At 39.6% G+C, this 211,216-nt stretch overlaps 9 protein-coding genes and 1 pseudogene across 10 annotated transcripts in view; all 10 read right to left on the reverse strand.

The window, feature by feature from the left end:
- Window positions 1-299: 299 nt before the first annotated feature.
- On the reverse strand, window positions 300-10,774 carry etnk1 (ethanolamine kinase 1). Its single transcript, XM_030720667.1, has 8 exons — window positions 10,475-10,774; window positions 9,068-9,327; window positions 8,802-8,942; window positions 6,910-7,052; window positions 2,839-2,922; window positions 2,563-2,723; window positions 1,192-1,265; window positions 300-961 (listed from the first exon to the last, which is right to left on the reverse strand). Exons 1-8 carry the CDS (start codon window positions 10,619-10,621, stop codon window positions 760-762), a joined length of 1,212 nt encoding a protein of 403 aa, XP_030576527.1. The 5' UTR covers window positions 10,622-10,774; the 3' UTR covers window positions 300-759.
- Window positions 10,775-12,419: 1,645 nt separating this feature from the next.
- Window positions 12,420-22,395, reverse strand: pyroxd1 (pyridine nucleotide-disulphide oxidoreductase domain 1). Of its 2 annotated transcripts, none has more exons than XM_030720665.1 (13): window positions 22,071-22,395; window positions 21,899-21,979; window positions 21,497-21,616; window positions 19,993-20,121; window positions 19,629-19,702; window positions 19,350-19,546; window positions 19,155-19,252; window positions 15,858-15,960; window positions 15,632-15,747; window positions 14,884-15,006; window positions 14,523-14,660; window positions 14,248-14,337; window positions 12,420-12,690 (listed from the first exon to the last, which is right to left on the reverse strand). In XM_030720665.1, the coding sequence occupies exons 1-13, from the start codon at window positions 22,146-22,148 to the stop codon at window positions 12,532-12,534; spliced, it is 1,506 nt and encodes a 501-aa protein (XP_030576525.1). In that variant the 5' UTR covers window positions 22,149-22,395; the 3' UTR covers window positions 12,420-12,531. The 2 variants fall into 2 exon arrangements, with proteins under 2 accessions (XP_030576525.1, XP_030576526.1); XM_030720666.1 differs by having other exon boundaries at window positions 12,423-12,690; window positions 15,632-15,744.
- Window positions 22,396-27,460: 5,065 nt separating this feature from the next.
- iapp (islet amyloid polypeptide) lies at window positions 27,461-32,745 on the reverse strand. The gene is made up of 6 exons (XM_030720668.1): window positions 32,672-32,745; window positions 32,460-32,528; window positions 29,690-29,838; window positions 28,405-28,501; window positions 28,045-28,185; window positions 27,461-27,933 (listed from the first exon to the last, which is right to left on the reverse strand). Exons 4-6 carry the CDS (start codon window positions 28,482-28,484, stop codon window positions 27,759-27,761), a joined length of 396 nt encoding a protein of 131 aa, XP_030576528.1. The 5' UTR covers window positions 28,485-28,501; window positions 29,690-29,838; window positions 32,460-32,528; window positions 32,672-32,745; the 3' UTR covers window positions 27,461-27,758.
- Window positions 32,746-36,764: 4,019 nt separating this feature from the next.
- On the reverse strand, window positions 36,765-53,211 carry slco1e1 (solute carrier organic anion transporter family, member 1E1). Its single transcript, XM_030720664.1, has 16 exons — window positions 53,075-53,211; window positions 50,727-50,858; window positions 49,380-49,521; window positions 49,150-49,282; window positions 48,911-49,041; window positions 46,679-46,825; window positions 46,403-46,501; window positions 45,527-45,760; window positions 45,289-45,453; window positions 42,568-42,763; window positions 42,308-42,473; window positions 39,920-40,104; window positions 38,796-38,860; window positions 38,552-38,669; window positions 37,842-38,404; window positions 36,765-37,762 (listed from the first exon to the last, which is right to left on the reverse strand). The coding sequence occupies exons 2-15, from the start codon at window positions 50,826-50,828 to the stop codon at window positions 37,915-37,917; spliced, it is 2,373 nt and encodes a 790-aa protein (XP_030576524.1). The 5' UTR covers window positions 50,829-50,858; window positions 53,075-53,211; the 3' UTR covers window positions 36,765-37,762; window positions 37,842-37,914.
- Window positions 53,212-56,401: 3,190 nt separating this feature from the next.
- On the reverse strand, window positions 56,402-66,131 carry slco1d1 (solute carrier organic anion transporter family, member 1D1). The gene is made up of 15 exons (XM_030720511.1): window positions 66,001-66,131; window positions 65,541-65,646; window positions 64,206-64,347; window positions 63,285-63,417; window positions 62,900-63,024; window positions 62,601-62,747; window positions 62,211-62,309; window positions 61,459-61,710; window positions 60,946-61,110; window positions 59,201-59,396; window positions 58,889-59,054; window positions 58,557-58,738; window positions 58,225-58,289; window positions 58,021-58,138; window positions 56,402-57,891 (listed from the first exon to the last, which is right to left on the reverse strand). The coding sequence occupies exons 2-15, from the start codon at window positions 65,589-65,591 to the stop codon at window positions 57,681-57,683; spliced, it is 2,052 nt and encodes a 683-aa protein (XP_030576371.1). The 5' UTR covers window positions 65,592-65,646; window positions 66,001-66,131; the 3' UTR covers window positions 56,402-57,680.
- Window positions 66,132-70,098: 3,967 nt separating this feature from the next.
- On the reverse strand, window positions 70,099-92,865 carry LOC115773831 (mucin-19-like). Its single transcript, XM_030720750.1, has 45 exons — window positions 92,817-92,865; window positions 91,899-92,124; window positions 89,228-89,357; window positions 89,075-89,138; window positions 88,683-88,765; window positions 88,256-88,451; window positions 87,456-87,581; window positions 87,235-87,355; window positions 87,000-87,135; window positions 86,821-86,898; window positions 86,666-86,735; window positions 86,451-86,588; window positions 86,222-86,371; window positions 85,852-85,946; window positions 85,620-85,752; window positions 85,155-85,398; window positions 84,334-84,374; window positions 83,892-83,980; window positions 83,619-83,773; window positions 83,398-83,536; window positions 82,276-82,380; window positions 81,810-82,004; window positions 81,449-81,521; window positions 81,194-81,363; window positions 80,829-80,985; window positions 80,389-80,499; window positions 80,063-80,204; window positions 79,826-79,854; window positions 79,366-79,537; window positions 78,924-79,081; window positions 76,925-77,146; window positions 76,486-76,727; window positions 76,129-76,315; window positions 73,963-74,047; window positions 73,382-73,554; window positions 73,122-73,191; window positions 72,900-73,009; window positions 72,783-72,814; window positions 72,540-72,693; window positions 71,698-71,735; window positions 71,491-71,598; window positions 71,237-71,276; window positions 70,925-71,033; window positions 70,506-70,694; window positions 70,099-70,349 (listed from the first exon to the last, which is right to left on the reverse strand). The coding sequence occupies exons 1-44, from the start codon at window positions 92,863-92,865 to the stop codon at window positions 70,529-70,531; spliced, it is 5,511 nt and encodes a 1,836-aa protein (XP_030576610.1). The 3' UTR covers window positions 70,099-70,349; window positions 70,506-70,528.
- A 6,107-nt stretch (window positions 92,866-98,972) lies between these two features.
- LOC115773329 (mucin-5B-like) lies at window positions 98,973-123,710 on the reverse strand. The gene is made up of 42 exons (XM_030719990.1): window positions 123,637-123,710; window positions 123,519-123,563; window positions 122,929-123,154; window positions 120,056-120,185; window positions 119,881-119,944; window positions 119,471-119,553; window positions 118,162-118,357; window positions 117,907-118,032; window positions 117,692-117,812; window positions 117,145-117,280; window positions 116,981-117,058; window positions 116,838-116,907; window positions 115,131-115,268; window positions 114,904-115,053; window positions 113,781-113,875; window positions 113,559-113,691; window positions 113,011-113,254; window positions 112,096-112,136; window positions 111,493-111,581; window positions 109,011-109,165; window positions 108,795-108,933; window positions 108,372-108,476; window positions 107,990-108,184; window positions 107,773-107,845; window positions 107,509-107,678; window positions 107,215-107,371; window positions 106,871-106,981; window positions 105,596-105,737; window positions 105,445-105,473; window positions 104,687-105,169; window positions 104,345-104,545; window positions 103,067-103,308; window positions 102,749-102,935; window positions 102,223-102,445; window positions 101,860-102,032; window positions 101,614-101,683; window positions 101,380-101,489; window positions 101,251-101,282; window positions 101,003-101,156; window positions 99,941-100,048; window positions 99,753-99,792; window positions 98,973-99,072 (listed from the first exon to the last, which is right to left on the reverse strand). The coding sequence occupies exons 1-40, from the start codon at window positions 123,680-123,682 to the stop codon at window positions 100,002-100,004; spliced, it is 5,409 nt and encodes a 1,802-aa protein (XP_030575850.1). The 5' UTR covers window positions 123,683-123,710; the 3' UTR covers window positions 98,973-99,072; window positions 99,753-99,792; window positions 99,941-100,001.
- Window positions 123,711-131,080: 7,370 nt separating this feature from the next.
- On the reverse strand, window positions 131,081-160,309 carry LOC115773832 (mucin-2-like). The gene is made up of 44 exons (XM_030720751.1): window positions 160,261-160,309; window positions 159,970-160,011; window positions 159,552-159,777; window positions 158,767-158,896; window positions 158,597-158,660; window positions 158,325-158,407; window positions 158,011-158,125; window positions 157,634-157,759; window positions 157,410-157,530; window positions 157,176-157,311; window positions 157,003-157,080; window positions 156,836-156,905; window positions 156,603-156,740; window positions 156,378-156,527; window positions 155,915-156,009; window positions 155,705-155,837; window positions 155,324-155,567; window positions 155,199-155,239; window positions 154,887-154,975; window positions 154,516-154,670; window positions 154,287-154,425; window positions 153,867-153,971; window positions 153,391-153,585; window positions 153,130-153,202; window positions 152,884-153,053; window positions 152,538-152,694; window positions 152,045-152,152; window positions 149,826-149,967; window positions 149,656-149,684; window positions 148,958-149,398; window positions 136,895-139,036; window positions 136,559-136,759; window positions 135,368-135,603; window positions 134,567-134,982; window positions 134,255-134,427; window positions 134,003-134,072; window positions 133,792-133,901; window positions 133,660-133,691; window positions 133,417-133,570; window positions 132,904-132,941; window positions 132,678-132,785; window positions 132,408-132,447; window positions 131,553-131,661; window positions 131,081-131,432 (listed from the first exon to the last, which is right to left on the reverse strand). Exons 1-44 carry the CDS (start codon window positions 160,307-160,309, stop codon window positions 131,255-131,257), a joined length of 7,851 nt encoding a protein of 2,616 aa, XP_030576611.1. The 3' UTR covers window positions 131,081-131,254.
- A 7,669-nt stretch (window positions 160,310-167,978) lies between these two features.
- LOC115773833 (mucin-19-like) lies at window positions 167,979-190,733 on the reverse strand (annotated as a pseudogene).
- A 3,210-nt stretch (window positions 190,734-193,943) lies between these two features.
- Window positions 193,944-211,216, reverse strand: part of LOC115773834 (mucin-19-like) — a 17,526-nt gene continuing 253 nt past the window's right edge. Inside the window, exons 2-43 of the mRNA XM_030720753.1 lie at window positions 211,099-211,143; window positions 210,792-211,017; window positions 210,170-210,299; window positions 210,000-210,063; window positions 209,515-209,597; window positions 209,126-209,321; window positions 208,809-208,934; window positions 208,594-208,714; window positions 208,305-208,440; window positions 208,136-208,213; window positions 207,982-208,051; window positions 207,764-207,901; window positions 207,464-207,613; window positions 207,252-207,346; window positions 206,516-206,648; window positions 206,047-206,290; window positions 205,867-205,907; window positions 205,461-205,549; window positions 205,191-205,345; window positions 204,964-205,102; window positions 204,779-204,883; window positions 204,357-204,551; window positions 204,087-204,159; window positions 203,837-204,006; window positions 202,490-202,646; window positions 201,946-202,050; window positions 201,612-201,753; window positions 200,690-200,787; window positions 199,035-199,256; window positions 198,672-198,913; window positions 198,374-198,560; window positions 197,915-198,025; window positions 197,766-197,829; window positions 197,494-197,666; window positions 197,255-197,324; window positions 196,416-196,440; window positions 196,135-196,288; window positions 195,175-195,212; window positions 194,962-195,069; window positions 194,606-194,645; window positions 194,306-194,414; window positions 193,944-194,109 (exon numbers count right to left, since the gene is read on the reverse strand). Of these exons, the coding sequence (XP_030576613.1) occupies window positions 193,944-194,109; window positions 194,306-194,414; window positions 194,606-194,645; window positions 194,962-195,069; window positions 195,175-195,212; window positions 196,135-196,288; window positions 196,416-196,440; window positions 197,255-197,324; window positions 197,494-197,666; window positions 197,766-197,829; window positions 197,915-198,025; window positions 198,374-198,560; window positions 198,672-198,913; window positions 199,035-199,256; window positions 200,690-200,787; window positions 201,612-201,753; window positions 201,946-202,050; window positions 202,490-202,646; window positions 203,837-204,006; window positions 204,087-204,159; window positions 204,357-204,551; window positions 204,779-204,883; window positions 204,964-205,102; window positions 205,191-205,345; window positions 205,461-205,549; window positions 205,867-205,907; window positions 206,047-206,290; window positions 206,516-206,648; window positions 207,252-207,346; window positions 207,464-207,613; window positions 207,764-207,901; window positions 207,982-208,051; window positions 208,136-208,213; window positions 208,305-208,440; window positions 208,594-208,714; window positions 208,809-208,934; window positions 209,126-209,321; window positions 209,515-209,597; window positions 210,000-210,063; window positions 210,170-210,299; window positions 210,792-211,017; window positions 211,099-211,143 (5,213 nt within the window). The remainder of the gene's footprint in view (window positions 194,110-194,305; window positions 194,415-194,605; window positions 194,646-194,961; window positions 195,070-195,174; window positions 195,213-196,134; window positions 196,289-196,415; window positions 196,441-197,254; window positions 197,325-197,493; window positions 197,667-197,765; window positions 197,830-197,914; window positions 198,026-198,373; window positions 198,561-198,671; window positions 198,914-199,034; window positions 199,257-200,689; window positions 200,788-201,611; window positions 201,754-201,945; window positions 202,051-202,489; window positions 202,647-203,836; window positions 204,007-204,086; window positions 204,160-204,356; window positions 204,552-204,778; window positions 204,884-204,963; window positions 205,103-205,190; window positions 205,346-205,460; window positions 205,550-205,866; window positions 205,908-206,046; window positions 206,291-206,515; window positions 206,649-207,251; window positions 207,347-207,463; window positions 207,614-207,763; window positions 207,902-207,981; window positions 208,052-208,135; window positions 208,214-208,304; window positions 208,441-208,593; window positions 208,715-208,808; window positions 208,935-209,125; window positions 209,322-209,514; window positions 209,598-209,999; window positions 210,064-210,169; window positions 210,300-210,791; window positions 211,018-211,098; window positions 211,144-211,216) is intronic.

The following is a 211,216-nucleotide window of genomic DNA, read 5'->3' on the forward strand; positions in this document are numbered from 1 at the left end:
AAATGCATGTCAGCGACAGTTGCCACCCGTCCCGTAATGTTACGGAGCCGTATTCCACGGAGTCCCGTAACATACGGGGTTCTGTATTTTACGAGACAGGTGGCAACTCTAGTGATGATCCACTCTGTGTTAAATGAAATCCATCGCAGCGACGGAGAGCTTTTTAGAATGTGTGCTTGTGTATACGTGAGTGATTCACACTCCAGTCCAGTAGGTGGCGGTAATGCAGTTCTATGTTGGTTTGCCAGCCCCCAATAAACCCACAAAAAAAACGTCAGCACTAATGCTGCTAATGCTAGTGAGGTGCGCCGCTTACACCGAGACAGCTGAGCGCTGCAGAGTTTAAACGAAGCATCGACAGTAAATTTGTGTCGATAAATTTTTAGAATCGATTTAATCGATGAATCGTTGCAGCCCTAGCGTACATGAGGACAGTGTCTCAGATAAATGTCTGGCCAATCCTTAAAAAAATAAATAAATGAAAAAATGCTGGTGTTTGCTGTGCATTTGCTGTGAATCACATAATGCTTCTTCTCCTCTGCGTTACACTGATCTGAGCCATTTGCACAGCTCCTTATAAATACAATAAGCTGTTTGCATAACTGAAATAAACGTAACCAAGTGGGCTTCACATTGTAACAGGTCTTAAATCTGTCTTTCACACACGCATACTAACAGTCTGGGCTTTGTCCTGATCAACCGTGCTTATCACTGCACATTCAGTCTATGGATGAGGACTTTAGAGGGGATCTTCATGAACTAAACTGGACTCTCAGTCTGGCTCTTCTCAACAGAGACCTCTAGAGGGCACTCTGACATCATCGCGTGAGGTGGGGTCCAGGTTTGAGAATGAGGAGGAGGAGATGATAGCGCGGGAGGCGCGAGCTTGTGTTCTGGTAAGTTGAGTGCAGCCGCCTCTGGTTTCATCTTGAAATACTGGTTAAAGCGTAGGACTGCATATCTGAATGGGAAGTACAGACACACACACACAGAATAACACTGTCAGCAATAAGATAAAAATGTATGTGACACATTGCAGTGGATGCCAGTGCAAAAATATCAGAACATGCTGTAATATCCATGTGGATGCTTAACATTTTGTTCTTATACATGTGATTAAGTTACAAAAATCTGCTGAAATAGCTCATAGTGAAGGGTGCTTGTTATATTATTTCAAGATGGGCAACATACCCCAAGAAGTCAAAGTCGATGGTGGAGAATTCGGCCTGAATCAGAGCCCAGAGACCCCAGAAAAAATGAGATGCCTAGACGCAAAGGAGACAGAAAGGATTACCACGTACTCGCAGTCTAAAAGTAAATGTCGTTTCTAATTACACAACATGGCACACAAGTATATACAAAACTAGAGCGGGCCCAATGGCAACAACTGCAAACAGCAGTTGATACTGCTTCAGTTGCCCATTCTCTACATTCTTTATTGCTGTTTAGAGTAAACAGGGCAGAATGTGCCTCAGGGGACAATGGTGAGTCTCACTGAGTGTCACCCATTTAGCGGCTGCTGGTGAACACGTCGCCAACATCCTACCCCCATATTCAGAGCAGGTAGCACAGTTTACAGCCCACATCTCTGTGCACTCTCTTTACCTACACCACTCTATTATCTGTGTTTACTGACCCAACAGCTTGCAGCGTGGAGAATCATCTCAAAACAAGCCCTCAGGACGGCACTGTGCCCTGCAAGTGTCTGACTTTAATGCTTTATTTTGAGAGTTTGGGGGAAAAGTTATAAAGTAAAAACAACTATAAAACAAGCAGAGTAACATTTGTCCTTCATCACAGGGTACACTGTATATCAAGGGTAAAATATATACTATAAACTTTTTTAAAATATTTATGCCAATTCCATACTTTTAGTAACAAGTTTGCTCGTTCTGCACGCAAACCTGGCAGCCATTTCCCATCAGCCTTCACCCCCCCCAAGGCACATCTGCGTCTAGTCAGAGAATGAATGTGGGTGACCAGGAGCGTTTGAGTTCTTCATAGTTTGCTTTCTGATAAGCGGCAAGTAATGAAAGATACAAGATGAAGTGCCATTTTGTGGCCCATCCTTCACATTTCAATGAAACAATAATATCGCAGATTTCTAGTAATCTGGTGATATGGTATCTAAAATACTCCTCCCAGAAAGGATAAAGAAACATGGAAAATACACACAAATAAAACCACCGTTGCTTGTTTACTAGCTAAATGGTTTCCTGCTTGAGCTCCTGTGTCTGCATATTAGTAAATAATGCAGTTTACTGACAAATAGGCAGAAGCTGATCTATAAACCTATCATACTGTATCTTGGTCTGAGTAATTGCAGATTTGATTACAGGTGCAGCTTTACTGTAACAGAGCAAATATTTGGCTAACAGTGATTATCTGCATGAGATAATTGAGATAAAACCTTTAATGAGTCACATGTGTTTCGACACATGTGGCACACCCCTGCTTATCAAACCAGGATGTGGCCTTTTTATTTTTTTCCTTTTTCCTATCAGTCCATCCATCAATCACTGAGCAGCCCTTTTGCATGTCAGACGCACTCCAAATACTTACCAGGGCAAACTGGTTTACTTGGACATACAGAATCTCCACCTCTCTGTCAGTGACTGCACTGCCTTGGCCCTTGTGCTCCTTATAGGCCTCGAGATAGGAACGGAGCCACTGAAGCTGAAAGTCCCGCTCAGGGTAGTGACTATAGTCCACTTCATTCAGGCCTGTAAAACAAAAATTATTGTAAATATTGTGCACCTATGCCACAGCAGAGCAGCAAATATAAAAAAGGTACACACAATTACTTTCACATATTCAAGCGGTTCACGTTACACTCACCAGCAAACTCATTGAAATGGTTCCCAATATCATAGGCTTGGTAATTGTACCCAGCATACTCGTAGTCAATGAACTTTACATTTCCTGGAAACAGAAGCATCATCATTTAGACAAAGCCACAAGGAGGCAGACATAATAATGATTATGCTGAGTTTCCCTCTGATAGCTCACAATGTCAAGGCTTTTCATGTAATATTCTATCTTTCTGACTTCCTAACTGGACTGGCTGGTTTAGTGAGCCAGTTTTAGGGCCAATGAGTAAGAGTTTGCATTTTGAATGTAGCAGAGGTGTCGAGAAAGGCACACAGTTTTAATGAAATTAAAAAGGACATTAAGATGTGCTCACGGATGTTTTTCTCCCTTTTTTCAAGAAACCACAATACAGGCAATAGCGCTGGCGGGAAAGACACATTAACAGAAAAAGAGTCCAAAGTATGACACGTGTGTAACACATGCAAAAGGAGTAGAGCCTGCTTCTCAGAGAATATTTGGTTTGGATACACACAATGAGTAAAAGGGAAAATAGCTGAGTCAGTGTTATGTTTTGAAGACAGAAAAGACGACGAAGAAAAAAAAAAAAAAAAAACAGAGCACGAGGAATAAAAAGGAGAAAGATAATAAAATATAAAGAGACCAAAGTTCAGACAGGTACAGTGAGCAGCCAAAGCAAACATACAGCAACACACTATTTGATTTATGCTCTCTTAGAACTTGTTGACTTACAGAAAACAAAGCACCGGATAATCAAGAGGAGAAACAACTGGCAGACGAGCATTTAAACTTTAGAGAAACTCCCGTGATGTTTGCGGGTCTCTCGCACACCTTAAAATTGCAGGTAAAGCCTCAGTTATAGACAGCCAGTTTAAGGCTAGCTTTGCAGCATATATCCATATATATATATATATATATATATATATATTTACCTGCCTGTGTAATTTGGAATCGGACGTTAAGAGCGTGGAGAGTAAAATTCAAAGAGTGTGGTGCTGTGTGTGTCTGCAGGCTGCTGAAAATGTGAGTTCACTGCACAGACAATGAACAAAGACAGAAGCATCCAGTCATGAAAGTCAAAATGCAAACACTTACTTTGACAAGCCCAGTAGTTACAGAGACATGAACAAAAACAGATTGTTTTAACAGTACTTTTAATTAAATGTCTCTACTCTTAATTATTATTATGTTTTACTTTAGCGAACATTTTTGCCTAGTGTATGGAACATTAGATTTTGAGCTGGTGTTGGACTACAAAGAAAGACACTTTGAGGTGGGTTACCAGCCGGCGTGTGGGTCCTAGCGGGACACAACTGAACACCTCCAGGCAGTGGCTATAGCCCCCCTGTGCAGCAGATGAAAAGGTTGGGGCAAACATCTTTCACACATGCTCACTCTCTCACTGACAGTTGTCTTTTATCCATTCTTTCTCTCACGCCCATTCCATCAAGCCCAACCACCACCCCTTGACTTCCCTTCTCCTAACACTCCCCTCCACCCTTGGTGCTTCTACAAATGACAGACACTCTAAGAGGCTTACTGTTAGCTGCAGATCTCGTGGCCTTTGGGACACAGTAAAGTGATTTTTCTTTGAAAACGAAAAATCTGAGCAACAGCTAGAAGGGCAGGGAAACTAAAATGATCCTGAGAACGTAGGGGAAAAAAAAAAGGAATATAGTCTTTGTTATAAGTGCATTTTAAACTTAAGAGTATTTTTAGAAAACAGTTAAAAAAAAGTGACTACTTCAAGCTCTTTTTGTTTATCAATTCAGGAAGTGGTGGATTCTCAGCTGTCGTGCTAGCAGACAAGTGGTTTCAAGTCAACAGCTACAGCTGAACAGAAGTGACAGGAGGTGACAGAGAAGTCATTCAGTTTCTTTTTTATGCCTACTCAACAAAAGGCTGTAAGTGCAGGAAGACAGAAAGTGCGTTTACTTAACGACACCTCAGACAGCTTGAGTGGGCGCAGTCAGAAATACAATAAAGATGGCTTGGAGCTGAAGTGCCCACAGTCTATTGTGGTGTCATTTGTAAAGTGTGATTTTGTTTTGTTTGGATGTTTAAAGCAGATACAATTACACTAGAGGTCTTTTGGGGCTCCTTTTTTGCCTGCCTGCCCCCCCCCCCCCACCCCCCCAATCTACCAATACTTTCAGGAGTACTATTAAAAATATCAGTCTTTCATCACTTATTGAAGCCTGAAATATGATTCTGCAATTCTGCAATCACACGCAGGTTTCATGCCCAGACTTGTACATGCCTATATGAGAAATCTATGCATTAACCTTTGCACAGGCACGCCACTGTCAGTGAAAGCACTGAAACTTTGTCCTTGCTCGTTTGAGGCGCAGAACCACAGGTGTTAATGAGGTTCTGCAGGAGGCTACACCTTCATAGAAATTTGTTTTTGCACAAGCTTGGTTTAGCTTTAAAGAAAGGCTGATGATATATATATATATATATATTTTAATCATTACTGTTAACTATTCCCATGAAAAGACAATTACTAACAATGACTTAGACATCGGTACTTTCCAGCTTCTAAAGCCAGATCTGCAAAAAGTTGTGAAAACTGGCCATTTTTACTTTAAAAAAAAAGTCTCAGTTGTTTTCTTAAACTGCTGATAACTGCATCATGTTACTCAGCCACAAGCAGTGAATTTGCGGACAGCCATTATCAGCTTATTAATATACATTTAGTGCAATAATGAGCATCTATTAAGAGGAGAAATGCATATGTGGTAATGACTTTATAAAACTACATTGTGGTCAAATAAAGTAACTAAGTAGCAAATGCTCTCAGTTAAACTCATACTGTAATCCTCTTGAATAAAAGCCAAACATTTACACTTGAATCACATTTGATGGCTTGATTTTACATCAACTGAGGTGTAGTACAGATGAAATAGGGTCCAAGCACCTGTGGCCCTTTTATTTTCCCTTATAGTTGGATTGACTGAGTATTGATCTTATCATGGGGTTAGTTTACAGAAAAAGAAATATAGAACATTGTATCATCATACCCTTTTCTTTCTAGCTTTTCTAGTGAAAAACTGTTAAGAGTAGCAGAAAGTAGCTTTAAAATGTATCCATTTAACTGATGCTCAGAGTTACTTACAGCAAGGCCAGCCATTAAAAGAGCTGTGTAACAACAAGCACTGAAGGAAGCCCAACAATAGTATGTCAGATGGACAACTGTTGGCCAAGTAGCAAAAGGAAGGTGATAGGTAGATACTTGGCTCCTACTGCTGCCATGAACTCATCCAGATTAGTCTGAGGAGTGGGCAGACTACGCGAGGGCCCTCAGAACCGACAGTGTGTGAGGTCTGTCTCTCTCCATTGCCTCCCCAGGGCAGGGCAGCCACAGCCTCAGCTGTTATTCCTAAGGGAGAAAGGCTAGACACAAGGAGCTGTAAGAAGGGTCTCACCCCTCATCGCAGATCGACGAGGGGGCTGACAGCTCTTAAACACCCCCCTCCCCACACACATAAATCCACTGGACTCATAGGCTGGTATAACTAAAGTAGCTCAGTGCAAAAGTATGTTTACTTGAAGACTGTTTTGTTCACATTCATACCAAAAAAAAAATAAAAAATGGCAACACTGCTACAGCACCAAAAACATATGCTGCCAGTAACACTGAGACTATGCATGTAGCATGATGCAATGATGTTGCTGTTTCAAGCTGATAACATTTATATTCCTAGTTTTCAGCACAGAATTAGAACGACAGATCAGACAAATTCAGAAAACAGAATGAAATCCAAACAAGTAGAGGCTTCTCTTTGCAGAACTTTTTTACCCAACAGCTGTGATTTTGGAGAAATTATTGGGCCCGTATTTCAACTAAGATTCAATCTGGAGCCTCAGAAAAACCCACCAGTAACTGGACTGTCTTGTCTGACCGTTCTAATTCTACAGCTACCACCCAATGCAAACACTGACAATGAGTGTGGTATGTGACTACGGTTGAAATAATATACTTAATGCAATCCTACGTGGGCGTAGGGACTAGTGTAGTTCGCACTACGACAGTTCATTCACACAGAAATGTTTGCAACTACATCATGTAATACTCACCTGACTTCTGGTTATAGATGATGTTTTTGCAGAGAAGGTCGTTGTGGCAGAGAACAACAGGTGAACCAAGCAAAGACAAGCTCTGCTGGAGCCACAACAGTTCTTCTCCAAGGCACTGTAGGCTGGGAACCTCCATGCTCAACCTGAAACGGGCAGAGAGTCAAAGAAGGTGAGTATGTTGAGGAGTAGGTTATTGAGACTGCTAACAGAATGAGTGATGGAGGTGGATGAGTAAGTATGAGGAACCTGAAAGTAGAGGTAGAAACAGGTACGGGAGACAACAGGGACAAAAAAATTAGAGGCATTAGAAAGCAAAGGGAGGATGTAGGTACATATAAATTTCTACTTACTCTATATTGCCAAAAGTATTCGCTTGTTTGCCTTCATGCATATATACTTGAGTAATATCCCATTATTAATCCATAGGGTTTAATAGGGTGTCAGCCCACCACTCTTTGCAGCTATAACAGCTTCAATTCTTCTGGGAAGGCTTTCCACAAGGTTTAGGAGTGAGTCTCGTGTGGAAGAACTTGACTGGCCTGCACAGAGTCCTGACCTCAACCCGATAGATTATCTTTGGGATGAATTAGAGCAGAGACTGTGAGCCAGGCCTTCTCATCCATCATCAGTGTCTGACCTCACAAATGTGCTTCTGGAAGAACGGTCCAAAATTCCCATAAACACTCCTAAACGTGTGGAATGTCTTCACAGAATAGTTGAAGCTGTTATAGCTGCAAAGGGTGGGCCGACATCATATTAAACCCTATGGATTAAGAATGGGATGTTACTCAAGTTCATATGCGCTTGAAGGCAGACGAGTGAATACTTTTGGCAATATAGAGTATATAAATCACATAAACCTAATCTGAGCCAGAAGAGAAATATTTCCAAGAAGGCTAAGTATCATTACAGGAATTCAAAAAATAAATAAAACAAAACAACTCCAAAAGATTATCACCATTGGTTGTTGTTTTAAAAGCTTCTTCACTACTAATGCTGTTACATTAGAGCCTATTATCACAGCGTCACTGTTAAAGCTGCAGTAAGCAGAAATCTCAAGAAGAGCAGGAACAGAAAATAGACACTAAAAGATATTTTCACTTTGTACTTCTTGTTTGGGACTAGTCTTAAAATACATGTGTTTTAAATTAATTCGTTTTTTTTTATGTTATTTGAAGGATGTGGCAAGAGAGCAAAACAGGGAAAAAATTGGAAAGGAGAAGATTCAGTTCACATGGTTATTAAGTATTCGGCCAAATTATTTTTAACTTCAGTATACATGACTCTCGAGATGCCACGGCTCCTTACAGTCTGTCGAGTATTTCATAAAGTATTAATATTTACGTGACCTGCATAGAAACCAACAGCGCATAAAGCAACTGTTTAATCTGGATTCCTTTTAAGTGCCAGTATACATAATGGCAGCTCTATTGAAGTCTAAAAAAAAACTGTTCATAATAAATAATATATTATGTAACAACTTTCATTACAGGCTAATTTTTTCTTCAGGGACAGTAAAATAGAAAACAGCATTGTTATAAAATTTGGCAATATCAGTCATTTTAAATTCATACCATGCTTTTGTTTTTTGTTAACTCACATTTTCCTTTTTGGCTTTGTGAGGCATTTTGTTCTTTTAAGGATTCAGAATCTGCATGTTATCTGTAGGGGAGTCGTGTATGAAAAGTGGATATTTACATAGTCACCTGTAAGAGCCGAACAATTACGAAACGCATTTTACCTCTACAGACAGCAGCAGTGAAACTAAATTGGGCTTTGAAACATGTTTTTTTTTTTTTTTTTTCTTTAAATAAAGGGCATGATGAAAAACTGAGTGCCAGCCAGCTCCATAGCTCCACAGACTGAAACTCTGATGTACTATTGGGTCTCACCTGGCATTCTGCTCAGGGTCATTGAAGTATTTGGGGATGAGCGTGAAGTACTTGCCCATCTTCAGCCACAGGTCAGACTGGGGTACCCAGCCGTTATGGGCGTGGATGGCGTGGTACTTGGCCAGCTGCCTGGCAATGAGCCTGCAAGGTGGAAAAGGAGAAGATTTGGATTACAACAGCAAGCAGCCACATACAAATGCACTACAAAATTATTTTAACTTTATTTTTATTATTTTATAAGACTCATTTTTTTTTGCTTGTTTTACCTGAAAACAGGCTGGCTGCGAATGTGCTCAGGCTCCAGTGCAGTGCCTTGCAGAAATTCATAGCACAAACCATTGTTGAAGGTACAGTAGAGTCGCGGGGCACAGCGGTGCGCATGCAGTACTCTGAAACTCTTCACCTCGTTTTCCCGGTCAATCAGCAGTTCGGTTTTGTTGCCGTAAATACGGACCAGAACTACATCCTGCATGGCGGTGCCCACATAGCAGCCAAGCAGCTTATTGGTTATGCCATCGGTGAAAAACTGCGATGAGATGGAGACAAGAGCAGAGAACAGCTTAATCAGGAAAATATATCCAAAAACTCCAACTTCAACACCTACAATTAGAGGAAGTGGGACTATACACATGATGCTATTTAAATACTACGCCTGAAAACCCACACTGTGTTACATAACCTTTGAGAGGCATCAGAGCTGGAAACCTAAAGCAAGAGAGAGTGGAAGGCCACAAAAATGTGTTTTTCATCAGTTTGGCTGATTTAAACTTGATGTCTGAACATTTCTGAGAGTTGGGCATACAAGCATACCAACTCTAATTGTTCACTTCATCTGGGATTGACTGAGAATGGCAGGACTGTCAGGAATTTTATTTTGCATGAGATAGCAATGGCTGGCATTTGCTGACTTCCTACTTTGCTCTCGCTGATGAATAATAAAAGGAAAGGACGGCGGGGCACCTGACCAGCTTTAATCCTCAGTCTAAATGCCCAGCAGAGCCACACCCCCACTTTGATAGTGGAGCGGAAAAATACAACTTTATGGGCGTGTTACATGTCACACTGGGATCCTGTGGTGCAATGTAATCAATTTGCACTCATATAAGATTAGATCAAGCCACTTATGTAAAGTGCAGTCATGGTGCGTTTGAGGTCTGTATTTCTTCCCGATCTTTACAACAGGTGGCTAAAAAATAAACAAAACAAAGCTTTCTAACATTTCTTGTACACAAGTAGCTTCTCAAATCTATAAAGTTATCTCGAATTTGGCGCTTTTAACACTCGTCCCATAAATGAGCGGGTATGCCTCGGTTTGAAGGCTGCGCAGAAAGGAAACCGAGACGAGGCCCGAGCTGACTCATTTACAAAGGTAAAACATTGACTGCGGTAAATTAGCTCAGTGTCACCGGGGTTTAACCAGCTCAAGGACACTCTCTGTCATCTGTCTAGTGAAATGAACATGTCCTGTAGCATCATTAAAATGACAGTATGGCCTCACATGAGCTCTGGGATGGAGATTTTTTTTTTTAATGGTTAACACCTTAATCGCTAAAACGGAAAAAATGCTAACAGTAAAGTCATAAATACTTAATACACGGGGAAATTACAAGCCACGGTAAAACCCGATAAAACCAGGCGACATGCAATAAAAGTAAAAATAAATAAAACCGCACCTTCATTTTGATTTCGGACGGCCTCCAGCTTGGTCTCAGTTCCTCCATCAGCTTCAGCGCACCCGGTCTGTAGTCGTTCTCCTCAACTGTCACATCTATTTTGGGCACAACGGGGGCCTCGTCGGGTACGTGGATGTAGCTGGCCATAGCGGAGTAGAGATTTCTTGAGACGTTTTATTGCTTTTACTGTTCTTAAACTGCAGCACAGCTATCAGCTTTCAAATGCGCAACGAATGAAAATGCTAGAAGGCTGGCGGCGAGTATATAATCCTGGAGTCCTTCGTGTGCGACAACGCCTCTCACAAAGCCCCGCCCATCTGAGAAAAATCGAATGACTCACTAGAAGCGCATGCTTCGGCGGAGCTTAATTTGTTAAAATGACTTCCCTCTCATCAAAAAAACCCCAAAATTATGTTAATTAAATGCTTGAAACTCGATGCAAACAAAATAAACACACTTTCCAGATGAAAACAATATTAATCTAAAAAAATCGCTCGAAATACTTGGTTTTACTTCACGGCGGCGCTCCCCGGTGTCGCACACAAACGCACACTTCTCCATACGTGAGCCGCTATATATTGCTGTCGTCACATCCGCAAGCTACTTGAATGAAATCCCCTGGCGTGACGCGTCTGTCATGTCTGCGCTTAGATGGCAAAGCTGCATGTCAAACCTCTAAGTTAGGCTAACAAAGAGAGGCTAAAGCTACTTAACTTTAATCCCGCTCTGTATTGATGAAGCCACTCAGCCAGTATTAAACAGTTTAAATCCGTTATATATATATCGAGGGCATCGCCGACAGTGCATTTTCATCTTTGCATTTAAAAAAGTGAATTGAATACATGTACCCTGATATTTAACCCTGATCTCAGTAGGTTAGTAACAATTTGTCTACAATGGCAATCAATGTCAGTCTTACCCTCTGCTCTAGCAGTTTCTATATAAACAAGGACTTTACCTTGATTTATGTGTTGCTGCAGGCAGTGTTGACTCACCCTGTAAACAATTCCCTGTTTCCCACCTGTGCAGGTACACCAGGGAAAGCTGGTCACTGGGCAACTCCCACTGACCAAAACTGGAGCCTGTCATCTTGCCCAAAGAAACCTTAGCAGCAGCAGGGGAGTTTGATGCTCATATTTCTTTACTAAAAACACATGGATATCATTTTCTAGTGCAAATCTGTTGTTGCTGCTTTATATGCACATTTCTAATCACTTTACACAAAGCCCAGTTGGTACACAAGATTGCCAAATCAACTTTGCACATAAATCAATCTGGGCAGGTTCTGGTTGGTAAGCCACTGGCGTACAAACGCAAGCCCACACGCAAACATGCAAAGAGGAAGTGGGTAGGTGCGCTAGTCATTTTTAAATAATCACTATGATCATGACTCTTTTCACTGTCAGTGTTTCTTGTCCTTTCAAAAGCAGTCATGTGGAGTGTTTTCAAATAGCAATATCCCAAAAGCAACATATCCAGTAACAATGGACAGCACAATGTAGATTGTTGCTGAGGCCTGGGAGGAGCTCTGGTTACTGTTCAGGCTGAAATTTGATCAGGAGTTACTAAGGCAGCATGGAAACAAACACATTTCCCTTTTCATTCTCAAGTGGAATGTGTTTGCCTATTAAAATCAATGGGTCAAGTGAGTGTTACTATGATTTTCACTCATACTACCTTCAGTAAGTTATACCTCAGGATGTATCTGATTTAAGTCTATATAATTAGTTTAAACCACAATGATAAAGTGATGGATATGCATTGCTGTGTAAAACTGTACAAACATCCAAATGTTTCAATAATCCAATGTTTCAATAAATCACTGAAACCATTTCCCAAGGAAAATATGAAGAAATGAGGGATGGCTCAAGACTTTTGCACAGTATAGTACATTACTTCTAAACAATATATATTTTTTAACACATAATTCAACCATCCATTTAGTACATGCAGTTTTGAAAAGACTTTAATTTTAAAGCAAAAATTTCATTTACAATTGCAAATATAATCTCTGTTTCAGACAGCTAATTGTCATTGTTCAAACTCTCCAGCAGAGCTCAGTCGAAGTAATCTTCTATGTCAATGTTGGGGTTGAGCAGTTCTTCTCCATATGGCGTCAGATCCATCTGGTTGAGCATCAGGTTCTCAAAAGTCTCTTCTAGATCTGTTTCTCCAATAAGCACGGCTCCTACCATCCTCCCTCCACTGAGAATCACCTGGAACAAAAATTTAATCGGCATGAAATTTTCTCTGGGTAAAATACTGGCCAGAGACTGAATATAAAAGACAGACATAGCCACTCTGATGTCACCGACTGATTTGTGGACTCCAGATTAACCTTCTGATTTTTCCTTTTGGAGTCTGAAGAAGCTATAGTGCTGTGCAAAATGTATTTGCCCACTTCCTGATTTCTTATTTTTTGCATATTTGTCACACTTACTGTACATGCTTCCGATCATCAACCTCATTTTAACATTAGACAAATTTAACCTGAGGAAATACAAAATGTGGTTTTTAAATGATGATTTCATATATTAAGGGGAAAAGCTATGCAAACCTACCTGACCCTGTGTGAAAAAGTAATTGCCCTCTACACCTAATAACTGGTTGTGCTGCCCTTGGCAGCAAGAACTGCAATCAGGTGTTTGTGATAACTGTCAATGAGGCTCTCACATCTCTGTGGAGGGATTTGGGGCCCCTCTTCTTTGCGAAATTGTTTTAATGCACCCACACTGGAAAGTTATCCAGCATGAACGGCCTGTTTAAGGTCATGCCAAAGCATCTCAATCAGATTTAAGTCTGGATTTGACCAGACCACTCCAAAAGCTTCATTTTGATTTGGCTTTTGTGAGCCATTCAGAGCCATTCTCCTTCAGCATTTTCTGGTAGAGAGCAGAATTCATGGTTCCATCAATTATGGCAATTTGTCCAAGTCCTGCAGCAGCAAAGCAGCTCCAGACCATCACACTACCAACACCATGTTTGACTGTTGGTATGATGTTATGAAACACTGTGTTAGTTTATGCAGATGTAACAGGACTCGTACTGAAAATCTGCTTGGAACATTCTGTACATCTTTGAATACACATACCAAGTTTCAGAAGAACTGCCTGACAAAATAAGGGAGGAGTAGCCACTGAAGTTAAATGTCAATCTACAGTATTTTTTGAAAATCCCCCCCCCAAACAAAAAACATACATACAAACATACAAACATACAAAACATACAAACAAACATAAAAAACAGAGTTTCATCTGCAGAATTAGGGACTAATTGTAGTAAGGGAGGAATATGGGTGAAAAGGTAAACATCGATGTACAGTATTTCTCCAAAATTTTAAAAATAAAAATAAAAAAATCCATCTCCCCTGTCTTGTAGAGCCTTACCCAAAGAGTATTTGAGCCAAGTTTCAGAATATTTCAAATATAAATGACAGAGGAGTAGCGCTAACAAAAAAAAAAAAGGTCAATCACAGTTAATACTTGATTGACCAGCAGGGGGCAATTACTTTTTCACACAGGGCCAGGTTTGGATAGCTTTTTTCCTTTAATAATTTAAACCATTTAAAAACTGCATTTTGTATTTACTCGGGTTATCTTTGTCTAATACTGAAATTTGCTTGATGATCGTAAACATTTAATTGTGACAAATACGCAAAAAAAAATAAAAAAAGAGAAAGAGAAAATAAATCAAGAAGGGGCAAATACTTTTTCACAGCACTGTAAGTACCAGACCATTTACAATCATCATATCATTATTCTCTGTAGTTTCACCTTGACATACTCCTGGCCTTTGGTGCAGCGCACCAGCAGCTCATGGTCTGGCCCAAGGCCTTGACCATTAAATTTTCCCAGTAGGACCACCTTTGGAAGCAGAAGGAGAAATGTTATTTAAACAGGCGCCATGAATCAACCTTGAGGCAAAAACCAGGCAGCCTTGTGAAATGACCTTCAAAGTAATGAAAACAGTTATACTTTAAACAGTTGATGTTTAACTCATTGGTTATCGTTTGAATAACTTTGCTACCTTGTAGTGAAACATTGCTTACCTTGTAGTTGAAGAATCTGGTAATATGTGAGAAGAGTTCAAAGCAGAAATCCAGCTGCACTGTTTCTGACAGGATCTGTGCTGCCATACAGCGGCCTGCATACCAGCCCATCTGACGGGCTTGTGTCCACAAACGCATCTGTACACAACACACACACACACACAGCGTGAGATTCAAATATATATTACAGTGGAAATATAACACTACACACAGAGAATGAGTAAAATATGTTAGAAGGCAAAAAGGGGGGAGCACATGTTACATTGTTTTATTGCACAGGATTACTTAAATTATTCCAAAGCATGTAATGTTCAAAGTTCAAAAATACTACACTATACAGTTTAATTGAATGTCTGTTTACCTGCTGCCACAGAGGGCTGTGCTCCCAGCATGCAGTGCACACGTCACCTGCAGCGTACACGTCTGGCTCTGATGTCATCATATGATCATCTACTTGTAGGCCGCCATCATTTGCCAAGGAAAACTTTCACATACAGAGAGTGACGATCGACACCATTAAAAAGGAACGTATGACTTCTGATCACAAAGAGAGGTCATGAACGTCACACAATAAACAGTGCAAATAAGTAAATCAGCTTGTTTGCTGTAGACTTTACACCAACGCTGGCGCAGCAGCATTTTGCTGGAAATCCAGTAACTTTCCACAGGCCGAAAACCAGAGCAATGAAAAAGCTCATCTATCCTTTACTGACATCTAGAGGCATTAAAACCACATTTCCACTAACAAAAGCAGATAAGTGGTCCAACTAGATCGCATGCAATTTGCCTTGCAGAACACTGAACATGGCATAAATGCGAGGAGACATGAGAAGAGGTAGGCTGTGTACTATTAGCTTGGTTATCTCATGTAGCACAATAGAGACAGTCATGAAATTGTGTGCAGTCCGATAACTTTTGGTAAAATCTGACATGGCACTGGCACATCTTGTCAGCAGTTGGCCAGACACATGACTGTATGATGAATGACAAACAGCAGGAAAGCATTTACTACTAATGCAAAACAACAACGTTCCCAAACCCTGAAGATCCCCAAAGCTGTGGCAGAGTCACTAAGAATTTCCACTTTGCATATGGATGAGTTTTCTTACAGTGTTGCCTTGGAGAAACGGCTCAGTGTTTGGAATGACACCTGTGGCGCTGACAACAAAATCGCAGCCAAATGTCTTGCCATTGGTCAGCTGGACATAAACTGGCCACTCTCCTACTGAGACAGAAGAAAAGCTTGAGGAATGGAAAAGTGCAGAGGGGGGAAAAAAGGGAGCAAGAATGGAGGCTGGTTCGAGGGCAACACCAAGCTGCAAATTTAATCCTCACCACACTCAGCTCTTAGTGTTTGCTGTGGGGATTTGTGAAGCTCCTCGGAAGTGAAGATCTTGTCCACTTCACACTGGTACTCCACTGAAACTCTGCGGGACACCTGAGCACACACCAACAATGTGAGGAGACTTGTCAGAACAAGAGGATGTTGAAATGGTGTGCTATACTCAGGCTTTTATAAACAGTCCATAACTACTAAATATATGAAAACTACATTATGGTCATGGGAAAGTGCAAAAATTTCCCACTATGTGCTAAAGTGGGAAATTTTTGCACTTTCCCATTTCTGAACTTAGCAACAAACATCAACCTTTACATCACCTGTGATAAATCAAGGGCCTCCTAGATGCAACTATCAGAGACATTGTACAGTCACGGTAAAAAAGAAACCCTCTAAGGTTTTATGTATGAAGACATAATAAAAAATCATCTGGTCCTTAGAATTAGGTAAATACAGCTACAAAATATGACATATCACACCATATCATTATTTTTTTAACAAAAACAAAGCCAAAATACAGAAGCAGTGTGTGAAAAACTAAGTACACCCTTACTGCGTCCATAGGAAAGGTAAGTAGCAGAATGCCAAGGCGGATAGACACCAGCAATGATCTTAAAAATGCAACTGTTGCAAGTCCATCATTTTTTTAGTGAATAAGATTATTCACAAATGTAAAACATTCAAGACTGTTGCCAATCTTTCCAAGAGTAAATATCCCAGCAAATTCACCAAAAGGTCAGACTGTGCAACGCTCAGAGAAACTACAAAAAAAAAAAAAAAAAGAGCTCCATATCAGACTCTACAGGCCTCAGTTAGCATGTTAAATGTTAAAGTTCATGACAATAAGACTGGTGGTAGAGTTGCCAGGAGAAAGCCCCTTCCCTCTAAAAAAAAACAAAACAAAAACATGGCAGCACAGCTTAGGTTTGCAAAGTTGCATCTGATCCTCTGTCCTTTGGACAGAGGAGCCCAAAGTGGAGATGTTTGGCCATAATGCACAGCAAAATAAAACCAAATGCAGCATAGCAGCCTAAACACCTCATACCAACTGTCAGGCTCAGAGGTGGAGGGGTGATGATTTGGGTTTGGTTTGCAGCCACAGGATGTGGGCACCTTGCAGTCATTGAGTAGAGTGTGAACTGCTCTGTAAACCAAAGTATTCTAGAGTCACATGTGAGGCCATCTGTCTGAGAAATAAAACTGGATCATGCAACAGATCAATGATCCCAAGCACAACAGGAAATCACCAACAGAATGGCTGAAAGAGAAAAGAATCAAAGTGCTGCAAAGGCCCAGACCTCAACCCAAATAAAATACCTCGGCAGGTCCTGAAGAGAGCTGTGGATAAACGAATACCCGCAAACCTCAATGAATTGACACAACATTGTAGAACATTGTGGGTTCCTCCACAACAATGTGAGAGACTGATTGAAGAAGAAGAAGAAGAAGAAACAGCCTTTATTGTCCCACAGAGGGGAAATTTGGGTGTAACAGCAGCCGCAGTTATTATAAATATAAATAAAGATATAATAATTCACACTATTAAGAAAAGAATATATATAAAATCAACAAACAATATTAACCTTAATACTACTAATAATAATAATAACACTATATACAATGTGCATGATGTGCCGGACTATTTACAGTATATTATATATTATCCTACATTGTGTAGGCTATTGTGGTTTTTGTTGGGAGCAGTGATGGTTATAAAGTCTTACAGCTGCTGGGAGGAAGGATCTGCGGTAACGCTCCTTTGTGCATTTAGGATGCAGCAGTCTGTCACTGAAGGAGCTCTCCAGCTCAGCAACAGTTTCATGCATGGGATGGGAGACCTTGTCCATCAGTGATGTTATTTTGGTCAGAGTCCTTCTGTCTCCCACCACCTGCACTGAGTCGAGAGGACATCCTAGGACAGAGCTGGCTTTCCTGATGAGCTTGTCTATCCTCTTCCTCTCAGCTGTAGACAAGCTGCTGCTCCAACATACTGCTGCATAGAAGATGGCTGATGCCACCACAGAGTCATAGAAGGTCTTCAGGAGTGTCCCCTGCACTCCAAAAGACCTCAGCCTTCTCAGCAGTCACACAGAAAACAATTACTTGAAGTTATTGCTGCTAAAAGTGGTTCTATAAGCTGCTGAATCATGGGGTGCACTTAGTTTTTCACACTGATTTTGCGTTTGGGCTTCACTTTTATAAAACAAATAATGACAGTGTAATATGCCATGTGTTACTGTTCATCTCAGGTTGTTTAACTTAATTTTAAAACCAGCTGAGGACTAAGTAACCTTTTATTATAGTATATCCATATATGTAAAACCTTAAAATTGACAGCGGGTGTACGTTCTTTTTAGCCATGACTGTATATTGAGGAGACAATTCCCCAAAGATCAACAGCTGAGCTCAGGAACACATGAGCCAGCCACATAGTGGTTGCAGTGGTTAGCACTGGGCCTTTCTATGGAGAATTTGCATGTTCTCTATGGGCCTGTGACAGTTCTTCCAACAGTCATAAGACAGGAATGTCAGATAAAATGTACAGAATAAACCACTTTATGAGTATATGGTTAAATGCGGCTCATAGACTAAAAAGATCCTGGTGGTCAGTGTGACTAGAAAAGCACTATCTAAATGCCAGTCCATTCCAAACTGTGTGCATAACAGTTTCAGCTGTGTGCTGGCAGGCATACTTGTCATTGTAGTTAAGCATCCTTTTGAACTTGTTTTGGACGTGTTTCCATAATGAATTAGTCTGGCATTTATGTCATCATTTGTACTGTTATGTAACTTTGCACATGCACTGCAGAAGTATAACCTGGGGAGAAAGGGCTTTTTAAACCTTATTTTAGGCAAGGTTAGCAAAACATTTTGAGCCTTGTTTAATCATATTTGAGATTCTATGCTTGCAGTTCAGGGTTATTGGCTCTCTCCTAATTCATTTAGATAGGGGCTTCAAAATAAAATGTGTTGCCAATATAGCTACTGAGCAGCAAGACAAGCTTCGAGAAGGATTTTGATACTACAAATTTACTAATGAGCCAGTAGAAGGCAACCGCAGCTATGCTTTTAGGTTAATGGCCCTACATGTTTACAAAACTAATCACACATCTTAAAACATGATATCTACAGAAGCAGAGCACATAAGACATTTTAGGGACTTTTTTTCAAGACTCTTAAACAGCCCATGAGAACCCAGAGGTCAAAACTGACCATTAGGCTTAGCTACTGCCCACAAACTTCATAAACTGACCTTCATGGTTAAGCTAACAAACAAGCACACACTGTCGCACCTGCTCTGCTCCTCGAAGAGCTATTCCTTCATGCCAGTCTGGACCCAGAGCACTTCCAGAATCCGTAGGACCATGACCGTACCCTTGTGAGCTTCTATCTGAGGATATACGAACACATGCATACTTCTGTTTGTATTAAAGGAAAGAATAGCAGGCGGAGATCCCCTGTGTAGCACAGGAAGGAAAAGGAAGAACCTGCTGTGAAGATCTGTGAGGCTCCGGGGGCTGGTTCCTCTGTAGTGAAGCGAGGCCTCTTACAGGGGGCAGCTACCTGGGGTTTGTCGGACTCGAGTGACGGGATGAGGAACTGTGCCGCTCCGGCATCAAAAAAGGCGTTTCCTATGGCCTTGTCCTTCACAGCCCAGATCACCTCACAGCCCTCCACCTCATTCCTAAAGAACCCAAGTTCACAAGTACTGAATAAAGCATGAATAACTGTGGGCTTAAACGGCATTTTGGTTGCAGTAGACTTACACTAATTCCAAGGCAATTCCTCCATTTCCAACAATAACAATCCTCTTAGCTTTGGATAGCCGCTTCTGAAACTCCTTTAAAAACACAAAGAAAAAAATATTGTATCTTCCAATAGCGCGCCTGGATTATTGACTGTTAGATATGACTAAAATGCAATCATTCACAGACATCACATTAATAGGGTAGGGGAAAAAACTAGGAATAGAAGAAGAACAAATAAAACAGCCCAAGACATATCAAAATACAAGAAGTTTTTCTTTTTCTTTGGTGTTACTCTGAGAAAGTCTTATGAGGTTCGTTTCCTCAGTAATTTCAGACCTAAATGCCATTAGCTACACAAATATATAGAAGATTTGGCTTGTACCTGAGCGCTATCTGTGTCCCGGATCCCCAGCACATAAGGGTTGTCCTGGGTTAGCAGCTTGGGTCTGGCACCGCTGCAGATACACAGCTTCTTATAACCAAAAACCCGGCCATCTGCAGTTTCCACACACTGATTAGGAGAGAAGAATTTAAAAGGGAAACAGTGATTAATTATGAGCTTTTAACTGCTTGTCCCCATACCCCCAGTTTCTTTAAAAGCTCAAGGGGTGTGATTTAAACATAAAAGTGATCTTTTAAACTTCTTCGTCTCGTAGGGGTTAACACATTTGCCTAATGCGTGAAAGATCCCTGGTTCGAGACCAGGAGGAGACTCAAATCCCTAGGAGGGTTGCAACAGAAGGGCACGTCCCACGTAAAAATCTGCCAAATCAAACATGCAGATCCATCCACTGTGATGACGGCTTGTGAATAAATGATAGAATAAACTAGAACATCAATGACGTAGTAGCTCATCCGATTCAGGATCCATCACAACTCACAGGTTGTTGACTGTAAAATGACATATGTTACCCTGACCTTGAGCACAGGTTGAGTGAAGATCCAAATCTGACCAATACTCCAGGAGGAATAGCAATTCAGATGGATGGACGGCTTGCAACTGCAAAAGCTTATCATTCCTTCATCCGGATAAACTAAAAATAATCTCCTTGATGGTGATGGAAAAACATTACGAGGTCAAGAAAAGAATTCTCAGAATCTGGCAGCAGTAACACTGGACTACCAATTAATGTAAGCACAAATGTTGCTGATATGGGTCTGTAACATCTGTGCACAATGTACTGAAGATGAACAAGACAAAGCATATCCTTAATACTTCACCCTATGAGTTCTTATCAGGTTGTATAAGGTGGATCACTTTATTACCTCCAAACAAAGAACAACAGTCAACAGTTCTTTCTACTCAGATTTTCTCTTCCAGCAAAGAGATGATCCACTTTAACGCTTCCTTTTACTAAAGCTTTCAGCACAACTGAAGTCAAATGAATTATTGATAATCCTAAAAGCTGATGCCCAAACTGAAGGCATAACCAGTACAGACTGAATTACACTACAGCCTTCACTTCACTTTGATCATTTTAATTTGGCTAATTATCTTTATTTGCCGGACGTGTTTCTAAACCCATTACAAAGTGCTTCATGGAAGGCAGCAAATTCATAGCAAGCAGACTTTAAGAATGTAGAGTAATATTTATATTTCAAATAGCATTTTTAACAAATTGTGATGCATAAGATGGAAAATGCTGTATTTGACATGATGATTGCTGTCACTTGACAATTATGTCGATCATTTGTTTTCATGAGATTGTTCTGAACTGTGGGAGGGCAGATTCACTGTTCTACCACAGCTGAGCCTGCCCACCACATGTCCACAAGGTGGCAATAGATAACAGTCACCAAAAAGTGTAAAGATCTCTTTCATGAAATCGCTGTTTCCACTGTTATAATCACATATGCATCCTACATGCAGCCAAGCAGCTCCTTACATGTGACTTTGTGTGGAGGGATTTGAGAGCAGAACGGATGATAGTCAGGTTAGGGAATTTTTCCTCCAGAACACTGGATGGTCGCTCCTCCACATCAAACTCTTCCAGTGTCCTGGCCACCTTTCAGAGGAGGACAATTGCAGTGTTAAATCCCATTCAGAGAACTGATAAGCCAGAGTACTGATTGCCAAACACGAACAAGGACATGCAGTGTGCACGATACACATACTATGTCTTTTAAAGGTAGCTTATATGTGAATCATAATATATTACTGTTATTATTATTATTATTGACGATCATTTTGCATTTGTAACGTGGGAGTCTGTGAGAACAAATCGACAACTCTGTCAGAGCTGAAGCTCCCACTGAGCCACCACCACTGTCATCACCGTCCTTCTGACCTGTCTGTAGTTGGTCACTGCCTTGATGTGGGGACCTGCAGTAATCAGAGCCACGTCAGCGGACGGAATCTGGGACGACAGCTGTCAATGTAGATTAAGATGTACGTTAAGTAGCTACATGGCACACGCATTGTCCTAGCAAAGGTTTTACATGTCGCTCATCCCATTTCACCTGCTCAACACACGTCACGCCTGCGATGCCGCCCCCCACGACCACAAACTCAAACGTTTTCTCTTTTTTATTTTCCATTCTTCTGAAAGGATAAGCTAAGGGAACCTAGCTAACACTAGAACAGTAGCATTTTCAAGACGCCTAAACGGGGTTTAACAGTCATAAGGTTTATTGGACTCTCCTTTTCCTGCATAACGTGGAGACGTCTGTACACATTAGGCTTAAATAGCTAGAGGCTAAAATGTCTGAATACTATCAAAAACTTATTCTCGAGAATGCTAAGATGCTTTAGCACACATGCGACTGACGCTGCGTTTGAAACGCCTCGGAAATGGGAAGTTTTGTCTTGAAACATCATTTACGACCTCTGCGCGTCGAATCTTTTACTAATATCAAACAATGTACGTGAAGTAAAGCGAGTGACGGCTTTTAAGGCGTTTTCACTGACGTTGAGTGAAAACGCCTTAAAAGCAAATCTATTACAATCTATTACAAATCTATTACATTTGGACGTTCGTGCAAATGTAATAGATTTAGATAAATAAATAGATAAACTTTTGTTACTTTTAGGTTTCTATTTTGTACGTATTTAACGAATAAGGTGGAAGTATGAGTTAAGAAATTATATTTTATATATATTTTATATATTGGAATTATAATTATATTTTATGTCCTGGTGGAGATGATAAATTCCGACTTTTGTGTTGTTTCCGAATGCAACACCACCACACTAATCTAACTTCCGTGTTTATGTGAAGCGACGGCAAGCAGCAGGAAAACTTTCGCGAACATAATTTCCAAACACGTACACCAGTGGTTCTCAAATCCAGGCCTGGTGGCCCGATGTCCTGCAGGTTTTAGATGTGTCACTGCTTCAACACACCTGAATCAAATATAGAAGTCATTAGCAGGACTCTGGAGAACTGAGGAGGTAATTCAGCCATTTGATTCAGGTGTGTTGGATCAGGGACACATCTAAAACCTGCAGGACACCGGGCCATGAGGCCTGGGTTTGAGAATCCCTGGCATACACCAAGAACTCAGATATTTAAATTAATCCATGTGTTTGTGACACCTAATGTTTTTAAGAACCATGAATAATTTCTGAGAACCGAAAGGTATCCTTGTATCCGTGAGGCTTGCAGTTGTTAATTCGCTGTACTTGCACTATATTGCCAAAAGTATTTGCTCGTCTGCCTTCGCATGTATATGAACTTGAGTAACATCCCAGTCTTAATCTATAGGGTTTAATATGATGTCGGCCCACCCTTTGCAAGATATAACAGTTTCAACTATTCTGGGAAGGCTTTCCACAAGGTTTAGAAGTATTTATGGGATTTTTTGACTATTTTTCCATTAGTGCATTTGTGAGGTCCAACAGTGATGTTGGAGAGAAGGCCTGGCTCGCAGTCTCCACTCTAATTCATTTACTCCCACAGTCCAAAGACATGCAGCTCGTGGGGCTGGGTTAATTGGTGATTCTAAATTGCAAACAGGTGGGAATGTGAGTGTGATGGTTGTCTGTCTCCCTGTGTTGGCCCTGTGACAGGCTGGCGGCCTGTCTAGGGTGTACCCTACCTCATGACAGCTGGGATAGCCTCCAGCAGCCTAGCCCAGCTGTCAAAGGGTGAGAGGCTGTTCTGTTGCCACTGGTACTGGTACGTTGCACAAAGTGGATGGAATAATGAAGGGTGTTCCAACAGGACACACATTAAAACTGGTTTTGGAATAAATAAAGCAAGCTAACATTTACTTCTGGACTGGCCTGATCTCAACCCTACAGAAAATTTGTTGACTAAGCCAGGTGTGTGCTACTGTAGAAAACCAACCAATTTAAATGAGCTCTAACCAATTCTGCTAAGAAAAGTGGTCAAATATCTACCCAAGAAGCTTGTTGATGGCTACCAAAAGCGTCTGGTCTAAGGGACATTTAGGCAAACATTAGTGGGGCTGTATCATATGTACTGTATATATTTCAGACTGTATGTATACTCCTGAATGTGTGAATTAGAGGAAATGCAAAATAAATTTAAACCTGTGCACCCAATTCTTGTTTTTTAAAGTCATTAAAAATGTATGCTGAACAATCATTCCACCCTGAAAAAAAAAACAGTTAAAAGCCCCAAATTACCCTGACATTCATGCACATGATGAGTGAATGTAAAACTTCTGACCACACTGTAAGTGGCTGTCTTTGTATGCCCACAGATTTTCCATTTTTTTGTGCTGCCCTCTTGGCCAGGTCTCTCTTAAAGAAGAGATTTTTAGTCTTTTACTTGGAGAAATGAAAAGATTGTATAAATTTGCGTTTTTAAAAAAATGACACTTTCAGTATAGGAAAAATTTATAATTTTAATTGATATAGTTATCGAAATGAGACCCTGGAAAATCAATTTAGTAGTGAGAGGAGGTTAAAGCCTTTTGTTTTGAATTCTGGTGGCACAGCAACCTTCTTGTTTATACTGAAACACAACTGTACCTTTAATGCCAGAGATTAATGTGGTCACCAGGCCGTGAATCAGATCTAAAATTCCATCAAAACATTCATCAACCATCATTACTGCAGCGATAAACAACCCCGCAGCAGATTGCAGTCGCAGTGCCATTTGTGGTGAGGCAATCGACAGATCTTGACACGATCCCCATTCACCGTCAGAGTGTTTGGGGGATAATGGCTGCGTCGTTTTTGGATTCATCAGCAAAAGCCGGCACTTGTTCTATTTTTGAAAAACCTTTTATGCAGGTGCTAACCGTGCATGGGAGTATTGATGTCAGTGTCTGAGATGATCGGGTCACTGGTAATCAAACAGAGGTTAATGCTGTGCGTCATACGTCCCCTCTTGATTTTCATTACCCTGAATAACCTCTGCAGGAAGACAACACACAGATAAATGGAAATACAGTATTTGTGGCCATTACTACACTTTTACTTAGCTTAGAATGGGGAACTTTACCTACTCAGGGATCTCCATTTCTGCATGAAAGAAAGACACATCATAGCAGAACTTCCAAAGAATGAACGAGGAGATTTATTTAGAAATGATTAATATTTGGAAACTAAACAAGCAAGATGACATTATTAGCACCAGTGATGTCAAATCTGATCAACAGACAGCTGATGTTAAGTTTGTTTACCAACTGATTTTTAACTCAATAGACAATCCATGATTGATCAGATTAAAAGCAAAAAAAGAAAGAGATGACTTTGTCAAATGATGGGAAGGGACGGGACGGGAGCTCAGTAGAAACCACATTTCAACATTACAGCTATTTATCTGCAACTCGAGACTCCAGAGAACTGATTACTATGCAATAAAAGTATCGTTCTTTTGTTAATTCAGTTGAAAGGATGAGCATGACTGATTATTTGTCAGCTGAAAACTGAAATCAAGCAAAAGGTGTCCTGAAGAAAGAAAAAGAGTCGCTCTGAAATGAAGCTAAAAAACTGTTTATTAAATATGTCAGAGAAGGTATTTTGGTAACATTTATGTAAATGCCTAAATTATTATTTGTCATGCATTTTATCGTGTTTTTACATTCTTTAATGTCGTGTCATGCTTCAGTTCATTCTCTGCAGCAGTCAGCAGGTGGCAGCATAAAAGGAGAAAGTGAAGAAAAGTAAAATTGGAGTTTTTTTTGTTGTTGTTTTCATAAAGCATGAATGGAAGCAGAGCTGGCCCCAAGCACTTGATAATGAAGACCTGTGAATCAGATCACACTGTAGCATGAATGAAAATCATACAGCTATTGTATATATGGTGCAAAACTCGAAGCTAGTTTACATAAATGTTACTCATGCATTAGATAGTAGTTTGGCCATTCCTGAAGGTTCGTCCTCACGACCAAATGAAGTTCAATTCGTGCATCAAAATGGCAATAAAAGGTGATTTAATTGACTCTGAAAGTGGCATGGTTGTGCAAAAGAGCTGTTTCAGAAACTGCTGATCTGCTTAGTTTTCTCTGCACAGCCCTTTCCAGGGTTTGCAGAAAATGGTCCGAAAAAGTTCTCTGGGCAAAAATGTGTTTTTGATGCCAGAGGTTTGGGGATAATGGCCAGAATGGTTCAAGCTGATAGGAAGGCAGCAGTAACTCAACCACGGTATGCAGAAGAACATCTCTGATCACACGAGGTGCCGAATCTCAAAGCAGATGGGCTACAGCATTGGAAGACCACACTGGTTATCATTCCTGCTCCTGTCAGTCCTGAACAGGAAACAGACTACAATTCACGCAGGCTCACCAAAATTGGACAACAGAAAACTGGAAAAATAGCCTGGTCTGATGAATTTCAATTTCTGCTGTGACATTCAGATGGTAGGGTCAGAACTTATTGTAAACAACATGAAAGCACAGGTCCATCCTGCCTTGTATCAATGGTTTGGGCTGGTGATGGAATAATGGTGTGGAGGATATTTTCTTGGCACACTTTGGTCCCCTTAGTACCAACTGAGCCACGCTCACACCTTTGTGACCAGAGTGTACCAATCTTCTGATGGCAGCTTCCAGCAGAATAATGCACCATGTCACAAATCATCTCAAACTGGTTTCTTGAACATAATGAGTTCACTGTACTCAAGCCGTACGGTGGAAATGGAGATTCGCATCATGCAGCAGCTGTGTGGTGTTATCATGACAACATGGAGTAAAATCTCTGAGGAATGTTTCCAGCACCTTGTTGAATTTATGTCATAAAAAATTAAGGCAGTTCTGAAGGCAAAAAGGGTTCCAACCTGCTACTAGGAAGGTGTACCTAATAAAGTGGATGGTGCACTTATAGCACGCCACTTCACGTATTTTTTGGATGTTGTGGGTGTGCATCATCTTCATGGCACTGATGTGCAAAGTTGACTCAATATAGGCCTAAATGACAGGCAGAGAGCAAAAAGTGCACTGAAAATCACTGAAAGAAAATGGCATCTTCTGTATTTCATAATACCAGGACACTGGGTAATGTGTAAAAGTAATAAAATTCACATTCCACAATGAATGTGTCCAAGTTTCTTCGGCCTTCATGTTCCTATTAAAAGTTTCGAGTCCAGAGGTTGATATGATGACAGACATGAGTTGTTTATTTCCTGCTATTATGGCGCTATGTGAATTAATGAGCTGTGTGAAATAGGATGGTTATTTCATTTTTACATTTATTTCAGGGGGAATCCAACTTCCAAAGGGAGCTCGTAATCAAAGTGAATCATTTTTATTTGCTTTCATGGACGTCTCCTGAAAGAATGCGTTTCCTGTGCTCGTCAACCGGACGCCGAAGGCTCGCATCTCCTGCATGAAGCTCTAAAACAAGAATGTGGCTTAAAACACATGAAGATTTTAAAAAATATATTTTTCAAATTTTATTATCAAAACAACAAATAACATTTCTTTTATATTGCTTTACATGTTTTTTTCTTTATTATTTTTTTTTTTTCATTAATTACGTTCATGTTTGGTAGTTTTTTATTATTCCCATCATGCCATTGTGGAACAGTGTTAACATATGGAGCCACAACACACAAAAAGCCAGAAAAAATATACAGTGATGGCTTAAATTAAAGGCACTGTTTCTTAAGTTTAAAAAGCAATCAAGAAAACTCATTGCCATCACTGTCATCGTTATTTACAATCACTGTTACATGATTGTTATATCAGCACAGATGTGGGATTGCTGTGTTTGCTGTGGAGTTTCCTCGGTTGGCACTAGAGAGGCAGGTAGCTGGAAGGCTCCAGTAGGTCCCTCTTGCCGTAGGTGGCGGATCCCACATTGGTTGGTGCGTACACGGTGCCAATAGTGTTACTGGAACGGACCAGGAAGTCTGCTAGCCTTTGGGTGACGCAGGTGGCTGTGTTGCACTTTCTCTTCTCTATATGGTGACTAAAGAAAAGCAGAAATATTAAAATTAAAAATGAAAAAAAAAAAAAACACCACAAAAATATTTGTAGCTTTTTCAATGTTTGTGATGAAATCAAGAGATTATAGAGCTACCTGTTCATGGCTGTGAGGCCCCTCCGTGGCCGTGTACCCACAAGGCTGAGAAACGGGTTGGAGATTAGCCCAGGCAGAAACCAGGCTTCACTGTCTGGGAGCACACTTTCCTGCTCGCTGGATGAGCTGGGACTGAAGTACCTGAATCAAAGGGGAAAGGGGCCAAACCATTTGACACTGATACCCTCCTGAGAACAAGAAGAGAAAGTGGCCACTTGGCTCCCCTTTCTCCCTGCACAATGAAACGCTTTCCCACAGACGAGCACAATTGATTTCCATCTTAGATTATCAACATTTGAGCAAAGTGAAAGCTGAATTTCTCCTGTAGCTCAGCCCTCTGCTTTTAAGGTGTTTACTTACCTATAACTTGGGGCAGCAGTGATGCAGTGCAGCAGCACAAGCAGCACGAGCAGAAGCACAGGCACCCTGAGGTGATTCATGCTGTAAGGGTGATCACCTGCAGAAACATCACTTCCATCAGTTTATTGTGATGCAGGGAAAACCAGTGAAATGTGTCTAAATAGCAACAAATGAAGTACATTATTAATACTTTAAAACAGCAAACCTAAAACACGAATGATATAATCAGCCTGGATTACATTTGAAAAAACTGCAATTAAATTTGTGTCAGATTTCCAAAAAAAAATATTATTTTGCCGTTTCTCCACCATAAAGTGGAGCATGCAGTCTCTAAAAAAAATTCATTTTTGGCAGCACTGACATTATTTCAACTTCAGCAATGTGCAGCACAATAATGCAGCGCAGTTGATGCCCAAACCCCAAAATATAGTTTTAAATGCAAAGAAACACTTAGAGGCAAGTTTCCTTCTTTCCTGGCTGACTTTGCAAAATACCATCGGATGGGTTTAGGAATAGAATTTTACATCAACCACTTCAACACATTTGTGTTTGCAGCATTGTCAGAACCAGTTTTCTAAAGGTAATTTAAAAAGCTGTAATCAGCTGTAAATGTTGAATATGCAAATCAGTTCTTATTCACAGTGAATATGTTTTAAATATATAAAAATATCCTGGCTAGGTGCATTTTTATCATAGAGTGCAATATTTTCAGGGTTTGATTTCGAAGTAAAATTAGTTAAGATTACATTTCTTTGTAATATGTATGCATATAAAGGTTAGGTTATATAATTTAATTAGCCACATATGTTTGTGAATTATGACAAAATCTGTTATTGTGTTAAGTGTAATAATAATCCTTTTGTTAAACTAGCAGTCCAGAGCCAAAAGGCAGCTGTTTACAGTGCTGCATATCATTTGAAAAGGCAGTTAGAAGCCAGAAGATGGAATCAGAGATTATCTGGTATTTTTGTGGTCAAAAATCGCAGATATATTTTGAAAATAATTATTTTCTGTTCTTGTACATTTCAGTCCTTCTTCATTATGCTAGTCAGAATCCACTAACTGCAGACTTCAACTGGACATTTCCCTGTGATCTCTGTGAATTTAAATCTTTTACTTAATCTTTTTACTTATTTAAAAAAAATAAAAAAATTTTAAATCTTTAAGCGAAATGCTGCTGTCCAAACTAAAATAAATGCCCATTTCTGGCAGTGCCCCATCAATACACGACAAATAAAACCTGTGAAAAAAGACATCCAAGCATTAGGAAACACAAAATACTCACTTTTTGTGGTCTTGGCTAGATCCCAGTCTGCTACTGGAGCTCTCCAAGGTTTGTCAGACTGTCACACAAGCCGACTCCAACAGTTATAGGCTCTCTGCTCAAACCACTTGTGACATCAGCTCTCTCCAAATATAGCCTTGCGTTTTCATCTACAAAAGGGTGGGGCGGGGAATAAAGTGGGTCTTATACATGTCATGTAACACTCAGCTCTACCTTAATGTACACTCTTTAATATTCACACATGCAGCATTAAAAGCAAAAAAAAAAATAGAAAATCGCAGTGCACACGGACACAAAAGCACACACATCTGTGTACGTCACCATCCTCATCATCACAGTCGTCACTATTGTCATCAGCTGCCGTGATGGGACTGACCCGCCATAAACCCACACCAGGGAGAAGAACACTGTCAGGCTGTCTTCCTATTTACCTTGACACACGTAGTGAACTTTTACTGTAGGTCAACAAACTCTGGCCTCAGAGCCTTCCTCTGGGCTTCAACGACAATGAATAATACATATGAGGATGAATTATCATCAATAATAAATGGTGCCTCATTATTTTGATGGGACATGTCACAAGCAACACAGTATTAATTAATAAACTGGCCATAAAATTGGAGACTAACACTTCAGAAGCACATGACGCAGGAGTGTGACTAGTTGAATTAGCAGTCAAATCTTGGGTGCTCCTGACAAACCACAAGACTTCTGGAACAAAGTCCTTTGGACAGATGAGACCATCATGGAGATAACTAACCTGAGTATATCAGCACAAACACCTATCTATCTATCTATCTATCTATCTATCTATCTATCTATCTATCTATCTATCTATCTATCTATCTATCTATCTATCTATCTATCTATCTATCTATCTATCTATCTATCTATCTATCTATCTATCTATCTATCTATCTATCTATCTATCTATCTATCTATCTATCTATCTATCTACTACCCTCAGAGGTGATAATGCCCCATGTTTTATTATTATCAAGTATTGTGTATTGTAATGTGATTATGTACATGATCATAATACATAATACAATTACGTACGTAATAGTTTCACTTCAAGTGCAAATAGATGATGCTGATGAGCTGTGGTTTTCACAAACAGACATCTCGTAAAAACGTAATCATGCAAGAATGCAGGAAAAAAAAAAATAAGCCATCAGTTTCACAACAACACAGTGCACGATTCTTAATGTCATAGTTATTGTTACTGGTAAGCCAAAGACAGCATCCCACCATCTCACTGGGGAGATGCCAGCACAGGCGGAAGGCTGCTGGTAAGTGCTGGTGGTTTTCGCCTCAGTTTGAGCTAACAGACATATAGTGCACTCTTAATGGACATATAACACCCCCAAACCCACTGCGGTCCGATGAACAGCTCCCTGAGTTTCCTGTAAGCTTCCAAAAAAAACCCCAAAAACCTCCAGACAAAGATGGAGTGACAGGATATTACATGGGTTTTAGAGTCTGCATGCACAATATCAGCTCAAAGTCATGACATTATTTGATGTGTGTTAGTTGCAGATGGATTTTTGTACATTAACTGAAAACAATTGCTTGATTTAGCTGTATGCCAGAGATTTTGTCACCCAGGACTATTTGTAATCTGCAACTTTAGAAAGGTGAAAAGAATTCAGTGGAAGGAAAGGAGAGAGAAAAGAAAGTGTAAGATAAGATAAAACTATAATGATCCCACGATGGTGAAATTTGCGCATTACAGCAGCTCAGTATAGAGAAAAATGAAAAGGATGAGTAAAAAACAAATGAACTAAAATAGAATAGAATAGAATAAAATAAAATAAAATAGAATAGAAAAAACTATACACATATACATACGCACTATATACATAAAATATATATATATCAATGTCAATACACACATGTACATATACACACACATCAAAACACTATATACAGATATCAAAACATTATATACATTTGTAGCCGGTAAGGTACACAGCATGTGTACAGCATGTGTGGGATTTTGTTTATTTTTATAGAAGTCCTGTGAAATGGAATCAAGTCACAGTATCCTCTTGCCTCTTCTATTACTTTTGTGCTTGTGAGGAGTCCAGCTTTACAGTTTTACCACAGAAACAAAGCAAACACTTGGAAGCTAGCACAGAAATAACACTGAGTGAACCTTCATCAATCATCTTCTGAGGTACAAAAATTCTTGATATTATATAATCCTGTTTTCCACACTGAAGCAGTTTCCCCCGCTTCCCTTTTATTGCAGAGATTTGAGCTCATAAGCATCAGTAAATACAGTCATTATGGCTCATTAGTATTCTTGCAGCACTGAATTTAAGTGGGATGAAAAACCACCGGAGAGCGATTCGTACGTAAGCGAGCGGTGCCAGCCGTGTGGTGCCGTGGCCTGTTTGCACCGGGAGTTCCAACACCTGGAATTTTTTGGTGTTTTGTGCTTAACTATTGTTACACGGGCAGTTTTGCAATAACACGTTCCCTAACTGGTGAAAGAAAAGCGTTTGGTCACAGGATTTCATCGTTTTGTTTATTCAGGAGAGGAGCGCTCACACATACACAACCTGTGTGTATCAACTCTTTGGCCCGTGATGCATCCACAGATAAAAATAAATACTTGACGTCACCAACAACAATTGGATGGAGATGAATGATATCTCAGTCAGGAAGATGTTTTGTTGTTTTGTGAATGCAGTTTTACCTTCATACTAAATATCTCTTCTCCATAAAGCAGTCTTATATGTACAGTTAAGTTTCTCGTGCTCACCTGTGATTGCACTGCTGCTTCTTTAATGGCGTCAGTTGAAGGAAGGTAAGAGAAAGGAAAGTGTGTCTGCTAATGAGAAGAAACAGCAAAACAAGTCCTTAATTTTGCTTAAACTTGAAGCTGATTAGGATTTTCCTTTTATAACAATTGCTCAAAAGACCACGTGTAACATAAAACAGTTGATCTTTGGGACAAACCAAGAGAATCCTCACCTAAAAATGCCTCTTTTTTTTCTTCTGCTGCCCAGAACTTAATAGCATAGACAGGTTGTACATTTCACACAGCTCTTAACACAGCAGCTCTCTCTTACACCTCTCTGGAGTATATTTTTTTTCATCCTTTTTCCACCTGACAAAAATCAAACGTACAGATGTTCACAACATGATGGCGATGATGGCGAAAACAAAGATGAATTGAGCAGCTGAATTTGTGTTTGAGTTGTTTTCACTTCACTTTGATATTTATGGCTCACTGTACAGCCTACAGCCTGGAAAGTGACCCATAAAAAAAAAAAAAATTCAACTTTATCAAATTTTCACATCAAAACTTACTAATACTTCTGTTTGGCTGTAGCTCAGGAGGTAGAGCAGGTCATCTACTGATCGGAAGGTTGGCTACTCCAGGCTGCATGCCAATGTATCCTTGGGCAAGATGCTTAACCCCAAGTTGCTCTCTGACGCAAGCGTTGGAGTGTGAATGTGTGTGAATGTTAGATAATAAAAAAAAGTGCTTAGTTAATCATGGAAGTGCTTGTATGAATGGGGTAAATGTAAACGTGTTGTATAAGCGCATTGAGTGCTCAAATAGAGAAGAAAAACGCTACATAAGAATGAGTCCATTTACCATTTAATACTAATGCTATCATATCCAGCTAATACCCCCCTGACTTTGGCAGCAACACATCTTAATAAAGCTGGGACAGGGCTGTGGTTACCACTGTATAGCATCCCCTCTGTCAGTCTTGTCTAATAGCAGATTCCAGCTGCTCAACAGTCCTGGGTCTTCTTTGTTACATTTTTCATCTCGTGATTCAACAAATGTTTGAAACAGATGAAATTTCCTGGCTGCAGTTCAGCTTCCAGACTATTATACTGTGAAGTCATGCTGTTGAAATATCTGCATTCTGGAAATGTTAGAAGCATGAAAAAATATATTGCTCAAAACCTGTACAGTATATACCTTTCAGCATTGATGGTGCTGTTCCAGATGCACGGGGCGCCAATTCCATAGGTACTAACTCACCCCCATACCATCGGGGATCCAGGCTTTTAAACTGAGCGCTGATAACGAGCAGGATGGTCCCTCTCCTCTTTAGTCTTTAGATCATGTGCAGCAGAACACTAACCAGGTTGCTTATTGCTTACCACCTTGCTGGTAATGGCAAATGTTAGCCTAACTTCAAGTAAACACTTCCATACTCTTTGCCTTAAGGCAGAAGCTTGCTAGCAGGCTTACTGTCTATGTAGCCCCCCTATGGTTGGTACTGGGCAGAATATTTCATGTTTTAATTATTCAGTGGCTCATCAGAGCATTCGCAGGCGCAGACTGTTTTCATGGTCCTGGGACTGCGACCCTTTGTTTCTTAGTTTTCATGGACTTTTGTAGTTAGTTTATTTTGCCTTCGTGATCACCTTTTCATTTTGTTATATTGTTTCATGTGTTCTCCTTATGTTTTCGTAGTTAAGTTCCCAGTTGCTTTTTTCTCTCAGCGTCCCTCCCTTTTTGTGTGAAGTCTTGCGTGTCTGTTTTCCTCAGTGTGTCTGTGTTCTCTGTGTGGTGTCAAGCTTGCGTTTGTTTCCCTGTCTTCTCACTTCCTGTTTTATTTTGCCATCCCCTGTCCCACGGTCTTTGTTTTTTGCTTTACTTCCCTGAGTCTCCTTAGTATCCTTTTGTTCACCTGTTCTGCCCCAGCTGTTTCCACTCTCCCCTTGTTTCTTTAGTGTATTTATTGTCTCAGTCATCCCCTCGTCATTTGTCAGATTTTTATTGTTGTTGTGGTAGTGTTCTTGTGCCTGTGGTCCATGTATTCCTTAGTTTTCCCCAGTTTAGGTTTTCTTTAGTTTTGTTATTCTCCTTGTTTGCTCTTTTAATTATCCCTTTAGTTGGCCCTCCTCTAGATAAATGGAATGCAATGAAATATGCAAAGAAATGGATGTTGGTCATGTGGCCTGTCCACAAAGAAAACCTTCACAACAGAGGTCCAAGGATAAATGTATACAGGAGCTTTTTTTGACTCCGTCATATGTGCGGGTTTGTGTGTTTGATGATCTGGCCATGTGTTTGTTTGTATGTGCTGGTGTTAATGCGTCTGTTAGTACTGTAAGCCTGAACCTTCAATACAAAGCACTTTCCTAAAAACAGATTTTCTAGGACACAGTTGTTGTGCTTTGATTTCTTCTCAGAAAAGTTTTGTCAGAGTGTGATTTGAGGATGATTTAGATTGCTGCATAAGGCTATTGATGGTTCATGCCTGCAGTGTAATGGGCTCGACACACGGGGAGCGACAAATGACAGTGACGAATGGGTCGCATCGCCACTGGGGTGAAACCGAACACACGGGACGCGATAGCGACGGCAGCTTTGCGAATCGCGCTCTTACGTCACTCGTCTCCAAGAAATGTGATTGGTTATGAAACTGGAGGGATTTAGACATTTTCAAAGCAGTCCATGTCAGAACGGCAATAAAGATGAGGAGTCTGAAGATCTTTTTTGAACTGACAGAAATCTTGCTGTTAAGTCTCCTCTACAAAAGAAAAAGACAACCTCGCGTTCATCCTATATTAGCACAAAAGTCCTCTCTATCCGTCTGTTTAACGTTAGTCTTGCACCAACACGTTCTCATATGGCTGCCTTTTATGTTTAACTCGATAATCACTGCGTGAAGTGTCATATAATATAGGAAAGTCAAACACAGCTAAAACGATGCTTTCCTTCCTGCTGAAAGTGGTTGCAGACTGCAGTGTGTAGCATACTCTTCGCTCATTGGTCAGTCAATGAAACTCTTGCTGATTGGTTTAGTGCCACGCGACAGCGACAAAAGTAGAACATTTTCCAACTTTGTTGTGTCGCGTCGCCTGGTCGCGTGTGCACGTCTACGTGTACGAGCTCGAAATTTCACATGCACGAATGTCGCCGGTCGCTTAGCTGGAGGAGGGCAAGCGATTGTCGCCTCATCGCACAAGCTCCATAGGAAATGAATGGAGAGCGAGCGACGTCGCTCCCCGTGTGTCGAGCCCCTAAGGAGGACAGTGTCATGAAATCATAGAAAGATTTGCTGTTTTAGGAAATGAAAAATACTGTAACTGTGGAATATCATCACTCTCATACTTCCCTACACACTGCAACTTTTCAGCCAATTCCATGTCTACTTTTCAGTTAACTGTTATGCCCAATTCCTGATTATACAAATATGAAAATTCAATGTCATTGTACCAGTGGGCCAAAAAATACAGCAAATAGTACAGTTATTTGCAATCATTAGCGTAATTTTTCCCCTTTTGTGCAGCAACACAGAATTTTAGGGTTCCTCCACCTGTCAAATCCCACTTTAACCACTGGGGAACATCACTCCTTATTGTTACCAAAAATAGAAAACCCCTTTGCATATAGCATGTCTATGGAAGCTTGTTTCCACCACAAAAAAAAAAAAAAATCGTCATCCGCAACTTAGTAACTCAAAGTTTTGAGTTGTTTTCTCGAAATTTTGAATTACTAAGTCAAAATTTTGAGAAAACAATTTGAAATTTTGAGAAAATAACCCAAAATTTTGAGTTAAGTCAAAATTTTGAGTTGCATATCTCAAATTTTCGCATTAATAACTCGAAATTTCGTCTTAGCGCTGCCAATCAGGAAGCTCCGTGATCCGTACATGATTTCCTTTTTAACTGGAAGCATGAAGCTGAAGGTATCAGCTGTACAACAGATCAACATGAAAACATTGATTCCTCACCTTTTATGCAGCTGTTTTTTGCTAGAAGACATTTTGATCATTGACGGTCAATAACATGCTGACAATTTATTGATGTTTGCTAGAAACTGCTAGCTCACTGATACTGTCACTACTCTATTTTGAGTGCGCATGCGCTGGTGGCATCTGCTTCCGGGTAACAAGGAAATAACCTCTTTCTGAGAGCTTCCTGATTGATTTTGAGTTATTAACATGAAAATTTGAGATATGTAACTCAATATTTTGAGAAAACAACTCGAAATTTTGAGTTATGGGTGGCGATTTTTGTTTTTTTTAGTTGCAGAAACCAGCATCCATACTTGTTGGTTATATATCCAGAGGGTGTGTAACCTACTGTGCTTCTACCTCTGATTGTACTGACTGTACTTCACTGATTAATGCGTTGATAGCGGTAACGTCTTCATTTTCACAGACCCAGCAGCAAGCTTGTTAGTTTCCCTTGGAGTGATAGCTTTAGCTGAGCTAAAAGCTAGCTGTTGCAGTTTTGGAGCGGCAGCATGGTCGTCATTCTCTTCCTTAGCCAACGTGTCCTCCAATCAAAACGTAAGCATCCGTCGTTTCTGCAGGGCCCCGAAATATGACCTATATTTACATTTCCAAATGACCACACCTACCTCCGGCTTCACGTGTCGTATGGACATGTTCTTGTGTAATGTTGCCGTGGCTCGGAGGATAGAATAGTAATTTATCAATCGGAAGGTTGATGGTTCGCTCCCAGGCTGTCATTTCAAACTATCCCACAGCAAAATAATGACTTCCGTACATGAATAACAAATGTGACGAAATCAATACTTACATCTTCTATTGGGGTCTGCCAGACAAAACCGAACACATTATTTAAACGCACTAGATGTCGCTGCCCCCCCTTCCAAAACGTAAATGTTGGTCGTAATTCGTGCCTGCAGAAATGACCAATACCTACGTTTTCACAGGCTGTCCTTAGCGGGCCTTACCACAGTTAAGATTTTCAAAATGTGACACAGAGCTCCTTAATAGCTGGCAGATAATAATTATCACAGTGGTACATATTAATGCAAATACTTCTGCAATATAAAGGTCATCATATCTGCCATGATGCTAGCTGAGCTGACTGGTTCTACAACTGGATACGTTGAACTAGTACGTAGCTGGAAGCCAGGGAGTTGGAGGGAGCCAGAAACATTGTGAAACAAAACATTATTAACAGTAACAGATTACTTATTTGAAAAAAGTGGCTAATTGATTTTGTGAACTGAAAAACCTCAAATACTTGTTACTTTGTAATATGTCACACCCAACACTGAATATCACAGCTGCACAGAGCATGATATAGCTCAGAAAAAGGTCCTGTTTGGACCTTTTTCTGAGCTATATCATGCTCTGTGCATGATATAGCTCAGAGCATGATATAGCTCAGAAAAAGGTCCTGTTTGGACAAACTTTAGGACTAGTCCAGCTTATCCGGTTTGATTGTGCGCACACTGGTGAACACAGTACTTATGTGGTCCATCAGTTTCTTTGGTCGCTCTCTTTCTCCAGCTTGCTCTTGTTATCAGTGTGATCGTCTTGCTTCTCTAATACTTTGTGTTCAATGGTTTCTTTACCAACCATCTCTATGTTTGCTCCGTTAGAAGACAAATGAAAGACCTCAGTGTGGGTATCTGTCAGATATTTAGTCTCCTGTGCATTATTTGTAGAGATGAATCCTTCATTTTGGGGGAGCTGTTCCATTGCGTGGACCTCCCCTCCTTCCTCCAAGTCTGTTGCAATCTTTACCCAAATTTTTGCAGCTTGAGGTGGTTTGGGAGTTTCAGGACTAGCTGTCTCCTCAGTGGGGTTTAATGGTGTCTTTAGTTCAAAATCCTTTGATACTTGTTGCTCCTGCTTGTCTGTGTGCTGCTCTGGCTTCCGGAACTGTCGCCTGAGAAGGATGATCACGGCAATGACAAAAAAATATGAGGAACCACTGATACAAGTGATCAGACTCAGGAAAATTATCCTATAAGAAGAGAACAGAAATAGATTACGGTTAGAGATCAGAATCAGTAAAGGTCTTTACCACAATTAGAAAAACAGTCAATAATTCTGAGCAATTTTATTTAAATAAAAGTGGAGCAAAATTCCATTTAATTTCTTCATGGGTTACCTGTACATATCAGAGTTGTAAGTACGACATGCCCCTCTGCCCCCACAACTCTTCATAGACCATTTAAGGCAAGTCAAATCAATCAAGGCTCCAAAATACACTGGTGCAGGAATTCCACCTACAGACAACATCGCCAAAGGGGAGAAAACTATTACCAAAGAAAAATAACCATTTGGGACTCAAGCAGTAGTGACATATATGTCATATTTGTACTTTACATCCAACTGAAAGTACTGAAGCTTACCAAGTGTCCTAGTTACCAAGGTCTGCATACCCAGTGCAAGGGATTTGAGCTCCGGTGTGATGCATCTGTAAGTACAAAACAAGAAGAAATCAAGAAAATAAAGAGTACATAATAATGAGCTAAGCATCAAGTATTCTAGTCTCAGTAGCAGCACTGGATGGATACGAGGTAATTATTGGAACAGTGGCCGCACTTGGTATTGCAAGATCATGCAATGCTAGAGTGATGCAGAATGGTTTTATTATTCATTCTACATGAACAGATATAAAGTGCATATGCATTCAAGCTCAGCAGGCGCTGTCCCATGTTTGACTTCAGACGAGTACAATCTTGCAGTTTTTGCTTGATACTCTATGCTGAGTTAATTGTGTCTTCACTACAGTTATATAAGTAAGGCACAGATAAGAGTAGTTTCAATCTTGTTACTTAATACTTAACATTATTTCCTTAAAAGGTCATATTTTCATTCACTACCTTTTCCAGGTGATACTGATTCGCTTTCTTTTGCACACTTTTACAAATCTGTGCAAAAACCTTGTCAGAAAGTTACTTTGCTTATACTTCTCTTGAGTCAGGGTTGCAGCAGCTGGTACTTGATTGCATCAAAACAACAAAGTTTGCAACCTTTCTTGTCTTGTTGGAATGATCTTGTCTCAGCCTCTCTCTTTATCTCTTTGCATTTGTTTATTCTTGTTCAGTGCTTGTCTCTCTGTGACACTGGGTTAGTGCCTCCCTCCTGCTCCTGTGCAGCCGGTGGATTGATGTGCCTGCATGTCAAGCAATCAATCATCGTCAGCAGTATATCTGACTTGGTATTTTATCTAGTCTTTGCTTGATCCTTCTCTCACCTGTTGTGGTGTAAGAGACTGTATCAAACCTTCCTGCCTCCATGCCACTCGGATTCTTAACCTTATCAGCCCTTCCGCATGCCCACTCCCTGCCCAGCTCTCTAGCTTACTCAGCCCTGTTCAAGTATAACTATTTCCAGCCCCTCCATTTCACTGTCTACCTCTGCTTCATCTGCCTTTAATCTTTGCCTTTTTTTATGTAATAGAGGTGATAGCAACACAAAGTTTATCAGTCATTTTTTTTTGTTAGTTTTTGCACAGTAAGTTTTTACAGACCGTATGATAACCATATAGCCAGGTGTGGCTCCCAGTGCATTGATAAAGGAGCTAAGAACAGATATAGCCATGTAGGAGGTGAAGCTTCGGCTGCAGTCCTTGGTATGAGGGCACTGGCCCAGCCTCACTGACCTACTGCTCCCTGCTGGAAAGGAGGTGGACACGCAGCTGCAGTTGTGAAAGACCTGGGAAAGAGAGAATATTTACATTAAAGTCTTTTGTCTCAGAACATTTTTGGAACTGAGGTTGAAACTGAGGTTGATAGAATTGTTTCATTTTTCAAGACGGCATTGTTAAATAAACACTGTGGGGGGAATCTGTCTCACCTGTTTTCTTCCAACAGAGTACATCACAATAAAAACAATAAAACCAATACAAAGAAGTTTGAGTTTAACTGGCCATTGTGTCTGGAACAGACTGGAAGTTGAGAGAAGCGGCCTGTGACAGACTGTCCCTTCGGGAACACCGGGACATTTCCTGCCGGTCTGTTTTAGGTTGGCTGTAAACTTGAATAGCAAACTGTGTGCTTTCTGCAAGGTGTGTAATGTTAACCTGTGCTTCAATAACATTAGACAGTTCACCCAGTCGTTGTAGTGGTCAGTGGAAGTATGATTATGTTTTCATGGTGCAACAAGCTATCTTCCACAACAGCTACTAGAAACACTGCAGAAGCAGTGTGAAGAACAGTGGACCTAATGGCTCTGTACTGGATTGAGTCTTCACTGATTTACTACTTTAGTATCTAGCTCAATCCTTCATTGACATATATGATCAAGTTTATAAAAGGGTAGAGAAAAAAATATGGAGAAATACTATATATTCTGAGTGCTTATTGTAGTTACATGGACAGTGCTTAACAAATTTATTAGACCACCTGTCATAAACCCTGAGGACAGAGAGACAGGACAAAAGACATTTCCTGCTTCTAAATTTATAAAATAAGTTATAAAGAGTTATTGTACAAGTTATTGTACTTCGTCATGGTTAGAAACATGGTGTCTGAATGGCATTACCTTGGCCTCCAGTAACACTATGAGAAATCTTGGAGTTATTTTTGACCAGGATATGTCCTTCAGTGCACATATTAAACAAATATTATAGGACTGCTTTTTTGCATTAGCGCAATATTTCTAAAATTAGAAACATCCTTTCTCAGAGTGATGCGGAAAAGCGAATTCATGCATTTATTACTTCTAGGCTGGACTATTGTAATTCATTACTATCAGGCTGTCCTAAAAGCTCCCTGAAAAGCCTTCAGCTGATCCAAAATGCTGCAGCTAGAGTACTGACAGGGACTAGAAAGAGAGAGCAGATTTCTCCCATACTGGCTTCTCTTCATTGGCTCCCTGTTAAATCTAGAATTTAAAATCCTTCTCCTTCTCTCACATACAAGGTCTTGAATAATCAGGCACCATCTTATCTCAAAGACCTCATAGTACCATATCACCCCAACAGAGCACTTCGCTCTCAGACTGCTGGCTTACTTGTGGTTCCTAGGATACTTAAGAGTAGAATGGGAGGCAGAGCCTTCAGCTTTCAGGCCCCTCTTCTGTGGAACCAGCTCCCAGTTTGGATTCAGGAGACAGACACCCTCTCTATTTTTAAGATTAGGCTTAAAACTTTCCTTTATGATAAAGCTTATAGTTAGGGCTGGATCAGGTGATCCTGAACCACCCTTTAGTTATGCTGCTATAGGCCTAGACTGATGGGAGGTTCCCATGATGCACTGAGTGTTTCTTTTCATGATAAACTCTGTTTATACACCACTCTGCATTTAATCATTAGTTATTATTAATCTCTGTCTCTCTTCCACAGCATTTCTTTTGTCCTGTCTCTCTCCCCTCAGCCCAACCACTCACAGCAGATGACTGCCCCTCCCTGAGCCTGGTTCTGCTGGAGGTTTCTTCCTGCTAAAAGGGAGTTTTTCCTTCCCACTGTTGCCAAGTGCTGCTCATAGGAGGTTGTTTTTGACTGTTGGGTTTTCTCTGCAATTATTGTAGGGTCTTTACCTACAATACAAACCGCCTTGGGGTGACTGTTGTGATTTGGTGCTATATAAATAAAATTGAAATTTAAAAGTGTGCTATATAAAGAATAGGCAGTAATGTGAGCATGCCCTTTGAGTGGTCAGTAAGAGTAGAAAATATAAATAGAGTCCATTTACCATGGGAGTGCTTTTCAAAGGTTTTTTTAAGTGTGACAACTTTCTGAATGATCAAGAGTTATAGAGTTATATAGAGTTATATTATAGAGTAGCAGTGTTTAAAATATGTAACCTCAATACACAGCAGTCAAGACATTATTGACCCAAATATCATGCGACAAGTGGCTGATCCACATCTTTACACTTTACATTATACCTGTGTGCTGTCTTGTAATTATCCTTACAGTGTTTTTGCCGTGTCCACTGGAGCTGAGGCAGCCAGCCAGACATGGGGAGATGTAAGTGATGCCGCTGTCCGAGCAAACGGGGTCCCACTCCTCTGCTGAACAGGAGCAGTTGCTGTTACACTCAGAGAAGAGCATTTCTCTGCTGGATGATACACTCTGTGTCCTGCAGGGGAATGAACAATGCATATTTTGAAGTAAAGTGGAAACAAAAAAGTAGTTTGGTTTGTTAAAGCAGTGGTATTTGTCTCAACACTGACCCATTGTATGACACAGTGAGCCCTGCTATGGGTATGTTATCACACTTGGTGCCAAACTGCAGCAATAAGAGGAGATAGGACATAAAGGATGTTGCAAAAGAAAGCTGGGCTCCTGAGACCACACTCAACTTGTATCTCTTCATCAACAGTCCTCCGAGGAAGATCCCTATTGCCACTATTGGCAGGTTCAGAACACCTTGAAGAGAGAACAAAAGGGAAATATTGCTGTATTTAATTGATATAGCACCAAATCAACAACAGTCATCACAAGGTGCTTTATGTTGTAAGATAAAGACCATACAATAACAGAGAGAAAACCCCAACAATCAGTTGACTCGCTATGAGCAAACACTTGGTGACAGTAGGAAGGAAAAACTCCCTTCTACCAGGAATAAACCTGTTAGAAGGGAGTTAGTTAGGGACTGCCTCATCACAGCAAATCTGTTTACAGAATGTGTGCCTATGGCTTTTGTTTACATACAATGAAAAGTTTGACAGTGATTAAATTAATGAGCTTTTGACTCCTGAGTGGTACTGCTTACTGCTTATGCTGACAGATGATCTATTGTAAAATCAAGGATGCTCCTGGAAGTGAAATATCATACTACTTGTGTGATATCGATCATGGTTTTTTTGGCTCACGAACTTCAGAAAAATTATTTTGCTCCTGGGTTCCTGACCAACTCCACGTTTTCCTTTTTTCCTGGTTTCACCTACTGCTATGTTTATGCATTATTTCACCATTTGTACAATACTGTGCAAAAGTATTGAGCCACCCCTCATTTCTTTGAATTTTCCTTCCAAAATTTGCCTTAAAGTGACTTGTTGGGATTTGGCACTATAAAAATAAAATAAAATAAAATATAATATCATAGTGGTCTTCAGCAATAGTTCTCCAGGCTTTCTGAAGATCTTTCAAAGTTTCTCTTGACTGCTTTTTCCACTCATTTTCAGTTCAGTACATATACTTGACCATTTTTCAGAGTAATGGTCTCAGTGGAAGGGTGGCTGTCAAGAAGTTATATTTAAACAAAAGGAAACAGAGAAAGGAAACTTTCTCTCGCTCGCACTCTCTTTAGTCTGTCTTTAAGTGGAGTTATGGGCTGGCTCTGCCTTGCTGGCCCACCTGTGAATGGCCCTTTTTCCACCGACCCAGTGCCGGTTCCAAGTGCTTGAACTGTTTAGCATTTTTTTTCCCACTGCGAACTCACTCGGTGCTCAGCTGAAAATTAGGTTCCACTCTAGTGCCACAAACTAGCCGGTCTGGAACCAAGATCGCGTGACACACGCAGCAGAAAGGCGTGACTGTGCTATCCCAGCATAAAGTTTTCTACTGCTTTTGCACTGCAAGGTGTGTATTACATGAGAAATGTAATGTAATTTTCACAGCGGTGAAGTTGGGCCCTAAGGCTGAACTTGCTGCTTTGTGTCAGTTCATAAAAGATAAAAGGAAGCAAAGTGTGTACGTGTCGTCTTACTCGTAATCGCTGTCTGTGTTTACCTTGTGCTGAAAGAGATGCTGCAGTAGTTTTGTTTGAAGCATAAAATATGTTTGCAGCACAAGAAATAAAGTTTGCATAAGTGGAGCGGGTTCTGCCACGTTTGTGCCCTTTAGCTTCCGTCTCCAGACGAGGACCCGCCCACACTCAGGATCAGCTCGCAAAAAACGCAAGCCCGTTCTTAAGCAGTTCTCTGGTTCATTGATACCGGCACCAGGACTGGCATGAGCACCGGCACCTCATCAGTGGAAACGTTGTAAATGAAGTTTTCTTGCTCAGGCTGTCTTTTCCACACGTTCTGAGTTGATTCTTCAACTTCTCTGTATTTTACCTCCTGGTTGCATCCATGCAGCCATGCTCTCCAGCCCCTTACCTGCTTAAAAACTTAAAAACACTTAAAAACTGCAGATGTATTGTTGAGTCTGGTCACTGTGTCCAGATTAAGCTTAAATATGACATATGGAGTGCTGAAAATTGAAATTTTAGGTTCAAATGATTGTCAGTATGTACGGAGAAGGTCAGGAGAGTAAGTTTCTACAGCCATCTGTAAAACACGGTGGAGGCTCTGTCATGGTTTGGTGCTGCATTTCAGCCGCTGGTGTTGGGGATCTTGTCAAAACTGATGGAATTTTGAATGTTGATTAGCAACAGCTTCATTTTTCAGAATGACAATGATCCCAAACACACTCCTACTGCAGTAAAAGCATATCTGGATAGAAAAACACAGTGGAACACTATCAGTCATGGATTGGCCTCCCCAGGGCCTTGAGATCAACATTACTGAAGCAGTGTGGGATCATCTTGACAGAGAACAGAACAAAAACCAGCCAACATCCAAAGGAGAACTTTGAATGTCCTTCAAGAAGCCTGGTGAACTATTCCTAAAGACTACTTAAAGAAATGACAAGAAAGCTGCCTCAGAGAGTTCAGGCTGTGTGGAAGAATAAATGTGGTCACACCAAATATTGACTTTAAAGTTTGTTAGAATTGTACAAACTCTGCTATATATTATATTTCCATGTACGTTTGCACATGTTTCAATAAATCACTGCACCTATTTCCCATTTTCCTAACAAAATATATTGAAATGAAGGGTGGTGCAAGACTTTTGCACAGTACTGTACATCCTTTAACAAAAGGATGTTGTGTTTCAGTATGAACACATTAATTTAATGCAACATTATTATTATTATTACTATTTATTTTATTTTATTTCTTTTACCTATGAGGAAGTTAGCTCTGGATGCGGACTGTCCGAACTGTTGCTCCATGTATTTGGCTTTAAAGGTGATTAGGCCGATGAATGTGTTGAATTTCAGGATGTTCCCACAAAGAAGCAGGAAGTAAGTAGGAGTTCCCAACAGACGCTTCAGTGATGGAAGGAACCCTGAGCAAGGACATCCGGAAAAATCCTGTAAAATCCATAAACCTGCACACATACACACAGAAGAAGACTGTACCTTTTGCAATTTCAGTCAGTTTGAGGTTGTGGTTGTTGTTTTGTGCTTCCTCTGTCCCATTCAGGATTTCACAAACAGGAGCTGGCTGGTTCTCTTCACCCTCCTGCTTGGGCAGTGAGCGGGGCAGAAACCAGAAGGGAATGCTGGAGACAAGCAGGAGGCCAGAGGACACAAGAAAACCCATCCACCAAGCACCCACCCAGCGGGTATCTTTAGGAGTGATGGTCACGCTCTCTGTGTAAAAGAAAAGAATTTTCAAGTTTTCATCAGGAAACCTTCAAGTAAAGACTTCGTATAAACGAGTCTCAATCTGTATCTGTCTACTGATAAAATGTTGACTAGCTAAAAAGCAGTCTCAATAGTTCTTTAACTCCTGTTACACCCATCCAGCTTCTTGGCATTAAGCAGTGCATATAATCTGGTCCATAATTTGTTAGACAAAGACACAGGTTTTGTAGTTTTGCCTCTGGACACCACCACTGTGGATTTTAAATCAAACAATCACGATGTGATTGAAGTTCAGACTTTCAGCTTCAATTCAAGCATTTAGGAATTAAAGTCATCTGCCTCATTTTATTTGTTTGATTAAAATTCCCCGTGGTGGTGTGCAGAGGCAAAATTACAAAAATTTCAATTCAATTTTATTTATATAGCGCCAAATCACAACAAACTGTCGCCTCAAGGCGCTTTGTATTGTGGGTAAAGACCCTACAATAATATTACGGGTCCTCAAAATTACAAAAATTTACTACTGACACATGTAGATACAGCCATCTTGCTTTGTGTATTTTTTCAGGTTTTCAGCTATATATGCAACCCTTTTAAGGTAAGTTCTAACCATTTATGGATCATGTAAAAAAACAAAACAAAACTTACCCATATCAACATATCCAATGTCAACATATAGTCTGGCACAATAGGAACCCAGGAGGAATCCAAACATGGGACCCAGGAGAGTAATGGTCTGGAGACAAGCTGCCAATAACAAAATTAATCAGAAGGCTGCAATATCACCACAGGGAAATTATTTGTTGAATAACAGATTACACATGAATGAAATATACTTGTGTGATGTAGACTGAACTGCAGAAAAAAATTATATATAAACAATACACACAGGAGTATTAAAAACCCAATGAAAACCCATCTTACCAATATAAAAGGGGGAGTTTTCAGCTTTAGCAAAGTCATCGATGTAGGCGATGCCCAGAGGTGTGACTGGGGTTTCTCCAATTCCCCGCAAAGCGTTCCCCAGGAATACGTACATCCACATGCTGGAACCAGACTCTCTTGCACAGACTGCATAATGACACAAGCTAGAAATCTATGATATCGATTTTGTTACCAAGAGTTGATAAGGATTTTCATAGTAATTTCATTACCAAAATATTAACTTTTGTTGCACTATACATTTACATGTGAACATGATTTACTTATTTAAAAAAGCTTTTTTTTTTTTTTTCCTTAGTCAGTATGTCTGGACTGCATTATTTCCAGATTGTTATAAACACATTACATTTAAAATTATACACAAAGTGTATTTATTTTAATAAAAATAAAATATATATTGCATGGACCCTCTTGATTATATCCAGCAGTATTTTCCTGGCTCTGAACAGGCACAATAGCAGCCTCAGCATGATCACAGTGCATCAGCGTATTTTTTGTTCTCTCTAAGTATTTAATAAACAAAAATGTGTATTTTTACTCAATAAAATGTGGCTATAAAAATGTTACAACATATGCCAGAGGTGCTGAGGATTGGGCAAAAACTCACATGAAAGTGAGAAAGAGAGAGTCACATCTACATCTGCTGTGTCATTACAGAGACTACGTCAAACCAGATATATGAATAAAATCTGCCGATATTCAGTGTCATTTTGATAGGATGTTGCTTGTTTACCACCACATTGTATGCAACTTCCATTGTATTTCTTTCCAAATGTATCTTGTCTGAATAGCTGAGCTGGATCAATACATTCCTTTTTGTGAGAGCATGACATGTTTTTGTGAGAAGGAGAATTAATTATAGTTTAACAATAGAGAGACTGAATCAACATTACAGCTAAAGCCCATCTCAGGTACCAAAATGAATTGGAACAAGAGCAGCTCCTAAATACACTGAAAAATACAAGGACGGCCAGAGCCAAGCTGAATTCATTACCATAAATATTACAAATGTCTGCCTTCTTATTATTCTGCCTCCTTTCAGTTTTCCCTTTTTTAAAATCATCTCTTTTTGACTAGCTCTGCAGTCAGCATCCAGTCTGATTGTTGCAGAAGTGATGCTGTTGTGCCTTCGTTTAGTCCTGGTGACAAAGATGTAGGGATTTGTCTTTTTTGGCAGGGTTGTGATGTCAAAATCGTGAAGATGTTGACTTAGGTTTGAGGTTGAAACGTTAGCAGCTGAGCGGCCAGTGAGTTGTTAGGAGGTTTAACCAGGTTTCATTTTGAGGCAGGTTTCATGCTCTTGATAAAAGCAAACTTACAAAACTCTGATTTTCACGCTATCTAACAACAACAAAAAAAAGAGGCAATTTGAGAACCTCCACCAAGGCAGTTCACTCTCTGGCCAATCTTTACTTTGAAGGGAATATCCATTCATCCATCCATCCATCCATCCATCCATCCATCCATCCATCCATCCATCCATCCACTTATCCAGGGCTGGGGCAACCTAAGGAGAGAAGTCCAGGCCTCCTATTCCCCAGCCACCTCTACCAGCTCATCCGGGGGGACCCTTGGGCGTTCCCAGGCCAGTCGAGAGATACAGTATAATCTCTCCGGCATGTCCTGGATCTGCCCCGGGGCCTCCTCCCGGTAGGTCATGCCAGGAACACCTCACCCAAAAGGTGCCCAGGAGGCACCCTAGTCAGATGTCTGAACCTCTCGGTGTGGAGGAGCAGCAGCTCTACTCTGAGCCCCTCCTGAATGGCTGCACTCCTCACCCTATCTCTAAGGGAGAGGCCAGCAACCCTTCGGAAGAAGCTCATTTCTGCCGCTTATGTACACGATCCTATCTTATAATATCTTTTATTATAATAATAATAATACAGTATATTTCTAGCTAACTAGGCAGGTAATTCTCTTTCCCCTGTAAATACTTTCTTCAAAGATAGAACACATTTTAGGGTCAATGTGAAAGAAAGGTAGATATGAAACGTAAAAGTGAGGTCAGAGGTCAAATGTGACATGATTTCAGTCTTGACCAAAATGACGGGCTGTCCAAAAAGCTGATATTGCTGTGCTATTCTCTTATATTTACAAGTATTTACTGTATATAGCAGCAGAAAGTAGAAATGTAATTTGACTGTACTAAATGGTCAAATAAATGCTGACCATCATGAATCCTATTTAACCCCAGCATATAGTCCACACTCCTACCTTTGTTATCTTCCAAAGAAGGCTCTAATTGAATTTCTGGCATGTGATCCAGCGTTTTCAGAGGATCCACACAGGCAGCAATGCTCAGACTGTCATTCTGAAAGGCCTGAATCACAGTGTCATACTTGTAGCTGTAAAAACAAGCAGCACAAAAAACAACAACTCTTGAACAGCTCATGTGAATTTATTTTTTCATAATTCTTTGCTTATATAGTTTCTCATTTAAATTCGACTTTTACCGTCCCATGAAGAAATGCGTGAGGCCGGTAAGAAAGGCCCCCACAGCCATGAGGAAACAGCCGGCCGCGATGAGCCGGGGTCGATGCAGCTTAGCACCAAAATAGCTGACCACAGCTAGAAACAACAAGTTGCCTGCCTCCAGAAACATTGAAATCAAGTGAGCGAAAAGAAAGGATAGAGGTAAAATCAGCTCCGAGGGTTTATGTTTGAATGATCTGATAGATATTACCCATCTCAAAACTGCCGTCTATGAGACCAATGTGTGTGCTGGAGAGGTCAAAGCGCCTCTCTATCTGAGTGATGGAGCTCTTCATGTAGGTTCCTGCAAGGGCCTTGGAGAAATAGGCGAAGGAAAGTGCCACAATAAACAGCTAAAAGACACAAAACAGAAGACAGTATAAGAACTCACATAATAACAATCCAAGGATTTCTGGGATAAAACTAGGACTATGTGTCTACATGCCCTAATCATGCAATAATTTAATCTGTCCCCTTTTCTGAGTCTCCACTCTTTATCATGGGCATCAAACAGGTTTTTAAGTCCCATCGGGAGTTATTGCAATACTTCTGCCTTTTTCTGTGTAACAGTGGTTCATGTTTAATGTTGTATTAATGCATTACATCTTAAATCTTAATGTGAACTACAAATTTGAATCAGTGCACAAAATACAGCCTGTTGTCTCCACGTCACAGCAAACGGAAGCACAGTTTAAACAACAAACTGCACGTCGGCCTGACACGTTTTTTCAGTTTTGAAACATTTTTGTTCCCCTGTGGATGAATTGGAGGTTCAACAAGTTTTGGTAGGTTCAGAGTTGTTATTAATGTGCTGCTGCTGATGAGCTGCATTTTTATATTGGTAAGGGGTGTTTGAAGAGGAGTTCTGGGATGGACTAAGGCCACCATGGAAAAAAGAAAGCCTGGGATGAAAATAAGAAATCTGATGACTCCAGTGTGCTGCTGTAATCAGGCAAAGCAGAACCCCGGGCAGATACAGAAGTGTCTGACAAAAGCAGATTTAAAGCTCGTTTAGAGCAGAAATTTGGCATGTTGAGATTTTCAGTAGCAACATAAGATCAGCGCTTGGCTTGATTTTACCTACTTTTGGGAAAAGCGTGTCTCTGAAAATGTTGTTCAATCAACTGAAAACAGATGTGCATCAGGCTTTCTAAGCATTTATCCATCTATCATCTATCTTTAGCCTGTGCAGGGTCAAAGGGGACGCTATTAGAGCTCACTCTTGTGAGAGATGGGCAGAGGCATGACAGGTTTCCTGCTGAGTGAAGGGCATGAAGAGAAAAACATTTACAGTTATGGGCAATTTTATGTCACTGATTCACCTAAACCTGCATGTCTTTAGAGGAAACGACAGCACATCTAAGGCAGCCGAAGCAGGCGGCTGTGCCAGCGGGGTAAAAGTTTAAACCCAGAACCTTCTTGCTGTGAGGAGGCAATGCTAACAATTGCACCACCTGCTGCCGTTTATGCTTTTAGCTGGCGTTTTAATCTGGGGCAATTTACACTGAGTGCATCAACAGAATGAACTGCAGCCAAAGATTAGAGACAGCTTCAGTACTTTGAGTTTGGAGGCAGGGTGCTCTCTGGTCTTGTGGTCGGTGTGGCTACACTGAGCCTCTTCACTGGTCATTTTGCCTGTGTCCTGAGCCGCTTCTTCCATCTTCTACTTGGTCTCACTTTCCTCAGAGCACTGATTTAAGATAAGAAAAAAAAAAATTCAAATGCGTTCATCTTTATAAAACTTTAATGTGGGTGTTTTCTATTTTGCTTATTTAGCAAAGACAGTGCAGGTTTTAATTTAGGTTTCTCTGGTCAATGACTCATTTTTATTATTTTTAACATTTGTTTTGTAATTTTACCTCTGTGCATGATCGCAGTGGGATTTAAACCAAACATACAAAATGGAGGACTATGTATAAAAATTCTTAAACAGTTAATGCAACAGTTTTGTTAAGCCTCTTAAATTAAAGCTGAAAGTCTGCACTCAGTCACATCGGTGTCCAGAGGCTAAGTTACACAGAATGTGTCACCTGGACGAAGAGCTTTCAGGAAGGTTTCATCACTCATCCGAGTGACTTCCACAGTCTCAGCAGGTTTCCCCAAACTTATAAACAGTACATTTGTATAATGACCAAAACTACTGACTAACAATGGGCCATGAGGTCAGTTTCATGATTAATAATATGTAAACTTTCATGACCATATACCAATGGCCACGAGTATGAGAGAGTTGGGGAATGGTACCCTTAGATCCCTTCTCAGTTCAGAGATGGATTGCTCCCTTTTTACATAAATGGCCACCTTGACTCCTCCCTGTGCACAACATCATCACTGAAATAGTGGCAACTGGCCTGTAGTTGCAAAGCAGGGATTATACTTTCTGCATATGAGAGTCTGCAAGGGTCCACGAGAGTCTGCTCAGGTCCCAGAGATGGAAAGTTCATCAACAGACGGATTGCACGAGGTTCAGTGGAGACATCTGCATGCCTGCCTGTTTTTTGTGACCCTCAGAAAATTTATATTTCAATGACCAACTATCCATGCTTCCCAGGCAGCAGACTTCAAGCAGATCTCAGAGAAGTATAAGTAAGCATTTTGTGACATAACCTTGAGTCACATTCAAGTATATGTTAACACCATGTCAAAATCTTCCCAGGAGTTTACAACCCAGCAAATTCACCTCAGTTACAGGCCTCAGTTAGCATGTTAAATGTTAAAGTACATGATGGCACAATTAGAAAACTTGTTTGGAAGGGTTGCCAGGAGAAACTCTCCTCTCTAAAAAGGACATCGCAGCATGGCTTACATTTGCAAAGTTGCATCTGCACAAACCAGGACTTCTGGGACAATCTTCTTTGGACAGACAAGACCAAAGTGGAACTGTTTGGTCAAAATGCACATCTAGTGAAAAGGCAATGGGATGGATGGTGGATGGGTGATGATTTTGACTTATTCTGCACCCACAGGACCTGGCCACCTTGCAGTCATTGAGTCAACCTTTGTATACCAAAGTATTCTAGAGACAAATATGAGGATCTGTCTGACAGCTAAAGCTTGGCCAAAATTGAGACAATCTCAAGCACAGCAGCAAATATACAACAGAAAGGCTGAAAAAGAAAAGAATAAAGGTGCTGCAATGGCTCTGTCAAAGTCCAAAGCTTTGGCCTTTGACTGGAATGGTGGGACCTTTAGACAGCTGTGCACATACAAATACCCACAAACCTCGTGGACTTACAGCAATGCAATGTGGGGCAGAAGAGTGGGGCAACATTCTTCCACAACAATGTGAGCGCCTGATAAAGTCTTACAGAAAACCTTGACCTCACATTACTTCTGCTAAAGGCAATTCAACAAGCTTCTGAATCATTGTGTGTATCTTTTTTATTGCATGATTATATATATATATATATATAGGCAATTCTAAAGACTTTGTCCAGTGCAAATAGAGTCCCTTAGTTCAAATGAACTTCTGCTTTCAGTGATGTGAAAGGAGGTGAAATCTAAAACCAGATGGTACAGTATCCCAATAATTCCCAGTTCTATAAATGTCAGGCACTGCAGCCAAAAGTCCATATGAGGAAAAACAAACAAACTCTCCAGTGACAACTTTGACTTTACTGGTCTGCTAAAAAAAAAAAAAAATGTGAGGGTGAAAACCTGACAGAAAAGTGAAAATGTTTTTCCCCTCAGAACTCCTCTGGACCTTCCCAAGTTCAGGCTCGTTAATTCTCCCACCTGTAGGGAGGCTTAACCTTAATGTCTAATTTGTTCTTGACCTGCAAGCTTACTCTGTCCTTGATGGAAGGAATCGTGAAAATTTAAATGCATTATTTTTAGTTATAGTCAGAGAAATAGTTAGTAAAATCACAACTGCAAAGGAACCACTTAGGAAGTTCAATAAAATACCTAGTGCAGCTTCAGGTGAAGGAGACTGGGGTCTCCCCTTTCTTCTTCTTCTTCTTCGTTTTGCTCCTCTTTAAGCAGTCATATATCGCTCTTCCTACTGAGAGGACACAGACCTGTTCTCCCTGAGCTCCTATTCTCCTGTCTGAGGGCAAAGCTGTTACTTGGAACCAGTGGACAAAAGGCCCCACACATTTTTATTCCACACACATGCCAGCCAGTCCTCCCAGTGGGTGGTTGGATTTAGTGTGGGGGGGTAAAGATTAATAGCTTCAACCCAGTCCCTCTGGACTTTTTTCTCCCCTCACAAGGTGAAACATCAGGTGCATGGTGCTGAATTACAGCTGATGTTTTCCTGCAAGTCTGTTTAAAAAGGAGCTATCAGTGAAGTGGATTTCCAGTCTGCATTTCACACACCAGCTGATACGGAGTTGGATGAATTTGATGAAGACCTCAAAGGTGGAACAACATGCCCCTGTGCTAACCTGTGCCTGAGAACGCAGAGACCACAGGAGGGGGTGCAGGCAGCCACGCAACAGGTCACACAATCAGCTTTGTCCCTCCACACATTCCAGGGATTATGATTAAAGGCCTTCACATTCCTGCGCAGCAACAGCAAGGGACACGTTTAGCAATTACCAGAAATTATACTGGGCTCCAGAACAGTACAGTTGCCTTGGACATTTTTCATGTCTTTTGCTACTATATTTAATTTCAGGTGCATTCAGACAGGCATGTTGGTCATAACTGCATCAGTCCATTTTTGACCTGTGGCAGCTGGAAAAAGATTGGGACATTTTTAGATTAGATGCCTAAAATTCTGATTATCTTGAATTTGTATACACAGAAGTAGTGAGAGCACAGAAGTAGCAGCAACAATGTTTTTAGTGGATATGTTGTTGTGTAGAGCACAGCCTGCTGGTAAAATGAGATATTAGGGGGGACATAATGGCAGATGACTTCATGTTGTTAAGACTCATTGGACTCGGTTGATGATTTTATCATAAAGATTAAAAAGCGTAACATTAAAAAGTGCCAGCTTTCATAGAAATAAACTGGATTAAAAAGTGATAAAATGTGGCAGTCACATATGGCTGTGACATTTACAACACATTATACAATGTGACTTCAGTTCAAATATCATTCCTTGGCCAATAAGAGAAAGGGGAGAAATATTTAACGAGTGCAAAGCAAACAAACATGAGTCACTGTTTGATCAAATCAGGTTAGGTAATAGCAAAAAAAAAAATCAGGTTATACAGTAAAAACTTTCCACTTTAAACAAGGTGAAATTTCATCATTTGTACAAAAGGCAACAAGTAAGCACCCTGGGCTTATGTTACCAGTTCTGACAAAAGCACTGCACTTCCTTTAATTTCAGGAGAACAACTTTGAATGAACCTTCTCAAACAAGTGTGCAGAATCACAGCTGGAGCCAAAGACACTGAACTACTGAGAAAAGAGAATGAATGGTTAAGGTGACCTCCCCCCAGGTGCACCCTTGTGCCCCATGTTGTCTGCACCACAATAGTTATGTAACTGTTGTTTTGAACTAACACTGTGCACGTTCACTTAGTCTAATACTTTCCTCCAGACTCAGGAATGTCAGTGTTTGGATGGATTGCTGAGAAAAACAAAAGAAAAAGAAAACAAACAAACAAAAAAGTCCAGTAAATTCTACCTCATCTATGTGCTTGATATTTAGTCTCATAACTATGATATATTAGTTCCCTAATGTTCTGATCACTGCAACAATAATATCTAATAAATCACCCTGTGCAAAAATCTTTAAAAGTTTTCAGTCCAGTCATTGCATCTAATCATTTTCAGAGGAATGTTATTGTTTGGTTTAGTTTTGTTAAGCCACAAATCATTTGAGCAGGAAAAAAGGCACCCAACTCAAGGGAAAAATCATTGTTGTGTCTACACAACACTCACAACAGACAACATATTATTGGTTCCCATTTCTTTCCTTAGACAGCAAAGTTTAACAGGCATAAAATAGAATCTTTGCACCAATAAGCTGATTCCAAAAGAGCTAGCAATTGAAAGTTTGGCACATCTCAGCATGCTGTGCAGTGTGTCTTTAATACATTTGCAGAAACTGGACAAGTGGAGAACAAAAAATAGTGTGAGGCCTAAAAACTATCTACAGCAGATAAACAGTATCTGAAAATCATGTTCTTAAGAAACAGGAAAAACTCCAGCAAAGACCTGATACAGGAACTCGGAGATGCATCTGAACCTTCAGCTGATCCATCTTTGCTGAAACCTCATCAGAAATGTTCTCAGTGGAATGGTGCCTGTTAAGGATTCATTCTTAAGGAAGAGAAACAGGGAGAAAAGGCTGACATGCACCACAAGAACTGGACTGAAAAGCAGCGGCAACACTTCATATGAATCCAGATATGAAATTTTGGGTTCAAATCATTGTCATTATTTAGGGAGATCAGGAGAGAGCTACAACAGTGAGTATCTACACTCTGTAAAACACAGTAGAGGCTCTTTCACAGTTTGCTGCTGCATTTTAGCCACTGGTGTCTGGGATTTTGTCAAAATTGATGGAATTATGAACACAGAAACATACCATCAGATTCTGCTCTGCCACGAAATACGATCTGGAAAGAGTCAGTTTTTCAGCATGCCAATGACCCCAGACACACTGCCAGTGGAGTAAATGAATACTTGGATGGAAAATCACACAGTGGAACACTATCAGTCATGGATTGGCCTCCAACAGCATTATGGAAACAGTGTGGGATCATCTTGATAGAGAACAGGGAAAAAGGCAGGCAACATCCAAAGAAGAGCTTTGAATGTCCTTCAAGGAGCTTGGAGAACTATTCCTGAAGGCTGCTTAAAGAAAGCTTGACTAAGAGAGGTCAGTCTGTGTTAAAGAGTAAAGGTAATCACATTGACTGTACAAACTCTGTTTTGCTTCCTTTACTGTATTCCCGTGCATTTTTGAATGTTTCAATAAACTGCTGCACCTATTTCCCATTTTCCTATCAAAATATGAAAAATGAGTAGTGGCTGTTAGCAGAGCTGAACAGTGCTGTCTGCACTGTCAATTGTCAACTGTAATTAAAATACAATGACATATGATGATTATTTTATTATTATTTTTGTTTAAGCTGGAATTTGTCTGTTCATTCCTACATTCCTAGTTTTTTTGTTGTAACATTTATTGAAGAGCAATTTTGATTCTCAGTTAGTGAGTGTGCAGAGAATTCTGTCACATTTAAGTTGAAGAATATAAAAAAAAGAATAACTGAGTAAAACAGGTGAGCAATTTGAATATTTATATTAAAAAAGGCCGAGTAAAATTCATGTGGACAAAATTTGTCTTTAATGCAAGTGATATTTTTCAAGGACAATCAACAAAATTGTAAAAAAGGTTTTTTCCAAAAACATGTAAGAACAGAAGCATATCTAAGACAATATAGAATTCATCATTATTAGTAGTAACTGTGTCTTGTAATACATTTGGACAACAACCACAGTGTAAGAAAGCAAAATAAAAAATAAAATTCAATGTCCTGTTTCACTCACTCACTCTTAGTCCACTGTCCAAACCATTGTGAACTTTCTGCAAGCAAACACTAACGAGTCAGAGGATTCTCTGAACACTCCTGACCTTTGGATTTGTGTAAAATAATGTGATGCAACAAGGATGTCTGAAAGGCTATCTCTTGACCTGGTTTGACCTGTTAAATGCAGCAGCTTTTAAAAATATTAACTTTCAACGGCCTTTTCATCTTCCGCTCCTTCACTGTTTGAAATCCATGCACATAAAATAATGTGTGACAAAGTTTGTTAAGTAATAAACTGAAAACACTGGCTGATAAGAACATCTGGAACTGCAAAACACAGTGAGTGAAAGGCAAATGACCCTTCATGGTCAGTTTGAGTAACAAAACTATAAAGCAGCTCAAATATGCCACGGGGGTGAATGTTACCTTTAGACACAGCCAAGCTATCTATTTTCCCTTGTTTCTACCCTTTGTGCTATATTATGCTAAGCTAAGCTAAACTAAGTAGCGTCATATACTGTAGATATTGGGAGTGGTATTGAGCTTTACCTCTTAGTAAACCTGCACATGAACATATTTCCCCAAATGGTTAGATTGTATATTTATGAAATTAATGAAACAATTGTTACCAAGTGAATCTGAACTATTACGCCACAAAAATAATTTTTATAGGAATCTACAGGTAAGACATTTTACTTTTACCTGAGCTAATGCTACAATATCTGAGCTTAAATGGAGGAAATATCTGACACATTTTCTTCTTTGTCAGCATATCTGAACTGTGTTGCTGCTCAGAAGCATTGCTAACACATTAAGAAACGTGGGTCTCTGCTATATTTTCATGACTGTGTGTTCAGATGTGGACTGCACAAAATGTGTTTATTAAGTTTAGCAACATTTTTCCCTAGATCGTTGACCTTGAACAAACTCTTCTAGTTTTGATTCAATAAGAAAGAGGTATACTGCCCAAGACCAAAGAGTGCTGTAGAATTACCATTATTTGGTCCAGTATGGATGCAGCACAATATGCAGACATTCACCTGTATTTAACAATGGTGTGGCCTTCCTAAAACACATTAAATAGTACACTCCGTGCCCATGTCTTCTATGTCAGCAATGTTGATACTGGCATGTCCATTGCCTGCTGTATTACTTTCCTGTCCATTTTCTTTGGCCTGATTCTTCAGCGCTATTTTCTTCTGTCTCTTGACAATGCTGTAGTAGAGGTACCCCCACAATGAGTTGGCAATGAAGTAGAATCCAATAATCAATCCCATGTATGTAAGTCTGGAAGTAAAGTAGATTGGAACAAGTTAATGCCACCTCACCAGTTAGACAACAGGTGAATCCATGTGTTAAATAATCAAATTGTGGTGACATATTCACGCACAATGATAAAGGTAGTTTCAACTGTACCTAAATGCATTAGCATCGTAGAGTCTGCATGCTCCACGGCCACCACACTGCTTTGTACCCCACTTCAAACAGGTACGGTCAATCAGCGCTCCAAAATATATAGGGGGAGGGATGCCACCTGTAAAGCAAATCATGTGTGATTAACAAAATATTGTTACCAGTAAAGGCTTGATATGTGCATCTGCTTTTAGTTTTAGTACTCACCCAAAGTTCTTATGATTAGGGTCTGCATACCTAAAGCCAGTGACTTCAAGTCTGGCTGTATAGACCTGAATTATTGACCAAAAGACACCACATTAGATACACGTTTTAGCATAAAAACATTATAAGGTTGACAATGGTGTGATTTGTTTTATAGAGCAGATTAGCTGAAAAGTGTGTCTTTTTTTCTTTTGCCAAATCTCTTTGGCACATATGCTCTCACACCTGGTGTAGCCAGTTTCAGTGATTATAGGCCACACATAATATCTGTTCACTGTAACCACTAAGTAAGAAGCAGGTGTTCTTTAGTCAAATTAGGTTTTAGTCCCTCTCACCTGAGCAGAACGATGTATCCCGGCGTTGCCCCGCAGGCAGAAATGAAGGACCCAATTACAGACAAAGACATGTAGATTTTAAATTTTCTATCACAGTCGCTGTCCCTGGGGCACTGGCCCAGCACTACAGATGTGTTTGCAGCTGCACCTGCTTCATTAATGCAGGTGCAGTTATGAAACACCTAAAAACCAAGAAGAAAAAGTTAAGAATCAGCTTTAATTGTGGTCTGTCAGTAGGTTTATGCAATTTTTTTCACAGTAAATCTGTATCAGTTCTAAGCTGTCTGTCTGTCTATACCATTTTTATGATAGTCTGTAAGTTGCAGCCTCACCATTTCTTTGCCAGTTCCGGTGGAGGTCTGGCAGCCAGCTAGGCAGGGTGAGGCATAAGTCATGCCATTGTAGGCACACACTGGGTCCCAGTGCTTCACTGAGCAGGAGCATTGTTCATTGCACTGTGACAGCAAAGTCTGTGGGTTGTAGGACACTTGAGGAACTCTGGTACACACAGACATGTAAAGGCACAGTGTCACTGTAAATCAGACCTTTATGAGCATATTCTTAATTTATGATGAAGTTGCAATCGTTTGGTGTAACTAGATCTAATAAATAGGTCTACAGCCTTGTGGATGTATACTACTCACCTTTGATATGACACGGAGAGACCGGCCACCTCTGCATTCTCACATTGGATGAAAATCTGAGCAGCAAGCAGACAAAAGGACCCCAAAGAGGCAGTGACTGCCACCCTGGCTGCACCAACAACACCCAGCTTAAAATGCTTCAGTACAAAACCTCCAGTGATGATACCCAGAGCTACCACTGGCAGGTTCAATATACCTACAAGGAAGGATGGATCGATACAATGAAAATATTATAAAAATGAAAGTGTTCAGTAGCCAGCCCTGATGACCAGGGTGGGGCCCAGTAACTCTAAAACAGTCAAGGTTAACTATTCCCTTGATCTTTCTTCAGTAAGGGTTGTCGAAATCATTCTTCATCTGGCTCCTCACCCAGGACCAATTTGTTTTGGGAGACCATACCAGGGGGCAAACACCCCCAGACAACATAGCCCTGGCATCACTGGGACATAAAACCCCTCCACCACATTAAGATGGCAATTCATGAAAAATGTTTAAGTATCTCGAGGTCTTGTTCATGAGTGTTGGAAAGGAGAGCAGGAGATTGACAGACAGATAGGGACCGTGCCTGCAGTCCATCGTGGTGAAGAGAGAGCTGAGCATTGAAGCTGTCAATTTAACAGTTTATCTACATCCCCACCCTGACCTATGGTTGCAAGATTTGGGTAGTGACCATAAAATGTGATTGTGGATACAAATGGCAGAAATGCGCTTTCCTTCTAAGGGTGGCTGGCCTCTCCCTTAGAGGTGACAAGTGCAGCCATTCGAGAGGGGCTCAGAGTAGAGCCACTGCTCCTTCACACAAAAAAGTCAGTTGAGGTGGTTCAGACATCTGACTAGGATGCCTCCTGGGTGCCTCTTGGCCGAGGTGTTCCGAGGCCCCGGGGCAGACCCAGGACACACTCAAGAGATTATATCTCTTGCTTGGCCTGGGAACGCCTTGATATTTCCCTGGATAAGCTGGAGGAGGTGGCTGAAGAGAAGGAGGTCTGGGTTTCTCTGCTTTGGCTACTGCCCCCCGGATAAGCAGATGGATGGATGGATGGATGGATGAATGGAAAATGTTCCATTTGTCAAAATTTTGACTGTGTTGTAATAACATTCATTTTACAAATAATTTTGTGACACAAAATCATAGGAGCCATTGAAGAGTAAAATTGGCCTTAGGAAATGATGCACCGGTGCCTTTCATTGAATAGTTTTCTGTATGTATCTTCATTTCTGTTTTAACAAAAAAGGCAGCTCCATGAGTTTTCCACAATCATGCAAGTAATTTTTGCAATTCCAGCAACATACCAGGTGCAGACATTGTAGGCCTATTCATGTGCTGAGTACTAAGTACACACAAAAGTTTGCATATATAATTTCCTTCAGTAGCCAGTTTTGGGTTTTTTGTTCAGTGATAGAACAATCCATATTCTAACAATAGCCTTGTTGGCTAGCCACTCAGGTAAATGCTAATTTTAGCTATTTGACAACCTTCTCTCTCTCGCTCTCTCACACACACACACACACACACACACACACACACACACACACACACACACACACACACACACACACACACACACACACACACACACACACACACACACACACACACACACACATAAAAGGAAAGTCCACAGTTTCAGTCAACTTTATCACTCACAGTCACACTTCCCTTCAATAACATCATTGTTTCAGTTGCTTTGGGCTCGATAGTGCAGAAAACAGAAAGTGAATGAAAGCCTGTTTTTGCTTCGTACCTATGAGGAAAATGGCTTTGGAGGCTGACTGGCCATAGACTTGCTCTATGTGCTTTGGCTTGAAGGTGATGAGGCCAATGAAGCCATTGACAACCACGAGGTAGGTGAGAATCATCAGCAAATAGATCTTGTTTCTGAAGAGTGTCTTCAGAGATGGTATGAAATCTGTTGAAAGCACATGAGAGGTCAGAGCACAAATAATTTTATTAAGGCATAAAGCTGAACATTATTGCTGTGTTATTTATTTGCCGTAGAGAGTTTGTAAGCAATGCTTATTTGAAATGACATAAATTACCTAAACTAAATTGTTTTTCCAATGAAAATGTAGTACTTCTCATGTTTAGTTCTTTTTATGATGCCTTATTTGATCATATTTTAATATTAACCTCAGATTGGTTAAAATCTAGCAGTTTGTTTGGCCCACATTGTTATACAATGTTATTTGTGCTCTGTTAGGTTAAATATTGACTGTCTCACTCAGGTAAACAGTGAGATGATTGAATGAAATGTTACCTTTTGCCAGCTCCAGGAATTTGACTGGTTTCTCCTGGGTTTTCTCGGGAAGGAAATTTTCCTGCTCTGTCATTGTGGTAAGCTCTGTGCTTTTGCTCTGACTTTGCTCTTCCTCTTGCCCTTGTTTGGGCAAAGACTTGGGAAGGAAAAAGAATGGGATACTCGACAGAAGACCCACTGTGCCAGTCATTAGGAAGCCCATCCACCAGGCTCCCACCCATCGGGAGTCCTTATAGGTGATGGTGATGGTGTCTGGAAGAAGGGGAAAGGTGACAACTACAGGTTATCAAGGAGACTATAGGAATTATATAACTCCTAAGCTCCTTCAGGATAACGGCTTAGTCATTAATAGAAGTATGGAGGCAATTCTCATGTTCAGGGAATGTTCATAGCTCTAATCCATGTAGTGAAGAAATAGCTTATCCAGCTATGTCAACAAGATGAAATATTGGGAAATCCTTTTGGCTCTGAAAGATCCACAATGAATCAGTAAAAAAGTTTGATTTTATTTAGGATGTCATAATGGAAGAAAATATTTTGCTAAATGGCTTATTGAGAAGGAAGAAATGTGTGAGTATGAGTGTTGGTCAAGTCAACCGCAGGGTTTCTCTGCTTAATTAAACGCTATTTAACATTGTTGATTGAAAATACTTAAAAATGACCCTAAAATTAAAGTCAGCATGTTGTGCAGGGGCACAACACTACAATTAATCCTGTTGTACTTTTTGTCCTAATATTGTTAAGTGCCATACCTAAATTCACAAATCCAGTGTCCACGTAGATCTTGGCAAGGAATGATCCAAGCATATATCCAAACATAGGTCCTAGAATTCCCACTGCATGGATGCAGGCTGGCAAATGGAGAGAAAATGAGAAAGAAGAGTTAAGTATTGAGCAATTTGTGAAATTTTATGTAAAAGTTCAGTGACCATACAGACATATAGCCATACAGTGAAGCAACACCAACAGCTAGTTGAGTACAAGGTCAAATCAATGAAAGAAAATAGAGGGCAATATGTCTAAGGCCTCAACCCAGTAGTCGTGGCACAATAGTCTGAGTCAAGAAAAATGGACAAAGTAAGAAATACAGGCAGATGTGTGTAAAACAGTGAATGACAGTAAACCAGTAAATAATGACTAACCCAAATAGAAAGGGGTGTTCTCTTCTCTGGAGAAGTCATCCAAATAGGAAATTCCCAGTGGCATGATGGGGGTCTCTCCAATTCCTCGCAGCATGTTTCCCAGGAATACATAGATCCACATGGGTGAGCCGGCTGTCTTTTCACAAGCTGCGAGGGGGTGGGGAACACTGGACTTAAAACTACACATAGCATGAACAGAATTTTATACAAAATCTGAAACAGGAAAATGACTGAAATCATAGAAAAAAATTCAAACCTCAGTGATCTAATGTGTTGCAGTGAATGTGGCTGCTAAATACCTGCTTTGGTCTCTTGATCAAATGTGTCATCTGCTTCAGTCACGCTGTGGTTGGACAGACAGGGCATGACGCTCTCAGTGCTGTTGACATCAGCTTTGTGAGACACACTGGTCTCATATTTATACCTGGAAAAAAAATCAGAGTTACATTTATACAAGGCATTGATATTTTCTGGAAATGATCAAGCAAGTCACAAAAAATATTACTATAAACAACTGCAGAGAACATGGATGCACTTTATGGAGCATTGTTTATACACATTTGCATGAATCTTATCAATCATTTCCAACCTTTTGTCCTGGGATTTGGAGCTCAACAATACATTGTGAGTCATTTTATTAGTTCACTGTTATATTCAAGAAGAAGAAGGAAGCTTTGTACTAACGGTCCCTGGAAGAAGTGAGGCATGGCTACAAGGAAGGATCCAGCAGCCATGATCACACAGCCAATACCGATCAGCCTAGGACGATGGAGCTTGGCACCAAAGTAGCTCACAAAGGCGATTACCAGCAGGTTGCCTGGGGAGAAAAATGACTGTGAATAAGTATGGAATGAATCAATGAACAACTGTAGTCTTTGCCAGACACAAGAGTTGCACCAGGCTGGTTATCTTGCAGTCTAATGGTCTAATGAAACCTTACAAGCTACAACAATTTTTTTTTGTCTAATATTTGTGTTTGTGTGTATAAGTATATTTGGCTGAAGAAGTTCTAATGTCAGTTGCAATTTAATGACTTAACTAAAGAATACCCCATATTTTCCAGGGTGCTAAATAATTACCGATTATCAATTTACAGTTATTGTTCATTGTTGAATTTATGATTCACTTTAATGTTGCACAACAACAGAATATACAGTAAAAATTGATTTGATGATTTATCTGCCTTCTGGTAGGATTCCACCGGTCACCCTGATTGGTGACAGTGAACAAAGTAAAGCAGTGCAGTCGAGACACTCATGAATTAACCAACAGATCATCTCCTCATCCGACCTGTTCTCTGACCTAACTGACCTTGACTCCACTTAAGTCAGAGGAAACAAGACTGGAAGAAAAGGTTGCAACCTTGCCAAATACATTTTAAAGGAGCAATTCAGGAAGTTAAGGACAATAGAGTTTTCTTTTTATCATTTTGCTTTGTAACGGACCCAGGTTGTAATTTCTGGTTGCTGTTTGGGAAAATGTTACTTGTTGATGTTTTAAGTAAAGTTGCAGTTGACTAAACTCTTGCGTGTTATGATTATTTGCATGTGTACTAAGAGTACTAACCCAGGAATACATGCTGTACTCATTAAAAATTACACATACCCATTTCGAAGCTGCCATCTATGACACCAATCAGGGAGCTGGGAATATCAAATCGCCTCTCAATCTGTGTAATGGAGCTCTTCATGTAGCCTCCACCAAAGGCTTTGGCAAAAAATACAAATGCCATGGAGGCAAGGAAGAGCTGGAAAACATGCATAAGCAGTTGAACTGGTGAATGACAGCGTGCACTAGAATAAGAGTGGTTAAAACAGATTTTTAAAAAAAAAGCACACCACAATAATTCATCAGATAGACATCTCTACTGAATTGTTCTTCCCCACGTGTAGCACATACCATGGAGAGTAATATCTTATCTTAGTGTTTACCAGGGCAAACACTGAAGTCTAGACAAACTGTGTTTATTGTCTCTAACAAGTGCTGGGTAATCACCAAAAGTAATAACAAAGTGGTAATACAAAGCCACTGGTGATAAGGATAATGAGCTCCAACAAATCCTGTCAGTCAGATTAGTTAGTTCTTATTCTAATAGACATTTTTTTCTGGTAAATCAAGCATATTCTTTCCAAATATGAACATGTATGTGAGCTATGCAACTGACTGAGGCAATATTTGAAACATTCTGGCATAATAATCATGCATTTAGGAATCACTTTTAGCACTTTTAGGAAACTTTTCTGAAAAAACCAGCTGACAGCGGGTCTTACGTCACCAAACCGGTGGAATTAAAGGGTGCGTTGTTGCTTGATCTCCTCTGAGCTATCTCACAGAATTAAGGGAGCCATGACATTTTATGTAAAATTGTATATGAGTTAGCATTTAGTGGAAGCCATGGCATTTATTTTTTTTTAAGGAATCAAGTGTATGTTTGACACTAAAATTGTTAATGATTAAAAAGTGAGTGGAGCTGAAGGTCACAGAGTCATCTGTAAATGCAATGAAATGACCAGAGACAGTTCAGGGACATTTCAGCACCCCCCCCCCCCCCCCACCCCCCCCCCACCCCCCCCCCCCCCCCCAAAAAAAAGAGGAAATAAAAAAAGAAAAACCATACATATAATCAAGCACCATTGACAAAGTGGGGCAATAAAAAGCTCTTGCATTGAATAAAAACATTTCATAGCAAATACACGATTTTCTTCTTCCAAAAAAGAAAAAAAAAAGCATCTCAAGGACACATTTAAACAATTGAATGATTTTATCTGCAAAGAGTGCCATAGAAAAACAGATGCATAAAGATACTAAAAGCAGCTTTACAGTCACGATCCCAGGTTTGGCTTTTGGCTGAATGGCTTCATTTGCCTTCCCATTTAAATTTCAAGCTAAAGCTTTAAAGTCATCCTGACACTTTGTTGGCAAAGAATAGAGTTTACTGACCTTAAGCTTGGAGCAGCATGCCGCATGAGTTTTTTTGGACTCTACGCTCATTATGCTGCTGTGCCAGACGAGATGCTAGAAAGAAGAAAATGCAAATCCAAAAGGCCTGCAAAGACACAAAAGGATTATGAGCAGGAAAGTTTGGGACAGGTTATGTTCATCAATGATTTTCTTTGAAAAAAAAAAAAAAGAGTCCCTGTTGTATGGATACTGTGTCTGTGTTATAATAGATATCCAAAAACAAAAAAATACAAATACAAACAAACAAAAAACTAACAGGTATCCAGCAGTAAAGATATATATTCAATGCATGCTTTCAAACATACTTCTGAAGAGCTCTCTCAAAAGGGATTTGTTTCCAGATTTTACTACAAAATACCACCAATTTATCCAAAAAGCTCAACAAAGATCAAAGAAGAACTTGCAGCATCAGAAGTAGTGAAAAACAAGTTGCATTTACCTGACAGACTGGTCCTGTGATGGCAGTGGAGGGTTGGTTGTACCTTTGTGCAGGACTTCGCACTTAAAATAGGAGTCTTATCTGTAACAAATTACAGGCGAGCATCACCTGTAATCAGTAACTCAGCCACTCATGTTTTCATGTCAATAAAAAAAAACCCACCCAACCCCTTCAGCCCCCACACACACAGACACACAAACACACAGCTGTGGTGGTTCGAGTCAGCTGCCTCTCCAAACAGCACTGAAAGGTTCAGAGGTTCACTGAACACAGTCTCGCACATCCTCCTCTGAGAACTTCATAAGCCTCCCCAGAAGCCATCCTTTTGAACACACAAACAGCAGCATGAAACGGGCTAAAACTTATTGTAATACAAACCTGCTGTTTCTGTTGGTGTGCTGGTTTCAAAGTGAAATATTTTCCTCCCCCTGGAGAAACTCTGCCTTTTTGTAGGGTTTGGTTTCTCCAAGATGTGATCAAAGTCTTCCTGTCCTATTGATAGTGTTTAACAATGGTTTTCTCTGCATGGCCCTATGACCGAGTACTGCAAATCTCATCAAATCACAACAACTTATCGCACTTCTCAAACAGAGAATTACAGGTAAGTTTATAATGCTAACCTCATTTCTCAACTACATGCAGTTCTTTGGACTTTGGTTTGGGTTTATTTGTCTGCTTCCATGTGAGAAAAGAACAGTGGGGAAATAAAAGAAAATCTAACATTTGATTTTACTGTTCATGAATAAATTATGTTTTATTTATTTATTTTTTTTAAATTAAACCTGTCCTGACCGGCTGCTTAAGCAAGCAAAATTATGGTCTGCATGCTGTGTTGAGCCAGACACATCTGTTGTACCAAGAGGATTTTTAAAAAGGCTCCTCTTTGTTTTTTATTTTGTTTTTTTTTGGGTGGTTTATATATTTATTTATTTATTGATATTGATACAGTACAGCTCAATTATACCGGAGCTGACAGGCAGGAAAGAAGTGACAGAGGAAGAAGGGAGTAAATAAGGCAACAGAAAGATAACAAACCGCTGCATCCGCCCCAGCAGAATGAAGAGGGAGGCGCAGCCAGAGCCCCCTGGCAAAAGTGCAAGAGTCCCAGTTTTTTATATAACAAGCCCTAATAACAAGCTGGATGGCTCCTCTCCTTTGTAGTCTGGAGGATGCAGAAACCATGTTTTCCTAAAAGAATTTCACTTTTCACTTCATCTGACCACAGACCAGTTTTCTACTTCACCTCAGTCCATTTTAAAGCTTTGGTCCACAGAAAACTTGCTTATGTTCCTGTTTGGGTTTTTCTTTGAATGATGCATCTGTGGATGCCACGGTGTTCATAGACAGTGATTTCTGGAAGTGTTCCTGAGCCTGTGCACTGATTTCCATGACATACAGGTAATCATGAGCAACCAATATTGTTATTCTCAGGATGTGTTTTTCTTCATTTGTAATTATGGTTATTGTTTATAGTTAATTCCATGAGGTGTTAACTCTGCATTTCTGAGTTAGAGGCTCCTTTGCTTAGTTACTTCCTGTTTTACTCTCTTGTCTTGTGTACATTGCGTTTAGTTTTGCTTCCTCTGCCTTATTGTCCCTTGATTTTTTTCAGCCGTGTTTTCCGGGGGGTTTCCATTGCCCCAAATACCGCAGTGTGTATTTAAACCCCTGTTTGCACTTGTTCAGTGTTTGTCCCCCCTGACTCAATAAACTTTGTATTCTTGCTGCTTATTGGATTTTTCTGCCTTGCCCGAATAAAGGTTAGTTCTTTGTTTGGGTCAGGTCCAAGATGTGTCATTGGAGAAAGTAAAGAAGTCAACAGCTGCTCAGAGTTATGGTGGGGACCTTGACAATAAGCAACACCTTCTGGGCTTACATCAGTCACAGTTTAGGATCTTCAGGGGCCAAAGGTTTCAGTGCTTGAGTGAGAATATGTTGCATTATGATGGGTATGTGGTTGCACTGATGTTGGAGGAGAGTGTAAAATCTAGCAAACATTGCTAGATTTCACACTGTCCCGAGGGTCACTGTGCTATTTAGTTCAAGATGGAGATCTTGAACATGGCACCTAATTAATCATATGTTTGTTCACAAACTGTGAAGCAGCTAATTAAGGCTTTCTATAATTTGAAATGTACTAGTTCTGTTTAGGTGTACTTGCTTTTTCCAAGTTTGTTTGTAAACCAGGCCAAAGAGTGTTGCTATGCCCATTACATTTCACACATATTTAAGTTGTACTGATCTCTGTAACAAAATGGTTAATTGAACACATGATTTCAGTGTGTGCTCTCTTTGCATAACACAAACACTCACCTCCATACCCATTCATGTACTCCCTGCTGCCTCTGACTTTCCTTTAAACCAGGAAAGTCATTATTCTGCCCGTTATCACTAGAGAGACAGCTCATCTGAAACAGGCTACATTTTCCACTGGCTCCATCTGCTGGTCTCGGCCTGCCTTGTCTTGTAGCTCTAAGGCTACAAGACACACAGGAGTGAAAGACAATCAGCTGCAAACAGCACCAGCAGGAGCTGGACTCTGAAGTCCAGGGATACAGCAAAAAGATTGACTACCCTGACCAGTACAAGCACATAGTAATTTGTTTTATTTTATAATATTATATTAAAATATGAAATTTTGTATTGCAGTAAAATCAAAGTACTAATAATCTATTCTATAGCGGATCATATTGTACATTATTTTCTGCTCCATTGTTGTATATTCTGTATAATTTATTGTTGATATTCACATATATTTATTTTTATTTAAATGAACACCCAAAGATTGCACAGCTTTTGATACTGCATGAACAGCAGAAGCTGGAACTGCAAGGAAAACCTGTTTCACTGTTCACACGAGCGCCTGAGTATTATTTACTGAATCACTTCAAAAATAAAAATGTTCTTTAATTTCTTTAAAGATGAAATTCAGGAAACTGTTCTTTTTCTTTTTTGTTGTATGTAAAATTGAACACTGGCAAAAGAAGGAGCCATTTATGGTTAGGCACTCAAGGCCCTTAACAGAGGTAATTATAATGGTAATTAAAAAGTGCTGCCTAATACATGCTTAATCAGTGAAATAAAGTTTAACGTTCAATGACAGGGTGATGAAACACATACACATGATTTCACCTGCTTAAATAATATGCAGATAACTTCAGTCTCATGTCCTGTAACCCCCCCCCCCCGGTCAGAGTGTAGTGCAGTGCCCATTGCAGCTGACATAAAACTTATGGACCTGACTTCATACTAACCATTCAAATCTGGGCACCTTCTCAAAAGCCATCAAGTGGGACAGAACAAAATAATTTATAATAACTTTGCTGTTACCAGTTAGTGACAGATTGGAAGCCTTTTCACCTCTTTTAGTCACAATATTCACACCTCACACGGGATAACCACTGCTGTCATGATGCTGCCACCTTGCGATGGAAGTATTTTTCCTCTTTTTTATTTAAAAAAAGAACAGAAATGCTGAAAATAGTTAAGAAAATAAAAATATAATCCAATATACCAGCTATAACTTCATTATTTAAAAAAAATATACTAGTGTGAGTAATTTTGTTCAAACTGTGATCTGATTGACTTGTTGGAATAAAACTGAGGACAACCCAGAGGAAAGAGATTATTCCATAGACATTTTCCTGCACAGTTTAATATGATGGTGAGATTGTCCTCATTCCTTTGTAATAAGCTTATTCATGTTTTACTTCAGCACTACTCTGTGACTCCAGCTGCTCACTGTGTCTCGTAATAAACCTTCTGTATCACTTTGTGCTTTGTCTGTTTCCTTTTCTCTTGTGAAGATATCAGAGGCTCGCTTGAGTCTTGAGGTCCTGCTGACCCTTCAGTTTCATTTATAAATGCTTTGTAAGGTATAGATGGTCCTAATAGCTAGTAACTCTCTGAATTAACCATAACTCACAATATAGAATAAGAAACTATCAAACTTTTATTAACATGTTCACAAACAACTAGCTTATCTCATAATCTTTACATGTATGAATGTGCATCTAAATATGTTAATGATTTACTTTTGTTTGCACTTGATGTAATGTTTTCAGAAATAGTTCATCCATCATTTATAAACTCTAGAAATGCTGTCATTAAACATGCTATTTATGAGTTTTTTTAAGCAAGACTAAAAGACATGCTACTGTAGTTATTATAAAGTGTTACCAGACTTTTTTTTTTTTTTTCATTTTAAAAACATAAGCAAAACAAGAATGTTTCCAAATTCTCAGACAGGCACAACATCTCAGGAATGAGCAAATCAATGAAAATGACCTGCATGGCACTGCTGAGGAAACCTTCCATAGAAACAGGAGTCAGAGCCACATGACGGTGACCTAAAACAGAGGATAAATATATATAGTTTTGTAATTGATAAATGTGTATTTTTAACACAAAACAGATTCAGTACTTTCTTTAAGCAAAGAAGAAAAACATACATTACTGTAATTAGATTTGAAATAGGAAATCTAATGACTTCATAATTGCTTCACCTTGGTTGTGCTCTCTCTACATTTCAGATGGTGCTGCAAGGTTTGCACACACAGCTGGTGATGTGCTTGTAAGTGTATTCTCTGGTAGTCAGGTCAGAGCAGTGAAGGGTCACTGATCTCCTCTCTGAGCTCTGCTCCGTGCAGCATTTGTTCTCCTGCTCCAGCACCAAGTCAACCTTTAACACCACCCTGTGGCAGCGGGCCGAGACGGACATAAAGAGAAAAGGAGGAGGGGATCGGTGGGCAAGAGAAAGATGAGAAAGTGATAAGAGGGAAGGATTAAGAAATGCAGAGGGAGGTAATGACATTTTTAAATGATTATTGAGCTTAAAAAAATTTTTTTTTTGGTCGGGGGCAGTTAACCTGTTCATTGGCTATGTCATAGCTGTTGTGATTAACCAGTGTAGATCTCCTCTCACCTCTGCTGGGGCGCACATTGTCCGTGGCACACAGGCATCTGTATGATAGTGGAGCAGTTTTCTATGGTGATGTTGATACTAGACACCATAGGAGCACAGCCCTTTTTACCTGGAGGTGGCAGAAATACAACAGAGGCTGAAGCATAGTGAGCATGAGCAAAATTTTTTATGAGAAATGGGAATACATTTTTAAAGCAGCAGAGCTACAGATTCATTTTGTAGTTAAAGTTTTGGAATTTTAAAAGTATTTAAACTGAAAGAAAGTAGAAAATGTTCACAGGTTAAAAAGAGATGTTTTCCCTGTTTTCTTACATGTATAGCAGCAGTGTTGGTCATCCCAAATTCTGTCCTCCTGGAAAACAAAAGCCAAGAGTTTATGGAAAGCTATTCTTCTGATATTCTTCAAATGTATAATTGCGGCTTGGTAGTGCTTCATAAGCTGTATTAAAAATTACTTTTACATTGAATATTTTAATGTAAAACTTTCTATACATACAAAAACATACATATTTATTGTTTTAAAATACAGACTTCAGTTTAAGGATCGCTGTGTGGGGTTTCAGTACCTCGGGGCAGTTTTCTTCAGGACAGACTTTAGTCTCAGTCTGAATGCCCTCTTTGCTGCAGCTAAATGACACACAGGGATGGGCAGGATCCATCCATTTGTCCCCTGCCTACACACACAAACACAACATTTTGTCATCATTTAGTTTCTGTCCAAATTCAAATAGATCTCCAAGGAAAAAGAAATATAGAAATTAGACAAAACATACCTTGTATATCTGCTGGTTATAGCGGCATGTCTTCTCAACTGAAAAAGACAACAAATATTCACAAATGAACTTTGATAATGACCAAATCAACAGTAATTTTTATGACAACTCACAACCACGGTCAGAGGAAGTGGAAATTCTTATACATGCTTTGTACTTTTCTTTTGTTTTCCTGACTTTTACTGCTGAAATAGTGACATTTTAAAATAAATTTTTAAAATGAATACAACAGAAACACCTGCTTTAAGTGAGAAGTTTTAAAAGCTTTTTAAAGGGAACATATCAGCAGTTTTACAAGTTTATATATATATATATATATATATATATATATATATATATATATATATATATATATATGGTCACCTACTAATTGGAAGGTCAGTGGTTCGATTCCTGGCTACTCCAGGCTGCATGCCTGCTGTTCTGATATCTCAGGATGATTTCTTGAGAGCAAGATACTGAAACCCAAGTTGCTCTCTGACGCAAGCGTGTTTCATGTTTCCCATTCTGGACCTTTGGACTCGGTTTTCCTCAGTTTTTTTGGGGGGGGTTTGCACTTTTACAGTTTTAGGTTTTTTCCACACCAACATCCAAGTCCGCATTCTACTTAATTTGTGATGAGCTGATCTCAAAATGAATGGCGACATTGCATCTACGTGTGTGTTGTTGACATTATAATGGCTGGAAACACTGGATGAGTAGATGTGTCTGAGCTTTTGCCATATATGGTACAGAATATTATTTATATTATACAATAGCCATTAAAAGATCTTGCTCACTAGAGTAAATGAAAAACATAATAAAAAAAATGAATAAAAACATTATGAAGCATCAGTTCTTACCACAAATCTGATCACCACAGCAACTGCTGTTTACCAAAACGGCGGTGGGGCCACAGACAGGAGCTGGTTCAGGAGGTTTAGGAAAACACTCCTCAGTATAAGTCTGGTTGTTACATGTACACACGTAACAACTGGACTGCCACACCTCGCCAGGCTAAAAGAAGCACACAAGCAGCTTTTCTTAACAGTCCAAATGAAATCAGAGATATTATCATTTTTGGATTGATGAGGGAAAATACTCACTAGTTTAGGCTCTCCAATTGGCCCTTTGCAAACTGGGGAAAAAAGAAAGAAGTCATTCAGTTTTCTGCAAAAGAACCGAAATAAAGTTAAAGGTGCCATGTAGACCATGTTACTCACAGGAGCAGTCAACCACACAGATGTTTGAGTGTTTTCCTGCTCTGAGCAAGGTGCTGGGACAGAAACAACCTCCTGTGCTCTTTTTAAGGGAGGCTCCTGAAGAACGCAGTCTGAACCAAAGGAAAAACACAAATGCTGAAAATCTGGACAACAAATCTAAATTGGATTTAGTAGAATGTTAGGAACATAAGTGCAAATATTAGTTGGTAAAAGTTTCCAAACCCCGCATAGCAGAAGTCATCCTGCTTGTCATAACATTCTCTATAAACCAGTCCATCTGGACATGCCACATCTGAAACATGACCATGAACACTAAAGTTAATAGCATAAGTATTAGTTTAAGGACAAAATTATCGCTCCAAGCAAAACACGACTACAGTCAAGTCTGCAAAACACAGAAAAGTGTGTAAATTACTTTTTAAGAGTATAATTAATTACTGGTTTACTGGCTTTGCTCCAAGTAACAAGAAAATACCACATACCACAGGTTCCATTGGTCAATCTTCTCCAGTCAACACAGAAACCAGCATTTTTACACTCCTCAGCAGCTTGCTCCAGAGCAGAGCAGGAAGCACTTGGATTATAGCACGAATCAAACTTACAATTCTTCTTTTGAAAGTTTAGATTCACATAGTTGCTGCAATTTTCAAAGACTCTGAGGGCACAGAAAGGATTCATTTTTCAAACTGTCAATTAAGATAAGGAACATATCATAGGTCAGCCAGCTATCAACCAGAGTAGGCCAGAACTTCACTAGAGAGCATGGGAAGGGTATTGGAGTATGCATAATGCATCTTTAAATGGTTTTGTGGGCAAAATGCTTTACTTTTATGGTGAACAGGGTTGTTACAGTAGCTATGTACCTGCAAATGCATTTATTACAAAATCTGACACCAGTTAGGATAGTGTGTTAGTGCATGCAGCTTACACGCTGTCTAAAAGCTCACACAGCAGACTTGGAAGACAGGTGGTGGGTATTTTAGCAAGTAGTGAAGTTGGTTCTGAATGACAGGGTACTTCCTTTGGTGCAGAAAAACAGGCTGGCTTCTGGGGGTCTTCATACATCCAGTCATAAGCTGTCTTATCACAGCAACTTTTGTCCTCAATCTGCCCTCCTTTGCGGATACACGATGCACCACCACACACACCTGGTGAAGAGATGGAGAAGTGAGCACAGATACACTGATCAGGCATAACATTATGACCACTGACGCTGATTATCTCTTCATGGCACCTGTTAGTGGGTGAGATATATTATGGAACAAGTGAACATTTGTCCTCAAAGTTGATGTGTTAGAAGCAGGAAAAATGGGCAGCATAAGGATTTCAGCTAGTTTGACAAGGTTTGATTTGTGATGGCTAGACAACTGATTCCAAATTCCCCATACAGCACTTAAAGGATCAGTTGCCAGATACCACAGGCTCCAGTGTCAGGGGTAGGAGAATCCATGCCTCGATAGTTCAGGGCTGTTTTGGCAGCAAAAGGGGGACCAACACAATTTAAGGTGGAAGGGTCATAATAAGATGCTTGATCAGTTTATATATGCCGGTGTATATGTTTATACAGTGTATATGCAATAACAATATGCTGCATTTCTCTGCATTGTGATGGTTAGGTCCTAAGTGTTAAACAGAATTTTCATCTACAATAGTATACAAATACACATAAACATATATACACAATACAATGTATACATACAACCAAAAAAACTTGGAACATTGTGTAAAATTCTGTTTGTTGCAGGGGTGTGTAAAATGTAAATAGAAAAACAAAATGCAATGTCCTGCAAATCTGTTTAACCCATGTTTTATTAACAGTAGAACACAGAAAACATATTAAATGTTTAAATTGAGAAAATGTACCACTGTAAGAAAAAAATGGTTTATTTGACTTTAATGGCAGCAAGTTAGGATAGGGCCATGTTTACCGCTGTGTAGCATCCCCTCTTCTTTAGATTGCAGTCAGTCAGGGAGCTGAGGAGACCATTTGCTGGACTTTGAGGGGAGGAATATTCTCCCATTCTTGTCTGATATAGGATTCTAGCTGCTGAACTGTCAAATTTTTTGTTTCATGATGCTCCAAATGCTTTCAACTGGTAAAGGTCTGGACTTCAGGCAGGCTAATTCAGCACTTGAACTCTTCTCCTACAAAAGCCATGCTGTTGTAATAGCATTGTCTTGCTAAAAATTTAAAGGATTCCCCTGAGGAAAACATCTGGATAGGAGCATATTTTGCTCTAAAATATGTATATACCCTTTAGCATTGATAGTGAAAGGTATCCAGATGTGCAAGCTGCAAATTACATAGGCACTAATGCACCCCCATAACATGAGAGATGCAGGCTTCTGAACAGAGCGCTGATTACAAGCTGGATGGTCCCTGTCCTCTTTACCCCAGAGGATGCAGCATTCATGTTTTACAAAAAGAATTTCAAATTTTGATTTGTCTGACCACAGCAAGCTTTGGCCCAGATAAGACGGTGGCCTGTTTGTATCATGTTCATTTATGGCTTCTTCTTTGCATGATAGAGCTTTAACCAGCATTTGTGCAAGTGTTCCTGAACTGATAAAATGATTTCCATTTCATGCCTGTTTTTAATGCAGTGCTGCTCAAGGATCACGGGCATCCGATTCTGATTTTCAACCTTGTCCACTGCACACAGAGATTTCTTCAGGTTCTCTGAATCATTTGATATTAGATACTGTAGATGATGAGATATTCAAAGTCTGCAATTTTTGTTGAGTAACATTATTTTGTTGCACAATTTGTAGACATTTTACTGCAGATTAGTAAACCTCTGCCCATCTTTGCTTCCGAGAAACGCTTCCTTTCTAAGCCTCTTTTTATACCATCCCATTAGTGACCCGTTAACTTAATTAGGTGAAAAATCTTCCTTCCTTTGTTTTTGCACCACTTACTTTTCCAGCCTTTTTATTAAAATCTCTCTTCCAACTTTTCAAAGATGTGTTGTTGCCATTAAATTCAAAATAAGCAAATGTTTTTCATGAAATAGTGAACTGTCAAAATTCAAACATTTGACAGGCTTTTAAAATGTTTTATTGTGAATAAAAACTTAATTGTAGGTTTGAGACTTGAAAATCATTGAATTCTGTTTTTACTTATTTACTTACTTTTATTTATTTACTTTTTACACACCATTCCAACTTTCTTGGAATTGGGCTTGGGGTTGTAGAGTATAGTACCAGCACTTTTCCATCCAATACCCACCACATTGTCCCTGGGTGTTGTTGTAGAAATTTTCCATGGCCAGACTGACCAGCAGGGTGTAATACGGAGTGAGGGATACAAAAGAGCGGATATCCGGGAGCTGGATAATAACTTTGTGTTCGACAGTCTCAAACTTCAACCCGTGTGCTTCATATGGTGGCTGTATGATCACATTGTTCAGAGTGGCCTAAGGTAGATTGTATTAGTGTCAAACCAGTGTTTTATTCTTACTTTTGGACAATGTATGCTTAAATAAATACAGATTTGAAGTAAAGCTATTCCATATCACAGATCATTATCTGTAATACATAAGAACTAATTGTGGTACCTTTTGAAAAGAATTAGGTCTGCACCTACCTGTACTTTAAACAACTGTGGGACAATACTGAGTGTAGCTACATTGTTCTGATATCTCAGGATGATTTCTTGAGAGCAAGACCCTTGGAAGCCTGGTACACAACTGGAGCTGTCCACCCCAATGGTCAGATTATGATGTGGTGAGCGTTCCTCCACCAAGATGTAGGTGCATTGATCCAGGAAATCAAAGGTTACTCCTTGGAAAGAAATGTAGTGGGTCTCTCCATACAAGTTGCAGTGACCTTGGAATGACACAGGAATAAGTAACGGTAGCAGATATTGGTAGTGCACAAAATATAAATAAACTCTCACATAAATTAACTTCATTACCTCAGGAAAACCTTCTTTTCTTTTTTTTTGTTACGCAAACTACTCTATCAAATAGAGGTAAATTAGGTTTAACAAGAGCTCTGCGAAAATCAGAAAAAGCCACACTTACAGTCACACTTCCATGTTTCACAGCATCCATCTGAGACATTTGTGACACGACCTCTGGGACAGTCGGGAATTTCGGGCTCTGGACATTCCAGAGGTGTCAATATAATCTTCCCATTCACGCAGTACTTCTGGAAGCAATCGTCAGTCCACGTCTCACCACAAGCCCAATTTTTGTTCTTGTTCAGATCTTTACACTCACATGGTGGTAGTGGGGTAGAAACAACTGCAGGAGAGAGTGTCTAGCTTATCATTTAAAAAAGACACAGCCCATGAAAAGCAGAGTAATATCAAGAAGAAATTCATAAGCACTTACCCTTGGATGTGGAGCTTTGTGTTTCTGGTGATCCTGTACTGAGAGAAAGTAAAGTCGTATGGATGACAGATGTGCGTTGTGTGGGGGCAGCAGTTGCTAATGAAGAAGTTGCCCTCATTCTATTAGTAGTGAGTAAGCTGGTTGTGGCAATTGTGCTTGATTTTTCAGGGGTTAATGAGGATACTGGGGTATTTGATATGCTTTCAGTAATCATTGAGACATCAGTATTAGTCGTCATTAGTACAGAGGTTGTAGTAGACATTTCTGACCATGCTTCTGTAGAGTTAGACAAAGTAGCTGTAGTCAGTTGTGAATAGGTAGTGGTAGGCATTGTGGCCCATGTTTCAGTGGCAGGTGAAGTAGCTGAAGTGGTGGGTTTAGAGGCAGTTGACATAATTTCTGTAGTAGTTAAAGCACCTGTAACAGGTGGTATGGAAGTTATCGTGGGCATTGGTGATGATGTTTCAGTAGTAGTTGTAGTAGATGTAGTTGGCCATGTTGGAATGGAAGTTGTTGTAGCAGCTGTGGGCACTGACTGTGTTTCACTTGTAGCTGAAATACTTCCAGCGGTTGGTATAAATGTGGTAGTGGGCACAATAGACCATGTTTTAGTGTCAGTTGTGGTTGGTGTAATTAGTGTAGAGTCACTAATAGGAAATACTGCCTTTGTTTGTGTGGTAGCTGAAATACCTGTAGTTGCCGGGCTAGCAGTGGTCTTTGTTGACAATGATTCAGAGGTAGTTAAAGTAGCCTTAGTTGTTTGTGTGACTGTAGTAGTACGTATTGTTGTCCATTCTTCAGGAGTAATTGAAGAAGCCCTAATGGTTGAAGTAAAGAGAGGCATTTTCGACCAGGTTTCAGTGGTTGTTGGTGTAGATGTTAGCGTAGAAATGGTCCTGGGTGTTACTGACCATGTTTCAGCAGAATTTGAGGTATTTAAAACCATTGGTCTAGATATAGTGGGAGGCATTGTTGACAAAGTTTCAGTGGAAGTTGAAAAATCTGTACTGGTTTGTGTAGCAGTGGCAACAGGAAAAATTGACCTTTTTTCAGTGGAATTTGAAATATCTGCAGTGGTCGACATGTAGGAGTTGGTCTGCAGTGATGACCATTTTTCAGTGTTGGCTAAAATAAGTTTAGTGGCTTGTGTCGAGGTAGGTGTTGTTGACCTTGTTTCAGTGGAAGTTACTGTACTTGTAGTGGGTTGTACTGGGGTAGTGATGGGCATTATTGACTGTGTTTCAGTTGAATTTGGAGTTGTTTTAGTGGTTGGTGTGAAAGCGGTGGTCAGCATTGTTTCAATCATAGGTGTAGTTGTTGCTGTAGGCATGCTAGTGGGTACTGTTGACCATTTTTCAGTAGTAGTAGTAGTAGTAGTTCTAGTACTAGTGGTTGGTATAGAGATAATGTTTGGATTTTTTGACCATGTTGACAGTAAAGAAGTGGTGGTAGATGTTGGTGACTGTTCAGTGATAGCTGAGGTAGCCATAATTACAGATGATATAGAGGTGGTGGGTAAGGTTGCCAATGTTTCATGGGTACTTGAAGAAGCAGGAGTTGTTGATATAAAATTGGTTGTGGGTGTTGATGACAATGCTCCAGTTGTAGCTGAAGGTGCTGTAGATGTTAGTGTAGAGATGCTACTGGGCATTGTTGACCATGTTTCAGTGAAAAGTGATGTCTCTACAGTTGATAGTGTAGAGGTGGTAGACACTGTTGTTAACGGTGTTCCAGCAGAAGCTGAGGTAGCTGTAGTGTTTGATGTGGGGATGGCAGTGGACATTGTTGACCATGTTTGAGTTGGAGTTGTTGGTGTAAAGATGGTAGTTGAAGTACTTGAAGTGGCTGGTGTAGAGGTGGTGGTAGGGTTTGTTGACAATATTTCAGTAGCAGCTGATGCCACTTTAGCTGTTATCATAGAGGTGGTGGTGGGTACTGGTGACCCTGTTTCAAATGAACTTGAGGTAGCTACACTGGATGATTTGTGGATCATTGCATTTTCAGTAGTAGCTGAAGTATATGTAGGGTTTGGCATCGAGCTGTTGATGGTGGAAATTCTTGACCATGTTCCAGTTTTAGTTGAAGGAGGTACAGTGGTTGATGAAGAGGTAGCAGATGTTTTTCCTGACCATTTTTCAGTAGTAGTTAAAATAGCTGTAGCTGGCATAGAGAAGGCTGTGGACACTGTTAATCTTGTTTCAGTTGTAGCTGAAGTATTTGCACTGGTTAGTGAAGAGGTGTTCGTGGTTGGTATCATTGTCCATATTTCAGTCATAGATCTAGCTTCAGGTGTTGGATACCCTGTTGAAGAAGATTTGGTGGTAATTGTTGTTGTTTTGAATATTAGTTGTAGAGGTACATGCAATTCAAAGAAAATGGAAAAAGTGCTGCACCATCATTTTCCCCCTAGTACATTTATGAACAGAAGACTTTTTTTTATAATTTACTGTAAGATTGCATTTACACTTAGGCCAACATATCATGATATCCAATAAAAAAAAACAAAACAATTCAACAGACTTCTAGGTTTCATAAAATGTTCATTTATTCAACCAGAGACAGTATTAAATGAATCTCAATCATACTTACGACAAGTAATTGTTCCATTTTCACAGGGGCTGGAAAAGAGTAGAAAATATCCATTTGTCAGTATTGCTACTAATGAAATGTGCAAGTGCTGTGAAGGAGAAGATGCAGAGAGCTTGGATGCAAGGGAGGGTGAGAGGGTGAGAGGGTGAGAGAGGCAGATGATCCACAGTGGCAACCCCTAAAGAGAGCAGCCAAAAAAGATGAAGAGGGAAATGACGCTAAAGACACTCAACTTACCACTCAAAAGACTTGATCACGACCACTTCCCCAGGTTGAACAATAGTGTCATTGAAATAACAAGAGCATTTCCTCAATGTTGTGCATTCTTCTGCATTCACATCATAGTATGGTGTCTCCATGGGACATCTGGGGTAACAACCTTTTCCAAGAAGAATTATGATTTGTTATTTAATGGACCTTTTTTTAATGCATAAAATCAAGACAATAATAAAAAGAAACAGTCAACAGATGCTGAGTGTAATGCAAAAATAATAAATAATAATTTATAAATCTTTATATACTTGAAACAGTATCTGTTAATGCAACTGTGAAAGTTTGGTTACCTTCAAGCTTTTCAGTGAAGTGGTGCTCTTTGCCACAGATTTGCATCTTACCACAGGCTTCATAGTGCCAAATACTTTGGTCAGGCTTGTTGTAGTAGTCGCAGTAAATTGCTAAAGATTAAAGTACCACAGGTAAAAGTATTACAAATGGAATAATATTTAATGTTTTTCTAAATTTTCAATGATAATTAACATCTCTCTCTGAATATTTATTATCTCGCACATCTTCAAAATAATCATTTTTAATAACACAGCATATATAAAACTTGACTTGTAATATTGAACATTGATAAGTGTTTAAAGTATGTAAAATGGTAAATAATGAAACAAAACTCTGAGTTTAGATTCAACTGCATAACAACCCCCTCCTTCCTAACTACAAAACAGAGGCAGCTTTATTGGTTCTGTAAAACTTGGAATATGTTTGCTTCTAAACTTACGACACAGATCAGGCGTCCTCCAATTAATGCAGACATCCTGGTCGCTGCAGGCCTCTGCATAAGCTGCCACAGCGGTGCAGAAGCCCAGGAACTTCCCTTCAAACTCACAGGAGCAGGACTCCAGCAAACAGGCCTGGTAGTAGGGATCTGGGTCCACCTGGGGATTAGAGAACATGCAGAATAACATGATAAAGGGATCTCTGTGCATTTCAAATACATTCAATAGTTATATGATAATAAATGTGGATAGAAAAGTTCTGTTGTGACACTTAGAGGCAATTGATTCACCACAGTCTTCTTATATTTTCCATCAAACTTTGTTTCCAAAGTTGTAAATAGTTTTTCTAATTATATAAAGAGCATACTTTCAAGTGACAGTCTCTGAAAGCGTCTCCTTTAATAATCATGCAGCGCCGCTGGGCCCAGGCTGAGCAGTAGGAGTTGTGGCCACATGGAAATATATCAGAGGTCACATCAGAACAGGGAGGAGCGGCTGCCTTCCAGCTGTTGCCAAAGACCATCGGACCAGACATCACTGGGAAAATTTTTTTTTTTTTTTAATTTTGCCAATCATGACCAAAGTATTATTGGATTATAAAAGTAAGAGCAAACTGATTCACCTGCTGAGCCACTTATCTGCAGGTCATTCATTTCATTAGAATCAAAATTCCCACACAGGCCACAAACTTTGTTCTGTAAGTAAGATTAATAAAAACACATTATTGCACATGCATGTACAAAATCAGTATTTCAAAATTACACAGTTGCTTTTTAAGTGCATTCATTTGCTATTTATTTAAAATAATTTGGTAATAAAGAACAAAATGTGTATGAGACAATATTCACAGCTATATTTGTATTTTTTATTTGTATTTAATTTGTATTTTATTAATAGCATTGTCTTGTGCTTTTATGACTGATTGTTGGAATCACATTCCTAATTTTGTTATGTAAACAATGATAAAAATTCCCATCACTCACCCTCCAGTTTTCATGTAATTTTATGATGAGCCGTGTGTGTTTGTCCCAAATGAGAGTTATCCCGCTGCTCGGCACTGACACGATGATATAGAGTCCCACACTGTCAACACTGTAAAGTGAATTTTCCTGCAGAGTCAGGTCTTGTTGCAGACGTTTGGCGACCTTCATGTCACTTAGTATCAGGGTGACTTTGCCCTGATGGGTTAAAAGATAGTTAGAAAGCTAAAAGCAAACAGTTACAACCACCTGTATTACTTTCTAAGGCCTTGCTGATACTTTCCTCTGGAGTCTGAATGATGTAAATTTCATCATTACATGTAAACTCAAAGGACCATGCGGACATCTGTGCACAAGTGATTAAGTGAACTAAAGCTATTGTTGATAAAATCAAAAGAAAAGAATAAGCAAGTAAGGAAACTGACGATAAAACATGGGCAGCTGATTTATCACAGAAGGAGTTACAAACCTTCAGGTCCAAGAGAATGGATCGAGAGCAGGTGAGCGCCTCATCGCAGCAGGGTACACTCTCCACTCTGACAGAAAATGTGCCATTTGTACCTCCACAATAATCCTAAAGTAGAAAAAAGTTGGAGTAATTAGTAATTCTATGCAAAGAAATCTAAAACTTCTAAGGGAAACTGAAAAAAGGGAGAACAACTATTTCTCTCAGAATTTAAATTTATTTTTAATGTTTATTATTTTTATTATTGTTGTTGTTATTATTATTATTATTACTACTACTACTACAAAACATTTATTACTATGAACACACTATGAATTAAATAATGATATAATTATTAATAGACTGGGTTCATATACGTTTTTACCAATACATTTTCTTGGCTTTTCCATGCCTTTGAGTAACATTTTCATGGCCATACATTCATTATCTGTGTATATTCATACTCATAGCATGAATATGATGCTTTCTTGTCAAACTCTGTGCACACAAAGAGAGACAGGAAAAAGTATTAAGAAATCGTTTGTGGTAACTTTGGAGTGAAGCTTAATTTTTGGGGCAGTGTACCCTAAATAGGCTCTTGTTTAAAGATGATCAAGAGGGAAGCACCACAGATTGTATTCTTATGTTGGTTGCTGGGTGAAAAAGCCAGTAACTGAGAGGCCCTCTGGTATTAAGCTCTTTTAGCTTAATACTTCTCAAGTGAATCTAGGCATTAAAAACAGCTATTTAACTACTGCAAATTTACATATGCTGTGAGTTACAATTCTGGTCTGATGCTATCTCACACACACAGCACAACATAAAGTTATATGGCATGATTGACATGCAAAAGTATAATTTACCAAGCAGATTTTCATTGATATTTGATGTTAACTGAAGCACACATTCTGTTGAAGAGTTGATCTATTTTAGAAGCAATTTTCCATTTTTCAGAAACTTTCCCGTTTTTCCTAAAATTCTTCAGGTCTGGAACATGGCATTTTCAAATTTCATGACCTTTTCATTTATGACCAAAGGTATTTCATGTTTTGTATGTTGTATCAGACCTGAGCTGTCATATGATATAGATTCATGTTTTCTACTTTCTCTCTTTGTCACCTTATCTGTTTGTTTATTAGGTCTCACCTCTACAAGAGTGTACTGGCAGTGTCCACTAAATCGATACCATTTAGAGTCAAAGGTCTCATAATGCCCATTTCCATAAACCTGACACATCCCCTGGCATGGCTCATCTCTGCAGTCCCACTGGCCCTGACCACAGATGCTGAAAGACAGCGTCATGTAACTATGATGGATCAATAAAAACTGTGACTGAGCCAGTGAAGTGGCACTTATAAATGTGTTACCATTTTTTACAGTTGGTTCTGACATGCTGTCCTGCACTGAAGACTTCACCACTGTACACACAGGTGCAATTGTCTCTAGAAACACAGTTTCCATAGTGATCTTCATATTGATCATTTGGGCAGTAGCAGCCACTCTTACAGGTCATGTTGGAATCCTGCAAATGAAGCAAACACACAAAAAAAAGACTAATCAAAAGTTCAACAGCACTACCAATTACACCTGTAGTGTGGTAAGTATTAGAGCTGTGATTCAGCAACTCAGAAATAACCTACCAGCGGTTTGCTGAGACTCTCGCAGGTTTTCTGAGCCGTCTTAATCGCATTCTCTGAGCACTGCACACAAACCTTAACATTGTTGCAGCCTGATAAAAATAATTGAAGACACAAAACATAATAACGTGCTAATCATCCAATTGCTAGTGGGTATAGCTATAGGTAATGTAATAGTGATGCAGTTAATTCTAACTTTGTGAAAGGTGTGCTGTTCCACTTTAATAACACTTTTCTGAGTGTGTCTGAATTCACTTACAGTCATTTTGAATAATTTCATGTGTGGTGTTATATATTTATGCTACTCTGCAATGGCAGCTACATCTCTGTGTCCTAATCACAAAGGATGTACTGCAGAAATACACTCTCTAAAATTATCAAATTAGGTTGGATCACATTATATTATTAGTTTTGAAATGGCTACAATAGAAATTTATGGACTTACTGCAATCCTTTGAACAGGTCAGTTTGCCATTCTCACAGAGGCTGCAAAAAATAAAATGTCTATAAAGCAAAATGTTGATAAATTATATTGTTGCATTTGAAATGGCTGTAAAGATCTTGACTAATCAGGCCCCATCTTATCTTAAAGACCTCATAGTACCACCCCATTAGAGCACTTCACTCTCAGACTGCTGGCTTACTTGTGGTTCCTAGGATACTTAAGAGTAGAATGGGAGGCAGAGCCTTCAGCTTTCAGGCCCCTCTTCTGTGGAACCAGCTTCCAGTTTGGATTCAGGAGACAGACACCCTCTCTATTTTTAAGATTAGGCTTAAAACTTTCCTTTATGATAAAGCTTATAGTTAGGGCTGGATCAGGTGACCCTGAGCCTTTCTTTAGTTATGCTCCTATAGGCCTAGGCTGCTGGGGGGTTCCCATGATGCACTGAGTGTTTTTTCTTCATTCACCTCTTTTTACTCAGTTTATATCCCACTCTGCATTTAATTGTTAGTGATTATTAATCTCTGGCTCTCTTCCACAGTGTGTCTTTTGTCCTGTCTCTCTCCCCTCAGCCCCAGCTGGTTGCAGCAGATGACTGCCTCTCCCTGAGCCTGGTTCTGCTGGAGGTTTGTTCCTGTTAAAAGGGAGTTTTTCCATCCCACTGTCGCCAATTGTTTGCTCATAGGGGGTCGTTTTGACTGTTGGGTTTTCTCTGTATTATTGTAGGGTTTTTACCTTGCAATATAAAGCACCTTGAGGCGACTGTTTGTTGTGATTTGGTGCTATATAAATAAAATTGAATTGAATTGAAAGAATCAACTCACCATTGTCGTCCTTCAATAACAGCAGGACCTGGTAGTGTTATGCCACCGTGATGATGGCATACACAGTCTGCCTTTTGAGTGCAGGTGCTTTCTTGGTTCAGGTATGTTCCTTCTGGACAGCCACAGCCCTCCACAGGAGCATCGTTCAAGCTGCAGAAAGGATCAGTTCCAGAGAGGGAGCTGCATGTACGGTTGCAAGCTCGGATGTTGTAGAAGAACTCTTGGTTCTTTGGACAACTGAGAGCTGAGACAGAACGATGTGATAAAACCAACATATTTATCATTCCTATTTCTGATTTCTGTACTTGCAGACATTTTTTTATTGGCAAACTGTTGATTTATATCAGCTTCAGTGATGTACCGCCACTGTCAATGGTCAGTATAACCTTCCCCATGATTGTGTCAACTGAAGGGAAAACTTGGGATTTTGGTATATTTGGGATATTTAATAAAATATTAACTCACTACAGTTGGTAGCTTTCCTCCAGTCACCAACAAAACCCCCCAGACTGGCACAAGCTTTGGCGTAGCTGCCTAAAGCAACACACAGGCACCTCTCCACACTGCTGCCACAGTTACAGGTTCTTTGGATACAAGCCTGTGAATAAAAGTAAGATCAGTCTAATCTCAAGAGGAATATTTAAACTCCTTAAAGCTAAAATTTTTTATCAATTTACTTGGTGCCTAAAAGCCTCACCGCATGATATTGATCAGGTGGCAAATGTTTGTGGCACTCGGAAAATATCCCAGTCGGGTTGTTCAACACGGAGCACCTTTCATCAGCAAATATTTCTACAACAAAATTTTTTTTTATTTTTCAAAAAGAATCTTATATTTTTACTGCTTCACAAAGTATAAAACTAAATTAGAAAAAAAAATGTTTTTGCATAAATGTATGTTACGTATTGCTCAAAATAATAATAATAATGATCTTCGTCACCATCATCATTGATATGGTCAATTAGCAATCAAGCTTGGTGCCAAGTCCACAATCTCTATAGTTAAACATTTAAATGTATACACATCTCCCGTTGTGCTAATTTTAGGTCTATTTATCTTATTTGTACCATTGTGAGTGTTGATGCAGGTGGTGGGTATGTTCACTGCACAAGCGCCCACACTCCAGGACAGAGCGAAAGGCTGAGCCGAGTTCTCGACGATCCCGCTGCTGCTGGTGAAGTCATCTGTGCTGTCACTGTTGCTGTTGCCACAAAGACCTGAACAACACACTGACTGATCAAACTGGATCATTCCAGAAAATCTACATTGATATATTTTCACGGGTGTGCGCCTTACCTGTAATCACGCTCTCATGTTTTGTAAGGACAGACATGTAAAGCTGGATTTCAGGAGACATCTGAATTTGGATCATAATATCAGAGGACGTCTCGACATGAACGTACATGGAGGACTGCCAGAAAACTTGAGCGTGATCTAAAAGTTAACAGGAAAGAGTCTTAGTAAACGAGTGAATGGATTACAAGCCTACCACACCATTTACTTCCATTTACCAGACTGATGAAGGTCAGTGATCTCTTGGTCTCCAAAGGTAACCGTGTTGTTTGTGAATGTATAAATTCCCTCCTAAAAGAAGGGTGCATTTAGTAAGCGTTTGTTATTTAGAGTGTTAAATGATTTTGAAGTCAATGCTCACAACTGTCCGTACCCGGAAGTGCTGGAGAACAACTTTTTTCAGTGATGCATTGCTTTCAGAAAACTGAATAATCACCGTCCAGTTAAGACCCTGCATAAAGTCATAAATTGAACAGTGGTTAGTAGAAACAGGCAAGATGGGAGCATACAGGTTCAGGCTTTATGATTGGCAGAGAAGACAAATTACAGTACCTGAAATGCTAAGTATGTACATTTACCAGGGACGATGTATTGTTTGCCATCAAATGTTGTCACAAACTGTCCCTCAATTTGACATTTTGTTGGGCAGAAGTTTTCAGAGCAATGCCACTTCCCACCTTCACATAAACTGAGGACAAATTTAAGAGGGAAAAATTGTTTTTGTGAGCCACATGGAAAGTCATGACTCATCAAATGTGTCATATGTCATTTCTTTCTGGCTACTTACCATGACTGACACTTGGTGTTACGTATATCTCCAGTTAAATAGGTCCTCCCGGCAAACACGCAGGGGCAGCTGGACAGATTCATGCAGCGGAATCCATCTGATTGATCATTAAGCACCTCCCCTACACATAAGTTCAGTATAGCCTTAATGCACAGCAAAAAAATAAACCCACATAAATGCATTATAATCCTGAATCCCTGTTGAAATCTGGCAGCGCTCACCCTGTGGGCAGATACAGGAGCTGGTTATATCCAGGCTAGAAAATTGGGGGTGAGGGTTGGAGCAGCTAGGAACAAAGGCAGCACCCTCTTCCTCATACATCAGGTCTCCAGGACAAGTTGGATAAGCTGTATTTGCCCGTTAAAAAAAATGGCAGTAGTATTAAGTGAGCAAAGTAACCAAAGGATCTGTAAAAAGAATCAAGTCAAATTCTTCCTTTTAAAAAAATACTTGTTTCTCCAAGGAAGTAACAAACCCAGCAGAAACCCTTTATACTACAGTTTATGATTAACATGCAGGTCTAGCAGGCTATTGTGTCTTTTAAACAAAAATGGGAGAAATTCTCTACTAAGTCGCCGTGTGATCATATGAATCGTGTATCTCAGTTTTTGTCTAACATCCCAAGAGAATCTCTGGGTCCTGACAAGTTCCTGAACCTAAAGTAGGCAAACTGCATATTTGCAGCAAGCCAATGCACAAATAATTCTTTAGGTGCTTTGGTGGAATGCCATTGTTATTCAGAAAAAGAGAGACAGAAAAAAAAGAAGCTCTTTTTTTAATGTCTTCATCAAAAACACAAAGCATGTTTACTTTGGGGGTGCAGAAGAGTTTGCCTTGAGGGACACGCAAAATCAAAAAATACAGCGATGATCTTCGAGGATCCAAAACCTGACTCTGTTATTTTTTGGGGGCGCGGGGGGGGGCTTGTTGTTGTTTTTTTTTTTCTCACAAAGTGCTTTTGTGATTTATCAGTGTGTGTGAAAAATCTATGAAAATATTTGAATAAGAACTGATCTCTTACCACATTGGGTTACAGATCTCCAACTGTCCCAGATATAACTGCTTTTTCCACAGTGCAGAGCGATCTCTTTGTAGAAAGCACAGCCGATGTATTCACTTTTTTCATAGCTGTAAATGTTCCTGTGGCAGAGCTGGAGATAATGAAGCCAGCTTGTGTGCAGACAATCCAAAGTGTATGAAAAGAATAGCTCGCATACCTGCAAATATCACCACAGGAACCATCTGAGCATGTGGAGCTAAATGATAGATTACAATTATAGTGTGGAGTCTCTATAACTAAAATGAATAATATTGCAGCATAGCAGAATGTATAAACTCCCTAAAATCAGAACCCCATTTGTAACTCAATAATTTCACTTTATCACTAAGTCGCTGGATTCTAACTAAACAGTGGAATAACACCAAAGATGCAAACACCAAACACCTACTGGATTAGTGACAGAGGCGGGATCTCGAGTTTGACATGTGTCGTCAGTTATCACACTCTCTCTAATCAACTGCTGCTCGTTGTCTAATTTCACAAAAAAAAAAAAAATACTTTGAGAAAAATGCATGACAACAAATAAAAATTGGGAGAAACAAAAGTTACACAAAATATGGACATGCATATTAAAATATGAGCAAAACAGCATTATTAAATTTATCTTCCATTTTTAAACTAGCATCACATCAATGAACATTTATGCCTCATGTGTGCTATTTCATTACTGTCAATAATAAAAACTAATTTTATAACCACAAACACTTTTTCTAGTGAATAAATATAGCACTTGTGCTTATGTTAAATCTATTAGCACCAACTGTCCTGTCGCTGTCTTACTTGTTACATTGTGTTTTCCACACAGTCCAGTCATGTCAGGGCTCAGCTCCTCCTCCAGCTCCACCTTAACAGCAAATCATGCAGAAGCTTCAGGAGTTGATCTTGACTGATTTACAGAGTATGCAAATATGCGCACTATTTGAGTGGTCTCACCCAAAGAGAGTCTATTCCTCCAGGTACGCTGTGCCAGGTTATAGACAGTGGGAGCAACGAGCTCCGCAGTCTAGTGTAGATGCCGTACTGAAAAATATGCTGATAGGTGTGATCATACGGTAGTGAAACACTGCAAACAAACAGGTATACAGAAGCATCTGTTCAGAGATTGCATTCACAGAAACAACTGTTTCAGATGGTGGCTTAATAGTACAAATGAATAATTATCTGATTTCATTATCAGAAAAATATTTTGTTCCCACTTGTACACAGTAAAATGCAACGTCTGATGTTCAGAAACCTCTTTAACAAAAAAAAAAAAAAAAAAAAAAAAAAACTTCTGCTGAACTAAGGGCAAATGTGATAAAAAAAAAAGAACAAAGCTAAACTGTAACACTGGCAACTTCCTCAAAAACAGTAAAATCATCTCACTGAGTATAACAACAGAGACGGCCCAATTAGCGCACAAATGGCAGCCTGTTGATTTGGAGCAGATTAAGATCCTTTGTGATTAATGCTGATGCTTCTAGTGCCGCTGTAGGATACTTCCTAATGTACTGGTGGTATGACTTAATATACCACCAGTTTACAAAGAAGGAAGGCATTATCACACTTTAAAATGGCATGTTCCTGTTCAAATTCCTATTTTGACCATATGGAGTGAAAAATGTCACTGTGGACAAGAATGTCCAGTTAGTGTGTTAGTATTATTCTGTAGCAAAGGTAAGGTATTTGATTTTGGACAAACACATGAACAGCTGAGCACACCATCAGCCAGCAGCTAGTTTTTAACAGTCCTGAAAGTTCTAGTCTGCCTGAAGCCCATTCGTTGGTGACCTTATATTGAAGAGGATGATTTTACTAGGTGGTCAAATCTAGACAGAGATACCCAGATGTAATTGATGTCACTCTGATCCAAGAGCACCCTTGTGTGCTGCATGAGATACATAAAGTATAACACTGGTGTTGGGAAGAGCAATGATGGGCATGGCTAAATGGTTGAAAAAGTGCCTAATTAAGTAAGCTCACATATTATATTTTGAACAATAAGCCTAGTTTTTCTCCACGTCAACATCAATCTTTAATGAGGTCATTTATCATTAATTTATGAAGCTCACATTATCCACTGTGTTTAGGTTCATTGCCCGTGTAGCAACCCTTTGATAATATGCAATGTAGTAATGAAAACTTGCTGGATTAATGTACATTTCTCCTCTTTTTTTCTAAACTCTTAAAAGCACAAAGCTTCACACAAAAATAAAACACAGCAGATATTTGTAACATCTTTACACAATCCATTAAGCAGCAGAGATTTAATGCCACCATTTCTCATGTTTCTGTCATGGCACGAACATCACAAGTTAGCTAATCTAAATGTATGGAACACTAAACAGGGCATGACTCCCATCATGTTATCAAAACCCAACACAAAAAAGACCAGGACTGAAAATAGTGACAATGACCAAACATGAAAGTACGGTTTCAGTTGTTCAAAAGGTTTCCATGAGCTTTTCTTTTTACTTTCGTCAGGATTCAGTTACCCACACACAGTGATCCTTGCATAAATGGACTGTCCCAAATACTAAATCCCAGTTACTAAAAGTAACCTGATACTATAAGTAGCCTGCATATGAACCAACACGAGCACAATGCAGAGATACTTACAGCACAGCACCTCTGGGTGCAATTGTTGGAAAAAGTTCACAAGTGGTCGAGATTTGACATCATACCGAGGCCATCAAACCCGACCCACATGGAATCAGTTAGATGAGAATTCTGTCTTTTGAAGACATCACAGTTATTGTACTTTCTCTTCATGAGAATGACTTACGGTGATCTGCTGTGAATGGGCCGTCCATTATAATTTGATTGAATGTGTGCTTTTGTGGAATGGTTTAGATGATGAAATTAAGCAAAGTACAAATATTGCACAATTCAAGAAAAATATAGGGAGCATATAAATAATGTGTATAAAAATGAATGTGAAGAATATTTTGTTATTACTGAACTATATATACACGTACATTAAGCTCTGATCTATAGAGTATTGAGTAAATTGTATCTACTGGTACTTTGATATGTGTAGGTTTGTGTAGCCATACATGTATATGTCTGTGCATACATATACATATGAAATGTTTGGGTTGTAATATAACTAGTTTAATTAAGAAGTTGTATAATGACATAGGGACAGGACTAGATCAGCTATTGCTTAGCTTCCTGCTCCTTTTTCGAACACCTTGAGATTTGTCTACATAATATTTTGTTGGATATTTTATGCTGTTATTAATGTTGTTTGTTTTGTATCTGCTGTATGTGTAAATATATGTACATATGCATATATACATAGACGTATATTTTATTTTCCTAAACTGTTTTTTATTTTTATTTTTGATTGTTCGAAATAAATAAATAAAAAATTTTTAAAAAGTAGAATTTAAAATACATTCTGCTTTGTCTATTTTATGTTTCATATTGTTTTACATGTTGATGAGATAGATTTAAAGGCTTTAGATACTGTAATATATCATTTTCAAAAATCTGGTAAACAAATACTTGGTTACTTGATCTTTATATTGTGATATAAAAGCCACCCTGGTAATTACTGTAGGAAGGTGTTGTGATCTGGCTTCCTTTATGGCCATGTTTTGTATCTGTATCTGGTATCTACCTTTTCTCCTCCACCTGGATGCTTCCATTCTGAAGAACAGTGCTGACTTTGTTAATGATGATCTCGACTTGGACCAGCAGACCGTTGTTCCCTCGTCGTATGGTGATGTCACATTCGACCCGGTTGTGGGTGAAGCGGATGAAGGTGAATGGGCAATTGGACAGCACATAGAAACCTAACCCACTGAAAGGCTCGAGAACACCACTGCCGAATGTCCTGCAAGTGTCTGATCACAACAAGAGTCTGAACTGAATGACTTTTACTGACAGCAGACCATGACTGGATTCAATAATAAAGCATAAATTAATTAAATAATGTATCATGTAGGGATAAAGACTTTATAATGCTTCCATCCATCTATTCTCTTCCGCTTATCCGGGGCCAGGTCGCAGGGGCAGCAGCCTAAGCAGAGAAGCCCAGGCTTCCCTCTCCCCAGCCACCTCCACCAGCTCATCCGAAGGGACGCCAAGGCGTTCCCAGGCCAGCCGAGAGATATAATGTCTCTAGCGTGTCCTGGGTCTACCCCGGGGCCTCCTCCCGATGGGACATGCCCCGAACACTTCACATTTAATCATTATTTCAAAATTTAGTGACAAAATCTAAACTGTTCAAATGAATTTTATATCACTGCTCCTTCAACATGCCTACAAAAAGGCCATGGATCAAAAATTAAAATGAAATGAAATGCTGCATACTCACATTTATGAATTTCACTTGTTGTCATGGATCCTACCTTCCCAAAAACTAGGATAAAAATGCAGTGTCAGGTGTGTGTAAACATATGTAGTAACAGAAAATACCTGGTGTATAACTAAAAATATATTTTTACAAAATATTTTTTATATCTCTGATAATGCATTTTTTATCACTTTTTTTCTTTCTAAAGTTTAAGATAAATTAAAGAAACCAGTATGATACCTGAGGCCAGTAAGAAGCAGACAGCTGGTGTCCATCGCTGTGAAGTCATGCCGCCTGATGTTCCCATGCTGCAGGTGCAACCAGGAGGAAGTGTACCAACAGCTCACCACAGGGTTTATATATGCACTGTCAATGCACCACACTAAGAGTAACCATGTGCACATGCATTAACACATGCACACGCCAGTTCTCACACAACCTTCCATCACTTCAGGGCATTTTACTCTGACCTACACTGATTCCCTGGAGACCCGCTCTAATCCTTACTACAATCTGAAAGCATGCCTTCATTTAAAAATGTCATTATTTACCTTATGAGGACTTTTGGGGATTAAATGGACCTCTTTTCCAACCAGTTCTTGGAACTGTAAACTGATATTGGGGGTGGCTGTAGCTCAGTAGGTAGAGCAGGTCACCTACTGATCGGAAGGTCAGGGGTTCGATTCCTGGCTACTCCAGGCTACATGCCAATGTATCCTTGGGCAAGATACTTAACCCCAAGTTGCTCTCCGACCGTTCCGTCGGAGTGTGAATGTGTGTGGATGTTATATAATTAAAAAAGCACTTAGCTTAGTTAACATGGAAGTGCTTGTATGGATGGGTGTGCATGGGTAAATGTAAAAAACGTGTTATATAAGCGCTTTGAGTGCTCTGACTGAGTAGAAAATCGCTATATAAGAACTAGTCCATTTACCATATTCCCTGCACCCTTGACCACAAAGCTGATGACTGCTCTGCACAGGTCCCCTCCACCATAATGTCCAATTGTGGTACACCACAAACATTTTTTCTTATGAAAGCAATGCAAGAGAGCATCTACAGTATAACCCTTCTTTATTTTCCTGATCAGCTAATAAAGACTTAACAAGCTTTTTTAGTCCCACTGTGAATGGAACAACTTGTATGGACAATTTATTTCAAAAAAGTGCCTGACAAAATATCTATGGACACTCTGAGGTCCTATCCTTTGGCAGAAATCTGTTCACATTTCTCAACATTAGTACTTTTTGTTGTGTGACAATAGCAACATGTAGTCAGATAAAAATGACAGCTGCTTCTTACTAGTTATTTTACAAGTAGAGAAAGCCGAACAGCTACATTTACAACTACATTTACTACATTTACAGTTACTTTATATCTCACTGTACATCCTGTATAATGACAATAAAGGCATTCTATTCTATTCTATAAAAATCAACCCAATCTGAGAAAAAAAAAATCCTACTGGACTCCCTCAGAATCAGCTGATTTTTGTGTACAATAACGTTTAGTCAATAATGTTTTGCAAAAATTTACTTTCATACCTGTCATGTGGTAACCCGTGCTCCTGGAGGACTAAATGTGGTAATGGGTAATAGGATTTCTATTATTATGACATATTGCCAACAAAATAGAGGCTGTTTTAATGGTGAATGTGAGGCCAATGCTACTGTGGTCCAGTCCTTCATTGGGCTACCGTATTTTTCGGACTATACGTCGCTCTGGAGTATAGGTCGCACCAGCCAAAAAATGCATAATAAAGAAGAAAAAAACATATATAGGTCGCACTGGACTATAAGTCGCACTTTTTTTGGGGGGGGCGGGGGTTGATAGAATCCGAGACTCAGAGCAGAAATTCCATCTTGAACGGCAATTTAAAATAATAATGGATTAAAGAACAGGACGAACACGGTTACGCCTACGTTATGCTAACGTAGCACATTCAGCTACATGACGCACAACGAACACGTGTTCGGTATGTTAACGTAACATTAAGTTATTCAGATAACCATAGCATAAAGAACATACTAACAAGTTAACCAAACCATCAATCCATTGAATTCTTCATCCTCGGTGTCACTTCTAAACAATTCCGTACACTCCGTAGACGAAGCGCCGCTTCCTCTTCTGTGTCGCGTTAGTCAGACTCGTCGTCAGCTGCAGTTCCAATTATTCCAGCCTTTCTGAATCCCAACAGGATGGTTTGTCACTGAAGCCCATGTTTTCTTGATCCATCCAATGACTTCCAGGAAAGTTGGGTGGCGCATTCTCCCAGTTGCCGTTAAGCTGTGCTCTCCATCCATCATCCACTGCGCCCACAGGTTACGCAAGACTGCCTTAAAGCTGCAGTTCACGGAGATGTCAAGTGGCTGGAGTATTTTGGTTCATGTGTTATAAATGTCACATATACGTCGCTCCAGAGTATAGGTCGCACCCCCAGCCAAACTATGAAAAAAAGTGCGACTTATACTCCGGAAAATATGGTACTTTAATTGTAGTTAGGTTCAATAGGATGCATACATTTTATTTTCTAAGCATTGATTCATGGAGATCCAGACTTCCAAAGAGGATGTGGAAGATTCCAAATCCTTCAGTTAAATATGAGTGGCACAGCAAAGGGTCTGAATACTTATGACTATGTGATATTTCAGTTTTACTTTTTTAATAAATTTGCAAAAATTTCTACTGTTTCTGCTATTTATGTTTTTTTCTGTCAAGATGGGGTGCTGAGTGTACATTAATGAGAAATAGAACTATCTTTTTTTTTATTTTAACAAATGGCTGCAATGAAACAAAGGGTGTAAAATTTAAAGGGGTCTGAATACTTTCCGTACCCACTGTATGTATAGTGGGCACTCGGTATGAATTTTATGGCTTTATTTCAATGGGTAAATGGAGTCTCAAATTTAATGTCACATGTTATTTGTACGTTTTAGAGAATTATTTTGCCACAGATGAACAAAATCTAGGTCAAAAAGGACATCTATCACATGCTATAAATTTTCAAAACAGCCACCTCTCCACATGGTAATTAGACCCTTGAAAATGTACAAAAATGCCACTTTATAAAAGAAATGTTTGCTGTCAGAATAAAACATCCAGTCACCAATATGATGATATACCTCATCATACAGATCCTCAAGGTCAGTTATAAGAAACAGTAAAAGTGAATTTTTTATTATAGGTTAAATATAATTTAAGGTACATGAAATTTCAAGTTAAGTATACCGTACATATGTTATTGTTATGGGTTAATATGAAACTTATTAACAGGCAGTGCTTGTTTAAATCTGACCTCCAAACAGCGAGAGAAATAAACACAATAGGAAGGGTATTTTTCTTTGAAACACCAAAGACATCACCTCAAAGATACAAAAGACCTTCAAAAATACACAAATGGATTGGGCCTTCCACAGAATCACAAAAAAACATCACATTTTATAGTCATCTCTTTCTGGTTGGGGATCTGCCTCTAAAAAGAGATATTTTTACATGTCTACCCTTAGGGACCTCATGTCTCTCTGGATTACCATTGTTGTTCATCTGGAGTCTGTCTTTTGTAACTTGATGAATTTTCTAGCTCATCGCATCAGCAAATATCTAGATCATACAGACTTAAATGCAACAACAAACTCTTTCAATAAAGTGCACTCATAATCACAGCTAGTCAAAAAGTAACAGCAAAATGCTGAGAACACAAGGAAAAATATAAGTTTGATTCAACTTCCACTGATCACTGGGTCATTTAGACTAAACTTTAACTGTGAAACATAACCCATGATGTGACCAGTAACACCTCACATCCAATCACTTCCTTTAACCGTAACCTGATATAACCTGGACTACATCTCTGAGTGGGTCAACAAAACAGCTCCTGTATTGTTTTCTCTCACCTTCTTACTCCTTTTTCCTTTGATGGCTCTCTGAGGGCAGAACAAAGCACTCAGCTAGATTATGTTTCTTTTCTTGCTTTAGCCCCATTACCTCTAAAAAGGAAGCTATTGTGAGAAAGAAATAGTCCTCCAGAACTATTAACTATGCCATTCTCATTCATGAACTATTACTTTGTTCTTTATTCCTCTTAACAATATTCTGGATAAGTTCGGCATGATTTCATCACTCAATATTAACCTTGACTATAAAATGCCTCCGTCCTCAGGAGTAGCTTGACAGAGAAAGAGTCCTGCAGTTGCTTCACCTCTTCTACTGTATCTTGATGATGGTCTGTTTTCTTGGTGATATCCTCCTTCACTTGTAGCACTACCTATGAGATCTCATGAATAGCTACTGAGTGCAAATTCAGCTTTAGGAATTTGAGATTTTTTGTTACTATTTAATGTAGACATAGTTCTGCTGCTAAAACTCCATCAAGATGTTAGCAACAAATCCTTTAAATCATGTAAAATGTGCGGTGGAGGATCAGACTAGTTTGTCCAGCACATCCCACAGATGCTCAGTTGGATTGAGATGTGGGGAACTTGGAGGTCAAGCCAACACCTCAAACTTGTTGTGCTCTTCAAGCTATTCCTGACCATTTTTGTTTTGTTGCAAAAGGTGTACATGGTCTCCACCAATGCTTAGGTAGGTGGTAAATGTCAAAGTAACATCCACATGAATGGCAAGACCCAAGGTTTTCCAGCAGAACATTGCCCAACACATCACACTGCTTCCACCAGCTTGCCTTCTTCCTAAAGTGCATCGTTGTGACAGGTGTTCCCCAAGGAAGTGATACATATGCACTTGGCCATCCATGTAATGTAAAAGAAAACTTGATTGATCAGACCAGGCCACCTTCTTCCATTGCTCTGTGGTTCTGATGCTCACGTACCCATCGTTGGTGGTTTTGGCAGGTGACAGGGGTCACTGACTGGTCCACAGCTATGCAGCCACATATGCAAATGTGGCCGCAGACCAGTCACTAAGAAGTGCCAGGCTTTTTTCTGTACGTGAAATTCTTGATTTGTTTTTATACCTTGGCAGGTTTTTGTGTCTGTGTGATGCACCTACAACATACGACCTGTAAATGCAACGTGTTAACCAGCTGATATTCCTGCCCCTCATCCAAATATGGTCACTTTGGGCTCCAAAAAAAGTCCACTGGCTGTATAATGTTTATAATGTATACCTCCCAGTTCAAAACAGTTCTAATAACATTGTTGTCACCATTGCTACCAACTTTGAGAATGTAAAGTACTGTAGTACGACTAAATTTTTCCCACTATTCAATTGCATTATGACAGAGGGTGTATTTCAAGGCCTACTGCAGCTTGCTGAGATACATTTTGAGCAGTTAAACATTTTTTCCTGGTCTAGTGATAAAAAGAAATTTTGAATGCTTCCTTGATTTTTGTACTTTTGCTCGTTCTTTTTTCATTTTAAAAACAGATATTTTTTACTGACAGTTTTTTTGTTTCTTATAATTTTTTTGTTTATTTTTATTATTTATGTTTGATTTCAAAGGAAAAAAGAAATATAATTTGTTCTACATTAAATGGATTTAGAGTATGACATGAAAATAAAATAAAAATCTGTTTTTCATTTTTTATTATCTGTTAAAATTAAAACAGAATGATCCAAAAGTACACTGGCCTTCCGTAGAATGGGTTCATGTACCAAGTCTAGATTGGACACCAAATCTGTTTGGCATATTCTCAAGATCATCTGTATATATTACTGGCCCAGGCACAGTTTTTTGCCCTTTAACGTCACATTCTTGTCAACTTTCACTGAAAAAAAATCCAGGTTTTGGAGATGTGACACAAGTATTAATGATGCAGCACTTTCCTGTAGGAAGAAACTTTGAGTTTTAATGCAATCATAAAGAAGAAAACTGCATATTTTGGAGATTTTTCTAATATGCCCTTTATTACTTTATTAGGATAGAAAGCAGATTAACCACTAGCTTCATATAAAGAACACAAATCCATTTTAATTAATACCAAATATTTTTGATCTGTAAATCTAATGAATAATTCCACAATTTTTTATTCTGGGCCTTTGCCTGGGGTGCACTTTTCAGGTCGTTCTCTCCCTTTACACCCACAGCTGGTGATGTGCTTGTAAGTGTACTGTATGGCAGAGAGGTCAGAGCAATGCAGGGTCACTGATCTCCTCACTGAGCTCTGCTCCACACAGCATGTACTATGCTGCACTAGCAGGTCACCGTGTAGCACCACCCTGTTGCAAGAGACCAAGGAACATATAGGAGGAGAGTAAGATAGGATGGAGGAGGGAGGAAAGAAGAGAGTTTATCCAAAACACAGGATTGATATAATGAATAAACACCTATTTTTTAGCCCTTAGTATGGATACTAATTACAGACTTCAGAATTTGTTATAACTCACTGTTTTACAACTCTTGTAACTGACATCTTGATTTAGTCTCACCTTGGCTGAGATGAACACTGGCCCTGACACACAGGCATCTGAATGACAGTGTTGCATCTGTCAACGGTGATGTTGATACTGGACGTCTTGGGAGCGCATCTCTCCTTACCTGGAGTTGGAAGGTGACAGGTACAGGAGGCAGTGATAATGAAAATGAAGGAAAGAAAGAAAAAAACACATTTTCAGGCTACATTTTATGTGAAACATTTTGTGTGGAGCACAGAAATTGTACATCGTACTCGTGTTGTCATTGTGTGAATACATTGTACAAACAGACAGCTTTTTATTTATTGGGATAGCTTGGGTTTTAAGACACTGGCTTTTCTGAATCAAATAAATATGAATTATGCTAAAATCAGCGATTTGAGTTAATAGCTTCTGTCTCTCCTTCTTGCTTTCTAGTCCTCGTGGTAGCTCCAATAGTGAGTCAGGCAAGAGGAGAAGTCACCAACCATATCAAACAACTCTGCTGTCTGCCTCTAACACTATTTGCTGTCTTAACTTGACAAATGTAACCAGTGGACAACAGCGTGTACACAGTGTAAGTAAAGCCACTTTTGTAGCTTCAGAGTATTATGGTTTTGAGGCTGCCTTGGATCTGGTTATCTGAGATGGGTTGTAGCTCAACTCATACACGGTGAAGTTCACAGTGTAAGTGCACCTGGATTCCCTGGGGGTGTGGCTAAGAGGGTCAGTATGGAGCATGACACTAAACTCTGTGGGGCAGAAAAAAAAGTAGATCTATCATGTAATAAAGCAAATTTTCTTTTTTTTTCTGACTTTGCTTACATGTATAGCAGCAGTGGAGATCATCCCAAATTCTATCCTCCTGGAAAATAAACAGTTTATTGTAAGCTGTTTGCTGATTCTATTCTTTCAAACTCTAAGCAAGTGATGACAATAATCATTTTAAAACATTTTTAGCCAGAAGTAAATATGGCAATTAGTTAATGGATCACTGTGTGCATTTTCAGTACCTCAGAGCAGCTTTGAGCAGGACAGACTTTAGTCTCTGTCTGAATGCCCTCTTTACTGCAACTAAATGTCATGCAGGGATGGGCAGCATCTGTCCATCTGTCTCCCAACTACACGCAAATGCATAAAATAAAACAAAACATTGTTAAGTTGGCTGAACAGAGAGAACAAACACTTTTCTTTCCCCAATACACAGACAGGAGATTAGAGCGACAAAACATACCTTGTATATTTGTCCATTATAACTACAAATCTTCTTAGCTGAGAAACAACAAATATTGACAAGCAATAAGTCAAGGAAGCTCTGAAATTTTAGAAATCAATACCAAGAGTTCATTCTGCAGAAGATCAGTTAAAGTTACCAGTTTCAGAAAATTCAGTTTAGGAAGAGAAATATCCGACTTGAGCAACGCAATAAATTCACTTTGGACCAGTGAAAATGTGGATTTTTGCTGTAATTAATCTAAATTTTTTATTTTTTGATTTGATTCTTGCTTCCAAATGTTGGCTCATAAAAGAGGTGAACCAATGGCATCTGTTTGTGGTATCGGGACTGAATCATGAAGGAAGAAGAAGTGTGTTTGGAGTTCTGCGCTGGTGACTCTGTAGCAGAAGAACTCAAGGAACACATTTAAATTAGGGCTACCACAGAATTATGCTGTATCGTATTTGGACCATCGTAAGCGTTTTTCAAAGCAGTCACGGCACTCCGAGAGTGATAGAGTGATGCATCAGATGGCACTGTCCACAGTAGCTGGAATATTTCAATTTGTGGTTGAAAAAAACAGAAAAACATGTAAAAATAAACTAATATAGAAAATTCCCTCATTTTACTTAGACTGTCAGTATCCAACCTGATGACATCATCGAGCTTGTTCAGAACAGCGCAATATACAAATGTGTTACTGAAGGAAAAAGTGGCAACTTATTAAATCTGATAATTAACACTTTGTTTTAAGAGTTATTTGATAGCGTTGAAGATTTCAGTGTAATTTAACAATGTAAAATAAGAAAGAAAAGCATTTTTGTTGTTCATACATTCCATTAACACTGAAAAAACTCACCACACATCAGATCACCACAGCAGGAGGCGGTCACTAAAGCCTCAGTGGGCCCACAGAGAGGAGCTGGCCCAGTAGGTTTTGGAAAACACTCCTCAGTCCGAGTCTGGTTGTTACATTTGCACAGGTTGCAGTTGGACTGCCACACCTCACCAGGCTGGAAGAAAAGTACAGAAATATTTCCCATATACATATTTTATTTTATTTTTAATTATTTAATCAATCTAACTTACTAGTAAAAAGATACTTACAAATTTAGGCTCTCCATTTGGTCCTTTGCAATCTGTGGAAAAAAAAAAGTGCTTCACTCACTTAATTCCACAATTACCAGTTTAAAAAAAAATCTTGTAGTTTACTTTGTCACCCTCCACATTACTCACAGGAACAGTCAGACACACAGATATCTGAGTGAGGTCCAGCTCTAAACAGCCTGATGGGGCAGAAACAACCTGCAGTGTTCATTTCAAGGGAGGCCCCTGGATGATGCACTCTGAACAGCCAAACCCAAGAAAATACATAAACAGTAGAAATGAAGACCACCTACCGACCTACACTGGTTTTAGTCAGATGAGAAAGAAATGCATAAGGGCATTGTTTGATGAAAGTCTTTTTACCCTCCGTGGCAGAAGTCATCCTGCTTGTTATGACATTCTCTGTAGACCTGCCCTGGTGGACACGGCACATCTGAAACGTGATCAAGGACACTGAAGTTATTAATGCAAATATCATTTCCAGAAAGAACTTATGAAATACTTATCTATTATACAAAAAGATAATTAAATTCCTCAGGACAATAATTCATTACAGATTTAGTAGCTTTACTCTACTAATTATAAGAAAGGAAACTAAAAGCTGCCTACCACAGGTTCCATTAGTCAGTCCTCTCCAGTCAACACAGAAACCTGCATTTTTACAGTCTTCAGCAGCTTGTTCCAAAATATAACAAGAACCATTTGGGTTTATGCATGAATCAAAGTTGCAGTTCTTCTTCTTAAGCTTTAGGTTCACATGTTTGGTGCAAGCTTTAAATACTCTGAGGAAAAAATCAATCATGCCGCACTCTTAAAATTAAGCAAACAACAAAGAGAACTTGCTCTTATCTAAAAGTAAGGCATCAGGTTTGTACCATAAACATTAATCAGTGTATACACTTACTACATGTTTTACTACCTATTCCTACACGATCTGCAGGCCAGGAGTATGTGTTAGTGTGTGGAGCTTACGGGTGGTGCAGAAGGTCACATAAAGGACTCAGAGGGCAGGGGGGAACAGGTGGAGTAGTGGGTACTGAAGTTGGCCCAGAAAGACAGGGGACATCAGTTTTTGCAGAATTACAGGCTGGCTTCAGAGGATCTACATACACCCAGTCATAGGCCGTCTTATCACAGCAGCTGTCATCCTCTATCTGTCCTCCTCTACGGATACATGATGCTCCACCACACACACCTGGATGGAGAATTGGGAAGTGAGAACAGATTCTGTGCAAGTCTACCCTCTAAAGGTTAGATATTTAATTTTGGATTACAAAATCCTGTTTTCTATTGTTTACTATATAACTAGAGCACAAGCTAATTAATCACAGCAGCTGACATTTTTATAATGTGCCACAGCAATAAACTCAAGTTAACAAATTCCCCAAAATCTGTAGGATTAAGAGTTTTTATGAACTGAGACTCCACTCTACAAATAACACATATACACTCAGAATATATAGCCAAACCTCTCCATCACCTTCTATCCAGTACCCACCACATTGTCCCTGGGTGTTGCTGAGGAAGTGCTCCATGGCCAGATTGACCACCAGCTTGTAAGATGGAGTGAGGGAGACATAAGAACGGATCTTTGGGAGATGAACTGACATCATGTACCCTGTGGTCTCAACTCTCACCCCATCTCCTTCATATGGTGGTTGTATCCTCACATTGTTCAGAAAGGCCTAGACCAGATTAAATTATTACTGAAATATTTTCATATACCGTCTATGGAGCAATTTAGGCTTGAATACAGTTTAGAAGTAAAAATATTCTGCCACAGAAAATTATTATTATCATCTGTATTATATTTTACCTGTACTGAGGACAAATGTGGGTTAACACGGAGTTTGGCAATATTGTTTTGATATCTCAGGATGATGTCTTTAACACAGGAGCCATTGTTACCCCGCAGACATTTGGAGTTATCCACGGCAATAGTCAGATTATGACGTGGTGAATGCTCCTCCACCAAGATGTAGGCACATCTCTCCAGGAAATCAAAGCTTGCTCCTTGGAAAGTAACATAGTGGGCCTCCCCATACAGCTCACACTGACCTGAGAATAGAACAGGAAAGAATAAAAAGTCATTTTGACTGCGAGCAGCAAAAAACAAATCTCTTAAAAAAATTATTTTAGACAAGCAGGATCACAGGTTTGTGAAGCCATTATTTTGGGTGGTTTGTTAAATTAACTTCAGACCTTACCGCTCCTTAAACTGGACCATCCAAGGAAAAGCACAATTTTGGCAGGCTGATGAGCCACTCATGCAGCATTATGCCATTTCCCAATTGAGAGACCTGAAAACAATCTCTTAGTTGTTTTTTAAAATAATAACCTACTATGCTTCTCCATACAGCAACTAACTTTGAATTGCCACACAGAGACTTTACTAAGGCACTGATTTCATTATCCTGCTATCTCCCTTTAATTATTTAAGCAACAGCTTCTAGTTTTCTCCCACCTCTCCAAAACCGTCTCATTAGGTGTTTCACATGCTTTGTTACTTCTCTTGTCTTTTAATAGCATTGGATACAAGATTTAGTCAGCTGGAAGCACAACTGGTGGAAAACAACACTTAGCTTCAGTAGCTAGTCAAACATCAGTTGCTGGTGTGGGCAGAAGTGATAAAGCCTGGCTGGCTAAGTGACTGTAAGATGACAATGAATCCCATGACGCAATGCAAACCCATTCACAAACTCAGTGAAACACCTGCTGAGAAATGAAAGCAGTCTTTTGTACTTCAGTTGCCATCAGTTCATATGCCACTATTTATTCTGTGAACTTTGTTACTTCTCTCCAAAAGTTGTTACTGTATCCTCTCTGTCCTCTTTCTGCCTGTGTCTGGTCCTTTGGTTACAAGGCTGCATGTACCTGACATATCACTGAGCTTTTATTTTTCTATTAGTCATTTTTCTATCATTTTCTCTCTTTAACTTAGGAGAATGGCTGGTTATTCAGAGGGCTTCTTTCTGTAGTACTCTAAGGTTTTTCAAGTACCTTGAAATATGTACTTTTGTGAATTGGTACTACATAAATGAAGAATCAAACAGAAACAGAAAATGAAACATAAAAAAATCCTAGAACCACTTACAGTCACACTTCCATGTTTCACAGCATCCATCTGAGACCTTCGTGACCTGACCTCTGGAACAGTTGGGAATTACAGGCACTGGACAAGCTAATGACGCCAAAACGATCTTCCCATTTATACAGCTCTTATAGAAGCAGTGCTCTGTCCATGTCTCACCACAAGCCCAGCGTTTTTTATTCTTCAGGTCGACACATTCACACACTGGTGGCGTGATAGGTAAAAATTACAGAAGACATTGGACATTAAAAAAGACTGAAACTTAGTCAGATCAATTAAGGAAATGACATCTAGGATCACCAAATAACGTAGTAATAGAATGGATGGCAAATATATAACACTTACACTGGGATGTGGAGGCTTGTGTTTGTGTTGATCCCGTACCAACAGTGAGCACAGTGGTAAGAGTTTGAGTTATGGATGACTGTGATGTAGCAATCTGTTCGGTGGTGAATTCACTGCCATTTATTTTTGTTGTATGTTGTGTCAAAGCAGCAGTTGTCGGGGAAGAAGTAGAACTCATAGACGGAGATGGTGTGGTGCGTGACCTGGTAGTTGCTAATGTTTGGTGTCCTTCTGTAGAGGTTAAGGTTACTACGCTAGGTGAGGAAGTTGCCAGTGTAGTAGTAGTAGGTGAAGTAAGAGTGCTTTGTGACTGAGAGGTCGTAGCAGGCATTGTTGGCATTGTTTCAGTTATAGCTGAGATATTGTTGGCGGTCACTGTTGGCGTAATGATAGTGGTAAGCACCGTTGTTTGGATGGTAGTTGAAGCAGCTGTTTTCCGAGTACTTGTAGGTGTGGTGACAGGTATAGTTGTGGGTGGAGGTGCTGTAAGAATAGAAGTGGTGATTTATATACAGAAGCCGTAATAGAAGGCTCTCCAAAGATGGACATAATGTTCAGTGCTCAACAATAACCTTCCACAGTAACAATTTAATATATTTATATACAACTGTGACTTCTGCAAGAGTCCATTAATTTACTTTTACCCTTGCTGGCACATAAAAACAGATAATTATAGCATGATTACATGTTTTCTAATACAGATTAAAAAAAAAAATGTAATAACAATGTAAAAATAAAAGAATCCAATTCAAACTTACCACAATTAATTCTTCCGTTTTCACACAAACTTGAAAATACACAAAAACACAAAATATCCAGGTGTAATTCTCATCTCAAATGTAATACTAGCTAATTATACCAAAAATGTATGTCCGACATACCATATATACTGTGAATGTGTCAGCTTACCACTCAGTAGAGTTTATTTTCACCACGTGTCCAGCTTGTACAATCGAGTCATTGAAATAACAAGAGCAGCTCCTCAATGTGGTGCATTCTCCACTGTTCTCATCATAGTATGGAGCGACCTTTGGACATCTGGGGTAACAGCCTTTTCCAAGAATAAATATAGAATGTTTCATTTTCTGGGCCCCAGTGGCTTAACCCCTTAACTGGCAGCAAATAAAATCACCTGAAACAACTACATAACACCCTCTGGTTATTATTGGCTCTGAACAACCCATTTCATAGCCTATTAATCGGCTGCGTCTGGTCCGCGGGCCGAATGAAGTGCATTTATATGGCAGGCTAGACCCGCCCATTTTGACTGACACCTCATTCGGCCAATCATGTTAAGAAATGGGTTTCCCAGAGCCAATAATACTCAGAGGGCGTCACGTAGCTTTGTCAGGTGATTTGGTGCAGCCAGTTACATGATTGGCTGAATGACGTGTCAATAAAAATGGGAGGGTCTAGCCTGCCATATAAAAGGGACTACAAACGGCCCGTCACCGGGCCCTTGCCAGTTAAGGGGCTACAGAAGCTTTAATACAACAAAGGCTGTAATTACAAAAAAAAAAAAAAGAAAGAAATGGAGCCTATCCCAGCTGATTTAGGGCAAGAGGCAGGGAACACCCTGTACAGGTTGCCAGCCTGTCGAAGGGCCAACACAGAGAGACAGACAACCATTCACACCTATGGGCAATTTGGAATCACCTAACCCCAGTAACTGCATGTCTTTGGACTGTGGGAGGAAACTGGATGACCCAGAGAAAACAAACGCAAACACGAGGACAACATGCAAACTCCACACAGAAAGGCCCAGGCCAAGGTGGAATCGAACATAGGACCTTCTTGATGTGAGGCAGCAGTGCTAACCACCACGCCTAGAAGTAATAAATGGATGAATTATTTTTTTCAGCATCACTCTGAGACAGGATGTTTCTATCTTTAGAAATATTGCACAAATACAAAAAAAGCAGTCCTACATATATGACTCCAAGTTTTATCACAGTGTTACTGGAGGCCAAGGTAATGCCATCCAAAGTAAGCATCTGGTCAGACACCATGTGTCTAAGATTTGTGGGGGCAAGCCGAACTTCAGTGTTATCTAAATTTAGAAGTAGAAAATTAGAGGTTGTTGGTTGTGATTTGGTGGTATATAAATACAATTGAACTGAATTGATGTTTTTTTTTTTCCATAGCATATTTCAGTATTATATCAGCAGCAAAAAGTTTTGTTACCTTCCAGCTTGTGACTGAGGTCAGTTCTTTTGCCGCAGGTTCTCATCTTACCGCAGGCTTCATAGTGCCAAATACTCTGTCCAGGCTTGTTGTAGTAGTCACAGTAAATTGCTGGTATTTATGCAAGATGAATATTTCAGTGGGTTAAATGATAACAGATTATCATTTTGCTATTCAAAAATGAAGATTCTTATATCCAAACTGTTTGAAATGTATGTGCCATATAGTTCAAGTTTTTTTCAAGAAAATGTATCATATTTCAGCTAATTCCCAGCTACCAAGAAAATAGGTTCAGAGGTTACGTAAAACTAAGTGCATGTGGGAAAAAAATGGTCTTAACTTACGACAAAGATCAGGCGTTCTCCACTTTATGCAGACATCCTGGTCACTGCAGGCCTCTGCATAAGCTGCCACAGCGGTGCAGAAGCCCAGGAACTTCCCTTCAAACTCACAGGAGCAGGACTCCAGCAAACAGGCCTGGTAGTAGGGATCTGGGTCCACCTGGGGATTGGAAAAGATCCCATACAGAGTTTTAATAAAATGTTTTGTATATGGTATGATAGCCAGAGTAACTAAAAAGGAAAAACATAAAATAAAAAATGTTTCTATTGTGTTTATTAAATATGTAAAGTGCATACTTTTAAGTGACAGTCTCTGAAAACATCTCCTTTAATAATCATGCAGCGCCGCTGGGCCCAGGCTGAGCAGTAGGAGTTGCGGTCACATGGAAATATATCAGCGGTCACATCAGAACAGGGAGGAGTGGATGCCTTCCAGCTGTTCCCAAAGACCATGGGGCTGGACTCCACTGAAAACAGATGTTTTTAAAGCATTTAAAAAAATTTTTTTTATACAACTTAATAAAGTATCACTGCATGAAAAAACAGTGGAGACCTATTCACCTGCTGAGCCACTTATCTGCAGGTCATTCATCTCATTGGAGTCAAAATCCCCACACAGGCCACAAACTTTGTTCTGCAGGATAAAAACAGAATTTTTCACACTTGTTCTACAACATGGAGCCAATTCAAATATAGACAATTTTAACATTACCATGTGCGACTTCCAGTAAAATATTCTGTCAATAAATAATGAAATGTACACATTCCCATCACTCACCCTCCAGTTTTCATGTAGCTTTATGGTGAGTCGTGTGTGTTTGTCCCAAATGAGAGTTATCCCACTCCTTGGCACTGACACGATGATATAGAGTCCCACACTGTCAATAGTGTAAAGTGAATTTTCCTGCAGAGCCCAGCCTTGCTCCATGCTACTGGTCACCTTCATGTCACTCAGTGTCAGGGTGACTTTGCCCTTAACAGGTGAAAGATAGAAGTTATAATGGACAAGCTCAAGTATTCTTCACTTAATGAGAGCCACTGTGAGTGAAGACTGAAAAAGTCTGAAAAATCAGTCTATAGCATTGTTTTTATATAAATAAATAAGTAAATAATAATAATTCTACTTGGTCTGCAAATTCACGACAGATAAAGTTACAAACTTGCAGGTCCAGGACGATGGAGCGAGAGCAGGTGAGTGCCTCGTCACAGCAGGGTACACTCTCCACTCTGACAGAAAAGGTGCCATTTCCACATCCACAGTAATCCTGAATAAAAGACATGTACAGTAAATAACACTGTGCTGCAAACAATCTAGTACTTGGCATTTTGTCAATGAAGAGCTGTACTTTGAAATAATCGCAGTAGTTTTTTATAAATCCTACATATGCTAAAAAAACAACAAAAACCAAAAATCATTCTACCAATCAGCTGGTTGGTTACTCTAAACTCTGACTAAACCTTAAGGATCATGCTCCAAATCTGGGGAAGAGTTCAGCTGTTTACTTACCCACAAATCATAAAATGTATAAAAAAAAAACAAAAAAACAAACAAACAAACAAATTTTATATATATTAGGTCTCACCTCTACAAGGGTATACTGACAGTGTCCACTAAAGCGATACCATTTAGAGTCAAAGGTCAGGTATTGTCCATTTCCATAAACCTGACACATCCCGGGACACGGCTCATCTTTGCAGTCCCACTGCCCCTGACCACAAACACTGTAAGATAAAAACATGTAACTATGATAGTTAATGTAACAAAATGCAGTGAAGGAATTAAAGTGTCACTATGTTACCATTTTTTACAGTTGGTTTTGATATGCTCTCCTGCCCCGAAGACTTTACCGCTGTACATACAGGTACAGTTGTCCCTTGATACACAATTTCCATAGTGATCCTCATATAGATCACGTGGGCAGTAACAGCCACTCTCACAGACCCCGTCATCAGCCTAGAAATTAAAACAAAGAATCTTTGATTCATTACAATCCAATCATAAATCAGTTACAAGCATTGTGGTAAGCATTATAGCTGAAAATCAGTGACATATAAGTAAAAATTAGAATGAACCAGATTATCCTGTTTATTCACCAAAATACAAAGTTTCTCACTGCACCAATTATTAAAATAAATTCCAGTCCAATTACCACAGGGACCACTGTTACCTTCATCTTCCACTTCTCTTCCTGCTCTTGTCGGAGACGGTCGCACTATCTCTCTCTCCCTGCCCTCCCCATCTCTCCGCTTGCTGCTTGCTGTGAGAGCGTCTTTTACACACTGTCCGAATAAGAACAAGATTGAACCATGGATCTGGCAAACTGGGCATTCTCCATCATTGATCGAATTTTTTCCACTATGAGATCCGGGACAGGGGAGCCTGCGTGTCCGAGTGGAACAGACCCGGTTGGATACGTCATCGACTCTTGGAGCTCGTGGAGACCTGTGTGCTTCTCGGCCCTTGGAGTGGAAGACGTGGAAGACGCCTACATATTCGGCTTTTTGGTAGCAGTATCTTCTCTGTTTGGGCTCGGTGGATACCTGCTTTACTGGCAAATTAAGAAAATCTGGACGGCGGTTCGACATCTGCAGAGGCTGCCGACCCAGGTGGAGGGGCTGAGCAGAGCCGTACAAACTCAGACTCAAAGCCTGGTGGACCTGAGCCGCAAGATTAGCGAGCTCGCAGGCGAGAGGGGTTAGATCAGGAGATATAGTTCGGTTCTGCACAGTGAGGACGGCAATCAACGAATTTGGAATATTGGATTTTCGAATGGTTTCCCAGTAAGACTGAAGGCTGTTGGAAAAACAAGCAGCCTGTTCCAAAACAACATTTGTTATCAGGAATTCGGCTCCCCTGCCGGCCTTGGGTTGGCAACCATATCTCTCTCCAGGGCTCTGTGTGCGGCTGCTCTCTCCCCCACTCCGCGTTGTGATTTGTGAAGCTGGGTCTGGTGTATCACGGCCGCTGATGAAATTCCACCGCTATCAGCGAACTGTTTTGGCTGGATCCTGGCATCTGGCTCCACAATGCCCCCACCTCTCGTCTCCGTCTGCATCCCCTCCTGACCTGACCTCACCTACCGCCGCTGTCCTTGCTTTACATGTGCAAATGCTTTGCTAAGGTGGTTTTTTTGGACCCTGGTGCAGTGCTCTTTTGAGCACTGTACCAGATGACTTTTTTTTTAACCTAACTTCCCCATGATGTTTTGTTTTCTCCTCCTGCCAAAGGTAGCGCCGCAAATAAACGGCTGCATGACCCAAGGACACATATCCCCCTATGTGTGTTGTGTTTGTGTATTTGGATGGTGTTCTGTAACTGCAATTTCCAATGTGTGAACTTGTTCACCCACATGGCAATAAAACTTCATTCATTCATTCCTTATTATCCTTATTATAGTCGGTATCTGTGGCTAATCTTGTCAATGCCATGTGACAGTGACTAAAATTGAACATTTTTCAACTTTGATGTGTCGCATCACCTGCTCGCATGTGCAGATCTTCATGTACGAGCTCAAAATTTCATATGCAGGAATTTTGCCAGTCAATTGTTGGAGTAGGGCAAGCGGTTGGTGTTTCATCACACAAGTTCCATAGGAAATGAATGGATGTGTCAAGCCCCTAACACTAAGTGGCTCATCGCTGACATGTTTTTCCCCAACTCCACCGCTCTCTGCCCTGTTCGTGTTGTGCTTGGTGTGCTGGGTTATTTTTTTCTCTACTTCAGCTCCCAGAATGGCTTGCTATAACCGCAGACATACTGACAGTGAGCTCCACTATTGGCACTAGCAACCATTTGGTATCAGAAAGATGCCTTTCCATCAAAATATTTTTTTATACTTTAATCACTGGTTAGTGACTAAATATAGGCCTGCAGTAGAAACGTGTTTAGAAGAATGCTTGAAAATACAAAGCATGACAACATCACGCTATTGCAGCCCCCAGTTTTTTAACAGAAACCCTTCTTTTTTTCAAAATCCAGAGACTGATAACACAACAGCAGCAGACAGCTGTTTTACGTGCAGTCTGTCTGCAGTTAGAGATGGGGAGTTCAGGTGGAGCGAAACAAAATCTTTTTGACACACAGCAAAAAACTGCAGTACGAAGGTTAAAATGTGCCGATTAACTGTTAAATACCAAAAGTATCAAAAGTATTTTTTATCCATTACTCAAGTAATCCATGAAATAATCAATAGAATTAATAGAATAGTCAATTACTCTTTTTTTTTTTTGGCCAACAATAATGATAATGGCAAGCTATAAAATTAGGATCCTTTGACCTACCAGTGGTTTGCTGAGACTGTCACAAGTTCTCAGAGCTGTTGGAACTGGGTTCTCTGAGCATTGCACACAAAACTTCCCTTTCCTGCATCCTGATGAAATAATTTAAGAAATAAAACATAATAATAATTAATTTAACTTATTTTTTTAATGTAGAGTTTAAGTAGAATAATTAGTAAACAAGTACTCCGCCTATATGAGCTAGACCATTGACATTTTATCCCAGTGACCTTGTATACAACCCTGACCTTGGTTTGGTTATAAGCTATCTGCCGATGAAGTTTGGTTAGTGTAGGCTGAAACATTCTTCAGTTATTAATGAGCAAAGACTTCAATGGCTTCCGCCTGGATGCCCAGGTTCATTTACTTACAAGGTATCCCTGATAGGACATTATGAGGCGGATCTGTCATTCTGAACTCACCATTTATCATCAAGCAGAATTACTACTATAACAGGGTGCATGCATGGATGGATTGCATGGTTTGTGATGGTATGACATTTTACTGCATTACAGTGCAAAGTCACATCACAGACAATATTAAACCTGTGGATAAATTGTCAGTTATTATTTTTCTTGGGACTACAGCAGAAGAATATTGATTTACCACAATCCTTGGAACAAGTCAGTTTTCCATTGTTGCAGAGGCTGCAAGACACAAAAGCAAGATATTTAGATAAATGATAATCTATCTTTTTATCTTTTTAGCTGTTACAGCCACTGGCACTGTCCGTGGAACCAGCGCGGCTCTGTGGGCTGAACATTTGGCGCTGTCCGTGGTACCAGCGTGGTTCTGTGGGCTGAACATTTGGCGCTGTCCGTGGCACCAGCGCGCCATTGTGGTGTCCGCAGAGCTGGCGCTATCCGCGGTGCTGAAGGTTCATTGCTTCCCTGTCCATGGAGCAGTTCCAAAGGTAGTGGAGCTATCCGTGGTTCTGAAAACTAAAGCAGGCGTATCCAGAGCAAATGTATGCTACTGCAAAAATGCAGAACAGGCATAGTTGGGAATCTATATAAATGAACCTTTTTGGAACTGAGAGCCCACCTGACTGACCGCCTTTATCTCATTCAAAACAGAATAGCAATTTCTTGGGCTTCATGATTGAGTAAATCACAGGGAGGCATATTATTCACCCTAAAGACAACAGGATATTGTGGCCAGAGACATTAGGATTAATATTCATGGCAGGTTATGCTGAAGTGAGGCCTCCAGAGTCACATTACCAGCAACCAGAGCTGTTACAGACACTGGCGCTGTCCGTGGTACCAGCGTGGCTCTGTGGGCTGAGCATTTGGCGCTGTCCGTGGTACCAGCGCGCCATTGTGGTGTCCGCCGAGCTGGCGCTATCCGCGGTGCTGAAGGTCCATCGCTTCCCTTTCCATGGAGCAGTTCCAAAGGTGGTGGAGCTATCCGTAGTTCTGAAAACTAAAGCGGGCTTATCCAGAGCAAATGTATGCTACTGCAAAAATGCAGAGCAGGCATAGTTATGGCTTTAATTTAAAAAAAAAACAATCAGCTCACCATTGTCTTCCATTGATAACAACAGGCCCTGGAGGTGTTATACCACCATGGTGATGACATACACAGTCTGCCTTTGGTGTACAGGTGTTTTCTTGGTTCAGGTATGTTCCTTCTGGGCAGCCACAGCCCTCCACAGGAGCATCATCAACCTCAAAGACAGGGTTAGATCCAGAGAGGGAGCGGCATGTACGGTTGAATGGTTGTATGTCATTGAAGAACTCTTGGTTCTTTGGACATGTTGGACCTGTGATGTAACAGCTACAGTGATTAGCCTGAATACCACAGCTGCTTACATCACTTTTTAAATGTGACTTTTTCATTCATCTTAACTTCCACATTTGGTGGTTGATTTACCACAGCAGGTGACTAAGTGAGAAACTTTGCTCTACTGTTGATATATAATGGTTTAGAGTTATTTTAAATGAAAAATATCTCACTTAATACTGAAATGATCACTCTTCAGTAAACTGTGAGCAAAAGAGTGGGAAGATTGCAGCAGAAGAAAGTAAACAGTGCGCTTGTGGAATGTTTGTAAAACCTGAACTTACTGCAGTTGGTAGCTTTTCTCCAGTCACCAACTAAAACCCCGAGACTTGCACAAGCTTTGGCATAGCTGCCCAGAGCAACACACAAGCAGCTCGCCACATTGCTACCACAGTTACAGGTTCTTTGGATACAAGCCTACAAATAAAAATCAGTTGGATTTTAACAGAGATTTTTCAACCTTAGTTGAAAAAAATTTTTTTCAACAAACCAAAATGTCTTCTTACTGCGTGGTATTGTTCAGCAGGGATATGTCTAAGGCATGTGGAAAATATTCCAGTTGGGTTGTATAGCACGGAGCACTTTTCATCAGCGAACATTTCTAGAATAAAAAAAAAGATTATTGAGAAAATATCTTACAGAAAAATAGTTTTACTTCATCTCACAGAAGCACACAGCCTAGTTTATTAAAATGGTTTCCTTTCGACATATGTTTCTTAAAATTCATATAATATGCAACCAATAATACATTTACAAGATTTATTTTTCATTTATTACTACAAATGGATCAAGGTCTAAGGAAAAATAATAACATCTGTTTAAACTGAAGACACAAACTTGAGAGTAAATTAGAATTTTAAATCTGTTAATTACCTGTGACCACCTTCCACTATCAAAGTGCATTATGGGATAAGGCAGAGTTATCTCATCCTGTTTGGCCTGTTGAAACCATCTATGTAGTATCTAGACTATGTAAGACAAAATCTAATTTGTTGTTAGTATAGATTGTCATGATCCTGGTGTTTATGTTCTTTTTGGTTTTGAGGATCTTTCCTGTTTAGTTTGGCTCCTTTTGTAATTCTTAGGTTGCTATTTTCCTTGGTCACTTCTATCCACTGTTTATGGTCTCTGTTGGTATTATAGTTCATATTCTTGGTTATGTAATATTTAGTTAAATTTTGGACCTCTGTTTCCCCAGTCATGTCCCCAAGTCCCTCTGATCTGTGTCCTGTCTCCATGATTGCTTGGTTTCCCTTTTGTAATTTCTTTTCTATCCCTGCTGTCTTGTCTGCATCTTTTCATGTCTGCGTCAACTTTGAATCTTGGCGTTGGTCTCAGTGTTGTTGTGGTTCCAGTTTTATTTTGCAAGTCTTGTGTGCGTAGTTAGATTCTGTTCACCTGTGTACTGTTTTCCCCAGCTGTGTCCTATCTCCCTAATTAAGTTGTGTGTATTTTCTCTGTTTACCTCAGGTTCTTGTGTTTAAAGCTTGTCTCCTAAAGTCCTGCATTGCGGTCCACTACCTACCTTCCACGTTGCTGAACCTTGGCATAGACAGCAAATATAACCTCCATACCAGTCTGAACAATTCAAGATTTGGTAGCAGCTGCCTTTACATCATTAGCTGGTACCGTTGTGAGTGTTTATGCAGGTGTTGGGAATGTTCACTGCGCAGGCACCCATACTCCAGGACAGAGCAAAATGTTCTGCTGAGTTCTCGATGATGCCGCTGCTGGTGGTGAAGTCGTCTGTGCTGTCACCGTTGCTGTTGCCACAAAGACCTGAACGACACAGTGATAAAACTGGATCATGCCACCAGTGATGCTTTTGATGTATATTGAATGTTTCTTTTTCTAACCTGAAATTATGTCTTTGTGTTTTTTAGGAGCAGAGATGTAGAGCTGGATTTCAGGAGACATCTGGACTTGGATCTTAATATCAGTGGATGTCTTGACTTGAACATACATAGATGTCTGCCAGAAAACTTGAGCATGATCTGCAAGGTAACAGGTATGGAAGGTACAATGAAATACACAGTCATCTTAAAATGAGAGCACACCCTCTGTCAGTTCTAAGGTTTTTCTTTCAGAATGTAATAATAACAATAAAAAAATGTAGTCCTTATCAGTATAAATACAGCACACATTATCATTTGTCATTATTTAACAAAGAAACATGTCAAAATGCAGAAGTTGTGTGCAGCAGTAAATTTATATTTTTCTTTGTACTGTATGTGAGGAATTTTGGTCCACTCACATTGCTTCAGTACATTTATGCACAGCTCCCTTAAGTTGCAACCACAGTATTTAAATAAGGAGATCTGGACTTTGACTGGGCTGTTCCAACACCTTGAGTCTAAGTTTCTAAGCTTGTGGACAAGGCTCAGCTGGTACAATATATTAAAGGCAAAGAAAGACAACTCTAGAAATTCTTAACACTGTAAATAAGAACCTTCCATTCAGAGTCAATACACAAACCATCTGGATGCAAAGGGAAAGACACTACAATCAAATATAGCCAAGGGAAATGGTCAGACAGGGTCCTCACTAAACCAGAAGAGGATGTGCTAGTCAAGGGGATCAAGAATTCTTCCATCCAACCTCACTATTCAAGAAAAGAAGGCCTCCATATTGTAGCAACCAAAAGCTACTTCACAAACTCATGGCATAACAAAGAGCCACCTCAACAGGACAAACCACAGCTGTACATCTGCACCTGAAGGATAAAAAAGATTCTTCCAAGGATGCCAACGTTCACATTTTGGACTGGGAAGACAGATAGAGGAAAGAGGAGTAAAAGAAGCCACCTATGTCCACTGTGAAAAACCACCACTGAACAGTGGTGGAGGCTTACAACACTGTTCCGCATCTACAATGCAGTCCTGAGCCCCATTCCCAGGCACCTCAACTCCTATTTATATTTTCCTTCAGCTGACCTAAATAGGCCTTGTTATAGAGTGGACGGGTCGGAGGGGGTGTCTCACCCAAAACCTCCTGAATGTAATAACCCATGCCTTTATTGGCTCGTGTATTTATGCACATGAACAATAGTGGGTGAACAACCACCTCCAAAGGAATGTCTGCTGGGTTCAAATACCTGGATCTCACCACTATTTTGTTTTAGAACTGAAGAAACCTTTCAGATGAAAAGTGAAATGTTCAAGAAATTTAAAGAAGTCCAGTCACCTTTTTCAAGCTCCAGACTACCATGATCTGGATGATTAACAGCCTACACAGGCAACACCTTGCTTCTTTTCATTTTTATCCATTCTATTATAGATTTACTGCCATTCTTGGGACCACTGTCCTGTTGAATGACCCAGTTTTGGCCAAACTTTGGCTATTGGACAGCAGTTCTGAAAAAGGGTTTACTTAGTTTTCACATATTTCCTTTACTTTTTGGCTTATTTATTGCTAAATAAATAATGACATAGTGCCATGTGTCATCTGTGCAGTTTATCTGAGGTTGTATTTGCCTAATTTTAAGAGCTGGTGTGGACCAAATGATTTTTAATATGTCCTGATGTGTAAAACCATAGAGTTCATCACCCTTTAATTTGACTTACCAGACTGATAGAACTCATTAATCTCTTGATCTCCAAATGTCACCTTGTTGTTTGTGAACGTATAGGTTTCCTGAAAAATTCCAAAAGAAAATGATTCATATTCAGGTGCATTCTGCTTGTTTTGAAGTCAGTGTTTAGTGTACCTGGTAATGGTGAAGAACAACTTTTTCCAGGGACACGTCCTTATCAGAAAACTGGATTACTACTCTCAAGTTGAGATACTGCAAATAACAAAGCAGTTATTACCACTAACCAGTTACACAAGAGCACAGATCCACATTAGATGATGGGGAGGAGGACAGATTACCTGTAATGCTAGATATGTACATTTACCAGGGATGACATATTGTTTCCCATCAAAAGTTGTCACAAATTGTCCTTCGATTAGACATTTTGTTGGGCATAAGTTTTCAGAGCAACGCCACTTTCCACCTTCACACAAACTCAGGACAGATTTAAGAGAGAGAAAGGTTAAATAAAAATTTGCTTGATCTAAATTGGAAATGAATGATTGGAAAATACATCCGTGATATGAAATTTAAGGAAAATTAAAAACTATACATAATTTCAATAATTGCAGTTTTGGTAAGAGTCCACAATTTCTGCTGAATCCACAAAATTTCCGTCCCTTTGAATTTGTTCACTTTGACAAAATGAATATGAAACTGATGAGTCGCACACTGGAGTAAATACTGGAGTATACCAGAGCAACTTCAACTGAGCAGCCTAAAAATAGCAGTACTATTCAAAACACTGCTGACCTGCCACTAATTTAGGTATGTATTTTTATTTATATAAACCACTTGAATTTTTTTTATCACATCTTATATAAAGACTTTTTTCTGTCTACTTACCATGACTGACACTTGCTGCTACGTTTCTGTCCAGTTAAGTACGTCTGACCAGCAAATACACAGGGGCAACTGGCCGGATTCACACAGTGGAAGCCATACAAGTGGTCATTAAGCACCGTGCCTACACACATGTTCAGTAAAACCTTTAACAAAGTTTTTTTTAAAAAGCCACATTTTTTATTTTACCTGCTAAATGCATGTGAAAATCTGCTCACCCTCTGGGCAAACACAGGAGCTGGAGATATCGTGGTTGGAGATCTGCAGGTTGGGGTTGGAGCAGCTGGGAACAAAGGCTGCACCTTCTTCTTCATAAACCAGGTTTCCAGGACAAGTTGGCTGACCTACATTCATCAGCAAAAAAGCAAATATTACATCACTGATTCTCAATTCTCAATTGAAATAAAAATTGACTTCACATGACTAACTTGAACTTTTTTCCAGATGACCAAATTTGTTTAAAGATCACTTACTGCATTTGGTTATGGATCTCCATTTGCTCGAGAAAGCTCCCCTTTTTCCAACAAGTTGTGCAATCTCTTTGAAGTAAGCACAGCTGATATATTTGCTGTCTTCATAGCTGTAAATGTTCTTGTAACAGAGTTTGAGGTAATGAAGCAAACTTAACTGTGGAAAACCGATGATGTGGGAGAAGAATTCTTTGCATACCTGCAAGAACATCGAAATAATTAAACCCTTTATAACCTAAAATAGAACAAGTTCGCCAGACCATATCTTTACATTTATACATGTTGTAGTACCATCTTGTGGAATACTTCAACTCACTATGTATAAATAGAATCTCCATAACCATAATTTTAATATTATGTATGTAGGAAAGTAACTACAGAAAGTGTCTTTTGTATCTTCATAATATGCTAGATATAGAAATGCCATAGCTGTGTGTGCTAATGAATGAATGAAAAAGTGCATGGAGTATGTTTTGTTGCTAGTGCTTTTTACGCAATTTCTGCAAACCCATTAGGGGAAGGATTCAGTGCTATGGGACCTGTTGGCTGCATGGCATGTGAGTTTAAATTCTTCGGTTGTTTATGCAAAAAGAATTATTGCTCTGTCATTTGTGGTTGCAGTTCTACCGGCATCTGAAAGCAGTCACACAATTGGAAGCGCAGGCGCTCTGGCTGAACAGGTGTTTGTAAGTACAGCTGATTGGAGAGAGTCCCAAATGTTACTCACCAAAAATTCGGTGATCGTGAAATGTAACTTATAATAATATCAAGTCAAAGTTCTCAATGAAGTGATCAAATGCTTTCACTCCTAACCTTGCTAACACAGACACTGAGCTGCTTCCAAAAACCTCTAAATGCCCAAAGAGCTTACCAATCAGAAGACACAAATCAGATCATGTAATGTTCAGACAGGTCAAGCCCCAATTTTTTCAGATTGTTATGATGAAGTTGCTTGCCAACTCCATGTGCCATTTAGTATCTGAGCTTTACAAGACATTAGTACACTTTTTATAGCTTTATAGTTGAGGGGGTATATTATTGAAACATGTTGTTTTGATATTAATTTTATATTTCTCTTCATTTACTTTGAGCACAGTGTATGGTATAGTTATTTCATATTTAATGTCTTTATCTATTGTTTTTTCTGTTATTAATGGTTGTTGTCGTTGTATGTGGTTGTACCGTGTGGTTATTGTTGGTCACGTTATTGAAGTTGTTTATAATTCTGCTTTCATTATTTGTAATGGTTCCAGTTGCATTTTTATTGAAACTGTAACGATTTCTTCTGACTTCTCCAAGAAGTTGGACTTACTGGATTAGGAGCAGAGACGGGATCTCTGATGTGACACGTGCTGTCAGTAAGCACACTCTCTCTGATCAGCTGCTGCTCATTGCCTTAAATTAAAAAAAAAAAAAAGTTCTTACAGCAGACTCTATGTAAACAAATGCCATATTTATAAAAACAAAACTTTCTGTAAGAAAGTAACCATCATAATATAGGTTCACCCACTTTGCATTGAATTTACACTCATTTGATTTTTTTGATTTTCACCTTGTACCTAGCAGATCAACAAACATGTCTCAGTTACAGATTTTAGTCAGTTATGGTTAATAATAACCACTACAAGATTAATTTCTCAACCACCCATACTTTTGTTATTAATAAATTTAGTACTGCTGTTTACGGTACAATCACAGTATTGAAACTATTAGAACAATTACCTATTACGTTGTGCTTTCCACATAGTCCGGTCATGTCAGTGCTCAGCTCCTGCCCCAGCTCCACCTTAGCAGGAATGCATGGAAAGTTCAGGTGATGTAGTAATTTATAGTGCATGTAATATATGTATATATTTGTCTACATTTAAGATTTCCTGATGAATATGGCTGTTCTCACCCAAAGAGTGTCTATTCCTGCAGGTACAGTGTGCCAGGTGACAGTCAGAGGGAGCAACGAGCTCCTCAGTCTTGTGTAGATGCCATACTGAAAAATATTCTCATAGGTGTGGTCGTACGGAAGAGAAACACTGTAAACAAAAAGGCAAAGAGAAGCCTCTTCTTTATGACTCATCTACTGTAATGTGTGTAAATCACAGTCTGAGAAAAAAATAAATGGTAACGTGCAGTACCAAAGTCAGTAGTGTTAATCATGATCATAAAACTGATGACAGCAAAAATGCATATATCTAATTATAACTTAGAAAGCTGGAATAGTCAAAATTAAGACTTTGCCAAATGTGCTTTCCACAACAAACCACTCAAGTATCAGTGAATGTTTTTATGCCAAAGTTGAAGGAAAGGAGGAGCTCAGCCTGTGGGTTGTGGCACAGAATTTCATTTGTTGAAATCTCTTCAGAAAACCTTTCACCAAGGCAATTTCTGCAACTTAAGTTGTAAGAGGCATACTAAATCATTTAATTCAGGTGTTCCAGTCACTTCCATGGCCACGGGTGTATAAAATCAAGCACCTAGGAATGCAGACGGCTTCTACAAACATTTATGAAAGAATGGGTCGCTCTCAGGAGCTCAGTGAATTCCAACGTGGTACCGTGATAGGATATCATCTGTGCAACAAGTCCAGTTGTCCAGACCTCCAAACTTTATGTCGCCTTCAGATTAGCTCAAGAACAGTGTGTAGAGAGTTTCATGAAATGGTTTTCCAGGGCCAAACAGCAGCATCCAAGCTTTATGTCAACAAACACAATGCAAAGCGCGCAGTGGTGAAAGCATGCCAACACTGGACTCTAGAGCACTAGAGACGTGTTATCTGGAGCGATAAGTTGTGCGTCTCCATCTGGCAATCTGATAGACAAGTCTGGGTTTGGTGGTTGCCAGGAGAATGGTACTTGTCTGACTGCATTGTATAAGGCAGAAATAAGAATCACTTGACAATGTGGAATATATATTTTTCAATTGTTAAGGAACTGGGATGTTTGAACACACTGTACACTTAACATAACTGATGACCACCTTCTCACATTCTGGCTCTGTCCACTAATGCAAAACTTCTGGAAAGAAATAATCACCAAACTTACTCAAACCTCAATCCCCTTGGCAAACACTGTGTTTTGCAGGTGAATGCACTCTCACGTAGCGTAAATTAAATCTCAAATAAATCTTATAAGCAGTGTTTTCAAGCTTTGCTCTGTTGTTGAAACTGAGCAGAATAACAAGAAACACAATTAGTTAATCTTGCTTTGCTTTTAATTGGAATATTTTGTATCTAGCAGACAGACATTAACCTGTTAACCTGGCCGCACCAAAATCACCTGAAAAAACTATGTGACGCCCTCTGGTTACTATTGGCTCTGAAAAACCCCTGTTGTAGCCTGATGACTGGCCACGTCCTGTCAAAGGGACATATGTAGTGCCTTTTATGTGGCAGGCTAGTACAGGGATCCTAAAATCCAGGCCTCCAGGGCTGGTGTCCTGCAACTTTTAGATGTGTCTCTGCTTCAACACACCTGAGTCAAATATAGAAGCCATTAGTAGGAGAACTCTGGAGAACTTGACTTCATACTGAGGAGGTAATTTAGCCATTTGATTCAGGTGTTTTAGATCAGGGACACATCTAAAACCTGCAGGACACTGGCCCTTGAGGCCTGGATTTGAAGATCCCTGGACTAGCCATTCCCACTTTGATTGACAACTCGGCCAATCATGTTAAGAAATGGATTTTGCAGAGCCAATAATAAACAGAGGGCATCGCGTAGCTTTTTTAGGTTATTATGGTAAGGACAGTTACATGATTGGCCGAATAAGATGTCAATCAAAATGGGAGGGTCTAGCCTGCCATTTAAAATACACTACATACTGCCTGTGAAGGGGGCCAATTAACCGGCTAAACACAATAATACAAAAGCGTTGAGCTCCGAAGGGAAAGAAGCTAGAGAACTGAGGCTCCAGCATAGCATGAACAATTCAGAAAAAATTCAAAATGAGAAAAAAAGCTCTTTATTAACCAATTAAGTCGTGTTTTAGACTGCGCATTGCTGGTGGATCTATTCTGACCCAAAGCACAGCCGTGACTGGTTCTGAATGACGGCTTTACAGCAGACAGCTGCTCCCCCTCTTCCAGGTACTGTGTACTGGCGCAGAATCTTTTAGTGGTACGCAGTACTGGACAGTACCAGCTTACTTTCACCCCTGGGCTCAGCCACTTAGTTCCAGTTAAAGGAACTTTTGATGCTTCAGCATACCAAGACATTTTGGACAATTTCAATTAGTACACGCATTAATAAAAGAGTTTGTACTAATGCATTTTTGGCCTACTTGGAAGTTGATTAGTTTGCATACTGTTTGGAAAAAAAAAAAAAAAACTTCTATCTTTTCACAAGCCATGGCATAATAGTTTTCATGTATTATAAAATGTCATGAAAGTCACATCACTCATGGCCAGCACTTTCATCATGGTGCATCAGCAATCATGACATAAAAACTTCAGGGGAGTATCATCAAATAAATAATCCAACAAGCAAGTTGAAGTTACATTTTTAGATGTATGAGATCAAGATCTTGTAGGCATTGTGTTTTCTGTATTTAATCATGCAGAATCTAAAATATAAAGATGGCTAGGATACAGCCTGCACAAATTCCGCTAGTTTTTTTTCTTTTATTATTATTTATAGCTGAGAAGCCTGTCACAGAATGGGATAGACTACTGAATGCTGAACAGAGCAGGTAAGTGTGATTATATCATGCATGTTTCACTGTTTGCTTCTTTCTGTGGCTATATTTTTTTCTTACAAAGACAGTATCTAGAGACCAAACCTTTGGTCCTCCACAAGGATGTTTCCATTCTGCAGAACAGTCCTGACTTTGTTGATGATGATCTCGACTTGCACCAGCAATCCATTATTCCCTCGACGTATAGAGACATCACATTCAACCCGGTTGTGGGTCAACCGGGTGAGAGTGAACGGACAATTGGAACGCACATAGAATCCTGAACCTTGGAAAGGCTGGACGACTCCACTGCCGAATGTGCTGCAAGTGTCTGATCACATGAAAGGTCTGATTTTAGTGTATTCATCAAGTGAGCAAATTCTAAATTGAATAACTTAAATTTAAAAAAATCAAAAACATCTTGGTGTTCAGGATTTATTGTTTAGAATCTGTTTTTTGTAGTTTTAATTAACGATACATGTTCAATTATCAGCCAAAAATTGAGCAATTAAATGTAACATATTTCAATTACTATTGTATTACTACCCCTTCAAGTTCCCTACACTACAAAAAAAATCATAAGATTTCCAATAATACAATTTTATAATTAGCAAACATCAACTAATATTTCCAAATATGGGAAAATTCAAAAGAGATCAAGATCCAAATTTAGTAAGCAACTGTTGCATACTCACATTTTTGACATTCACTTGTTGCCACCGATTCAGCTGTCCCAAAAGCTAGGATGAAAATAGAAAGTTAAAGTGGAGGTGAACATAAAAATAACTCAAATACTTGGGATATATTTTGTACCTGAACAAAGAAAGCAGACTACGAGCATCCATCGCTTTACATTCATACTTCCTGATGCTCTCTTGCAACAGCTGGAAAGAAGAAGTACAAACACAGCACATGACACAGCTTATATATGCTGCGTTGATACTAATACATTGCTGGGATGAACACACAACCACCCAGAGTCCACCCACAGAATGATGTTGCCATCACTTCAGGCCACATTGTACTGAAATATATTCATTTCCTGGAGACCTAGCCCATACCCCAAAGGTTAATGTAAACCTAATCCTACCCTATCCATTAAACATGTCTTTATCTTAAAAGTGATGATGTAATGATTTACTTTCTGGGGACTCTTGCTCCAACAAGGTGGCCATGTGAACATCAAGAAATTAAAATCCAAAAAAAAAGGTTTGATTGAAAGGAACTGAAGTGAAACAGAGCAATAAAAATCACCCCAAAACACTGCAAAACCATCTTATGTTTAAAGCAGGAGTCTGATTATTTTTTTGTGCACGAGTTTTAAATGTTTGCTGAAGCTGCGCATATTAGTAGAATTACACTTTCACAGATGAATTTGTTCACTATGTGATTTAAACTGAACTTTTGCTGTGAAACTGAAATGATTACATAAACAGTTTCTCCTCTCTTCAATCATTTCCTGTAACTGTAGCTTAATATCACCTGGACTGTGCACCTGACAAGGTCAAGAAAACCCCAACTCTCTTACATACATAGCCCTTTGACCTTTGACCAGATGTCCCCTACAACATGTCTGCCTGGGGCAAACAAATCAAAATGAGTAAACAAGTTTATTTAACTTGTTTTAATGGAACAACTTTCATTCCCAGTGTTGAGTAAAATCATGTAGGAGAGTAAGATGTAATTAAGTTATCATTTGGCATTTTCACATTTATATTTACATATTTGAAATAAAACAATCAATTTATTTATTTTTTTAGACCTTTATTTTACCAGGTAAAATGTTTGAGAACCAGTTCTCATTTACAAACATCAATCAGTCAGCATTTGCATGTTGGACCATATCTCATGTTCATAATGAAAACACAATTAGGCTTTTTTTCACATCCTTTCTAATTTAAACCCCTATATATAAGTTAATTCAATTTGTGCTCCTGGTCTACACATGGAACAAGGGCTCCATGTGTACCCATTAAGATATACAGAGACCTGGTAATTATGTGTTCTACATCTTGTGCTCCCGGGGGATTTGTGCCACCTACAGATTCTACTGCCAGGAGACTGAGGGGTAGCACTGGTGGCTGACAGTATGTCCAGTTTACACTAGATAGGCAGATAAGAAGTCTGTATTTTCTTTTGAATTTTCATGGTGTTAAGTGTTTTCTTTCAAGAATTTTTTTTTTTTTGTTGCTATTGTTGTTGTTGGTTTGGTTGTGTCCATCTGAAGCCTTTCTACCTCTAAAATTTAATAAATTATTCTTTCTGAGGCTGCAAACCTTGCTGTATCACCTTCCTTCCTTGGGACCAGGGGAATCATGCTTGTGTTACTCTATGGTTTCCCTTAGGCCAGGGTGTAACACTTTTAATGGGATCATGGGTAGGAAGCTAAGAAATTCTCAAAAACATGTGGAATGTGTTTTTCAGTTTATCACCAAGCCATGTGACATAGATAAATATTTCAACAGTCTCTTTATTAACAAAGTTGACAGTTTGAAATCCTAATCAAAGTTGCAACATCATCAAGAAGCTCAAGTGCAATATTTTGTTTTTTAATTTGAAATGGTTAATGAGCATATAGCTGTGAAAATTTTGTATTTATCATATCAGGTACAGATGGATGAATATTGAAATTCTTGGCTTCTCTGGTTCCAAAACACATCTTTAACAGCTTTTTAATTATTGGAACTTTTCAAGAGCTCTGGAAAAAGTCTAAAATTATACCCTCACCTAAAAAAAAAAAAAAACTTGCTTTACTGGTTCAAATTTAATAAACCAGTAAGTGCATATTATATATCAATAGGATAGGATAGTGTTTATTTGTCACATGCGCAGTTATACAATAGTTAATAGATGTTGATGAAAAAAAATTACTTGAGGCTGTACTTTGGGGTTTTACTGAAGCTATTGTCACTGATCACAGTACTTTAACTGATAAACTCAGGGATTATGTTTTTTCAGGGCCCCTTTTCATGTTTCCAAAATGTAGCATTTTCACCATTTACATGGCAACACAGACCAGAGCGTTCCAAAACTATGCCAGAGCATAGGAAACCAACGCAGCTTAGCTAAAGGATATAATATGAGGTTTAAACTAAACTTGTGTAACATGAGACAGTTTTACCTGTCCTGCAGTCACGTTCTGTAAGGGTAACTGTAACCTTATATCACTCCGACTACACCCTTGGTGGGTCAAGAATCCCCAGCTTCACTATTGTTTTTACCTTTTACTCTTGTACCAAATTCATACCTCATAACTTTCTGAAGGCAGAACAAGGAAACTGACACATTTTTCTGGGCATGCCTGCAGCCAAGTCAACAAGTTCCAAATTTCTGTAACTTTTTAAAGTTAAAAAAAGAGAGAAAGAAAAAAGAGAGAGTCTGAACTTAAATACAAGTTAATTAAAAAAAAACTAAATTAAATCACCTCAAAAATGGAGTGCAATGAAATTTATTGACCACCAGTGGTCAATACATAAGTGGGGACTTATGTATCAAGAACAAAATGGCCCAGAACATTCAGCTTTTTCAGTGATGATACAGCAAGCAGGAATGATCTCTTTTTCTTATGTTGCGGGGTCTGTGTATTTCGTGTCCAACAAATTTTCGTCTAGGACTGAAAAAGCAAAAATAGGGAAATGACTTGTTTCCCGATTATACATCCATTCTCTTCTGCTTACCCTGTTTAGGGTCACGGAGGTGGGGGCTGGAGCCTATCCCAGCTGATGAGGGAGAGAGGCAGAGTACACCCTGTATAGGTCGCCAGCCTGTCACAGGGCCAACACAGAGAGACAGACAACCATCAACACTCACAATCACACCAATGGGCAATTTAGAGTGTCAGTCTTTTGATTGTGGGAGGAAACCCATGCAGACACTGATTTTATTTCAGTACTCCTCAGTGAAGCACTGCCTTACAGTGGTGGAGGGGTTTGTGTGTCCCAGGAGCTATGTTGTCTGATCCCAGAAGCTATGTTGTCATTCAAATGAAAATAAATTTAATCTAATCTAATCCAAATCTAAAATAACTTGATATCATTCAAAAGAGATATATTTGGGATGTGACACACTATCCCAAAGATAATGTGTCACATCACAAGATAATGGCACATTATAGGGCAACAAATGGTTTACTGCAGTTTAAATATAGGAAATCACTTTTTAGCAAATGATCACTTTGGCACGACCCATTTGGGACTGCAGTAATTCTTCAGCTTTCATTTAACTACAGAACCCTATTTATTTACCAATCACAGCTAGCTAGTTCCAACTCATGTTACAGCAGTATCCATCCATCCGTCCATCCATCCATCCATCCATCCATCCAGCCATCCGTTTTCTTCCACTTATCCAGTGACAGGTCGTGGGGGCAGCAGCCCAAGCAGAGAAGCCCAGACTTCCCTTTCCCCAGCCACCTCCACCCGCTCACCTGGAGGGACCCCCAAGGCATTCCCAGGCCAGCCAAGACATATAATCTCACCAGTATGTCCTGGGTCTACCCCGGGGCCTGCTCCTGGTAGGACATGCCCGGAACACCTCACCCAAGAGGCGGCCAGGAGGCATTGTAATGATATGCCCGAGCCACGTCAACTGGCTCCTCTCGATGTGGAGGAGCAGCTTCTTTACTCTGAGGTCCTCCCGAATGGCCACATTCCTCACCCTATCTCTAAGGGAGAGGTCAGGCACCCTTTGGAGCAAACTCATTTCTGCTACTTGTATTCGCAATCTTATTTTTTCGGTCACTACCCAAAGCTCATGGCCATAGATGAGGGTAGGGACGATCTTAAAAATGATCAATCTGTCTTTATTAGTTGGCTATGTACCACAGCCCTCAGTGGACCTCAGTGCAGCTTTGATACTGTTGACCATAACATTTTATTACAGAGATTAGAGCATGCTATGGGTGTTAAAGGTACTGCACTACAGTGGTTCCAGTCAAAGTTATCTAACAGACTCCAATTTGTTCACGTAAATGGGGAGTCTTCGTCTCACATGAAGCTTAATTATGGCGTTCTACAGGGTTCTGTGCTAGGACCAACTTATTTACATCATACATGCTTCCCTTAGGCAGTATTATTAGAAAGTATTGCAAAGATTTTCACTGTTACGCAGATGATAGCTTTATCTATCCATGAAGCCAGATGACACATCAATTAGTTAAACTGCGGGAATTTCTTAAAGACATAAAGGCCTGGATGACCTCTAATTTCCTGCTTCTAAATTCAGATAAAATTGAAGTTCTTGTACTTGGTCCCACAAATCTTAGAAACATGGTGTCAAACCAGATACTTACTCTGGATGGCATTACTCTGGCCTCCAGTAACACTGTGAGAAACCTTCGAGTCATTTTTGACCAGGATATGTCCATCAATGCACATATTAAACAAATATGTAGGACCACTTTTTTTGCATTTGTGCAATATTTCTAAAATTAGAAACATCCTTTCTCAGAGTGATGCTGAAAAGCTCATTCATGCATTTATTACTTCTAGGCTGGACTATTGTAATTCATTATTATCAGGCTGTCCTAAAAGCTCCCTGAAAAGCCTTCAGCTGATCCAAAATGCTGCAGCTAGAGTACTGACAGGGACTAGAAAGACAGAGCAGATTTCTCCCATACTGGCTTCTCTTCATTGGCTCCCTGTTAAAGCCAAAATAGAATTTAAAATCCTTCTCCTCATCTACAAGGTCTTGAATAATCAGGCCCCATCTTATCTCAAATTCAATTCAATTCAATTTTATTTATATAGCGCCAAATCACAACAAACTGTTGCCTCAAGGCGCTTTGTATTGTGGGTAAAGACCCTACAATAATACAGAGAAAACCCAACAGTCAAAAACGACCCCCTATGAGCAGCACTTGGCAACAGTGGGAAGGAAAAACTCCCTTTTAACAGGAAGAAACCTCCAGCAGAACCAGGCTCAGGGAGGGGGGGTCATCTGCCGCGACCGGTTGGGCTGAGGGGAGAGAAAGACATGCTGTGGAAGAGAGCCAGAGATTAATATCAATTAATGATTAAATGCAGAGTGGAGTATAAACAAAGTAAATAAGGTGAATGAGAAACAGTGCATTATGTGAACCCCCCAGCAGACTAGGCCTATAGCAGCATAACTAAGGGATGGTTCAGGGTCACCTGATCCAGCCCTAACTATAAGCTTTATCATAAAGGAAAGTTTTAAGCCTAATCTTAAAAATAGAGAGGGTGTCTGTCTCCCGAATCCAAGCTGGAAGCTGGTTCCACAGAAGAGGGGCCTGAAAGCTGAAGGCTCTGCCTCCCATTCTACTCTTAAGTATCCTAGGAACCACAAGTAAGCCAGCAGTCTGAGAGTGAAGTGCTCTGTTGGGGTGATATGGTACTATGAGGTCTTTGAGATAAGATGGTGCCTGATTATTCAAGACGTTGTAGGTGAGGAGAAGAATTTTAAATTCTATTCTAGATTTAACAGGGAGCCAATGAAGAGAAGCCAATATGGGAGAAATATGCTCTCTCTTTCTAGTCCCTGTCAGTACTCTAGCTCTGTTTATACCCCACTCTGCATTTAATCATTAGTTATTATTAATCTCTGGCTCTCTTCCACAGCATGTCTTTTGTCCTGTCTCTCTCCCCTCAGCTCCAACTGGTTGCAGCAGATGACTGCCCCTCCCTGAGCCTGGTTCTGCTGGAGGTTTGTTCCTGTTAAAAGGGAGCTTTTCCTTCCCACTGTCGCCAATTGTTTGCTCATAGGGGGCTGTTTTGACTGTTGGGATTTCTCTGTAATTATTGTAGTGTCTTTACCTGCAATACAAAGTGCCTTGAGGTGACTGTTTGTTGTGATTTGGTGTTATACAAATAAAATTGAACTGAATTGAATTGAGGTTGAGGACCTGAATGCTGACATCAGATATAAATATATGTTCCTCTTGTCCCCACCTGTGATATGCAGGGAAAATTCCAGTATTCCAGTATTTCTTATCCAAAATAATTTTATTTTTTTATACACTGTAAAAAATACGTGAAATACCAATAAATTACAAATCTAGACAACTATGTCTAATTTAAAACAATATTACATGTGAATAAACATGATTTAAAATTTATCTATGGAAACAGTATTTTCACAGAAAAGGGTGATAAATTCAATCACAAGTTTAACATAATTTCAATAAATATGTCTTGTTTACAAGATTAAATTGTAAAAATTATAGTTTATTGCTGTGCATACAAATCTAAACTCTGATGAGTGTAAACTGACACACAAAAATGTTTATGTGGACCTTTTCAATGCATAACGTGTTGTGTCATCATGGGACATGAGTGGAAAAAAAATGTATAATTTTTTATTACTCCATCCATCCATCCGTTTTCTCGTGCTTATCTGGAAGGAAACCAAGGAGTTCCGAGGGCAGCCATGAGATATAATCTTTCCCACTCTTAGAGCAGCAGTTTTTTAAAAAAAATATTATTATAATTTTTATGTGTATATAACATCTGCAAGTAAACTCTCAAAAGAGTTTAGACCCCAGCAGCCGTGAGCATGCCCTATTGATAGTACTTGCAAATTGTTGCAGTCTAAAGTCCTTGTAAGATGGGAAGCAGTGACAGCTAAAGTTTTGTTGTACCTTGCAGGACTCTACTGCACATATAGAGCTGTAGTCACAGCTTTAGTTCTCAAATACTGAAAAGCAACATATTTTTGTAATTTTCATTTAGCTCAGAAAGCCTTATTTTGTGTTATTCATCCATCCATCCATCCATCCATCCATCCATCTTCTTCCAGTTTGCAGTCATGAGATTGGAGCTTATTCCAGTTGTGAGAGATAGGATAAGGTATGCCCTGAACAAATCATGGCCAGTTTTGAATTACCAGCCAACCTTGTATGTCTTTACTATAGCTTGAGTAAAAAGTGAAGTGGTCTTTAACTGCATCAGGCATGAACATGATTAGAAGTAATTTGATTTCTACATGGTTGAAAAATATGGGCCAGTTAATGGTATCTTAGTTTGAGTTCATGCTGTCTGATCCATTCAAAATCAATAAAGTTTATAGTAGTACTGTAAGGCCATGTTAGGTAGGTGGTAATGAAAGGAGGAAACGTGTTACTACTGGGGATAAGGCCGCACTATTATCTCCGCTTTCATGTGTTTGTAGTTGGTCCTTTTTCCAGGTGAAATGGGTTCTACTCTTAGAGCATGATATTGTAATTTTACAAACTGAAAAAAAGAGTACTGCATATATTTTTGATCAGTAAATGATTACATTTATTTGACAGAAAATAGATTCAGCATTACATTAAGGACAAAATCATTTAGATTAATCATTCATATATATATATGTATATATATATATATATATATATATATATATATACTAATCAATCATTTAAAATACAACAGATTTTAATTTGTAAATCTGATGGATTAACTAAAGATGAACTGTTTCATTCTCAGCTTTTTTATTCAACACACTTCTCAGGTTGTGTTATAGGCTTGCACCCACAGCTGGTGATATGCTTATAGGAGTATCGCTTGGTAGAGCGGTCCTGGCAATACAGAATCACGGGTCTCGTCTCTGAGCTCTGCTCCAGACAGCATGCACTCTGCTGCATTAGCATGTTGCCTTGTAACACCACCCTGATGCAAAGTGGAGAGTGCGATTGGGAGAGAAGAAAAAAAAACACAGGTTTTCAGTCCTCACTATAGGCACTAATTAAATGTTAAACAATTGCTCTTAACAGCTTAATTTAGTCTTACTTTGGCTGAGATGTGCAATGCCCCTGACACACGGGCATCCTTATGACAGTTGTACATTTGTCAATGGTGATGTTGATTCTGGACATCACGGGAGCACATCTCCGGGTACCTGGAGTTGGAATAGACACAAAAGATGAGTCAGTGGGATGCCTGTGAGATTTAAAGTTTAAAAGCATGCCCTTTAACATAACCAAAAACTATTAAACTTCATATGAAACTGCTCTGTTTTAGGACAGCACGATTCATGTAATTAGCTTTTTTAATGGTCAAGGAGGTGTAGTGTCTGAAATGCCTATGTGAAACTGCATTTATGTTGTCTCCTAAACAAATAGAAAAATTCCAGCAAGAGGCCTTCTCAGGTTTGGGAGCTCGTCCTCCCTGTTTATCTTGACCAAAAAAGGAAAGCTGTAAAACTGAGGATTCTGACCCCCCAAGAAAACTGGTAGAAACCAGTCTACGTGTGACAACGTGTGTACCAGATGTTAAAGCATATATTAGGCTGTAAGTTTCTTTGTTCAGTGTGCAGAAGATCAGTGGCCTTCTTTCTCACCCAGATGTCTCAAGCGTCTATATTTTGACATTGTCTTTTTATAATAAACCTTATGCTAATCTATAAAGTCTGTGTTGACCAATAATTCCTTCAAACACAACATCATGGCATCAAGATCAAGTAACCACAGAGGCTCAAATAAAAAAATGGGTCACCCACAGTACAGAGTAGTATAGAAAGAAATTAGAGGCAAGATAAATCTCAAGCTTCAAAGATACAGAGGTTAAAATGTGAATTGCAGGGTCCAAAATCTAGAAAAGAGAAATAGGTCAGTGTAACAAAGTCAGCAGTTCACATTAACTTACATGTATAACAGCAGCGTTGGTCATCCCAAATTCTAGCCCTCTGCAAAAAAAAAAAAATACTGATGGTAAGATGTTTTGTTAAGCTTAGTCATTAAACATTTAATAAAGGCACTAACGTGTCAGCCCATTTTTTCCCATGGGAATGTGTCATTCTAACTGCACAAGTGAAAATCTATCTTTTGAAATGACTATAAGTCAAACGCAGTTAAAAGTAGATACAGTAAAATATGGGTTGTTATTGTTAATGTATTAGATATTACATTAGGATACCTCAGGGCAGCTTTGGTTGAGACAGACTTTAGTCTCAGTCTGAATGCCTTCTTTGCTGCAGCTAAATGACACACAGGGACGGGCAGCATCGTTCCACTTGTCTCCCAACTACGCATGCAAAACAGAAAACATGAGCAGCCACTGTTATTTACATGTTTTACTCCAAATCTGAATGAGGAAAAGTAGCTTTTCAAATTATAAAAATTAGAGAATAGACACAACATGCCTTATATGTCCGTCCATGATAAATGCACGTCTTCTGAACTGAAAAACAAAAAAAGTTCTTTAAGTCTATCAACACAGAGCCAATGCCAATGGAAACATGGCCTAATACATTTCCAGAGGTGAGAAGTATCAAAGTACAAATACTTTGTATTTAAGTAGAATTTTCTGGTATCTGTACTTTACTTGAGTATTCAGTTTTCATTTAGTCCCTCCATTTTTAGTAGAATATCTGTACTTTCTACTCCTTACAGTTTTACAACATACTTTTTATTTTGGGTGTAACACATTTGAGTGTTATAGCCATCTAAAGCTTAACTGAGTCATGCAATTACTAAACACACATGCTTAAAGACTGTTAGTGGCTCAATATTCTTTTTTACCTTTTCAATATATAAGGCTATTCATATTATACAATAGCTATGACAAAATATTGCATAATCTGGATTAAATGAAATTTAAATGAATTAAACCTGATTAAAATGAATTCAAAAAATCATGAAGAGTGAGTTCTTACCACACATCTGATGACCACAACAGGAGGTATTCACCAAAACCTCAGTGGGGCCACAGAGAGGAGGTGGTTCAGTAGGGTTTGGAAGACACTCTTCAGTCCGAGTCTGGTTGTTACATGTGCACAGGTTGCAGTTGGACTGCCACACTTCACCAGGCTGGAAGAAAAGCACAGCAATATTTTTGAGTCTACAAATATTCCAGTAAAGGTCAGTTACTTTTTTTTAACTGTTAATGAAGAACTTACAAATTTAGGCTCTCCACTTGGTCCTTTGCAGTCTGGGGGGGAGATCAAAGAAAATCACTTGACTCATTTAGTTCCATGATTAAAAAATTAAACAAAGATGTCATTATCACCCTCACAGACCATGTTACTCACAGGCACAGTCAGATACACAGATGTCTGAGTAAGGTCCAGCTCTAGACATGTTGTTGGGACAGAAACAACCTGCAGTGCTTTTTTCAAGGGTGGCCCCTGGATAACGCACTCTGAACAGCCAAATGATAAAACAGTGAATCTCAAGACAACCTACACTGGATTGTATAAGATATGAAAGAAAAACATAACAACATTATTTGTTTTTTTTTACCCTCCACGACAGAAGTCATCCTGCTTGTTGTGACACTGTCTGTAGACCAGCCCCGGTGGACACGAGATATCTGAAACGTGATCAAGGACAATGAAGTCAGAGGATCCATTTCAGAAAAAAAATATGAAACACCTTAGCAAAAACACCAGTGAGTCTATTAAATGCAGAAAGAAAAGTAATTCATTAGTAGAGTATTTCATTACTTCTTTCATGGCTTTCCTGTACTAAGACAAGAAAGTAAAAGCTGCCTACCACAGGTTCCATTAGTCAGTCCTCTCCAGTTAACACAGAAACCTGCATTTTTACATTCTTCAGCAGCTTGCTCCAGAATATAGCAAGAACCATTTGGATTCAGGCAGGAATCAAAGTCACAGTTCTTCTTTTGAAGGGTTAGATTAACATACTTGCTGCAAGTTTTAAAGAGTCTGAGGAAACAAAATTGATAACAAAACATACAATTAAACAAAACAATGAAGAAAAATAGATTTCAGTTTTAAGCCATGAACATTTACCAGGAAGCCTATACTTCCTGGCGAGGAGATTATGTTAATGTTTGGTGCTTACGGGTGGAGTAGCAGGTCACATAATGGGTTTGGAGGGCAGACAGTGGTGGGAACAGGTGTATTAGTAGGTACTGGAGTTGGCTGAGAATGACAGGGTATATCCTTTGGTGCAGAATTACAGGCAGGCTTCAGAGGATCTGCATACGCCCAGTCATAGGAAGTTTTATCACAGCAACTGTCATTCTCAGTCTGTCCTCCTTTACGCATACATGATGCTCCACCACATACACCACATTGCCCTTGGGTATTGTTGGCAAAGTGCTCCATGGCCAGGTTCACCACCAGCGTGTAATAAGGCGTGAGGGAGATGAAAGAGCGGATCTCTGGAAGATAGATGATCATTTTGTACCCGCTGGACTCAAACCTCAACCCATTCTCTTCATATGGTGGCTGTATGATCACATTGTTCAGAGTAGCCTAGGGAAGATGGATCAGTAGCAAATTATTGTCAGGTTGATTTATAGAACTATATGCTGTAGGTTGAAATAAAGACAATTTTGAAGTAAAAAATATCCTTTATAAAAAGATTACTGTAAAAGGACTCACGGTGTCACCAAGAAAGAAGAAAAAAACAGGGAAATATTTTATATAAGATATGATAGGATTTATTTGTCACATGCACAGTTATACACAGTACAATGCACAGTGAAATGTATTTTGTACCTCCAGCTGATAATAAGTAGTAAAAATATATATATAAATAATAATAAGAAAGATAAGTAATTCACACTGTACACACTGTACACTATACTGTAGATAGAATAATATAATAATTTACATTGTGCATTGCGCAATATCTTACCTGTACTGCAAACAGTGGGACGATACTCAGTGTGGCTACATTGTTGTGATATCTCAGGATGATGGTTCGAGTACAGGAGACATTGATGCCCGGCACACAGAAGTTGTCAAGAGCAATAGTCAGATTATGATTTGGTGACTGCTCCTCAGCCAGGATGTATGTGCATTGATCAAGGAAATCAAATGCTACTCCTTGGAAAGATATATAGTGTTTTTCCCCATACAGCTCACAGTTACCTGGGAAAGGTGAGAAATTAGTTTATAAGACAGTGGAGAGAACACATTTATAAAGCAAGAATTTGGGAAACTAGGATGGCCTTTCCGGTCATGTCACCACTATTATTGCACTGTCACAAAATTCCCAGTAGAAAAATTTTAATTGCTGTGATCAAAGTCAGATTTACTTCAAAGGTTCCAAGCTGGATGTATTAAAGTTGCAGTTATAAGACCTAGGCAAATTCTCTAAATGTTAAGAAAAGATGCTTCTGTGTTTCCTTTTCATCATCATTTAGCATTTAATACATTCTCCATAGCACAACACCCATAGTACCTTAAACCAAGTAGCACACGGGCAGGTGGATGCTCTTAATACCATGACTTTTCTAAAGTCTAAACTCTTCATCTTTCCTTGAACTTATGACTTTGGATAGGAAAAAGAAATATTAGTCTTAATTTTCATTTAATCTAGCCAACATAAACTACTGCTAAAATACAACTTCTAACCATGTTGGAATGTGGATTTCCTGTTCAAACATATTGTGCTGTGGTGCTCTGAACTTATTTGCCAAGAAAACATGAAACATCAAGGTCAAATCCCCAGGCAAAACTGTTTGCTGTACTACAGCAACACTGCACCCTATAGAGAAGAAGAAACACTGATGCAAGAAGAAACTAAATATCTATTCTTAAAGCCCCATTTAACAACACTGTTAAATATATTGTCGTCCAGCTCTCATCAAGTTGGTTTCTCAATATATTGGAAGGTTGTCAACTTTCAATATGAAGTGCCTTAAAGTAACTTGTGTATAAAATTTGTGCTATATAAATAAAACTGAAGGGACTTAAATTGCAACTGAAAGTAATAAATTAGAAATATAGAGACAAATTATGCTGTCAATTTAAACAAATTTTAAAAAAAGAGGAAAAACTTAGTAATGACAATAGCTTTGGCATAGAAAGAAATACCACTTACAGTCACACTTCCATGTCTCACAGCATCCATCAGAGACCTTTGTGGCACGACCTCTGGGACAGGTGGGAATTATAGGCTTTGGACAAGCCACTGGCGTCAAAACAATCTTCCCATTGGTACAGTTCTTATAGAAGCAGTTTTCTGTCCATGTCTCACCACAAGCCCAGCGTTTTTTATTCTTCAGGTCTATACACTCACACACTGATGGAATGGTAGGCAAAATGTGGGAGATGATGGAAATAGAAAAGACTGAAACTTAGTTGGCTCATTTAAGAAAGTGACATTTAACATTAGAGAAAAATTGAGTAATATGAAGAACAAATATATAACACTCACCCTGGGATGTGGAGAGTGGTGTTTGAGTTGATCCTGTGCCCAGCACAGTTGTAGTAGATTTAGATGTAGATGACTGTGACGTGACCATGTTTTCTGTGGTGGGTACAGTGCCTTTTGTTGCTTTTGTAAAATGTGTTGATGCACTTGTCACCGAATAAGTGGAACTTGATGGAGATAATGTGGTATGTGGCTGGCTAGTGGGGATTGTTTGATTAGCTTTTGTAGGATTTATTGTACTTAGGGTAACAGATGAGGGAGTTGTTTCGATAGGGGTGCTAGAAGGCACGTGTTTAGTGGTTGTTGAGTAATTGGTAACTGTCGTCAAATGTGTGGAAGAGGAGGTGGAAATTGTTGACCATGTTTCAGGAGTAGTAAAAGTGGCAACATTAGTTGGTGTAAAGGTAGTGGTGGTTTTTGTTGACCACATGTGACTGCTGGAGAAAGTTGATGAAATTGTTGGAGTAGAAGTGGTTATTGGCAATGTTGAAAATGTACTCATGGTAGTGACAATATTATCTAGTTTAGTAGTCATTTGAGGCAATGTTGAAAGAATTCTGCCTGTAGTAGCAGTATTGGCTGGTGTAACTGTGGTGACAGGTACTGTAGATTGTATTGTTGATGCAGAGGCAGTAGTAGGGATTGCTGGCCATGTTTCAGTAAAAGAGTTATTAGTTGTACTTTGTACTGTAGAGGTGGCAGTGGGCATTCTTGACAGTGTTTCAGTAGATATTGTAGTAGCGGTAATTGTTGTTGGTGTAAAGGTTGAAATTAGTCCACCAGTAACAGGGGTGATCGCTGGTGCAGAAGTAGTAGATGATGTCACAATTATTATGTGGGTTGTGGCGGGAGGTGAAATTGTTGACCGTGTGCTGGTAGTCCTTGATGTACCTGCACTTGATTGTATAAAGGCAGTAGATGGAATTGTTGATCCCATGTTAGCAGTGGTGAATTGAGCCCTTGTGGTAGTAGTACGAATTGTTCTCCCTTCTTCAGTGGTAGAGGAACTAGTTGTACTCTTTTCTTTAGAGGTAGCAGTTGGCATTGTTGGTGGTATTTCAGTAGAAATTGTTGTAGCAGTAGATGTTGTTGGTATAAAAACGGTTGTAGGCAATGGTCCACCTGTACCAGGTGTAGCTGGTGTACCAGGTGTGGCAGAGGTGGCGAAATGTATTGTTGACCCTGTTTCAGGACCAGTGGATGTCACCAGTGTGGTTTGTATAGAGGTTGTGGGTGGCATTGTTGATCCTGTTTTAGCAGTGGTTGATGTAGCTGTTGTGGGTGCAGAGGTGGTAGTACGAATTGTTCTCCCTTCTTCAGTGGTAGATGAACTAGTTGTACTCTTTTCTTTAGAGGTAGCAGTTGGCATTGTTGGTGGTATTTCAGTAGAAATTGTTGTAGCAGTAGAGGTTGTTGGTATAAAAACGGTTGTAGGCAATGGTCCACCTGTACCAGGTGTAGCTGGTGTACCAGGTGTGGCAGAGGTGGCGATATGTATTGTTGACCCTGTTTGAGGACCAGTGGATGTCACCAGTGTGGTTTGTTTAGAGGTTGTGGGTGGCATTATTGATACTGTTTTAGCAGTGGTTGATGTAGCTGTTGTGGGTGCAGAGGTGGTAGTACGAATTGTTCTCCCTTCTTCAGTGGTAGATGAACTAGTTGTACTCTTTTCTTTAGAGGTAGCAGTTGGCATTGTTGGTGGTATTTCAGTAGAAATTGTTGTAGCAGTAGATGTTGTTGGTATAAAAACGGTTGTAGGCAATGGTCCACCTGTACCAGGTGTAGCTGGTGTACCAGGTGTGGCAGAGGTGGTGATATGTATTGTTGACCCTGTTTGAGGAGCAGTGGATGTCACCAGTGTGGTTTGTATAGAAAATGGAGGTGGCACTGTTGATCCGGTTTTAGTAATGGTTGATGTAGATGTTGTGGGTGCAGAGGTGGTAGTACGAATTGTTCTCCCTTCTTCAGTGGTAGAGGAACTAGTTGTACTCTTTTCTTTAGAGGTAGCAGTTGGCATTGTTGGTGGTATTTCAGTAGAAATTGTTGTAGCAGTAGAGGTTGTTGGTATAAAAATGGTTGTAGGCAATGGTCCACCTGTAGCTGGTGTACCAGGTGTGGCAGAGGTGGCGATATGTATTGTTGACCCTGTTTGAGGAGCAGTGGATGTCACCAGTGTGGTTTGTACAGAGGTTGTGGGTGGCATTGTTGATACTGTTTTAGCAGTGGTTGATGTAGCTGTTGTGGGTGCAGAGGTGGTAGTACTAATTGTTCTCCCTTCTTCAGTGGTAGATGAACTAGTTGTACTCTTTTCTTTAGAGGTAGCAGTTGGCATTGTTGGTGGTATTTCAGTAGAAATTGTTGTAGCAGTAGATGTTGTTGGTATAAAAACGGTTGTAGGCAATGGTCCACCTGTACCAGGTGTAGCTGGTGTACCAGGTGTGGCAGAGGTGGCGATATGTATTGTTGACCCTGTTTGAGGACCAGTGGATGTCACCAGTGTGGTTTGTTTAGAGGTTGTGGGTGGCATTGTTGATCCTGTTTTAGCAGTGGTTGATGTAGCTGTTGTGGGTGCAGAGGTGGTAGTACGAATTGTTCTCCCTTCTTCAGTGGTAGAGGAACTAGTTGTACTCTTTTCTTTAGAGGTAGCAGTTGGCATTGTTGGTGGTATTTCAGTAGAAATTGTTGTAGCAGTAGATGTTGTTGGTATAAAAACGGTTGTAGGCAATGGTCCACCTGTACCAGGTGTAGCTGGTGTACCAGGTGTGGCAGAGGTGGCGATATGTATTGTTGACCCTGTTTGAGGACCAGTGGATGTCACCAGTGTGGTTTGTTTAGAGGTTGTGGGTGGCATTATTGATACTGTTTTAGCAGTGGTTGATGTAGCTGTTGTGGGTGCAGAGGTGGTAGTACGAATTGTTCTCCCTTCTTCAGTGGTAGATGAACTAGTTGTACTCTTTTCTTTAGAGGTAGCAGTTGGCATTGTTGGTGGTATTTCAGTAGAAATTGTTGTAGCAGTAGATGTTGTTGGTATAAAAACGGTTGTAGGCAATGGTCCACCTGTACCAGGTGTAGCTGGTGTACCAGGTGTGGCAGAGGTGGTGATATGTATTGTTGACCCTGTTTGAGGAGCAGTGGATGTCACCAGTGTGGTTTGTATAGAAACTGGAGGTGGCACTGTTGATCCGGTTTTAGTAATGGTTGATGTAGATGTTGTGGGTGCAGAGGTGGTAGTACGAATTGTTCTCCCTTCTTCAGTGGTAGAGGAACTAGTTGTACTCTTTTCTTTAGAGGTAGCAGTTGGCATTGTTGGTGGTATTTCAGTAGAAATTGTTGTAGCAGTAGAGGTTGTTGGTATAAAAATGGTTGTAGGCAATGGTCCACCTGTAGCTGGTGTACCAGGTGTGGCAGAGGTGGCGATATGTATTGTTGACCCTGTTTGAGGAGCAGTGGATGTCACCAGTGTGGTTTGTACAGAGGTTGTGGGTGGCATTGTTGATACTGTTTTAGCAGTGGTTGATGTAGCTGTTGTGGGTGCAGAGGTGGTAGTACGAATTGTTCTCCCTTCTTCAGTGGTAGATGAACTAGTTGTACTCTTTTCTTTAGAGGTAGCAGTTGGCATTGTTGGTGGTATTTCAGTAGAAATTGTTGTAGCAGTAGATGTTGTTGGTATAAAAACGGTTGTAGGCAATGGTCCACCTGTACCAGGTGTAGCTGGTGTACCAGGTGTGGCAGAGGTGGCGATATGTATTGTTGACCCTGTTTGGGGACCAGAGGATGTCACCAGTGTGGTTTGTTTAGAGGTTGTGGGTGGCATTGTTGATCCTGTTTTAGCAGTGGTTGATGTAGCTGTTGTGGGTGCAGAGGTGGTAGTACGAATTGTTCTCCCTTCTTCAGTAGTAGATGAACTAGTTGTACTCTTTTCTTTAGAGGTAGCAGTTGGCATTGTTGGTGGTATTTCAGTAGAAATTGTTGTAGCAGTAGATGTTGTTGGTATAAAAACGGTTGTAGGCAATGGTCCACCTGTACCAGGTGTAGCTGGTGTACCAGGTGTGGCAGAGGTGGCCATATGTATTGTTGACCCTGTTTGAGGACCAGTGGATGTCACCAGTGTGGTTTGTTTAGAGGTTGTGGGTGGCATTGTTGATCCTGTTTTAGCAGTGGTTGATGTAGCTGTTGTGGGTGCAGAGGTGGTAGTACGAATTGTTCTCCCTTCTTCAGTGGTAGATGAACTAGTTGTACTCTTTTCTTTAGAGGTAGCAGTTGGCATTGTTGGTGGTATTTCAGTAGAAATTATTGTAGCAGTAGAGGTTGTTGGTATAAAAATGGTTGTAGGCAATGGTCCACCTGTAGCTGGTGTACCAGGTGTGGCAGAGGTGGTGATATGTATTGTTGAATCTGTTTGAGGAGCAGTGGATGTCACCAGTGTGGTTTGTATAGAAACTGGAGGTGGCACTGTTGATCCAGTTTTAGTAATGGTTGATGTAGCTGTTGTGGGTGCAGAGGTGGTAGTACGAATTGTTCTCCCTTCTTCAGTGGTAGATGAACTAGTTGTACTCTTTTCTTTAGAGGTAGCAGTTGGCATTGTTGGTGGTATTTCAGTAGAAATTGTTGTAGCAGTAGATGTTGTTGGTATAAAAACGGTTGTAGGCAATGGTCCACCTGTACCAGGTGTAGCAGGTGTAGCAGGTGTGGCAGAGGTGGCGATATGTATTGTTGACCCTGTTTGAGGACCAGTGGATGTCACCAGTGTGGTTTGTTTAGAGGTTGTGGGTGGCATTGTTGATCCTGTTTTAGCAGTGGTTGATGTAGCTGTTGTGGGTGCAGAGGTGGTAGTACGAATTGTTCTCCCTTCTTCAGTGGTAGATGAACTAGTTGTACTCTTTTCTTTAGAGGTAGCAGTTGGCATTGTTGGTGGTATTTCAGTAGAAATTGTTGTAGCAGTAGATGTTGTTGGTATAAAAACGGTTGTAGGCAATGGTCCACCTGTACCAGGTGTAGCTGGTGTACCAGGTGTGGCAGAGGTGGCAATATGTATTGTTGACCCTGTTTGAGGACCAGTGGATGTCACCAGTGTGGTTTGTTTAGAGGTTGTGGGTGGCATTGTTGATCCTGTTTTAGCAGTGGTTGATGTAGCTGTTGTGGGTGCAGAGGTGGTAGTACGAATTGTTCTCCCTTCTTCAGTGGTAGATGAACTAGTTGTACTCTTTTCTTTAGAGGTAGCAGTTGGCATTGTTGGTGGTATTTCAGTAGAAATTGTTGTAGCAGTAGAGGTTGTTGGTATAAAAATGGTTGTAGGCAATGTTCCACCTGTAGCTGGTGTACCAGGTGTGGCAGAGGTGGTGATATGTATTGTTGACCCTGTTTGAGGAGCAGTGGATGTCACCAGTGTGGTTTGTATAGAAACTGGAGGTGGCACTGTTGATCCTGTTTTAGCAGTGGTTGATGTAGCTGTTGTGGGTGCAGAGGTGGTAGTACGAATTGTTCTCCCTTCTTCAGTGGTAGATGAACTAGTTGTACTCTTTTCTTTAGAGGTAGCAGTTGGCATTGTTGGTGGTATTTCAGTAGAAATTGTTGTAGCAGTAGATGTTGTTGGTATAAAAACGGTTGTAGGCAATGGTCCACCTGTACCAGGTGTAGCAGGTGTAGCAGGTGTGGCAGAGGTGGCGATATGTATTGTTGACCCTGTTTGAGGAGCAGTGGATGTCACCAGTGTGGTTTGTTTAGAGGTTGTGGGTGGCATTGTTGATCCTGTTTTAGCAGTGGTTGATGTAGCTGTTGTGGGTGCAGAGGTGGTAGTACGAATTGTTCTCCCTTCTTCAGTGGTAGAGGAACTAGTTGTACTCTTTTCTTTAGAGGTAGCAGTTGGCATTGTTGGTGGTATTTCAGTAGAAATTGTTGTAGCAGTAGATGTTGTTGGTATAAAAACGGTTGTAGGCAATGGTCCACCTGTACCAGGTGTAGCTGGTGTACCAGGTGTGGCAGAGGTGGCGATATGTATTGTTGACCCTGTTTGAGGACCAGTGGATGTCACCAGTGTGGTTTGTTTAGAGGTTGTGGGTGGCATTGTTGATCCTGTTTTAGCAGTGGTTGATGTAGCTGTTGTGGGTGCAGAGGTGGTAGTACGAATTGTTCTCCCTTCTTCAGTGGTAGATGAACTAGTTGTACTCTTTTCTTTAGAGGTAGCAGTTGGCATTGTTGGTGGTATTTCAGTAGAAATTGTTGTAGCAGTAGAGGTTGTTGGTATAAAAATGGTTGTAGGCAATGGTCCACCTGTAGCTGGTGTACCAGGTGGGGCAGAGGTGGTGATATGTATTGTTGACCCTGTTTGAGGAGCAGTGGATGTCACCAGTGTGGTTTGTATAGAAACTGGAGGTGGCACTGTTGATCCAGTTTTAGTAATGGTTGATGTAGCTGTTGTGGGTGCAGAGGTGGTAGTACGAATTGTTCTCCCTTCTTCAGTGGTAGAGGAACTAGTTGTACTCTTTTCTTTAGAGGTAGCAGTTGGCATTGTTGGTGGTATTTCAGTAGAAATTGTTGTAGCAGTAGATGTTGTTGGTATAAAAACGGTTGTAGGCAATGGTCCACCTGTACCAGGTGTAGCTGGTGTACCAGGTGTGGCAGAGGTGGCGATATGTATTGTTGACCCTGTTTGAGGACCAGTGGATGTCACCAGTGTGGTTTGTTTAGAGGTTGTGGGTGGCATTGTTGATCCTGTTTTAGCAGTGGTTGATGTAGCTGTTGTGGGTGCAGAGGTGGTAGTACGAATTGTTCTCCCTTCTTCAGTGGTAGATGAACTAGTTGTACTCTTTTCTTTAGAGGTAGCAGTTGGCATTGTTGGTGGTATTTCAGTAGAAATTGTTGTAGCAGTAGATGTTGTTGGTATAAAAACGGTTGTAGGCAATGGTCCACCTGTACCAGGTGTAGCTGGTGTACCAGGTGTGGCAGAGGTGGCGATACGTATTGTTGACCCTGTTTGAGGAGCAGTGGATGTCACCAGTGTGGTTTGTATAGAAACTGGAGGTGGCACTGTTGATCCTGTTTTAGCAGTGGTTGATGTAGCTGTTGTGGGTGCAGAGGTGGTAGTACGAATTGTTCTCCCTTCTTCAGTGGTAGAGGAACTTGTTGTACTCTTTTCTTTAGAGGTAGCAGTTGGCATTGTTGGTGGTATTTCAGTAGAAATTGTTGTAGCAGTAGATGTTGTTGGTATAAAAACGGTTGTAGGCAATGGTCCACCTGTACCAGGTGTAGCTGGTGTACCAGGTGTGGCAGAGGTGGCGATATGTATTGTTGACCCTGTTTGAGGAGCTGTAGATGTCACCAGTGTGGTTTGTTTAGAGGTTGTGGGTGGCATTGTTGATCCTGTTTTAGCAGTGGTTGATGTAGCTGTTGTGGGTGCAGAGGTGGTAGTACGAACTGTTCTCCCTTCTTCAGTGGTAGATGAACTAGTTGTACTCTTTTCTTTAGAGGTAGCAGTTGGCATTGTTGGTGGTATTTCAGTAGAAATTGTTGTAGCAGTAGATGTTGTTGGTATAAAAACAGTTGTAGGCAATGGTCCACCTGTTCCAGGTGTAGCTGGTGTACCAGGTGTGGCAGAGGTGGCGATATGTATTGTTGACCCTGTTTGAGGACCAGTGGATGTCACCAGTGTGGTTTGTTTAGAGGTTGTGGGTGGCATTGTTGATCCTGTTTTAGCAGTGGTTGATGTAGCTGTTGTGGGTGCAGAGGTGGTAGTACGAATTGTTCTCCCTTCTTCAGTGGTAGATGAACTAGTTGTACTCTTTTCTTTAGAGGTAGCAGTTGGCATTGTTGGTGGTATTTCAGTAGAAATTGTTGTAGCAGTAGAGGTTGTTGGTATAAAAATGGTTGTAGGCAATGGTCCACCTGTAGCTGGTGTACCAGGTGGGGCAGAGGTGGTGATATGTATTGTTGACCCTGTTTGAGGAGCAGTGGATGTCACCAGTGTGGTTTGTTTAGAGGTTGTGGGTGGCATTGTTGATCCAGTTTTAGTAATGGTTGATGTAGCTGTTGTGGGTGCAGAGGTGGTAGTACGAATTGTTCTCCCTTCTTCAGTGGTAGAGGAACTAGTTGTACTCTTTTCTTTAGAGGTAGCAGTTGGCATTGTTGGTGGTATTTCAGTAGAAATTGTTGTAGCAGTAGATGTTGTTGGTATAAAAATGGTTGTAGGCAATGGTCCACCTGTACCAGGTGTAGCTGGTGTACCAGGTGTGGCAGAGGTGGCGATACGTATTGTTGACCCTGTTTGAGGAGCAGTGGATGTCACCAGTGTGGTTTGTATAGAAACTGGAGGTGGCACTGTTGATCCTGTTTTAGTAATGGTTGATGTAGCTGTTGTGGGTGCAGAGGTGGTAGTACGAATTGTTCTCCCTTCTTCAGTGGTAGAGGAACTAGTTGTACTCTTTTCTTTAGAGGTAGCAGTTGGCATTGTTGGTGGTATTTCAGTAGAAATTGTTGTAGCAGTAGATGTTGTTGGTATAAAAACAGTTGTAGGCAATGGTCCACCTGTAGCTGGTGTACCAGGTGTGGCAGAGGTGGCGATATGTATTGTTGACCCTGTTTGAGGACCAGTGGATGTCACCAGTGTGGTTTGTATAGAAACTGGAGGTGGCACTGCTGATCCGGTTTTAGTAATGGTTGATGTAGTTGTTGTTGGTGCAGAGGTGGTAGTACGAATTGTTCTCCCTTCTTCAGTGGTAGATGAACTAGTTGTACTCGTTTCTTTAGAGGTAGCAGTTGGCATTGTTGGTGGTATTTCAGTAGAAATTGTTGTAGCAGTAGAGGTTGTTGGTATAAAAATGGTTGTAGGCAATGTTCCACCTGTAGCTGGTGTACCAGGTGTGGCAGAGGTGGCGATATGTATTGTTGACCCTGATTCAGAACCAGTGGATGTCACCAGTGTGGTTTGTATAGAGGTTGTGGGTGGCATTGTTGATCCTGTTTTAGCAGTGGTTGATGTAGCTGTTGTGGGTGCAGAGGTGGTAGTACGAATTGTTCTCCCTTCTTCAGTGGTAAATGAACTAGTTGTACTCTTTTCTTTAGAGGTAGCAGTTGGCATTGTTGGTGGTATTTCAGTAGAAATTGTTGTAGCAGTAGATGTTGTTGGTATAAAAACGGTTGTAGGCAATGGTCCACCTGTACCAGGTGTACCAGGTGTGGCAGAGGTGGCGATATGTATTGTTGACCCTGTTTGAGGACCAGTGGATGTCACCAGTGTGGTTTGTATAGAGGTTGTGGGTGGCATTGTTGATCCTGTTTTAGCAGTGGTTGATGTAGCTGTTGTGGGTGCAGAGGTGGTAGTACGAATTGTTCTCCCTTCTTCAGTGGTAGAGGAACTAGTTGTACTCTTTTCTTTAGAGGTAGCAGTTGGCATTGTTGGTGGTATTTCAGTAGAAATTGTTGTAGCAGTAGAGGTTGTTGGTATAAAAATGGTTGTAGGCAATGGTCCACCTGTACCAGGTGTAGCTGGTGTACCAGGTGTGGCAGAGGTGGCGATATGTATTGTTGACCCTGTTTGAGGAGCAGTGGATGTCACCAGTGTGGTTTGTATAGAAACTGGAGGTGGCACTGTTGATCCGGTTTTAGTAATGGTTGATGTAGCTGTTGTGGGTGCAGAGGTGGTAGTACGAATTGTTCTCCCTTCTTCAGTGGTAGATGAACTAGTTGTACTCTTTTCTTTAGAGGTAGCAGTTGGCATTGTTGGTGGTATTTCAGTAGAAATTGTTGTAGCAGTAGATGTTGTTGGTATAAAAACGGTTGTAGGCAATGGTCCACCTGTACCAGGTGTAGCAGGTGTACCAGGTGTGGCAGAGGTGGCGATTACCATTGTTGACCCTGCTTCAGGACCAGTGGATGTCACCAGTGTGGTTTGTACAGAGGTTGTGGGTGGCATTGTTGATCCTGTTTTAGCAGTGGTTGATGTAGCTGTTGTGTGTGCAGAGGTGGTAGTAAGAATTGTTCTCCCTTCTTCAGTGGTAGATGAACTTGTTGTACTCTTTTCTTTAGAGGTAGCAGTTGGCATTGTTGGTGGTATTTCAGTAGAAATTGTTGTAGCAGTAGATGTTGTTGGTATAAAAACGGTTGTAGGCAATGGTCCACCTGTAGCTGGTGTACCAGGTGTGGCAGAGGTGGTGATATGTATTGTTGACCCTGTTTGAGGACCAGTGGATGTCACCAGTGTGGTTTGTATAGAAACTGGAGGTGGCACTGCTGATCCGGTTTTAGTAATGGTTGATGTAGTTGTTGTTGGTGCAGAGGTGGTAGTACGAATTGTTCTCCCTTCTTCAGTGGTAGATGAACTAGTTGTACTCGTTTCTTTAGAGGTAGCAGTTGGCATTGTTGGTGGTATTTCAGTAGAAATTGTTGTAGCAGTAGAGGTTGTTGGTATAAAAATGGTTGTAGGCAATGTTCCACCTGTAGCTGGTGTACCAGGTGTGGCAGAGGTGGCGATATGTATTGTTGACCCTGATTCAGAACCAGTGGATGTCACCAGTGTGGTTTGTATAGAGGTTGTGGGTGGCATTGTTGATCCTGTTTTAGCAGTGGTTGATGTAGCTGTTGTGGGTGCAGAGGTGGTAGTACGAATTGTTCTCCCTTCTTCAGTGGTAGATGAACTAGTTGTACTCTTTTCTTTAGAGGTAGCAGTTGGCATTGTTGGTGGTATTTCAGTAGAAATTGTTGTAGCAGTAGATGTTGTTGGTATAAAAACGGTTGTAGGCAATGGTCCACCTGTACCAGGTGTACCAGGTGTGGCAGAGGTGGCGATATGTATTGTTGACCCTGTTTGAGGACCAGTGGATGTCACCAGTGTGGTTTGTATAGAGGTTGTGGGTGGCATTGTTGATCCTGTTTTAGCAGTGGTTGATGTAGCTGTTGTGGGTGCAGAGGTGGTAGTACGAATTGTTCTCCCTTCTTCAGTGGTAGAGGAACTAGTTGTACTCTTTTCTTTAGAGGTAGCAGTTGGCATTGTTGGTGGTATTTCAGTAGAAATTGTTGTAGCAGTAGAGGTTGTTGGTATAAAAATGGTTGTAGGCAATAGTCCACCTGTACCAGGTGTAGCTGGTGTACCAGGTGTGGCAGAGGTGGCGATATGTATTGTTGACCCTGTTTGAGGAGCAGTGGATGTCACCAGTGTGGTTTGTATAGAAAATGTAGGTGGCAATGTTGATCCTGTTTTAGTATTGGTTGATGTAGCTGTTGTGGGTGCAGAGGTGGTAGTACGAATTGTTCTCCCTTCTTCAGTGGTAGATGAACTAGTTGTACTCTTTTCTTTAGAGGTAGCAGTTGGCATTGTTGGTGGTATTTCAGTAGAAATTGTTGTAGCAGTAGATGTTGTTGGTATAAAAACGGTTGTAGGCAATGGTCCACCTGTACCAGGTGTAGCAGGTGTACCAGGTGTGGCAGAGGTGGCGATTACCATTGTTGACCCTGCTTCAGGACCAGTGGATGTCACCAGTGTGGTTTGTACAGAGGTTGTGGGTGGCATTGTTGATCCTGTTTTAGCAGTGGTTGATGTAGCTGTTGTGTGTGCAGAGGTGGTAGTAAGAATTGTTCTCCCTTCTTCAGTGGTAGATGAACTAGTTGTAATCTTTTCTTTAGAGGTAGCAGTTGGCATTGTTGGTGGTATTTCAGTAGAAATTGTTGTAGCAGTAGATGTTGTTGGTATAAAAACGGTTGTAGGCAATGGTCCACCTGTACCAGGTGTAGCAGGTGTACCAGGTGTGGCAGAGGTGGCGATTACCATTGTTGACCCTGCTTCAGGACCAGTGGATGTCACCAGTGTGGTTTGTATAGAGGTTGTGGGTGGCATTGTTGATCCTGTTTTAGCAGTGGTTGATGTAGCGGTTGTCGGTGCAGAGGTGGTAGTATGAGTTGTTCTCACTTCTTCAGTTGTAGTTTTTTCTTTAGAGGTAGCAGTTGGCGTTTTTGGTGGTATTTCAGTAGAAATTGTTGTAGCAGCAGTTGATATAAAAATGGTTGTAGGCAATGTTCCATCTGTAGCAGACGTAGTGGATGTTGTAGAGGTGGTGGTTGTTGATGATGTCTGAGGACCAGTTGATGTCATTCTTGTCGGTTCTGTAATGGTTGTGGGCGCCATTGTTGATTCTTTCTTAGTAGTGGTTAATTTAGCTGTTGTAGGTGCAGAGGTAGTTGTGGTGATAGGTATTGTTGACCACATTTCAGTAGCAGTAGGTCTACCTGTTGGTTCAGAGGTTGTTGTGCTAATTGTCGACCATATTTTTGTAGTTGAAGAAGCTTCAGTCGTTAATTTAGATGTGTGAGTGTATCCTGTTGACCATGTTTGTTTAGTACTTAAGGAAAGCATAGTAATTGGTGTAGAGGTAGTTGTGGATATTGTTGATTGATTTTCAGTGGTAGTTGTGGTATTTGTAGTGGTTGCTGTAGTCGAATATATAGTTGTTTCTCTGGTGGTTGAAGTTGTTCTGAGAGTAGTTGTAGCTGGTTCTTTTGTTGTTGGAGGTGGAGGAGGTGCTATTGAATTGTAGAGATAATGGTAAATGCTTCTGTTTTTAAGGACAGTTCTAAGGCATAATTAAACTGAAATACTAAAAAGACAGTGTAAGCAAGTTGTAACCAGCCATCATTTTTCATAGCAAGTTCCTGGCTTATATGCAGTACCAATGTTCAAACCTTTGACTGGTACTCTAAAAAAATAATAATACTAATGTTACAAAATCATTTAATTTTAGTAACAGCATAGTAATATATTGAATATAATTCATACTTACAACAACTGAATGTTCCATTTTCACAGGAGCTGGGTTATAGAAAATAATAAAGAAGAATGTACAAAATTAATTTTCAATATAATCTCATATGTAATGGTAAGTTAACATAAATATGTCTAAAATTCTACATATTTACATAAAATATGTATAGCAAAAACTCTTCAACTCACCACTCAAAATTGTTTATTATCACCACTTGTCCTGGTTGAACAATTGTGCCATTGAAATAACAAGAGCAGTCCCTCATTGTGGTGCATTCACCTGTATTCTCATCGTAGTATGGTGTCTCCTTTGAACATCGAGGGTAACAACCTATTCAAGGAAGAAATGTATTTTTATATTGTGATATCTACAAATGCTTACTGCATTATTGCACTGATTTTTAGTTGAAGTTTTAAAGATGTAATTGCATGGCTCTACCACAAGGGAGAAGCATTACTGGCTGTGGTCGGCTGCTACAAGGCTTCTGTACAACAAGGAAGAGCCTGCAGACCAAACACAACTCGTCTCTTGTTTCTACTCTAGTGTAAAATCCCCATTCACACTTGACATTTCCAATCTCTTTGTGCTTGCTGAACCAGCCTGATGGCAACAGATTCCTAATGAAGTTAAGTTCCCATTTGCAGACAAAGCATGTTGTGTCTCTCACTGTGTAGCAGCCCTTGGGACTATTGAGCCAATAACAAAAAAAAAAAACAACAACAAAAAAAAAAAAAACAGATGTGGCGGAGGAAGTTGACCATGATGAGTCCTTAAATTCTCAGTAATATTGTGGAAATCAAGCGTTGAAGGGATGGGATCCACCTCATGATGTTAGCCACCTGACTGAGGACTAACAAACAATCATTATGAAACGTTTAGGGAAGACTCAAAGGCATTTTCCCTTGCCCATTCCAATTCAGAAATCGTACATTCCCATTAAAAACCTCTTTATAAGGAGGTGAAGACCTCCGGTTAAGAGGATGGATTGTGACGTCTAGATTCTCTTTCTCTTCACTCATAGTTTGTGTGTGGAAAAATGGATGGGTCACGTAGATCTGTACAGACTACCGTTTCCTGAACCAGAACCAATACCTGACCATCATTGGAGCTCCCTTTTGTGCTTCATATGGATGCTTCCATAAAAGACTTGGAACCACCCTTTACCAAAATCAGAATGATAAGTTCAGAGTGATTGTATACAGCTCAGGAATAGGAATGGAACAAGATGGGTCACAAAGGGACACAGTTTGCACCTGACCTTACACTGCCTTCTGATCAATCACAATTAAGGTCTGTTATTGAAAGGCGGCTGGCCTTATCCCATATAATACATTTGTCCAGAGCCTCTCTCCATGTACATCCATCAGTCAGTTGTACAGATGTAAATGAGTCAACAAACACTGCATTCTACAACATGCCACCTTACGTCATCCCAACACCATACCACATTCCTTCTCAGTGTGCACGCACACACACACTACCTGTATATTATAACCAACGAGTCTATGCATGCTAGTGGGTAAGGAATCATGCATTGGGAGTTTGAACAACTAACCTTTAAAAGTCATTAACGGATTAAATGTCTAGAGCCATTTTCTTTGTTGGGGAGTGTATGGCACCTACAGTCACAACTGAAATTTGTCCTGTGAATTTATTGGTAGAAAAAGTTTGTTTTTTTGGTGTAGTATTGTAATGATTTTTATTAGCCATTAGATGAATGGCTTAACTACAAGGGGAAGTAGTACTGGATGTGGTAGGCTGCCTCAAGACTTCCGTACCTCAGATGAGAAAGAGCCTGCAGACCGAGTACAACTGATTTCTTCTTTCTCTGTATGAAACTGTATAAAACAGATCCAGTTGAAGGCCTGTAACAATATTATGGTCTCCATTGTTTTTGTACACATTAGTCAAATGAAACACATTTGACATTCAAACTTCTTCTTCTCCTACTTCTTCAAATTTTTTATTTGGTTGTTGTTCATAACTACAATGAAGGTCCAAAAATTGTTAAAGTTTAGCAACTACAGTTGCAGGAAAAGTAAGTGAATTTTGAATTTTACATTAAATCTCAAAACACCACAGTAACACAATTACTATTACATATTAAAGACCCCCGATGCTAATTATTAGATTAGATCAAGACCTGGTAATTTGCATACACCTGGAAAAGGTTACAAACTAATAACTGAATATTCAGCAGTCCAGAGTTTATAAATTAATGAGATTTAGTACCACATCTGTGCTCCCACAATGTAAGCCTTCAGCAAAGATACATAGCAAATTGCTAAAGAATGTTTTAAAAAGTATTTATTCACTTTTCATAGAGAACATTTTAGATCCCATAATTCCAAATGGTTCACATACTTTTTATTGCTATAATATATTACAAATGAGAATGTTTAATTACCTTCGAGCTTGTACCGGAGGATTCCTTTGCCACAGGTTCTCATCTTACCACAGGTGTCATAGTGCCAGATACTTTGACCAGGTTTGTTGTAGTAGTCACAGTAAATCGCTAAAAATTAAAGTATCACAGATTAAATAATTCCATACTGTTTATTTTTCTATAATAAATCAAATGTTTTTGAATTGGATTCTTCATTATATTGACTACTTTTATTCTTAAGTACATTGACGACACTGCCTAGAAGTGGGTGCCCAGTTTCAGGTGTCATAAAGAATCAGAGTGTACTTAAAAAATAAGAAAAACTTGACTTAAATATAAGCACTGCAGATGATGTAAAACATTATGCACTGAAATGAAATTTACATTATCATGTATGTGCTACATTCATCAGCTCGCTGATCAGAAAATTTGGTCAAAATACAGCTACTTCACTGCCCATTACAAAGAAAAGGCAAAAAAACTGAAAAAATAAAAAAAAAGACTCTTAACTTACGACACAGATCAGGTGTTCTCCACTTTATGCAGACATCCTGGTCACTGCAGGCCTCTGCATAAGCTGCCACAGCCGTGCAGAAGCCCAGGAACTTCCCTTCAAACTCACAGGAGCAGGACTCCAGCAGGCAGGCCTGGTAGTAGGGATTTGGGTCCACCTGGAAATTGGAGAGCATCCAGAGAAGAGTTTTTATTAACATGTTTGAAAACTCTCTGCAAATGCTGATTACAATCAATAATTGTGAGGTATAGTATTCCGATACATTTGGATTTTGTTGTGACACTTAGTTCTTATGATTTGAGTTTCCATAGTTCATTCTGTTATCTAAAATATGTAAAATGCATACTTTCAAGTGACAGTCTCTGAAAGCGTCTCCTTTAATAATCATGCAGCGCCGCTGGGCCCAGGCTGAGCAGTAGGAGTTGCGGTCACATGGAAATATATCAGCGGTCACATCAGAACAGGGAGGAGTGGATGCCTTCCAGCTGTTGCCAAAGACCATGGGGCTGGACCCCACTGAAAACAGATTTTTTTGTTATGTACCATGACTCAAGTGTCACTGCATTATAGAAGTAAGAGAAAGCTAATTTACCTGTTGAGCCTCTTATCTGCAGGTCGTTCATCTCATTAGAGTCAAAATTCCCACAGAGACCGCATACCTTGTTCTATAAGTAAGAGTTTTTTTTTAAGTATTTAATTATGAGATGCATGAGAATCACATATTTTGTAATACATTTGATATTGTATAAAATATGCATTTCACAGTTCTGATATCAGCAAATGCAATTTCCAGTAAAATGGTTTGGAATTTAAGGAGCAAAATGTTTCATAAAACAGGATTCCCATCACTCACCCTCCAGTTTTCATGTAGCTTTATAGTGAGCCGTGTATGTTTATCCCAAATGAGAGTTATCCCGCTGCTCGGCACTGACACAATGATATAGAGTCCCACAGTGTAAATGGTGTAAAGTGAATTTTCCTGCAGAGCCCAGCCTTGTTGCAGTTGTTTGGTCACCTTCATGTCGCTCAGTGTCAGGGTGACTTTGCCCTAGATGGGTAAAATGGAAGAGTTACAGTGCGTAGCATATTTAGTATAGTATGTCTTATTTAAAAAGCTTCACAAAATTATGATTATCATCTTCATATATGACTGACTGTTCTGTAATTTGGTCTCATTCCCATCAGATTGAATATGCAACAAAGCCTATCATTACATCAATCGATACAGTAAATTCAATGAAACATAGAGTTCACCAAATTAATTGAAAGGTAGAGTAATTTCAAATCAATAAGCTGGTTAGCAGATTTGTCACAGAACGCATCACAAACCTGCAGGTCCAGGACAATGGAGCGAGAGCAGGTGAGCGCCTCTTCACAGCAGGGCACACTCTCCACTCTGACAGAAAATGTGCCTTTTGTTTTCCCACAATAATCCTGAAGTAATAAACAAATAAATGAGGGAATGAAAAAAAAAATCTATACTAAATAATACTGTTATGTAAAGCAGTCGATACATTCAAATTGGAGCAAATGTTATTATTGCTAATTCTAATTAATGATTATTATAAGTTTAGATTAAAAACGGATCGTTCCACAAAGGTTTGAGTTGGTTCAATACGTTGGCATGTTACGGTCTAGCTCTTTTATTTGACCAAAACTCAGTTGTGTATTTGTCCCAAATCATAAAAAGTCATGCAAACCACATTTTAAAAAATATAACATTATATTAGAACACATGTTGGCTCTCACCTCTACAAGTGTATACTGACAGTGTCCACTAAAGCGATACCATTTAGAGTCAAAGGTCTGATAATGTCCATTTCCATAAACCTGACACGTCCCAGGACACGGCTCATCTGTGCAGTCCCACTGCCCCTGACCACAAACACTGTAAGATAAAAACATGTAACTATGATAGTTAACAACTGAACAAAACACTGTCAATAAACTAGTAAAGTGGCGTTTATGAGTGTGTTACCATTTTTTACAGTTGGTGTTTACTTGCTCTCCCGCCCTGTAGACTTTTCCGCTGTACACACAGGTGCAATTGTTCCTTGATACACAGTTTCCATAGTGATCCTCATACTGATTATATGGACAGTAACAGCCACTCTCGCAGGCCATGTTGGCAAACTGAAAATCACATGCAAAAAATTTGGACTCATGATTATCTAAAAATTACAAGCCATTAAAATTGTTTTTGACAAATGAGTCTCATCAAGTTATTTAAAAGATAATATAGGAATAACAGGAAGTTCTTATAGACATGACAGTTTTTTCAGTAATAATGACAACACACAGGTAGCAGTAGATAAGTAGACAAAATCATATAAAAATATGTCAACTCACAAGTGGTTTGCTGAGACTGTCACAGCTTTTCTGAGCTGTCTTAACCGGTTTCTCTGAGCAGTGCACACAAACCTTCCCATTTCTGCAGTCTGATGGCATTGTTTTTAAGACAAAAGATATGACAATGTAACAATCATCTCATAAACCTATAATCTAGCAAACAATCTGGTAATAAATTCTAACTTCATGGAGGTTGCAATTTTTATTTTAGTTGATACATTTGTTTTATTTTTTTATTAATATAATCTACTGTTATTTTGGATGACAAATAACAACACAACAGGGAATGATTACAAAAGAATACAGACTTACCACAGTCCTTAGAGCAGGTCAGCTTTCCATTCTCACAGAGGCTGCAATAGACAAAATATTAATGAAGCAAAATGTAAATGATAAAGTATTTTAAATAACTGCAAATTTTCATACAATCTGCTTACCACTTCCGGCCATCAATAACAACTGGACCTGGTGGTGTTACACCGCCACTGTGATAGCATACACACTGTGCCTTTGGGGTGCAAGTTTGATCTTGATTCAGATATGTTCCCTCTGGGCAGCCACATCCCTCCACAGGAAAATCATCCACTTCACAGAAAAAATCAGGTCCAGACAGGGAGCGGCATGTGCTGTTGCAAGCTCTTATGTTGTAGGAAAACTCTTGGTTCTTTGGACATGTCAGAGCTGTAACACAACATTTGCATCAACAATATGATTGATTAACACTGATGTCAAAGAGTTTTTTTCAAATTTGTGTGAAGATATTGCCAGAATAAGCGCACTAAATATCCCTGTGGTAATTAAATGAAAGCTGAACTTACTGCATTTTGTAGCTTCCCTCCAGTCACCAACAAAAACCCCCAAACTGGTGCAAGCTTTGGCATAGCTGGCTAATGCAACGCACAAGCAACCTTGCACATTCCTGCCACAGTTACATGTCCTTTGAATACAGGCCTGCCGACAAAAATCATCTTAACATGAGTCAAATTAACCCTTGAAAATTTTATTATGATAATTTTATGTGTGCTTACTGTGTGGTATTGATCCGGTGGCAAATAACCATGGCACTTAGCAAATATTCCAGTTGGGTTGATCAACACAGAACACTTTTCATCAGCAAACATTTCTGAAAAAAGGACATAAAATGTATTTTTTTCTTTCTTTCTATTTATGCATGTATGTATCTGCATAAAAGTCTTTGATACAGTAAAGTCCTTAGAGGCATATGAAGGTTACAATGATGTGTAGCGAGGTTTGCATCATAGATCCCATTTATTTAATAGCCTAAATTATAAAAGGTAATTTGAAAAAATCTTTTTCTACTATTAGAGTATTTTGTTTCTGTTTTCCAAATTACTTTAAGTGGTAACATTTTTAAGACACTATTAGTAAGAAAATCAAGCCAGATGTCAAGGTGAATTCCACTATAATGCCTTGTTGTGCTGTGTCTTCATACATGCATTTTCAATTTCAATCACATTTATTCATTAGTACCATTGTGAGTGTTGATGCAGGTGGTGGGTATGTTCACTGCACAAGCGCCCACACTCCAGGACAGAGCGAAAGGCTGAGCCGAGTTCTCGACGATCCCGCTGCTGCTGGTGAAGTCGTCTGTGCTGTCACTGTTGCTGTTGCCACAAAGGCCTGAACAACAGATTGACTGGTCATTCCACTAATTATGCTTTTAATGCAATTTGACTTTTGCTTGTTTTGTTTTACCTGAGGTGGTGCTTTTGTGTTTTCTAGGAACAGAGATGTAGAGCTGGATTTGAGGTGACATCTGGACTTGGATCTTAATATCAGTGGATGTCTCAACTTGCACGTACATGGAGGACTGCCAGAAAACCGTGGCATAATCTGAAAGCGGCAAGTAAGAGTCTTGGTAAATTAGTTCTCAACAAATTATCAAATGTTGGCATTGCAAGGCTACCAGACGGTTTACTTTGACGTACCAGACATATGAAACTGAGTAATCGCTTGGTCTCCAAATGTAACCATGTTGTCTGTAAATGTATATGTTTCCTGAAAGTTCAAGAAAGGGGTTATTTAGAGTTAAGGATGAATGGATGGATTTAGATATCAAGTAAATTTGAAGTCGGTGCTCAGAGATTGGCTGTACCTGAAAACCCCGGAGAACAATTTTTTTCAGTGATGCATCCTTTTCAGCAAACTGAATTACCACCGTCCAGTTGAAACCCTGCATGTGGCCGTAAATAAATTACACAGTAGTCAGTATCATGCAACAGGGAAAGTCAGATTTATGTTGCATATTAGAGGAGGAGGACAAATTACCTGAAATGCTAAGTATGAACATTTACTGGGGAGGGCATATTGTTTGCCATCAAATGTTGTCACAAACTGCCCTTCAATTAGACATCTTGTTGGGCAGAAGTTTTCAGAGCAAAGCCACTTTCCACCTTTACACAAGCTGGGTACAGATTTAAACAAGAAATCATGACAAACAGTCACCTCAAGGTGCTTTAGTTTGTAAATTAAAGACCCTACGTATACTACATTTGTACTTACCATGACTGACACCTGGTGCTACGTGTCTCTCCAGTTAAATAGGTCTTCTTAGCAAACACACAGGGGCAGCTGGTCAAATTCACGCACTGGTAGCCGTCCACGTGATCATTAAGCACCGTGCCTACATACATGTTCAATGCAACCTTAATATGTATCTAAATAATGAACCCACATTATTTGATTAAGCTCTTAAAAGCGCATTTAAAAAAAAATGCAGTGCTCACCTTTTGGGCAGACACAGGAGCTGGTGATATCCTGGCTGGTGATTTGGGGCGCAGGGTTTGAGCAGCTAGGAAGAAAGGCCGTACCTTCTTCGTCATAAACCAGGTCTCCAGGGCAAGTTGGTTGAGCTAGAGTTAGCCAAAAATGCAAAAAATTAATTCCATAACTTAAGGAAACACAAACCTCATAAAGGTAATAATTCTAAATTAAAATATAAATAACTAATTTTAGATAACTAATCTGATATCCTGATATCTGACATCTCATCTTATTAAAGAAAAAAAAAATCACCCACCACATTCGGTGATGCTTGTCCATTTACTCCAGAAACCTTTTTTTTTTTCCCCAGAAAGCGTTGCAATCTCTTTGAAGAAAGCACAGCTGATGTCTTTGCTGTTTTCATAACTGTAAATGTTCTTGTAACAGAGTTGGCGGTAATGAAGCCACCTTGAATCCAGAGAATCCGAGATGAAGGAAAATATTTGACTGCATACCTGCAAATATCAGCAGAGCAACTGTCTGAGGCGATTGATTCAAACCTTGGTTTGAAGTGTAAGCATAGTTCATATCATATTCACACCAGTAACTTTAACTAAGTCATCACTTTATAACTAACAAGTCAGCGGTGTTGAGAAATTTATATCCTCTGTGTTTTTAAGGTTTAACAGGCGTGAAAAAAAATGCAGAACTTACTGGATTGGGAGCAGAGACGGGATCTCTGGTTTGACACGCGTCATCAATAAGCACGCTCTCTCTGATCAGCTGCTGCTCATTGTCTTAATTCATAAAAAGGCAAACGCAAAAGGCAAAAATCATTTACTAGTCACATATTTTATGCAATTATTCATACTATCCATATTGCTTGCAAACAAAAACCTTCACTAATATTATTCAATCTAGTTTTGCCATGTATTGTATTACAACTGTAAAACTACTGTTACTACTCCTGCATCTATTTATCTCACCTGTTATGTTATATTTTCCACACAGTCCACTCATATCAGTGCTCAGCTCCCGCTCCAGCTCCACCTTAACCGCAAATGATTGGACAACTTTAGGAGTAATACAGATTTTTATTGTTTGTATCTGTGCACCTATGTTTAGGTTCCTTCCTGCATGATACAACTTCTCTCACCCAAAGAGTGTCTATTCCTCCGGGTACACTGTGCCAGGTTATGGACAGAGGCAGCAATGCGCTCTTCAGTTTAGTGTAGATGCCGTACTGAAAAATGTGCTGGTAGGTTTGATCGTATGGAAGGGAAACACTGTAAGCAAGCATACAGAGGCATCAGATCAGTGTCAGAGTGGTAGCTCCTCAACAGCATAAATAGTAGTAAATACTACTATTAAAAAAAAATAAGGAATAAAAAATACTGGTAACATATAATACTTTCAACTGCCTCCAAAACACTTTGTTACTTTGCAGAAAATGACAATATGCAAAAATTATGTATGTTTTCCATTTGAACCAATCTGAGATAACAGCAGGAGTGCATAAATCAGAAGCATCATCCACAAAGTAGGAATAATCAAATCTCATTGTTTTGTAACCTGCTCTTTGGAACTAGTCCTTAAACTGTCAGTGATTGTGTGTATTTTTTATTCTACAAAACCCTCTTACCACAAAAGCAGAGAAATGCCCATTTTTTTAAACTGTGAAAATTATAGTCATCACATTTACCAACTTTTTTTGGTGGGACATCATCATGAAGCAGAACATTGTGAGAGGTTTACCAGAGAACATATGTTCTTGTCTGGGACAGCTGCTTAGATACAATAGGTGCAACACTCCCATTTGTGCCATGTGGCAATGGGTGTGCTACACTTGCAGAGAATTGTATTTAAATATGTACACAATCATATTGCATGTTTCTGTAGCCATGGTTTCTCATATATAAACATCTAGATTTGAGTCCAAACCTGTTATCCTCCACCAGGATGCTTCCATTCATCAGAACTGTCCTGACTTTATTAATAATGATGCTGACTTGCTCCACCAGCCCATCGTTGCTTCGACGTAGAGAAATGTCACATTCAACCCGGTTGTAGGCGAACCGCGTTAGAGTGAACGGACAATTGGAGTGCACATAGAATCCTGAACCTTGGAAAGGCAGGACGACTCCACTGCCGAAAGTCCTGCAAGTGTCTGAAGACAAAAATGGTCGGAATTTACTGGGTGCGAACATCACTGACTGAATTCAACAATGAATCAATAAATCAGTTCAGTCATTTTGTTATGCGGGAAATCTGATTTGAAAAATAAAAAAATTATTATAACAAAATATAGCATTATTAAATAACTGATTTTATTTACATTACCACCCCTGTAATTACTCACATTTTTGGGTTTCAGTTGTCACAGAGTCAGCTGTCCCAAAAACTACAAAGACAATAAAGAAATATGTGGAATAACAAAAATAGTTTTGATTCAACAAATAAATATTTTTATGGAAAATTATTTTGTTTTATACACACACACACACCCACCCACACACACATACACACACTGTAGAATGTCAGTCGTAATTTGTTTTTGGCCATTCTTGACATTATTGTTTGTCTACTGTTTATCCATCCATCCATCCATCCATCCAGTTTAACTTTATTAAATGAAAACACTGCACGATACCTGAAATCAGTGAAATGCAGAGAGCCAGCATCCATCTCTGTAAGGTCATGCTGCCTGTTGCTCCCAAGCTGCAGGTGCAACCAGGAGGAAGTGCAGAGTCAGCCCACGACAGGGCTTATATATACTGTGTCAACCCTCATACACTACCTAAGTGACCACACACACACACACACACACACACACACACACACACACACACACACACACACACACACACGTCATGTTCCCATTACTCAAGGGCACATTACTTTGACTTGCATTCATTTCCTGGAGATCCAATCTGACCTTAATCTTTCGCACTACTTGCCTTACTCTTTGTCCTGTTTCCAAAATGTAATGATTCACATTAGGAAATGCATTTATTTGTCCCCTAATCTTTTGTGTAGATATAGTCATATTTAGCTTGAAATTTGTAAAGCAAATTCACAAACTTAGGAAAAAAATGAATAGAATTAAGCAGTGAAAAACAAACCATCAGACACTAAAAAGTTCAGGCATTTTAAAGCTTACCCTTTTCAGCATTATTCAATAAAGATGACAACATAAAGAAATTATGGTGTAAAGATGTAAGTGGAAGAAAATTAGTACTTAAATAAAGTCATTTATTTTCATGCACATGTTTCTCTGAAATCACACAGATCAATATTATGGGGATCTGACTACACCAAAAAAATATTCCAAGATTTTGGATCATCTGTTTATGTGGGATGTCATTTAATGTGGTCTGCATTGCTTACACATTTAATCAGAAAGCTGTGCCAATAGTTCTTGGCTTTATTGTGACATCATTCATTTAATTCACAAAGAAGTTTTACCCTTTTTTGGAAATGAAGCAACTCTCATTCTATTTGAAACTGATTCCATTTGGAACAGTTCGTAGTCTCCATGTAAAAGTAGCCACTATGTTATTTAAACTGAACTTTCACTGTGAAATAGACTCCACACATAAACAGATGCATGTCTCCTAAAAGCACTTCCTGTAACTGTAACCTCATTTTAACTGGACTACACCCCTGACCACGTCAATGAAAAGCCAAGCTCCTCTATTGTTCTCTCTCTTACTCTGTTATGTCACTCTTACTTCATTCTCCTGGTAATGACTTGGTGACCTCTGAGCTGAACTCTCCTCTGCCTAGGACAAGTGGAAGAAACCCTGCTATTGGCTACAGAGCAAGATTACATGATTTATAGCTACTGAGTGCGAAATCCCAGGACTATTGTTATTAATGGGAACTGCAGTCTCTAAATGCTTCCTATAGCTTCTAATGAGAGTCTGGATTCTGGTTGAAGGTATTTTGGACCATTCTTCTTTCCAAAACATCTCCAGTTCAGTCAGGTTTGATGGTTTCCGAGCATGGACAGCCCGCTTTAAATCACACCACAGATTTTCAATAATATTCAGGTCTGGGGACTGAGATGGCCTTTCCAGAACGTTGTACTTGTTCCTCTGCATGAATGCCTCAGTAGATTTTGAGCAGGATTTAGGGTCGTTGTCTTGTTGAAGTATCCAGCCCCGGCGCAACTTCAGCTTTGTCCCTGATTCTTGAACATTGTTCTCAAGAATCTGCTGATATTGACTGGAATTCATGCGACCCTCAACTTTAACAAGATTCCCAGTACATGCACTGGCCACACAGCCCCACAGCATGATGGAACCACCACCAAATCTTACTGTGGGTAGCAAGTGTATGTCTTGGAATGATGTATTCTTTTTCCACCATGCATACCGCCCCTTGTTATGTCCAAATAACTCAATTTTAGTTTCATCAGTCCACAGCATCTTATTCCAAAGTGAAGCTGACTTGTTCAAATGTGCTTTAGCGACTCTGTTTGTGGCGTGCGCACAGAAAAGGCTTCTTCTGCATTACTCTCCCATACAGCCTCTCCTTGCGGAAAGTGCGCTGAACAGTTGAACAATGCACAGTGACACCATCTGCAGCACGATGTTGTTGTAGGTCTTTGGAGCTGCTCTGTGGGTTGACTATAACTCTTCTCACCAGCCTATCAGAGATTTTTCTTGGCCTGCCACTTTGGGCCTTAACTAGAACTGTGCCTGTGGTATTCCATTTCCTCACTATGTTCCTCACATCCGGAATCTCTGAGAGAGCTTTTTGTATCCTTCTCCTAAACCATGATGTTGAACAATCTTTGTTTTCAGCTCATTTGAGAGTTGTTTTGAGGCTCCCATGTTGCCACTCTTCAGAGAAGATGCAAAGAGGAGAAACACTTGCAATTGGCCAGCTTAACCCTTTCTCATAATTGGATTCACCTGTGTATGTAGGTCAAGGGTCAATGAGCTTACAAAACAAATTTTGTGTTCCAATAATTAGTGCTAAAGGTATTCAAATAAAAAACAAAAAAACAACAAGGGTGTCCAAACTTATGTACCCTCCTAATTTTGTTTAAATAATTATTGCACACTTTCTGTAAATCCTATAAACTTCATTGCACTTCTCAGATATCACTGTGTTCATCTGTTGTATGATATATTTAACTGAAATTGCTGATCCGAACAACCAATGATTTATAAAGGAAAATTATGAAATGTATCAGGGGTGCCCAGACTTTTGCATACCACTGTATACCAAAGCATCATTATAATGAAAACAAATTTATCTTGGATACGACAAAGGTAAGCAGAAATACAGCACGGCAAAGTTCCAGGTAGGCGGCTAACTGCCGCTGCCTCGCATTGCTCTTGATTATTGAAAATAATTTTTAGTTTTATCCCTTTGCCATGAGATTATGCATAAATTTGTCTCATGGTTCATATTAGCAAATGAAGTAATTTGGCAAACTAATTTTTCCCTATTTATGCATAATTTTGCTAGCAGTAATATTAGTAAGGTATGGTTAGCATACCACAAGTTATCAGTGCTTCATGAACGGTGATAACATAAAACACGCTATACACGAAAGAGAGCCATTCAAGTAAGGGACTTTGGATTCTTGCAGGGTAAAATATTTTACAGGTTTATTGATACTTGCTAATGAATTTCAGCAAATGTCACAGATCAGGCTTCAGCAGCAAATGCACTTTTTTGAACACAAAAGAAAGGTGACATTTTCTTGTATGACAGTCATAGAGCTCAGCTAAACGACACAAAACACCTGCAAATGACTCCCAGACTCACAAAAACTGACACATTTATAGTCATCACTTTCAGTTAGGGAATTTACCTGAAGAAATTAGAGATTGGTAAGCCTTTTACTTGTCTCTGCCTATTGCCTGGGGCCCATTGTTTTATAATCCAAACCTGTATTGTCCTTGTTGTTTATCTGGAAAGCTGATTTTATTATAATTCTTGCACAGACAAAACTAGTAGTTTTGACAATTGGTGAAAAGATACTTGTATCAATTGGCAAAGTCTTTCAATTATGGCCAAAGGATGCATGTTTATTAGATACTTAGATCAAAAAGTTTTTAAAATGTGACGTGTCCACAGATGAATTAGTTTACTCTGACATTTAAACTAAGCTTTTACGTAAACAGTTGCACCTTTCCTCCAGTAATTTCCTGCAAATGCAACTGTAACCTGATATCAACTGACTACACCCCTGCTTGGGTCAAACAAATCTCTAGCAGTTACCACTTCCTTCTTTGAGAGTAGAATACATCCACATACCTTAATGTATAAAATAGGGGAAATAATGATTTGATCCCCTGCTGAATTTGTGAATATCAACAAAGAAATTCAGGAAAAACATTACATAAAAGTTAGGAATTGATTTGCATGTCATTAAGGGAATAAGTATTTGATTCCCTACAACCCATGTAGAATTCTGGCTCCCACAGGTTACAGTCCATCAATTACTGATGCTACTGGTCTCAGCTCATTATATGTAGAAAGCACAAGACTTTCAACAAGATCGTGGTTAGAATGTGACAACTGTTGGTATGTTGGTATGATTATTCGGAAATGCAAAAATATAAAATGAACATCAGTCACCCTCAATTCGGAGCATCGTGCAAGATGGAGTGAAGATAATCATGAGAAAGGTGGCGGATAAACCCAAAACAACAGTACCAGTGAAATGTTTAGATTCACCCATGAGTGTGTAAATGGGAGGAGCTTGTTAATGATCTGAAGGTAGTTGGGACTACAGTCATCAAGAACACCCCTGGTAAAACACTACGGCGTAGTGGACTGAAATCCTGTTGTGCCCAGAAGGTCCCCCTGTTCAAGAAGGCCCATCTTGAGTTTGCCACTTCCGCTTATCTGAGGCCCAGGTGCAGGGGCAGCAGCCTAAGCGGAAAAAAGCCAGACCTCCCTCACGCCAGCCAAGTTTGCCAGTGAATATTTAAATGACTTAGAAAAGGCTTGGGAGAAAGTGCTGTAAAATTGAAATCTTTGGCATCAACTCAACCTGCTGTGTTAGAGAAAAAGAAATGCCCAAAGAACATCATCCCCACAGTCAAGAATCATTGCAGTGTGCTCTGGGGCTGTTTTTCTGCTAAAGGTTTTTTTGCTTCTGCTAAAGGTTTTTTTGCTTCACTGCATTGAGGGGACAATGAATGGGGCCAAAGCTTGGTCAAGAAACCGCCTTCCCCTTAGAGCATGGGTCATGGATGGGTCTTCCAGCATGACAATGACTCAAAACATACCACCAAGGCAACAAAGGAAGTGGCTAAAGAAGAAGTACATTAAGGTCATGGAGTTGCCCAGCCTGTCTCCAAACCTGAGTCCCATAGAAAATCTGTGGAGGGAGCTATAGCTTTGAGTTGCGCAACTCTAAAATCTTTCATCAGCACGTTGATATGGTATTTTTGTTTTAGTCATTCAGTTAAATATTACCCAGATTTCGCAAATGATAGTTTAGCATATTTAGTATGCTAATAAGAAAATATGCCAGTTGCACCAACACATTTCTACATGTTGACATCTTTTATCATATTTATTGTATTTTTAGTGTTTTATTTATGATGAATAGCATTGGCTGTACACCAATCAAGCATCACATTATGACCAACTGTCTATCATTGTATTGGTCCCACTTTTGCAGCCAAAACAGCCTTGACCTATTGAGACATGGACTCCTCTGGTGCAGATACAACAGTACACCTTAAGTAAGTGGGACATGTCAAAGTAACATCCACATGGATGGCAGGACCCTAAGCATCACATTGCTCCTGCTTGGCTTCCCTTCTTTCCATGGTGCATCATGGTGCCAGGTTTTCCCCAGGTAAGCAATGCAGAGGGGGGTGACAGGAGTCAGCATGGTCTATGGCCATGACACCCCAAACACAACAAACTACAATGCTTTGTGTATTTGGACACCCTTCTATCAGAACCAATTTGGCAATTTGAGCTACAGTAGCTTGTCTTTTGGATTGGTCCACATGGTCACATGCATCAATGAGCCTTGGCACTGTTGATGGTTCACCACTGTTCCTTCCTTGGACCATTATGATATGTACTGACTGCTGAAGACCAGGAATACGACATTGAGCAGCATTATCAGCTTCATCAGCCAGTGGTCACAATGTTATGCTTGATCAGTGAATATGAAAGATTACCGCAGTCTGAAAAGTGAAGCCAATGCAGAAGTGCTGTGTGTTATTCCAAGTGTTTGATTTGATAGTTTACCTTAAGTTTCTCTTAAGTTATCTCATGTTTTCTGTCTTTGTAAAGTAGAATTTGCCATTTGTAGCTCTGGTAACAAACAATGTTAAGAGTAACTCCAGATAAGATCGGCATGCAAATGTGGTTGGTCTGAGTATTTCAGAAACTTCTGACCTATTTGGATGTTTTTGCACAAAAATCTTTAGGTTGAAGGCACAGTCCATCAATCTATGAGCGTAAGCAGCAGAAGACCACACTTGGTGCTGTGGCACTCACCTAAACTGGAAACTGAGGCCACAGTTCACACAGACTCACCAAAATTGGACAACAAAAAACTAGAAAAACATTGACTGGTACAGTCAAAAACTACGGTTGAAATTAAAGAGCACTATGATAGGCCTGCTGTTTTGGATAGAAACCCAAAACAGCAGGCCTTTTTGAAGCAGATTTAGCTGCACCCCTGGTTACAGAATCAAGCTCAAATCATACTTCAAATACTTGTCAAGATGCCTGGCCTTTAAAACTTTGCTCCTCTGTGAACGCAACCAAATGCATCAACAGACGCGCTCCACCAAAATGTCCAGGTGAATACTGCAGTATTTATTTATCTATATAGAGGTGCAACAACTGCGTATGCTGCCATGTGGGAGAGAATCAACACAGCGTTCATGTTCAATGTGGTTTTTGCACTTAATGACAATGGAAACAGCTCTCCCAGCGCCCACAAACACGGAAATTCAACCCCAACCACAGACACCTTTTTTTTTTTTTTTTTTTTTGAGAAACTTTATTTATGCTTTGGTTGCAAAGACAAAGAGAATAAAGTAGAATACATAAACAGACATCAGCATGAACATAAATAACTACAAAATACGAAACATGGCAAGTAAAATTTATACAGTAATTGAAGGTATATTGTGATTAGTATCAGTCAGCATCAATCAAAGATAAATTTTGAAGATGCAGCAATATGAGTTCTGCTTTCTTATTTGTAGTTAACTTTAAAGTGTTTACATATGAATAGAAGTTTACTAAGAAAACATAGAAGTTTGGGAGGGATCTGGAGGACCTTGTCTTATGTATATGAAATTTCCCTAAGAGAAGCATTAGATTAATAATGAAGCTCAAAATTTTATCTCTACATTCAAACTTGACTATAACATCCTTAGGTCTGATTTGGACAGTGTGTTTTATTCTTAACAAATTCCTCCATTTCCCTCCAAAACCTAGAAGCAAGAGAGCAGTTACAAAATAAATGTATTATAGTTTCTGACTTAACTTGACAGAAGGTACAGTTTTCATCCAGATCCCTAAACACTGATAGCTTTTTGTTACAAGGGTAAATATTGTACAAAATTTTGAAGTTAAGCTCTCTTATTTTGTTTGAAACACGATATTGAGAGTGAACCATCCATGCTTTCCTCCAATTTATAATAACAAATTGTGTGTTCCAGAAAAACTTTCCTTTGGGTATCACCATACTCGAGCTACATAGAACCTTCCTTATATGCTGATTTGAGCATTTCTTGTCCCTTAAATCGATTCCCCCAACTTTTAGAAGAGGTAACTGCAAACTAAACCTTTGATATGCAAAATGTGCTTTCATTAACTCTACTATTCCTGAAGGAATGGCTTTCACTACTGTGGCAAACTCTTTATATTTCACTGGAAAACGCTTCAGTAAATTGTCATAGCTATAAAGGTTACCATTATCATCAAATAATTCTGCAACAAAGATAATACCTCTATCAATCCAACTCTTTTTATATAAGCTTTTGTTGCTGGTAGTGATATTACAATTATTCCACAATATTTCATTATGTGGGGAAAAATTGTGTGTATGACACAGTTTCCATCAAAGTAAAGCTTGTTGGTAAAACTGTGAAAGTTTTACTGGTAACTTAGAAACAATAAAGTTGCAACTTATCAAAAATCTTAAACCTCCTACCATTTTAAATCCAACCACAGACATCCCTCAGTATCTGTGAGTGTGGCTTAAGATGCAGGAACCTCTTGATGCCTATCCTGGCTTTCTTAAGACAATAAATTAATAAATAAGGACATTTATAGCATGAATTATAAAGGGTTACATAGATGTTCTATCACCAGTTTTACAAATAATTTATAGAATTTTTAATGGGATACCTCTGAGTTTGATTAGATAATCTGCATCTTTGTGGTTTACTTTTTGCTTCACTTTTTAGCTAGGTGCTACAAGTTCTACACACACAGCTAATAACATGATTGTAGGCGTAATTTCGGGCAGTGAGGTCAAAGCAATGCAGGGTCACTGATCTCCTCTCCCAGGCATCTATCTGGCAGCATCTGTTCCCCAGCTGGACTAGCAGGTCACCCTTTAACACAACCCTGTGGACAAAGGTGATGGGAAAACAATGGGAGAAGGAAAGTAAATTGGATTTATGATGAACTGATTAAAAACTTTGTAATATCTTGAACTGCTGTGTTATACCTGTTGCTCTTAGATTTAGTCTCACCTTGGCTGAGATGCACACTGGCCCTGACACACAGGCAGCTGTTTGACTGTGGTACATTTGTCAATGGTGATGTTGACACTGGACACCCTGGGTGCACATTTATGGTTACCTGGGATGGCAAGCCACATACAGTAGAAAGGGAGGCAGTGGGTTTTAAGTCAGTGTGACTCAGCAAATACTGCAATTGTAAAAAACCTTGGTATTTATTCCTTCTGACTTAACTTACATGTAAAGCAGCAATGTTTATCATCCCAAATTCTGTCCTCCTAGAGGAAAACAAATCCACAAGCACTTACAGAAAAATCTTTTCTCAACAGTTACGTTTGGTACCAGATAATCACCTTTTAAAATTGTATTCAAATAAATATTGATTGACACTGAAAAATGAACAAAAAATGAAATCAGTGTGGCAGTGCCTTACACCTGCAGTCTATCTGAATCCCACCAGATAAAGAAGTCCTATTGACGTCTCTGGGAAAACAGCTGTAAACCCTTTCCTGCTGAGTTCATGGACTCAGTCACTCATTTTGAGTCATACAGTATCAAATAAAAGATAAAGTCTATTTTGTAGATCTTTGTCACAAAATTTTGGAACATTGAGGATTATCAGCAGTAGGAAGCATCATGCTCATTGGCTAATGAGCTGTCAGTCACAATCATTAGCCAGTCAGCATGCAGTTTCACAGTCAGACCTGCCTTTCCTCTTCATGCCCACACTTTTGCAACCAAGATGGCGATGGTGGAAACGCTTAAATCTGGGCTTCAAAACAGGATTGATGAAAACAATGAGTAATGTTACAGTGGCTATTCTGCCTGTTGTCATTTTTAGTACCTCGGGGCAGCTTTCATCCAGACAGACTTTAGTGTCAGTCAGAATGCCCTCTTTGCTGCAACTAAATGAGAGGCAGGGATGGGTAGGATCCATCCATTTGTCTCCCACCTACATATGAAAACACAGAAAATATGACAATAAATTGCTTATTCTTTTATTTCATAACCAAATTCTCACCTGTGTCTAAGGGAGAGGAAACATTTCTTTGCCAATTACATAGGCAAGTGATTAGACACAGCATACCTTGTATGTCTGCTCATTGTAAGTGCACATCTTCTCAACTGAAAAATAACAGAGCAAGTTTTAAGTCCAGTAACGGAGTGCCTGGAAGTCTGAAAACTACTGGAAAATAACAAAAACTGAGAAATATGCATTTTACACAATATATGTGATCATAATATTATTGGACTGCACTCATAAAACTAACAAATCATATCATCTTCTTCTGCACTTCGAAACTCATTCCAGTATGGCTGCTATTTTAAAGTCACTCCAAACATTTCTGTTAAGGCCACTTGGACGACTGGGAATATGGAGGGACCACTCTTCAGTGAAAGTCCAGTTTCTAAGACACAAGTCTATAGCCCAGAGGACGAGCACAGCCACAAAAATGCTTCTTGTTATTTCATTTAAGGGGTTCACTGTGACTTCAACCTCCAGGGTCAGACTGTCACCAATGAGTTAAAAATGTAAAGGACCAAAACATTTCCAGCAGTTCAGAGGTGCACAGGAATGTGATTTTGAATTGGAGCTTTTTATTTATTTATCTATTTTTGTGCTGTCTGGATTTTTATTCCTCCATATGTCTGAATTTCTTTAAATCCAGTACAAATGTTCACTTGGATAAAACTGGTTAGATTTTGATGGTCAAAAGTCAAGGTTAGTGTGACCTCACATCTGCCCCACTCTTGTGAATGCAGTATAGCAGGAATGCCTGTGGCATGAATTTCATCTATAAATTATTTGTAAAACTGGTGATAGAACATCTATGTATCCTTTATAATTCATGCTATAAATGTCCTTATTTATTAATTTATTGTCTTAAGAAAGCCAGGATAGGCATCAGGAGGGTCCTGCATCTTAAGCCACACTCACAGATAATGAGGGATGTCTGTGGTTGGATTTAAAATGGTAGGAGGTTTAAGATTTTTGATAAGTTGCAACTTTATTTCATTGATTCAAAGATTAAGTGATTTGAATTTTGTAGTAGAAGATCAAGCTCAGAGTGACCCCACAAAACAAATTTTTGGCTTTAACTCTAGTATTCGCATAATAATAATGAAATTTCATAATTATTCAATAGGATGAGTTAATGAAGAGATTATTTTATCCCAAAGCTCTAATGATAAGTCTGGTAAGAAATAGATCTAAGCTGCTACTAGACTGGCCATGGTTGTGTTGGACAGCATTTTGACTTGGCAAAGAGGCTGCTGGAAGTTAGTAAAGCTGTTAAAAGGTAGTTACAATAAAGACTGCAAAATTTCATACATGGACATTTATCTTTATTTGCTCATTTTTTGGCTAATGCATAAATTAGATGGAATAAAATGGAAACTACTTAAACATCATGAAAAATGATGAAATGCCTGCTCTTACCACAAATCTGCTCACCACAGCAGGAGGTGTTCACCAAAACCTCACTGGGCCCACAGAGAGGAACTGGCTCAGGAGATTTTTGAAAACACTCCTCAGTTCGAGTCTGGTTGTTACATGTACACAGATTGCAATTGGACACCCACACCTCACCAGGCTGGAAGAAGAGTACAGAAATAATTTTGAATCTATACTGTAAACTAGAGTCAGAGATACTGGCATTTTGTTTTCTGATGAGGAAAATATACTCACTAGTTTAGGCTCTCCACTTGGTCCTTTGCAGTCTGTGAGGGCAGTAGGAAGAAAGAAATGAACTAACTTATTTCCCTTTATATGTATTTAAACTAAGATCATCTAGGTGTCACTATGAGCCTTGCAGACATGTTACTCACAGGCACAGTCAGCCACACAGATGTTTGAATGAGGTCCAGCTCTAAACAGGTTGCTGGGACAGAAGCAACCTGCAGTGCTCTTTTCAAGGGAGGCCCCTGAATAACTCACTCTGAACAGCCAAACCATATGAGAAATAGAAAAGTTGAAACTTTTGACAAACTATAAACCAACAGTAGATTAAATAGGGTGTTGGTAAAATACCATCAAGGTGTTTATTAGATGCCTACTAGACTGCTCAAAGAAGTCCATCCATTAATTGATGCTTCAGTCTCAAATATGATCAATCTGTCTTTATTAGTTGGCTATGTACCACAGGCTTTTAAGGTGTAAGAAATCTTGGAGTCATTTTGACCAGGATATGTCCTTCAGTGTACATATTAAACAAATATGTAGGACTGCTTTTTGTAATTTGCACAATATTTCTAAAATTAAAAACATCCTTTTGCAGAGTGATGTTATAATTAATGTATTTATTACGTCAAGGCAGGACTATTGTAATTCATTATTATCAGGCTGTCCTAAAAGCTCCCTGAAAAGTCTTTGGCTGATCCAAAATGCTGCAGCTAGAGTACTGACAGGGACTAGAAAGAGAGAGCAGATTTCTCCCATACTGGCTTCTCTTCATTGGCTCCCTGTTAAAGCCAAAATAGATTCTTGAAGAATCCCCCTTAGTTATGCTGCAATAGACCTAGCCTGTTGGGTCAATTGAATTGAATTGAATTGAATTGAATAAGTAAGGATTTTTTTTAGTAGAAGTAAAGTCATCAAACCCTCCATAGCAGAAGTCATCGTGCTTGGTATTGCATTCTCTGTAAACCAATCCATCTGGACATGGCACATCTGAAACATCACACAGGAAATTGACATTAGTAATGCGAGTATCAATTTTATTTATTTATTTATTTATTTTAGGGGGGGGGGTGAAGCAAATGCCATTACATTCAATTGTTTTAGTAAGTGGATGATTAAAAAAAGCACATACAGCAGCTTCCGTTAGTCAGTCTTCTCCAGTCAACACAGAAACCAGCATTTTTACACTCTTCTGCAGTTTGTTCAAGAGCAGAGCAGGAAGCATTTGTGTTCCGGCATGAATCAAACTCACAGTTCTTCTTTTTAAGGTTTAGATTGATATACCTGCTGCAAATTTCAAAGACTCTGAGGAAACAGAATAGATGTAATTTTACGTTTAAGCAGTTGAAGTACATACGAAGCTGCTCAGAAAAATAAAGGAACAATTTTAACCAGAGTAGCATCAATTCAATTACACCTCTGTGATCTAGTCAGTTAAGTTGCAAAGGGTGTTGTTAATCAGTTTCAGCTGCTTTAATGAAATTAACAACAGGTGCTCTAGTTTTTCCACTTCTGCATTTGGCAAGGGTCAGTGTTACTACAGGTAGCATGAGGTGATACCTGGGACCTACAGAGGTTGCACAGGTAGTCCAACTCCTTCAGGATGGACCATCAATATGTGCCATTACCAGAAGGTTTGCTGTGTCTCCCAGCACAGTCTCAAGAGCATGGACGAGATTCCAAGAGACAGACAGTTATTCTAGGAGAGCTGGACAGGGCTGTAGAAGTTCCTTAACTCATCAGCAGGACTGGTATCTGCTCCTTTGTGCAAGGAGGGGCAGGATGAGCACTGCCAAAGCCTTACATTAACACCACCAGGCCACTCTGACCAAACAATCTGAAACAGACTTCATGAGGGTGGCTTGAGGACCTGATGCCCTGACTTTTTGCACCTAAATGATAAAAAGACCAAGGTCTTGTTGCTTGGGCCCAGTGAAACTTCTTAAATGACTACTGACTTGGGTCCTTTAACTCAGTGTCTGAGTAAGACAGTGACAAACCTAGGTGTAAAGCTGGACAGTGAACTTAAACTTGATGCACAAATTAAGTCAGTATTCAAGTCCAGCTTTTATCAGCTAAGACAACTGGCCAAAGTGAAACCATTTCCTTCACGGCATCACTTTGAGATTTTAATCCCATGCTTTTATCACAACTCGCTTAGACAATGCAATGCACTTTATGTTGGGCTCAGCCAGACACTGCTTGCCTGGCTCCAGATGGTACAAAATGCTACTGCACAACTTTTAGTTGGGGTCAAAAAAACGTGAGCACATTTCTCCAATCTTGGCCTCACTTCATTGGCTCCCAGTTCATTTTAGGATTGATTTTAAAATCCTTTTGTTTGTTTTTAAATGTCTTCATGGCCTCGCCCCATCATATCTGTCTGATCTGCTCCACCTGTACATTCCTTCAGGTTCACTCAGGTCAGCTGATCTGGCACTGCTGGCTGTCCCAGAGACAAAGAGGAAGTTCAGAGATGACTGCGATATTTCAGTTTCTGCCCCAAAACTGTGGAACAATCTTCCCTTGCACATTATGCAGGCTGACTCACTCACTGCTTTTAAATCCTCTCTTAAAACACATTTCTTCTTTTTGGCCTTCAACTCAGTTTGAGATGTTGGTTTTCTTTGTTTATTTTCTTAGCTGCGCTTTTATTTATTTATTTATTTATTGTTTCCTTGTCTTATGTCTTTGTTTTTGCTTGCTTGCCCTTAGTTGTGGCCAACTGCATTTGATTTTAAAGTGCTTTATAAATAAAGTTGAGTTGAGTTGAGTTGAGTTGAGTTGAGTTGAGTTTACACTGGTGTTGTGGGTCCTGGATTCCGTCTGCTGCGTGACAATACCTGACTTCATGTGGTGAGAGTATGCAGGCAGTTCACGGGGGATGATGGATTTGATGCCACTGACTGACCCCCCACGCTTGCCTCACCTAAATCCAATCGAACACCTCTGGAACATGATGTTTCGGTTCATCTAAAAGCCAAGTCTCAGACTTTCCAAAAGCTCAGTGATACCCTGGTTCAGAGGTGGGAGGAGATCCCCCAATACATCAACTGTCGTCTTTTTAAGAGCCAAGCACATGGGGACCGAACAAACTACTGAACACCATTTTGAGTGTCTGCAATGAAATTTGACCAAAATGTTCCAAACTGTCCCATCATTTTTTCACTTTGATTTTTGGGATGTCTTTGAATTCAGTGGGGGAGAGAGTATTCATGTTTCACATCCTTTATTTAAATAAAATTATGGCTAGAAGTGTAAAACATAAGTATAAAAATGGATGGTTTGAAATTATGAATTCGATACAAACAGCATTTAATTATTAATTAATTATGATTAAATGCAGCCAAATATTATTAGAGATGACACGTGGACCCGGGGACCATGTGTCATTGTCTGTTTTGTTTACTGTAACTACATTTGCCTAAAGTGATGTTGAGACCCCCTTCTTCCAAATCTTATTTCAATCTGTTATCTTTGCCTAGGTTTTCACCAATTCCTTGACCAGAAACTTGTGTGAGTTTGTGGAGCTTACGCATCATGTAGAAGCTGGCATAGTGGACTTGAAAAGCAGGTGGTGGGTCTGTCAGTGGGTAGTAAAGTTTGCTCAGAAAGACAGGGTACATCCTTTGGTGCAGAAACATCTGCTGGCTTCAGAGGATCTGCATATACCCAGTCATAGGCTGTCTTATCACAGCAGCTGTCTTCCTCAATCCGTCCTCCTTTACGGATGCATGATGCTCCACCACAAACACCTGGAGGGAAAATCGAGAAGTAAGCACAGGGATGAAGATGTGACATTAGATTTCTAACATACCCTCACACACTGCAGATAATTTATTGTGTCCCTTGCCTGCTCATGGTTCAAATAGTTTGATACATATTTGAGCTACGAGTACAGATTTTTGTTTTCTTTTTTTTATACTTGACATTTTGGCTGCTTTTAAATTGAAATTACCCAATAATCCACTCTACACACAAATAACACATATACACTTCTATAATGGTTATCCAGACAACATTCAGCCAAATCTCTGGTCATTTTTGATCCAGTACCCACCACATTGCCCCTGGGTGTTGTTGAGGAAGTGCTCCATGGCCAGACTGACCACCAGGGTATAAAATGGAGTGAGGGAGACAAAAGAGCGGATCTCTGGGAGATGGATTATCACCTTATACAATGTGGTTTCAAACCTCAACCCGTGCTCCTCATATGGTGGCTGTATGATCACATTGTTCAGAGTGGCCTACAGCAAATTAAAACCATATTATTAAAACAATACAGGTTTAAATAAATTGAAAACAGTCATACATAAACGTATCAGTATCTATAATACATATAAGGATTAACAGTGGCAACAAGTGTAAATAATAGAGCACTGTAATATATCCTACTTGTACTGTATGCAAATCTTGAACAATACTGAGTGTAGCCACATTGCTCTGATATCTCAGAATGATGCCTTTAACACAGGAGCCATAGAAACCAGGCACACAATGGATATTATCAACGGCAATGGTCAGATTATGACGCAATAACTGCTCCTCCACCAATATGTAGGTGCCTTGATCCAGGAAATCAAAGTTTACTCCTTGGAAAGAGATGTAGTGGGGATCCCCATACAGCTCACACTGACCTGGAATTAATACAGAAAATACAAGGAATGAATTTAGTACATGTTTGCATGAATCCAGAATAGAATTTGCTGGGTTAAAACGATTCCAACTGTGATGATCACTGAGTCTTTCATGTGGGGAAATACTTAAATTGTCAAACATTTCACATCAAGACTAAACACATGAAACAAACAGCAATCCAATGAAAAGATTAGCATTCCTGCAGACTGAGTTAAAAATGCCTTCTAAGCCACAATATTATGCATCAGTTAACTAACGTTTTGCAAAGAAGCCCACTGAACAATGAAACAATGAAAAGAATTAAATTATTAAGCCAGAGTGCGATACACTTACAATCACACTTCCATGTTTCACAGCATCCATCAGAGACGTTTGTGATTCGACCTCTGGGACAGGAGGGAATTGTAGGCTTTGGACATTCCGCTGGGGTCAACACAATCTTCCCATTGACACAGTTATTACTGAAGCAGCCCTCTGTCCATTTCTCACTGCAAGCCCAGCGTTTTTTATTCTTTAGGTCTTCACATTCGCACGCTAGTCATGTGTGGACACAGAATACACTCAAACTTAGTTTGAGTCACTTAGGGAAGTGACATCTAGGATCACTGACTAAACTGGAACCTTACCCTGTGATGTGGAGCCTTGTTTTTGTGTCGATGCTCTGCCAACAGTTGTAAGCACAGTGGTAGGCGTAGCATAGCTTGTAGTGGCTTTGTTGGTTTCTTTTGGAAGCACTGAGGTTAAAGTGGCACCTGAGATAGTTGTTGGTATAGTGGAAGTGGAAGCCATGGCTGATACATTTACATTGGTTGCTGAGACATGGGTAATGGTCCCCAAGCTTGTAGAGGGGGTAGTTAGCTTTGTTGACCTTGTTTCAGTAGTAGCTGAAGGAGCGGTAGTTGTCACTGTGGAACATGTAATGAATATTGTTTTTTAGTTGTAGGTGAAATAGCTGCAGTCACTGGTGTAGAGCTGCAAATTGACCATGTTTTAGTGTTACCTTTACTTGTCCTGGTCAGTGGAGTTGGAGTAGTTGGTGTAAAGATGGTAGTGGACCATTCTTCAGTGGTAATTGGTAAATTGGTAGTGGGCATCATTTGTGTAGTTGTAATTCTAGATGTTTTACTGGTAATTAAAGAGGTTGTACTTGAAGCTGTGGTGGCAGGTATAATGTGACCTGAGAAAGTCAAAAACAGATTCCTCCAAGATGGATTTTTTTTTTTTTTTTTTTTAAATGAGTAGCAATGTGGTTATAGATGAATAGAATTCACACTCACGACAATTAATTGTTCCATTTTCACAGCGGCTGGATGAAATAAGAGGATTAAATAATCAGGTGTCTATGTCATTTTTAATGTATTGTTGGGTGAACAATTTTTACATGATCTGAAAATATATGTATTTTGATAGATGACACATATATCGTTAAAAGGCAAACTCACCACACAGAAGGGCTCAACATCACCAGTTCTCCGGGTTGAATAATAGTGTCATTGAAAAAGCAAGAGCAGTTCCTCATTGTAGTGCATTCACCAGTATTGTCATCATAGTATGGCGCTTCCTTTGGACATCTGGGGTAACAGCCTTTTCCAATAGGGAATAAATAAATAAATATACAGATATAGGTCAGGACGTCTTCCACATAAAACTCCTTCATCCATGTCTTTATGGACCTGCTTTGTGCACTGGTGTGCAGTCATGTTGGAACAGGAAGAGGCCATCCCTAAACTGTTCCCACAAAGTTGGGAGCATGAAATTATCCAAAATGTCTTGGTACTGTATGCTGAAGCATTATGAGTTCCTTTCACTGGAACTAAGGGGCCGAGCCCAACTCCTGAAAAATGACCCCACACCATAATCCCCCTCCGCCAAACTTTACACTTGGAACAATGCAGTCAGACAAGTACTGTTCCCCTATTCCCCAAAGTGAAAATGATCCTGTATGTGTACAGAGTTCTGTCATAAAGCTTCATGCTTGTTTGCATCCATCCTTTACATTACTGCTATCTTGTGGCCACAAGTGGCTATTACTGTATCACGAGATGCAGACTTGCCATTGAGTCCGCTGAAATCCTTAGCATGTCTTGAATTCATGGCCATGTTTGTGTCCTGTTAACAACAGCCTAAGCTTGTCAAGTTATTATGTGTTTTTAAACAAGGTATAGGACTGTTTTTCTGAGTTCATTTACAGTTTTTTTCCTAGAGATAAGTATGCCTCACTTGACATCCTTCACAAAAAAAAAAAAAAAAAAAAATATAGATGATTTTATAGAATGATTCACTACTGAAGGTAAAACAGAATGTAAAGTATTCAAAATGAGATCAAGCAACAACATTTCTAGCAGTAATACTGATTCATATAACACTGATGGGGAACCTTTTTCCTGCAGTAATTATTTTTACTTTTGATGCTTTAGCGCACACATTCACTGGGTGTAAATCTCCGTCAAATCAAACATGAACACCATATTTCTCAGTGGATACTTCAGCTACTGCAGCTGTGTTAGGGTTCATGGATGATTTGGTAATTGATATATATGACACTGAAAAATATTTTAGGTTGGTGAACATGTTTACTGATGATATCAGAGAAATATTTAAGAGAGGCTTTTTTTTGGCTGCTGCTGGGAAATTCACCAGAAAGATGATCTCCACGCGTCTTTCTCACAGGCCTACTGGAGAAAGCCAGTGCTGGCACTGGAATTTGGGGCGTCTATATTTTACAGGTGCCACAGAGTCCAAAATAGCTGAACAGGAAGAATGAAAAGTGGAAATGAATTCAGCTGAGCTGAAGACCAATGCAAATGTTGTTGAGGCTGCAGTGGCATTTCTCTGAAAACTTTTGTAAAAACTGTTGGACAGTGAGTGGGAAAATGGGAGTTTTGGCATTTCACGCAGGATTAAACAAATACAATACGCTTATAATTATATTGAGGAAGCATCTTCAATATAATTATTATCAACAAAGAATCTAAATGATAAGATAATGGTCAAGGGTGTGCCCAAGTAAATGCTCTACCTCATTTAAATGTTGGAAGGAACCAAAAAAGTCCTGGACATGACAGAGTCATTGACCATGGGTCTGCCAGGACAACAGACATGTATGCCAAAGTAGCCCAGAAATGACAGATGGTCATATACAGCAATGATACATAATGGGATTAAAAAAAAAGTTATATGACTTGGGAGGATCCTAGATTAGTCCAAAGGGGTTTTAGCAGATTCAATTATTATGCACTAATTCTTCAAAACCAAAACCACTCCGCCTCATCATCCATGACATCTTGTAGCTTCCAGCCAAAGAAAATGTAAGCCTGAACTCATCTCTGTTGTTTATTTCATCAGCTTAGATTCACAGACCAACGTAAGAGCTGAATGGAGGACAATCAAATAAAGCAAAGTACAGTAAAACTATTAGCAACAAAAAAATTAGCAACTACTATGTATGACAAACTAAAATAATCAACATATATAATGCATATATTTGACCTTATTGCCATCTCTCAGCTGGAGCTAAACTCTCTGTTTATTCTCCCTAAGTCTCCCCGTGCCACTTTTTAACCAGGAAGTCCTCATCAGGAGTGAAAAAGTAATTCATAATGAAAGTCTTATTAGACACAGATGTTCTGTTGACCAGAGCTACTTTTGCCACAGAGTGAGCTGAAAAGAGATGTTTGAGATTCAGTCCTATGATTCAGATGTGCAGTCTCAGTCGAGCATAGCTGTCCCTCCACTATAATAAGTCACTAGTGGGGTTCTCAGATGCAGCAAAGCAGTGACTTTATGAGAATGATTGCAAACAAGATTGTTTCTTCCTCAGTTTGTCACAGTGCCAGAATTAGACAGGAATTAAATCAAAATGTGCTTTGAAAATGCAGAAAAAAGTGTCAACCATCCCACTGCTCGTGTCTATCTATGCTGTACTGTACAAGGAAAGACTTTACAGGAGGTGTAATACAAAATAACTCTGTATAAAATTTAAGAACTGTTTTTAGAGTTGTCCTTTCAGAGCCTGGATATCAGTCCCAATCAAAACCAAACCCAATCACTCTATGTCATTTTAAAACATATACTATACGCACATATACATTTTTTGACATATCACGTTACCTTCCAGCCTGTAACCGATGTTGTTTTTTTTGCCGCAGGTTGTCATCTTACCGCAGGCTTCATAGTGCCACATACTCTGTCCAGGCTTGTTGTAGTAGTCACAGTAAATTGCTGAAGTGTCGCAGTAAAGATGAGTATCAAATGTTATTACCCATTGACTGATAGTTCAATAAATGTTTAAGTATATAGTAAAATTTATATATACTTAGTCTGACACTGATGAATGTTGAAACATACAAAATAGTAAGTAGTGAATCAAATATGGAGTTTTACTTTTTAATTGTGTGGAATAAACATGTCATATTATTCAACTCTATATCAGCAGAGCCTTACACCTGTCTCCTACTTAATGATAATAAAAAGTCAGCTTTAAAAGTTATTTAAAACATACAATAAGCAAAGAAAAATGGTCCTAACTTACGACACAGATCTGGTGTTCTCCACTTTATGCAGACATCCTGGTCACTGCAGGCCTCTGCATAAGCTGCCACAGCTGTGCAGAAACCCAGGAACTTCCCTTCAAACTCACAGGAGCAGGACTCCAGCAGACAGGCCTGGTAGTAGGGATTTGGGTCCACCTGGGGATTAGAGAGAATCCAGAGAAGAGTTGTATGGGCTTTATGATAAAGTCTGTTACCATCACTATGCGCTTGGCAAGCTATCAATGTTATAGAAAAGAAAAAAAAATGCATACTTTCAAGTGACAGTCTCTGAAAGCGTCTCCTTTAATAATCATGCAGCGCCGCTGGGCCCAGGCTGAGCAGTAGGAGTTGCGGTCACATGGAAATATATCAGAGGTCACATCAGAACAGGGAGGAGTGGATGCCTTCCAGCTATTGCCAAAGACCATGGGACTGGACTCCACTGAAAACAGATTTTTTTTTAATGCAGTTATTTATTTTTTTACACAACCTGACTAAAATATCACTGCATGATAAAACAGTGAAGACTGATTCACCTGCTGAGCCACTTATCTGCAGGTCATTCATCTCACTGGAGTCAAAATCCCCACACAGGCCACAAACATTGTTCTGCAGGTACAATGGTTAAAAACAGATTATTTCACACATGTTTCACAATATGGAGGTCATTCAAATACAAACAAAACCTCCAGAAGAAGTCCCCCATGGAAATGCCAACAAGGGAACTGTTTACCCTGCCCAGGATAGAGTTACTGGGGCCCCACCCTGGAGCCAGGCCTGGGGAGAGAGGCATGAGAATCTGCACCTCTGAGGCCATGGTCCTCAGCTGGAAAAGGGTGAAGTGCCCCCTCTCCAGCTCCCCCAGGTGGAGGAGTTTAAGTATCTCGGGGTCTTGTTCACGAGTGATGGGAGAAAGGAGCGGGAGATCAACAGACAGATTGGGACTGCGTCAGCAGCGATGCAGACACTGCACCGGTCTGTCGTGGTGAAGAGGGAGCTGAATGCCTGTGGTCCCTGTGGATGAGCTGGTGGAGGTGGATGGGGAGAGGGAAGCCTAAGCTTCTTTGCTTCAACCTCCCGGATAAGTGGAAGAAAATGGATGGATGGACAGAATCTCCATAAAATCAACATTTTAACATTACCATGTGCAACTTCCAGTAAAATATTCTGTCAATAAAGAATGAAATGTGCACATTGACATTGCTCACCCTCCAGTTTTCATGTAGCTTTATGGTGAGCCATGTGTGTTTGTCCCAAATGAGAGTTATCCCACTGCTCGGCACTGACACGATGATATAGAGTCCCACAGTGTCGACACTGTAAAGTAAATTTTCCTGCAGAGCCCAGCCTTGTTCCATGTTACTGGTCACCTTCATGTCGTTCAGTGTTAGGGTGACTTTGCCCTTGATGGGTCAAAGCAGAACAGTTACAATCCCCAGTATTTGAATATTTAAAATTATCATTAGGAACTTCATGCAGTACTACCTCTACTGCAGTAATTCCCATCAAACTGAAACCTATCCTTACAGCTGGTTAAATTAATAAAAGAGGGATTTGATAAAATGAATGAAAGGATAAAATAATAAGAAGCAAATAAATAAATTGATAATGTAACAGGGTTAGCAAATACTTTACAGCAACTCATCCACCTGCAGGTTGAGGATGATGGAGCGAGAGCAGGTGAGTGCCTCTTCACAGCAGGGTACGCTCTCCACTCTGACAGAAAAGCTGCCATTTCTATTTCCACAGTCGTCCTGACATGAGAGCCAAATTATAGTAAATAGCAGTGGTAGCTGAAGACTCATGTTACATTCATGTTTTTTTGCGTTCTGTCATTTTATATATTTCTTAATTTTTGGGGTTTATTTTTTTTGGAGGTCTCACCTCTACAAGTGTGTACTGACAGTGTCCACTAAAGCGATACCGCTTAGAATCAAAGGTCAGGTATTGTCCATTTCCATAAACCTGACACATCCCGGGACACGGCTCATCTTTGCAGTGCCACTGGCCCTGACCACAAACACTGTAAGACAGAGACATGTGGCTGTGACAGTTTATGGAATGAAATGCTGTGAATGATCGAGCAAAGTGGCACTAATATGTTACCATTTTTTACAGTTGGTTTTAACATGCTGTCCTGCACTGAAGACTTTACCGCTGTACACACATGTGCAGTTGTCCCTAGAAACACAGTTTCCATGGTGATCCTCGTACTGGTCGTGCGGGCAGTAACAGCCGCTCTCACAGGTCACGTCAGCAAACTGAACATGAAACCAGAAAATGATCAATTAAAACCTGATCAGCTTTGGAACTAATTAAAGCAGTTTGGAATAAAGTCAGAGCTACGGTTCAGTGACAGAATAACCAGAAAAGTAAAGAAAGATTCAGCAGTAACACCTCTGGAGTGTGTCATAATAAATATTTCTCCTTGAGCTAATAAATCTATATTATGCATGTCACAGAATTAGCAACAAATAAAGAATTCATAATTTTTGTAAATAGATATTGATAATGATACATGTATCATTCTTAGACCTACCAGTGTGTGGCTGAGACTGTCACACGTTTTCTGAGCTGTCTTAAGAGGATTTTCTGAGCAGTGCACACAAACCTTCCCATTTTTGCATCCTGATAAAATCATTGAAGACACAAAACATAATCATCTACCAATTATACTCTAATTTGAAGGTTCATGGGGATCTATAGTAATATGTCTACCAGCAAAAGGAGATCAGAAAGTTTCAGTATCAATAGTTTTGAAGAGTCATTTTAGATTAAATAGTTTGTGTTATGAAATATTATACTGCACACACAGCTACTTATTCACATCAGTGAGGGTGTACTCTACTGTATGTTCACTGCAGAATGGTTTAACTAGAGCACAAACTACAGTCCCCAAAATAAATGAATTAGGCTGAAACAGCAGCTAAAGTGTTGATTATTGTTTAGCTTTGATGGAAAAACATGGATTTACCACAATCCTCAGAACAGGTCAGTTTTCCATTCTCACAGAGGCTGCAGTAGACAAAATATTTGATAAATAAAATGTTAATAAATTAAACTGCAGCATTTCAAAGGCTGTAAATACTGCATAATTAACAAGTCAGCTCACCACTGGTGTCCATCGATGACAGCAGGCCCTGGAGGTGTTACACCATGACGATGGTGACACACACAGTCTGCCTTTGGGGTGCAGGTGTGTTCTTGATTCAGGTACGTTCCTTCCGGGCAGCCGCAGCCCTCCACAGGAGCATCGTCCACTCCACAGCGAGGATCATAGCCAGAGAGGGAGCGGCATGTACGGTTGCATGCACCGATGCTGTAGGAGAACTCTTGGTTCTTCGGACAATTCAGAGCTGTGCCACAAGAATATCATGAGCATGAATACCTCTGATACTGAACATAACTTCAGTGATACAAACTTCCACAATGTGTGGCCCACTTAAACGTTCAAACACTCCAGATAGGCTTTTATATTTGTTGTGTATGCATATAAGTTGTTTGAATTCATTATAACAGGTTAAAAAGATTGTTGGCAGTAGCAGAACTGATTAAATTTTTTTGGACTAGTTAATTTTTTTTTTAAAACAATTTCAACTTTTCTTTTCCAAAAAGTAAGTATCTAGGGTACTGCCAGAATCAGTATATTGTGTATTCCTGTGATATATTTATGGAAGCTGAACTTACTGCAGTTGGACATTTTCCTCCAATCACCGATTAAAACCCCCAAACTCGCACAGGCTTTGGCGTAGCTGGCCAAAGCAACGCACAAGCACCTCTGCACACCGCTGCCGCAGTTACAGGTTCTTTGAATACAGGCCTGCCAACAAAAACCATTTTCATCTTAGTGCTGATCAGTCACATTAACACTGTTTATTACTCATAATGTGTGCTTACTGTGTGGTATTGATCCGGAGGTAAATGGCCATGGCACTTAGCAAATATCCCAGCTGTGTTGGTCAGCACAGAGCACTTTTCATCAGCAAATATTTCTAGAAAAAAAAAAAAAACCTGAAAGGTTTGTTCAAAAAAAATCTTTGTGAAAATATTTTCTATCACATTCATCATTGATTAGTACCATTGTGGGTGTTGATGCAGGTGGTGGGTATATTCTCTGCACAAGCGCCCACACTCCAGGACAGAGCGAAAGGCTGAGCCGAGTTCTCGACGATCCCGCTGCTGCTGGTGAAGTCGTCTGTGCTGTCACCGTTGCTGTTGCCACAAAGACCTGAATGACAGATTGACTTATCAAACTGGATCATTTCACCAATTATGCAATTAATCTATTATCACTGATGTGTTCCCAACCTGAAATGATACCCTTGTGTTTTCTAGGAACAGAGGTGTAGAGCTGGATTTCAGGAGACATCTGGATTTGGAACTTAATATCAGAGGATGTCTCGACTTGCACATACATGGAGGACTGCCAGAAAACCTGGGCATGTTCTAAAAGGTAACAGAGAGGAGTCTTGGAATATTAGTAATCAAGGCATTAAAGAATATATGCATTACAAGGAATTTTTGGAATATACCAGACTGATGAAGTTCACTAATTTCTTGGTCCCCAAATTTAGCCATGTTGTTTGTGAATGTATACGTTTCCTGAAAATCCAAAAAAGGGTGTTTACATTCAAGTTTACTCTTCTCACTTATCAGTTAGATGTTAAATGGTTTTAAAGTCGATGTTTAAAAACTGGCTTTACCTGGAAATGCTGGAGAACAACTGCTTCTATTGATGGATCCTTTTCAGAAAATTGGATTATTACTGTCCAGTTGAAAGCCTGCATGTGGCCATAAATAAGTTACACACGAGGTTATTACCAGAGGCGACACGCGACTATAGAGTCATGTTAAATAAAAGGAAGGAGGACAGATTACCTGTAATGCTAAGTATGTACATTTACCAGGGATGACATATTGTTTGGCATCAAATGTTGACACAAACTGCCCTTCAATTAGACATTTAACGGGGCAGTTTTCAGAGCAAAGCCACTTCCCACCTTCACACAAACTGGAAAAAGGTTGGAGCAAAATGTTATAAAAGTAATTTAATTTTATGATTCACAAATGATGTAATAAATGTAATTCCTTGTCTCTGGTTACTCGCCATGAAAGACACGTGGTGCTACGTATCTGTCCGGTTAAATAGGTCCTGCCAGCAAACACACAGGTGCAGCTCGACACATTCACACAGTGGAAGCCGTCCAAGTGATCATTAAGTACTTTGCCTACAAACATGTTCAGTACGGCCTTAACATGCAGCTATAGCCACATAAATGATTTATACTCTGGGGAAATCTGGCAGTGCTCACCCTCTGGGCAGACACAGGAACTGGTAATCTCCTGGTTGTAAAATTGGGGCTTTGAGTTGGAGCAGGTAGGAACAAATGCAGCACCTTCTTCTTCATAAAGCAGATCTCCTGGACAAGTTGGTTGATCTACATTCACCCGCAGAAAAAGGACAGTTACACCAAATGATGGTAAGGACAGGATATGCCAATTTAATTTATTTTTCAATGTTTAATAAACAATTACTTACCACACTGGGTCTCAGATCTCCATTTGTCCCAGACATAACTGCTTTTTCCACAGCGCAGTGCGATCTCTTTGAAGAAAGCACAGCGGATGTGTTTGCTCTTTTCATAGCTGTAAATGTTCTTGTGACAGAGTTGGAGGAAATGAAGCCAGCTTGATTGCAGACAGCTCGAAGTGTGGGAAAAGAGCTGTTCACATATCTGACAAAAACATTCACTTACAGTTTACGCTAAAAAATGTAAATACAGTTGATTGAATATGAGTCAAATGCAAGTCTCAGTTACTCCAATTTATAACCACTACTGTATTTTACATTCAAGCTCAGTGTGTGTGTGTGTGTGTGTGTGTGGGGGGGGGGGGGGGGGGGGGGGGGGTGTAAACCAGTAGAACTTACTGGATTAGGAGCAGGGACGCGATCTCTTTTTGGCACCTGTCGTCAGTAAGCATGCTCTCTCTGATCAGCTGCTGCTCATTGCCTGATTCATAAAGAGGTGCACTAAATAATATCCCTGTGAAATGTTAGTTATGCCCACCCAATTTTAATTCAGTTTTACACCTTTTTTGTCATTTAGTTGTCATACCTGTTACGTTGTGCTTTCCACATAGTCCAGTTGTGTCAGTGCTGAGCTCCTGCTCCAGCTCAACCTTAACAGCAGATCATGCATGAACATACAGGAACTTTAAGCGTTGTACTTAGTGATTTAAAGTTCATGTGTCTCTGTGTTTAAGCTTTCCTGCACCATATGAGCGCTCTCACCCAAAAAGTGTCTATTCCTCCAGGTACACTGTGCCAGGTGACAGTGAGAGGAAGCAATGTGCTCCTCAGTTTAATATAGATGCCGTATGGAAAAATATGTTGGTAGGTGTGATCATATGGAAGAGAAACACTGTAAACACATAAATACACAGAAACATGTGACTGTGCCTTAACAATACAAACCATTAATTACTGCACAGGATTATCACAGATATTGCCATTCCCAGTGTGATTTCACATTACCTTACATTGTTCAGTTTTGGGTCAGGAGTTGGACAAAGATGGTGAATAAAGGTTGGATCCTTTCTGTTACCATTCACATTTGCTCAGTTTTTTTTTTTCCAGTGCAACTATTGCATATCAGTGATTATGTTAAAAGAAAAAAGTATACCTTAAAATATATCTTGAATTCACTATGGATTTCTACAAGGTCACAGTAAAATACTACAGAATAAAGTTGTCCTGAGTTTTGGACCTGCTCTCAGCAAAAGGAAGCAGAGGGTGCATGAATCATTCGAAAGATTGGCAGATCATACTTCAGTGCATGCATGAAAACACCAGTTTGCTGTTGAAACACTGCCTTCTATGTCATGTGGCAACAATTGAGGAGAGAAACAAAAAATATATACAGACTTTTAAGGAAATCAGTCTCTTTGTGACTTCTCTTTTGGCTTTCTGTGTAGCTATTTTTTCTCTGAATAAAGAACTTTCTGAGGAGATTTTAGACCAAACCTTTTGTCCTCCACCAGGATGCTTCCATTCTGCAGAACAGTCCTGACTTTGTTGATGATGATCTCCACCTGAACCAGCAGCCCGCTGTCCCCTCGGCGTATGTTGATGTCGCATACAACTTGGTTATGGGTGAAGTGAGTGAGAGTGAACGGGCAATTGGACCGCACATAAAACCATGAATCCATGAATGCCTGGACAACACCACTGCCAAATGTCCTGCAAGTGTCTGATCACAAATAAATAAATAGTCTTCCTAAGAGTGGAAATCTAAAATCGTTACATTTCTTTTGAATTACTGACCCTTCAATCATCCTGCCCCCCCCCCCCCCAAAAAAAAAATATCATATTTAGCAGTTATATGGAGAATAAAAATTTTTAAACTGATTAAGAACCAACATCACACATACTTACATTTCTGAATTTCACTTGCTACCGATTCAGTTGCCCCAGAAACTATAAAAGAATATCAATGCTATGATGGATTTAAACATGTCTAATTACACAATAAAAAAATAGCAAAAAACATTACTTGTTTAAAAGCCAAAGTACACTTGATTTAATTTTGAACTGTCATTTTCTTCTTGTCATTTGACAAATTAAAATGAAAATGATAAATTAAAAGAATGTACAGTACCTGAGGCCAATAAAAAGCAAACAGCCAACGTCCATTGCAGTGAGGCCATGCTGCTTGATGTTCCCTCGTTAAAGAAACAATCAGGAGGAACTGCACAAATAGCCCACCACGAGGTGTATATATTCAGTGTCCATTCACTGCACAAATTACCACAAACTCACTTGCTGCGCAGACACAAAAGCATTTAGCAAAAACATTATACTGACTTCTATTAATTTCCTGCAGAGCTCATCTAACCTTAACCATACCCACTGCTTCTCTAATCTCACTCTAATCTCAAAACATGCCTTCACCTTAAAATGTAATACTGTACGGTAAGGGGACATGTCTGTCAACACACTGTGATTGTGTACACAGATTTAGGTTATAACAACATTAATAACTACAAACACACATTAGATTAAACAAAAAAAATCTAAAACTTGAAAATAAATTACACACAACAAAACCATCTTACTTTCAAAGAGGGGTCCAATATTGGGCTTGGTAGGCAACCATTGACTCTATTTTACCAAAATTATTCAAAGATCAACATAGTTTCAAAGATGTGTGGTTTAAAATAAACTTTTACTGGGAAACAGAAGCCACTGCATAAATAGTCCCACCTCCCCTTCCTTCACTTCCTGTAACTGTACCTCGATATCACCTGGACTACGCCCCTGACCAGGTCAAGAAAGCCCCAGCACCCCTATTGTTCTTTCTTGTACTTTCTTACATCTTTCCCATGCAATGACTGAATTCTGAGCTGTGGCCCCCACCTCTGTGTTTCTTCCCATGTCAAATCCAAAGGACTCTTTTCTTATGGCTGTAAGAGCCTGCCTAATATTCCTGGTTAGTTAGGGACACACCGGTAACCGAGACCAGACGTTTTTGTTTTTTTAGCACCAGTGAGAATGGAACAGAAGAGAAGATGAAGTAAAATTCTGAAGCAAAGCAGCGTTTAATTGTCCATCCATCCATCCATTCACTTCAGCTTATCCTGTTCAGGGTCGCGGGGGTGCTGGAGCCTATCCCAGCAGCATTTAATTGTATCGTGCTGTATTTATACGATCTGTGCATTGACACATATTTGATATTGATTTTTTTAATATCATTATTAACTATATGTCAGTGAAAACATTTCAAAGACAACATTCAAGTGATAAAAATTTTTTTTCTTGTGGAAGGCCTTTACATACAGTAAAAGAAATTTATATAGCACCAAATCAACACAGTAACAGTCGTTCAAGGTGCTTTATACCGTAATGTAAACAATAATAGAATAAACTATAACATAGAGAAAAACTCCAACAATTAGGCAATCCCATATGAGCAAACACTTGACAACAGTAGGAAGGAAAAACTCCCTTTTGACAGGAAGAAAAGTCCAGCAGACCCAGACTCATGGAGGGGCAGTCATCAGCCACAACCAGCCGGTGCTGAGAGGAGAGAGACAGGACAAAAGACAAACTGAGGAAGAGAGCTGGAGATTAATAATAACTAATGATTAAATGTAGAGTGGAGTATAAACAGTATAAAGAAGAAACACTCATACCACGAAGAGGCGCTGGATCTCGTGCCAATGCTGTGTTTCCACTGCACCCTGCAGCTGATTCTTTATGTATGAGCGTGGGCGGTTCCTCGTCTGGAAACAGAAGCCGAAGGGCACAGACGTGACAGAACGTGCTCCCCTTTTGCAAACTTTATTTCACTTAATTTCATGTGCTGCAAACATATTTTATGCCCCAAAACAAAACTACTGCAACATCTGTGTGCACCACAAGGTACACAAACAGCGATTACGAGACAAGAAGTATGCACTTCCGCACCGCCCTTCTATCTGTTATCAACTCATACAATTCAAATTCACCCTTTAAATTGATTATCATAGGTCATCAGCTGCCTGCATACTAAATACTGTTCTCGAAATTTTGGGAAAATCTAACTGAAAGTTCAACTTATGGAGGGCAAATTATTATTTTTTTTTCCCAGTGGCAGAAACAAGCTTCTATCGTGGGCTCGGCAGCAGGTTAGAGAGAAAACTTTCGTAGAACTTTTCTGCTTCTTTAACTTTTGACAGTCAGTTTGTCCACAGCCTGATCATTCAATTGAATCAGGTGAGACTTGGGGGATTTTCAACAAATTACTAAATAACTGAAAAGCTGTAAAACATATGCCCAAAAAAGCAATAGTCAATAGCCAAATAGGCAATAGCCAGTTGATCTGGTGTGAGAATGATGTCTGTGCAACGAACCATGCCGGAAGAGATTCAATAATAAATAAATGTATTTACTGTAGTCGACTCTAACTCCCAACATTCCATCCACTGAAATGAAATGGGATTTTTTTTTTTCAACCTTAAGGTGAAAACATACATCTAAAAAGGATATAAGCATGCATCTCACAAGCAAGCCATTTTTTTGGACTGTTTGCTCTGTAGCAATCCCAGAAGTTGCTGTTCCTCAGAAAAACAGCCTGCTAGGAAAACAGAGAGAAGAACAGAGGAGAGCCCTGCAGAATGCAGGATGCAGAGATGGCCAACAAAAAATAAACTTTAATAGCAAAATGTCAAAAATCCAACAACATCACAGTAACAGCATCTAAAAACACAGTGGCTGCACAAAACACAAATTAAACAAATGATTCAACAAGGACAAATATTGAGGACTATATTTACACACAAACATGGATCCTGTCCTGTCACTCTTATGCAGATGATACACAGCTGTACTTTTCATTTTCTTCTTGTGATCTAACCTCTGTTCACAAACTAATGAGCTGCGCTGATAACATTAATTGGAGGATGTTTTCAAACTTTCAGACAGAAAATTTGTTCGTATTTATCTTCCCTGTCACTGAAACACAATCTTGGCTTCATTCTGGACAGTCATCTCAGTTTTGGCAATAGCATTGATGAAGTTACCAGAACTGCTTTCCATCGGTTAAAAATATATCTAAGGTTAGAAACTTCCTATCTTAAATGGACTCTGATACACTGGTCCATGCATTCATCTCAAGCAGGTCAGGTTATTGTGTCTCTGCATTTGCTGCTTTAGGACTACTTCAGCTCAACATCCAGCAGCCTGAGTCCTTACAGATACATCAAAATTTAATTGTATGACTCCAGTGATGAGATCACTTCACTGGCTCCCAGTGCAATATGCATTTGACTTTAAAATACTTTTATGAATTCATAAAGGTCTCTGTGGTTTGGCCTCCAGTAGATCTCTGACTTTTTCATTGTCTACACCTCAGTCAGACCTCTCAGGTGATCGGGTACAATTTTTTTTTACTGCAGAGGATCCTTTCAGTTACTGAGGTCCTGTTCTTTGGAACAAGCTGCCTGCTGACCTGAGATCAATTACAACTGTGTATACATTTTAAAAAGACTCAAAACCTTTTGAGACTGACACTAAACAGGTGTGGGTTTTTTTTTTTTTTTGTTCTGCTTTATTTCATTATATTTTGATTCTTTCATTGTCTTAAAGCATTTTAAACCCACACAGTTTTTTTTTAGTTTTTTTTTTTATCTTTTTATCTTCTGTATTAATCACCTTGAGAATTAAATGTGCTATATAAATACAATTTCCATTGCACTGTGGCATTACAGCAAAAGGGTCTAACTGGGGACCTTATTTATGGAGTTTATGTGCTATACTCTCCACTCAGATTCAACCAAATGAGGCAAACCTGATGTGAGAGTGCTTCACAGTGCAAAGGGATAATGACCCAAAACATACTGCAAAAGCAACCTAGGAGTTTCTCAAGGCAAAGAAATGGGATATTCTTCAAAAGCCAAGTCAGTCACCTGATCTCAACCCAACAGAGCATGCTTTTGAGTTAGTGAAGACAAAACTGTGTGCACAAAGACCCACAAACAATCAGCAACTGAAGGTGACTCCAGTAAAGACCTAGTAGATCATCTTAAGGTAGGAAACACAGCATCTGGTAATGTCCATGGATTCTAGACTTCAGGCAGGCATTGACTGCAAAAGGATTTTTAAACAAGTATCAAATGCCATCCGTCCCTTCTCTTCTGCTGATCCTTTTCAAGGAGCCTAGCCCAGCTGTCATAGGGCAAGAGACAGGCTACACCCTGTACAGGTTGCCAGCCTGAAACAGACAACCATTCACACTCATGGGCAATCACCAATTAACCTAAACCCACTAATTGCATGTCTTTGGACTGTGGGAGGAAACTGAAGTACGCCGGAGAAAACCCACAAGGGGACACGGGGAGAACATGCAAAACGTGGTGGATTTGAACACAGGTCTTCAAGCTGTGAGGCAGCAGTGCTAACCCCCACACCATCCTTACAACTAAAGTTTGCTCAGTTTGTTCAGTTATATTTGAGCCTCTGTGTTCAACACTGCATTTAGTTGCAGTGTTGTTATCTGTGTTATTTAAGTGTGTTACCCCAAAAATAACACACGTAATCAAACTGACCAAGTTATATATGGACTGCATGTACAAGTGTGCTGAGACCAAAGGGATTACTTCATTGTGTGAATTAAAAAGAAATTTTACTGTGAAATGTAATCCAAGTAAACAGTTACCTCCTCCAGTCACTTTCTTGAACTGTAATTTGATATAACGCACACTCCACCCCTGACCCGGTCAAGACAACCACAGCTCCGCTTTTGTTCTGACCCCGATCCTCTTACCTCCTTCTTTTTTGATGCCTCCCTCAAAACATAACAAAGAAAGAGAATTACATTTACCAAGATTAGATATTGTGGGTTTGCTGCTGATCTCTGCTATTCAGCCTCATCATCACTACCAATTACTATAGTTATGTTATTTGTTTTCATTATTAGACTGATCAGAAAGCCCAGGCTACAAATGTCTTGTTGGCAGTTAGCAAATGTCCTGGAAATAAAACACTTTGAGGTAATAAGATACCAGTGCTCAGTAATATTTTTTCCCCTTCATGTAAAAATATTGTAATTCTGATCAGATTTTTTGTGTGTTCCATTTGCCATATCTTTAGTTTTTAAAATTTTACTAAAAAATGTCAGTGATGGCAGTTTTTAATATTGTCATGTTCACCACACAGCTTGTAACACCTGGACCTGGCTACTAATGAGGTCAAATCCGCTTTACACACATTAAAGACTTATAATGAAACCAGTACATGTACAGTAACTGTGTCCCGTTATTGTCCTCCTTAAATTTTCTCAGCCACTCAAATCTGTTACCACCCTCACATTCAATCTGTATTTGGTACAACACCACCATCCACATCTTGATCCCCTCCACACATGAATACGTTTACAACACCCCTTCTGCATACTGCAAACATGCAGCAAATGTTTTTAAGAAAAAATACCAAAAAGTACAGTACAGTACATCCTGTTCCATAAAAACGAGTAAACATTTCTTTCCTGAGGTTCCCTTTTGTTTCTTTTGCAGACTCAGTCCTCCTCATCCTCGAGGAGTCCAGTGTTGCTTAGTTTTTTTCTGCTGAATCAAAATTAGGCACCACGTTTGTACAGGTCAAACTTTTGCTATTTTCCATCTTTGTCACTGTGATTTGGTTCTTTATGAGGATGAAAATTTTGTAATCTTGTCAGCCAGTATTTGCAGGCATTTATGGTGCAATCTGCAAATGCAGCCTTCCCAAGATCATTTGGACTCATGCTGCCCCACATCATCACACCAGCCTCATCCTTCCTTGCAGTCAGGGCAATGTAGTCCTTGCCAGGTTTACACCAACCGTGCTGTACTCCATCTTAGATAAACTCATTTATCTTGATCTAATGTACAGAAAATAGAATGAGCCCTCAGGCTTTTTTTTCAAGTTCTTGAGCTCACTTGATCTTCTGCACAGCAGGGAAGATCTGGGTTCATTTAAGGAGGATAATCTTGTCTGTGGGGCCATGGGTAAAGCTAAGTAATTAGTTTAAGGAATAATGGGAATTCATCTGAATACCACGTATATAATAAAAACATCATGTTTGTGAAATGGGTTTGAGTGTTGAAGACGTTTACTGTAGGAAGACACATTCACATCATCGCAAAAAAAGTAGAAAACCTGTTTTGTGATAGCAAATCATTCACTTTATTTGAAAAGAACAGAATCTGAATACACTCAATCTTGATTAGAAGTTCTAATGGGTTATTCTTGCTTTCATCTGTGTTGCATTTTTCAGCTTGAGCCACAAGATCTACAAGCACAGCTGGTGACATGTTTGTAGTAGTATTGCCTTGTACTGAGATCAGAGCAGTGCAGGGTCACCGGTCTCCTCTCTGAGCTCCAGTCCAGACAGCATGTATAGTACTGCTCCAGCAGGTCACCGTGTAACTCCACCCTGCTGCAAAAAAACCAAAGCACAGGAGAGTGGGGATGGGTGCAGGAAGGATAGAAGAAGGAGACAAAAATTAATTAATGGAAAATTCACACAGAGGTAATACAAAAATTGATGTGCCCTTTTCTTCATTATTACAGATTGAAAATGAATCAACAGGCTGTGTCATCACTAATGATCTTAACAAGTGACGTGGTCTCACCTTGGCTGGGAGTCACACTTGCCCTGACACACAGGCATCTGTATGACAGCGGTGCAGTTTTCCATGGTGATGTTGAGACTGGACATTCGGGCAGCACAGCTCTGATTACCTGAAGTTGGAAGCAACAAAGTAGAGCAGGCAGAATGTGAAGAGTGTGCAGTAAAAAAACAAACAATAAATTATATAGATTCAGGGACAGATTTATGCTCAATATAAGCATGAAAGGGAATTGGACAAATGTTCAAAGTCAGCCATTATAAATAGCTTGTTTTAAATAGCTATCTTTTCCCTCTTACTTACATGTATAGCAACAGTGTTGGTCGTCCCAGATTCGGTCCTCCTGGAAAACAAAATCCACAAACTGTAAGCTATTTTTGTTCAGCTTATTTATGCAGCATGTAATTGTGGTTTGCCTCTAGTGCATCAGCACAAGTGTATTCAAAATAAAGTAAGACTTTCTCACAATGCTTCTGTTGTGTTATTTGTTATTATTATGTACATACTGAATATTGTTAAAATTAGATAAAAAAGCCAGTCTTATGTTATAGCTTTGCAAAGCTCTGAAGATAAATGATACATTGTGACCTTATTACTGTGGAACAAGTATCTGAGATGCTAGTTATTAGTTCAGGGATCACTGTGTGGATTTTCAGTACCTCAGGGCAGCTTTCATTGGAACAGACTTTAGTCTCAATCTGAATGCCCTCTTTGCTGCAGCTGAATGACACGCAGGGGCGAGTAGGATCTGTCCATTGGTCTCCCACCTACAGGCAAAAAGAGAGATTTACATTTACAGTACAATGAAAAACTTGACAATAGTTGACAATAATTAATAATAAATCATTCAAATGAGATTTGATGCAACATACCTTGTATGTCTTTTCATTGTAACTGCAGGTCTTGGCAACTGAAAAACAGCAAGCAGTAAGTGCATGTTCATTTAAAGAGAGGAAAAAATGTTTTTGTTTTGCTTTGTTTTTCTAACAGCAGTCATTTTGATATGAACTGGACTGGAGCCTATCCCAGCTGCCACAGGGCAAGAGGCAGGGTAGACCGCAGAGACGCAACCAGTCACACTCACATTCACACCTATGGTCAACTGGTGGGAAGATGATGGATTTTTACCGTGAGGCAACAGTGCTAACCACCGCGCCTTTCATGTCAAAATGCTTAAAAACAAATTAACACAGCAGGTCGCTCTGCATGTTTGAAACAAAACAGGGTCCTTTTAACGTGTTATACAGTGTTTGTTGCTGTTTTTATTAGGTGAAACTATGAAATTATTATATGCCAAGATATTATCATGAATCTCCTATAGGAAGGGCATGCACAAAGATCTGTTAAATACAGTATCACAACAAAGCCAACAACAAAGTTTGTTCAAGAAAAATGCTGATGGATATGGATATGGATGGAGACACATCCTCTGAAAGCCTACTTACCTCTGTTTTTGCTACTGGTTGAAAATTAAGCTTTGGTTGCAGTAATCATGTACTCAGAACTACACAACGCATTTTCTACAACACAGTTTTGTACTGTCACATTCTTATCCCTTTAAACAAATTCCAACAAATTCAAAGCTGTACGTTATGTTGCCATTTTTGTCCCCTTTTGGACCTCTTTAAAAAAATTTTAAAAAGATGATTTTTTTCTGCACAAAAAAGCTACAACATACTTGTTTGATGAGTAATGTGATTATAAAATTAAGGAACAGCAGTGCTTTACATTAAGATGTTAGAATGGGCATAAAAAATACAGAAACTTAATTAAAAGAAAGCAGAAAAAAAAAACATGAATTTAATTGGAAAATATGAAGTGCACATACTTACCACAAATCAGATCACCACAGCAGGAGCTGTTTACCAAAACCTCATTGGGGCCGCAGAGAGGAGCCGGCTCAGCAGGCTTTTGAAAACACTCCTCAGTCATAGTCTGGTTGTTACACCTACACACATTGCAATTGGACTGCCACACTTCACCAGGCTGGAAGAAGAGAAATATTTTTAAATCTACAGTCAAAGGCAAAAGTAGTGATATCACTAATACTGCTGATTACAGAATGCACAACATAACAGTGAAATCCTCACTGAAATTTATAGCTTTCACTTACAAGTTTCGGTTCTCCACTTGGTCCTCTGCAAACTATATGGAAAAAAAAGAAAATCCCTGATTCATTTCCCTGCAAAAGGTTTTAAACAAAGTCACCGTCACCCTTATAAGCCATTCTACTCACAGGAACAAACAGAAACGCAGGCGTCTGAGTGATTTCCTGCTCTGGTCAAGTCACTGGGACAGAAGCAACCTGTACTTTTTTTTTCAAGGGAAGCTCCTGGATAGCGCACTCTGAAAAGCCAGAGAAAGGAATTGGAATTGTGCAAATCTTCAGAATCGGTATAATAGTATCTGAAAGAAGGCCATATGCAAATTGCAAGGTGCATTAAAATAATTCCTCAACTTTACCCATAAAAATCAAAAACATAACTAGTTCAAATATGGTCAGTAGGTTCTTTGAGCACCAGTGCTTCCTGCATGGCTTCAGTTCTTAGACAGCTCAATCTCTGGCCCTGATTAAATTCACGGTGCACAAATCCATGAATGTCCAACAAGACATTCATGGTCACACTCATGCCTGAAGGCAGGCCATGAGTGTGACCTGATGCCTTTTGTTGTGAGCGTGACCTCCGGTCATTTGGCTCCGTGACATGAAAGTTGATCCAGTTTGACACAAAATTTAATATTGAGGTCCACAGTAAAATTCCACGTGAAGAGTTGCAAGTGATAAGAATGGGACTTGAAGAGATCAACCTAAAATTAGCAAAAATATCCAGATGTGCGTTGGAGAAGACCTCGATGAGGAGATCAAATTTAAATCAGGAAAGTTTTTGGATCTGTGTGGCCCAAGTTGCAGAGCTTTTTGATTGCATCATGTCAAAAGTAAAGTTTTCAAACCCTCCATAGCAGAAGTCATCCAGCTTTGTGCTACATTCCCTGTAAACCAATCCCTGTGGACATGGCACGTCTGAAACATGAACAAGGACACTAAAGTTAATAACACATATCAAATTAAAGAATTGTTTTATTAAGTCTTTGAAAACAAACATGATCAAATTCATTTAGACATCAGTTAATTTCTGGTTTTATTGGTTTTTCCATATTAATTTTAAGACAAGAAAAAAGATGGTGCATACCACATGTTCCATTTGTCAGAGTTCGCCAGTCAATACAGAAACCAATGCTTTTACAGTCTTCAGCAGCTTGCTCAAGAGAAGGGCAAGAACCATTTGCAATCCTGCATGAATCGAACTCACAGGCCTTCTTTTTAAGGTTTAGATCCACATGCTTGCTGCAATTTTCAAAGACTCTGGGGAAAAAGAAATACAATGATTTTAATATAGTATTTACTCAGGCTCAAATATACAAATAGACTTAAAGCAGTTTTACCACCAATTTTTACACAAACCCCTGATCAGGAGGGTAGGTTACTGTGTGGCGCTTACGGGTGGTGTAGAAGTTCACATAATGGGCTCGGGAGGCACGGGGGCATAGTTGAGGGAGGTGGTGCAGAAGTTGGCCCAGAAAGACAGGGGACATCCCTTGGTGCAGAGTTACAGGCTGGCTTCAGAGGATCTGGATACACCCAGTCATAGGCTGTCTTATCACAGCAACTGTCATCCTCAGTCTGTCCACCTTTACGAATACATGATGCTCCACCACACACACCTGGATGGAGAATTGAGGAGTGAGCTCTGATTCTGATTTACATTTTACTGCACATAATGGATTGATCATAGCTCTGCATTAAACAGTTAGGACAGATGTTTTACATAAGTGATAAGGCTATTTTATGTAATATCCAGTGTGTGAAATTTTGTAGATTGTTGCATCTTTCTGTTCAGAAATAATTGGCTGACTCTTTCCACTGTCCAGCTTTCTTAGCAAAATAACTCAGTACCCCAGTCTCCACTAATTACACACATATTCACACTGCTAACACATACAGTATGTATACAGTATTAGAGAAAGAGAGAAAGACACTTCTGGTGCCCCAATCTTGCATCCAGTACCCACCACATTGCCCCTGGGTGTTGTTGAGGAAGTGCTCCGTGGCCAGATTGACCACCAGGGTATAATATGGAGTGAGGGAGACATAAGAACGGATCTTTGGGAGATGAACTGACACCATGTACCCCGTGGTCTCAAACCTAAAATCGCTCTCTTCATACGGTGGTTGTATTGTCACATTGTTCAGTGTGGCCTGAAGTATATAATATTATTGTCAAAATCACCTTAGTTTTTCAGCTGAACATTTTTGTGTTACAAACTCTACTGTATTATCACAACAGAATAAAGTTGTATTCTATCTTACCTTTACTACAAAAGCTTCTGGGATGATGCTAAGTGTAGCTACATTGTTTTGATATTTCAGGATTATGCCTTTAACACAGGAGCCACTGGGGCCCGGCACACAGAAGAAGTTGTCCACAGCAATGGTCAGGTTATGACGTGGTGACTGCTCCTCCACCAAGATGTAGCTGCATTGATCCAGGAAATCAAAGCTCACTCCTTGGAAAGAAACATAGTGGGGATCCCCAAAAAGCTCACACTGACCTGGGAATGGGATAGCAGAAAGTATTATGAGTTCATTCACGTATTAAAACACTTCATAGCTGACGTTGTCACCTAATGGGATGACATTCCTGACTAGTCAGGACTTTGGATGGCCACTTACAGTCACACTTCCACGTTTCACAGCATCCGTCCGAGACCTTTGTGGCCCGATCTCTGGGACAGAGCAGTTCTGTAGGCTCTGGACAAACCACTGGTGTTAGCTCTGTTTTTCCATCCACACAGTGCTTATAGAAGCAGTCCTCTGTCCATGTCTCACCGCAAACCCAGTGTTTTTTATTCTTCAAATCTACGCATTCACATGGTGCTGTTGTGGTATTTGCTACTGTAGAAGACAGTGAATGCAAAAATTCAGACATATTGTTTAGGTTATTCACTGCTAAATGACTGCTATGACCATAATAAATGAGAATATGCTAGTGGCTACTGAAGAGTGATTTGCTCTCGTTGTGCACCTGTTGAGGTTATTTCAAATGTTGTCAGTTCCGTGATAGTTGTTGGCATCTCAGTGGTATATGTTGCTGGTGGCATTGTTGTAGATTTTGATGTTGCTGATTCTAAGTGGGTGGTAGAAGGTTGGGTGGTTGTTGACACAGTAAATACAGTGGGAGCATCTGTGCTGATAGCAGTCAGACCTGAGGTCACAGCAGGTGTAGCATTGGTTGCAGTGGTGCTTCCTGTTTGAGATGTCATTACTGTTGGATCTGTTTGTGTTGTTGATGGTTGAGTTGTTGAGGTATATGTTGATATAACTGTGTTTGTCAGCTCTGATTCTGTAGTCCATGCGGTTGTAGTGTTGGGGTATGAAGTACTTGAAGGTAGGTAAGAGGTTGGAAGTACAGTGCTTGGAGATTCAGTGGATGTCTCTGTTGTAGACTCTGTGGTGCCAGCTGTGGACCATCCTATAATGGTAGTTGAAGTAGTGGTAGTGTTTGGTTCAGAGCTGGTGGGGGACCTTGATATAGGAGTAATTGAAGTAGCAGTAATTGTTAATGAAGTAGTTGTTAGTGTGGAGTTTGTGGTGGCCAATGTTTCAGTAGCTGCTGAAGTCGCAGCAGTAGCTGTTGGTGTAGAGGTAGTTGAAGGCACTGTTGACCATGTTTTAGTGGTACCTGAAGTAGTGGTAGTGTTTGGTTCAGAGGTGGTGAGGGACACAGTAAATGCAGTGGGAGCTTCTGTGCTGATAGCAGTCAGATCTGAGGTCACAGCAGGTGTAGCATTGGTTGCAGTGGTGGTTCCTGTTTGAGATGTCATTACTGTTGGATGTGTTTGTGTTGTTGATGGTTGAGTTGTTGAGGTATATGTTGATATAACTGTGTGTGTCGGCTCTGATTCTGTAGTCCATGCGGCTGTAGTGTTGGGGTATGAAGTACTTGAAGGTAGGTAAGAGGTTGGAAGTACAGTGCTTGGAGATTCAGTGGATGTCTCTGTTGTAGACTCTGTGGTGCCAGCTGTGGACCATCCTATACTGGTAGTTGAAGTAGTGGTAGTGTTTGGTTCAGAGGTGGTGGGGGACCATGTTACAGCAGTAGTTGAAGTAGCAGTAGTTCTTGGTACAGTCTCTGTTGGTGTATAGGCGGTGGAGGGCATTGTTGACCATGTTTCAGAGGTAGTTGAAGTAGCTGTTGTGCTTGCCTTAGCAGTAGTGTTGAATATTGTTGACCAAGTTTTACTAGCAACAGGAGTTAAAAGAGAGGTAGCGGTGGGTATTGTGGACCATGCTTGAGTGGTTTTTGATTCTTCTGTTGTGGTCATCACTGGTGTAGTAATAGTAGCAGATGTTTGGAGAGGAGTTGTTGCTGGTGTGGTGGTAGTTGTGGATGGAAGGGCTGTTGAAGTAGAGTTGATGATAAGTGCTGGTGTTACAAAAGAAGGATCTAATATATAAAAGTACATGTAATCTAAAAAAGCAATTACAATAATACTTTCTTGTACAACTATAAGCATTCATCTTTTGTCATTTATTGCAGCAGTGTATATGTATTTACCCGTGCTGGCATGTAACTGTATACCTAATCCATCTAACATTGTTCTGATATCTAATTTTTTCAAAACCACCATCAGTCCCAACTTCTCATATGCAGACAACTTATCAGATCCTGTAGGCATCCCATTTTAAGATGCTAGGTACCCTTTAGCATCATATTTCAACACAGAGGGTAAAAATGTCTGAAACAGACACATATTTGCACTGCTTGTTGTTACTACCATGTGGCCCTTAACTATGGTAAGGGTGGATAATCTAGCTGAAGATGAAAATCAAAGTTTTCTTTTTCCACACATGGATAAAATGTTTTTCTAAAACTAGCCAAGTTGTGTTGCTTCTATCCCATTACAACCCCTTGGCTAAAGACTGTGCAGTAATAGCATTTATGTTGTAATGGGCCTGATTAGGTCTGACTGATGAAGAGTCCTGACCAAGCACCAATATGTGACAAGTTAGAAGTGAGAATGTGTTCTTTTATCTGCCACATATAGTACCAAATGCAGTAGTAAATACATGAGTATATTATTTATACTTACGACATTTAATTGTTCCATTTTCACAGGGGCTGAATCATATAAGAGAGTAAGAAATAACCAGCTGTCAGTGTAACTACTAATGTAATTTTTTGACATGATCATTCACTAAAAATGTATATATTTACATACCGTATATATCATGAATGTGTCAACTTACCAATCAAAAGAGTTTATTTTCACCAGTTCTCCAGGTTGTACAGCTGTGTCATTGAAATAACAAGAGCAGTTCCTCAGTGTGGTGCATTCACCAGTATTTTCATCATAGTATGGCTTCTCCTTTGGACATCTGGGGTAGCAGCCTTTTCATAAAAATAAATATACAGTTTTTTTATAATCACTGCACCACATTTAGTAGTAGATTTTATCTGAGGTTACGTCTGTTTGGAATAAAACAGTATTCCACTAAACAAAACAAAATTCGATTTTTTTTTCTTTTAGTTGGAAAGAATTATATTATATGTATTATACTATTAATGAGAAACTTTGGTTACCTTCCAGCTTGTGAGTGAACTCTTTGCCACAGGTCAGAATCCTACCACAGGGTTCATAATGCCAGCTACACTGGCCCTTCTCATTGTAGTAGTCACAGTAGACGGCTAAGATGTAAATTATTGCATGTTATCACAGTATAATAACACTGATCTCATCATGCAGATTGTTGGATATGTTGATTGATTGATATTTTAAGTGTCTTATACACTGTCACTCATCAGTATATTGACAATAACTCAAATACAACAAACTAAAACTAAACTGGACATTAAATAAAAGAGGGATGCTTACTTTTAAAGGTTTGCTTTAGCAAGAATTTATACTCAAACAGGAAATTGTATATTTATAGCACTCACTCCACATTTTTAAAAAAACAAACAAACAAACAACAAAAACTGGCATTTGCAGTCCCAGATAGATTAATCTAATCTGTTGGTTTATGTTAGATTGATAAATAGATAGTAACATACAAAAAAAAAAAAAAAAAAAAAACTCCTTTAAAAGTAACCTTATGTATTACTCATATTAAGGCTCTAAACTTACGGCACAGATCAGGTGTCCTCCAGTCTATGCAGATGTCCTGGTCACTGCAGGCCTCTGCGTAAGCTGCCACAGACGTGCAGAAACCAAGGAACTTCCCTTCAAACTCACAGGAGCAGGACTCCTGCACACAGGCATGGTAGTAGGGCTCTGGATCCACCTGAGGATCAGTAAACACTGTTTGTTTTAATTAAATTACAATAAAAATGTAATTGCAATCTATTACAGTTACTGAGAAAAAAAAGTGTGTTGAATTTCAGTTACTAATCAAGCCATTATTTAATACAAAACTGTTACTGTAAATATAAATACAAGTAAATGTAAATATAATGGCATCACCCTATGACAGCTGGGCTATCTCAGCTGTCATGAAAAGCTCATGTATATGATAATATCCCTTTTCATGGGAAATTTGGGGATTACACAGCTCAGAAAACCATTGGAACAAATTTGAATGCAACACCAACAGAGGTTGAAGTCGATGCCTCAAAGGTCCAGACAAGCTCCATTTATTTCACAGTAGGTGTCAAATATTAAGCATAGTTTGAATTGGCTCTCTTATTTGCCTTTCATATGCCAATTAAATCAATGTGTACTGCCCTGAGCAAACCAAGACTGCCAAGCCTGTGAAGAGCCAAGTGCACAAAGGTCAGCTGTCAGCTAAGAATGCCTTTCAGCTCTAGAAATTCAAATTTCTTATAGTGTTGAAAACAGAAAAAGGATCTTGCATTACAGTTAATACTGACAGGCTGTGGAGGGTTTCTTTTTTTTTTCTTACTTGCCCAGTTTAAGCTGTACGAGGAAAGTAAATGTGATAAATTGGATTTTTTTGGATGAGTTAATTATGTTTATTACACTTTAACAGTGATAGTGTAATCCATTACATTTTGAGAGTAAATGGACTTTCTTATATAGTGCTTCTCTACTAGTACTCAAAGCGCTTATACAACACATTTACATTCACACCCATTCATACAAGACTTCCATATGAAACTAAGCTAAGTGCTTACTGTCTACCATTTGCACACATTCATACTCCAACACTTGCGTCGGAGAGAAACTTGGGGTTTAGTATCTTGCCCAAGGATACTTTGGCATGCAGCTCAGGGTAGCCAGGAATCAAAACGCCAACCTTCTGATTAGTAGGTTCCTTGCGCTACCTCCTGAGCCACAGCCACCCTGTGTAACCTTAAAAAGGCTGGTAAACATCCAGCACAATAATTAAGCCTTTCACTGTGTGAGGACTAAAAGTCCTTGTCCTCTCCTTATTATACTGAATTATATTGCATTACATATGGATAAGTCCTGCTCTAGCAGGCGAGCAGCCTGTGTACCGTGTAAAGTTCATACTTTTAAGTGACAGTCTTTGAAGGTGCCTCCTTTAAGGATCATACAGCGTCGCTGGGCCCAGGCTGAGCAGTACGAGTTGCGTTCGCATGGAAATATCTCAGTGGTCACATCAGAACAGGGAGGAGTGGCCGCCTTCCAGCTGTTGCCAAAGGCCATCGGACTGGCAACCACTAAGCACAGAGTTTTGTTTTTAGTTTATTGATACAGCTAAAGTAACACCACAAAGAAAACACAATAAAGACCAATTTACCTGCCGAACCACTTATCTGCAAGTCATTCATTTCACTGGAGTCAAAATTCCCACAGAGGCCGCACACTTTGTTCTGCAGGTGAGATTTTTTGTTTTGTTATTTTTTTAAAATAAACGTAAAAAGTAGCAAATGAAAATGCATACTTGTGCATTTTTAAATTCTACCTCGCTCCTCTTTTCCTTTTCTAGCTTTTATAGTGAGGTTAAAAATATTCTGCAGCACATGAATGACCCCATTTGAAAATCCTTCTTGCCATCTTCATTACTCACCCTCCAGTTTGGATGCAGTTCTACTGTAATCCGGGTGTGTTTGTCCCATATTAGAGTTATGCCTTTGCTTGGCACTAAGATCATGATATAGAGGCCAACTGTGTGTATTGTGTAAAGTGGATTTTGCTGCAGAGTCCAGCCTTTTTGGATTTGCTTGGTCACTCTCATGTCATTCAGAATAAGGGTCACTTTACCCTGGAAGGGAAGTATTGGAAGAACAAGTTAAGGTATTGCTTTACTGGTATGTGGCTATCTATCTCATAACGTGTGCCATTGACTAAATAGGATATTATTTCACATTGACTTGCAGTGAATAATTGACTTTTGACTGAAGATAATCATTTAAAACCAACTAAAACACATTGAGCAGCATAACATGAGCAGCAAACGCTCATGTTATGTTTAGAGAAAGCACTATCCACCTGCAGGTCCAGCATGATGGAACGTGAACAGGTGAGGGCCTCATCACAGCAGGGCACACTCTCCACTCTGACAGAAAAGGTGCCATTTCCACTTCCACAGTAATCCTAAAGTGTAAACGTACAGTTAAAACTTCCCTGTTATAAATTACAAATCAGGAATTTGGTAGATATTTTTTGGTTCTCACCTCTACAAGTGTATACTGACAGTGTCCACCAAAGCGATACCATTTAGAGTCAAAGGTCTGGTAATGTCCATTTCCATAAACCTGACATGTGCCGGGACACGGCTCATCCTTGCAGTGCCACTGGCCCTGACCACAAACACTGCAAGATAGAGTCATAACTATGATAGCTTGTGGATGAATAAAACATTGTGAATGAACTAGTAAAGTGTCATTTATGAGTGTTTTACCATTTTTTACAGTTGGTTTGGACATGCTGTCCTGCCCTGAAAACCTTGCCACTGTACACACAGGTGCAGTTGTCCTTTGATACACAGTTTCCATTGTGATCTTCATATTGATCATGTGGGCAGTAACAGCCACTCTCACAGGTCATAGTGGCAACCTGAAAATTGTAATGCACGCAGATTGTAAATAAATAACGTTTTTGTTACGCTAATAAGTAGTCACACTTAGTTTCCATTAATTATCCATTTTATAATTATAAATATTATACATACCAATGGTTTGCTGAGACTGTCACAAGTTTTCTGAGCCGTATTAACTGGGTACTCTGAGCAGCGCACACACACCTTCCCACGTCTGCAGCCTGATGCAAACATATTAATGCATTCATTATACTTCTATATAGGTTTACTTCCATGGCACTTGCTTAAATAGCAATGCGCTTTTTGTGTGTGTTTTTTAATTGTTCTTCTTTTTTGCATTGGTAAAAGTTGTGAGATATTGATAAACAGTGGCATTATTATTTAAAAAAATCTAAGTTCAAATTTGTCTCTGAAACATCCATCCATCCATCCATCCTCTTCCTCTTATGAAGGGGGGGGGGGGGGGGGGGGGGCTATCCCAGCTGTCACGGGGAAATAAATACATTATAATTTATGATATTAAAGAATATTTATTTACCGCAGTCTTTGGAGCACTGCAGCTCTCCATTCTTACAGTTGCTTTTGAAGACAGAAGATTAAAAAAACTGTAACTACACTATCATACACCATCACTCTTATCAGCTTCACAACAAGCTGCTAGTGCAAAATGCATTTGACCAATATAAAATTCTTAAAAACACTTTAATGATCAACTCACCACTGTCGGCCATCAAAAACAACAGGCCCTGGTGGCGCTATACCACCATGATGATGACATACACACTCTGCCTTTGAAGTACAGACTTGCCCTTCGTTCAGGTGGGTTCCTTCTGGGCAGCCACAGCCCTCCACACGAGCATCTTCCAGCCCACAGCGAGGATCGGGGCCAGACAGGGAGCGGCATGTATGGTTGCAAGCTCGCACATTATAGGAGAACTCTTGGTTCTTCTCACATGTTATTGCTGCGACACAATATTTTCATTTACATAAAAAAAAAGCTCCTTTTGCACAGCAAGTCCACAAAATTTCCATACTGTCTTTACAGCCAAAAGCAAAGCTGACTAGCAAAGTTGACTAGATAAGACTGTCAGATGTGTCTTTGGATAGCTTAACAAGTCTTATGCTGGGATGCAGTAAAAAGAAAGCAGCTCTGTATTTATTTCTGTATTTCCATTTTAATTACTCACAGCAGTTGGTGGCCTTCCTCCAGTCACCAAGTTCAACTCCAAGACTGGCACATGCTTTGGCATAGCTGCCCAGAGAAACGCACAAGCACTGCACCAAATTGCTGCCACAGTTACAAGTTCTTAGGATGCAAGCCTGGTAACAACAAATATTTTTATCTTAACAGGAGTTTATCGTTGATATGTTGTTAATACTTTCAGTAATAACAGTGGAATGCTGTTAATATTTAAGTAACACCTTGTAATTGCAAAAGTATTAATCCGGTAAGGAATAGTGTTAATAATTGGCATGATTAGACTGAAATATATGTAGCAGGGTTATGAGTCAAACTGTCAAAAAGTGTATGTTCAAATATGTAGTGTATGTTCAAATATGAAGACCAATCTCTTGGTCTTCATATTTAACCATGTTGTGTGTGAATGTAAATGTTTCCTGCAAATTCCAAATGATATGCATAATCAGGCTCAGCTTGCACAACATTAATTTGATAGCTGTGACAGATTGTGACAGATTGTGGAATAAATTGTACCTGAAAACACCTGTGGTAGTTTATGTGTAATAACCATGAATTAAAAAAGACCTGTTTTCTATATAATATCATCGTGATATGTTGCTAATTTTACACATAATTACTGATAATTGTAAGTAATATAATGCTAAGCTTTATTATAAAGTTCTACCAATACAGTATGTCAGCATGAGCTAACTTCAGGAGTTCGGGTAGGAAAGCGTTCTTACTGAATGGTATTGATCAGTTGGGATGTAATCATGGCACTTAGCAAATATCCCAGCTGGGTTGTTCAAGACGGAACATTTTCCATCAGCAAATATTTCTACAAAAATACATAATGTGTTAAGTATATTTTGCAAAACAATTTAGAAGTTTTTCTTATATTAAAGCATCTTCTCATCTCTGCCATTTTACAGGACTGTATTTCACTGATTGATACCATTGTCGGTACTGATGCAGGTAGGGGGTAGGTTCACTATACAGGGGCCCACACTCCAGGACAGAGCAAAAGGTTCAGGTGAGTTCTCGATGATCCCACTGCTGCTCATGAAGTCGTCTGTGGTGTCATTGTTGTTGTTACCACAAAGACCTAAAACACAGACTGACTTTAGTTATGCTACAGCCAACACAGAAATCATTTTTCTAGTTTATATTGATTTGACGAGTCATAAAAGAGATCTTGAAGGAAATCCCAGGGTTACGCCTTATGATTTGCGTGTTTGTAGACTGGTGTTCTAACCTGAAATCATGCCGATGTGGTTTTTGGGTGGTGTAATGTAAAGTTGGATTTCAGGAGACACCTGGACTTGGATCTTCATACCAAAGGATGTATTAACTTCAACATGCATAGAGGACTGCCAGAAAACCAGGGCATGAGCTGACAAGGGAGAGAAATACGTAAGTGATGGGAGAGTATCCAAACCATTCTAGCAGACAAGTTAACTTTCTTTTACTTACCAGACTGATGAAGTTCAGCAATCTCTTGGTCTTCATATTTAACCATGTTGTGTGTGAATGTAAATGTTTCCTGCAAATTCCAAATGATATGCATAATCAGGCTCAGCTTGCACAACACTAATTTGATAGCTGTGACAGATTGTGGAATAAATACCTGGAAAATCTGAAGAATAACCCTTTTTAGTGATGCATGTTTCTCAGAAAACTCAAGTTTTACTGTCCAGTTGAAGCCCTGCACATGGTAATACAAAATAGCCAACTTAGCATCGCAAACATGCACAAATGTGTTAATATCACACACAGGTGTTGTTTGAAAAGTTTACCTGTGAGGCCATGTATGTACATTTACCAGGAACAACATACTGTTTGCCATCAAATGTTGTTACAAACTGTCCTTCAATCAGACATCTGGCAGGGCAGAGGTTTTCAGAGCAGAGCCACTTTCCACCATCACATTTACTGAGGACAGAAAGGAGTTTGTGTTGAGGTTTCAGTTGATTCCTACAGTAAGTTATGTATTGTTTGTTTGTTTATTTGTTTGGGTTGGTTGGTTGGTTGGTTGGTTGGTTGGTTGGTTGGTTGGTTGGTTGGTTGGTTGGTTCATTTGCTTACCATGACTGACACTTGGTGTTACGTATATCTCCATTTAAGTAGGTCCTACCAGAGAAGACACAGGGGCAGCTGGACACACTCAAACAGTGGAAGCCCTCTGCATGATCATTAAGCACCTTACCTACAATATAATTCAGTAAACTTCTTATGATTAGTTTCATGTCAGTGAAAACAAAAAGAGCAGATCCATGTATTGTGTAGTACTCAGTATTCACCTGTTGGACAGATACAGGTGCTGGTGATATCCTGTTTGGAAAAGCTGGGGTTTGGTTTGGAGCAGCTGGGAACAAATGCAGTACCCTCTTCTTTATAAATCAGGTCCCCGGGACAAGCCGGCTCAGCTGCATTCATCCATTAAAAAACAGAAATTTGAATCTGGTCATGTGACTAAAGGAAATTTCAGTTGAATTTAGTCTAAAAATTCTCTTCAGCCTTTATACATAAAAATATAACCATCAATAAATAGATAAATACAATAAATATAAATAGATTTGCAACAACTACTTTGATGCTTTTAATCTTTAAGACTTACCACATTTGGTCACAGATCTCCATTTCTGCCAGACATAGCTGTTGTTTCTACAGTGCAGGGCTATCTCTTTGAAGAAAGCACAGCCGATGTATTTGATTCTTTCATAGCTGTAAATATTCTCTTCACAGAGCTGGGTATAATGTTGTGTTTTATCTCGCAGACACTCAAAGGCGTAGGAAAAGAACTCTTTGCATACCTGTGAATGTTATCAGAGGAACCACTTAATATCTCATTAAGATATTTTTTACTGCAAGGTTTGCTTCACTGTTATGGTTGAACTGATAATCCAGTTGGCCAACTCCAAAAATGTATAAACACAAACAAATATGCCAAGAAAAGTAGATTTAAGCTATCAGAAAGATAGAAAAATTATTGTGACATAAACTTACTAGATTGCTGACTAAGATGGGATCTCGGGTTTGACACGTTTCCTCAGTAAGCACACTTTCTTTTATCAGCTGCTGCTTGTTGCCTGCATTCGTGAGAAAAGGGTTCAGTCTTTGAACAAATTATGCAAAAACAAATGTTGCATATTCCTATAGAATATGACACTGTTTCCAGAAAAGTTGGGACACTGTATAAAATAATATGTCAATAAATACAAAATGCACTCACTTGGAAATCTATAATTAAACTATAGTTAACCAAAAGAGACGACATATGAAATGTTAAAACTAAGACATTTAAAAAAAAAAAATTATATATATATTTTTGGAGTAACATACTTTGCTGCTAGAAATGTATGACAACAATAAGGTATGATCTTGCTTATGTCAGTGACACAATGGCAACCACATTCTGCACTGATTACAACAGCATGGTGAATCTAGCATCACAGCTTAAAATTTCCCTATCTGTCCTGTAATTGTTATACCTTGTATGTTGTGTTTTCCACACAGTCCAATCATGTCAGTGCTCAGCTCCTGCTGCAGCTCCACCTTAACAGCAAACAACAGAGAGGGGCCAGCAGTTATCCTTAGGGATTCAAAGTGTATGCATATGTTTGTCTCTCTTTGGGTTTTCATGCATTATGTATTGTCTTACCCACAGAGTGTCTATTCCTCCAGGTACACTGTGCCAAGTGACAGAAAGTGGAAGCAGGGAGCTCCTCAGTTTGGTGTAGATGCCGTACTGAAAAATGTGCTGATAGGTGTGGTCGTACGGGAGGGAGACGCTGCAAGCAAATAAATAAAGGTCATCTGTTCAGAGACTGATCTGAAGTCTCCCCAATTCTTCAGTAAGAAAGAAAGAAAGAAAGAGTGCTTAACAGTCTCTAAGTCACTTTGCAGAGAGTGAGAGGCTCTGGCAGTGCTAATATGGTGTGTTTTCATTAAACTCAGCCACAAAGGCAAACATTTAATAATGCACAGTGTCCCAGGGCAAAAGCTAATAATGAGCTAATGTTGGTGGTATGAGTGCAGAAATACACAGAAGCATAATCAGCTCGGTTAGGAGGCCTAGTATGAGTGACATCTGACTTAATGAACTAAATGTCTTTGAGCAAAACACCGGTGCCTCACACACTCACTGTAACTGGTGTTTTGCATCTTAAAAAAAAGAGTAATTTAATACAAAGATCAGATTGAGGTATTGCGTAAGTTTTTAAGTTGGTGCAGTTTTCTTGAAAAGCAGCAGTAACTCAGTGTGTTCAGATCTGAGAGCGCACCTTTCCCACTCCACCAGGATGCTTCCATTCTGCAGAACAGTCCTGACTTTGTTCATTGTGATCTCCACTTGAGACAGCAACCCGTTTTCTCCTCGCCGTATGGTGATGTCATATTCCACACGATTGTGAGTGAAGCGAGTGAGGGTGAACTGGCAATTGGACCACACATGGAAACCCAAGCCGCTGAAAGGCTGGACAACGCCGCTACCAAATGTCCTGCAAGTAACTGATCGCAGAAAAGTCAATTTACTGATTCATGCCACACAGAGGGGTAAATGCACAAAGAAGTCATGAAGCAATAACTCACATTTCTGAGTTTCTCTTGTTGTCACTGATCCACAGGTCCCTAAAACTAAGAGACAAAGAAAGTGTCATGAAACTGATACTGCAATAACTTCAAATCTCTAGCGAAAACACAATGATCC

Source organism: Archocentrus centrarchus, chromosome 23 (assembly GCF_007364275.1).
Source record: "Archocentrus centrarchus isolate MPI-CPG fArcCen1 chromosome 23, fArcCen1, whole genome shotgun sequence".
NCBI classification, from domain to species: Eukaryota; Metazoa; Chordata; class Actinopteri; order Cichliformes; family Cichlidae; genus Archocentrus; species Archocentrus centrarchus.

Excerpts from the sequence above, each read along its gene's own strand:
- slco1d1 (XM_030720511.1), bottom strand. The coding sequence starts at position 65,591 with ATGAGCGTAGAGTCCAAAAAAACTCATGCGGCATGCTGCTCCAAGCTT. Across the intron at positions 61,111-61,458 it reads ATTCCTGGAGCTGGCAAAAG|ATTTCATACCATCTCTGAAG; the intron begins GTAACATTTCAT and ends TGCTTTCAACAG. Across the intron at positions 57,892-58,020 it reads TACGATGCTAATGCATTTAG|ACTTACATACATGGGATTGA; the intron begins GTACAGTTGAAA and ends CTTTACTTCCAG.
- pyroxd1 (XM_030720665.1), bottom strand. The coding sequence starts at position 22,148 with ATGGAAAATAAAAAAGAGAAAACGTTTGAGTTTGTGGTCGTGGGGGGC. Across the intron at positions 19,703-19,992 it reads GGGACACAGATAGCGCTCAG|GAGTTTCAGAAGCGGCTATC; the intron begins GTACAAGCCAAA and ends GTGTTTTTAAAG. Across the intron at positions 14,661-14,883 it reads ACAGCCCTCTGTGGCAGCAG|ATGCGTTTGTGGACACAAGC; the intron begins GTAAACAGACAT and ends TGTTGTGTACAG.
- iapp (XM_030720668.1), bottom strand. The coding sequence starts at position 28,484 with ATGAATCACCTCAGGGTGCCTGTGCTTCTGCTCGTGCTGCTTGTGCTG. Across the intron at positions 28,186-28,404 it reads ACTGCTGCCCCAAGTTATAG|GTACTTCAGTCCCAGCTCAT; the intron begins GTAAGTAAACAC and ends CCTTTGATTCAG. Across the intron at positions 27,934-28,044 it reads GGCCTCACAGCCATGAACAG|TCACCATATAGAGAAGAGAA; the intron begins GTAGCTCTATAA and ends GCTTTTCTTTAG.
- LOC115773831 (XM_030720750.1), bottom strand. The coding sequence starts at position 92,865 with ATGACTTCACAGCGATGGACACCAGCTGTCTGCTTCTTACTGGCCTCA. Across the intron at positions 85,399-85,619 it reads GAGGAAAGCTACCAACTGTA|CTCTCAGTTGTCCAAAGAAC; the intron begins GTGAGTTAATAT and ends GTTCTGTCTCAG. Across the intron at positions 74,048-76,128 it reads CAACACCCAGGGACAATGTG|GTGTGTGTGGTGGTGCATCG; the intron begins GTGGGTATTGGA and ends TCTCTTCACCAG.
- slco1e1 (XM_030720664.1), bottom strand. The coding sequence starts at position 50,828 with ATGGAAGAAGCGGCTCAGGACACAGGCAAAATGACCAGTGAAGAGGCT. Across the intron at positions 49,042-49,149 it reads ACGCATTTCTTCATGGGACG|CTACAAGTATGACACTGTGA; the intron begins GTAAAAGTCGAA and ends TTGTTTTTACAG. Across the intron at positions 42,764-45,288 it reads CAGAGCTAACTTCCTCATAG|GTGTTCTGAACCTGCCAATA; the intron begins GTAAAAGAAATA and ends TCTCTCTTCAAG.
- etnk1 (XM_030720667.1), bottom strand. The coding sequence starts at position 10,621 with ATGGCCAGCTACATCCACGTACCCGACGAGGCCCCCGTTGTGCCCAAA. Across the intron at positions 8,943-9,067 it reads CGCAGCCAGCCTGTTTTCAG|GCTCATTGCCAGGCAGCTGG; the intron begins GTAAAACAAGCA and ends TCCACCTTGCAG. Across the intron at positions 962-1,191 it reads ATCGACTTTGACTTCTTGGG|ATATGCAGTCCTACGCTTTA; the intron begins GTATGTTGCCCA and ends CTTCCCATTCAG.
- LOC115773832 (XM_030720751.1), bottom strand. The coding sequence starts at position 160,309 with ATGACCTTACAGAGATGGATGCTGGCTCTCTGCATTTCACTGATTTCA. Across the intron at positions 156,741-156,835 it reads TACTCAGTTTCATATGTCTG|ATTATGCCACGGTTTTCTGG; the intron begins GTACGTCAAAGT and ends TGCCGCTTTCAG. Across the intron at positions 155,568-155,704 it reads GAGGGAAGCTACAAAATGCA|CTCTGACATGTCCAAAGAAC; the intron begins GTAAGTTCAGCT and ends GTTGTGTTACAG.
- LOC115773329 (XM_030719990.1), bottom strand. The coding sequence starts at position 123,682 with ATGAATGTAAAGCGATGGATGCTCGTAGTCTGCTTTCTTTGTTCAG. Across the intron at positions 108,477-108,794 it reads GTCAGTATACCCTTGTAGAG|GATTACTGTGGATGTGGAAA; the intron begins GTGAGACCTAAT and ends TCTTTTATTCAG. Across the intron at positions 105,474-105,595 it reads AAAATAAACTCTACTGAGTG|TTTGTGTGAAAACGGAAGAA; the intron begins GTAAGCTGACAC and ends TGTATTTTCAAG.